General features: G+C 46.0%; 12 protein-coding genes, 1 long non-coding RNA gene and 1 pseudogene across 30 annotated transcripts; 6 read left to right on the top strand and 8 right to left on the bottom strand.

Moving 5' to 3' along the window:
• Positions 1-6,637: 6,637 nt before the first annotated feature.
• LOC128752800 (intestinal mucin-like protein) lies at positions 6,638-8,334 on the top strand. The gene is made up of 5 exons (XM_053854436.1): positions 6,638-6,928; positions 7,029-7,157; positions 7,344-7,383; positions 7,464-7,584; positions 7,991-8,334. The coding sequence occupies exons 1-5, from the start codon at positions 6,857-6,859 to the stop codon at positions 8,187-8,189; spliced, it is 561 nt and encodes a 186-aa protein (XP_053710411.1). The 5' UTR covers positions 6,638-6,856; the 3' UTR covers positions 8,190-8,334.
• On the bottom strand, positions 6,910-9,677 carry LOC128752801 (uncharacterized). 2 transcript variants are annotated; one of them, XR_008413705.1, is made up of 3 exons: positions 9,301-9,677; positions 9,098-9,229; positions 6,910-7,566 (listed from the first exon to the last, which is right to left on the bottom strand). It is a non-coding gene; the product is annotated as an uncharacterized LOC128752801 (long non-coding RNA). The 2 variants fall into 2 exon arrangements; XR_008413706.1 differs by lacking the exon at positions 6,910-7,566 and adding an exon at positions 8,848-8,985.
• A 23,417-nt stretch (positions 9,678-33,094) lies between these two features.
• Positions 33,095-42,363, bottom strand: LOC128752299 (mucin-5B-like). Its single transcript, XM_053853366.1, has 25 exons — positions 42,288-42,363; positions 41,734-41,967; positions 41,040-41,143; positions 40,380-40,581; positions 40,188-40,313; positions 39,982-40,099; positions 39,703-39,841; positions 39,053-39,122; positions 38,804-38,941; positions 38,554-38,718; positions 38,371-38,465; positions 38,168-38,294; positions 37,733-37,988; positions 37,535-37,581; positions 37,291-37,400; positions 37,060-37,211; positions 35,990-36,128; positions 35,690-35,794; positions 35,036-35,203; positions 34,653-34,892; positions 34,273-34,429; positions 33,888-34,016; positions 33,632-33,779; positions 33,408-33,451; positions 33,095-33,315 (listed from the first exon to the last, which is right to left on the bottom strand). Exons 1-25 carry the CDS (start codon positions 42,361-42,363, stop codon positions 33,095-33,097), a joined length of 3,510 nt encoding a protein of 1,169 aa, XP_053709341.1.
• A 4,575-nt stretch (positions 42,364-46,938) lies between these two features.
• On the bottom strand, positions 46,939-73,542 carry LOC128752302 (mucin-5B-like). Its single transcript, XM_053853370.1, has 37 exons — positions 73,467-73,542; positions 72,913-73,146; positions 72,219-72,322; positions 71,497-71,698; positions 71,305-71,430; positions 71,099-71,216; positions 70,820-70,958; positions 70,170-70,239; positions 69,921-70,058; positions 69,671-69,835; positions 69,488-69,582; positions 69,285-69,411; positions 68,850-69,105; positions 68,652-68,698; positions 68,412-68,521; positions 68,181-68,332; positions 67,083-67,221; positions 66,782-66,886; positions 66,128-66,295; positions 65,745-65,984; positions 65,369-65,525; positions 64,984-65,112; positions 64,722-64,869; positions 64,498-64,541; positions 64,220-64,405; positions 50,799-50,839; positions 50,462-50,512; positions 50,248-50,402; positions 49,999-50,184; positions 49,768-49,950; positions 49,355-49,695; positions 48,362-48,498; positions 47,969-48,067; positions 47,748-47,876; positions 47,625-47,664; positions 47,425-47,545; positions 46,939-47,295 (listed from the first exon to the last, which is right to left on the bottom strand). The coding sequence occupies exons 1-37, from the start codon at positions 73,540-73,542 to the stop codon at positions 47,097-47,099; spliced, it is 5,157 nt and encodes a 1,718-aa protein (XP_053709345.1). The 3' UTR covers positions 46,939-47,096.
• A 4,795-nt stretch (positions 73,543-78,337) lies between these two features.
• On the bottom strand, positions 78,338-81,808 carry LOC128752795 (intestinal mucin-like protein). The gene is made up of 6 exons (XM_053854423.1): positions 79,752-81,808; positions 79,359-79,457; positions 79,138-79,266; positions 79,024-79,063; positions 78,824-78,944; positions 78,338-78,694 (listed from the first exon to the last, which is right to left on the bottom strand). The coding sequence occupies exons 1-6, from the start codon at positions 79,965-79,967 to the stop codon at positions 78,496-78,498; spliced, it is 804 nt and encodes a 267-aa protein (XP_053710398.1). The 5' UTR covers positions 79,968-81,808; the 3' UTR covers positions 78,338-78,495.
• A 4,803-nt stretch (positions 81,809-86,611) lies between these two features.
• LOC128752308 (mucin-5AC-like) lies at positions 86,612-103,587 on the bottom strand (annotated as a pseudogene).
• Positions 103,588-108,413: 4,826 nt separating this feature from the next.
• On the bottom strand, positions 108,414-115,003 carry tollip (toll interacting protein). Its single transcript, XM_053854435.1, has 6 exons — positions 114,836-115,003; positions 112,259-112,408; positions 112,000-112,182; positions 111,258-111,410; positions 110,646-110,730; positions 108,414-110,393 (listed from the first exon to the last, which is right to left on the bottom strand). Exons 1-6 carry the CDS (start codon positions 114,866-114,868, stop codon positions 110,170-110,172), a joined length of 828 nt encoding a protein of 275 aa, XP_053710410.1. The 5' UTR covers positions 114,869-115,003; the 3' UTR covers positions 108,414-110,169.
• A 376-nt stretch (positions 115,004-115,379) lies between these two features.
• On the bottom strand, positions 115,380-133,609 carry celf1 (cugbp, Elav-like family member 1). 9 transcript variants are annotated; one of them, XM_053854430.1, is made up of 16 exons: positions 133,437-133,609; positions 131,609-131,672; positions 129,618-129,711; positions 127,946-128,133; positions 126,135-126,217; positions 125,959-126,007; positions 125,155-125,289; positions 124,589-124,668; positions 124,362-124,523; positions 124,201-124,270; positions 122,808-122,927; positions 122,508-122,621; positions 121,165-121,350; positions 120,772-120,792; positions 120,500-120,643; positions 115,380-118,735 (listed from the first exon to the last, which is right to left on the bottom strand). In XM_053854430.1, the coding sequence occupies exons 3-16, from the start codon at positions 129,686-129,688 to the stop codon at positions 118,608-118,610; spliced, it is 1,551 nt and encodes a 516-aa protein (XP_053710405.1). In that variant the 5' UTR covers positions 129,689-129,711; positions 131,609-131,672; positions 133,437-133,609; the 3' UTR covers positions 115,380-118,607. The 9 variants fall into 9 exon arrangements, with proteins under 9 accessions (XP_053710405.1, XP_053710406.1, XP_053710400.1 ...); XM_053854431.1 differs by having other exon boundaries at positions 129,618-129,716; XM_053854425.1 differs by having other exon boundaries at positions 129,618-129,716; positions 131,609-131,729.
• A 2,115-nt stretch (positions 133,610-135,724) lies between these two features.
• Positions 135,725-152,144, top strand: vps35 (VPS35 retromer complex component). Of its 3 annotated transcripts, none has more exons than XM_053850839.1 (17): positions 135,725-135,797; positions 137,770-137,868; positions 139,349-139,445; positions 141,238-141,361; positions 141,992-142,174; positions 142,891-143,110; positions 143,493-143,576; positions 143,705-143,814; positions 144,246-144,342; positions 144,929-145,077; positions 145,148-145,355; positions 145,440-145,595; positions 145,672-145,794; positions 145,872-146,051; positions 147,087-147,326; positions 147,396-147,539; positions 151,030-152,134. In XM_053850839.1, exons 1-17 carry the CDS (start codon positions 135,795-135,797, stop codon positions 151,207-151,209), a joined length of 2,397 nt encoding a protein of 798 aa, XP_053706814.1. In that variant the 5' UTR covers positions 135,725-135,794; the 3' UTR covers positions 151,210-152,134. The 3 variants fall into 3 exon arrangements, with proteins under 3 accessions (XP_053706814.1, XP_053706805.1, XP_053706823.1); XM_053850830.1 differs by lacking the exon at positions 135,725-135,797 and adding an exon at positions 136,153-136,326 and having other exon boundaries at positions 151,030-152,144; XM_053850848.1 differs by lacking the exons at positions 135,725-135,797; positions 137,770-137,868; positions 139,349-139,445 and adding an exon at positions 139,474-140,193 and having other exon boundaries at positions 141,225-141,361; positions 151,030-152,138.
• A 3,344-nt stretch (positions 152,145-155,488) lies between these two features.
• Positions 155,489-161,908, top strand: c1h16orf87 (chromosome 1 C16orf87 homolog). Its single transcript, XM_053882353.1, has 4 exons — positions 155,489-155,756; positions 159,114-159,213; positions 161,318-161,497; positions 161,559-161,908. Exons 1-4 carry the CDS (start codon positions 155,691-155,693, stop codon positions 161,675-161,677), a joined length of 465 nt encoding a protein of 154 aa, XP_053738328.1. The 5' UTR covers positions 155,489-155,690; the 3' UTR covers positions 161,678-161,908.
• Positions 161,909-164,391: 2,483 nt separating this feature from the next.
• gpt2 (glutamic pyruvate transaminase (alanine aminotransferase) 2) lies at positions 164,392-174,583 on the top strand. Its single transcript, XM_053860707.1, has 11 exons — positions 164,392-164,733; positions 165,500-165,589; positions 167,339-167,447; positions 167,949-168,082; positions 169,924-170,167; positions 170,428-170,507; positions 170,817-170,953; positions 171,020-171,194; positions 172,847-173,002; positions 173,148-173,260; positions 173,484-174,583. The coding sequence occupies exons 1-11, from the start codon at positions 164,521-164,523 to the stop codon at positions 173,617-173,619; spliced, it is 1,587 nt and encodes a 528-aa protein (XP_053716682.1). The 5' UTR covers positions 164,392-164,520; the 3' UTR covers positions 173,620-174,583.
• Positions 174,584-177,026: 2,443 nt separating this feature from the next.
• si:cabz01068815.1 (solute carrier family 51 subunit beta) lies at positions 177,027-180,806 on the top strand. Of its 2 annotated transcripts, none has more exons than XM_053860748.1 (6): positions 177,027-177,126; positions 178,031-178,082; positions 178,146-178,529; positions 179,645-179,752; positions 179,892-179,982; positions 180,054-180,806. In XM_053860748.1, the coding sequence occupies exons 2-6, from the start codon at positions 178,043-178,045 to the stop codon at positions 180,403-180,405; spliced, it is 975 nt and encodes a 324-aa protein (XP_053716723.1). In that variant the 5' UTR covers positions 177,027-177,126; positions 178,031-178,042; the 3' UTR covers positions 180,406-180,806. The 2 variants fall into 2 exon arrangements, with proteins under 2 accessions (XP_053716723.1, XP_053716714.1); XM_053860739.1 differs by lacking the exon at positions 177,027-177,126 and adding an exon at positions 177,270-177,573.
• A 192-nt stretch (positions 180,807-180,998) lies between these two features.
• On the top strand, positions 180,999-186,555 carry mtfmt (mitochondrial methionyl-tRNA formyltransferase). 3 transcript variants are annotated; one of them, XR_008414217.1, is made up of 10 exons: positions 180,999-181,357; positions 181,936-182,133; positions 182,199-182,321; positions 182,385-182,487; positions 182,548-182,623; positions 182,688-182,779; positions 182,848-182,926; positions 183,991-184,064; positions 184,420-185,036; positions 185,641-186,555. XR_008414217.1 is itself a non-coding variant. In XM_053860720.1 (9 exons), exons 1-9 carry the CDS (start codon positions 181,194-181,196, stop codon positions 184,591-184,593), a joined length of 1,083 nt encoding a protein of 360 aa, XP_053716695.1. In that variant the 5' UTR covers positions 180,999-181,193; the 3' UTR covers positions 184,594-186,555. The 3 variants fall into 3 exon arrangements, 1 of the variants encoding a protein (XP_053716695.1); XR_008414218.1 differs by having other exon boundaries at positions 184,420-184,938; XM_053860720.1 differs by having other exon boundaries at positions 184,420-186,555.
• LOC128756286 (plakophilin-3-like) lies at positions 186,200-208,858 on the bottom strand. Of its 4 annotated transcripts, none has more exons than XM_053860679.1 (13): positions 208,585-208,858; positions 202,088-202,176; positions 199,427-200,046; positions 198,709-198,832; positions 198,431-198,635; positions 198,202-198,361; positions 197,087-197,195; positions 196,826-196,990; positions 195,975-196,154; positions 195,752-195,905; positions 194,155-194,350; positions 193,459-193,546; positions 186,200-187,152 (listed from the first exon to the last, which is right to left on the bottom strand). In XM_053860679.1, exons 1-13 carry the CDS (start codon positions 208,787-208,789, stop codon positions 186,985-186,987), a joined length of 2,463 nt encoding a protein of 820 aa, XP_053716654.1. In that variant the 5' UTR covers positions 208,790-208,858; the 3' UTR covers positions 186,200-186,984. The 4 variants fall into 4 exon arrangements, with proteins under 4 accessions (XP_053716654.1, XP_053716670.1, XP_053716645.1 ...); XM_053860695.1 differs by having other exon boundaries at positions 186,200-187,156; XM_053860670.1 differs by having other exon boundaries at positions 195,975-196,157.
• Positions 208,859-209,059: the final 201 nt, after the last annotated feature.

Raw genomic sequence — 209,059 nt, forward strand, 5'->3', positions numbered from 1 at the left:
CACTATATCAGCCTGGTGAAACGTGGACATCCAACTGCCATGTATGTGAGTGCGACAGCGATGCTATGGGAATCCACTGTGAGCCAGTTAAGTGTGAAGAAGAAGAGGCTCCTGACTGTTCCGAGCCGGGCCAAGTACTTATCAACAAGACAGACGGCTGCTGCCTAAAACAGTCCTGCGGTTGGTATCATGTTTTTTATAACTGTGGTATGTGTGTTTCATTCAATTGCAGTCAAATATGTTTTTGTCATGGGAAAGAGCATTGAAAGTTCAATACTTCTTGTAAATTTAGTTTCGTCTTGATTTTTTTCATAACATTTTTAATTGTCTCCAACAGAATGCAACATAAACCTTTGTCCAGAGAACATCACTTGTGAATTGGGATTCTCTCTCAACATCACCAACAATGGAACCTGTTGTCAAATGTTCAGCTGTGGTAAGTTCATTAGACATTTATTTTTTATTTATATTTTTATTTTTATCTATTCTAGTTGTCTGAGACAAGCTTTTTTACATTTCCACACATTCTACAATGACCCCTGAATGAAAGCATGTCTTGTCAAAATTCAGATAGACAATTGAACCATAAACAGTAACACTCGAGTGTGCCACCAACACTTTGTGAGCACAGAGCCATTTACTCGCAGATCACACCTACGTTGCATGCATTCACTCCATTGAACTTAACTCAACTAATAACGTCACCTGCATGTCTTTGCAGAGCCAAAGGGTGTATGCGTCCATGATATGACTGAGTTTGAGGTAATGAATCTGAGAACAAGCAGGAGTCAAGGAACATCAGATTAACTTATATGTTCTTGTAGCCAGGTGAGAAGATCCCCACAACAGAACCAACGACCAGGCCTCCAACAGTACAGCCTCCAGGAACAACACCACCAAGAACCGCGCAACCCACGAGAGGAACAGCAAGAACAACACCTGGACCCATTGGAGAAGGACAACCATCTGGGACAACAATGGGAACAACTGCCCCTCCATCAGGACCAGGTCAACCATCTGGGACCACAGTGCCCCCTCCTGGTCCTGGTACTCTTGGAACAACAGCGGGTAGAACAGCACCACCCTCAGGAGCTGGACAACCTACAGGAACAACTAAGGCAACAACAGCTCCACTACCCGGCCCAGGACAGCCGTCAGGGGCAACAGCAAAGACAACAGCACCTGGACCAGTACAACCCTCTGGAACAACAGCAGGAATAACCGCACCACCTCCAGGAAAACCTTCTGGAACAACAGCTGCAATAACATCTCCACCCTCTGGTCCAGGGAAACCTTCTGCAACAACGGCACTAACAACAGTACCACCACAGGGACCAGGTCAGCCATCAGGCACAACACCCAGAACAACAGTGGTCTCACCAGGAGCTGGAAAACCATTAGGAACAACGTTAGGTACCAAACCACCACCATTGGGAGGAACAACAGCTGCTCCATCAGGACCTGGACAGCCAACTGGAACAACATCTGGTATGACTGCACAACCATCAGGGCCTGGAATGCCATCTGGAACAACAGCAAGGACAACTGCGCCAATTCTGGGACCTGGTCAGCCATCAGTGTCAACTATGGGAACCACAGCACCACCATTTGGGCCAGGACAACCCATCGGAACAACAGCTGGAATAACAGCCCCACCTTCTGGAACGGGTAAACCAATTGCAACAACAGCTGGAGCTACAGCACCCCCACCGGGGCCTGGTCAACCATCAGGAACAACACCAAAAACAACAGGCCCACCATCTGGACCAGGTCAACCATCAGGTACAACACCAAAGACATCGGTTCCACCACCAGGACCAGGTCAACCATCAGGAACAACCCCAAGAACTACAGGAGCCCCATCAGGACCTGGGCAGCCATCTAAAACAGCGGGAACAACAGCACCACCTTCAGGTCCAGGACAACCATCAGGAACCACACCTAAGACAACAGGTCCGCCATCAGGACCAGGACAACCAGCTGGAACAGCAGCTGGAACAACAGCTCCACCTTCTGGCCCTGGTCAACCTTCTGGCACAACAGCAGCAGTCACGGCACTACCACCTGGGCCTGGACTACCTTCATTAACAACACCAAAAACAACAGGACCTCAAACACCATCGACAGCAGCAGTAACTGTGCCAAAAGCAGGCACAACTGCCCCTGTCTCAGGTCAACCACCTGTGACAACAGCTGCGACAACTGCGCCACCACCTGGCCCTAGTCAACCATTAGGAACAACACCAAGAATATCTTTACCTCCACCAGGACCTGGCCAGCCATCAGGGACAACACCAAGAACAACAGGCCCACCATCAGGACCTGAACAACCATCTAAAACAGCAGGAACAACAGCAATCCCTTCAGGACCTGGACAACCATCTGGAACAACACCTAGGACCACAGCACCACCCCCAGGTCCCGGGCAACCAACTGGAACAGCAGCAGGAACAACAGTTCCACCATCTGGTCCTGGCCAACCATCTGCCACAACAGCAGCAGTCACAGCACCACCACCAGGACCTGGTCAACCTAGTTTAACAACACCAAAAACAACCGGACCACCATCAGGAAAAACTGTAGCAGTAACTATTCCACTGTCTGGCACAACTGCACCCGCACCAGGGCCTGGTCAACCAATTAGAACTACATTTGGAGCGACAGTGCCTCCAACAGGACCTGGGCAACCCTCAGCAACCACAGCTGGAATAACACCCCCGCCTTCAGGACCTGGCTTGCCATCAGGGACAACACCAAGGACATCGGTGCCACCATCAGGACCAGGCCAACCATCAGGAACAACACCAAGAACAACAGGAGCCCCATCAGGACCTGGGCAGCCATCTAAAACAGCGGGAACAACAGCACCACCTTCAGGTCCAGGACAACCATCAGGAACCACACCTAAGACAACAGGTCCACCACCAGGACCTGGACAACCAGCTGGAACAGCAGCTGGAACAACAGCTCCACCTTCTGGCCCTGGTCAACCTTCTGGCACAACAGCAGCAGTCACAGCACCACCACCTGGGCCTGGACTACCTTCATTAACAACACCAAAAACAACAGGACCTCAAACACCATCGACAGCAGCAGTAACTGTGCCAAAAGCGGGCACAACTGCCCCTGTCTCAGGTCAACCACCTGTGACAACAGTAGCAACAACAGCACCACCACTGGGGCCTGGACAACCTTCAGGGACGACACCAAGAACAACTGCGCCACCATCAGGACCTGGTCAACCATCAGGAGCAACACCAAGAACGACACTTCCCGCACCTGGACCAGGTCAGCCCTCTGGCACAACATCAAGAACATCTGCACCTCCTCCAGGACCAGGTCTACCCTCAGCTACAACAGCTGGGACAACTGCCCCACCACCTGGCCCTAGTCAACCATTAGGAACAACACCAAGAACAACAGGAGCCCCATCAGGACCTGGGCAGCCATCTAAAACAGCGGGAACAACAGCACCACCTTCAGGTCCAGGACAACCATCAGGAACCACACCTAAGACAACAGGTCCACCACCAGGACCTGGACAACCAGCTGGAACAGCAGCTGGAACAACAGCTCCACCTTCTGGCCCTGGTCAACCAGCTGGAACAGCAGCTGGAACAACAGCTCCACCTTCTGGCCCTGGTCAACCTTCTGGCACAACAGCAGCAGTCACAGCACCACCACCTGGGCCTGGACTACCTTCATTAACAACACCAAAAACAACAGGACCTCAAACACCATCGACAGCAGCAGTAACTGTGCCAAAAGCGGGCACAACTGCCCCTGTCTCAGGTCAACCACCTGTGACAACAGTAGCAACAACAGCACCACCACTGGGGCCTGGACAACCTTCAGGGACGACACCAAGAACAACTGCGCCACCATCAGGACCTGGTCAACCATCAGGAGCAACACCAAGAACGACACTTCCTGCACCTGGACCAGGTCAGCCCTCTGGCACAACATCAAGAACATCTGCACCTCCTCCAGGACCAGGTCTACCCTCAGCTACAACAGCTGGGACAACTGCCCCACCACCTGGCCCTAGTCAACCATTAGGAACAACACCAAGAATATCTTTACCTCCACCAGGACCTGGCCAGCCATCAGGGACAACACCAAGAACAACAGGCCCACCATCAGGACCTGAACAACCATCTAAAACAGCAGGAACAACAGCAATCCCTTCAGGACCTGGACAACCATCTGGAACAACACCTAAGACCACAGCACCACCCCCAGGTCCCGGGCAACCAACTGGAACAGCAGCAGGAACAACAGTTCCACCATCTGGTCCTGGCCAACCATCTGCCACAACAGCAGCAGTCACAGCACCACCGCCAGGACCTGGTCAACCTAGTTTAACAACACCAAAAACAACCGGACCACCATCAGGAAAAACTGTAGCAATAACTATTCCACCGTCTGGCACAACTGCACCCGCACCAGGGCCTGGTCAACCTTCTGGCACAACAGCAGCAATAACAGCAGTACCACCTGGACCTGGTCAGCCTTCAGTGACAACACCAAAAACAACCGGACCACCATCAGGAAAAACTGTAGCAGTAACTATTCCACCGTCTGGCACAACTGCACCCGCACCAGGGCCTGGTCAACCAATTAGAACTACATTTGGAGCGACAGTGCCTCCAACAGGACCTGGGCAACCCTCAGCAACCACAGCTGGAATAACACCCCCGCCTTCAGGACCTGGCTTGCCATCAGGGACAACACCAAGGACATCAGTGCCACCATCAGGACCAGGCCAACCATCAGGAACAACACCAAGAACAACAGGAGCCCCATCAGGACCTGGGCAGCCATCTAAAACAGCGGGAACAACAGCACCACCTTCAGGTCCTGGACAACCATCAGGAACCACACCTAAGACAACAGGTCCACCACCAGGACCTGGACAACCAGCTGGAACAGCAGCTGGAACAACAGCTCCACCTTCTGGCCCTGGTCAACCAGCTGGAACAGCAGCTGGAACAACAGCTCCACCTTCTGGCCCTGGTCAACCTTCTGGCACAACAGCAGCAGTCACAGCACCACCACCTGGGCCTGGACTACCTTCATTAACAACACCAAAAACAACAGGACCTCAAACACCATCGACAGCAGCAGTAACTGTGCCAAAAGCGGGCACAACTGCCCCTGTCTCAGGTCAACCACCTGCGACAACAGTAGCAACAACAGCACCACCATTGGGGCCTGGACAACCTTCAGGGACAACACCAAGAACAACTGCGCCACCATCAGGACCTGGTCAACCATCAGGAGCAACACCAAGAACGACACTTCCCGCACCTGGACCAGGTCAGCCCTCTGGCACAACATCAAGAACATCTGCACCTCCTCCAGGACCAGGTCTACCCTCAGCTACAACAGCTGGGACAACTGCCCCACCACCTGGCCCTAGTCAACCATTAGGAACAACACCAAGAATATCTTTACCTCCACCAGGACCTGGCCAGCCATCAGGGACAACACCAAGAACAACAGGCCCACCATCAGGACCTGAACAACCATCTAAAACAGCAGGAACAACAGCAATCCCTTCAGGACCTGGACAACCATCTGGAACAACACCTAGGACCACAGCACCACCCCCAGGTCCCGGGCAACCAACTGGAACAGCAGCAGGAACAACAGTTCCACCATCTGGTCCTGGCCAACCATCTGCCACAACAGCAGCAGTCACAGCACCACCGCCAGGACCTGGTCAACCTAGTTTAACAACACCAAAAACAACAGGACCACCATCAGCAACAACTAGAGCCATTACTGCCCCACCATCAGGAACTGCACCTCCACCAGGGCCTGGACAGCCATCAGGTCCAACAGCACCAGCACCAGGTACTGCAGCAACTACTGCAGTTCCTATGGGACCAGGGCAGCCTTCAGGAACAGCAGGGATGACCACAGCACCCCCAGCAGGACCAGGACAACCAACAAGGCAAACAGCAGGAACAACAGCACTCCCATCGGGACCTGGCATACCATCTCAGACCACTGCAGCAACAACAGCAGCACCTCCTGGGCCAGGACAACCCACTGTGCAGACAGAGGCAACTACAGCACCACCATCACAACCTGGACTGCCATCTGGAACAACAATTGGTGCAACAGCCCCACCAGCAGGACCAGGACAACCTTCTGGAACCACAGCAGGAACAACAGCTCCACCATTAGGACCAGGACAACCTTCTGGAACAACAGCAAAGACAACTGCACCCCCCTCTGTTCCAGGACCCGTTACAACTCCAGCTCTACCAACAGTATCACCTGGGCCACCATCACCAACAACAGCTATGACCACTGCACAACCATCAGGCTCAGCGCAACCGTCTGGTACAACTGTGGGAACCACACCGCCACCATCAATAACACTGCCATCTGGCACACCAGTTACACCTTTAAAATCTGGACCCTGCACAGAATGTTACTGTGGCCCAAAAATGGATCCTGAGACAGGGCTTAACATAATCTCATGTCAGCCTATTGTCTGCAACACGACCTGCGCTGAGGTAAATGCTGTCCTTTCACCTCACACACATCCACTTCTCAAACATGAAATCACTGAAGTTCCAACCTCACCATGGCACCCAAGAGAGGAGGAGTTTCATTCTTGACATTCGGTCAAATAAATTCCAGTTATGAAGGTCCTCCTCAATATAATAAAGGATAATTGACTAGACTTGTCCTTTACCTATTAGAGTAATGTTGTAATTTATAAACCATACCCAAGTCCTGATCATTTCTTTTCACTACCACACTAAAGAATCAGGAAAATTAGTGATCTGAAATAATTTTACTTTCCAACCAGGGTTATGAATATGTACCTGATCCTGACATGTGCTGCGGAAAGTGTCTTCAGAAGAACTGTATTGTTACTGCACCTGATGATTCAACTCGCCTCATTGGGGTATGTTTTGACGCCTCTTGAATTTATACTAAACCACTTCTTTATCAGAATTCTGCGTAGACATCTTTGGTCAATTTGTGGTTCTCTTCCATTCCTACAGGTCAATGAGACTTATTTTTCCCCAGACGATCCTTGTGTCAAATATACTTGCGATAGGATCAGTGATACACTGATGACCATCGAGATGGTCAAGGCCTGTGCTCCCTTCAACCCGGATGACTGCGAACCTGTGAGTTGGACATCTTCTTCTTTGTAATTTGGCATTTCCTCCTTTGTTTTACCACCACAATTTAGAACCGTTTTCGTCCTACATGTTGCCATATCCAAACCATCTGACTCTGTATCCAAACATTTCTACTGTGATAGGTTAATGTCAGCAAGTAAAAAGTCAACTTTTATTTCTTTCCATTTGCAGGGTACAGAGACAACTGATGCTGATGGATGCTGCAAGTCCTGTCAGTGACTGGTCACAATGGATCTTTCAAAATGAACAAATCTTGTGTGTTGTTCTGATATAGACCATTGTGTGTTGCAGGTAAGCTGCAAGATGTCTGTGAGGTAGAGGCTGAAGAGATCATTCTGGAGGTCGACAAGTGTAGAACAACTGTGCCGGTCACCGTCACCTCCTGTGTAGGCCACTGTGGAAGCACATCTCGGTCGGTTACACTTCATTTGTAATACTTTGTGTTTGCTAATCTCACAGAACGACTCAAAATAGAAATATAAGTTCCATATGTGTAGAAAATTTGTTCCTTAAGAAGAGTTCCACATCACAGCACCGAATGCAAAGAACTTACACCAGGGTCTTCACCTATTTTTTCTAAGTCGGTGAGATGGAAATGCAGAAAGCCACTGTTCTTTAATCAAGTAACCAAAATATATGTTTTACATTTATGTTTGGGTTCAATAACATTTTGTTTAGTAAGTAAGACAGACGTCGCTTTTGAGGAGTATTCGCAGCGCATGTTCACTTCTCCAAACAACACAATTGTTTCAATATTAAGTATACAATATTGAAAGAATAACGCATGTGTATGCATGCTTTCATGTGTTTGTGCTCAGATATTCTGCCGCAGCCAACTCCATCATGCACAAGTGTGAGTGTTGCCAAGAGGACACCTCCAGTCAGAGGCAGGTGGAGATGACCTGCGAGGATGGAACCAAGATCCAGCACACCTACACTGTGGTGGAATCATGCCGCTGCACCGAAGCTGAGTGTGTGCCAGGGACCACAGCACGACCACGCCGCAGGAGGCGATGAGCACCGACATACTGAGATCCACTGAATCATCAGCATGACTCATTTTAAATCATTAGCTTTCACTTTTCCTTGTCCTGTCAGGTGATGACAGGATGTGATCCAATGAACTTCCTTCTCTTTTCCCTGAAGCATGGTGATTAATAAAATAAATACTTCAGCAACAAGAAAACTGGTGTCTGTGGTGGTTTGAAATGCTTTGAATGGTGCAAAGAGGACACAGAAACCCCCGTGGATAATCTTACATCCCATCAGCTTCACCCCGAGAGGATCGTCTGACGCACTCATGCATAACAAATCCTGCTTAAGACTGGATTTGGGACCGCTCACTTAATTGAAATATTTACTTATCCACTGACTAAGTGGAGACAGAAATGCAGAAATAAACAAATATGGACGTACAGAAGTAAATAGTAAATAAGTAGATTATATATATGAAAATTAATAAATGAAGTAATAAAAGTGGAAATGTGATAACAAAATAAATTAAATAAAACAATAATAAATATATAATTCATTAAATTAATAATGCCTGCAGAAATGTGGAAATAAATATAAGTAATATGAAGATATATAGTAATATAGTAATGGAATTATTTAAGTTTTGATTTCTGCGTTAATTTTTATTATTTTATTAAATATTCAATGATTTATTTTGTTACTAATTCTTTTCATGTCATTCTCTCCTTCATACCTCAGAAAGCAGTTGGTATGGTGACAGCAGTTCAATCGAAGCCCAACGGAGTAATTCGCGGGCTCGAGATCCAAGATGGCCGTCTTCATTCTACGATCACTATTACTATGAACATTGTGAACATTGCGGTAAAGTCTTGAAAACTCCGTTACAGCGTCACTGGCTGATTTGCAAATGTGTGCAAACTGACCAAGGATGAGGACTGTGACGTATTTACCTGATAGCGCGGATCTCAGGAGTCAAAATCCTGCGGCATGACGCATTAGCAGGTGCTAACAGAGCTAAGGTCGCTGCGCTCTGAAATTGGTGGAGTTGGATCAAAACTGGACGTTGTTGGCGCTGGAAAAGTCTGTGTTCGAGGAGAAACAGACTGTAACCAAGCACTGCGCGCATGGATAAAGCTGAAAAGAGTGCACTTACTACTGAAGAGGACCTGGACAAGGTAAGGCTGAGCTTTCTGATGCTATACGGCGACTCCGCTTGTTCGGCGAATAGACACTTGGAAACTCGAGAGAGACGGCTTCAAGCTGCGAGATGCAGCCTGAAGCCGCCCTCTGCTGGAGTTCATTCCTGACGCGACGTCGCTGAGGCTTGATAAACGAGCTTGCAAAGTTGAAATTGCGCGCACCGAACTCTTCCACAGCACCGCCGAATCAAAACCGGCCGGCCATCACTCCGTTGCTTCGAGCCCAGGATCGTGAGTTTGTGTTCCGCTCGACGAAACAACGTGACATTACGCTGGAAGGAACCAGGCTCTTCTAAACCCAGGACTTGATGGGGCAGCGGTGTGAGTTTACACGACGAGAAAAGCGTTTATGGAAAAAGAAATGGAACTTTCCGTGGATTCCAGAACTGTCCACGCAAGGTGAGACTCCTTCACAGCAGGACGCTACACCTGCTTCCCACACTGAAGGATGCTGAGGACTTGCGTTTATTATTCATACTGGTGAGTTTATATGTTGAGGGGAGGTGGTAATGTTTTGGGTTTCGTTTTTTCGTGTTGAAGTGATTTCATTAACATTCGAGCAACACTCGTGTAGCATAGTTTCCAAAGTAATTACACATATGTCCTGAATCTGTCTCTTTTCTCGACAGATATAATAATAACGTTGTACGGAGGCCAGGAAGTGACATGCATGTGTAAAAAGTATCTCGAGATAACTGTTAGCTCGGGAGAAAAAAATAAAGTCATGCATGCCACATGTGGTATTATTTTGAGTAGAAGGCTCAGATCAGTGTTAAAAGCGCACAGACTTTGCCGGCAGCAATATTCTGACTTGCAGACAGTGAATGCTACGTATACTTTGTGTATGGTGAAAATTGTTTTTCAATGAATTGATTGCCTGTGAAAATGACTTGTTCATGTTCTAACTCAATTATGGATGTCTGCCGTTTGTCCTATTGCACTGTCGAAGCGTACTGTGAACACATAACCGATTAGCCACGATGCTAATAATCGCGCTGGTCATGCTAGTCAATATATTGGAGCGGAAAACATTTGTACCGGACTTATTTTTGAGATGCTAACAAACATGGAAGTGTCCGTGACTCATTTTTTTGTGTTTATCAGAGTATGGTGTCGATATAGTCAGCAAAACGGATTAGGTACGACCTTAACCGCTTGCAGCTAACATCCGCTAGCATTTATCAGATAGAAAAATTGTTGATTCACTATTATTAGCAGTGTTTCTGACCCATCTGGTTTGGACAAGTGTAACATGCTATATCTCATATTCTATCTGTAGATACTGCAGCTGAGCTGGTGAGAGACGGGACCAGTGCCACATTTCATCATGCCTGATTGAAGAATAGTTTCTAATAGACGTCTGTCTCCACTGTCAATTCGAAATAAACGTTTTGATGCTCACGCTCTGATGGCTGCATGCTCCTTATAGAAATGTGCCATGATGTAATAAAGCTATACAGGAAAACTGCAGCTTCAGCTTTACTATTCGACAGCGCTGTAAACGATGGTGGCGCACCACCACAGCTTAAATGAGGCCATCCAAAAAAAAAAAAAAAAATCTCTTATTGGAGATGTACTCTGACGTGAACCAACATATTAAAACGAAGTGAAAACAAATGGGTAGCATGTTATGCATCATGTAGGTTGAGATGAACACAACGATTTCCAGCAGGTTTTTCACAGAAGAATCCCGTAAGAAACATCCCAATGACCGTAGTCCGTTGCTCACGGAACTCAAGTAGTGCATTCCAGCTGGACACGTGAAGGAGACGAACCTGTGATGAAACATTTATTTCTTATAACTAAAAGATGGCCTATTTTGTTGTCACCAATTCAATGTCACAACGTTCCCCTTTGCTTCATTCTGAAACAATTGAAATAAAGTTTATTATCTCTCTCACTGGCTGAATGATGGAGTTTGATTCCTGATGTTGAATGATAGACGTTTCTTGATTCCCTTTCCTCATAAACAAATTAACGTGGGAATGGGGCACCGGAAACCCAGCTTTATGGCAGTTTGCAATTTGTCATTTACTGTACCAGTGGCACGGTCAAAAGCAAATGTTCTTAAACTACATATTGGCGCTTTAAGACTGCTTTTTCCTGCCACGTAAGAGATAGAAGAGCAAGAGGCGTTTTATAGGTCAAGTTGTAATTTAGGTTACATTGTTACATTGTTTCAGTTTTAACCGTTTACATTGTATGTTGCACTGTTTTGTTTATTATTTTGCTGTTATGCGCCACGGGTTGGAGGGGATAGGTATTTCATCTGTGCTGCATGCCAAGACTGTGAGGAACGTAGCTCGGAGACCCAAGTGCAGCAGGGAGAATAGAATAGAATAGCCTTTATTGTCCTTGTACAGTGTACAACGAAATTTGAGCGCTACTCCCTTGGTGCAAACAATGTACAAAAGAATATATCAAAAAAACAGTCGAAGACTGAGACCGAGCGTCATGTCCAAGAAATTTTAATAACTAACTCAGCTTCTAATCTCAAAGGAGGTCAAATACAAAAATACAAAACACTATATTACAAACTAATGGAGGAAGCCGGAAAAACAGACAATTCCAAAATACAACGCGAGATGGCGACAGAGTCCAACAAACAAAGGTAGAAACAAAACTAGCGTCCATGAGCGCGTAACAAATCTAGGCAAACGAGGAAAACAAACAAAAAAGAGACCAATCAGTAAAACTCACAAAATGAAAGCACATGGGGAAATGTCATGGTGGTCTGGAGATCAATCATCCAAGATGTTGAGAGGAACACGGAGGGTCATGCCAGGGAGAACACGTGCGACGAACTGACGCTGACGTTCAAGTAGGGCAGGGGATGATTGCAGGATCAGTTTCAGGTGTGTGTGTGTGTGTGTGTCCGTGGCGGGACCCCCAATCCCAGAAGAGAGGCGGGAGCAGTAAGCAGTCCAAACCAAAATGAGCAGATGGAGGGGGTTCATGACAAAGACGAAAATGTATTTCACATTTGACAATCCAGCCTTTTAATCTTAATGTTACCAATTCAATACCATTTGGACTGCTGCTGTCCAGGCCAATAATTGCATCATCATGGAGGAAGATTGGCATAACTTCGATAAATACGTGGCTGCAGCAATTGACATCATTTGTTGCCCTTGACAAACTCACAGCTCCGGTTAGCATTTGTTCATTAGCATGTATTTTTGAGACTAACTTGCAAGTTTTCTGGTCACTGTTAGTCCTAAAGGAGATATAAAAATCTGACAATTTAGGCCAGATAACTTTATTTTTATTTTATGACTCTAGTTTGTGAGAAATCATTGACATTCTTTGCCTCAGCTTGCTTCATAACTACAATTATTGTTTGTAACCTAAGATTTTTGAGTCAATAACATTTTGAAGAGAGACGTCACGTGACGTTAGCTATTATCTGTGTTTGCTCAGTTTGCTCTGCGATGTAGCCAGTAGTTCATGTTGCGTGTCCGCCAAGGAACACTCCAATGTTCATATTGCCCACCTCTGTCTCCGTACAGATTAGATAGAATTGTATCATTTCCCACAGTACGCCAGACAGTCTCTCACATGCAACGGTTGAAAACGCTCTTTTAGGGCATTAGGACATGTCCCCTTTACTTTGTTAATACCCTTCTATCGCTGATGGCTTGTGATAAGCAAAGAATATTGACACCATTCTTCATGTTGCTGAAATAATTTTAATAATCATGATTCAGGGAAAATTGGTGACACTTATTGTCACATGCTGTCAACACCTGACAGGAAAAAAGAAAGAGTCAAAGATGGATTTAAAATACATCGGTCATTGTGGTCATTAAATGGCGCTCAGTATGTCGGTGCTCATCGTCTCCTGCGGCGTGGTCGTGCTGTGGTCCCTGGCACACACTCAGCTTTGGTGCAGCGGCATGATTCCACCACGGTGTAGGTGTGCTGGATCTTGGTTCCATCCTCGCAGGTCATCTCCACCTGCCTCTGACTGGTAGCGTCCTCTTGGCAACACTCACACTGGTGCATCATGGAGTTGGCTGCAGCTGAATATCTGAACACACATGCACAAACATTTACAATACACGTAAGTAAAGACCAGGAAAGTTCAAGAATTAAAGAGACCATGGTGTTTGCTGACAATAAAGTGACTTTTAATGACATTAAACATGAGTGGGGATGGACTACGGACTGGACTCTGACTTGGAAGAAAGAAGAAATCTAGTGAACTCCATTTCAGGGAAAGAATGTTTCTGACCTAATATAGTTAGGATCCCAGTTTCAATCGTTATCGTGTCAGCTTACAAATTTTGTGTTTGCTTACATAGATGTGCTTCCACAGTGGCCTGCACAGGAGGTGACGCTGACCGGCACAGTTGTTCTACACTTGTCAGTCTCCAGGATGATCTCTTCAGTCTCTACCTCACAGACACTGCGCAGCTTGCCTGCAACACACAACTGACTTTTGAGGAAAATGCTCTAGATTTGTGAACTTTGACAAGTCCAGTGTGGCTAGTGACTTACAAGACTTGCAGCATCCGTCAGCATCAGTCGTCTCTGTGCCCTGGACAGACAAAAGAAAAAAAAAAAAGGGATTAGACAGAGAATTCCTAGCATTAACTTGGTGAGACCAACTCACAGGTTCACAGTCATCAGGGTTGAAGGGTGGACAGGACTTGACAATCTCAGTCGTCATCAGTGTATCACCGATCTTATCACAAGTGTATTTGACACATGGATCATCAGGGGAAACATACGTTTCGTTGACCTGTGGAGAAGCACAAGTTGATGAAATGTATCGAGATATATGTCTGAATGACAAAGGGGTTTGGTATGAAGTACAGAGGTTTCAGTGCGTACCCGAATGAAGAGTGTAGAATTATCTGGTGCAGTAACAACACAGCTCTTCTGGACACACTTTCCACAGCACATGACTGGATCAGGTTCATACTCATAACCCTGGAAGGAAAGAAGAATAAGTACTCTTGATATGAAAGGAAAATACATCTTTATGACTTGGGCATTTTAAATTCCGACTTAGCAAATTTTGGGTGAAGTGTCGTTCCCAGTACCAAGTCTTATTGTGATGCTGTAAGTCTAGTTGGACACTTGTAACTGGAACGTAATGGCCTCAATACCTGATATTGTCATGAGATAGCAACTACTCTGTCTCTACAGGAAGAGATCTGACGTCATGGCAGCGATTTGTGTTTGTGCGCAGGATGTGTGCAAGGGAAAAAGACGAGGGCATACCTCAGAGCAGGTCGTGTCACAGACAATAGGCTGGCATGAGATTATATTAAGCCCTGTCTCAGGATCCATTCTTGGGCCACAATAACATTCTGTGCAGGGTCCCGATTTTAATGGCGTTTCCGGTGTACTAGATGGTGCTGTTATTAATGGGAGGGGTGTTGTTCCCACAGTTGTCCCAGACGGTGGCACTGAGCCTGATGGTTGTGTTGTGGTCATTTCTGTTGTGGGTGATGGTGGCCCAGGTGATACTGTTGGTAGAGCTGGAGTTGTAATGGGTCGTTCTGTTTCAGATGGAGTGGCTGTTGATCTTGAAGGTTGTCCTGGACCAGTGGGGGGTGCTGTTGTCTTTGCTGTTGTTCCAGAAGGTTGTCCTGGCCCTGATGGTGGAGCTGTTGTTCCTGCTGTGGTTCCAGATGGTTGTCCTGGTCCTGGCGGTGTTGATCCCACTGTTGTCCCAGATGGCTGTCCTGGTTCTGTAGGGGCTATAGTAGTTGCAATAGTTTGTTGAGTGCCTGATGCCGTTGGTGTTGTACCTGATGGCTGTCCAGGCCCTGGTGCAGTCTCTGTAGGAGGGAGAGTAATCGCTCTAGTTGTTTCTGAGGGTGGTCCTGTTGTTTTTGGTGTTGTTAAAGAAGGCTGTCCAGATCCTGGGGGTAGTGCCGTCGTTGCTACTGTTGTGCCAGAAGGTTGGCCAGGACCAGATGGTGTGACTGTTGTTCCTCCCGTTGAGCCAGTTGGTTGTCCAGGTCGGGGGGTTGGTCCTGTTGTATTTGGTGTTGTTCCTGCTGGTTGTTCAGGTCCTGTAGGGGGTGCAGTTGTTCCTTCTGTTACAGATGGTTGTTCTGATCCTGGTGGTGCTCCTGTTGTTCTTGGTGTTGTTCCTGATGGCTGACCTGGTCCTGGTGGTGGAACTGATGTTCTGGGCGTCGTTCCTGATGTTTGTTCAGGCCCTGGTGGTGGTGCGGTTGTTGCTGCAGTCGTTGCAGCAGGCTGTTCAGGCCCTGGTGAGGGCGCTGTTGTACCAGAGGGGGGTAGAGTAATTGTTGCGGTCGTTGCAGAGTAGGGTCCTGTTGTTTTTGGTGTTGTTACAGAAGGTTGACCAGATCCAGGTGGTGGTGCTGTTGTAGCAGCTGTTGTGCCAGAAGGCTGTCCAGGTGGTGGTGCTGTCGTTGCTGCTGTTGTGCCAGAGGGTTGACTGGGACCAGAAGGTGGAGCTGTTGTTCCTTCTGCTGTTTGAGTTGGTTGTTCTGGTCCAGATGGGGGTCCTGTCGTTCTTGGTGTTGTTCCTGATGGTTGACCTGGTCCTGGTGGTGGTACAGATGTTCTTGGTGTTGTACCCAGGGGTTGACTTGGGCCAGTTGGGGGGCCTGTTGTTGTTGGCGTCGTTCCTGATGGCTGACCAGGGCCCGGTGGTGAACCTGTTGTTCCAGCTGTCGTACCAATTGGTTGATCAGGGCTTGGTTGTGGTGCTGTTGTTTTTGGTGTTGTGCCAAGTGGTTGACCAGGTCCTGATGGGGGCGCTGTGGTGTTTACAGTGGTACTGGCTGGAGTTCCTGGTTTTGGTGGAGGCCCAGTTGTACCAACTGTCGTTCCCACTGGTTGGCCAGGCCTAGATGGTGGTGCTGTTGTTCCTGTAGTCGACCCTGATGGCTGACCAGTTCCCGGGATTGGTGCCGTTGTCCTTGCTGTTGTGCCAGATGGTGTTTCACGCCCTGATGGTTGTGCAGTTGTACCAAAAGTTGTCCCAGATGGCTGTCCAGGTCCTGGAGGTGCTGTTGTCACTCCTGATGGTGGTGTTCTGGTACCTGATGTTGTTCCAATCGGTTGACCAGTTCCTGGTGAGACCGCTGTTGTTCTTGGTGTTGTGCCTGATGGCTGTCCTGGTCCTTGTGGCGGTGCTGTTGTCAATGCTGTTGTTGCTGAAGGTTGTCCAGGTCCTGAGGGTGGTGCCGTTGTTTCAGCAGTTGTGTCAAGAGGTTGACCTGGTCTGGTTACTGGTGCCGTTGTTCCTAATGGTTGACCACTTCCTGGAGGGGATACTGTTGTTCCTGAGGGTTGACCTGTTCCAGATGGTGGGGCAGTTGTTCCCAGTGTGGTACCAGATGGCTGTCCTGGTCCTGAAGGTCCAGGAGTTGTCCTTGCGGTTGTTTGAGAGGTCAGTACAGGTCTAAAGGGTGTTGTTCCAGGGGGCTGCACCGTAGGAGGTCGAGGAGTTGGTTCTGGTTCTTTTGGTATCTTCTCACCGGGCTAAGGGAGAACATTAAGAGCTGTTTCAAGAAAATGACTTTGAAGGTGCATGAAAAATTGTTCAGGCTGACCTTATTTAGTCAATACTTTCATCTAAGAAGCATGTTCACAGAGGTGAATGACTTTTCATATCTTTCTAACGTATTGGTTCTCGATAGTATTTTGTAAATATGTACCTCTGTAAATACTGTTATTTAGGAAAGTTTTCAGAGCACTTTATATCAACGTTTCACAATCATAGTGACTTTTGTGTCTGTACATAATATGTCTCCAAATAGTTTGTTACCTCAAACTCAGTCATGTTATAGATGCAGACACCCTTTGGCACTGCAAAGACAAAAAAGTGAGAGAATGAGTGGGGTTAATTTTGGTTTACACTTGCAAAAATCATGAATTTGACTTCAGATTACCAACAAAAACCGTTTGTCTAAAGAACTTACCACAGCTGTATGTTTGACAGCAGGTTCCATCGTTGGTGATGTTGAGTGAAAATCCCAATTCACAGGTGATTTCCTTCGGACAAAGGTTTGTATTGCATTCTGTGTGAGAGAATTGAAATCATGATGGAAATGGGATCAGTTCAGGTTCTTCTATTATTAAAAGGTCACTGTGGTTTGGATGGCAGAGGCTTTCTAAGGTGAGAAAAAGCTCTCTCTCATAACAAAGACATGATGGACCACAAAGAGTGAAGAATTAAATTACACTCTGGCCAGATGAGTGTCGTTTGGCTTGAATTGCAGTTACAGTTTTTAATGTGAAAAAGAGCACATAACCTAACTTTACACGACAACTCACCGCAGGACTGTTTTGTACAGCAGCCTTCTGTCTTGTTGATAAGCTCTTGACCTGGCTCAGAACATTCAGGAACCTCTTCTTCTTCACATTTAACTGGCTCACAATGGATCCCCATAGCATCGCTGTCACACTCGCAGACTTGGCAATTGGCTGTCCACGTATCACCAGGCTGATGAAATGGAAACATTCATTTCAAACAAAAGAGAAAAAGTAATGTTTGTGAAGGTCTAATTTGTTGTTTCATTCAAATCTAGTCATCTGTTTCAGCTCTGTCTGAGACATCAAACTGGTTGTCCTGCTTGTCAAATCAAATGGTGTTGCTATTTGGATGGATGATTGTGTTATGGTTAAGAATACCTCACCTTCATTGGGCGTCCATCAGGGCCGACACAATCTGGAATTGAAAACAAATTCAACAGTGTATTTTTCTGCGGTCTTTAAGGAGGAACGCAGTTCTTACCGCAATATTCCACACACGTGTCGTAGACATTGTTGAACAAGGTTGTGCCTTCAGGACAGTAGCAACCCTCTTTTGTGAAGTTGGTGGAGACAGAGTTGTCCGCCTCATACTTTTTATTGTATCTGTTGTCAAAACAGGTGTGATGAGATGTCAAGCTTCAGGCCATTACATACTATCAATGAATGATAATATCAATAGCTATACGTCTTCATCAATGTACCATCAGAAAAAACAGGTGAATTCTGTCATTTGTGTTACTGTTTTGATCGGTGAGGCTACCATGCACCTATGATGTTCGAGAGCTGTTATCAGAAGAGCCACTAATTCATACATTCATTCGTACTCACAGGACAATCATAGACATTATTTTAAATAAATTTTGGAACGCTTTGCCGTTTTCATTTACAAGCTGAATTCATTTAAAAATAGGGCCTTACTGCCAGTAATTAGTGTAAGTGTGTGAGCACATCCACATAAGAACAAAACTGAATATTTCACCAGTGGAAAAGCTGACCTGTCATTACATGTGGGCTCCACGTTGGGACCACAGGCCCTGTACACTTTATTATCGGGACATCTGTGTTCTGCAGGAAACACAATGTTGCATAATTTAACAACAACACTTTGTCTTGTCACAAATGACAAGAAACACATTTTTAACTCACCACATCGCCCATTGGTGTAGTTCCTCCACTCAATACAGACACCTACACGAGCGCACTCAGTTGCATAAGCATCCAGGCTGTCACATGTATTACCGCTGCCATCACAATTGTCAGTCACACAGGATGACTTATAAGGTTCAGGAGGCACAAGGGAGAAGCAGGGCTCAAACACACTGCAAAAGAGTGTCAGTGGGTGAAGCAAATCTGAAGACACACAACTTGAAATGAGAATGCAATTATTGACATTTGGAAAATCTTAATTAGAAATCGTATTTGTAGTCCCGGTAAAAACTGGAGACTTTCTCACCTGCTGGTCATGAGCTCACATATGTCTGGTCTGCAAACAGTAGGTGTTGTCGTAGCGGTAGGAATTGTTGTGATTGATGGAGCTGTTGGTGTTGGGGGTCTTGAAGTTGGTGTGGTGTATCCTGGAGTAGTAACAGTGGGTGGGGTTGTAGTAGTGGAAGTTGTTGTGATTGATGGAGTTGTTGGTGTTGGGGGTCTTGAAGTTGGTGTGGTGTATCCTGGAGTAGTAACAGTGGGTGGGGTTGTGGTAGTGGAAGTTGTTGTGATTGATGGAGTTGTTGGTGTTGGGGGTCTTGAAGTTGGTGTGGTGTATCCTGGAGTAGTAACAGTCGGTGGGGTTGTGGTAGTGGAAGTTGTTGTGATTGGTGGAGTTGTTGGTGTTGGTGGTCTTGAAGTTGGTGTGGTGTATCCTGGAGTAGTAACAGTGGGTGGGGTTGTGGTAGTGGAAGTTGTTGTGATTGATGGAGTTGTTGGTGTTGGGGGTCTTGAAGTTGGTGTGGTGTATCCTGGAGTAGTAACAGTGGGTGGGGTTGTGGTAGTGGAAGCTGTTGTGATTGATGGAGTTGTTGGTGGTCTTGAAGTTGGTGTGGTGTATCCTGGAGTAGTAACAGTGGGTGGGGTTGTGGTAGTGGAAGTTGTTGTGATTGATGGAGTTGTTGGTGTTGGGGGTCTTGAAGTTGGTGTGGTGTATCCTGGAGTAGTAACAGTGGGTGGGGTTGTGGTAGTGGAAGTTGTTGTGATTGATGGAGTTGTTGGTGTTGGGGGTCTTGAAGTTGGTGTGGTGTATCCTGGAGTAGTAACAGTGGGTGGGGTTGTGGTAGTGGAAGTTGTTGTGATTGATGGAGTTGTTGGGGGTCTTGAAGTTGGTGTGGTGTATCCTGGGGTAGTAACAGTGGGTGGGGTTGTGGTAGTGGAAGTTGTTGTGATTGATGGAGTTGTTGGTGGTCTTGAAGTTGGTGTGGTGTATCCTGGAGTAGTAACAGTGGGTGGGGTTGTGGTAGTGGAAGTTGTTGTGATTGATGGAGTTGTTGGTGTTGGGGGTCTTGAAGTTGATGTGGTGTATCCTGGAGTAGTAATAGTTGGTGGGGTTGTGAATGCTGGGGTTGTGGTAGGATAAACTGGTGTGGAAGTGGGGACACATGGTTCTCCAGGTACAGTCCACTCTCCTGAAGTGGTAGGACAATCGCCAACCTGACCGTTGGGAGAACGGCAGTCATTGGACTGTGAGTTGTCACATGTTCCTGGAAAACAGATTCACAAAATTGGTGGTCCTGGTCCTGGTTTGTATTCAACTTGACTGTCAGATCAACTCACCACACAGTCCCTCCGTTTTCCCACTAAATATCTGAGAACTAAGTGAGACAAGGATGAGAGTGGGTGAGTAGACGACTTCTGTCCTTATGTCTGGTATCTCCACTTTAACAACCATATCGGAGCTTGTGATGCGCACCACTGAATTACTGAAGGCAGGATAGATTCGTTTCTGATTCACATAAACCTGCAGGAAGAAAGTAATCCATATGATTATTTCCAAACAAATAGAACCCAGAATATACTCCAATAGAACAGGTGGTCAGGTGAGCAAAAACTTACCTTATTAGTGATTTCAAAAATTGAATTTTTACTATGAGTTAAATATATTGTATCGGCTCCATATGTGACTGTTAGTGACTGGGGACAGAAGCTTTGGTCTTCTGTCTGACAGTCTGCATTGTTTACGGTGATGTTGAGTTCATAATTATTCACTATTTCTTTGACCAGATAGTAAGAACATTGGCCATTGAAATCGTATTGAAATCCGTCGAATGTCCGGAAGTGGGTTTTTGTCCAAGTGCTGCAGATACCTAGAAACAAGGAAGGAACATGTGTCTGTCTTTGTCTAGTGAACATAAACAATCAAAATCAAAGATTGTGTCAAAGGCTTTTTGTCAAATGATGAAAAGAATAATATATGTTGAGCAACTTACATTCACATTGTTTTTCATAGCAGCAGCCATCTTCGCTGACCAAGACAGGCTCACGTCCATTGGCACACACAATTGGCCGAGGTGTGGCACAAATGCTGGCAATCTCTTCGACATTGCCTTCTATACATGTAGCTGTTGTGCAATTATCGGTTTTCCAGGTCTCTCCATTCTAAATTTGGACATTGAAGAAGGAAGTTTCCTCAGTTAGCAATGTAAGAAAGATAATTCTATGGCCATGCACTTTACTCAATTGAAAGAATTTGGAGAAGAAAAGGACAAAACAAACCTTCCTTGGTGGATCCAAATATATACAGTCAAGAGTCGTAGTTAAGGGCAGGGTCGTAAATTGGTATGGGGTGGTAATAGTTGGGGGGGCTGTAGGTGGTGGCATAGTACTTGTATGTAAAGTTGTGGATGAAGGAGCAGTTGTGCTCGGCGTGACACATGGATTGGATTGTGTAACAATTTTACAAGAGGCATTGCAGAATGCCACATAACACCATCCTAAACCATCAGTGACATTGTACAGAGTGTCCCCTGAAAAATAAAAAAAACTCTTAAAACACTTTCACAGTGATGATAAAAACTGGGGCATCGTAATTGCAAAGAAAATAATCTGAAAACTGATGATCGGTGACTTACCAGGGTAATAGGATGTTCCATTCACATTGCAGGTACATACTGATGAAGTTGTGAATGGAGAAATTGAGGTTGACGGTGTTGAGACGGAAGTAAAAGCGATTGTACTTGTTTGGCCTGTTGTGACTGAAGAAGTCAAGGTGGTTGGCAAACTTGTTATGGGTTTTGAGGTAACAACTGCTGTGCTTGGTCCTGCTGTTGTGACAACTGGTACTGATGTTGTGTAGACCTCTACAGGTGTAGTAGCTGTAGAAACTGGACCAGTGGTCGCCGGAGGTGGCGTAGGTGTTGCACCTGTTCCTGTGGTTGGCGCTGGAGTGGCTGTAACTGAAGGAGTTGTGGCCGTCTGTGGTGTTGTCAGTGGTACATTCGTAGTTCCTGTGACAACAGTGGGTGTTGAGGTGACAACTGCTGTGCTTGGTCCTGCTGTTGTATAGACCTCAACAGGTGTAGTTGCTGTGGAAACTGGACCAGTGGTCTGAGCAGGTGGCGTAGGTCTTACAGCTGTTCCTGTGGTTGGGGCTGGAGTGGCTGTAACTGAAGGAGTTGTGGCCGTCTGTGGTGTTGTCAGTGGTACATTCGTAGTTCCTGTGACAACAGTGGGTGTTGAGGTAACAACTGCTGTGCTTGGTCCTGCTGTTGTGACAACTGGTACTGATGTTGTATAGACCTCAACAGGTGTGGTAGCTGTGGAAACTGGACCACTGGTCGCAGGAGGTGGCGTAGGTGTTTCAGCTGTGCCTGTGGTTGGGGCTGGAGTGGCTGTAACTGAAGGAGTTGTGGCCGTCTGTAGTGTTGTCAGTGGTGCATTCGTAGTTCCTGTGACAACAGTGGGTGTTGACGTAACAACTGCTGTGCTTGGTCCTGCTGTTGTGACTAATGGTACTGATGTTGTATAGACCTCAACAGGTGTGGTAGCTGTGGAAACTGGACCAGTGGTCTGAGCAGGTGGCGTAGGTGTTGCAGCTGTTCCTGTGGTTGGGGCTGGAGTGGCTGTAACTGAAGGAGTTTTGGCCGTCTGTGGTGTTGTCAGTGGTACATTCGTAGTTCCTGTGACAACAGTGGGTGTTGAGGTAACAACTGTTGTGCTTGGTCCTGCTGTTGTGACAGCTGGTACTGATGTTGTGTAGACCTCCACAGGTGTAGTAGCTGTAGAAACTAGACCAGTGGTCGCAGGGGGTGGTGTCGGTGTTACAGCTGTGCCTGTGGTTGGGGCTGGAGTGGCTGTAACTGAAGGAGTTGTGGCCGTCTGTGGTGTTGTCAGTGGTACATTCGTAGTTCCTGTGACAACAGTGGGTGTTGAGGTAACAACTGCTGTGCTTGGTCCTGCTGTTGTGACAACTGGTACTGATGTTGTGTAGACCTCCACAGGTGTAGTAGCTGTAGAAACTGGACCAGTGGTCGCAGGAGGTGGTGTCGGTGTTACAGCTGTGCCTGTGGTTGGGGCTGGAGTGGCTGTAACTGAAGGAGTTGTGGCCGTCTGTGGTGTTGTCAGTGGTACATTCGTAGTTCCTGTGACAACAGTGGGTGTTGAGGTAACAACTGCTGTGCTTGGTCCTGCTGTTGTGACAACTGGTACTGATGTTGTATAGACCTCCACAGGTGTAGTTGCTGTGGAAACCGGACCAGTGGTCTGAGCAGGTGGCGTTGGTGTTGCAGCTGTTCCTGTGGTTGGGGCTGGAGTGGCTGTAACTGAAGGAGTTGTGGCCGTCTGTGGATTTGTCAGTGGTACATTCGTAGTTCCTGTGACAACAGTGGGTGTTGAAGTAACAACTGCTGTGCTTGGTCCTGCTGTTGTGACAACTGGTACTGATGTTGTGTAGACCTCAACAGGTGTAGTAGCTGTGGAAACTGGACCAGTGGTCGCAGGAGGTGGCGGAGGTGTTGCAGCTGTTCCTGTGGTTGGGGCTGGGGTGGCTGTAACTGAAGGAGTTGTGGCCGTCTGTGGTGTTGTCAGTGGTACATTCGTAGTTCCTGTGACAACAGTGGGTGTTGAGGTAACAACTGCTGTGCTCGGTCCTGCTGTTGTGACAACTGGTACTGATGTTGTGTAGACCACAACAGGTGTAGTAGCTGTAGAAACTGGACCAGTGGTCGCAGGAGGTGGCGTAGGTGTTGCAGCTGTTCCTGTGGTTGGGGCTGGGGTGGCTGTAACTGAAGGAGTTGTGGCCGTCTGTGGTGTTGTCAGTGGTACATTCGTAGTTCTTGTGGCAACAGTGGGTGTTGAAGTAACAACTGCTGTGCTTGGTCCTGCTGTTGTGACAACTGGTACTGATGTTGTATAGACCTCAACAGGTGTAGTAGCGTTGGAAACTGGACCAGTGGTCTGAGCAGGTGGCGTAGGTGTTGCAGCTGTGCCTGTTGTTGGGGCTGGGGTGGCTGTAACTGAAGGAGTTGTGGCCGTCTGTGGTGTTGTCAGTGGTACATTCGTAGTTCCTGTGACAACAGTGGGTGTTGAAGTAACAACTGTTGTGCTTGGTCCTGCTGTTGTGACAACTGGTACTGATGGTGTATAGACCTCAACAGGTGTAGTAGCTGTGGAAACTGGACCAGTGGTCTGAGCAGGTGGCGTAGGTGTTGCAGCTGTTCCTGTGGTTGGGGCTGGAGTGGCTGTAACTGAAGGAGTTGTGGCCGTCTCTGGTGTTGTCAGTGGTACATTCGTAGTTCCTGTGACAACAGTGGGTGTTGAGGTAACAACTGCTGTGCTTGGTCCTGCTGTTGTGACAACTGGTACTGATGTTGTATAGACCTCCACAGGTGTAGTTGCTGTGGAAACCGGACCAGTGGTCTGAGCAGGTGGCGTTGGTGTTGCAGCTGTGCCTGTGGTTGGGGCTGGAGTGGCTGTAACTGAAGGAGTTGTGGCCGTCTGTGGTGTTGTCAGTGGTACATTCGTAGTTCCTGTGACAACAGTGGGTGTTGAGGTAACAACTGCTGTGCTTGGTCCTGCTGTTGTGACAACTGGTACTGATGTTGTGTAGACCTCAACAGGTGTAGTAGCTGTAGAAACTGGACCAGTGGTCGCAGGAGGTGGTGTCGGTGTTACAGCTGTGCCTGTGGTTGGGGCTGGAGTGGCTGTAACTGAAGGAGTTGTGGCCGTCTGTGGTGTTGTCGGTGTTACATTCGTAGTTCCTGTGACAACAGTGGGTGTTGAAGTAACAACTGCTGTACTTGGTCCTGCTGTTGTGACAACTGGTACTGATGTTGTATAGACCTCAACAGGTGTAGTAGCTGTGGAAACTGGACCAGTGGTCTGAGCAGGTGGCGTAGGTGTTGCAGCTGTTCCTGTGGTTGGGGCTGGAGTGGCTGTAACTGAAGGAGTTGTGGCCGTCTGTGGTGTTGTCAGTGGTACATTCGTAGTTCCTGTGACAACAGTGGGTGTTGAGGTAACAACTGCTGTGCTTGGTCCTGCTGTTGTGACAACTGGTACTGATGTTGTGTAGACCTCAACAGGTGTAGTAGCTGTAGAAACTGGACCAGTGGTCGCAGGAGGTGGCGTAGGTGTTGCAGCTGTGCCTGTTGTTGGGGCTGGGGTGGCTGTAACTGAAGGAGTTGTGGCCGTCTGTGGTGTTGTCAGTGGTACATTCGTAGTTCCTGTGACAACAGTGGGTGTTGAAGTAACAACTGCTGTGCTTGGTACTGCTGTTGTGACAACTGGTACTGATGTTGTATAGACCTCAACAGGTGTAGTAGCTGTGGAAACTGGACCAGTGGTCTGAGCAGGTGGCGTAGGTGTTGCAGCTGTTCCTGTGGTTGGGGCTGGAGTGGCTGTAACTGAAGGAGTTGTGGCCATCTGTGGTGTTGTCAGTGGTACATTCGTAGTTCCTGTGACAACAGTGGGTGTTGAGGTAACAACTGCTGTGCTTGGTCCTGCTGTTGTGACAACTGGTACTGATGTTGTATAGACCTCAACAGGTGTAGTAGCTGTGGAAACTGGACCAGTGGTCTGAGCAGGTGGCGTAGGTGTTGCAGCTGTTCCTGTGGTTGGGGCTGGAGTGGCTGTAACTGAAGGAGTTGTGGCCGTCTGTGGTGTTGTCAGTGGTACATTCGTAGTTCCTGTGACAACAGTGGGTGTTGAGGTAACAACTGCTGTGCTTGGTCCTGCTGTTGTGACAACTGGTACTGATGTTGTGTAGACCTCTACAGGTGTAGTTGCTGTAGAAACTGGACCAGTGGTCGGAGGAGGTGGCGTCGGTGTTGCAGCTGTGCCTGTTGTTGGGGCTGGGGTGGCTGTAACTGAAGGAGTTGTGGCCGTCTGTGGTGTTGTCAGTGGTACATTCGTAGTTCCTGTGACAACAGTGGGTGTTGAAGTAACAACTGTTGTGCTTGGTCCTGCTGTTGTGACAACTGGTACTGATGTTGTATAGACCTCAACAGGTGTAGTAGCTGTGGAAACTGGACCAGTGGTCTGAGCAGGTGGCGTAGGTGTTGCAGCTGTTCCTGTGGTTGGGGCTGGGGTGGCTGTAACTGAAGGAGTTGTGGCCGTCTGTGGTGTTGTCAGTGGTACATTCGTAGTTCCTGTGACAACAGTGGGTGTTGAGGTAACAACTGCTGTGCTCGGTCCTGCTGTTGTGACAACTGGTACTGATGTTGTATAGACCTCCACAGGTGTAGTTGCTGTGGAAACCGGACCAGTGGTCTGAGCAGGTGGCGTTGGTGTTGCAGCTGTGCCTGTGGTTGGGGCTGGAGTGGCTGTAACTGAAGGAGTTGTGGCCGTCTGTGGTGTTGTCAGTGGTACATTCGTAGTTCCTGTGACAACAGTGGGTGTTGAGGTAACAACTGCTGTGCTCGGTCCTGCTGTTGTGACAACTGGTACTGATGTTGTGTAGACCACAACAGGTGTAGTAGCTGTAGAAACTGGACCAGTGGTCGCAGGAGGTGGCGTAGGTGTTACAGCTGTGCCTGTGGTTGGGGCTGGAGTGGCTGTAACTGAAGGAGTTGTGGCCGTCTGTGGTGTTGTCGGTGTTACATTCGTAGTTCCTGTGACAACAGTGGGTGTTGAAGTAACAACTGCTGTACTTGGTCCTGCTGTTGTGACAACTGGTACTGATGTTGTATAGACCTCAACAGGTGTAGTAGCTGTGGAAACTGGACCAGTGGTCTGAGCAGGTGGCGTAGGTGTTGCAGCTGTGCCTGTGGTTGGGGCTGGGGTGGCTGTAACTGAAGGAGTTGTGGCCGTCTGTGGTGTTGTCAGTGGTACATTCGTAGTTCCTGTGACAACAGTGGGTGTTGAAGTAACAACTGCTGTGCTTGGTCCTGCTGTTGTGACAACTGGTACTGATGTTGTGTAGACCTCAACAGGTGTAGTAGCTGTGGAAACTGGACCAGTGGTCGCAGGAGGTGGCGGAGGTGTTGCAGCTGTTCCTGTGGTTGGGGCTGGGGTGGCTGTAACTGAAGGAGTTGTGGCCGTCTGTGGTGTTGTCAGTGGTACATTCGTAGTTCCTGTGACAACAGTGGGTGTTGAGGTAACAACTGCTGTGCTCGGTCCTGCTGTTGTGACAACTGGTACTGATGTTGTGTAGACCACAACAGGTGTAGTAGCTGTAGAAACTGGACCAGTGGTCGCAGGAGGTGGCGTAGGTGTTGCAGCTGTTCCTGTGGTTGGGGCTGGGGTGGCTGTAACTGAAGGAGTTGTGGCCGTCTGTGGTGTTGTCAGTGGTACATTCGTAGTTCTTGTGGCAACAGTGGGTGTTGAAGTAACAACTGCTGTGCTTGGTCCTGCTGTTGTGACAACTGGTACTGATGTTGTATAGACCTCAACAGGTGTAGTAGCGTTGGAAACTGGACCAGTGGTCTGAGCAGGTGGCGTAGGTGTTGCAGCTGTGCCTGTTGTTGGGGCTGGGGTGGCTGTAACTGAAGGAGTTGTGGCCGTCTGTGGTGTTGTCAGTGGTACATTCGTAGTTCCTGTGACAACAGTGGGTGTTGAAGTAACAACTGTTGTGCTTGGTCCTGCTGTTGTGACAACTGGTACTGATGGTGTATAGACCTCAACAGGTGTAGTAGCTGTGGAAACTGGACCAGTGGTCTGAGCAGGTGGCGTAGGTGTTGCAGCTGTTCCTGTGGTTGGGGCTGGAGTGGCTGTAACTGAAGGAGTTGTGGCCGTCTCTGGTGTTGTCAGTGGTACATTCGTAGTTCCTGTGACAACAGTGGGTGTTGAGGTAACAACTGCTGTGCTTGGTCCTGCTGTTGTGACAACTGGTACTGATGTTGTATAGACCTCCACAGGTGTAGTTGCTGTGGAAACCGGACCAGTGGTCTGAGCAGGTGGCGTTGGTGTTGCAGCTGTGCCTGTGGTTGGGGCTGGAGTGGCTGTAACTGAAGGAGTTGTGGCCGTCTGTGGTGTTGTCAGTGGTACATTCGTAGTTCCTGTGACAACAGTGGGTGTTGAGGTAACAACTGCTGTGCTTGGTCCTGCTGTTGTGACAACTGGTACTGATGTTGTGTAGACCTCAACAGGTGTAGTAGCTGTAGAAACTGGACCAGTGGTCGCAGGAGGTGGTGTCGGTGTTACAGCTGTGCCTGTGGTTGGGGCTGGAGTGGCTGTAACTGAAGGAGTTGTGGCCGTCTGTGGTGTTGTCGGTGTTACATTCGTAGTTCCTGTGACAACAGTGGGTGTTGAAGTAACAACTGCTGTACTTGGTCCTGCTGTTGTGACAACTGGTACTGATGTTGTATAGACCTCAACAGGTGTAGTAGCTGTGGAAACTGGACCAGTGGTCTGAGCAGGTGGCGTAGGTGTTGCAGCTGTTCCTGTGGTTGGGGCTGGAGTGGCTGTAACTGAAGGAGTTGTGGCCGTCTGTGGTGTTGTCAGTGGTACATTCGTAGTTCCTGTGACAACAGTGGGTGTTGAGGTAACAACTGCTGTGCTTGGTCCTGCTGTTGTGACAACTGGTACTGATGTTGTGTAGACCTCAACAGGTGTAGTAGCTGTAGAAACTGGACCAGTGGTCGCAGGAGGTGGCGTAGGTGTTGCAGCTGTGCCTGTTGTTGGGGCTGGGGTGGCTGTAACTGAAGGAGTTGTGGCCGTCTGTGGTGTTGTCAGTGGTACATTCGTAGTTCCTGTGACAACAGTGGGTGTTGAAGTAACAACTGCTGTGCTTGGTCCTGCTGTTGTGACAACTGGTACTGATGTTGTATAGACCTCAACAGGTGTAGTAGCTGTGGAAACTGGACCAGTGGTCTGAGCAGGTGGCGTAGGTGTTGCAGCTGTTCCTGTGGTTGGGGCTGGAGTGGCTGTAACTGAAGGAGTTGTGGCCATCTGTGGTGTTGTCAGTGGTACATTCGTAGTTCCTGTGACAACAGTGGGTGTTGAGGTAACAACTGCTGTGCTTGGTCCTGCTGTTGTGACAACTGGTACTGATGTTGTATAGACCTCAACAGGTGTAGTAGCTGTGGAAACTGGACCAGTGGTCTGAGCAGGTGGCGTAGGTGTTGCAGCTGTTCCTGTGGTTGGGGCTGGAGTGGCTGTAACTGAAGGAGTTGTGGCCGTCTGTGGTGTTGTCAGTGGTACATTCGTAGTTCCTGTGACAACAGTGGGTGTTGAGGTAACAACTGCTGTGCTTGGTCCTGCTGTTGTGACAACTGGTACTGATGTTGTGTAGACCTCTACAGGTGTAGTTGCTGTAGAAACTGGACCAGTGGTCGGAGGAGGTGGCGTCGGTGTTGCAGCTGTGCCTGTTGTTGGGGCTGGGGTGGCTGTAACTGAAGGAGTTGTGGCCGTCTGTGGTGTTGTCAGTGGTACATTCGTAGTTCCTGTGACAACAGTGGGTGTTGAAGTAACAACTGTTGTGCTTGGTCCTGCTGTTGTGACAACTGGTACTGATGTTGTATAGACCTCAACAGGTGTAGTAGCTGTGGAAACTGGACCAGTGGTCTGAGCAGGTGGCGTAGGTGTTGCAGCTGTTCCTGTGGTTGGGGCTGGGGTGGCTGTAACTGAAGGAGTTGTGGCCGTCTGTGGTGTTGTCAGTGGTACATTCGTAGTTCCTGTGACAACAGTGGGTGTTGAGGTAACAACTGCTGTGCTCGGTCCTGCTGTTGTGACAACTGGTACTGATGTTGTATAGACCTCCACAGGTGTAGTTGCTGTGGAAACCGGACCAGTGGTCTGAGCAGGTGGCGTTGGTGTTGCAGCTGTGCCTGTGGTTGGGGCTGGAGTGGCTGTAACTGAAGGAGTTGTGGCCGTCTGTGGTGTTGTCAGTGGTACATTCGTAGTTCCTGTGACAACAGTGGGTGTTGAGGTAACAACTGCTGTGCTCGGTCCTGCTGTTGTGACAACTGGTACTGATGTTGTGTAGACCACAACAGGTGTAGTAGCTGTAGAAACTGGACCAGTGGTCGCAGGAGGTGGCGTAGGTGTTACAGCTGTGCCTGTGGTTGGGGCTGGAGTGGCTGTAACTGAAGGAGTTGTGGCCGTCTGTGGTGTTGTCGGTGTTACATTCGTAGTTCCTGTGACAACAGTGGGTGTTGAAGTAACAACTGCTGTACTTGGTCCTGCTGTTGTGACAACTGGTACTGATGTTGTATAGACCTCAACAGGTGTAGTAGCTGTGGAAACTGGACCAGTGGTCTGAGCAGGTGGCGTAGGTGTTGCAGCTGTGCCTGTGGTTGGGGCTGGGGTGGCTGTAACTGAAGGAGTTGTGGCCGTCTGTGGTGTTGTCAGTGGTACATTCGTAGTTCCTGTGACAACAGTGGGTGTTGAGGTAACAACTGCTGTGCTTGGTCCTGCTGTTGTGACAACTGGTACTGATGTTGTGTAGACCTCTACAGGTGTAGTAGCTGTAGAAACTGGACCAGTGGTCGCAGGAGGTGGCGTTGCTGTTGCAGCTGTTCCTGTGGTTGGGGCTGGGGTGGCTGTAACTGAAGGAGTTGTGGCCGTCTGTGGTGTTGTCAGTGGTACATTCGTAGTTCCTGTGACAACAGTGGGTGTTGAAGTAACAACTGCTGTGCTTGGTCCTGCTGTTGTGACAACTGGTACTGATGTTGTGTAGACCTCTACAGGTGTAGTTGCTGTAGAAACTGGACCAGTGGTCGCAGGAGGTGGCGTAGGTGTTGCAGCTGTGCCTGTTGTTGGGGCTGGGGTGGCTGTAACTGAAGGAGTTGTGGCCGTCTGTGGTGTTGTCAGTGGTACATTCGTAGTTCCTGTGACAACAGTGGGTGTTGAAGTAACAACTGTTGTGCTTGGTCCTGCTGTTGTGACAACTGGTACTGATGTTGTATAGACCTCAACAGGTGTAGTAGCTGTGGAAACTGGACCAGTGGTCTGAGCAGGTGGCGTAGGTGTTGCAGCTGTTCCTGTGGTTGGGGCTGGAGTGGCTGTAACTGAAGGAGTTGTGGCCGTCTGTGGTGTTGTCAGTGGTACATTCGTAGTTCCTGTGACAACAGTGGGTGTTGAGGTAACAACTGCTGTGCTTGGTCCTGCTGTTGTGACAACTGGTACTGATGTTGTATAGACCTCCACAGGTGTAGTTGCTGTGGAAACCGGACCAGTGGTCTGAGCAGGTGGCGTTGGTGTTGCAGCTGTGCCTGTGGTTGGGGCTGGAGTGGCTGTAACTGAAGGAGTTGTGTCCGTCTGTGGTGTTGTCAGTGGTACATTCGTAGTTCCTGTGACAACAGTGGGTGTTGAGGTAACAACTGCTGTGCTTGGTCCTGCTGTTGTGACAACTGGTACTGATGTTGTGTAGACCTCAACAGGTGTAGTAGCTGTAGAAACTGGACCAGTGGTCGCAGGAGGTGGCGTAGGTGTTACAGCTGTGCCTGTGGTTGGGGCTGGAGTGGCTGTAACTGAAGGAGTTGTGGCCGTCTGTGGTGTTGTCGGTGTTACATTCGTAGTTCCTGTGACAACAGTGGGTGTTGAAGTAACAACTGCTGTACTTGGTCCTGCTGTTGTGACAACTGGTACTGATGTTGTATACACCTCAACAGGTGTAGTAGCTGTGGAAACTGGACCAGTGGTCTGAGCAGGTGGCGTAGGTGTTGCAGCTGTGCCTGTGGTTGGGGCTGGAGTGGCTGTAACTGAAGGAGTTGTGGCCGTCTGTGGTGTTGTCAGTGGTACATTCGTAGTTCCTGTGACAACAGTAGGTGTTGAGGTAACAACTGCTGTGCTTGGTCCTGCTGTTGTGACAACTGGTACTGATGTTGTGTAGACCTCTACAGGTGTAGTAGCTGTAGAAACTGGACCAGTGGTCGCAGGAGGTGGCGTTGCTGTTGCAGCTGTTCCTGTGGTTGGGGCTGGGGTGGCTGTAACTGAAGGAGTTGTGGCCGTCTGTGGTGTTGTCAGTGGTACATTCGTAGTTCCTGTGACAACAGTGGGTGTTGAGGTAACAACTGCTGTGCTTGGTCCTGCTGTTGTGACAACTGGTACTGATGTTGTATAGACCTCAACAGGTGTAGTAGCTGTGGAAACTGGACCAGTGGTCTGAGCAGGTGGCGTAGGTGTTGCAGCTGTTCCTGTGGTTGGGGCTGGAGTGGCTGTAACTGAAGGAGTTGTGGCCGTCTGTGGTGTTGTCAGTGGTACATTCGTAGTTCCTGTGACAACAGTGGGTGTTGAGGTAACAACTGCTGTGCTTGGTCCTGCTGTTGTGACAACTGGTACTGATGTTGTATAGACCTCCACAGGTGTAGTAGCTGTGGAAACCGGACCAGTGGTCTGAGCAGGTGGCGTTGGTGTTGCAGCTGTGCCTGTGGTTGGGGCTGGAGTGGCTGTAACTGAAGGAGTTGTGGCCGTCTGTGGTGTTGTCAGTGGTACATTCGTAGTTCCTGTGACAACAGTGGGTGTTGAGGTAACAACTGCTGTGCTTGGTCCTGCTGTTGTGACAACTGGTACTGATGTTGTGTAGACCTCAACAGGTGTAGTAGCTGTAGAAACTGGACCAGTGGTCGCAGGAGGTGGTGTCGGTGTTACAGCTGTGCCCGTGGTTGGGGCTGGAGTGGCTGTAACTGAAGGAGTTGTGGCCGTCTGTGGTGTTGTCGGTGTTACATTCGTAGTTCCTGTGACAACAGTGGGTGTTGAAGTAACAACTGCTGTACTTGGTCCTGCTGTTGTGACAACTTGTACTGATGTTGTGTAGACCTCCACAGGTGTAGTAGCTGTAGAAACTGGACCAGTGGTCGCAGGAGGTGGCGTAGATGTTGCAGCTGTGCCTGTGGTTGGGGCTGGAGTGGCTGTAACTGAAGGAGTTGTGGCCGTCTGTGGTGTTGTCAGTGTTACATTCGTAGTTCCTGTGACAACAGTGGGGGTTGAGGTAACAACTGCTGTGCTTGGTCCTGCTGTTGTGACAACTGGTACTGATGTTGTATAGACCTCCACAGGTGTGGTAGCTGTGGAAACCGGAGCAGTGGTCTGAACAGGTGCTGTTGGTGTTGCAGCTGTTCCTGTGGTTTGGACTGGAGTAGCTGTAATTGCCGTGAAACATACAAATGCAGCCATTAATACATCATTAGTAAATCAACTAAATTCTCCATAAATTGCGCCACCTCTACCTGTGCTGAATGTGAATGGAGTTGTTGTCGGAAGAGGCGTTGTAGTCTTTGGACATGAATACACGTCTCTTGAAACAACTCCATCAGGTCCACAGACAGCTTCCATGCAACTGCCCAGGCCGTCTGTGGTGTTGTAAATGGTTTCTCCATACTTGTAAGTTTTCCCATTGACAAAGCAAGAGCAGTCTGCAAATGAAGAATATAGACTTTTATTTAGAACCATCTGTCTCTCGTGTATATTGCTTTATATGATTTTTGTTTAATCTATTTTTACTTACAGTTTACGTCATAGACGCAACTAATTCCTGATAGTTTGCACGAGCTGTAAAAGATCACATGGTGTTACCTATTTGATGCCATCATTTTTGATTGCCAATGAGAGCATATATTTAAAAGTTTGGATTCAATTTCTATTCACTTATAGACAGAAAGCATGTTATTCATCACCAGCAGTGCATGTTCATAAACTCATCCTGATTACTTGATCTTTGCCAACACATACCAGCTGTAGCAGTTTTCTGATGGTACATAATCCCCAATTCCATAGTTGGTGCCCTGATCATCATAACAGCCACACTGTTCCCAGGCAACACAGGTCATTGAGTCCTCATTGAAAAAAGGTTGGGCTGGTGGACACTGTGGGTAACATCCTGCCAAACATTCACACCATTTAAGTTTCCTCTTTTCCACTTAATATTTCACTCAATAAATTAAAAGGTTGTTTGCCATTGACAGAATCAAGAGACATTACAACAAACCTTCCAGGCCAGTGATGAGAGCAGAACAATTTCCAGAGGGATTCCTGCAGGTTTTCATGCAGTCAGCACCACAGGGCTTGTAGTGCCACTCACAGCCATCGGGGGAGTTATAGTAGTCACAGAACACGGCTACAAGAGATTAAGTTAGCATCTTAGCATATTAGGGTCACAACTAATGTTGAAAAACCATTTCAACTGTAATGTTGAAGTCACAATCCGAGCTTCATCAACATTTGTTTCTCTCTTTTGGACATGAATAACAGGAAAGAATGAATTCTAGTGGTGATCCATACATCACATATTGTCAGCGATAGGATGGGATGGTTAACATTAGACAATATCACTTCTGGTGTTGTTTCACAATGGTAATGACAGTCACACTTACGGCATCGCTTTGGAGTTCTCCATTTTACACAGGCTCCAGCTTCATTACAAGATTTTGCGTAGGCAGCAACAGCTGTGCAGAAACACTCACAGTCCCCACCAGTGTCGCAAGCACAAGAATCTCTGACACACGAATCATAGTATGGACCAGGATCCACCTAAAATAAAATCCACAAGGTTCTTGATTACTCAGAGATGCATTAGTTGCGTTGAGACTGAAGTCAACAGCACCGTTACGTTATAAAGATGACACAAAAGATGACATACGTAGCAGCAATAACTTGGTTTGGGTTTACACAGCGTAAAATTGTCTTCAATTGTGTCAAGAAGAATTTGAACCTATACTCTATATAAAGTGTGTTTCTTGTATCCAGCCTTTACCTTTGAATGACAGTCTTGAAACGTGACACTGGTGATGATACTGCATTGCCTCTGGGACCATGCTGCACGGTATCTGTTGCTGGTACAGGGATCTGTTGATAGCTTGGCATCAGGACATCCAGATGAAACCTTCCAACTGTTACCAAACTCCAGAACATCTGCTACTGTCTCCTGGGAGCGTGTGGTGAAGTCATTCTTGCTATTGCCGTCATAGTTTCCACAAAGACCGCACACTTTTCCCTGAAGAAAGACGTTTTATTGAGCAGTTACAAAAAGAACAGTGTTGAATTAAAACTAAGAGTCCGTCAACAGTCACTGCCCCAATATCTGAACACTTAGTCAAGATGCATATGAAAAAGTGAACTGTCAGCTCTTCTTTGTACCTGATGCTGTGGACCAAGTTTGATGAACAGACTGGTCTTCTTGTCCCACATGACCACTAGTCCTGGTTTGATGGCCACCACTAGGTAAATGCCCATCTTGGATACCTGAGAGGGGCTGCTGCCCTTAACCACTCGAAGGGTCTCGTCTTTGAGGAGATACTCGTCACTCTGTTGATCAGAAAAGATTCTTTTAGTCAACAGAAATTCAGGCGGATCGTGAACTTGGGATCTGCAGTGTCTTGTTTTGCAACTCCTGAGTCAATGGGAAGGAGAAAGAGTTGAAGTTCATTTTGATACTTAGTCCGGGATGTTGACCGCACCTGGTTTGTACTTGGACTTTTCATGTATGACCACGAGGCTACAACTAGTACAACTTTTAACCTCTTAGCAAGTAAGAGTGAATCTTGTTTGCAGCTCGTGCGGCAGTCAAGTGAAAGCTATATTTGTATTGTTAGCCGAAGCCCTGAAAGCACAGTGGAGAAACTTCCCTTGGGAAGACTAAAACAGCTGGTCTTGTTCAGTCACAGGTCTTGTTACAGTAACTCTAGAACCACCAAAACCAAGGGCCACAGCCTGCATCAGTTGCTTGTGTTCCTGTCATATTTTCAGTTGACTTATGATGATAGACAGAGAAGAACAGGAAGTGATACTTACCCCGAGGTAGATCTTGATGGTTTTGGAACAGGTCGTTCCCGTGGTTCCACATCGAACATTTTCAGTAACAATTCTGAAGCTTCCACTGCCAGAGCCACAGTAGTCCTAAGGGAGGCAATTGGAGTGATAATGAGGTCAAATCACCTTCTGACTCAGGATAATGAGCACGAATTAGGTTTGTTACAAACTAAGTTCAATCATTTGTTTCTGGGAAAGTCTTACAAACTAATATCAAAGTTGTCAAACCCAGCTGTAAATGGATCTCAGTTTCAAGAGTGACATTGCATCGTGTTAGTTTACCTGAGCAAGTGAGTATTCACATTCTCCACTGAACTCAAACCTCTTGTCATCAAAGGTAATGTAATGGCCGTCACCATAGATACCACACACAGCATCGCAAACGTTGTTGGTGCAGGTGAACTTCCTGTTGCGACACGAGCTGTAAAGAGACAGACAGCAAGAAAGATCGTCAGATGGGTTTAAATGGACATTTTATCTATGTTTGCAATCAGTCATGCTACATCAATCATTCTCCAAAGATTGCTGGCATATTTCTATCTGCACTTTTAGTATTTTACAGACTAATTTGACAAGTAGTTAGGACAGTCTGGTATATATTTCTGGCAATGAGTCAGACACCAGTTAATGTTGGACTTCTCAGTCACTGCCTTTTGTCCCCAGTCATTTTCGCCATTTTTACGGACCAAATTTCTAGGTGAAGCCGAGGTGTAAAAGGTTTCAGGAGTGACATCCTGAGGATCTAATCACTGCTTTACTTTTCAGCACATGCTCTCTCAGACCGTGCAGTTCTCGCTAGATAGATTGTCAAATGTGAAAAAAAATTTGAAAATCAGGATGAGAACCTGCTCCTCAACGTCAGAGACTATGGTGCTTATTCAGAAAATGGTGGAATGCCCTTCCCCATGTAGACAAGCTCCACTATCTTGGGGTCTTGTTCACAAATGAGGGAAAGCTGTAGCTTGAGGAGATGGATCTGGGTAGCGTCCTCAGTCATGAGACATCTTTTACGGTCTGTTATAGTGAGGAAAGAGCTGAGCCAAAAGACAGTGCTTGATTTACTCTCATCTATGGTCACAAACCTTTGACTGTGAGCTAATGTGTGTGGGGTTTTTTAGTTAGTTTTGGCACAAAATGTCTGAACCCTGCAGGACTCCTCCCTGCTGGTGTTGTCCATGTCTGAGTGTGTCAGCGCTTAACAAGAGCTAGAGCAAGTATCTGGGTAGAGGAAGGTCAGGGTGTCTTCCCTCCATCTGCTGCCCTTGTTACCCAACTTCAGATGAGCAGAGGAAGATGGGTAGATGAGAATGCTTTAAGTCCATTGTTTGATCTGAAGAAGCATCTATACAAACCATGTGTTGCAGTCAACGGTGAGTGTCTCTCCAGGTTGGTAGAGTTTTCCATTGTACACACATGGACAGCTACTCTCGCTGATACAACCTCCAAGTCCATCTGCGATCAGACCATTTGGGCACATGCATCCTGATGTGCAGCCAGTGCTCATCTATAAGAACCACAATCCCATGACATGAGCCCAATATGAGCTACCACGAATCTAATGCACTGTGTTTGGGTGAACATACACAAGCCATGTCCAGAGTCCCACAGCTCTTCTGACACTCGACTCCAGAACTCCCGGGCGTCACATCGGAGCAGTTGAAATAAACCATGGGCTCCTTGCATGAGGGTGTCACTGTGAAATGAGCAGTGAAGAGACACGGGAAGCACATATATCATAATGGAATGCAGTCACCACAATACACGTGTTATACTGTATTTGCATTGTTAAATGTGTAAATACTTTAAATCGAGACCAACAAAACATACCTTGTGTTTGAAGTCCTTGGCAGCTAAGACGTCCTTCTCTGCAGAAACTGAAAGCACAGACACAAAACACATTATATCTGTTACAGATTCATGAGTTTTCCATGACATTTTTCATTGCCTAAATAACCTATGAATAGTTTAGTCTTCACATTAACAGTAAACACACCCTCACACCTATTGTTTGGAGAAATATTTTACCATGTTCCTCCATCTTTGTTGATAGTTTGACCACTTGGAATTATGTTTTCTCCGTCATAACAAGAGCAGTCTGAGGCAGACACGCAACGGCCGTTCTCATCCATGTATGTTCCCATTGAACATCCACAACCGTCGATTGAGGGGAAGCTTGAGTCACAGGTGTAGTCCACCTGGCTGAGAGCGTAGCAAGTGCGGCCACAGCTGGTCATGCTGTACTCATACACAGTTCCTGGAGTGCATGAAGTGCTGAACTTGCCTGAAGGAACGGAGAAGGTGTTAGCGGGCGACTGTATTGATCACTATATTCACTTTTGCTTCCATTTTGAGAACAGAAAGCATGAACAAATGAATTCTGCTCACATAAATACAACCAAACATACACAAGAAGATGCTGATAATCATCTACGAAAGCTAATTTTCTGAGGTGATACTCACTGCACATGACATCCCTCCATCCAGTAAGCTGGACGCCTGCAGCTGAGCAAGCGTAGACATACGCAGAGGCAGCAGCACACATGCAGTCTTCACTCTTCTCACAGCTACACGTGTCGTACATGCAGTTCTGGGGAAAGGATGAAGACTTGTTCAGTGAAATGGTCCACAATAATCCATGCAAACTCTTCAACGTGCTAACATACGTCTTTGTAGGTTGTTGGGCTGATGGAACTGTGGCACGGTGCAAACACTCCATTGGGGTCAGTGAGTTTGGAGCACCAGAACTTGGCAAAGTCCTCTGGAAAAATATCAATCAAACAACATTTTAAAAAATCAAAACAAAAGTACAATGTGGAGTCAGGCATATAGGCAGCATTCATATGTACCTTTGTTGATTCCCTGTGTGCAAGGGTGAGTGAAGCGCGTCGAAACATCTGGACAAGATGCTCTTGTTTTCCAGGCATTGGCAAAGGCTGCTGCTGTACCCTCCACAAGCCCACTGCTCACCTTGAAGTCATCACTCATGATGTTGTTAAAGTTTCCACACAGACCTGTTGAATGGTTGTCATCACACATATATTAGGGATGCTGGTGGCAAAAAAAAAAGGTTCAATCTGGGCCGTTGTGTAGACGTACCTGAAGTGGTCCCTTTGAGTGAACTGTCTGCTAAAATGTAGACTTGCATCAATGGACTGAGCTGAATTATCAGTCGAAGGCCAAACCTGGTGTTCATGTGGATGTAGAAGGATGAAGCTTTGTAGGCGCTCAGCTTCGCTGTAGATGCGATGGGATGGAAAAAGAAGTGACTTTTCTTGTCCGTTGAAAGTGACATCATCTTAAACAACAGGCAGGACTGTGCCTTTATTCACATCTGGAGCCACTCACAGGTAAACAATGGAAGCTGAGAGAGAATCTTGTTCACAAAGACCTGACCGGACGATTGAACTTTGATGACCTGTGACGAAAGGGACACGTGAATTAGCAAACATCGATTTCTAATCTAACTTTGGCCTCAAATTTCCTGAATCTAGGATACGTTTATACAAAGAAGCTGTGAATTCAAGAAAGTATCAGAAAAGTTATTTGCGTCATTAAATCAACTTTTACATTTTCGATTGAAGAACAGTAAACAATCAAGCTGATGAACAAGCAGAAATAATTGTCCTGTTATGTGAACAAACAAAATCTACAAACCCCCCCTGCACTAGCTTCATAGTGGCAACTGTTACATAGCCTATAAAAATCTTTTATTTACTTAAAATTCAATAACTACGAAAATAGTATGCAATGAACCTTTAGATTCACTTTTCGGACACTTACCACTGAGCCACTGTAAAGAGACAAGGTCACTGATCGCAGGCAGGTTCTGCCTTGAACCACACCACACTTGACAAGATCTCCCATAACCGTATACAGGCCGCTGCTCTCCTGCAGCGAGATATTGGAAAGTAATTCATTTAATACTGAAACAATAGAGCTCACCAAACATGTTGTATCTGTTGGTTTTTAATGCAAGCTTAATGTAGCTGAACTACCTGTGCCATTATGTAGCTGCAGTCTCCATGAAATGTGTAGGCCTTGCCATCAAATGTGTTGATGTGGGAGCCCCCTTCCACAGAGCAGGTCGCTGGACAATCGGTGTCAGTGCAAGACCACCGACCGTTCTGGCACGTACTGTAAACACAACCACGTATAGTTTTGTTCACGTCTGTGTTGTTCTGGGATTCTGATTCATGTGATGAGGAATATGGGTTTGTCAGGGAGTTGCTTCATGAAGGCTGAATAAATGAGCCGCACCAAACTGTTGGACTCACCAAGATCTGCAGTTGTATTCGTACGACTCTCCAGATTTGTAGGCCTTGCCGCTGTGCAAACAAGGACAGGATTCCACTGCTACGCAGCCATTTTCACCAATGTCATCCAAGACAGTTCCTGAAAAAGACAAAGTGGAATCACCTCTGGGTCTGAACCACTGAAGGTGAAAATGCAAGTATGGTGGTTTGGGGGAAACTATTGATACCAGCAGGGCAGCTGCAACCGTCCATACAGTGGGTGTCACAAGTCTGGGAGGCCTGAGGGTTGGAGCAAGTGTTGGGACATGAGCTGCTGCACTCCATGAACACCATGCCAGTGGGACACGTCTTAGCTGAGGAGACAATCACTTTTTGTAACTCCAGCTACCTTGCAATTGTCAAACAATGGGTATGCTTACGGCAAAAAGATGGACTCCGCCACTGCTGAGGCTGTCCACCTGCATGGATGCACTGCCTTGAGAACTCTGAGACTGTTTTACACAGAAGGGAATCGTCACTGTTGCATCGATCAGACATGCAGGCGGTGACAAAGGAATCAATGTCCAGGAGGTTTTGGCAGCTGCTAAATGGAGCTCTGGAGAAGATTTCCTCGCAGGCACTCTGTGAAGTAGAAAAAGTGGTTAGTTGAGCCGTCTTTGGATGAAGAAGCATTTCCGGCCCTGCTTTTGTTTGTTTGTGACAGTTACTGAAGGTACTCTGTTTGTTTGTGAGAAAAGAAATGTCGTGTAACACAACTTGATTCCAAGCAGAATCTCATCATATCAGATCATTGTGAAAAAGAAAATATACCATGATATCTGGATGACACTGAAATAATGCGGTTATTATATCAGATAATTCTGCTTCATCAATATTTATTATAGTATTTGACTCTCGGCATATTGTAAAATAGTTATAATAATAAGAATAGTAAAGTGTTCTGAATCATTAATTCCTTGTTGTTGTCTTAAAAAGCTTTTACTTAGGTAAAAGGAAAAATGTAAATCCTAGAATTTGCATTTTGAAGGAGCAATGGAGGAACAATGAATGGATGATATGTTGTGACTGGGCAAGCCTACCTTGCTTCCGCAGAGCTCTGGAATGGCTTGTTCTGGCTCCAAGCAAACACCCGTTGGATCACTCACTTTGTTGTCTTCGGCATAATCTATCACCGAGATGGATCCTGAAAGATAGATGGTTAGTTGGAGTTCACTTTGAATGAGAGAAAGTTTTTTTTTTTTTTTTTTAAAGTGATGCGATGTACCATCTTTTGGCAACTCATTGTTGATTCCATCAAAATTTCCACAAATTCCACATGTCTGCCCTTGGAACTCTTCATCCATCTCAATCTATGAAGACAGTGGAGATGAAAAATGTCACCAAGCTGTGAAGAAGCTGACTTCTAGACTTCATCACAACTGTCATCAACATTTCTCTTCCATTTATTTGATCCCCATCTGCCTGATGGGGCGGAACTGTGACAGTCCTCCACATAGATTTCATCATGCAGGCACACAAGTGAGGAAAGCAAATGTGGCACTTACGTCCAGGGAGTCATCGCGGTTCCAAGAAATAATGATTCCCATTTTTGATTGAAGGATGATGCTGGACGTTGTCTCTTTGATGTTAAATCCAAATGATACCAATGGCAAAGTCACCCTGTGCAGAAAGCAGCCTCACTGTCTTTGTTACATGCCGTCAATAGTCCGTCCAGTCTGTCCCGGGGAGAAAAAGGTCTGACTTACGGATTTCCATTGATGAGCACCCCCTCACTTGTGATGAGAACCACAGAACCTTCCAGCTTCGCTAAGATTCGCTCAATGCTGGAGATGCCGTCCACCAGCTTGCGTTTCATCTGGATGTTGAAATTTTCAAAGGAGCCCTGGCACTGTGACACCACTTCATGTGTGCAGGTGGAGACCAGTTGGAAGTAGTCCCCGTCAAATGTCTTCCAGTGGTTCTGTCCCCAGGTCGTGCAGACTCGGCCCAGATGGGATGAGTTTGCTGCTGTCAGATCGGAAAATCAAAACTCAGCATTTTAGCCAGTCAGGGATTGAGGTTAACATTTGGGGATACCAGACAGTTACCTGCAGATAGGCTCAGTGTGTTTGCTCTAGGAATGACAGTTACTGTGGCAAAGCAGAAAATGATGAACATTAGACACGCAGAAAACCTTATACCAACCACGTGAAATCAACTTGTCACACTTGATGTTAAAAAGAACACTTAACTGCTGTATTTCATTGTTTTTTGTGATCCCCTCTTGGCTAAAACCATCACAGTTCACAGCTCTGTGTGTGTGAAATGTCATGCGGCATCGTACCCACCAGTTTGAGCGAGCACGCTGACCAGCAGCGTAAGGTAGAGGAGCCACAGCGTTGATTGTAGTCCTGTCGTCCCCATGTTGGAACTTGGACTGGCCTGCTCTGACGCTCTTCACCTGGAGGATCCAGCTTTTATAGCCAGATGACATGAACAGAGTGTCGGCATTTGTGTGTACAAGGCAGCTCCTGGAGTCAGCTTCCCTCGTCACTTGCACAGCATCAACACGTTGCGCCAGTAACATTTACACATCAAATATGTGGCATGTTGAGCAAGGGAGATCCGGTCAAACATTTGTTCCTGAGAATGCCATTATAATTACACTGATCGGATTTGAATGACCATCAGATTTTAACTTATGTTCATGTTGTAAGAATAACTCCCCGGGTGACTTGGGAGCAGAAGGATGAGGAGGGAAGCAGCTGTACTTGGAATGTCGGCCTCAGACCAAGACAGAGGCTCATACTGAGTTCTATGAAAGACTGTCAAGGTGGGACAAAAGGATCTGTTCGGGATACCCAGGTTGAGAGGGAGAGAGCAGCAAAGGATGTGCAACAGAGGCATGAGGATCGATGAAGGAGGGAAGAAGCCGTGAAAACATTTTGTTCAAGTATTTCAGATCGGTCAGTCAGAGCAATGTATGTGTGCACAGGAAGTTGAGAGAGCAGCCAGGTTGGAATGAGTGAAGACGACGATCCTGATTGATCAGCGACTGAAGTGTTGCACCTGGAGTGAAACAGGAAGCTTTGAAGGACAAAAGTGAGACATGCTACGATGTATGGTTTAGAAAAAAAAGTCTAATTTGCAGAGTCAGAGTTGAGAATGCTCAGGTTTATTTTTCTGGGAGTGACTCGGAAGAACATCAGTGACAGGCATATTGGGGGGACTTAATGTTGACGTAATGTTTAAGTTTGGAGACTCAGTTAGACTCCAAATGGACTTGAGTGACAGGGATGATGTTGGGCAAAGAATGTTAGAAATGGAATTTGTGGCTGAAAGATAACATGGAAGACAATTGTTCAGGGCCATGGATAAAACTGATAAAAAGGTGGAGGATACGGGACAAGGGTGGATGCACAAGATGCCTTCAGTTGGAGGAGGCTGACTTGCTGTAGCAACCCCTGATGGGAAATGCCGAAAGACTATGCAGGACATTTTTTGGCAAACTAAAGATAATGCTGATTATATTTTTGCTGTTAAAATCTATTTATTTTTGCTTTGATCATTTATTTCTTCATGTGAAACAAAACACATGGCGACAGTTCCGACCCTTGACTTTCCACCTCGCTGAGCACAGGGTCAATTGTCATACATGTGCATCAGACAGTCCTGATGTCAAAAATGAAGTCAACATCTTGAAGTCTCATAGACGTTCTCACACCCAACAAGTAACAAGATTTTGCTGCTTTCAACTGGGTCACATTTTCCGTCACCTGTTACCAAGGAAAGTATGGATACCACCTACTGTTGTTTTTTGGAACGAGGGCGTCACAATGGCTCTTCCCAAACCAGCAACACATACTGCGTTCTCTGGGTTTGTGACAGTACAACAGAACCATGACTGAACAAATATCACTGAAGATGAATGATGAACTTGCTGGTCATCTCAAATGTAGCTAGAAAAACACAGCATCCGGTCCAGTGCCTCCCACTTGTAATACATCTCACTGAGTCATAGCATTCTTGGTCTCCACAAACTTTCCTTGACATTGAAAACGTACACAGAAGTGTTGAACGCTGAAACCGTTTGGCATCCCTTTGTCAACAGGACGAATAAACATGGTAACACAAGGTAAGGATTGAAAATATGACGGCGTGACATCCAAACTGAGATGTGCCCTCCTGGCTTCTCCCTGTCAGAGGTGCACAGAATTCAGTTGTTTAAAATGAAGGAAAATGTGGACTTTACTGATGTGGACCTGAGGAACAGGAAGTACATCAGGAAATACAAGCATCATCATCACTCAACACATTCTCACTCAAAAAGTGTCACATTTCTAATGAAATGTTACCTGAATAAATTGTAGACTGCGGTATAATTTGTGACGGTCACAAATGCAGCGTCTTTTAGAAATGACCGGCAAACCATGTTTGACTATCTCACTCTACCAGTGACCTACAAGACTGAGTGCAGTGTTTACAGTGTGTTCATCATTGGACTCAAGGCCTCAAATCAGTGCATCCGTTTAATTCTGGTTAAATAAAGGCTAGACCAGCCAGATTCATGTGTGTGACGTCAGTGTGGTGATCACAGCGCAGTGAACTCCAGCTTCATGTATTACAATGGACCAAATACATATTTACTTATTTTAGTATTTAAGTGCTTTATTTCCGGAACTAACTCACAGACTTGCTAATATCTAAAGCATGTCTATTGGATGTTCGTTTTGGCGTTAAAAAAAAGTTATCCAAAAATAGTGGTTGGGGTTCATACACTTGACGATCAAAGGTTTTCATTGTTACTTTATTTGAGATGTTATTTGGCATAAATGGAACCATATGTGGCGCATATGCTTCACTCATGCCGTAGGCAGATCATACGAATTGTGCTTGAGTAGTTTTACTTTTTTATTATCTATCATTCATTGTGGAGTACACAGCCTTGGGAAATGTAGGTGTTCCAAATGGATTAAAAACCTTTTCCTTTGTGTGTCGTGTTTCAGGGTGGGAGGCAGCGTTGGTGCACAGTCAGAAGCAGTCATCATTAGTTTACATTGTAAGTCACTGGATAAACTGTCTGTCACCCCTTTTCTGGCTCTCGCCCTGACTGTTGCTGTTGATATCACCGTGACTGAGACGCATGGCTGTTTGAGGGACTTTATTTACAAAGTGACATATAGTAGTGTACTGAGTGAAAGTTGAAAGTCTTTGATGAATATATGCTGCCCACAGCACCAGGATATATTGCAGAAGGTGCAACATGTGTCCCAATTGAAAGCCAAACAAAGCCATTAGCATAGCACTCAAAAGGTCACTTTCCCAACAACAATATAATACGCATAGGAGCAAGAATGTGTTGGGCCACATGAAAACAGAGTATGTGGCAACATACCCAGGTAACATTGAATCTTTGGAATGTGAGGTTTTGTTCCGGAGAGATTGTTAGATATTGCAATTCAAATACATGTGGTCAAAACAGTTACTCTGAAATAAGAGTTTTGCTGTAGTCTATTCTGATTTTGATATTCGGTTTTGCTGTACAATTACATGGTAGTTATGTATTCTGCACCCTTATTCCTGGAGTAAGTGAGACTTCCATCAAGCACTTTTTTACCTTGCATATTGGCAAACATTGGAAATCTTTCAGACGTCATAAGCGGAGTGGTTGTCAACGACCAAGTTTCATGCCTGGTGTATCTCGTGTGTTAATGCTGCATTTGCACTGCCGCAGGTGTGTGCACATGATGACTGTAGTCACCAACATGTTGCATTTCTGTTCAAGACATAGGAACGTGGTTCTTTGATAATGTTTTGTTTTCAAGTTCTGGTTGGTTTGTCAGGTTTTTGTGGTCAACATCTCTTTAAATATGGCATCCGATGTCGATATAAAAGTGTCTCTCACACACAGAAACAAACTTTCGACAATTTACTAAAGTTGATGAGTTTATTTGTGTAAATAACTTGTCCTTCTGGAAACAATACAAGAGTATTTACCTTTGTACTCAAAATAATGCAATAATAGAAATTCTAGCGCACGTTTTCTTAACTTGTGATCAAACCAATGTATGAGGTTTTAGTAGTTGTCTCTAGGGGATGATTTTTTTTTTCTCAGCCAATAGAAATTATATATTATGACCAGTGATGCCGATAACGCGTTACTTAATGTGTTACTCTCGCTGGATTGTGGTATTTTCTCTACATTGTGCACAGCAGTAGTGAAGTACCCCTGCCAGTTGGAGTAGCAGCCCACTCAGCCAGAGATATTGCAATATCAATGGTTTATTGAAAGACCTAGACGGTCCGGAGACAGGTTCCTCGGTCCGCCTGACCAAATCTCCAACCCAAGGTTGACAGGCCTCCTACAGAAGACTAGTGCCGGCCTCGTAGGTATCAAGCTCCAGGAAGTGTTTGGCACTAAAAACAGCAGTCAATAAACCAAAGGACTGTTCAGGGACTTTGTGTGTTTGCTCACACGTGAAAAACTTGAGGGAGCATTGGCCCTCATATTGTCTATTTGTATTTTAATGATGCTCCTTGGTTAAACTGCATTTTAACTTTGTTGCCCAGGGTACACCTACAAATCTCTCAAATGAATGGCAGCTACAACAAGCTGTAACAATAACAAAGTCCAAACAAGATCTGCGCAGGTTGGCCCATCTAGCTATGTTATTAGAGCATGAAAAATGGAAATGAATCGAGACTATTGCAATTGTCAGTTTCTTTGTTGTACAAGAACTGAAAGAGGCTGCCATATTGTGGTGTTACAGGTGAAGCAGAGGCCCAAGTCCAAATCAAGTCTTGCATCAAAGCCTGTATTATCAGTAGAATGTCATGTGGCCGAAGGCAAACGTGACTCCATGTCCAAAGACCTGGTGACCGTCTTGTTCTGTGAAGACGCTCAACATGGGACAGGATGTTCCTATTTTGTCCTCTCATTGACAATGCCTATTTTATCTCTAGTAAGTAATAATGACACCAGTTTTCATGTTGCTGAAATAATTTTAATAATCATGATTTTAAAGAAAATTGAGAGAGACATCACACCCTGTCCAAAATGACAGAACAAAAAGTAAAGTCTAAAAAGTTGAGTCAAAGATTGTGATTTAAGGCGTGTCTTTCATTGTCGTCATTCACGGCGCTCAGTATGTCGGTGCTCATCGTCTCCTGCGGCGTGGTCGTGCTGTGGTCCCTGGCACACACTCAGCTTTGGTGCAGCGGCATGATTCCACCACGGTGTAGGTGTGCTGGATCTTGGTTCCATCCTCGCAGGTCATCTCCACCTGCCTCTGACTGGTAGCGTCCTCTTGGCAACACTCACACTGGTGCATCATGGAGTTGGCTGCAGCAGAATATCTGAACACACACACACACATTGACAATACATGTACATTTTTAAAAGACCAGATAAGTTCAAGGCACAAACAATGTGGATTAAATGATGAATCGTTATCGTTTCATCTTACAAATTTTGTGTTTGCTTACATAGATGTGCTTCCACAGTGGCCTGCACAGGAGGTGACGCTGACCGGCACAGTTGTTCTACACTTGTCAGTCTCCAGGATGATCTCTTCAGTCTCTACCTCACAGACACTGCGCAGCTTGCCTGCAACACACAACTGACTTTTGAGGAAAATGCTCTAGATTTGTGAACTTTGACAAGTCCAGTGTGGCTAGTGACTTACAAGACTTGCAGCATCCGTCAGCATCAGTCGTCTCTGTGCCCTGGACAGACAAAAGAAAAAAAAAAGGGATTAGACAGAGAATAGTTTTAACTTCCCAGCATTAACTTGGTGAGACCAACTCACAGGTTCACAGTCATCAGGGTTGAAGGGTGGACAGGACTTGACAATCTCAGTCGTCATCAGTGTATCACCGATCTTATCACAAGTGTATTTGACACATGGATCATCAGGGGAAACATACGTTTCGTTGACCTGTGGAGAAGCACAAGTTGATGAAATGTATCGAGATATATGTCTGAATGACAAAGGGGTTTGGTATGAAGTACAGAGGTTTCAGTGCGTACCCGAATGAAGAGTGTAGAATTATCTGGTGCAGTAACAACACAGCTCTTCTGGACACACTTTCCACAGCACATGACTGGATCAGGTTCATACTCATAACCCTGAAAGGAAAGAAGAAGAATTACTCTTGATATGAAAGGAAAATACATCTTTATGACTTGGGCATTATAAATTACGACTTGGCAAATTTTGGGTGAAGTGTCGTTCCCAGTACCAAGTCTTATTGTGATGCTGTAAGTCTAGTTGGACACTTGTAACTGGAACGTAATGGCCTCAATACCTGATATTGTCATGAGATAGCAACTACTCTGTCTCTACAGGAAGAGATCTGACGTCATGGCAGCGATTTGTGTTTGTGCGCAGGATGTGTGCAAGGGAAAAAGACGAGGGCATACCTCAGAGCAGGTCGTGTCACAGACAATAGGCTGGCATGAGATTATATTAAGCCCTGTCTCAGGATCCATTCTTGGGCCACAATAACATTCTGTGCAGGGTCCCGATTTTAATGGCGTTTCCGGTGTACTAGATGGTGCTGTTATTAATGGGAGGGGTGTTGTTCCCACAGTTGTCCCAGACGGTGGCACTGAGCCTGATGGTTGTGTTGTGGTCATTTCTGTTGTGGGTGATGGTGGCCCAGGTGATACTGTTGGTAGAGCTGGAGTTGTAACGGGTCGTTCTGTTTCAGATGGAGTGGCTGTTGATCTTGAAGGTTGTCCTGGACCAGTGGGGGGTGCTGTTGTCTTTGCTGTTGTCCCAGATGGCTGTCCTGGTTCTGTAGGGGCTGTAGTAGTTGCAATAGTCTGTTGAGTGCCTGATGTCAGTGGTGTTGTGCCTGATGGCTGTCCAGGCCCTGGTGCAGTCTCTGTAGGAGGGAGAGTAATCGCTCTAGTTGTTTCTGAGGGTGGTCCTGTTGTTTTTGGTGTTGTTAAAGAAGGCTGTCCAGATCCTGGGGGTAGTGCCGTCGTTGCTACTGTTGTGCCAGAAGGTTGGCCAGGACCAGATGGTGTGACTGTTGTTCCTCCTGTTGAGCCAGTTGGTTGTCCAGGTCGGGGGGTTGGTCCTGTTGTATTTGGTGTTGTTCCTGCTGGTTGTTCAGGTCCTGGAGGGGGTGCAGTTGTTCCTTCTGTTACAGATGGTTGTTCTGATCCTGGTGGTGCTCCTGTTGTTCTTGGTGTTGTTCCTGATGGCTGACCTGGTCCTGGTGGTGGAACTGATGTTCTGGGCGTAGTTCCTGGTGTTTGTTCAGGCCCTGGTGGTGGTGCGGTTGTTGCTGCAGTCGTTGCAGCAGGCTGTTCAGGCCCTGGTGAGGCCGCTGTTGTACCAGAGGGGGGTAGAGTAATTGCTGCGGTCGTTGCAGAGTTGGGTCCTGTTGTTTTTGGTGTTGTTACAGAAGGTTGACCAGATCCAGGTGGTGGTGCTGTTGTAGCAGCTGTTGTGCCAGAAGGCTGTCCAGGTGGTGGTGCTGTCGTTGCTGCTGTTGTGCCAGAGGGTTGACTGGGACCAGAAGGTGGAGCTGTTGTTCCTTCTGCTGTTTGAGTTGGTTGTTCTGGTCCAGATGGGGGTCCTGTCGTTCTTGGTGTTGTTCCTGATGGTTGACCTGGTCCTGGTGGTGGTACAGATGTTCTTGGTGTTGTACCCAGGGGTTGACTTGGGCCAGTTGGGGGGCCTGTTGTTGTTGGCGTCGTTCCTGATGGTTGACCAGGGCCCGGCGGTGAACCTGTTGTTCCAGCTGTCGTACCAATTGGTTGATCAGGGCTTGGTTGTGGTGCTGTTGTTTTTGGTGTTGTGCCAAGTGGTTGACCAGGTCCTGATGGGGGCGCTGTGGTGTCTACAGTAGTACTGGCTGGAGTTCCTGGTTTTGGTGGAGGCCCAGTTGTACCAACTGTCGTTCCCACTGGTTGGCCAGGCCCAGATGGTGGTGCTGTTGTTCCTGTAGTCGACCCTGATGGCTGACCAGTTCCCGGGATTGGTGCCGTTGTCCCTGCTGTGGTGCCAGATGGTGTTTCACGCCCTGATGGTTGTGCAGTTGTACCAAAAGTTGTCCCAGATGGCTGTCCAGGTCCTGGAGGTGCTGTTGTCACTCCTGATGGTGGTGTTCTGGTACCTGATGTTGTTCCAATCGGTTGACCAGTTCCTGGTGAGACCGCTGTTGTTTTTGGTGTTGTGCCTGATGGCTGTCCTGGTCCTTGTGGCGGTGCTGTTGTCAATGCTGTTGTTGCTGAAGGTTGTTCAGGTCCTGAGGGTGGTGCCGTTGTTCCAGCAGTTGTGCCAAGAGGTTGACCTGGTCTGGTTACTGGTGCCGTTGTTCCTAATGGTTGACCACTTCCTGGAGGGGATACTGTTGTTCCTGAGGGTTGACCTGTTCCAGATGGTGGGGCAGTTGTTCCCAGTGTGGTACCAGATGGCTGTTCTGGTCCTGAAGGTCCAGGAGTTGTCCTTGCCGTTGTTTGAGAGGTCAGTACAGGTCTAAAGGGTGTTGTTCCAGGGGGCTGCACCGTAGGAGGTCGAGGAGTTGGTTCTGGTTCTTTTGGTATCTTCTCACCGGGCTAAGGGAGAACATTAAGAGCTGTTTCAAGAAAATGACTTTGAAGGTGCATGAAAAATTGTTCAGGCTGACCTTATTTAGTCAATACTTTCATCTAAGAAGCATGTTCACAGAGGTGAATGACTTTTGATATCTTTCAAATGTATTGGTTCTCGATAGTATTTTGTAAATATGTACCTCTGTAAATACTGTTATTTAGGAAAGTTTTCAGAGCACTTTATATCAACGTTTCACAATCATAGTGACTTTTGTGTCTGTACATAATATGTCTCCAAATAGTTTGTTACCTCAAACTCAGTCATGTTATAGATGCAGACACCCTTTGGCACTGCAAAGACAAAAAAGTGAGAGAATGAGTGGGGTTAATTTTGGTTTACACTTGCAAAAATCATGAATTTGACTTCAGATTACCAACAAAAACCGTTTGTCTAAAGAACTTACCACAGCTGTATGTTTGACAGCAGGTTCCATCGTTGGTGATGTTGAGTGAAAATCCCAATTTGCAGGTGATTTCCTTCGGACAAAGGTTTGTATTGCATTCTGTGTGAGAGAATTGAAATCATGATGGAAATGGGATCAGTTCAGGTTCTTCTATTATGAAAAGGTCACCGTGGTTTGGATGGCAGAGGCTTTCTAAGGTGAGAAAAAGCTCTCTCTCATAACAAAGACATGATGGACCACAAAGAGTGAAGAATTAAATTACACTCTGGCCAGATGAGTGTCGTTTGGCTTGAATTGCAGTTACAGTTTTTAATGTGAAAAAGAGCACATAACCTAACTTTACACGACAACTCACCGCAGGACTGTTTTGTACAGCAGCCTTCTGTCTTGTTGATAAGCTCTTGACCTGGCTCAGAACATTCAGGAACCTCTTCTTCTTCACATTTAACTGGCTCACAATGGATCCCCATAGCATCGCTGTCACACTCGCAGACTTGACAATTGGCTGTCCACGTATCACCAGGCTGATGAAATGGAAACATTCATTTCAAACAAAAGAGAAAAAGTAATGTTTGTGAAGGTCTAATTTGTTGTTTCATTCAAATCTAGTCATCTGTTTCAGCTCTGTCTGAGACATCAAACTGGTTGTCCTGCTTGTCAAATCAAATGGTGTTGCTATTTGGATGGATGATTGTGTTATGGTTAAGAATACCTCACCTTCATTGGGCGTCCATCAGGGCCGACACAATCTGGAATTGAAAACAAATTCAACAGTGTATTTTTCTGCGGTCTTTCAAATGGGCACTCTTGAAATAAGGAGGAAGGCAGTTCTTACCGCAATATTCCACACACGTGTCGTAGACATTGTTGAACAAGGTTGTGCCTTCAGGACAGTAGCAACCCTCTTTTGTGAAGTTGGTGGAGACAGAGTTGTCCGCCTCATACTTTTTATTGTATCTGTTGTCAAAACAGGTGTGATGAGATGTCAAGCTTCAGACCATTACATACTATCAATGAATGATAATATAGCTATACGTCTTCATCAATGTACCATCAGAAAAAACAGGTGAATTCTGTCATTTGTGTTACTGTTTTGATCGGTGAGGCTACCATGCACCTATGATGTTCGAGAGCTGTTATCAGAAGAGCCACTAATTCATACATTCATTCGTACTCACAGGACAATCATAGACATTATTTTAAATACATTTTGGAACGCTTTGCCGTTTTCATTTACAAGCTGAATTCATTTAAAATTAAGGCCTTACTGCCAGTAATTAGTGTAAGTGTGTGAGCACATCCACATAAGAACAAAACTGAATATTTCACCAGTGGAAAAGCTGACCTGTCATTACATGTGGGCTCCACGTTGGGACCACAGGCCCTGTACACTTTATTATCGGGGCATCTGTGTTCTGCAGGAAACACAATGTTGCATAATTTAACAACAACACTTTGTCTTGTCACAAATGATAAGAAACACATTTTTAACTCACCACATCGCCCATTGGTGTAGTTCCTCCACTCAATACAGACACCTACACGAGCGCACTCAGTTGCATAAGCATCCAGGCTGTCACATGTATTACCGCTGCCATCACAATTGTCAGTCACACAGGATGACTTATAAGGTTCAGGAGGCACAAGGGAGAAGCAGGGCTCAAACACACTGCAAAAGAGTGTCAGTGGGTGAAGCAAATCTGAAGACACACAACTTGAAATGAGAATGCAATTATTGACATTTGGAAAATCTTAATTAGAAATCGTATTTGTAGTCCCGGTAAAAACTGGAGACTTTCTCACCTGCTGGTCATGAGCTCACATATGTCTGGTCTGCAAACAGTAGGTGTTGTCGTAGCGGTAGGAATTGTTGTGATTGATGGAGTTGTTGGTGTTGGGGGTCTTGAAGTTGGTGTGGTGTATCCTGGAGTAGTAATAGTTGGTGGGGTTGTAGTAGTGGAAGTTGTTGTGATTGATGGAGTTGTTGGTGTTGCGGGTCTTGAAGTTGGTGTGGTGTATCCTGGAGTAGTAACAGTGGGTGGGGTTGTAGTAGTGGAAGTTGTTGTGATTGATGGAGTTGTTGGTGTTGCGGGTCTTGAAGTTGGTGTGGTGTATCCTGGAGTAGTAACAGTCGGTGGGGTTGTGGTAGTGGAAGTTGTTGTGATTGATGGAGTTGTTGGTGTTGGGGGTCTTGAAGTTGGTGTGGTGTATCCTGGAGTAGTAACAGTGGGTGGGGTTGTGGTAGTGGAAGTTGTTGTGATTGATGGAGTTGTAGGTGTTGGTGGTCTTGAAGTTGGTGTGGTGTATCCTGGAGTAGTAACAGTGGGTGGGGTTGTGGTAGTGGAAGCTGTTGTGATTGATGGAGTTGTTGGTGGTCTTGAAGTTGGTGTGGTGTATCCTGGAGTAGTAACAGTGGGTGGGGTTGTGGTAGTGGAAGTTGTTGTGATTGATGGAGTTGTTGGTGTTGGGGGTCTTGAAGTTGGTGTGGTGTATCCTGGAGTAGTAACAGTGGGAGGGGTTGTGGTAGTGGAAGTTGTTGTGATTGATGGAGTTGTTGGTGTTGGGGGTCTTGAAGTTGGTGTGGTGTATCCTGGAGTAGTAACTGTGGGTGGGGTTGTGGTAGTGGAAGTTGTTGTGATTGATGGAGTTGTTGGTGTTGGTGGTCTTGAAGTTGGTGTGGTGTATCCTGGAGTAGTAACAGTGGGTGGGGTTGTGGTAGTGGAAGTTGTTGTGATTGATGGAGTTGTTGGTGTTGGGGGTCTTGAAGTTGGTGTGGTGTATCCTGGAGTAGTAATAGTTGGTGGGGTTGTGAATGCTGGGGTTGTGGTAGGATAAACTGGTGTGGAAGTGGGGACACATGGTTCTCCAGGTACAGTCCACTCTCCTGAAGTGGTAGGACAATCGCCAACCTGACCGTTGGGAGAACGGCAGTCATTGGACTGTGAGTTGTCACATGTTCCTGGAAAACAGATTCACAAAATTGGTGGTCCTGGTCCTGGTTTGTATTCAACTTGACTGTCAGATCAACTCACCACACAGTCCCTCCGTTTTCCCACTAAATATCTGAGAACTAAGTGAGACAAGGATGAGAGTGGGTGAGTAGACGACTTCTGTCCTTATGTCTGGTATCTCCACTTTAACAACCATATCGGAGCTTGTGATGCGCACCACTGAATTACTGAAGGCAGGATAGATTCGTTTCTGATTCACATAAACCTGCAGGAAGAAAGTAATCCATATGATTATTTCCAAACAAATAGAACCCAGAATATACTCCAATAGAACAGGTGGTCAGGTGAGCAAAAACTTACCTTATTAGTGATTTCAAAAATTGAATTTTTACTATGAGTTAAATATATTGTATCGGCTCCATATGTGACTGTTAGTGACTGGGGACAGAAGCTTTGGTCTTCTGTCTGACAGTCTGCATTGTTTACGGTGATGTTGAGTTCATAATTATTCACTATTTCTTTGACCAGATAGTAAGAACATTGGCCATTGAAATCGTATTGAAATCCGTCGAATGTCCGGAAGTGGGTTTTTGTCCAAGTGCTGCAGATACCTAGAAACAAGGAAGGAACATGTGTCTGTCTTCGTATAGTGAACATAAACAATCAAAATCAAAGATTGTGTCAAAGGCTTTTTGTCAAATGATGAAAAGAATAATATATGTTGAGCAACTTACATTCACATTGTTTTTCATAGCAGCAACCATCTTCGCTGACCAAGACGGGCTCACGTCCATTGGCACACACAATTGGCCGAGGTGTGGCACAAATGCTGGCAATCTCTTCGACATTGCCTTCTATACATGTAGCTGTTGTGCAATTATCGGTTTTCCAGGTCTCTCCATTCTAAATTTGGACATTGAAGAAGGAAGTTTCCTCAGTTAGCAATGTAAGAAAGATAATTCTATGGCCATGCACTTTACTCAATTGAAAGAATTTGGAGAAGAAAAGGACAAAACAAACCTTCCTTGGTGGATCCAAATATATACAGTCAAGAGTCGTAGTTAAGGGCAGGGTCGTAAATTGGTATGGGGTGGTAATAGTTGGGGGGGCTGTAGGTGGTGGCATAGTACTTGTATGTAAAGTTGTGGATGAAGGAGCAGTTGTGCTCGGCGTGACACATGGATTGGATTGTGTAACAATTTTACAAGAGGCATTGCAGAATGCCACATAACACCATCCTAAACCATCAGTGACATTGTAGAGAGTGTCCCCTGAAAAATGAAAAAAACTCTTAAAACACTTTCACAGTGATGATAAAAACTGGGGCATCGTAATTGCAAAGAAAATAATCTAAAAACTGATGATCGGTGACTTACCAGGGTAATAGGCTGTTCCATTCACATTGCAGGTACATACTGATGAAGTTGTGAATGGAGAAATTGAGGTTGACGGTGTTGAGACGGAAGTAAAAGCGATTGTACTTGTTTGGCCTGTTGTGACTGAAGAGGTCAAGGTGGTTGGCAAACTTGTTATAGGTGTTGAGGTAACAACTGCTGTGCTTGGTCCTGCTGTTGTGACAACTGGTACTGATGTTGTATAGACCTCAACAGGTGTAGGAGCTGTAGAAACTGGACCAGTGGTCGCAGGAGGTGGCGTAGGTGTTGCAGCTGTGCCTGTTGTTGGCGCTGGGGTGGCTGTAACTGAAGGAGTTGTGGCCGTCTGTGGTGTTGTCGGTGTTACATTCGTAGTTCCTGTGACAACAGTGGGTGTTGAGGTAACAACTGTTGTGCTTGGTCCTGCTGTTGTGACAACTGGTACTGATGTTGTATAAACCTCAACAGGTGTAGTAGCTGTAGAAACTGGACCAGTGGTCGCAGGAGGTGGTGTCGGTGTTGCAGCTGTGCCTGTTGTGGGCGCTGGAGTGGCTGTAACTGAAGGAGTTGTGGCTGTCTGTGGTGTTGTCAGTGGTACATTCGTAGTTCCTGTGACAACAGTGGGTGTTGAGGTAACAACTGCTGTGCTTGGTCCTGCTGTTGTGAGAACTGGTACTGATGTTGTGTAGACCTCAACAGGTGTAGTAGCTGTAGAAACTGGACCAGTGGTCGCAGCAGGTGGCGTAGGTGTTGCAGCTGTTCCTGTGGTTGGGGCTGGAGTGGCTGTAACTGAAGGAGTTGTGGCCGTCTGTGGTGTTGTCAGTGGTACATTCGTAGTTCCTGTGACAACAGTGGGTGTTGAGGTAACAACTGCTGTGCTTGGTCCTGCTGTTGTGACAACTGGTACTGATGTTGTGTAGACCTCCACAGGTGTAGTAGCTGTAGAAACTGGACCAGTGGTCGCAGGAGGTGGTGTCGGTGTTACAGCTGTGCCTGTGGTTGGGGCTGGAGTGGCTGTAACTGAAGGAGTTGTGGCCGTCTGTGGTGTTGTCAGTGGTACATACGTAGTTCCTGTGACAACAGTGGGTGTTGAAGTAACTACTGCTGTGCTTGGTCCTGCTGTTGTGACAACTGGTACTGATGTTGTGTAGACCTCCACAGGTGTAGTTGCTGTAGAAACTGGACCACTGGTCGCAGGGGGTGGTGTCGGTGTTACAGCTGTTCCTGTGGTTGGGGCTGGGGTGGCTGTAACTGAAGGAGTTGTGGCCGTCTGTGGTGTTGTCAGTGGTACATTCGTAGTTCCTGTGACAACAGTGGGTGTTGAAGTAACAACTGCTGTGCTTGGTCCTGCTGTTGTGACAACTGGTACTGATGTTGTATAGACCTCAACAGGTGTAGTAGCTGTGGAAACTGGACCAGTGGTCTGAGCAGGTGGCGTAGGTGTTGCAGCTGTTCCTGTGGTTGGGGCTGGGGTGGCTGTAACTGAAGGAGTTGTGGCCGTCTGTGGTGTTGTCAGTGGTACATTCGTAGTTCCTGTGACAACAGTGGGTGTTGAGGTAACAACTGCTGTGCTTGGTCCTGCTGTTGTGACAACTGGTACTGATGTTGTGTAGACCTCAACAGGTGTAGTAGCTGTGGAAACTGGACCAGTGGTCTGAGCAGGTGGCGTAGGTGTTGCAGCTGTTCCTGTGGTTGGGGCTGGAGTGGCTGTAACTGAAGGAGTTGTGGCGGTCTGTGGTGTTGTCAGTGGTACATTCGTAGTTCCTGTGACAACAGTGGGTGTTGAGGTAACAACTGCTGTGCTTGGTCCTGCTGTTGTGACAACTGGTACTGATGTTGTATAGACCTCAACAGGTGTAGTAGCTGTGGAAACTGGACCAGTGGTCTGAGCAGGTGGCGTATGTGTTGCAGCTGTTCCTGTGGTTGGGGCTGGAGTGGCTGTAACTGAAGGAGTTGTGGCCGTCTGTGGTGTTGTCAGTGGTACTTTCGTAGTTCCTGTGACAACAGTGGGTGTTGAGGTAACAACTGCTGTGCTTGGTCCTGCTGTTGTGACAACTGGTACTGATGTTGTATGGACCTCCACAGGTGTAGTAGCTGTAGAAACTGGACCAGTGGTCGCAGGAGGTGGCGTAGGTGTTGCAGCTGTGCCTGTTGTTGGCGCTGGGGTGGCTGTAACTGAAGGAGTTGTGGCCGTCTGTGGTGTTGTCGGTGTTACATTCGTAGTTCCTGTGACAACAGTGGGTGTTGAGGTAACAACTGTTGTGCTTGGTCCTGCTGTTGTGACAACTGGTACTGATGTTGTATAAACCTCAACAGGTGTAGTAGCTGTAGAAACTGGACCAGTGGTCGCAGGAGGTGGTGTCGGTGTTACAGCTGTGCCTGTGGTTGGGGCTGGAGTGGCTGTAACTGAAGGAGTTGTGGCCGTCTGTGGTGTTGTCGGTGTTACATTCGTAGTTCCTGTGACAACAGTGGGTGTTGAGGTAACAACTGCTGTGCTTGGTCCTGCTGTTGTGAGAACTGGTACTGATGTTGTGTAGACCTCAACAGGTGTAGTAGCTGTAGAAACTGGACCAGTGGTCTGAGCAGGTGGCGTAGGTGTTGCAGCTGTTCCTGTGGTTGGGGCTGGAGTGGCTGTCACTGAAGGAGTTGTGGCCGTCTGTGGTGTTGTCAGTGGTACATTCGTAGTTCCTGTGACAACAGTGGGTGTTGAGGTAACAACTGCTGTGCTTGGTCCTGCTGTTGTGACAACTGGTACTGATGTTGTGTAGACCTCTACAGGTGTAGTAGCTGTAGAAACTGGACCAGTGGTCGCAGGAGGTGGCGTAGGTGTTGCAGCTGTGCCTGTGGTTGGGGCTGGGGTGGCTGTAACTGAAGGAGTTGTGGCCGTCTGTGGTGTTGTCAGTGGTACATTCGTAGTTCCTGTGACAACAGTGGGTGTTGAGGTAATAACTGCTGTGCTTGGTCCTGCTGTTGTGACAACTGGTACTGATGTTGTGTAGACCTCCACAGGTGTAGTAGCTGTAGAAACTGGACCAGTGGTCGCAGGAGGTGGTGTCGGTGTTACAGCTGTGCCTGTGGTTGGGGCTGGAGTGGCTGTAACTGAAGGAGTTGTGGCCGTCTGTGGTGTTGTCAGTGGTACATTCGTAGTTCCTGTGACAACAGTGGGTGTTGAGGTAACAACTGCTGTGCTTGGTCCTGCTGTTGTGACAACTGGTACTGATGTTGTGTAGACCTCAACAGGTGTAGTAGCTGTAGAAACTGGACCAGTGGTCGCAGGAGGTGGCGTTGGTGTTGCAGCTGTGCCTGTGGTTGGGGCTGGGGTGGCTGTAACTGAAGGAGTTGTGGCCGTCTGTGGTGTTGTCAGTGGTACATTCGTAGTTCCTGTGACAACAGTGGGTGTTGAGGTAATAACTGTTGTGCTTGGTCCTGCTGTTGTGACAACTGGTACTGATGTTGTATAAACCTCAACAGGTGTAGTAGCTGTAGAAACTGGACCAGTGGTCGCAGGAGGTGGTGTCGGTGTTACAGCTGTGCCTGTGGTTGGGGCTGGAGTGGCTGTAACTGAAGGAGTTGTGGCCGTCTGTGGTGTTGTCGGTGTTACATTCGTAGTTCCTGTGACAACAGTGGGTGTTGAGGTAACAACTGCTGTGCTTGGTCCTGCTGTTGTGAGAACTGGTACTGATGTTGTGTAGACCTCAACAGGTGTAGTAGCTGTAGAAACTGGACCAGTGGTCTGAGCAGGTGGCGTAGGTGTTGCAGCTGTTCCTGTGGTTGGGGCTGGAGTGGCTGTCACTGAAGGAGTTGTGGCCGTCTGTGGTGTTGTCAGTGGTACATTCGTAGTTCCTGTGACAACAGTGGGTGTTGAGGTAACAACTGCTGTGCTTGGTCCTGCTGTTGTGACAACTGGTACTGATGTTGTGTAGACCTCCACAGGTGTAGTTGCTGTAGAAACTGGACCACTGGTCGCAGGGGGTGGTGTCGGTGTTACAGCTGTTCCTGTGGTTGGGGCTGGGGTGGCTGTAACTGAAGGAGTTGTGGCCGTCTGTGGTGTTGTCAGTGGTACATTCGTAGTTCCTGTGACAACAGTGGGTGTTGAAGTAATAACTGCTGTGCTTGGTCCTGCTGTTGTGACAACTGGTACTGATGTTGTATAGACCTCAACAGGTGTAGTAGCTGTGGAAACTGGACCAGTGGTCTGAGCAGGTGGCGTAGGTGTTGCAGCTGTTCCTGTGGTTGGGGCTGGGGTGGCTGTAACTGAAGGAGTTGTGGCCGTCTGTGGTGTTGTCAGTGGTACATTTGTAGTTCCTGTGACAACAGTGGGTGTTGAGGTAACAACTGCTGTGCTTGGTCCTGCTGTTGTGACAACTGGTACTGATGTTGTGTAGACCTCAACAGGTGTAGTAGCTGTGGAAGCTGGACCAGTGGTCTGAGCAGGTGGCGTAGGTGTTGCAGCTGTTCCTGTGGTTGGGGCTGGAGTGGCTGTAACTGAAGGAGTTGTGGCCGTCTGTGGTGTTGTCAGTGGTACATTCGTAGTTCCTGTGACAACAGTGGGTGTTGAGGTAACAACTGCTGTGCTTGGTCCTGCTGTTGTGACAACTGGTACTGATGTTGTATAGACCTCAACAGGTGTAGTAGCTGTGGAAACTGGACCAGTGGTCTGAGCAGGTGGCGTATGTGTTGCAGCTGTTCCTGTGGTTGGGGCTGGAGTGGCTGTAACTGAAGGAGTTGTGGCCGTCTGTGGTGTTGTCAGTGGTACTTTCGTAGTTCCTGTGACAACAGTGGGTGTTGAGGTAACAACTGCTGTGCTTGGTCCTGCTGTTGTGACAACTGGTACTGATGTTGTATAGACCTCCACAGGTGTAGTTGCTGTGGAAACCGGACCAGTGGTCTGAGCAGGTGGCGTTGGTGTTGCAGCTGTGCCTGTGGTTGGGGCTGGAGTGGCTGTAACTGAAGGAGTTGTGGCCGTCTGTGGTGTTGTCGGTGTTACATTCGTAGTTCCTGTGACAACAGTGGGTGTTGAAGTAACAACTGCTGTACTTGGTCCTGCTGTTGTGACAACTGGTACTGATGTTGTGTAGACCTCCACAGGTGTAGTAGCTGTAGAAATTGGACCAGTGGTCGCAGGAGGTGGCGTAGGTGTTGCAGCTGTGCCTGTTGTTGGGGCTGGGGTGGCTGTAACTGAAGGAGTTGTGGCCGTCTGTGGTGTTGTCAGTGGTACATTCGTAGTTCCTGTGACAACAGTGGGTGTTGAGGTAACAACTGCTGTGCTTGGTCCTGCTGTTGTGACAACTGGTACTGATGTTGTGTAGACCTCAACAGGTGTAGTAGCTGTAGAAACTGGACCAGTGGTCGCAGGAGGTGGCGTTGGTGTTGCAGCTGTGCCTGTGGTTGGGGCTGGAGTGGCTGTAACTGAAGGAGTTGTGGCCGTCTGTGGTGTTGTCAGTGGTACATTCGTAGTTCCTGTGACAAAAGTGGGTGTTGAGGTAACAACTGCTGTGCTTGGTCTTGCTGTTGTGACAACTGGTACTGATGTTGTGTAGACCTCAACAGGTGTAGTAGCTGTGGAAACTGGACCAGTGGTCTGAGCAGGTGGCGTAGGTGTTGCAGCTGTTCCTGTGGTTGGGGCTGGAGTGGCTGTAACTGAAGGAGTTGTGGCCGTCTGTGGTGTTGTCAGTGGTACATTCGTAGTTCCTGTGACAACAGTGGGTGTTGAGGTAACAACTGCTGTGCTTGGTCCTGCTGTTGTGACAACTGGTACTGATGTTGTGTAGACCTCAACAGGTGTAGTAGCTGTAGAAACTGGACCAGTGGTCGCAGGAGGTGGTGTAGGTGTTGCAGCTGTGCCTGTGGTTGGGGCTGGAGTGGCTGTAACTGAAGGAGTTGTCGCCGTCTGTGGTGTTGTCGGTGGTACATTCGTAGTTCCTGTGACAACAGTGGGTGTTGAAGTAACAACTGCTGTGCTTGGTCCTGCTGTTGTGACAACTGGTACTGATGTTGTATAGACCTCAACAGGTGTAGTAGCTGTGGAAACTGGACCAGTGGTCTGAGCAGGTGGCGTAGGTGTTGCAGCTGTGCCTGTGGTTGGGGCTGGAGTGGCTGTAACTGAAGGAGTTGTGGCCGTCTGTGGTGTTGTCGGTGTTACATTCGTAGTTCCTGTGACAACAGTGGGTGTTGAGGTAACAACTGCTGTGCTTGGTCCTGCTGTTGTGACAACTGGTACTGATGTTGTGTAGACCTCCACAGGTGTAGTAGCTGTAGAAATTGGACCAGTGGTCGCAGGAGGTGGCGTAGGTGTTGCAGCTGTGCCTGTTGTTGGGGCTGGGGTGGCTGTAACTGAAGGAGTTGTGGCCGTCTGTGGTGTTGTCAGTGGTACATTCGTAGTTCCTGTGACAACAGTGGGTGTTGAGGTAACAACTGCTGTGCTTGGTCCTGCTGTTGTGACAACTGGTACTGATGTTGTGTAGACCTCAACAGGTGTAGTAGCTGTAGAAACTGGACCAGTGGTCGCAGGAGGTGGCGTTGGTGTTGCAGCTGTGCCTGTGGTTGGGGCTGGAGTGGCTGTAACTGAAGGAGTTGTGGCCGTCTGTGGTGTTGTCAGTGGTACATTCGTAGTTCCTGTGACAACAGTGGGTGTTGAGGTAACAACTGCTGTGCTTGGTCCTGCTGTTGTGACAACTGGTACTGATGTTGTGTAGACCTCAACAGGTGTAGTAGCTGTGGAAACTGGACCAGTGGTCTGAGCAGGTGGCGTTGGTGTTGCAGCTGTTCCTGTGGTTGGGGCTGGAGTGGCTGTAACTGAAGGAGTTGTGGCCGTCTGTGGTGTTGTCAGTGGTACATTCGTAGTTCCTGTGACAACAGTGGGTGTTGAGGTAACAACTGCTGTGCTTGGTCCTGCTGTTGTGACAACTGGTACTGATGTTGTGTAGACCTCTACAGGTGTAGTAGCTGTAGAAACTGGACCAGTTGTCGCAGGAGGTGGCGTAGGTGTTGCAGCTGTGCCTGTGGTTGGGGCTGGAGTGGCTGTAACTGAAGGAGTTGTCGCCGTCTGTGGTGTTGTCGGTGGTACATTCCTAGTTCCTGTGACAACAGTGGGTGTTGAAGTAACAACTGCTGTGCTTGGTCCTGCTGTTGTGACAACTGGTACTGATGTTGTATAGACCTCAACAGGTGTAGTAGCTGTGGAAACTGGACCAGTGGTCTGAGCAGGTGGCGTAGGTGTTGCAGCTGTTCCTGTGGTTGGGGCTGGAGTGGCTGTAACTGAAGGAGTTGTGGCCGTCTGTGGTGTTGTCAGTGGTACATTCGTAGTTCCTGTGACAACAGTGGGTGTTGAGGTAACAACTGCTGTGCTTGGTCCTGCTGTTGTGACAACTGGTACTGATGTTGTATAGACCTCAACAGGTGTAGTAGCTGTAGAAACTGGACCAGTGGTCGCAGGAGGTGGTGTCGGTGTTACAGCTGTGCCTGTGGTTGGGGATGGAGTGGCTGTAACTGAAGGAGTTGTGGCCGTCTGTGGTGTTGTCAATGGTACATTCGTTGTTCCTGTGACAACAGTGGGTGTTGAGGTAACAACTGTTGTGCTTGGTCCTGCTGTTGTGACAACTGGTACTGATGTTGTATAGACCTCCACAGGTGTAGTAGCTGTGGAAACCGGACCAGTGGTCTGAGCAGGTGGCGTTGGTGTTGCAGCTGTGCCTGTGGTTGGGGCTGGAGTGGCTGTAACTGAAGGAGTTGTCGCCGTCTGTGGTGTTGTCAGTGGTACATTTGTAGTTCCGGTGACAACAGTGGGTGTTGAAGTAACGACTGCTGTGCTTGGTCCTGCTGTTGTGACAACTGGTACTGATGTTGTGTAGACCTCAACAGGTGTAGTAGCTGTAGAAACTGGACTAGTGGTCTGAGCAGGTGGCGTTGGTGTTGCAGCTGTGCCTGTTGTTGGCGCTGGAGTGGCTGTAACTGAAGGAGTTGTCGCCGTCTGTGGTGTTGTCAGCGGTACATTCGTAGTTCCTGTGACAACAGTGGGTGTTGAGGTTACAACTGTTGTGCTTGGTCCTGCTGTTGTGACAACTGGCACTGATGTTGTATAAACCTCAACAGGTGTAGTAGCTGTAGAAACTGGACCAGTGGTCGCAGGAGGTGGTGTCGGTGTTACAGCTGTGCCTGTGGTTGGGGCTGGAGTGGCTGTAACTGAAGGAGTTGTGGCCGTCTGTGGTACATTCGTAGTTCCCGTGACAACAGTGGGTGTTGAAGTAACAACTGCTGTGCTTGGTCCTGCTGTTGTGACAACTGGTACTGATGTTGTATAGACCTCCACAGGTGTGGTAGCTGTGGAAACTGGACCAGTGGTCGCAGGAGGTGGCGTAGGTGTTGCAGCTGTTCCTGTGGTTGGGGCTGGAGTGGCTGTAACTGAAGGAGTTGTGGCCGTCTGTGGTGTTGTCTGTGGTACATTCGTAGTTCCCGTGACAACAGTGGGTGTTGAAGTAACAACTGCTGTGCTTGGTCCTGCTGTTGTGACAACTGGTACTGATGTTGTATAGACCTCCACAGGTGTGGTAGCTGTGGAAACTGGACCAGTGGTCGCAGGAGGTGGCGTAGGTGTTGCAGCTGTTCCTGTGGTTGGGGCTGGAGTGGCTGTAACTGAAGGAGTTGTGGCCGTCTGTGGTGTTGTCAGTGGTACATTCGTAGTTCCTGTGACAACAGTGGGTGTTGAGGTAACAACTGCTGTGCTTGGTCCTGCTGTTGTGACAACTGGTACTGATGTTGTATAGACTTCAACAGGTGTGGTAGCTGTGGAAACCGGAGCAGTGGTCTGAACAGGTGCTGTTGGTGTTGCAGCTGTTCCTGTGGTTGGGACTGGAGTAGCTGTAATTGTCGTGAAACATACAAATGCAGCCATTAATACATCATTAGTAAATCAACTAAATTCTCCATAAATTGCGCCACCTCTACCTGTGCTGAATGTGAATGGAGTTGTTGTAGGAAGAGGCGTTGTAGTCTTTGGACATGAATACACGTCTCTTGAAACAACTCCATCAGGTCCACAGACAGCTTCCATGCAACTGCCCAGGCCGTCTGTGGTGTTGTAAATGGTTTCTCCATACTTGTAAGTTTTCCCATTGACAAAGCAAGAGCAGTCTGCAAATGAAGAATATAGACTTTTATTTAGAACCATCTGTCTCTCGTGTATATTGCTTTATATGATTTTTGTTTAATCTATTTTTACTTACAGTTTACGTCATAGACGCAACTAATTCCTGATAGTTTGCACGAGCTGTAAAAGATCACATGGTGTTACCTGTTTGATGCCATCATTTTTGATTGCCAATGAGAGCATATATTCAAAAGTTTGGATTCAATTTCTATTCACTTATAGACAGAAAGCATGTTATTCATCACCAGCAGTGCATGTTCATAAACTCATCCTGATTACTTGATCTTTGCCAACACATACCAGCTGTAGCAGTTTTCTGATGGTACATAATCCCCAATTCCATAGTTGGTGCCCTGATCATCATAACAGCCACACTGTTCCCAGGCAACACAGGTCATTGAGTCCTCATTGAAAAAAGGTTGGGCTGGTGGACACTGTGGGTAACATCCTGCCAAACATTCACACCATTTAAGTTTCCTCTTTTCCACTTAATATTTCACTCAATAAATAAAAAGGTTGTTTGCCATTGACAGAATCAAGAGACATTACAACAAATTCATACCTTCCAGGCCAGTGATGAGAGCAGAACAATTTCCAGAGGGATTCCTGCAGGTTTTCATGCAGTCAGCACCACAGGGCTTGTAGTGCCACTCACAGCCATCGGGGGAGTTATAGTAGTCACAGAACACGGCTGCAAGAGATTAAGTTAGCATCTTAGCATATTAGGGTCACAACTAATGTTGAAAAACCATTTCAACTGTAATGTTGAAGTCACAGTCCGAGCTTCATCAACATTTGTTTCTCTGTTTTGGACATGAATAACAGGAAAGAATGAATTCTAGTGGTGATCCATACATCACATATTGTCTGCGATAGGATGGGATGGTTAACATTAGACAATATCACTTCTGGTGTTGTTTCACAATGGTAATGACAGTCACACTTACGGCATCGCTTTGGAGTTCTCCATTTTACACAGGCTCCAGCTTCATTACAAGATTTTGCGTAGGCAGCAACAGCTGTGCAGAAACACTCACAGTCCCCACCAGTGTCGCAAGCACAAGAATCTCTGACACACGAATCATAGTATGGACCAGGATCCACCTAAAATAAAATCCACAAGGTTCTTGATTACTCAGAGATGCATTAGTTGCGTTGAGACTGAAGTCAACAGCACCGTTACGTTATAAAGATGACACAAAAGATGACGTAGCAGCAATAACTTGGTTTGGGTTTACACAGCGTAAAATTGTCTTCAATTGTGTCAAGAAGAATTTGAACCTATACTCTATATAAACTGTGTTTCTTGTATCCAGCCTTTACCTTTGAATGACAGTCTTGAAACGTGACACTGGTGATGATACTGCATTGCCTCTGGGACCATGCTGCACGGTATCTGTTGCTGGTACAGGGATCTGTTGATAGCTTGGCATCAGGACATCCAGATGAAACCTTCCAACTGTTACCAAACTCCAGAACATCTGCTACTGTCTCCTGGGAGCGTGTGGTGAAGTCATTCTTGCTATTGCCGTCATAGTTTCCACAAAGACCGCACACTTTTCCCTGAAGAAAGACGTTTTATTGAGCAGTTACAAAAAGAACAGTGTTGAATTAAAACTAAGAGTCAGTCAACAGTTACTGCCCCAATATCTGAACACTTAGTCAAGATGCATATGAAAAAGTGAACTGTCAGCTCTTCTTTGTACCTGATGCTGTGGACCAAGTTTGATGAACAGACTGGTCTTCTTGTCCCACATGACCACTAGTCCTGGTTTGATGGCCACCACTAGGTAAATGCCCATCTTGGATACCTGAGAGGGGCTGCTGCCCTTAACCACTCGAAGGGTCTCGTCTTTGAGGAGATACTCGTCACTCTGTTGATCAGAAAAGATTCTTTTAGTCAACAGAAATTCAGGCGGATCGTGAACTTGGGATCTGCAGTGTCTTGTTTTGCAACTCCTGAGTCAATGGGAAGGAGAAAGAGTTGAAGTTCATTTTGATACTTAGTCCGGGATGTTGACCGCACCTGGTTTGTACTTGTACTTTTCATGTATGACCACGAGGCTACAACTAGTACAACTTTTAACCTCTTGGCAAATAAGAGTGAATCTTGTTTGCAGCTCGTGCGGCAGTCAAGTGAAAGCTATATTTGTATTGTTAGCTGAAGCCCTGAAAGCACAGTGGAGAAACTTCCCTTGGGAAGACTAAAACAGCTGGTCTTGTTCAGTCACAGGTCTTGTTACAGTAACTCTAGAACCACCAAAACCAAGGGCCACAGCCTGCATCAGTTGCTTGTGTTCCTGTCATATTTTCAGTTGACTTATGATGATAGACAGAGAAGAACAGGAAGTGATACTTACCCCGAGGTAGATCTTGATGGTTTTGGAACAGGTCGTTCCTGTGGTTCCACATCGAACATTTTCAGTAACAATTCTGAAGCTTCCACTGCCAGAGCCACAGTAGTCCTAAGGGAGGCAATAGGAGTGATAATGAGGTCAAATCACCTTCTGACTCAGGATAATGAGCACAAATTAGGTTTGTTACAAACTAAGTTCAATGAATTTGTTTCTGGGAAAGTCTTACAAACTAATATCAAAGTTGTCAAACCCAGCTGTAAATGGATCTCAGTTTCAAGAGTGACATTGCATCGTGTTAGTTTACCTGAGCAAGTGAGTATTCACATTCTCCACTGAACTCAAACCTCTTGTCATCAAAGGTAATGTAATGGCCGTCACCATAGATACCACACACAGCATCGCAAATGTTGTTGGTGCAGGTGAACTTCCTGTTGCGACATGAGCTGTAAAGAGACAGACAGCAAGAAAGATCGTCAGATGGGTTTAAATGGACATTTTATCTATGTTTGCAATCAGTCATGCTACGTCAATCATTCTCCAAAGATTGCTGGCATATTTCTATCTGCACTTTTAGTATTTTACAGACTAATTTGACAAGCTGATCTGAAAGTAGTTAGGACAGTCTGGTATATATTTCTGGCAATGAGTCAGACACCAGTTAATGTTGGACTTCTCAGTCACTGCCTTTTTTCCCCAGTCATTTTCGCCATTTTTACGGACCAAATTTCTCGGTGAAGCCAAGGTGTAAAAGGTTTCAGGAGTGACATCCTGAGGATCTAATCACTGCTTTACTTTTCAGCACATGCTCTCTCAGACCGAGACCTGCAGTTCTCGCTAGATAGATTTTCAAATGTGAAAAAAAATAGAAAATCAGGATGAGAACCTGCTCCTCAACGTCAGAGACTATGGTGCTTATTCAGAAAATGGTGGAATGCCACCTGAAAGATCCTTCCCCATGTAGACAAGCTCCACTATCTTGGGGTCTTGTTCACAAATGAGGGAAAGCTGTAGCTTGAGGAGATGGATCTGGGTAGCGTCCTCAGTCATGAGACATCTTTTACGGTCTGTTATAGTGAGGAAAGAGCTGAGCCAAAAGACAGTGCTTGATTTACTCTCATCTATGTTCACAAACGTTTGACTGTGAGCTAATGTGAGTGGGGTTTTTTAATTAGTTTTGGCACAAAATGTCTGAACCCTGCAGGACTCCTCCCTGCTGGTGTTGTCCATGTCTGAGTGTGTCAGCGCTTAACAAGAGCTAGAGCAAGTATCTGGGTAGAGGAAGGTCAGGGTGTCTTCCCTCCATCTGCTGCCCTTGTTACCCAACTTCAGATGAGCAGAGGAAGATGGGTAGATGAGAATGCTTTAAGTCCATTGTTTGATCTGAAGAAGCATCTATACAAACCATGTGTTGCAGTCAACGGTGAGTGTCTCTCCAGGTTGGTAGAGTTTTCCATTGTACACACACGGACAGCTACTCTCGCTGATACAACCTCCAAGTCCATCTGCGATCAGACCATTTGGGCACATGCATCCTGATGTGCAGCCAGTGCTCATCTATAAGAACCACAATCCCATGAAATGAGCCCAATATGAGCTACCACGAATCTAATGCACTGTGTTTGGGTGAACATACACAAGCCATGTCCAGAGTCCCACAGCTCTTCTGACACTCGACTCCAGAACTCCCGGGCGTCACATCGGAGCAGTTGAAATAAACCATGGGCTCCTTGCATGAGGGTGTCACTGTGAAATGAGCAGTGAAGAGACACGGGAATCATATCATAATGGAATGCAGTCACCACAATGCACGTGTTATACTGTATTTGCATTGTTAAATGTGTAAATACTTTAAATCGAGACCAACAAAACATACCTTGTGTTTGAAGTCCTTGGCAGCTAAGACGTCCTTCTCTGCAGAAACTGAAAGCACAGACACAAAACACATTATATCTGTTACAGATTCATGAGTTTTCCATGACATTTTTCATTGCCTAAATAACCCATGAATAGTTTAGTCTTCACATTAACAGTAAACACACCCTCACACCTATTGTTTGGAGAAATATTTTACCATGTTCCTCCATCTTTGTTGATAGTTTGACCACTTGGAATTATGTTTTCTCCGTCATAACAAGAGCAGTCTGAGGCAGACACGCAACGGCCGTTCTCATCCATGTATGTTCCCATTGAACATCCACAACCGTCGATTGAGGGGAAGCTTGAGTCACAGGTGTAGTCCACCTGGCTGAGGGCGTAGCAAGTGCGGCCACAGCTGGTCATGCTGTACTCATACACAGTTCCTGGAGTGCATGAAGTGCTGAACTTGCCTGAAGGAACGGAGAAGGTGTTAGCGGGCGACTGTATTGATCACTATATTCACTTTTGCTTCCATTCTGAGAACAGAAAGCATGAACAAATGAATTCTGCTCACATAAATACAACCAAACAAACACAAGAAGATGCTGATAATCATCTACGAAAGCTAATTTTCTGAGGTGATACTCACTGCACATGACATCCCTCCATCCAGTAAGCTGGACGCCTGCAGCTGAGCAAGCGTAGACATACGCAGAGGCAGCAGCACACATGCAGTCTTCACTCTTCTCACAGCTACACGTGTCGTACATGCAGTTCTGGGGAAAGGATGAAGACCTGTTTGGTGAAATGGTCCACAATAATCCATGCAAACTCTTCAACGCGCTAACATACGTCTTTGTAGGTTGTTGGGCTGATGGAACTGTGGCACGGTGCAAACACTCCATTGGGGTCAGTGAGTTTGGAGCACCAGAACTTGGCAAAGTCCTCTGGAAAAATATCAAACAAACAACATTTTAAAAAATCAAAACAAAAGTACAATGTGGAGTCAGGCATATAGGCAGCATTCATATGTACCTTTGTTGATTCCCTGTGTGCAAGGGTGAGTGAAGCGCGTCGAAACATCTGGACAAGATGCTCTTGTTTTCCAGGCATTGGCGAAGGCTGCTGCTGTACCCTCCACAAGCCCACTGCTCACCTTGAAGTCATCACTCATGATGTTGTTAAAGTTTCCACACAGACCTGTTGAATGGTTGTCATCACACATATATTAGGGATGCTGGTGGCAAAAAAAAAAGCTTCAATCTGGGCCGTTGTGTAGACGTGCCTGAAGTGGTCCCTTTGAGTGAACTGTCTGCTGAAATGTAGACTTGCATCAATGGACTGAGCTGAATTATCAGTCGAAGGCCAAACCTGGTGTTCATGTGGATGTAGAAGGATGAAGCTTTGTAGGCGCTCAGCTTCGCTGTAGATGCGATGGGATGGAAAAAGAAGTGACTTTTCTTGTCCGTTGAAAGTGACATCATCTTAAACAACAGGCAGGACTGTGCCTTTATTCACATCTGGAGCCACTCACAGGTAAACAATGGAAGCTGAGAGAGAATCTTGTTCACAAAGACCTGACCGGACGATTGAACTTTGATGACCTGTGACGAAAGGGACACGTGAATTAGCAAACATCGATTTCTAATCTAACTTTGGCCTCAAATTTCCTGAATCTAGGATACGTTTATACAAAGAAGCTGTGAATTCAAGAAAGTATCAGAAAAGTTATTTGCGTCATTAAATCAACTTTTACATTTTCGATTGAAGAACAGTAAACAATCAAGCTGATGAACAAGCAGAAATAATTGTCCTGTTATGTGAACAAACAAAATCTACAAACCCCCCCTGCACTAGCTTCATAGTGGCAACTGTTACATAGCCTATAAAAATCTTTTATTTACTTAAAATTCAATAAGTATGAAAATAGTATGCAATGAACCTTTAGATTCACTTTTCGGACACTTACCACTGAGCCACTGTAAAGAGACAAGGTCACTGATCGCAGGCAGGTTCTGCCTTGAACCACACCACACTTGACAAGATCTCCCATAACCGTATACAGGCCGCTGCTCTCCTGCAGCGAGATATTGGAAAGTAATTCATTTAATACTCAAACAATAGAGCTCACCAAACATGTTGTATCTGTTGGTTTTTAATGCAAGCTTAATGTAGCTGAACTACCTGTGCCATTATGTAGCTGCAGTCTCCATGAAATGTGTAGGCCTTGCCATCAAATGTGTTGATGTGGGAGCCCCCTTCCACAGAGCAGGTCGCTGGACAATCGTTTTCAGTGCAAGACCACCGACCGTTCTGGCACGTGCTGTAAACACAACCACGTATAGTTTTGTTCACGTCTGTGTTGTTCTGGGATTCTGATTCATGTGATGAGGAATATGGGTTTGTCAGGGAGTTGCTTCATGAAGGCTGAATAAATGAGCCGCACCAAACTGTTGGACTCACCAAGATCTGCAGTTGTATTCATACGACTCTCCAGATTTGTAGGCCTTGCCGCTGTGCAAACAAGGACAGGATTCCACTGCTACGCAGCCATTTTCACCAATGTCATCCAAGACAGTTCCTGAAAAAGACAAAGTGGAATCACCTCTGGGTCTGAACCACTGAAGATGAAAATGCAAGTATGGTGGTTTGGGGGAAACTATTGATACCAGCAGGGCAGCTGCAACCGTCCATACAGTGGGTGTCACAAGTCTGGGAGGCCTGAGGGTTGGAGCAAGTGTTGGGACATGAGCTGCTGCACTCCATGAACACCATGCCAGTGGGACACGTCTTAGCTGAGGAGACAACCACTTTTTGTAACTCCAGCTACCTTGCAATTGTCAAACAATGGGTATGCTTACGGCAAAAAGATGGACTCCGCCACTGCTGAGGCTGTCCACCTGCATGGATGCACTGCCTTGAGAACTCTGAGACTGTTTTACACAGAAGGGAATCGTCACTGTTGCATCGATCAGACATGCAGGCGGTGACAAAGGAATCAATGTCCAGGAGGTTTTGGCAGCTGCTAAATGGAGCTCTGGAGAAGATTTCCTCGCAGGCACTCTGTGAAGTAGAAAAAGTGGTTAGTTGAGCCGTCTTTGGATGAAGAAGCATTTCCGGCCCTGCTTTTGTTTGTTTGTGACAGTTACTGAAGGTACTCTGTTTGTTTGTGAGAAAAGAAATGTCGTGTAACACAACTTGATTCCAAGCAGAATCTCATCATATCAGACCATTGTGAAAAAGAAAATATACCATGATGACTGGATGACACTGAAATAATGCGGTTATTATATCAGATAATTCTGCTTCATCAATATTTATTATAGTATTTGACTCTCGGCATATTGTAAAAAGAAATAATAATAATAATAATAATAATAATAACAATAATAAAATGATCTAATATTTAGAAATGTACATAATTGTGGATGTATTTATTTTGTTCTTAATCATTAACTCCTTGATGTTGTCTAAAAAAGCTTTTACTTAGGTAAAAGGAAAAATGTAAATCTTAAAATTTGCATTTTAAAGGAGCAATGGAGGAACAATGAATGGATGATATGTTGTGACTGGGCAAGCCTACCTTGCTTCCGCAGAGCTCTGGAATGGCTTGTTCTGGCTCCAAGCAAACACCCGTTGGATCACTCACTTTGTTGTCTTCGGCATAATCTATCACCGAGATGGATCCTGAAAGATAGATGGTTAGTTGGAGTTCACTTTGAATGAGAGAAAGTTTTTTTTTTTTTTTTTTAAAGTGATGCGATGTACCATCTTTTGGCAACTCATTGTTGATTCCATCAAAATTTCCACAAATTCCACATGTCTGCCCTTGGAACTCTTCATCCATCTCAATCTATGAAGACAGTGGAGATGAAAAATGTCACCAAGCTGTGAAGAAGCTGACTTCTAGACTTCATCACAACTGTCATCAACATTTCTCTTCCATTTATTTGATCCCCATCTGCCTGATGGGGCGGAACTGTGACAGTCCTCCACATAGATTTCATCATGCAGGCACACAAGTGAGGAAAGCAAATGTGGCACTTACGTCCAGGGAGTCATCGCGGTTCCAAGAAATAATGATTCCCATTTTTGATTGAAGAATGATGCTGGACGTTGTCTCTTTGATGTTAAATCCAAATGATACCAATGGCAAAGTCACCCTGTGCAGAAAGCAGCGTCACTGTCTTTGTTACATGCCGTCAATAGTCCGTCCAGTCTGTCCCGGGGAGAAAAAGGTCTGACTTACGGATTTCCATTGATGAGCACCCCCTCACTTGTGATGAGAACCACAGAACCTTCCAGCTTCGCTAAGATTCGCTCAATGCTGGAGATGCCGTCCACCAGCTTGCGTTTCATCTGGATGTTGAAATTTTCAAAGGAGCCCTGGCACTGTGACACCACTTCATGTGTGCAGGTGGAAACCAGTTGGAAGTAGTCCCCGTCAAATGTCTTCCAGTGGTTCTGTCCCCAGGTCGTGCAGACTCGGCCCAGATGGGATGAGTTTGCTGCTGTCAGATCGGAAAATCAAAACTCAGCATTTTAGCCAGTCAGGGATTGAGGTTAACATTTGGGGATACCAGACAGTTACCTGCAGATAGGCTCAGTGTGTTTGCTCTAGGAATGACAGTTACTGTGGCAAAGCAGAAAATGATGAACATTAGACACGCAGAAAACCTTATACCAACCACGTGAAATCAACTTGTCACACTTGATGTTAAAAAGAACACTTAACTGCTGTATTTCATTGTTTTTTGTGATCCCCTCTTGGCTAAAACCATCACAGTTCACAGCTCTGTGTGTGTGAAATGTCATGCGGCATCGTACCCACCAGTTTGAGCGAGCACGCTGACCAGCAGCGTAAGGTAGAGGAGCCACAGCGTTGATTGTAGTCCTGTCGTCCCCATGTTGGAACTTGGACTGGCCTGCTCTGACGCTCTTCACCTGGAGGATCCAGCTTTTATAGCCAGATGACATGAACTGAGTGTCGGCATTTGTGTGTACAAGGCAGCTCCTGGAGTCAGCTTCCCTCGTCACTTGCACAGCATCAACACGTTGCGCCAGTAACATTTACACATCAAATATGTGGCATGTTGAGCAAGGGAGATCCGGTCAAACATTTGTTCCTGAGAATGCCATTATAATTACACTGATCGGATTTGAATGACCATCAGATTTTAACTTATGTTCATGTTGTAAGAATAACTCCCCGGGTGACTTGGGAGCAGAAGGATGAGGAGGGAAGCAGCTGTACTTGGAATGTCGGCCTCAGACCAAGACAGAGGCTCATACTGAGTTCTATGAAAGACTGTCAAGGTGGGACAAAAGGATCTGTTCGGGATACCCAGGTTGAGAGGGAGAGAGCAGCAAAGGATGTGCAACAGAGGCATGAGGATCGATGAAGGAGGGAAGAAGCCGTGAAAACATTTTGTTCAAGTATTTCAGATCGGTCAGTCAGAGCAATGTATGTGTGCACAGGAAGTTGAGAGAGCAGCCAGGTTGGAATGAGTGAAGACGACGATCCTGATTGATCAGCGACTGAAGTGTTGCACCTGGAGTGAAACAGGAAGCTTTGAAGGACAAAAGTGAGACATGCTACGATGTATGGTTTAGAAAAAAAAGTCTAATTTGCAGAGTCAGAGTTGAGAATGCTCAGGTTTATTTTTCTGGGAGTGACTCGGAAGAACATCAGTGACAGGCATATTGGGGGGACTTAATGTTGACGTAATGTTTAAGTTTGGAGACTCAGTTAGACTCCAAATGGACTTGAGTGACAGGGATGATGTTGGGCAAAGAATGTTAGAAATGGAATTTGTGGCTGAAAGATAACATGGAAGACAATTGTTCAGGGCCATGGATAAAACTGATAAAAAGGTGGAGGATACGGGACAAGGGTGGATGCACAAGATGCCTTCAGTTGGAGGAGGCTGACTTGCTGTAGCAACCCCTGATGGGAAATGCCGAAAGACTATGCAGGACATTTTTTGGCAAACTAAAGATAATGCTGATTATATTTTTGCTGTTAAAATCTATTTATTTTTGCTTTGATCATTTATTTCTTCATGTGAAACAAAACACATGGCGACAGTTCCGACCCTTGACTTTCCACCTCGCTGAGCACAGGGTCAATTGTCATACATGTGCATCAGACAGTCCTGATGTCAAAAATGAAGTCAACATCTTGAAGTCTCATAGACGTTCTCACACCCAACAAGTAACAAGATTTTGCTGCTTTCAACTGGGTCACATTTTCCGTCACCTGTTACCAAGGAAAGTATGGATACCACCTACTGTTGTTTTTTGGAACGAGGGCGTCACAATGGCTCTTCCCAAACCAGCAACACATACTGCGTTCTCTGGGTTTGTGACAGTACAACAGAACCATGACTGAACAAATATCACTGAAGATGAATGATGAACTTGCTGGTCATCTCAAATGTAGCTAGAAAAACACAGCATCCGGTCCAGTGCCTCCCACTTGTAATACATCTCACTGAGTCATAGCATTCTTGGTCTCCACAAACTTTCCTTGACATTGAAAACGTACACAGAAGTGTTGAACGCTGAAACCGTTTGGCATCCCTTTGTCAACAGGACGAATAAACATGGTAACACAAGGTAAGGATTGAAAATATGACGGCGTGACATCCAAACTGAGATGTGCCCTCCTGGCTTCTCCCTGTCAGAGGTGCACAGAATTCAGTTGTTTAAAATGAAGGAAAATGTGGACTTTACTGATGTGGACCTGAGGAACAGGAAGTACATCAGGAAATACAAGCATCATCATCACTCAACACATTCTCACTCAAAAAGTGTCACATTTCTAATGAAATGTTACCTGAATAAATTGTAGACTGCGGTATAATTTGTGACGGTCACAAATGCAGCGTCTTTTAGAAATGACCGGCAAACCATGTTTGACTATCTCACTCTACCAGTGACCTACAAGACTGAGTGCAGTGTTTACAGTGTGTTCATCATTGGACTCAAGGCCTCAAATCAGTGCATCCGTTTAATTCTGGTTAAATAAAGGCTAGACCAGCCAGATTCATGTGTGTGACGTCAGTGTGGTGATCACAGCGCAGTGAACTCCAGCTTCATGTATTACAATGGACCAAATACATATTTACTTATTTTAGTATTTAAGTGCTTTATTTCCGGAACCAACTCACAGACTTGCTAATATCTAAGCATGTCTATTGGATGTTCGTTTTGGCGTTCAAAAAAAGTCATCCAAAAATAGTGGTTGGGGTTCATACACTTGACGATCAAAGGTTTTCATTGTTACTTTATTTGAGATGTTATTTGGCATAAATGGAACCATATGTGGCACGTATGCTTCACTCATGTCGTAGGCAGATCATACGAATTGTGCTTGAGTAGTTTTACTTTTTTATTATCTATCATTCATTGTGGAGTACACAGCCTTGGGAAATGTAGGCGTTCCAAATGGATTAAAAACCTTTTCCTTTGTGTGTCGTGTTTCAGGGTGGGAGGCAGCGTTGGTGCACAGTCAGAAGCAGTCATCATTAGTTTACATTGTAAGTCACTGGATAAACTGTCTGTCACCCCTTTTCTGGCTCTCGCCCTGACTGTTGCTGTTGATGTCACCGTGACTGAGACGCATGGCTGTTTGAGGGACTTTATTTACAAAGTGACATATAGTAGTGTACTGAGTGAAAGTTGAAAGTCTTTGATGAATATATGCTGCCCACAGCACCAGGATATATTGCAGAAGGTGCAACATGTGTCCCAATTGAAAGCCAAACAAAGCCATTAGCATAGCACTCAAAAGGTCACTTTCCCAACAACAATATAATACGCATAGGAGCAAGAATGTGTTGGGCCACATGAAAACAGAGTATGTGGCAACATACCCAGGTAACATTGAATCTTTGGAATGTGAGGTTTTGTTCCGGAGAGATTGTGAGATATTGCAATTCAAATACATGTGGTCAAAACAGTTACTCTGAAATAAGAGTTTTGCTGTAGTCTATTCTGATTCTGATATTCGGTTTTGCTGTACAATTACATGGTAGTTATGTATTCTGCACCCATAAAACACAAATTACTTTTACAAAAATATTATGGAACACTTGAAACAAGAAAATATTGAAATACTGGCAAAAATATCATGCTAACTTTTAATAAACAACCACAACCACAAACTCAAAGCAAATTACATTTTAAACCTGTGGGTTCACATTTTGGTCAGAGACCAGAGATCCAGAGATAGCTAACACTAGGATGGACACAGTGAAGAGAGTGGCCCAGACGTTATTCCTGGAGTAAGTGAGACTTCCATCAAGCACTTTTTTACCTTGCATATTGGCAAACATTGGAAATCTTTCAGACGTCATAAGTGGAGTGGTTGTCAACGACCAAGTTTCATGCCTGGTGTATCTCGTGTGTTAATGCTGCATTTGCACTGCCGCAGGTGTGTGCACATGATGACTGTAGTCACCAACATGTTGCATTTCTGTTCAAGACATAGGAACGTGGTTCTTTGATAATGTTTTGTTTTCAAGTTCTGGTTGGTTTGTCAGGTTTTTGTGGTCAACATCTCTTTAAATATGGCATCCGATGTCGATATAAAAGTGTCTCTCACACACAGAAACAAACTTTCGACAATTTACTAAAGCTGATGAGTTTATTTGTGTAAATAACTTGTCCTTCTGGAAACAATACAAGAGTATTTACCTTTGTACTCAAAATAATGCAATAATAGAAATTCTAGCACACGTTTTCTTAACTTGTGATCAAACCGATGTATGAGGTTTTAGTAGTTGTCTCTAGGGGATGATTTTTTTTTTCTCAGCCAATAGAAATTATATATTATGACCAGTGATGCCGATAACGCGTTACTTAATGTGTTACTCTCGCTGGATTGTGGTATTTTCTCTACATTGTGCACAGCAGTAGTGAAGTACCCCTGCCAGTTGGAGTAGCAGCCCACTCAGCCAGAGATATTGCAATATCAATGGTTTATTGAAAGACCTAGACGGTCCGGAGACAGGTTCCTCGGTCCGCCTGACCAAATCTCCGACCCAAGGTTGACAGGCCTCCTACAGAAGACTAGTGCCGGCCTCGTAGGTATCAAGCTCCAGGAAGTGTTTAGCACTAAAAACAGCAGTCAATAAACCAAAGGACTGTTCAGGGACTTTGTGTGTTTGCTCACACGTGAAAAACTTGAGGGAGCATTGGCCCTCATATTGTCTATTTGTATTTTAATGATGCTCCTTGGTTAAACTGCATTTTAACTTTGTTGCCCAGGGTACACCTACAAATCTCTCAAATGAATGGCAGCTACAACAAGCTGTAACAATAACAAAGTCCAAACAAGATCTGCGCAGGTTGGCCCATCTATCTATGTTATTAGAGCATGAAAAATGGAAATGAATCGAGACTATTGCAATTGTCAGTTTCTTTGTTGTACAAGAACTGAAAGAGGCTGCCATATTGTGGTGTTACAGGTGAAGCAGAGGCCCAAGTCCAAATCAAGTCTTGCATCAAAGCCTGTATTATCAGTAGAATGTCATGTGGCCGAAGGCAAACGTGACTCCATGTCCAAAGACCTGGTGACCGTCTTGTTCTGTGAAGACGCTCAACATGGGACAGGATGTTCCTATTTTGTCCTCTCATTGACAATGCCTACTTTATCTCTAGTAAGTAATAATGACACCAGTTTTCATGTTGCTGAAATAATTTTAATAATCATGATTTTAAAGAAAATTGAGAGAGACATCACACCCTGTCCAAAATGACAGAACAAAAAGTAAAGTCTAAAAAGTTGAGTCAAAGATTGTGATTTAAGGCGTGTCTTTCATTGTCGTCATTCACGGCGCTCAGTATGTCGGTGCTCATCGTCTCCTGCGGCGTGGTCGTGCTGTGGTCCCTGGCACACACTCAGCTTTGGTGCAGCGGCATGATTCCACCACGGTGTAGGTGTGCTGGATCTTGGTTCCATCCTCGCAGGTCATCTCCACCTGCCTCTGACTGGTAGCGTCCTCTTGGCAACACTCACACTGGTGCATCATGGAGTTGGCTGCAGCAGAATATCTGAACACACACACACACATTGACAATACATGTACATTTTTAAAAGACCAGATAAGTTCAAGGCACAAACAATGTGGATTAAATGATGAATCGTTATCGTTTCATCTTACAAATTTTGTGTTTGCTTACATAGATGTGCTTCCACAGTGGCCTGCACAGGAGGTGACGCTGACCGGCACAGTTGTTCTACACTTGTCAGTCTCCAGGATGATCTCTTCAGTCTCTACCTCACAGACACTGCGCAGCTTGCCTGCAACACACAACTGACTTTTGAGGAAAATGCTCTAGATTTGTGAACTTTGACAAGTCCAGTGTGGCTAGTGACTTACAAGACTTGCAGCATCCGTCAGCATCAGTCGTCTCTGTGCCCTGGACAGACAAAAGAAAAAAAAAAAGGGATTAGACAGAGAATTCCCGGCATTAACTTAGTGAGACCAACTCACAGGTTCACAGTCATCAGGGTTGAAGGGTGGACAGGACTTGACAATCTCAGTCGTCATCAGTGTATCACCGATCTTATCACAAGTGTATTTGACACATGGATCATCAGGGGAAACATACGTTTCGTTGACCTGTGGAGAAGCACAAGTTGATGAAATGTATCGAGATATATGTCTGAATGACAAAGGGGTTTGGTATGAAGTACAGAGGTTTCAGTGCGTACCCGAATGAAGAGTGTAGAATTATCTGGTGCAGTAACAACACAGCTCTTCTGGACACACTTTCCACAGCACATGACTGGATCAGGTTCATACTCATAACCCTGGAAGGAAAGAAGAATAAGTACTCTTGATATGAAAGGAAAATACATCTTTATGACTTGGGCATTTTAAATTCCGACTTAGCAAATTTTGGGTGAAGTGTCGTTCCCAGTACCAAGTCTTATTGTGATGCTGTAAGTCTAGTTGGACACTTATAACTGGAACGTAATGGCCTCAATACCTGATATTGTCATGAGATAGCAACTACTCTGTCTCTACACTAAGAGATCTGACGTCATGGCAGCGATTTGTGTTTGTGCGCAGGATGTGTGCAAGGGAAAAAGACGAGGGCATACCTCAGCGCAGGTCGTGTCACAGACAATAGGCTGGCATGAGATTATATTAAGCCCTGTCTCAGGGTCCATTCTTGGGCCACAATAACATTCTGTGCAGGGTCCCGATTTTAATGGCGTTTCCGGTGTACTAGATGGTGCTGTTATTAATGGGAGGGGTGTTGTTCCCACAGTTGTCCCAGACGGTTGCGCTGAGCCTGATGGTTGTGTTGTGGTCATTTCTGTTGTGGGTGATGGTGGCCCAGGTGATACTGTTGGTAGAGCTGGAGTTGTAACGGGTCGTTCTGTTTCAGATGGAGTGGCTGTTGATCTTGAAGGTTGTCCTGGACCAGTGGGGGGTGCTGTTGTCTTTGCTGTTGTTCCAGAAGGTTGTCCTGGCCCTGATGGTGGAGCTGTTGTTCCTGCTGTGGTTCCAGATGGTTGTCCTGGTCCTGGCGGTGTTGATCCCACTGTTGTCCCAGATGGCTGTCCTGGTTCTGTAGGGGCTGTAGTAGTTGCAATAGTCTGTTGAGTGCCTGATGTCAGTGGTGTTGTGCCTGATGGCTGTCCAGGCCCTGGTGCAGTCTCTGTAGGAGGGAGAGTAATCGCTCTAGTTGTTTCTGAGGGTGGTCCTGTTGTTTTTGGTGTTGTTAAAGAAGGCTGTCCAGATCCTGGGGGTAGTGCCGTCGTTGCTACTGTTGTGCCAGAAGGTTGGCCAGGACCAGATGGTGTGACTGTTGTTCCTCCTGTTGAGCCAGTTGGTTGCCCAGGTCGGGGGGTTGGTCCTGTTGTATTTGGTGTTGTTCCTGCTGGTTGTTCAGGTCCTGGAGGGGGTGCAGTTGTTCCTTCTGTTACAGATGGTTGTTCTGATCCTGGTGGTGCTCCTGTTGTTCTTGGTGTTGTTCCTGATGGCTGACCTGGTCCTGGTGGTGGAACTGATGTTCTGGGCGTAGTTCCTGGTGTTTGTTCAGGCCCTGGTGGTGGTGCGGTTGTTGCTGCAGTCGTTGCAGCAGGCTGTTCAGGCCCTGGTGAGGCCGCTGTTGTACCAGAGGGGGGTAGAGTAATTGCTGCGGTCGTTGCAGAGTTGGGTCCTGTTGTTTTTGGTGTTGTTACAGAAGGTTGACCAGATCCAGGTGGTGGTGCTGTTGTAGCAGCTGTTGTGCCAGAAGGCTGTCCAGGTGGTGGTGCTGTCGTTGCTGCTGTTGTGCCAGAGGGTTGACTGGGACCAGAAGGTGGAGCTGTTGTTCCTTCTGCTGTTTGAGTTGGTTGTTCTGGTCCAGATGGGGGTCCTGTCGTTCTTGGTGTTGTTCCTGATGGTTGACCTGGTCCTGGTGGTGGTACAGATGTTCTTGGTGTTGTACCCAGGGGTTGACTTGGGCCAGTTGGGGGGCCTGTTGTTGTTGGCGTCGTTCCTGATGGTTGACCAGGGCCCGGCGGTGAACCTGTTGTTCCAGCTGTCGTACCAATTGGTTGATCAGGGCTTGGTTGTGGTGCTGTTGTTTTTGGTGTTGTGCCAAGTGGTTGACCAGGTCCTGATGGGGGCGCTGTGGTGTCTACAGTAGTACTGGCTGGAGTTCCTGGTTTTGGTGGAGGCCCAGTTGTACCAACTGTCGTTCCCACTGGTTGGCCAGGCCCAGATGGTGGTGCTGTTGTTCCTGTAGTCGACCCTGATGGCTGACCAGTTCCCGGGATTGGTGCCGTTGTCCCTGCTGTGGTGCCAGATGGTGTTTCACGCCCTGATGGTTGCGCAGTTGTACCAAAAGTTGTCCCAGATGGCTGTCCAGGTCCTGGAGGTGCTGTTGTCACTCCTGATGGTGGTGTTCTGGTACCTGATGTTGTTCCAATCGGTTGACCAGTTCCTGGTGAGACCACTGTTGTTCTTGGTGTTGTGCCTGATGGCTGTCCTGGTCCTTGTGGCGGTGCTGTTGTCAATGCTGTTGTTGCTGAAGGTTGTTCAGGTCCTGAGGGTGGTGCCGTTGTTCCAGCAGTTGTGCCAAGAGGTTGACCTGGTCTGGTTACTGGTGCCGTTGTTCCTAATGGTTGACCACTTCCTGGAGGGGATACTGTTGTTCCTGAGGGTTGACCTGTTCCAGATGGTGGGGCAGTTGTTCCCAGTGTGGTACCAGATGGCTGTTCTGGTCCTGAAGGTCCAGGAGTTGTCCTTGCGGTTGTTTGAGAGGTCAGTACAGGTCTAAAGGGTGTTGTTCCAGGGGGCTGCACCGTAGGAGGTCGAGGAGTTGGTTCTGGTTCTTTTGGTATCTTCTCACCGGGCTAAGGGAGAACATTAAGAGCTGTTTCAAGAAAATGACTTTGAAGGTGCATGAAAAATTGTTCAGGCTGACCTTATTTAGTCAATACTTTCATCTAAGAAGCATGTTCACAGAGGTGAATGACTTTTGATATCTTTCAAACGTATTGGTTCTCGATAGTATTTTGTAAATATGTACCTCTGTAAATACTGTTATTTAGGAAAGTTTTCAGAGCACTTTATATCAACGTTTCACAATCATAGTGACTTTTGTGTCTGTACATAATATGTCTCCAAATAGTTTGTTACCTCAAACTCAGTCATGTTATAGATGCAGACACCCTTTGGCACTGCAAAGACAAAAAAGTGAGAGAATGAGTGGGGTTAATTTTGGTTTACACTTGCAAAAATCATGAATTTGACTTCAGATTACCACTTAGTGAACAAAAACCGTTTGTCTAAAGAACTTACCACAGCTGTATGTTTGACAGCAGGTTCCATCGTTGGTGATGTTGAGTGAAAATCCCAATTCGCAGGTGATTTCCTTCGGACAAAGGTTTGTATTGCATTCTGTGTGAGAGAATTGAAATCATGATGGAAATGGGATCAGTTCAGGTTCTTCTATTATTAAAAGGTCACCGTGGTTTGGATGGCAGAGGCTTTCTAAGGTGAGAAAAAGCTCTCTCTCATAACAAAGACATGATGGACCACAAAGAGTGAAGAATTAAATTACACTCTGGCCAGATGAGTGTCGTTTGGCTTGAATTGCAGTTACAGTTTTTAATGTGAAAAAGAGCACATAACCTAACTTTACACGACAACTCACCGCAGGACTGTTTTGTACAGCAGCCTTCTGTCTTGTTGATAAGCTCTTGACCTGGCTCAGAACATTCAGGAACCTCTTCTTCTTCACATTTAACTGGCTCACAATGGATCCCCATAGCATCGCTGTCACACTCGCAGACTTGACAATTGGCTGTCCACGTATCACCAGGCTGATGAAATGGAAACATTCATTTCAAACAAAAGAGAAAAAGTAATGTTTGTGAAGGTCTAATTTGTTGTTTCATTCAAATCTAGTCATCTGTTTCAGCTCTGTCTGAGACATCAAACTGGTTGTCCTGCTTGTCAAATCAAATGGTGTTGCTATTTGGATGGATGATTGTGTTATGGTTAAGAATACCTCACCTTCATTGGGCGTCCATCAGGGCCGACACAATCTGGAATTGAAAACAAGTTCAACAGTGTATTTTTCTGCAAATGGGCACTCTTGAAATAAGGAGGAAGGCAGTTCTTACCGCAATATTCCACACACGTGTCGTAGACATTGTTGAACAAGGTTGTGCCTTCAGGACAGTAGCAACCCTCTTTTGTGAAGTTGGTGGAGACAGAGTTGTCCGCCTCATACTTTTTATTGTATCTGTTGTCAAAACAGGTGTGATGAGATGTCAAGCTTCAGACCATTACATACTATCAATGAATGATAATATAGCTATACGTCTTCATCAATGTACCATCAGAAAAAACAGGTGAATTCTGTCATTTGTGTTACTGTTTTGATCGGTGAGGCTACCATGCACCTATGATGTTCCAGAGCTGTTATCAGAAGAGCCACTAATTCATACATTCATTCGTACTCACAGGACAATCATAGACATTATTTTAAATAAATTTTGGAACGCTTTGCCGTTTTCATTTACAAGCTGAATTCATTTAAAAATAGGGCCTTACTGCCGGTAATTAGTGTAAGTGTGTGAGCACATCCACATAAGAACAAAACTGAATATTTCACCAGTGGAAAAGCTGACCTGTCATTACATGTGGGCTCCACGTTGGGACCACAGGCCCTGTACACTTTATTATCGGGACATCTGTGTTCTGCAGGAAACACAATGTTGCATAATTTAACAACAACACTTTATCTTGTCACAAATGATAAGAAACACATTTTTAACTCACCACATCGCCCATTGGTGTAGTTCCTCCACTCAATACAGACACCTACACGAGCGCACTCAGTTGCATAAGCATCCAGGCTGTCACATGTATTACCGCTGCCATCACAATTGTCAGTCACACAGGATGACTTATAAGGTTCAGGAGGCACAAGGGAGAAGCAGGGCTCAAACACACTGCAAAAGAGTGTCAGTGGGTGAAGCAAATCTGAAGACACACAACTTGAAATGAGAATGCAATTATTGACGTTTGGAAAATCTTAATTAGAAATCGTATTTGTAGTCCCGGTAAAGACTGGAGACTTTCTCACCTGCTGGTCATGAGCTCACATATGTCTGGTCTGCAAACAGTAGGTGTTGTCGTAGCGGGAGGAATTGTTGTGATTGATGGAGTTGTTGGTGTTGTGGGTCTTGAAGTTGGTGTGGTGTATCCTGGAGTAGTAACATTGGGTGGGGTTGTGGTAGTGGAAGTTGTTGTGATTGATGGAGTTGTTGGTGGTCTTGAAGTTGGTGTGGTGTATCCTGGAGTAGTAACAGTGGGTGGGGTTGTAGTAGTGGAAGTTGTTGTGATTGATGGAGTTGTTGGTGTTGGGGGTCTTGAAGTTGGTGTGGTGTATCCTGGAGTAGTAACAGTGGGTGGGGTTGTAGTAGTGGAAGTTGTTGTGATTGATGGAGTTGTTGGTGTTGGGGGTCTTGAAGTTGGTGTGGTGTATGCTGGAGTAGTAACAGTGGGTGGGGTTGTGGTAGTGGAAGTTGTTGTGATTGATGGAGTTGTTGGTGGTCTTGAAGTTGGTGTGGTGTATCCTGGAGTAGTAACAGTAGGTGGGGTTGTGGTAGTGGAAGTTGTTGTGATTGATGGAGTTGTTGGTGTTGGGGGTCTTGAAGTTGGTGTGGTGTATCCTGGAGTAGTAACTGTGGGTGGGGTTGTGGCAGTGGAAGTTGTTGTGATTGATGGAGTTGTTGGTGGTCTTGAAGTTGGTGTGGTGTATCCTGGAGTAGTAACTGTGGGTGGGGTTGTGGCAGTGGAAGTTGTTGTGATTGATGGAGTTGTTGGGGGTCTTGAAGTTGGTGTGGTGTATCCTGGGGTAGTAACAGTGGGTGGGGTTGTGGTAGTGGAAGTTGTTGTGATTGATGGAGTTGTTGGTGTTGGGGGTCTTGAAGTTGGTGTGGTGTATCCTGGAGTAGTAACAGTGGGTGGGGTTGTAGTAGTGGAAGTTGTTGTGATTGATGGAGTTGTTGGTGTTGGGGGTCTTGAAGTTGGTGTGGTGTATCCTGGAGTAGTAACAGTGGGTGGGGTTGTGGTAGTGGAAGTTGTTGTGATTGATGGAGTTGTTGGTGTTGGGGGTCTTGAAGTTGGTGTGGTGTATCCTGGAGTAGTAACAGTGGGTGGGGTTGTGGTAGTGGAAGTTGTTGTGATTGATGGAGTTGTTGGTGTTGGGGGTCTTGAAGTTGGTGTGGTGTATCCTGGAGTAGTAATAGTTGGTGGGGTTGTGAATGCTGGGGTTGTGGTAGGATAAACTGGTGTGGAAGTGGGGACACATGGTTCTCTAGGTACAGTCCACTCTCCTGAAGTGGTAGGACAATCGCCAACCTGACCGTTGGGAGAACGGCAGTCATTGGACTGTGAGTTGTCACATGTTCCTGGAAAACAGATTCACAAAATTGGTGGTCCTGGTCCTGGTTTGTATTCAACTTGACTGTCAGATCAACTCACCACACAGTCCCTCCGTTTTCCCACTAAATATCTGAGAACTAAGTGAGACAAGAATGAGAGTGGGTGAGTAGACGACTTCTGTCCTTATGTCTGGTATCTCCACTTTAACAACCATATCGGAGCTTGTGATGCGCACCACTGAATTACTGAAGGCAGGATAGATTCGTTTCTGATTCACATAAACCTGCAGGAAGAAAGTAATCCATATGATTATTTCCAAACAAATAGAACCCAGAATATACTCCAATAGAACAGGTGGTCAGGTGAGCAAAAACTTACCTTATTAGTGATTTCAAAAATTGAATTTTTACTATGAGTTAAATATATTGTATCGGCTCCATATGTGACTGTTAGTGACTGGGGACAGAAGCTTTGGTCTTCTGTCTGACAGTCTGCATTGTTTACGGTGATGTTGAGTTCATAATTATTCACTATTTCTTTGACCAGATAGTAAGAACATTGGCCATTGAAATCGTATTGAAATCCGTCGAATGTCCGGAAGTGGGTTTTTGTCCAAGTGCTGCAGATACCTAGAAACAAGGAAGGAACATGTGTCTGTCTTCGTATAGTGAACATAAACAATCAAAATCAAAGATTGTGTCAAAGGCTTTTTGTCAAATGATGAAAAGAATAATATATGTTGAGCAACTTACATTCACATTGTTTTTCATAGCAGCAACCATCTTCGCTGACCAAGACAGGCTCACGTCCATTGGCACACACAATTGGCCGAGGTGTGGCACAAATGCTGGCAATCTCTTCGACATTGCCTTCTATACATGTAGCTGTTGTGCAATTATCGGTTTTCCAGGTCTCTCCATTCTAAATTTGGACATTGAAGAAGGAAGTTTCCTCAGTTAGCAATGTAAGAAAGATAATTCTATGGCCATGCACTTTACTCAATTGAAAGAATTTGGAGAAGAAAAGGACGAAACAAACCTTCCTTGGTGGATCCAAATATATACAGTCAAGAGTCGTAGTTAAGGGCAGGGTCGTAAATTGGTATGGGGTGGTAATAGTTGGGGGGGCTGTAGGTGGTGGCATAGTACTTGAATGTAAAGTTGTGGATGAAGGAGCAGTTGTGCTCGGCGTGACACATGGATTGGATTGTGTAACAATTTTACAAGAGGCATTGCAGAATGCCACATAACACCATCCTAAACCATCAGTGACATTGTAGAGAGTGTCCCCTGAAAAATAAAAAAAACTCTTAAAACACTTTCACAGTGATGATAAAAACTGGGGCATCGTAATTGCAAAGAAAATAATCTAAAAACTGATGATCGGTGACTTACCAGGGTAATAGGATGTTCCATTCACATTGCAGGTACATACTGATGAAGTTGTGAATGGAGAAATTGAGGTTGACGGTGTTGAGACGGAAGTAAAAGCGATTGTACTTGTTTGGCCTGTTGTGACTGAAGAGGTCAAGGTGGTTGGCAAACTTGTTATGGGTGTTGAGGTAACAACTGCTGTGCTTGGTCCTGCTGTTGTGACAACTGGTACTGATGTTGTGTAGACCTCTACAGGTGTAGTAGCTGTAGAAACTGGACCAGTGGTCGCAGGAGGTGGCGTAGGTGTTACAGCTGTGCCTGTGGTTGGGGCTGGAGTGGCTGTAACTGAAGGAGTTGTGGCCGTCTGTGGTGTTGTCAGTGGTACATTCGTAGTTCCTGTGACAACAGTGGGTGTTGAAGTAACAACTGCTGTGCTTGGTCCTGCTGTTGTGACAACTGGTACTGATGTTGTATAGACCTCCACAGGTGTAGTAGCTGTAGAAATTGGACCAGTGGTCGCAGGAGGTGGCGTAGGTGGCGTAGGTGTTGCAGCTGTGCCTGTGGTTGGCGCTGGAGTGGCTGTAACTGAAGGAGTTGTCGCCGTCTGTGGTGTTGTCGGTGTTACATTCGTAGTTCCTGTGACAACAGTTGGTGTTGAGGTAACAACTGTTGTGCTTGGTCCTGCTGTTGTGACAACTGGTACTGATGTTGTATAGACCTCCACAGGTGTAGTTGCTGTGGAAACCGGACCAGTGGTCTGAGCAGGTGGCGTTGGTGTTGCAGCTGTGCCTGTGGTTGGGGCTGGAGTGGCTGTAACTGAAGGAGTTGTGGCCGTCTGTGGTGTTGTCGGTGTTACATTCGTAGTTCCTGTGACAACAGTGGGAGTTGAGGTAACAACTGCTGTGCTTGGTCCTGCTGTTGTGACAACTGGTACTGATGTTGTATAGACCTCAACAGGTGTTGTAGCTGTAGAAATTGGACCAGTGGTCGCAGGAGGTGGCGTAGGTGTTACAGCTGTGCCTGTTGTTGGCGCTGGAGTGGCTGTAACTGAAGGAGTTGTCGCCGTCTGTGGTGTTGTCGGTGTTACATTCGTAGTTCCTGTGACAACAGTGGGTGTTGAGGTAACAACTGTTGTGCTTGGTCCTGCTGTTGTGACAACTGGTACTGATGTTGTATAGACCTCAACAGGTGTAGTAGCTGTAGAAATTGGACCAGTGGTCGCAGGAGGTGGCGTAGGTGTTGCAGCTGTGCCTGTGGTTGGGGCTGGAGTGGCTGTAACTGAAGGAGTTGTCGCCGTCTGTGGTGTTGTCGGTCGTACATTCGTAGTTCCTGTGACAACAGTGGGTGTTGAGGTAACAACTGCTGTGCTTGGTCCTGCTGTTGTGACAACTGGTACTGATGTTGTATAGACCTCCACAGGTGTAGTTGCTGTGGAAACCGGACCAGTGGTCTGAGCAGGTGGCGTTGGTGTTGCAGCTGTGCCTGTGGTTGGGGCTGGAGTGGCTGTAACTGAAGGAGTTGTGGCCGTCTGTGGTGTTGTCAGTGGTACATTCGTAGTTCCTGTGACAACAGTGGGTGTTGAGGTAACAACTGCTGTGCTTGGTCCTGCAGTTGTGACAACTGGTACTGATGTTGTGTAGACCTCCACAGGTGTAGTAGCTGTAGAAACTGGACCAGTGGTCGCAGGAGGTGGTGTCGGTGTTACAGCTGTGCCTGTGGTTGGGGCTGGAGTGGCTGTAACTGAAGGAGTTGTGGCCGTCTGTGGTGTTGTCAGTGGTACATTCGTAGTTCCTGTGACAATAGTGGGTGTTGAAGTAACAACTGTTGTGCTTGGTCCTGCTGTTGTGACAACTGGTACTGATGTTGTATAGACCTCCACAGGTGTAGTAGCTGTAGAAACTGGACCAGTGGTCTGAGCAGGTGGCGTAGGTGTTGCAGCTGTTCCTGTGGTTGGGGCTGGGGTGGCTGTAACTGAAGGAGTTGTGGCCGTCTGTGGTGTTGTCAGTGGTACATTCGTAGTTCCTGTGACAACAGTGGCTGTTGAAGTAACAACTGCTGTGCTTGGTCCTGCTGTTGTGACAACTGGTACTGATGTTGTGTAGACCTCAACAGGTGTAGTAGCTGTAGAAACTGGACCAGTGGTCTGAGCAGGTGGCGTTGGTGTTGCAACTGTGCCTGTGGTTGGGGCTGGAGTGGCTGTAACTGAAGGAGTTGTGGCCGTCTGTGGTGTTGTCAGTGGTACATTCGTAGTTCCTGTGACAACAGTGGGTGTTGAAGTAACAACTGTTGTGCTTGGTCCTGCTGTTGTGACAACTGGTACTGATGTTGTATAGACCTCAACAGGTGTAGTTGCTGTGGAAACTGGACCAGTGGTCGCAGGAGGTGGTGTAGGTGTTACAGCTGTGCCTGTGGTTGGCGCTGGAGTGGCTGTAACTGAAGGAGTAGTCGCTGTCTGTGGTGTTGTCGGTGTTACATTCGTAGTTCCTGTGACAACAGTGGGTGTTGAAGTAACAACTGCTGTGCTTGGTCCTGCTGTTGTGACAACTGGTACTGATGTTGTATAGACCTCAACAGGTGTGGTAGCTGTGGAAACTGGACCAGTGGTCGCAGGAGGTGGCGTAGGTGTTGCACCTGTTCCTGTGGTTGGGGCTGGAGTGGCTGTAACTGAAGGAGTTGTGGCCGTCTGTGGTGTTGTCAGTGGTACATTCGTAGTTCCTGTGACAACAGTGGGTGTTGAGGTAACAACTGCTGTGCTTGGTCCTGCAGTTGTGACAACTGGTACTGATGTTGTGTAGACCTCCACAGGTGTAGTAGCTGTAGAAACTGGACCAGTGGTCGCAGGAGGTGGTGTCGGTGTTACAGCTGTGCCTGTGGTTGGGGCTGGAGTGGCTGTAACTGAAGGAGTTGTGGCCGTCTGTGGTGTTGTCAGTGGTACATTCGTAGTTCCTGTGACAATAGTGGGTGTTGAAGTAACAACTGTTGTGCTTGGTCCTGCTGTTGTGACAACTGGTACTGATGTTGTATAGACCTCCACAGGTGTAGTAGCTGTAGAAACTGGACCAGTGGTCTGAGCAGGTGGCGTAGGTGTTGCAGCTGTTCCTGTGGTTGGGGCTGGGGTGGCTGTAACTGAAGGAGTTGTGGCCGTCTGTGGTGTTGTCAGTGGTACATTCGTAGTTCCTGTGACAACAGTGGCTGTTGAAGTAACAACTGCTGTGCTTGGTCCTGCTGTTGTGACAACTGGTACTGATGTTGTGTAGACCTCAACAGGTGTAGTAGCTGTAGAAACTGGACCAGTGGTCTGAGCAGGTGGCGTTGGTGTTGCAACTGTGCCTGTGGTTGGGGCTGGAGTGGCTGTAACTGAAGGAGTTGTGGCCGTCTGTGGTGTTGTCAGTGGTACATTCGTAGTTCCTGTGACAACAGTGGGTGTTGAAGTAACAACTGTTGTGCTTGGTCCTGCTGTTGTGACAACTGGTACTGATGTTGTATAGACCTCAACAGGTGTAGTTGCTGTGGAAACTGGACCAGTGGTCGCAGGAGGTGGTGTAGGTGTTACAGCTGTGCCTGTGGTTGGCGCTGAAGTGGCTGTAACTGAAGGAGTAGTCGCTGTCTGTGGTGTTGTCGGTGTTACATTCGTAGTTCCTGTGACAACAGTGGGTGTTGAAGTAACAACTGCTGTGCTTGGTCCTGCTGTTGTGACAACTGGTACTGATGTTGTATAGACCTCAACAGGTGTGGTAGCTGTGGAAACTGGACCAGTGGTCGCAGGAGGTGGCGTAGGTGTTGCACCTGTTCCTGTGGTTGGGGCTGGAGTGGCTGTAACTGAAGGAGTTGTGGCCGTCTGTGGTGTTGTCAGTGGTACATTCGTAGTTCCTGTGACAACAGTGGGTGTTGAGGTAACAACTGCTGTGCTCGGTCCTGCTGTTGTGACAACTGGTACTGATGTTGTATAGACCTCCACAGGTGTAGTAGCTGTGGAAACCGGACCAGTGGTCTGAGCAGGTGGCGTTGGTGTTACAGCTGTGCCTGTGGTTGGGGCTGGAGTGGCTGTAACTGAAGGAGTTGTGGCCGTCTGTGGTGTTGTCAGTGGTACATTCGTAGTTCCTGTGACAACAGTGGGTGTTGAGGTAACAACTGCTGTGCTTGGTCCTGCTGTTGTGACAACTGGTACTGATGTTGTGTAGACCTCCACAGGTGTAGTAGCTGTAGAAACTGGACCAGTGGTCTGAGCAGGTGGCGTAGGTGTTGCACCTGTTCCTGTGGTTGGCGCTGGAGTGGCTGTAACTGAAGGAGTCGTGGCCTTCTGTGGTGTTGTCAGTGGTACATTCGTAGTTCCTGTGACAACAGTGGGTGTTGAGGTAACAACTGCTGTGCTTGGTCCTGCTGTTGTGACAACTGGTACTGATGTTGTATAGACCTCAACAGGTGTAGTAGCTGTAGAAACTGGACCAGTGGTCTGGGCAGGTGGCGTAGGTGTTGCACCTGTTCCTGTGGTTGGGGCTGGGGTGGCTGTAACTGAAGGAGTTGTGGCCGTCTGTGGTGTTGTCGGTGTTACATTCGTAGTTCCTGTGACAACAGTGGGTGTTGAGGTAACAACTGCTGTGCTTGGTCCTGCTGTTGTGACAACTGGTACTGATGTTGTATAGACCTCAACAGGTGTGGTAGCTGTAGAAACTGGACCAGTGGTCGCAGGAGGTGGCGTAGGTGTTGCACCTGTTCCTGTGGTTGGGGCTGGAGTGGCTGTAACTGAAGGAGTCGTGGCCTTCTGTGGTGTTGTCAGTGGTACATTCGTAGTTCCTGTGACAACAGTGGGTGTTGAGGTAACAACTGCTGTGCTTGGTCCTGCTGTTGTGACAACTGGTACTGATGTTGTATAGACCTCAACAGATGTGGTAGCTGAGGAAACCGGACCAGTGGTCGCAGGAGGTTGCGTAGGTGTTGCAGCTGTGCCTGTGGTTGGGGCTGGAGTGGCTGTAACTGAAGGAGTTGTGGCCGTCTGTGGTGTTGTCAGTGGTACATTCGTAGTTCCTGTGACAACAGTGGGTGTTGAAGTAACAACTGCTGTGCTTGGTCCTGCAGTTGTGACAACTGGTACTGATGTTGTATAGACCTCAACAGGTGTAGTAGCTATGGAAACTGGACCAGTGGTCGCAGGAGGTGGCGTAGGTGTTGCAGCTGTGCCTGTTGTTGGCGCTGGAGTGGCTGTAACTGAAGGAGTTGTTGCCGTCTGTGGTGTTGTCGGTGTTACATTCGTAGTTCCTGTGACAACAGTGGGTGTTGAGGTAACAACTGCTGTGCTTGGTCCTGCTGTTGTGACAACTGGTACTGATGTTGTATAGACCTCAACAGGTGTGGTAGCTGTAGAAACTGGACCAGTGGTCGCAGGAGGTGGCGTAGGTGTTGCAGCTGTGCCTGTGGTTGGGGCTGGAGTGGCTGTAACTGAAGGAGTTGTGGCCGTCTGTGGTGTTGTCAGTGGTACATTCGTAGTTCCTGTGACAACAGTGGGTGTTGAAGTAACAACTGTTGTGCTTGGTCCTGCAGTTGTGACAACTGGTACTGATGTTGTATAGACCTCAACAGGTGTAGTAGCTGTGGAAACTGGACCAGTGGTCGCAGGAGGTGGTGTCGGTGTTACAGCTGTGCCTGTGGTTGGCGCTGGAGTGGCTGTAACTGAAGGAGTAGTCGCTGTCTGTGGTGTTGTCGGTGTTACATTCGTAGTTCCTGTGACAACAGTGGGTGTTGAAGTAACAACTGCTGTGCTTGGTCCTGCTGTTGTGACAACTGGTACTGATGTTGTGTAGACCTCCACAGGTGTAGTAGCTGTAGAAACTGGACCAGTGGTCTGAGCAGGTGGCGTAGGTGTTGCACCTGTTCCTGTGGTTGGCGCTGGAGTGGCTGTAACTGAAGGAGTCGTGGCCGTCTGTGGTGTTGTCAGTGGTACATTCGTAGTTCCTGTGACAACAGTGGGTGTTGAGGTAACAACTGCTGTGCTTGGTCCTGCTGTTGTGACAACTGGTACTGATGTTGTATAGACCTCAACAGGTGTGGTAGCTGTAGAAACTGGACCAGTGGTCGCAGGAGGTGGCGTAGGTGTTGCACCTGTTCCTGTGGTTGGGGCTGGAGTGGCTGTAACTGAAGGAGTCGTGGCCTTCTGTGGTGTTGTCAGTGGTACATTCGTAGTTCCTGTGACAACAGTGGGTGTTGAGGTAACAACTGCTGTGCTTGGTCCTGCTGTTGTGACAACTGGTACTGATGTCGTATAGACCTCAACAGGTGTGGTAGCTGTAGAAACTGGACCAGTGGTCGCAGGAGGTGGCGTAGGTGTTGCAGCTGTGCCTGTGGTTGGGGCTGGAGTGGCTGTAACTGAAGGAGTTGTGGCCGTCTGTGGTGTTGTCAGTGGTACATTCGTAGTTCCTGTGACAACAGTGGGTGTTGAAGTAACAACTGTTGTGCTTGGTCCTGCTGTTGTGACAACTGGTACTGATGTTGTGTAGACCTCCACAGGTGTAGTAGCTGTAGAAACTGGACCAGTGGTCTGAGCAGGTGGCGTAGGTGTTGCAGCTGTTCCTGTGGTTGGGGCTGGAGTGGCTGTAACTGAAGGAGTCGTGGCCTTCTGTGGTGTTGTCAGTGGTACATTCGTAGTTCCTGTGACAACAGTGGGTGTTGAGGTAACAACTGCTGTGCTTGGTCCTGCTGTTGTGACGACTGGTACTGATGTTGTATAGACCTCCACAGGTGTAGTAGCTGTAGAAACTGGACCAGTGGTCTGAGCAGGTGGCGTAGGTGTTGCACCTGTTCCTGTGGTTGGCGCTGGAGTGGCTGTAACTGAAGGAGTCGTGGCCTTCTGTGGTGTTGTCAGTGGTACATTCGTAGTTCCTGTGACAACAGTGGGTGTTGAGGTAACAACTGCTGTGCTTGGTCCTGCTGTTGTGACAACTGGTACTGATGTTGTATAGACCTCAACAGGTGTGGTAGCTGTGGAAACCGGACCAGTGGTCTGAGCAGGTGGCGTTGGTGTTGCAGCTGTGCCTGTGGTTGGGGCTGGAGTGGCTGTAACTGAAGGAGTTGTGGCCGTCTGTGGTGTTGTCAGTGGTACATTCGTAGTTCCTGTGACAACAGTGGGTGTTGAAGTAACAACTGCTGTGCTTGGTCCTGCTGTTGTGACAACTGGTACTGATGTTGTATAGACTTCAACAGGTGTGGTAGCTGTGGAAACCGGTGCAGTGGTCTGAACAGGTGCTGTTGGTGTTGCAGCTGTTCCTGTGGTTGGGACTGGAGTAGCTGTAATTGTCGTGAAACATACAAATGCAGCCATTAATACATCATTAGTAAATCAACTAAATTCTCCATAAATTGCGCCACCTCTACCTGTGCTGAATGTGAATGGAGTTGTTGTAGGAAGAGGCGTTGTAGTCTTTGGACATGAATACACGTCTCTTGAAACAACTCCATCAGGTCCACAGACAGCTTCCATGCAACTGCCCAGGCCGTCTGTGGTGTTGTAAATGGTTTCTCCATACTTGTAAGTTTTCCCATTGACAAAGCAAGAGCAGTCTGCAAATGAAGAATATAGACTTTTATTTAGAACCATCTGTCTCTCGTGTATATTGCTTTATATGATTTTTGTTTAATCTATTTTTACTTACAGTTTACGTCATAGACGCAACTAATTCCTGATAGTTTGCACGAGCTGTAAAAGATCACATGGTGTTACCTATTTGATGCCATCATTTTTGATTGCCAATGAGAGCATATATTTAAAAGTTTGGATTCAATTTCTATTCACTTATAGACAGAAAGCATGTTATTCATCACCAGCAGTGCATGTTCATAAACTCATCCTGATTACTTGATCTTTGCCAACACATACCAGCTGTAGCAGTTTTCTGATGGTACATAATCCCCAATTCCATAGTTGGTGCCCTGATCATCATAACAGCCACACTGTTCCCAGGCAACACAGGTCATTGAGTCCTCATTGAAAAAAGGTTGGGCTGGTGGACACTGTGGGTAACATCCTGCCAAACATTCACACCATTTAAGTTTCCTCTTTTCCACTTAATATTTCACTCAATAAATAAAAAGGTTGTTTGCCATTGACAGAATCAAGAGACATTACAACAAATTCATACCTTCCAGGCCAGTGATGAGAGCAGAACAATTTCCAGAGGGATTCCTGCAGGTTTTCATGCAGTCAGCACCACAGGGCTTGTAGTGCCACTCACAGCCATCGGGGGAGTTATAGTAGTCACAGAACACGGCTGCAAGAGATTAAGTTAGCATCTTAGCATATTAGGGTCACAACTAATGTTGAAAAACCATTTCAACTGTAATGTTGAAGTCACAGTCCGAGCTTCATCAACATTTGTTTCTCTGTTTTGGACATGAATAACAGGAAAGAATGAATTCTAGTGGTGATCCATACATCACATATTGTCTGCGATAGGATGGGATGGTTAACATTAGACAATATCACTTCTGGTGTTGTTTCACAATGGTAATGACAGTCACACTTACGGCATCGCTTTGGAGTTCTCCATTTTACACAGGCTCCAGCTTCATTACAAGATTTTGCGTAGGCAGCAACAGCTGTGCAGAAACACTCACAGTCCCCACCAGTGTCGCAAGCACAAGAATCTCTGACACACGAATCATAGTATGGACCAGGATCCACCTAAAATAAAATCCACAAGGTTCTTGATTACTCAGAGATGCATTAGTTGCGTTGAGACTGAAGTCAACAGCACCGTTACGTTATAAAGATGACACAAAAGATGACGTAGCAGCAATAACTTGGTTTGGGTTTACACAGCGTAAAATTGTCTTCAATTGTGTCAAGAAGAATTTGAACCTATACTCTATATAAACTGTGTTTCTTGTATCCAGCCTTTACCTTTGAATGACAGTCTTGAAACGTGACACTGGTGATGATACTGCATTGCCTCTGGGACCATGCTGCACGGTATCTGTTGCTGGTGCAGGGATCTGTTGATAGCTTGGCATCAGGACATCCAGATGAAACCTTCCAACTGTTACCAAACTCCAGAACATCTGCTACTGTCTCCTGGGAGCGTGTGGTGAAGTCATTCTTGCTATTGCCGTCATAGTTTCCACAAAGACCGCACACTTTTCCCTGAAGAAAGACGTTTTATTGAGCAGTTACAAAAAGAACAGTGTTGAATTAAAACTAAGAGTCAGTCAACAGTTACTGCCCCAATATCTGAACACTTAGTCAAGATGCATATGAAAAAGTGAACTGTCAGCTCTTCTTTGTACCTGATGCTGTGGACCAAGTTTGATGAACAGACTGGTCTTCTTGTCCCACATGACCACTAGTCCTGGTTTGATGGCCACCACTAGGTAAATGCCCATCTTGGATACCTGAGAGGGGCTGCTGCCCTTAACCACTCGAAGGGTCTCGTCTTTGAGGAGATACTCGTCACTCTGTTGATCAGAAAAGATTCTTTTAGTCAACAGAAATTCAGGCGGATCGTGAACTTGGGATCTGCAGTGTCTTGTTTTGCAACTCCTGAGTCAATGGGAAGGAGAAAGAGTTGAAGTTCATTTTGATACTTAGTCCGGGATGTTGACCGCACCTGGTTTGTACTTGTACTTTTCATGTATGACCACGAGGCTACAACTAGTACAACTTTTAACCTCTTAGCAAATAAGAGTGAATCTTGTTTGCAGCTCGTGCGGCAGTCAAGTGAAAGCTATATTTGTATTGTTAGCTGAAGCCCTGAAAGCACAGTGGAGAAACTTCCCTTGGGAAGACTAAAACAGCTGGTCTTGTTCAGTCACAGGTCTTGTTACAGTAACTCTAGAACCACCAAAACCAAGGGCCACAGCCTGCATCAGTTGCTTGTGTTCCTGTCATATTTTCAGTTGACTTATGATGATAGACAGAGAAGAACAGGAAGTGATACTTACCCCGAGGTAGATCTTGATGGTTTTGGAACAGGTCGTTCCCGTGGTTCCACATCGAACATTTTCAGTAACAATTCTGAAGCTTCCACTGCCAGAGCCACAGTAGTCCTAAGGGAGGCAATAGGAGTGAAAATGAGGTCAAATCACCTTCTGACTCAGGATAATGAGCACAAATTAGGTTTGTTACAAACTAAGTTCAATGAATTTGTTTCTGGGAAAGTCTTACAAACTAATATCAAAGTTGTCAAACCCAGCTGTAAATGGATCTCAGTTTCAAGAGTGACATTGCATCGTGTTAGTTTACCTGAGCAAGTGAGTATTCACATTCTCCACTGAACTCAAACCTCTTGTCATCAAAGGTAATGTAATGGCCGTCACCATAGATACCACACACAGCATCGCAAACGTTGTTGGTGCAGGTGAACTTCCTGTTGCGACACGAGCTGTAAAGAGACAGACAGCAAGAAAGATCATCAGATGGGTTTAAATGGACATTTTATCTATGTTTGCAATCAGTCATGCTACATCAATCATTCTCCAAAGATTGCTGGCATATTTCTATCTGCACTTTTAGTATTTTACAGACTAATTTGACAAGTAGTTAGGACAGTCTGGTATATATTTCTGGCAATGAGTCAGACACCAGTTAATGTTGGACTTCTCAGTCACTGCCTTTTGTCCCCAGTCATTTTCGCCATTTTTACGGACCAAATTTCTAGGTGAAGCCGAGGTGTAAAAGGTTTCAGGAGTGACATCCTGAGGATCTAATCACTGCTTTACTTTTCAGCACATGCTCTCTGAGACCGAGACCTGCAGTTCTCGCTAGATAGATTTTCAAATGTGAAAAAAAAATTGAAAATCAGGATGAGAACCTGCTCCTCAACGTCAGAGACTATGGTGCTTATTCAGAAAATGGTGGAATGCCACCTGAAAGATCCTTCCCCATGTAGACAAGCTCCACTATCTTGGGGTCTTGTTCACAAATGAGGGAAAGCTGTAGCTTGAGGAGATGGATCTGGGTAACGTCCTCAGTCATGAGACATCTTTTACGGTCTGTTATAGTGAGGAAAGAGCTGAGCCAAAAGACAGTGCTTGATTTACTCTCATCTATGTTCACAAACGTTTGACTGTGAGCTAATGTGAGTGGGGTTTTTTAGTTAGTTTTGGCACAAAATGTCTGAACCCTGCAGGACTCCTCCCTGCTGGTGTTGTCCATGTCTGAGTGTGTCAGCGCTTAACAAGAGCTAGAGCAAGTATCTGGGTAGAGGAAGGTCAGGGTGTCTTCCCTCCATCTGCTGCCCTTGTTACCCAACTTCAGATGAGCAGAGGAAGATGGGTAGATGAGAATGCTTTAAGTCCATTGTTTGATCTGAAGAAGCATCTATACAAACCATGTGTTGCAGTCAACGGTGAGTGTCTCTCCAGGTTGGTAGAGTTTTCCATTGTACACACACGGACAGCTACTCTCGCTGATACAACCTCCAAGTCCATCTGCGATCAGACCATTTGGGCACATGCATCCTGATGTGCAGCCAGTGCTCATCTATAAGAACCACAATCCCATGAAATGAGCCCAATATGAGCTACCACGAATCTAATGCACTGTGTTTGGGTGAACATACACAAGCCATGTCCAGAGTCCCACAGCTCTTCTGACACTCGACTCCAGAACTCCCGGGCGTCACATCGGAGCAGTTGAAATAAACCATGGGCTCCTTGCATGAGGGTGTCACTGTGAAATGAGCAGTGAAGAGACACGGGAAGCACATATATCATAATGGAATGCAGTCACCACAATGCACGTGTTATACTGTATTTGCATTGTTAAATGTGTAAATACTTTAAATCGAGACCAACAAAACATACCTTGTGTTTGAAGTCCTTGGCAGCTAAGACGTCCTTCTCTGCAGAAACTGAAAGCACAGACACAAAACACATTATATCTGTTACAGATTCATGAGTTTTCCATGACATTTTTCATTGCCTAAATAACCTATGAATAGTTTAGTCTTCACATTAACAGTAAACACACCCTCACACCTATTGTTTGGAGAAATATTTTACCATGTTCCTCCATCTTTGTTGATAGTTTGACCACTTGGAATTATGTTTTCTCCGTCATAACAAGAGCAGTCTGAGGCAGACACGCAACGGCCGTTCTCATCCATGTATGTTCCCATTGAACATCCACAACCGTCGATTGAGGGGAAGCTTGAGTCACAGGTGTAGTCCACCTGGCTGAGAGCGTAGCAAGTGCGGCCACAGCTGGTCATGCTGTACTCATACACAGTTCCTGGAGTGCATGAAGTGCTGAACTTGCCTGAAGGAACGGAGAAGGTGTTAGCGGGCGACTGTATTGATCACTATATTCACTTTTGCTTCCATTCTGAGAACAGAAAGCATGAACAAATGAATTCTGCTCACATAAATACAACCAAACATACACAAGAAGATGCTGATAATCATCTACGAAAGCTAATTTTCTGAGGTGATACTCACTGCACATGACATCCCTCCATCCAGTAAGCTGGACGCCTGCAGCTGAGCAAGCGTAGACATACGCAGAGGCAGCAGCACACATGCAGTCTTCACTCTTCTCACAGCTACACGTGTCGTACATGCAGTTCTGGGGAAAGGATGAAGACCTGTTTGGTGAAATGGTCCACAATAATCCATGCAAACTCTTCAACGCGCTAACATACGTCTTTGTAGGTTGTTGGGCTGATGGAACTGTGGCACGGTGCAAACACTCCATTGGGGTCAGTGAGTTTGGAGCACCAGAACTTGGCAAAGTCCTCTGGAAAAATATCAAACAAACAACATTTTAAAAAATCAAAACAAAAGTACAATGTGGAGTCAGGCATATAGGCAGCATTCATATGTACCTTTGTTGATTCCCTGTGTGCAAGGGTGAGTGAAGCGCGTCGAAACATCTGGACAAGATGCTCTTGTTTTCCAGGCATTGGCGAAGGCTGCTGCTGTACCCTCCACAAGCCCACTGCTCACCTTGAAGTCATCACTCATGATGTTGTTAAAGTTTCCACACAGACCTGTTGAATGGTTGTCATCACACATATATTAGGGATGCTGGTGGCAAAAAAAAAAGCTTCAATCTGGGCCGTTGTGTAGACGTGCCTGAAGTGGTCCCTTTGAGTGAACTGTCTGCTGAAATGTAGACTTGCATCAATGGACTGAGCTGAATTATCAGTCGAAGGCCAAACCTGGTGTTCATGTGGATGTAGAAGGATGAAGCTTTGTAGGCGCTCAGCTTCGCTGTAGATGCGATGGGATGGAAAAAGAAGTGACTTTTCTTGTCCGTTGAAAGTGACATCATCTTAAACAACAGGCAGGACTGTGCCTTTATTCACATCTGGAGCCACTCACAGGTAAACAATGGAAGCTGAGAGAGAATCTTGTTCACAAAGACCTGACCGGACGATTGAACTTTGATGACCTGTGACGAAAGGGACACGTGAATTAGCAAACATCGATTTCTAATCTAACTTTGGCCTCAAATTTGCTGAATCTAGGATACGTTTATACAAAGAAGTTGTGAATTCAAGAAAGTAGAAAAGTTATTTGCGTCATTAAATCAACTTTTACATTTTCGATTGAAGAACAGTAAACAATCAAGCTGATGAACAAGCAGAAATAATTGTCCTGTTATGTGAACAAACAAAATCTACAAACCCCCCCTGCACTAGCTTCATAGTGGCAACTGTTACATAGCCTATAAAAATCTTTTATTTACTTAAAATTCAATAACTACGAAAATAGTATGCAATGAACCTTTAGATTCACTTTTCGGACACTTACCACTGAGCCACTGTAAAGAGACAAGGTCACTGATCGCAGGCAGGTTCTGCCTTGAACCACACCACACTTGACAAGATCTCCCATAACCGTATACAGGCCGCTGCTCTCCTGCAGCGAGATATTGGAAAGAAATTCATTTAATACTCAAACAATAGAGCTCACCAAACATGTTGTATCTGTTGGTTTTTAATGCAAGCTTAATGTAGCTGAACTACCTGTGCCATTATGTAGCTGCAGTCTCCATGAAATGTGTAGGCCTTGCCATCAAATGTGTTGATGTGGGAGCCCCCTTCCACAGAGCAGGTCGCTGGACAATCGGTTTCAGTGCAAGACCACCGACCGTTCTGGCACGTACTGTAAACACAACCACGTATAGTTTTGTTCACGTCTGTGTTGTTCTGGGATTCTGATTCATGTGATGAGGAATATGGGTTTGTCAGGGAGTTGCTTTATGAAGGCTGAATAAATGAGCCGCACCAAACTGTTGGACTCACCAAGATCTGCAGTTGTATTCGTACGACTCTCCAGATTTGTAGGCCTTGCCGCTGTGCAAACAAGGACAGGATTCCACTGCTATGCAGCCATTTTCACCAATGTCATCCAAGACAGTTCCTGAAAAAGACAAAGTGGAATCACCTCTGGGTCTGAACCACTGAAGATGAAAATGCAAGTATGGTGGTTTGGGGGAAACTATTGATACCAGCAGGGCAGCTGCACCCGTCCATACAGTGGGTGTCACAAGTCTGGGAGGCCTGAGGGTTGGAGCAAGTGTTGGGACATGAGCTGCTGCACTCCATGAACACCATGCCAGTGGGACACGTCTTAGCTGAGGAGACAACCACTTTTTGTAACTCCAGCTACCTTGCAATTGTCAAACAATGGGTATGCTTACGGCAAAAAGATGGACTCCGCCACTGCTGAGGCTGTCCACCTGCATGGATGCACTGCCTTGAGAACTCTGAGACTGTTTTACACAGAAGGGAATCGTCACTGTTGCATCGATCAGACATGCAGGCGGTGACAAAGGAATCAATGTCCAGGAGGTTTTGGCAGCTGCTAAATGGAGCTCTGGAGAAGATTTCCTCGCAGGCACTCTGTGAAGTAGAAAAAGTGGTTAGTTGAGCCGTCTTTGGATGAAGAAGCATTTCCGGCCCTGCTTTTGTTTGTTTGTGACAGTTACTGAAGGTACTCTGTTTGTTTGTGAGAAAAGAAATGTCGTGTAACACAACTTGATTCCAAGCAGAATCTCATCATATCAGACCATTGTGAAAAAGAAAATATACCATGATGACTGAATGACAATGAAATAATGCGGTTATTATATCAGATAATTCTGCTTCATCAATATTTATTATAGTATTTGACTCTTGGCATATTGTAAAATAGTAATAATAATAAGAATAGTAATAATGACAAAAATGATCTAATATTTAGAAATTTACATCATTGTGCTTGTATTTATTTTCTGTGTTCTTAATCATTAATTCCTTGTTGTTGTCTTAAAAAGGTTTTACTTAGGTAAAAGGAAAAATGTAAATCCTAGAATTTGCATTTTGCAGGAGCAATGGAGGAACAATGAATGGATGATATGTTGTGACTGGGCAAGCCTACCTTGCTTCCGCAGAGCTCTGGAATGGCTTGTTCTGGCTCCAAGCAAACACCCGTTGGATCACTCACTTTGTTGTCTTCGGCATAATCTATCACCGAGATGGATCCTGAAAGATAGATGGTTAGTTGGAGTTCACTTTGAATGAGAGAAAGTTTTTTTTTTTTTAAGTGATGCGATGTACCATCTTTTGGCAACTCATTGTTGATTCCATCAAAATTTCCACAAATTCCACATGTCTGCCCTTGGAACTCTTCATCCATCTCAATCTATGAAGACAGTGGAGATGAAAAATGTCACCAAGCTGTGAAGAAGCTGACTTCTAGACTTCATCACAACTGTCATCAACATTTCTCTTCCATTTATTTGATCCCCATCTGCCTGATGGGGCGGAACTGTGACAGTCCTCCACATAGATTTCATCATGCAGGCACACAAGTGAGGAAAGCAAATGTGGCACTTACGTCCAGGGAGTCATCGCGGTTCCAAGAAATAATGATTCCCATTTTTGATTGAAGGATGATGCTGGACGTTGTCTCTTTGATGTTAAATCCAAATGATACCAATGGCAAAGTCACCCTGTGCAGAAAGCAGCGTCACTGTCTTTGTTACATGCCGTCAATAGTCCGTCCAGTCTGTCCCGGGGAGAAAAAGGTCTGACTTACGGATTTCCATTGATGAGCACCCCCTCACTTGTGATGAGAACCACAGAACCTTCCAGCTTCGCTAAGATTCGCTCAATGCTGGAGATGCCGTCCACCAGCTTGCGTTTCATCTGGATGTTGAAATTTTCAAAGGAGCCCTGGCACTGTGACACCACTTCATGTGTGCAGGTGGAAACCAGTTGGAAGTAGTCCCCGTCAAATGTCTTCCAGTGGTTCTGTCCCCAGGTCGTGCAGACTCGGCCCAGATGGGATGAGTTTGCTGCTGTCAGATCGGAAAATCAAAACTCAGCATTTTAGCCAGTCAGGGATTGAGGTTAACATTTGGGGATACCAGACAGTTACCTGCAGATAGGCTCAGTGTGTTTGCTCTAGGAATGACAGTTACTGTGGCAAAGCAGAAAATGATGAACATTAGACACGCAGAAAACCTTATACCAACCACGTGAAATCAACTTGTCACACTTGATGTTAAAAAGAACACTTAACTGCTGTATTTCATTGTTTTTTGTGATCCCCTCTTGGCTAAAACCATCACAGTTCACAGCTCTGTGTGTGTGAAATGTCATGCGGCATCGTACCCACCAGTTTGAGCGAGCACGCTGACCAGCAGCGTAAGGTAGAGGAGCCACAGCGTTGATTGTAGTCCTGTAGTCCCCATGTTGGAACTTGGACTGGCCTGCTCTGACGCTCTTCACCTGGAGGATCCAGCTTTTATAGCCAGATGACATGAACAGAGTGTCGGCATTTGTGTGTACAAGGCAGCTCCTGGAGTCAGCTTCCCTCGTCACTTGCACAGCATCAACACGTTGCGCCAGTAACATTTACACATTAAATATGTGGCATGTTGAGCAAGGGAGATCCGGTCAAACATTTGTTCCTGAAAACACAAAACTGTGATTACATTGAATAGATGTACATTTACGTCACTCTTGTAGGACTGCGAGGTGCGAATAATTCTGTAATTGAACACCAAGGCAAAACGTTTTTAACTTCCTTACATGTCCTCTGTGTACCTCCACTATTATATACTTTGAAGTTATCAGTGACTGTTTTTCTGGAGTCGCTGGATGGTGTATTAGAAGGTGCCCCATCTGGTGACACCATTGTTCTGCAGTGAGACTTCAATGCTCATGAGGGCAACAACAGTATGACCTCCAGGTGTGCGATTCAACAGCCTCTCTGATCTAAACCAGAATCGGCATTTGCTTTTGAACTTCTGTGCTCATCACACTTTCTCGAGAATAAAGTCCATGTTTTGGCACAAGTGCGTCTGTAAGCAACCCATGCTCACTCCCGTGGCATAATATATTATACAGAAAGTCACGGTGACTGAAATGCATTTGGGTGGCTTAATAGCAATTGGCACATTGTTACATGGCGAACAAACGGAGACCATCCCACGGCTTACCTCACCCCAACCTCCCCAACCTGTCTTTCTTTTACGTGTCACGCTGCTCACGGCGTCAGGAAACCTTAGTAGTCAACATGCAGCACTGAAAGCTGCCTTTGTCCTCAGTATTGGACACAAAAGTCCACTCTCCCAACCTCAGTATATGACGCCGAGGGAGTGAGGATGGGTTGCCGTAAGTGTTGACTGTACCCAGACTTCCTCACTCATCGTGCAATGACCTGCTTTGTCGTTGTTTCTTCTGATATGCAGGAACATGTCTTAGACACACTGGTGAAAACAGGAGCCCAGCTGTCACCTGATCACCACCTCGTGGTAATTTGGACCAGTGGAAGCTGTCGGAATGAGGTACCCTGTCGTTAGGGTATGCTGACAGAAATTGAGTCAATTTCTGGAAGACTTGTGGAGGTTCGCACACCGCTGCAATGAGCTCAGCAGCGGCTTCGTGTTAAGTTATTGCGGCAGATCTTATGATAAGCAGGGACTGATGAATTGAAATGTAATCCTAAAGCAGACAAAGCCATCAGGAATTTAAAGCCAGCAGTGTCCTGTATTAGGTCGCAGAAGATGAAGGAACAACTGGTCATCTAGGAAGCAGCAAGAAAAACAGAACACCTGGTGAGGTGCCACCCACTTGTAATACATCACCTTGAGTCATGGCATTCTTTGACTCCACCAACTGACCCAAAAGTATGTTTGTCCATTTCTGAAACAGTTTAACATCCCTTAGTCAACAGAAGGAGTAAACATGGAAACAGCAGTGCCTCTACTGAGTGAAAATATGGCTGTGTCCCATTTCTCACCCTAACACTCGTTTTTGGCCCTAACACTGGGTTTTGTGTGTTCACGACTAAGTGTAGTGTGTCCCAATCCTCCTCAGACCGAGGGCACTCGCTGTTCACCACTTGAAATGATCCCTTCAAACCCAGGGAGCTCCGGAGCTGACTTGAAACCAAGTGGGAATATGAAGTGTGGAGAGATTTCCAGGAGACCAAAGTACTTGATTTCAAAACAATGTTGGACAGGACCACAGGGACATGTTAGCAGCCAGGACGACTCTTCTGTTTGTTGACTTTCTCTGGTGTCACACGTTAGCGAGCCAAATGGTCGACCGTGTCCCACAACATGAACAATACAACATGGATGTACAACAGTCGGTTTTGATTTCTTCTGAACAAACAACAGTGGGCTAGCATCCAGGCTAACGTTAGCGTTGGTTCACCAAACCATGTGAGATGATCAGCGCCAATGCAAGAGGTTGCAGAAACGTTGGAGCTGTCATTTCCAAAACGTTGTCTCCAACACTGGATATGCAGGAAACAAAACACAGCACGGCAGCCAATGACATGTTGTCTTTATGCGTGACGTTGTGAAGTGCTGTCCCAATTCTTAGGGACCTCAATCACTTCAGTTGGTCGTCGGAGGGCACTTCATCGTGGAGGGCTGTCAAAACCAAGTGCTAGTGTACTAATCCAACTCACACCTCGATGGCAGCTCGTGTCGCCAGATGGTTCCCTCACATTCCTACTGTAAACTCTCCCATGACTCCACTCTCTCGTTTTGCCTCTCTGAATATTCTAAATTCTGTGCGCGCTTCATTCCTTTTTCAGCCGCCTTCTAAGTTCTTATTCTTCTCGTTTTCTTTCTGTTTCCACAATTATTCTCCGATCCTCGATCAGCGTGTGAGTACTTTGTAAATCTCACCTTTTGCTTTCTGATACCCATCGTTATTTCCACGTGTGTGTGTGTGTGTGTTTTCCACCACCGAGCGCTTTCAGTTTATTTTCCCCCGTGAGTTAGTTTCGGAGTGCGTTTGTGTTCTCCCCATTTATTAGGTTTGAATGTAATTTGACTCTTTTTCTGTTCCAGGTTTTCCCCTACCTTTGAGTGTATTTCCCGGTCCGTATTCTGATTCCGGCATCTTGGGTTCTCAGTATCTGTTTGTCTCTGTATTATACCATCTGTGAATATTAAATCTTTAAGTTAACCTCGTCTCCGAGCCTCCTGTCGGCCAGCACACTCTGCACCTGGGTGTGAGCACACAGACAGCCGTGACAAACTTCCCAGAATGGATGTAGAATACTTCATTTCCTCCTCAACAAAGTCAAGCCACTGAGAAAGGGCAGCAGTGACAGACTGTGATTCCTTGCAACTGGTAAAGGAATGGTGTTCCATAGATGAAAGGTTGAAAATATATCCTGAGGAGGGGATTTTTTTTTTTTTATTATAGTAATTTTTCATGGAATACTGGCAGTGAGTGTGTGTGTATAATTGAGTGTCAGGAACAGTCTTCTGGATTCCGTAACATCCAGTACCACAATTGTCCCCACTGTGACAGAGATGTGTGAGGAGTTAAACAAGGTCTTTGAAAGATCATCTGAGAGGCAGGTTGGAAAGGATTTCAAGCCTATCATTGCTGCGTTGGAATTGTCAGAAAGCACACATACGTTGCAAACACTGTGTGTCTCATAATTACTGGGGGATATTTTGCGTGGCGTTACAGGGTAGTATATGCCAGTGAGGGTACTCACAGACGAGGTATGTTCCTAGTTATATTGCTTATTGCTCATCTCCCTTTTTTTCCTGCTGTTCCCCAGGAACTTGGGCCACAGAGAGTTGCCCTGATGGTGGACTCACTGGGCCCCCACAGCACCTCATCTTCTGCTTCTGGAGAGAGAGGAACAAGAGTAGACAAGGTTTACATTGACAGTAAGTCGCTGAGGTGGAACAATTTACAACTTCTTTCCTTTGTAGTCTCTGGCCAGACTTCAGAACAATTGATAATCGCCATTTCAACAGGCTTGTCATGACATCAAACAATAAGCTACATTAATCCACTTGAATCAGTCCAATTGAATTAGGTCCAATTTCTTGTACGTACTAGCATAAAACTGCAAGTATTTTATCTGTTCATTCAAACTCAAACTTGAAGTCAGTGTCAGAGCTGTCTTGAAGCTCATGAAAGGCCACACTTGTCCTGCAGCTTCACAGACGCCGCGCTCTTGCCAACATCTGTGCTTTTTCAGCTGGTCATGATAAGCTTCCAATAACATGACGAAAAAATTGGATACTGCTGCCACAAGAATCTTGTTTCCGCTTCATGGGTCCACCTGACCCTGGGCTTCTTTTCAGCAGTCATGGTCTCTCATGGCGTCAGCAGGAAAGTCCAAGTCACTTTCATACTCGTGACAAGCTTTTCTTTTCATACACCAACTATTGTCACATGTAGACCAAGGACTGCTTGCTGGAGTCACGTAGCTGATCAGGCAGCCAACTCTCCACAGCGCCATCTCACGAGCGCACCACGGACTGCATTCATGTTGTAGATACATTTTTTTTTTTCATATGAAGTCACTTTTTTACATAGTTCAGTCCTGCCAAGTTTCCTCATGCTCAAACTTGACTACGTTTCAGTCAGTGGCGCGCGTATCCCTCCAGCGCATTCCATGTCCTGTGGAAGCAGAACCTGATGAAAATAGCCCTGCAAAGTGAAACACTTCATCATGCCAGGGAATTAGCCTATCGCTGCATTACTTTGGTGAAGACATTCCCTCAAAGTCTGTCAAGTAAGAACAAGTCATGGACTGTCCTCACTCTGGCTCTTCATGACTATCTTTGAGGCATCAGCTGAGTCCATCAGCTGCGTCTGGGAGTGTGTGATCTGGTGACATCACAGTCGGAACCAGCGCCTCTGACTGATGCCGTTCTACACTAGCATCACATTGACTAGCGACTACCATCATGTGTCTAATTCTGTCCTAAGCGTTCAGGTAGCTCAGATACCTGAAGCTGCCTAAACAAAGACTCTTCCTTCACTTCCCCACCGAGACTGTGACGTCCCGTGTTGTGCGATCTGGTCCTCAACCTCGCCGCAGTGATGCTCAGTTCTGCTTTGCTCCTGTGGGGGGTTATTTATTTACCCAACCAAATTATCAATTAGTTGATCATTTATTCGACCTGGACAATTTGTAGGTCAAGTGTACACGTGTACATCTACTCAGTACAAGTATGAACCTAAAACAAAGATACAACCCCTCAGCTAACAGATTCCAGGACGCTATTTCGATTTCTGTTGCCATCTGACCCTTTCATGTCTGTGATTTGCTAAAAAAAAAAAATCCAAAAAATAAAAATGTTCCTTGACTTGATGCAGCAGCGCCCCCTTCTGACAAGCTTGAAAGTGTTACCCTGCACAATATAACTTTGAAAACAGCTCTGTAATGTGCATGTATCTCAGTAAGACACAAAATCATTCTGTTCACATTTTACTTCAATAATTACCACAATATTTATTTTTCATATACACAAAATATATGTTTGCATTAGCAACAGCTATTGAAAATCAACAACAACAATTACTTGACAGTCCAATTGGAATTTTATAGTCCATGCAGACAGTGGATGTCGAACCACATGACAGTTGACTTTTAAGACCCTGTGTTTCTGCCAGAGATGTGACCATGGAATGTTATGTCTTGTTTTTGTTTGGTTTTTTTTTTAAAAAGAGGTTGCTTCTTCTGGCTGGCCACGTACAATTCTCATGTCCATATACGGTAAACGTATCCTGCTGAATGAGTCTGGCTTTGAATCGCCTCCTTTTTCTTGTTTGCCGAGTGATTTTATGAGAGCCTGTCACAATTGTGAGTTCACCGATGACGTCACATGACGGTGCGAGCAAATTTGAAGCAAGAAACAATTTGTAAAGCGATGGCGTCACGGTGAGACAAAAAGGATTAAATGGATGAGGGCTTCGCGCAGCCTGTGAGACCTTCCACTGTCTGCCAGCGTATCTTCAAACTGTTTCACAATCCGGTAAAAGAAGGACGAGCGCTCATCGACCATCACGTGTGAGGGTTGATTCTGAGTAAGACAAGGGAACACTGGACAGCAGGGGGTTTCCTCCAGCCTTTGACACACGCACAGTATGGTTGGACATTTGGCCTCCTTCACATGCGCGTTACACGTCTCACTCATTGTCATCCGCTTTTCCAGTGAATGGTTTCGTGACTGCTGGGTGAGGCTTCATGGAACCTCATTTCCAGAGCCCACTAGGTGGCACTCTCTGTACTAAAATCTTTGGCTTTAAACAACCATTTCAATGAAACCGCACATGAGCATTAAAGAAAGAGCGCCACCTACTGAGCTCAGTTTCATGACGCCTCATCAGTCCCATCATGAGCTGGAGCTGGTTTTTGGACTGTGGTCAGAAAACTGAGCGCTGGAGAGACAGTACAAACTCAGGCCTGAAAGAACTCAAACAAAGCCTGTGGGGGTTTAAACCCACATCCTTTTTGTTCAGTTAACACAGAATATCAAACCCTGTGATCCTTGTATATTGTCCAGTTCCTCATTTATGCCTAAATATATTTTTTCTGCTTCAAACATGTACTACATCAATAACCCTGCTTTGCAACAATGGGATCCAAATCCGGAGTAATGGGGTACAACTTAAGCTCCTCCCTCCCCAGCACCCTTCCGGGAGACTGGAAAGAAGCTGGAGGAAATCTGCTGTGTGGTCATGAATCTGCGGGCTGTCAGTATAGATTGTATTTTTTTTTTATCACCCATGAATCAGTAGACAGTGTTAGGTTCCACACTTAAATATGGTGACGTGTTGAGGGTCCGGACAGTGGTACACGAGCAGAGACACGATCACAGACACGTACAGTTGTTGTTGAATCATTCGGCGCGGACTGGCTGTGTGCGGGGGGGGGGCGGCAGTCTCTTCGTGTGTTCACGTCTAATGTGTGTGTGTGTGTGTGTGTGTGTGTGTGTGTGTGTGTGTGTGTGTGTGTATGTGTGTGTGTGTGTTGGCAGGTCCGTCTCTTGCAGTTAGAGCTCCTCAGCCATCTGAAGCAGCGAGTTGATGGCGGCGTCCTTGTTGCCCTGCTGTGCGTCCAGCACTGTGCGAACCACCTCCTGGTCCAAGTTGGGGAACATGTCTTGCAGGGCCTTCAGGTCCTCCTCGCTGCACCCCGGGCCCTGGCCCCCAACAGGTGGCCGACCTGTAGGCACTGCCATGGGCACCATGCCCTGGTTGTAGACGGCAGGGACTCCTGGAGCACAGACATCACAGGTCAGTCATGGATGAGAACCTCTCAGGATATTGGATACAGTTTCAGTCTGACTTTACTGCCATCATCCACTCACTTGACATTGACATGACATTGTGTCTCACTAACTTCACTGCCGAGTTTATTCGCTCCATTTACTACCACTTTCACTTGACTGTGTTATCTGTTGAGTCAATGCTGAGAAAACACATTTCTTTGTGTATTAAAAAAAAAAAAAAAAAAAAAAAAACTGACCTGCAATGGGCACATACCCCACCCCCTGTTGGTAGACCGAGGGCATCAGGACGACTGGTTGGGTCACGATCCCAGCTGGAATAGACTTGACAAACACACAAGACAGGGCGTTAACTTCTCTGGACACAAACAACATGCAAATTCATTCAGTGATAATTCAAGATCTGGGTCTTTGTCGAATGAATTTGCAAAGCCGGTGACAATTGTGTTGTGTTCTGTTGGCGTGTGTGGGGGGGGGGGTTCAACAGCACCATGACACGTGGCTTGGGTGTTCAAATCTTCAGGGCTGCTTCAAGCGCTCAGCTCTGCAACACGAAAGACCATGGTTTCGTCTTCACGCTGCCTATCAGAATTGATTCCATCCTCATTTGGGAAGCAATACTCCGGATGCCCTTACAGAACAGTGACGCTGAGAATCTTCCTCTTGTTTAAGTGATGTCAACTGAGCCCTTATCGCGTGGTTTTGAGCCACATTAGTGCTGGAAGTCTCATGACCAAGTGTGATTTCAAGGACGCGAGCAGAAATAATCTCTTGTCGTCAGAATCTAACCAGTAGATACATCTGAAATAGTCCCACCACAAAATGAAAACAGCAGGGGTGGGACGACTTACAGCGAAGGACATGACCAGGTTGATCATGCCCTCCTTGTCATCGCCCTGCCGTCCACTGAGACTGAACCACTCGTCCACCACGCTGCCCTCCCTCAGACCTTCAGGGATGGTGACGTGAGTCCAGGCTATCCGATCGTCCATGGAGAACGCTCTCTGGATCAAAATGAAACATGTTTCAAAATATGCATTCCGACAAATATATACTGTATATTTCCGGACGATAGAGCGCACCAGAATATTAGCCCCACCCTCTAAATTTGGAATTCTGGAGAATTTTAAGGATTTAGTCCCTACATAAGCCACTGGTGCATTGGTGCTGTCTGCACCGTAGAAAGGCTTAAAAATGCATGAGGATCAGTTCTAAACTAGTTTGGAAAACGGGCTCCAGCATGGAGACTGACTCATGAAACAAACTGTCCAATGTTCTGAACTGGAATCATCAACTCCTCACATCTGTTATTGACATTAAAGCACTCAAAATGTGTCCCAAGTTCCGACACCACAGCCGGTCTCAGCTGCTGCTTCTCGTCTCCACTCCTCCAGGAGATCGGCTCTGTGGGCGGAGCTGCGGACACGCGGGTGAAAACGGCGCATTTTGAGCGCTTTAAGGTCAATAAAACGTGACCATGCTCAATATTTTGACCACATTGTTCCATATATCCATATATTAGCGACAAGAAAAAAATTAGCTGCATATCGTCCAGAAATTACGGTATAGAAGAAGTGGCTGTCCATCACTAACCTCATCAAATATTTCCAGGTAGAAGGAGTCGACACCAGGTGGAACAGTGCACTGGATGACTTTGTTCCACCGCGGGTTCTTTGCCCCGTTGTGAGCCGTGGGTGTCTCATACACAGCGTAACCGAGGCGGATGCGGCAGTACGGATCCATCCGGGTCATGCCGTAATTTTTTGCCAGCTTAGCCTGAACATAAGTCGGAGATCTGTGAGTTTACTCGGGGGTGGGTTATGTGAGCTGGACGTGGAGGACCTGGATGTACCTGAACCACTGTGATGCTGAGGCGGCCCATGGCGCCAATGGAGCCTCCATACTGAAGCTGTCGGGCTGCCTGCGCGTCCAGCTGGACCTGCTGCTGCTGCTGGGTGGGCGTGATCCGCAGGAAGTCCTGGGGGAGCTCCCCGATATACACCTGTATCAGAACACACCACAGACTCAGACTTGCACAGGGCAGTGGGACCAAACTGTACGTCAATAAGCTCATCCTCATCCCCTTATTTGGTACGGAGCTGCAGGTGACACAGAGGATTCAAGTTCCAGTGTCAGAATAACATGTTTTACACCACACTTTACACTGTTTGTCGCGTTTTTGCCTGGATTGACCTCAATTTTTCTTGATTAATTTGAGAAGTGTTTGAGAAGAAGTATCAGTGGAGCAGTGCAGTGGGCAACACCTAAGCAACAGATCGCGACTCGGGCTTGGTCACGTGGTCAAGTTATTTAGTCTTAGTTGGCTTAGTTTATCCCAGGCAACGACAGGCCACAGCAGTGGTGTTTCTGCTCTCACTGAGGCATGTGTAGAATCTGCTGAGGAAGTTGGACGACACGCCCAACATCCTCAGTCTCCTCAGGACATAGAGGCAGTGTGTGGTGTTCAGTCTCCGGGTGAAGTGCTCGGTGATGTGGACACCCAGGTCACCCTCTCCACTTCCAGCTCCATGTGCTTGTCTAGTCTGTTTTGAGGGAGAGATTGTAGTCCTCACAGCAGGCCACTGGACTGGGCACCTCCCTCCTGCAGGCTGCTTCATCACCTCCAGTGATGCAACTGCAGCACCATCTGCGAACGGCAACATGAGGTTGTCTGTGTGGGACGCGACACAGTCGTGGGTGTGAAGGATGGGGCTGAGGACGCCTCCCAGGGTGGTGCCTGTGGTGCTCTGCCAGTCACTGAGTGTGGGGTGCAGGCCAAGTGTGAACAGTCAGTGGAGGAGGGCTGTGTTCCAGGCAGAGCTGTAGTCCACACGGAGCGTCCTGACCTGTTCGACCGACGCGCGTATTGGAGGGGATCCAGTGCATCTGGTATGTTCTTCTGAACGACTCGCTCAAAACACTTGGCGGTGATTGGAGGGAGCCCCACTGGTCTGCAGTCACTCAGGAGGCAGGAGGGAGGGAGGGAGGGGAACAGTGGTCGTTATTTCGGAGCAGGTAGGAACAGTGCTCTGGCTGTGGGAGAGGTCGCGAAAGGAGGCGAGGACGTCAGTCAGCTGGTTAGCACAGGCCCTGGTGGTCAAAGCAACACAGGCTTGGTTTGTCTTGGTCTCTGTCTGTACATGAAGGTACATAAAGAGTGAGGTGTGGTCCGAATGTGGTCAGCGAGGTGCAGCCTTGCATGTTGCCGTGAACATGGTCCAGAATGTTCTTGTCTCGGGTGGGAACGTCCATGTGTTTGGGGAGTGAAATCGCCGGCGACGATAAAAACAGCATCAGAATGAGGTTATTATTTTTGATAACTTATACCTATATTTCCTTCTCCTTAAACTTCAAATTGGGTGTTTCCTAAAAACATCCTATAAATCTTTTTTTTTAAAAAGTGTTTATGTACCACTGTAGCCCAGTAACTGCAAAATATCAACAAAACACGGTTACTAACAGACAAAAAATGAAGGTCATCACAGTGGGGTCGTCCCAGATTAAGTTGTTTAGGAGCAAAGTTTTGTCTCTGTTGAGGTCCAGTCCAGTCCAGGTTGTGGAGCATCTGATAGTGGATCAGTGGAACATTTCTTTCTTCTTCCCACAGTGGGGAAATTTGGGTTGTGACAGCAGCGTACAGTGAACAATGACCACATTAAGTGAGTCAACAAAGAAAGTGCTTCACTGTGAAATGTGTCCACACCCTGCCTTGACCTCTGACCTCTAGAGCACTTTTAAAACGTCTGACAGTCAACTGTATTGTTGTTGTGATTTCAGAAGTAGCAGTAACCGGAGCGAACACCATGTGCTGACATTAGTGTTGCGAGCTCCGTGTTCGACCACATGAAGAGCATGTTGTTTATACGCCCCTTTACTTCTCCCTACGATCGTCTTGGTGTTGCACTTTAATATGTCCGACTGGAAACATACACGAGACGTTCCCCCTTCCTCTACAGTTCACGTTACGAAACGTTTTCCTGCTCATTCCTTTTCTGCGGTGTCGGTTTTGTGCAAACCTCGTGTGTTGTTGTCGTGTCTGCGCACTGAAGGGCCACACGCCACTGTCATGACGACGGAACAGCTGACTCAGACCCGGCGGTGACGCTTTGGCTTCTTGGCAAGCGACAGACGACATTTCACGTCCAGACACGTCACCCGCAGCGCGGCTTTAAATCCACGTATAATGACGATAAATGCGCCCGTGGCCGCATTTGACGCGCAGTGTTTCCTCCCACCGTCTGACGGAATGTTGTCATGTTGAAGAGGAGGCGAATGGTGTCCGTTAGCATCGGCAGTGTTTAGCCGAGTCAGCCGATCACGTTGGTTTCAGCGAAGACGCTCCGATAACGGCGGAGGAAACGACGCCGTTGGTGGCTTTCATCGACGTTAAACGAGCCTGAGAAGCTAGCGGCGACCGAGCCGAACTCACCTGCCCTCGTTGAGTGGTGATGCTGCTCGCCATCGTGACGCGGAGAGTCCGAGCGCTGCTCTGATCCCAGATATCCGCTGCTGCACAGTTACACAACTCCAGTCAGTCCGCTTCAGGAGGCTCGCGACTGCCACCCGGAAGTGACTGCCCTTTCTACCCAACTTTATTGACAGCGCTGGCGTGTACAACACCAGCATCAAAACAAACTTGTCATGTGACTTTGCGGAAGCGTACCATGCGCCACCTCGCGCCATTTATAAATATTTTTGCACAGTGTTTTATTGCATGTTCTATACAGTATTGCCACACATACTTTGACCGTTACAACACCATCTGAACGAGAAATGTGAAACAAAATATGCTGTTTCACTTGGTGCAGCGCTATCGTTCTAACCTTTACATGTTTTTTTTACACTTTTCAATGGTCAATAATTGTATAAATACTGTTATAAACTCTAACACAACTGCATAAACCAAGTTTATAAGATGATCCTGTCAGACATCTGACTAACACTAAAGAGCATGGGAAAAGGCATTTATAAAAACAAAGAGCAACACACTGAGAAAATGTGGAAACAGTTTATTTATCTCAACAAAACACAAACCAGTTCACAATTGTTTTCAATCACTTATAGCATTATGACAACGCTGTACCATCATGAACGCGTTTCACATCCTCCACAGTGTCAAAACATCTTCCAAGTCTGATCCAAAGAAGAGAGAGCCCAGACAGTTTAACCTCCGCCCACAGAGCAAGAGGGCGTTTGGCACCACTTTATTATCTTTACCATTTGGTTTTAAGATCAGTCGAACATTTCCATTCACCTTCACGCTTCAAAGATGGAGGGAGACTGGCACCCACATGTATGAATTCAACAGAAATCAGCTGCATTCACACAAATCCAAACAACAGGGAATTGGAAGGCTGCAACACAACACATACATTAAGGCAAGATCTAAATCAGACTCTGGAGCAAGTGAAGGCAGCTCCATCAAACAGAACGTGACCGGGTCTGTCACCGCTCTTCTGGAGCCATGAGAAACAAGCAGAGGAAACCTCCTGGTGAAGATGAACCGCAGAAGACAAGGCCATGAGGTGGGATGCCACAACAACAGGGCAAGCAGAAACAACAAATGCAGAAGAAGCACAACAGAAGCTGAGCTCAAACAGGGACAGAGGAGAAGGGGTCGCAGAATGATCACACTTGGAGCCAAGACGCTGTGAGGTGGACGAAGGCACACGAGTAGGTCACATGACGAAGGGAGGGACCACATTCAACTGGCAAATGGGACTTCTCAAAACTGCTGCTCATTTTCACAGCCCACACGATGGCGCTCTCTGCTCGATGAGATTTGGCTTTAAACTATCCTGTTTCAATGAAAGCTACCATCAAATAAACTTGGATAAGATGGTAAGAGCAAGCCTTCACTCACAGTCGCTGCAGGTCATTATGTTGGCGATGAGTATTTCATGGTGTCTTTGACTTGTTGTTGGAGGTTGTATTTAACCCTCCTCAGACCAACTGAACCCATTTGATCATTTCAATATACAATTTTAATATGGCTGCTGTCATGTTCGCATGTCATTTCAGTTTAGAGAAAAAGACGTCAACTGTTCCCAACTTTTCCCTCTTACATTATGTTGAACTTGAGTCCCACATGGTGAGCGTGGGCCAGTTTTAGATTCAAGTCATTAATGCCAGTGTGAAACCTCAGACCAGACCCTTCCACAGGACTCCCACTAGACCAGCCGGACAACTCCTCTCCGCAGCCCTTACAGAAGCTTCAGAGGGAATCTGAGGCTTAAATTGGTTCACATTTTTATCTCTTTTGTCTTTTTAAATATGCATCATTTTCTGAGGGAAAACTTTTTTTTTAATGAAGCGCTGCTTATGGTCCAGATCCCATCGACAGTAGAACGCGTGACATTGGAAGTGATGACATTTAGTCACTGTTTCACCAGAGAGGTGAGCAACAACACACGCTGGACTTCTCATCAGAACAGCTGGCCTGACCGTGGACGACACTTCCTAATCCAAACATTTGGCCTGACAGGTGAAGAATCATGTCACCAGCATCGATTTAAAAGCCACTGACCCCAGAGTTAAAAAGTGAATAAGATAGAGACGTAAATGAAAAATAACACTAAAGCCACACTCCACATGCTCATGACTCCGTTGAGAGGACCAATGTTGATGGGCCCTTGGCTCCCCGTGGTCATAATGAACTGTGTGATAACAACTTTTCCTGGCTACTTGAGCATGATCAGCACAGCAAAAGTGAGCTGGGAATTTTGCAGCATTAGAGGTTGAACAGACAAATGGTCTGTGCTTCAAAGTTGACGTTTAAAAAAAAAAAAAAAAAACACAAAAAAATAATGACAAACAAATGTGTTCTTCATGAGTATTGAAAAGAAAAACTACAAACTGTGTATTCAGTGTAAAAACATGTGCCTTTTTACACCAATAAATTCCACAGTGCGAGACAAATGTGCACTTTTGAAGTCAAAAATAAACTGTCATCCCTGGACTTTAGAGGGCAAAATATAGATTTATTAATACACAAACATGCTTTAACAAAGCAAGAGATGGAGCTACGCACACAGCAACACAACACACACACACACCAGGAGATTCACTTTCGGAGACATCTGTGGTTCAAAATAATCTCATAAATAATTTAGGCAATAAATAGTTCCCCATCACACAGGAGAAGTATAAAACCTATATAAAAATACAAAAGGCATAATAGTTTTGAAAATACATCTGAGTTTCATATAAAAAAAATATATTTCCTTGAAGCAACTCACAGGTTTCTCTGAAGCGATTGGACATGACTCTCTGATCACAGAGGAAATCCAGTGGCGGACACGGTGACAGCGCCCTCTAGTGACGGCCAGCAGGCTGCTAACCGCACATCAGCGGAGGGGAGCATGATTTAGTGCCGAAGACCTGAATCGAGAGTGGAAGCGGAAACAGACGCTAACATCCGCGTGAGACACACTTGAGTGAGGAAGAAAAAAAGAAAAAAGGGTTTGGATTTTGGCACCAAACTTCACAGTATCGCAGGTTCCTCCCATTATTCCCGCGGCGCCAGAGCATCGGCGTGTTTGGCGGTGCCAGGGATTCAGTCCACCTCAGGATTGGTTGGTGGTGACTCATGTTTCTCAGCTAAAGGTTGACGGCGCAGCTGGATCTGATCATGACCCAAAGCCTCCGGACACAGAAGATATGTGCCGTTAAGACGAAAGCTCGACAGAGATGAAATACAGTCGGCTCCATTCACCCTCCCCTCCAACCTTCTGTACATGATATAAGCATTGAATGTAAACACTGTGATGGACACCACGTAATACACAAGTGAAAGAGTGTGTTTGTGACAAACAAGTGTGTGTGTCAGGAGGCAACTCATCCTCGGGCCGTGTGACATCGAGCGCACACAAAACACCAGCGGCTTCTGGGGGGATGGAAACTAACAGTGGTGTTCAGTGTGGGATGAAGAAATAAAGTGAGCTGAGAGGGGGGAAAAAAACAGAAAAAAAACAAAGATATTCAGGCACCTAAGTGCCGGTGTGTAACACAATCTAACACACAACTTAATGGTGAATAAAGTACCACAGCAAACATCTCAACTTCAAGGAAAATACACGCGTTTCTCTCCTGAGGTGAGGAGGGGAAATAAGTGCATCGTTCACCGGAGAAGAAGACAGGGAGGATCCGTCCTGCTCCTCAGTGCTTACCAGCAGAGTCCCACCCTCCCAGCTCAGCTCAGCTCAGTACGGCTTGCTGTCGTTCTTGGAGCGTTTCAGCTGCACCTTCAGCCGCTTCATGCCGATCTGGAAGCCGTTCATGGACTGGATGGCTGCCTGAGAGGACACGGGGTTGTCGTAGCTCACAAAGCCTGGAGACACACAAGAGCCCAGGATGAGGGGCGGGACACGTGGACCAGAGAAGTCATCAGGATAAATCCATGTTCATTCTCTTCCATGTGTTGGACAATACATTCTCTCGTGAAACTGTTTTATGATGAAACTTATTAGTGGACCTTTTCTCCAACATCATTATTAGCATTAAATATAATAGTGAACCAAGTGTAGAGATGAGAAACTCAATGTTTCTCGTCTCTGGTAGAAGCCGCTGGTGTCTGACAGACTGCTCTGCCAGCTTTATTTAGGGGTTAAATGGAGCCGTCTGTCTGCTGTATCTCATGTCTCTGAACAGTTGACTTGAACTATGGAGCAGTCTGGACACATTTCCTAGATGCTACTGAAGAAACATTAGAAATCAGGTGAAGAAATGATCATGGAGTCATATTCTATTCTCCAAATCATGATCCAAACTGTCAGTCCTTTGTCTTGTGTGATGAAAAACCTTTTCACAATTCTCTCTCCTAAAATGCTTGTTTTCCGTGGCCTTATTGAAGATGTCACTCATACTTTGAGGCTTTAGAATTTGTTGACGGTCCCTAACTGATGGCGGCTCGTAGCATTAGCGCTGCCTGTGAGAGTGTGTCCACGATCAGTTAACCATAATGGAGACGTGGAAGAGGACGCCGCCGCCAATATCCAACTATTTTCACCTTGGCAGCGGGAGACCTGCATGTGTTGATGTGAACCAAGGCAGACGAGTGCGTCAGAGAACCTATGAGGACCACTCTCTCATCAAATAAACAGGGATCCAGAGAGAGTCGACCAGTGTCATCATCAAAGGTTCCCTGGATTAAAAATATGTTTAAAACTACGATGGTGAACCAAAGTCCACCACACTCTCCACAGCTGCCACACGCTGGTGTCGGCTGTCAAACGCCGCAGAGCTGGAGAGCGCGGCGTCACGGTCTCCTCATGTTTATGTGTTCACGTCCAATGCTGCGAGTGAGCCGTGCGTTTATCGAATTTATGGTGAGATGGAGACTTGTCATGTGGAGATTGTGTTTGGCGGGATACTGTGTACGATAAATTATTGACCCTCCCTAGTGGGAGGAGACATCGTTGGAAATAAATATTTAACAATTGTCAAATCATTATTTGGTGTTTTACATACTGAATTGACCTCAAAGCCTTTGAATTAGAATGAGAGTCAATAGACACTAAATCGAATCACAACCTAAAGGATCGGATGAGCGCCTGTGGAATAAGCATCTCACATCTGTGAAGGTAAGAAACACACCAGCTGATGCTACACTCCATCCTGCATCTGTTGCAACAGCAGCTGGAACTGCTTTGGAACGGGTCTGGAGCCAAACCCGAGTTTAAACATCCAATAATATGTTTTCCACATCCTATTCTGGATGCAAGTTTATGAGATTTGCATTGAAAATGGAGGATGGGACACGAGATCCGTCTCATGTCTCCACATGTACTAGGTCACAGTGTTTCCACTGAGCCAACGACTGAGAAACTGCATTCAACTGTACTAATGTATGAAACCATTCAGGGGTGAGATTGCATGAACACTACGAGTCACAACCTCGCATTTTCAGCACTGAAGGGTTGGTGAGGTTTCATGAAACAGTGTCCTGATTTTCAGAGGCCACTAGATGGCGCTGTCTGCTGTAAACCTCACATCATTTCTAAACCAAGAGCGCCATCTAGTGGCCTCTGAAAGTCAGGACACTGTTTCACGAAACCTCAGCTCACCCTCACTGATGCGCAGCTTCCAAACGTACCAAAACACTTGCTGAGGTTGGTCTGCTTGTCAATGAAAACCTTAGCAGAGATGACGTTTCCAAAGGGCATGAACATCTGGAGCAAGTCCTGGTCTCCAAATTCCTGAGGGAGGTGGTAGATGAAGAGATTGGCGCCTTCAGGACCTGGAATCCAAACAAGCAACAAGTGAAGATGAGGAGCATCGTGCTCTTCAGAGGCTGAGAGGACAACCAGGATAAAGAGGGAGCAGTGACATCATGCCAGACGGACAATGAGAGAGGCAACATCTTACCGGCAGTGCAAGTGTTGCTGGCTGAAGCAGCAGAGTAGGAACAAACAGGACAGTGAATATCAAACACAACACAACTGTGCACGACAAATGCAGAGCTCTTCTGAGGATCCACTTCATGGTTCAATGCAGACATGACAAGTGTGAGGGAAACCATTGTGCTGCTCTACTGTAGTTTTTAAAAAGATGTTCCACTTAAAAATAAATAAAATCAATGTTGGATTTTGATCCGTTTTGTGATTTTAATGGCCTTTGAAATGGCTCCTGTTGATGGTGCTGTTTTTAAACCTCAAGGTGTCGTTCCAGACAAAATATTTTTTCGACCTAGGCGTTGCTTCGCTATGTCAAAAGTTTTTATTTTCTTCTGTTATATGTCAAGGCGCACGACCAACCCACCTTCTTTCTGGCTGCCGGCCGCAGAGACGCTCTGCTGAGACAGCAGGTTCTGGCTGTAGAGACTCGGGAGGGCAGCGGCTGCGTACTGCTGGATGCCTGAGTAAGCCTGGCTCAGCGCCTCCATGGTGTTCCCTGAGCTGCTCGACAAACTGCCGGAGCCCAGGCTCCCGTTTAATGCTGCCATCCCTGCAACATGAAATCGAGACGATTCTCCTGAGTGACTGTGAGCTGCACCTACCCTGAGACAGCAGAGCAACACCTTCAAAAGCTGCAGAAGACACTGAGACAACTCCCGGATCTGTTCAACTGATCCCTCACATCACGGCCCCTCAGTCCACAGGACTCCCACCCTCTCTAGTAGATGCACGCAAATATAACCACACTTGACTGGGCAATATTGCATCAGTATTTTTGCTAAATAGCACAACACTTGATAGCGTGATTTTGTCATTATATTTTAAGTCAGCTACATCAAAATTTATTGCAACAATACTTGCATATGCCGCTGCATTTGTGACGTGTTTGATACAAACGCTTTCTTTTCAACACTGCAGTTATTTGGTTGATGAAGGGAGCGATTCATTCCTCGGTGCAAGATTTGACTGACACTATAACTGGACTGACGTCATAAGAATAAACTTGTTGTCATGCACATAATATTGTACTGCAATTTCCCTTCTTAAAATTATGGCCCTCATTATAAAACATTGCTGAACTGATAGTTTCGCAATATACCCACGATGTATCGTCTGCCAATACACAGTCCTACTCTCAAGCATATCAGTATCATTTGAAACCAACCTCCAATCTGAACCCAGACCCACAACTCTGATGAAATCCTATCTCTCCGTGACCAGCCCCTTCATCACTAAAACAAGAATTCACTAACACTCAGCCACCCTTAATACAAACACCACCTTATCCCCAGAACATCCCATAAACTGCAGGCCCATCTCCAACCTGCCATTTGTCTCCCGCGTGCCACAGAAAGCAGTTGCCCTCTGCTCAAGGACCACCTTCAACACCAGGATCTCTGAGACAAATTTCAGTCAGAGATCCCAGGCACAGAAACAACCTTGATCTGAGCAGCAGCTAGTTGGATCTCACGACAGCCCCTGAGCAACATCGATGACCTTGCCGTCCTCAACTCACTCAACTCACTCTCAGTGCCAAAACAAAACTCCAAATCATGAGCCACAGCACATGCTGCCATGCAACCAACTGAACTGTGTTCAAATAAAGCCGATGGAATAAAGAGGAGCAATAATCATAATGGACAGATCAGTCTTACACCACTCCATTTGTTGCGAGCTTGTTCCATCACCACAACCTAGTTGATATACCTGCCAGAGATCCCATGTTGAGACCACCTCCAGTACCAGCAGCCAGAGACTGGAGGGTTCCCAGAGAAGCAATGGGGTTCACAGAGGATGTGTTGCTGGAGGTGGGGGAGGAACCTACAAGAGATAAAACCTTGCTTTTATTATGCAGATTTTTTGTCGCAGCGTGACCGATAGCAACTGAGGCATTTCTCATTCGTCCACACTATTTTCTGTTAACATTTTAGCAGACATAAAAGAGGTCTGTTCGCCAACCTGACTGTATTAAATCAGTCTAGGGAAACAATAATACCATTTGTTTACCTGAACTTGTCAGAGCACTGAGAGGACTGCTCGACGTTGTCATGGCGTTGGTGCCTGAGGGTGTGGCCTGTGTGGCAGTGGCCGCTGCTATGGCAGCCAGGTTCTGCATGGCATTAAGACCTGGCAGGAGAGAGCCGCACATTAACTTTCAGGGATTAGAAAGTGTCAAAACATTGCCTTAAGAGCTTTTGCACTTCACAAAATTACTAAATTTATCATGTGCAAACTGCAATTTTGCAATTCCCTGCGATGCTACATGGCAATCTCAGTCACATACAGCCAAATAAGCAGCGTATCCATCCTTTCATAAATCAATAACCATTTAAGTTGCAGCGCCACTGTAATGCAAGTCAACCTGCCTCGCTGCCTGATAACAATGCAAAAATATTCAAAATGAATTCATTCGCCTCATCTAACAAAACCTGAACTTAACAGAACTGCTCAGGTTGTGGTGCATGTTTGATGTTACACTTTTTGTCGTCACGACATTCAAACAAATTTGACAAACAGGCTCGTGTCCACGATGCTGTGCTCACCACACACATCAGGTTTGAAGCCTAAAATATTCTCACACCAGGCCGGTGGCATTTGGCCTTGCAACCACGTTTTTTTCTTCTTTTCTTTTATGTACACAAAGACACAGCATCTTGAGTTGCTCCTCAGGAGTCTGGCTAGCTTGCTAAGTTAAAGCATGTGCTCACTGGACTAGACTGGCTCTCATGTGACTGACAGGAGGTTTCACTCTGTTCATTCTGCTGCGACACAAATACGACCAGAGAGGTGAAGTTGGAGGGATGAGGAAGCGAAACCAACAAATATACGCATGTTAATGACGGTCACCAAAGTGAGTTCATTTTAATAATAATCATAGGATTAATGGACCTATCGATTATCTTGACCGGCCTACTTGGAATATGGGCGTAATGTACTGAGGCAGCCACTCAAGAGCGGACTAAGAGTAGAAAGCAGATCCTGGCTGTTGAAGTGAAAACAAACATGAAACATAATCCAATATGTTTTAATGTAGTACTTATGTGACTATAATAAAAACATGTCCCCGTCTGCTTTTTGCTTACATGCAACGAACATTGATTTTGAAGAAGGGCGACCTTGTCTCTATACAAGTACTGTATATAAGCACTGCATAGTTAGTGAAATTCCCCCCCTCTGTCACACATTTTTGTATCGTACTACTGTTAGTGTTTGGCTGGTGATTTTTAGAGCCACTATGCACTCTCTGCTCTAAAGTCTGGTTTATAGCAACTCATTTTATGAAACCATCTTTTTAAACCCAACAGCGCCACCTACTGAGCTTGGAACTCTTGACAGTTTCAGGAGACCTGAGCAGCCCATCACTATATACGACAAAATGTTTAGACAAAGAAAAGGTTACCTGAAACCGGGTGGAGGTTATTGAGTGCATTTCCTGTGGAGGCTGACTGTTGCAGCAACTGTAAATAAAGCTAAACAAAAACAAATGCAATATAATGAACAGAGACGTGCTGACAGAACATTTGTGCATCACCCAAACATATTACAGGGACACATACTTACTGCTAAATATTGTGGCCCTAGGCTGCTCAGTCCGGTCAGGTTTCCCCACATGGATGCGGCACTGAGCTGTTGCATCTGCTGCTGGAGCTGAAGAGCCATTCTTTTCTGCTCCTTGTCCTTCTGAGTGTCCGCAAACTTGACCACAATGGGTGATGAGCAGCCCTGCACCCAGAGCCAGAGGTGAGGTGAACACGGAGGAGAGCCAGTACAGTCTGAGCACAGCTTACCTCCATTGTTTGCGACTGGTGCATGGACTTGATTGCAGACTGTGCCATCTGTCTGGCAGTAAATGTTACAAAGGCACAACCTGAAAATGAGAGGTTTTTTTCACAGTATTGGTTTTGAGGACACTAAAAGCAGCAATTTAAGTTGCTATTCTTTGCAACATCATGGACCAGACATACTTAAAAGTGCATTGCACATTATTGTTCGGCAACGTTGCCAAATAGATGAAAAAAAAAAAAAAGTCCTTTCAACAAATTCTTGAAACAAAGACGATAATAATCGCAATATGGTCTGAAAATTGTTACTCTTCCCTCTAGCAGAGGTGGACAGACTAGTTACAACTCAACAAATCACAAAACATTTTTTTACTTTTTGACTGATGCAACAGCAATGAAGCATTGAACAAAAAGACGACTGAAGTACTGAGTTACTTGTTTGAATCATGCTATCATAAACCAAATGCAGTCATTTAGGACACGTACATCACGCTTTCACGTTCCAAGCTGTCCATGATGACAGTGCAGCTTGATAAGGTGTTGGCCATCAAAACAAGAATGAGCCGTCCTACCTCGGCTGAGTCCATCCGGCCCTCTCAGGATCCGACACTCCTCTATCTGTCCGTATGGAGAGAACATCAATCGTATGTCGTTCTCATTGCACTTCTTGGAGATCATTCCAATAAACAGCTTCCTGTCTTCCACTGCTGCAGTCAACACAGATGGAGCAAATAGACTGATGAGTGTTCATGCTACTGTGCACACAAGCCTTCGTTGTCACCGTTACTGCTTACTAGCAACAAAAAAAAAGTTTATAACACAAAGGCTCCAGCCCAGGTGCCACAGTCACACATCATGTGACCCATATCATAGATTTCCAGAACATGTTTTGACACTGCTAGACAGTGAAATCAAAGGTGTGGAATATAGTCCAACAGTTCACACACCAGATTAAAAAGATACTAGTATTGCTGCTTGTTCCATTTCTTATATATAGGACAGTGAATAATGGCCTATTATATGATGCACTCAAAATTCACTTGAAGATAGTCCAGTCAAAAACTTTAAAACTAATATACATAATTTAAATGCAAGCATCCAAATAGACTGAGACTGCTACACTTTACGTATGATATCCAAGTGTATTTTCATGTGGACAATGGACAAGCAGCAGCGTGTGAACACGGACACAAATTTAAAGGAAAGTTCATATGTGGGCGAGTAATAATTCCTAGTCTCAGTCGATCATCCCAGTAGAATTGCTTAATCTAGTAGATCAGAAGAGGCACTCAAAGCCAAGGTCCAGGGAAAGCAAATCAGTTGGTACCAGCTGGAACAGGGCACCATTAACATCACAAGACACAAAAGAGTTATACCGTTGTTTTTCTCACTGTCGGCTGGCTTCATCTGGATTGGGTGGTGCATCTGATTGAAACACATGAGAACATAAACACTCACTGACACAGACAAGTGATGACAGACAAAGGTGAATACTTGCATACTGCGTGAACGTGATCTGTAACTTGGAAAATAAAGTGGAGAAGTCACCTACCCCGGGCAGAATCTTCATGTTGTGCAAGGCATTCTGTGCCTCTAGTGCTGATTTACGTGTGTAATAGGTGATAAAGCAGCAGCCTGCGGGGGAACAAGAAACGTGGAAGGTTCATTATATGTTTGAAAACAAAAAAAAAACCTTGGTTTGACGTTGTGATATGAACCTATACCAGTAATGAACAGTTCTGATTGTACACGGTAGAAAATAGTCATTTTTATGGAATGCAAGGCTGAGCAATTAATTGATGAATAACGGTGGAAAAAATTCTGGACGACCTCAACAATTGGCCGTCACACAGTTTCTCAACTTAGACACGCCTCTCCTCCGTGACCACCAGAGGCCGCCGTGTTCGGAATCTGACTGGGGATGGTGAAAATGTGCCAGTGAAAAATAAAGCCAGTGACCTCTCTGGTCCCGCGTCTCATACTCGAGGGAGTACATTTACGACACTAATCCATGAGACCGGTGGTTTGTTGGTGTTTTTGGCAACTGGATTAGAGTCAGTCGGTTGTAACCGGTTACAATAAGACATGACACCAGTTCTGCCTGAGTGGAGAGCGCTTTTTTATCTCCTTTTTTGTTATTAAAAAGCGTACAGTTCTAATTTTTGACAACAACTGAGTGTAGCTTGTTCATATTTATTATGTAACGTTTGCTTAATTTTCTAATTTAACCAAGTGTGTTAAATGTTAACCTGTTTATAGTTTTTATTACAGAAGCTACAAGAACTGACATTATGAAAACAATCTTTAGATGAAAACAAATATTGTGATAATGTTTTTTGCTATATTACCAAGCACTAACAAAACAGACGTAACTAGATTCATAGTTTCCTTTAAACTGCCAAACTTGGAAAAAAAATCATATCGAAGCTTAATATTAAGTTGTTGTGGGATATTATAGATTTACAGCCATATTTAAATTCCCTTTAACCTAAATCTAAGTAAATGTCTTAAAAAATATTAACACTCAATGACAAAGGCACAAGTTTTGGCATAAAATAGTGATCAATGAATATAATAATTCCTTTGTCAAATCATAATTCAACTCTCACTCCCCCGATAGAAGTCATCAGGAACAAAAAACATGCTCTCACTTGAGCACCTGAAGATGAGACATTTGATTTTGCAATGCAGGTGGTGCACACGGCCTGCACGGGCACTGGGCGGGCAGATCTGCTAGAGCTCCTAAAAGTCTCGCTGCCACTCGTGTCGCGTATGTGTGCATGCACTTAAACGAAAAGAAAAATGCAAATGAATCATTGAGAATTTTTTTCCTGGATTGTTGGGCTTCCGGCGACGTTCCTAAATGGAATGTTCAGTATATCTAAAAATGTTGCAAAACAAAAAAGTCTTTAGAGTTTCAACTGAAAGTCAGTATCTAATCCAAAAACATGCTTGGCTTAGAGCTTCCTCATGCCAATCATGTTACCAGACATCATCAGCTGTTCACCCCCGAGTGGATCAGACATCCATGTAGTATTTAAACTGCTGCAGTTTCACAGCAGTACCAGGTGTGTTCCCCTTGAAATCAACTCCTTTAACCTCGGGGAAGATCGGATGCTACTGGAAGGCTCAACCAGGCCGCTGTATTTTCACCATATTTATGAAGAATGCAGCCATTTCCCACCCCAGTGACTACGCCATTCTAGGTTCAGGTTTACACCAGCACTAGTTAGAGGGAATTCTCATGGAATAGCTAGTTAATTCACACAATACATACATACAATAATAAGAAAATGTGAACATATATTTAACTTAACAATGAAATGAAAAAGAAAAGTGTGAGAACGTAAGCGCACGACTGACCTTTGCTCTGTGGAGGGTTCTGACTGCGGTCTCTTAGGACATTAATCTCATAGACGGCTCCAAAGGGTTCGAAGAGTTCACGAAGCTGGTCTTCGGACCAAGACCGAGGGATCTGGCCCACAAACATTTTGATTGCATCCACATCTGGTTGGTCCGGGTGGTCCAGCGACCCATTCATCTTCTTTCCACTACAAAGAGAAAAATGATGTCATGAGTAAGTAGGCTTTCAAAATGCTGTGAACGAGCAACAACAACAAACCATCCTAAAAAAAAATTCCTTTGTATTGAGGAATAAATGGGTTTCACTCTAACCTTTGATCAGTTTACTTTACTACAGCTACTTCGTCTCTGACAAAGCTTACGGTATAAAACACATGTGCACCATTACGGAACACAATGCTTCCTGCACATAGAGAAATCGAAGACACAACTTCTGGAATCATTGAAGCGATTTCTGACGCAATGCAGTTCATTTATGTGCTTCCAGGATACACCAGCGTTTCACTAATGATGTTTCAGCCTGATGTCCCCAAGTGGGGTTTTGCAAGAGAACACCAAGCTCGGCTCTTTCACCCGTGGCACCTTCGTGAATAAGCTCAGCCTGAAAGTCGGAGCTGCTCTGCTTTGCAGAAGCTTGGGGAGGACGATATGGGAAGGGACATCTCCGAAAGGCCTCACAGACATGTAGCCATGAGCGAGCCAGTCTGCCATTAGGCAACGGCATAAAGTCCTCCGACCCATGTCAGACCATATGATAGTGAAGCAGGCCCTGGGTCCTCCTGATACATGTCACAGCTGAGGCTCTGGCTGGAGTCAGTCAGCAGGTCCTCCATGATCATGGTATCGATGCCATGTGCACCAGACCAAAATTCAACCAAGCACCTGCCGGACATCACGCTCCCTTCCAACCACCGCTGCCACATCACACCCCAGACTTTCCAGGAGTTGGAAAACATTTTTTAAAGAGTGTCCTTGAGTTGAGCGTTGACCTCAGGTGTCCATTGGATGTGGACATGTTTCTAGTTATTTCCAGGGCATGAGAATCTTTAAAAAGCAAGTCTTTTTTTTAAAAAAAGGCTCAGATTTCAGTCCACCAACATCAAACGAGCAGCAAAGTTGATCACACAGTTCACAATGAGTGAATTTGCAAGCACGAAGATGGCCATTTACGCGTAGCAACAGTAGATCAGGTCGGCGTGCGCCTCCAAATAGCTGCGATACATCACTTATTTAAACCCAGCCAACGCTTTTTCCTTCAGTCTGGGTTCATTTTGTTGACTGGTTCTGCAGGTGTTAAAGTGAACAAGCCTTCACTCCAACACGTAACTTCTCACAACAATTGAACTGGACTAAGTTCCACGCATGCTTCACTGCATGTAGGGCATCATGAAACCTCCCAACTGTGAGATGACCTGCACTTCTGTGAAGATACCATCCATAACAGAAAGCTTTTATCCTTATATTGTAGAATATAAGGATGGCTGCAAAATCAATGTTATCAAAACTGATACATGAAAATTGTTTATCCTTCTGTACCTTTCAGTGCACATCAATGCAAAGCAATATGACAATGTATTTCTTTTTTAATTATGTGATTCATGACAGCATTAACTGATCCATTCAAAACTAGAGAACACCAGACACAACGTGATAGGGAAAGGCAACTACTTACACAGGACTAGAATTCAACGAACAATGGTCCACCATCATTTCAGGCAGGAAATCCAGTTTAAAAGAAGCCATGACGGTAGGACTCTGTTGCTCTCCTTTTCTTAAAACAGACGTATTCTTGGTGAAGAGTCCTTTGAATTGAGCTTACAGAAGTTGATGCACAAAAGACAAACGTGCAGCAACAAATCAATCCACATGGAGGACCTGTAGACTGGAACGTAAGGCCCATATAAAGAGGAAAAAGGAACACCTTGGTGGAAGATGCAAGAAGAAAAACCAACAGACACAAAGCGACAGGCCTTTGAGTCGGCTCTCCACTTTCTGGGACTATACCAATCACTGCTTACAGGTCAATGAAACAGGGGAGCTGGGATCACTGAGGACAGAGGGAGCATGGGCAGTTTCAGGTCCCACAATCAAATTGCTGATGACCCATGGCCTTTGTGAACATTTCTCCTAGGCCAGCAGATATGGCTGCAGCGTCAGACAAACAGGGTGTCAGATTGATGGTGATAAGGACCAATGCACAGAGGGAATGAAAGAGTGAGTGAATAGCAGTCACCGGTCAGTAGTTAATCCCTGGACTAGTCACACAGTCGGCTAACAAATAGGTTCCGGCCTGAAGGGGGGGACATTGTTTGGCCCATTGTCCTATTGACAGCAGGTTTGTGTATTATCCAGTGGGTGGGGGAACATCCCAAATGTTAGATGACATTGTGCATCCGGTGAATCCAGAACAACAAATGCATTACACAAAATGATAAGATGGATAGGCCTCAAGTATTTCAATATTTAGATGCAGCTCTAGAAAAGTGCAAATATTGCCACAGCTCTCTGATATCCCATTAGAATCTATGAGCAAGGCCCAACGGTGAGAAGACAACAAGGATAGACTGAGAATGATGAAGTCAGTGATGTGGTACAGGCGCGTGTCACTGAAAACAACAGGAACCGAGAATATTCACGCCTACTAAACCATGTTTATAGAGAATTGCCTCAGTTAGTCATTGGTGATATTGTTGCAGTGCCTACGCATGGTCATAAGTGGAGGTAGATCACAAATCACTGTGCATGCACCAGGTCGCCAGTGTTTCCTAGTGATTAGTGTAAACAATATCTACAACACATAGATGTTATCTGGAATTACAGGCTGCATTCAGTGCACTTAAAGTGCCGTAATATCCAGACTGTAAGACGCTACTTTTTTCTTGCGGTCTGAGCCATGCAGCTTATACAACAGCGCGGCTAATATATATATTTCATCTGATTTCAGGCTGAAACCAGATGAAATCAGAGGCTTTTTAAATCCTGTTTTTGCCCACGTGTCCAAAGTGTCGACCTCCTGGAGGTCTGGAATCGAGAAGCAGCCGCTGAGACCGGCTGTGGTATCGGACCTTTGGGCATGATGGAGAAAACAGCACATTTCGAGGGCTTTAATGTGAATGAAAGATGTGATACTCTGTCTCAAGACAAAGTGCGTTCAGCTCAAAAGTCCAATGTGAACGGGTTTTGGCCGCTGACTTGATCCCGGCTGGAGAGCTGCACCTTGTCTATTGTGAGAGCAGCGTGGATGAATCAAGACGCTCCATATTACGCAGCTTGTTTCTGCTACTTCCTCACTCTTGATAGTCCAGAAATTACGGTAGTCGTCTTTGGATTCTCTTTCACCAGGGCCTTATTAAACACTGTGAGGCAGTTGTCATGTCCACATCCGGATTGGAGCCGGTCATGAAGAAAGGTGGAATGACAGAACCTGGAAGTGGCGTGGAGTGGAATGAAACTTCTGCTAAAAAACGAAATTCACTTGAATCAGTCTGACGTGAGCACTGCTGGTCTGTGACTCAGGACCCAAACTTATTGCCATGTCCATCAATCGCGTCCCTGACTGTCTCAAAGGTCATGCTTCCGGCGCCTTGCCACTAGTTTTGTTGTGGGGACAGATGTGTGACTGACCAGAAACCCCAAGCCACCATAAATAAAGAAAGTACTTACCCCCCTATTACCAAACTGTAGTTCTCTGAGGGAGAAGTAAGGGGTGGCGTCTGTCCAGTGTGCTCTGGAGAAACACAGAGGGGTTCAGGGTCCAGGCAATCCATCCAGGGTCTTGTTACTACTACTATACACAGGGACAGAGAAAACACACAACACACCCGGACAAGACACACAGATACAATTACAAATACATAACACCTGAACATACAATGACACAGAACAAAGTGGCTACGACAGAAATGTGAGCAGAGAAAAAGGCATTCAGGACACGTGGTGGACAATAAGTGAACTATCCTTCACTTCCTGCTGCCACATACAGTGGTACCTCGGTTCTCGACCACAATCCGTTGCAGAAGGCCATTCGAGAAGCAATTTGTTCGAAATCTGAATCGATTTTTCCCATTACCATTAATGGAAAAAGAACTAATGCGTTCCAAGCCTTAAAAGAGGCTTTTGTAGGAGTGAATGTAGAGTGTCTGCTGCAGGTGGCTGTTCCTCTATGTGTGTGGCCGCTGCATGTGGGAGGGGTTGCCCAGTGAGTGACGTCTCTCCAGAAGTGAAGAGGTGCCCGGTGCGTGTCCAGCTCTGAATGTGCGCTTCTGTGCAGTTTGGCTGTGACAAAGTCATAAACCAAGTCACGCTCTGTCCCAGACTGGCCTCATCCCTGTCCCAGCTCCAGCCCACAACAGGACATCAAACCCTGGAGTGAGCGCTCCAGCACCTCCCCTGTGACACTCTACCACGGTCCAGTGCGGAGACAGGAAAGGTTTTACACCTCAATATGAAGAAAAAACAGTCAGTAAATGGAGCTAACGGGACACGTCTGCATACAGATGCAGCGTTATACACAGTAACAAAGTGCGTTGTGGGTCAGCTGATCGGTCCGCGCGCATTACGGTTTTTCTGGCTTTTTTCTGGGGCGTTCGAGTTCTGCATTTTCGTTCGAAATCCGAAGCAAAAAAATCTCAAAATTTTTGTTCAAACTCTGATTTGTTCGAAGTCCGGGACGTTCGAAAACCGAGGTACCACTGTATTTGCGAATGAAGGTGAGGCATGGCATGGTGTTTGGCTTACTTATATTGTCAAGTTTTACAGAGTTGAGAGTGTGTTAAATTTTTATTCCAAATAAATTTCAAGCACACTTGATTAGCTCATATAAATTGAGTACTATATAAATTGAGTAGTGTGTGTGTGTGTCAGTTAACAAAAATGTATTTTGAAACACGAACACAAGTCGAACAGAAAGAATTAATATCAAACAACGTTCACATAAATGTCTTAAGGTGCATTCATCAAAAAGTTAACAGCACTGCCCGTTCCTGTGTTTCCTGTTTTACTACACTTAAAACTGTCACTTCTGACACTCTGGTATAAGGATACTGAACTAAACTGACAAACTGACAGCATTATCAAAAGCTAACATGGATTTTAACCATTTAAAACCCATGATAAATTACATATACACAAAGGTGTCATGCACATGCATCCATGCTTCAGACATTAAAGTTGTGTTGAAGTCAATAACCTCATTTAGTAGTTGGGAATAGCGGTTATACAATAGGTAACAAATACTAAAATAAAAGTATCTGGAATATAAAAGTGGGTGGAGATGTACACACCGTGCAAGCAGTTGGGAACTCCATAGCACTAACAATTGTCTGGATAATACCAATTGAAGTTGTGGAACACGACACGGAACACAGACAATATTTGGCGCACGCCGCCTGTCAAAATTGTCAAGTGAATGTTTCTACAAGCAACAGCCCTACGTCACAGTGACGTTAGTTAGCTACAGCTGCATTCGGTAACTCAAAAATACCCAACTTACCCTTGCTTAAACGCCACACCTATCGGAAACTGTGCTTAAATTGACGCTTCGCAGCAGACACGTTTCTTTTTAATTTGCCGTCAGTGTCACACTAGCGATGCTTCGGAGTTGGATATGAAGTTGACATCCAGATATAAACTGCTCTCGCACTTCAGACGCTTGCTAGCAGTCACTGGGCTAAAATGGCAGTCTCCCCGCTTGGGCCGCTCCACTGCGAGGCAAGTGAGGGGGGGTCATAACTGAAAGTAGACACCGGTCAAGAAAGTCTTCCAGCACAATATCTTGCGCAAAACTCATATGACCTTTGCTTCAACGCCACTATATTTGTGGTGCTCAGCCAGGTGATCATTGTAGATCATAATTTGTGCGTATTAAAAAGTTGCCACACAGTAAGTGGTGCCTTCCATGTTGATGCCTTCTCAGTTGCTTTTTTTATATGGTAAACACAAATATAAAATAAAGCCGTGGAAATCTACCCGTGAGTAAGTAAATTGCATTCTACGTCAAAAGATGATCAGAGGATTGAAGCATGATCACACCTTTGGGGTTTAAAGCCATTTTCAAAAAAAAATCAAATTATTTATTTTATTGTTTGAATTATTTTTCCTGCAAATTTTCATCAGATCTAAAAGAGTGTATAAGTAAATGTGGCAATATAAATGGTAATAAAACGGGCACTACACAATGTAGAAAAAAAATGGAAAATAAACATAAATAAATATGGAAATATGCTTAAATGGAAATAAATATAATGACTTTTATTTCTTAGTGGGGGATTATCACCAGTTCAATATTGTCAATAGGTCAAACGCATCATTGTGTGTTTAAAATGAGATTGTACTCGCATATTGTGTCCAAAATCAGAAGTATTTCTTTTGAAAATCTCGAAATCCTTTTGCGCTCCAATAATATATGGCCCCAAGAAAAGCTAGTTCTTGTACTTGGTTCATATTTCATATTTAAGTAATACAAGACAAAATATTGATATGTTGTTGACAGCATATTGACAAAATGTTTCACAAATATCCTTCAACGGGAATATATGCGGCATTATTATTTATGTATTTATGTAATGTATTTTATTCAATTTCCCCGCTGTGGTGTGTAATCTAATCTCTTAGAATTAAATAGAATAGAATAGAATACAGTACTATTGAGGTGAGTGATTTATTCATATATATATATATATATATATATTTTTTTTTTTTTTTTTTTTAAGTGATGTCTGTCTTCAGTGGAAAAAATACATATTTTCAATGCTGCAGCAACACAGATGGATGACTCACACCGAAATATGCTACACTATTTTGGTTGTACAGTTCTAATCTTAGATGGACCATTAAAATAGTTGCAGTGCAGGGGGGCATCAGACAGCTGGCTGTCACGTAACCGATCATTCAAATGGTTTGATTATATGCCACTGGTGATTATTATCACAGCTGTCAATCAACAACAACATATGTTAATTTTGCTTGTTCAAAAGTTGCTCATCCAACTTGACATTCCCAGTACTAAGCTATTGTTAAAAATAAATGGGAATTCAAATGATCATGGAGGGACAATGGTTTGAGTTTTATCTTAAAAGCTTCACATTTAGTGGAATGTGGTTGTTTATTGTTTGGGGTCTATGTTATTTATCATTATTTTACATCCACTTGTTTGAAATACAGAATCAGAATCAGAATAAAAAAAACTTTATTAATCCCAAGAGAAATTGTGTTTGTAACATGCTCTGTACACAACATATCACAATAAATTATACACATATATGCACATAAATTGAATGTTGAATTGACTGTAAGTAAGATTTTGTAATTTTTTTTACTTCATTCTTGAGGGAAAAAAAACCCTGATCAATTTCATCCAACTGTTTATTATAAGTTGTAACTTTTTGCATCTGACTGGACACTTGAATTCTTGTGAGAATCGTACCCCGACCTGCACTTCTCCACTTCTACCTCCGTATGCTGTCCAGAGCAGCAGTGAGCAGTTGACCCGCACCATCAGACAGGTCAGCGCTGTGTCTTTCTCACTGTAGACACACTACACTTGATTATTTCAGTGAAATGATCATTATGATAACAATTCTATATTTTGCAACAGGTCTCCTCTTCGTCTGTTCAGACTTTTTCCAGCATATCCCAAATACTATCAAACATTCAATAGAGCACGTGCAGATAAATGTGCTGTGAACGTATGATACTGCTCATATATTTTGTTTTTTAAACTGTTTTATTTTCCCCAATTCAGTCGCGCGTGCGCATTGGCGCGTGAATGCGAACGCAGTCCGTGAAGGCAGCACAGTGAGTCACATGACAGGCGGACCTCTTCGACTGATTTGACACACGTCTAACAACGATGGTAAGTTTCTCTTTACAGCTTCATTACGCCACTCTGTGTTTTTGTAGTTAGTTAACTTGCATCGTCAACTAACTTCGGCTCCATGCCCATAAGCTACAATCCACGCGAGCGTGTGTGTGAGCGAAACTCTGGCCTAACGCTTCCGTCTTATACCCAGCAGCTAAGCTAACAGTCAGTCGACTGATGCCCTGCCTTTATATTCTGCTCAAACCGCAATGTTTGCTGGTCAGGAGGACTTTTCTGTAGATCAACGTCATCCCTTTAGTGTCGAATGTGCCCGTGTTCTGATGTGTATGACCTGTCATGCTAGATGACAGCAGTACTCAGTAGCTAGCTGTTGTTAGCATGTTCTTCTCATGTTGTGTCTGTTGTCAAGACTCGGCTGCTTCTATAGATGGCATTAGAATGTGAAATAAGAATGAAACGACCAGTTTGTATGTGTTTCTTTCGTATAAAGATGTGCATGTTGTTACTCTGCAGCCCCCAGGATAATGTAACGGGCAGGATCAGAAAGTTAAGTGTCCACAAAGTAAATGTTTTGCCTTTTACTTTTTGATGAGCATAAATCCTTGCCTGTCCCTTGACCTCCATCTGTTTACTTGATGATAATGTCCATGTTGGCTGGAGTCTCTCCCAATACTCCCAATATCCATCGACACACAGCACTATAAAAAAAGCAAACACAGCAATTACATTGAAATCCAATGTCATTTATTGGAAGAAAAGATTAACATTACGCCATTCATCTTTGAAAGCTTGTCTGCTGACGAATAATGGATCCATCAGCAGATCCAGTGCTGTTTTTGGAGTCTTGTGACGTTGCCTGCTCCACTGTATATTCTCTCACTTACGCCTGGAAAAATGCAAAACACAACCACCTCTTGGCCTCAGTGTGCAAACTGCCAGAATTGACTCATCTCTAAGTGAAGATGAGTCACATTTATTGACAGGCTGGTGATCCTGAGGAAAGTAATAAAGAGATGGTCAGCGGTGTACTACATGTTGTGACAGCAAGTGTTTGTTGACAGATGTGAAGTGGATTGAAATAAAGATCCTTCTCTCCTTGAGAAGGAAGTGGATAAAATGAAAAATCTTCAGAAAATAGTGATTTTGTTTTCTGGTGATGAAGAGAACTACAGTGGTTTTGTTGTCAAATTGCTTGTATGTCATCAGTATTCCTTGTTGAAGTGAACTGAAATGCCATTAGACATTTCTGGACCTACCTGGACCTGGACCTGGACCTTAGAATTTGTTGATGGTCCCTAACTGACGCGGAAGAGGACACAGAGCGGATGTCAGTCGAATATCTAACTATATTCAGCACGGTGTTTAGCTGAGGCGCCAGTGCAGCGGGAGACCTGCAGTCAACCAGTGTCATTATCAAAGGTTCCCTGTGAGCGAGTGAGCCGCTCATTTTGAACAATTCCTCACTCGTCTCACTAGTTGGGATCACTTCAAGTTTTGCACAATGTGACCTGCAACTGTTTTGTTAAAAATAACGTTTGTGAATGGTGGTTCAACACAATCTTCGGTGCAGTCGTGCAGATCTAAACATAACACTGATGCTTCCGCTGCAGGTTAAAGTGAACAGGTGAGTCACAGTGCGCTGGGTTGGTGTTTCACATAGCGGCCTCGACTTGGATGTCTGATATCGGCACATAACCTGAATTTTAACTGGGAAAAAAAGCAGGGAGGCAGCATGTATTGGCAAAAAAGCATTGGTTTAGACGCACCTCATTCAAGGTACCATATAAAATAAGCAGCCTAATTTCAGCCAGTGAGTTTCACCTACTTTTGACATTTAAGAACAATACATTAAAGCGTGCAAGTGTGACGCTTGCCTGTATCCATTTTTATCAAGCACTCTAGTATGGTTTACAATTTTGAGATGCATTATTTTAATTCAACGGCTGCACCTGCTGTTTTGATGAAAGTGAACGTTTGAAAGACAAAGAATGTCTCTGTGTTGCAGCCGACCACGCAGCAGTCTCCTCAGGATGAACAGGAGAAGCTTCTGGACGAGGCAGTGCAGGCTGTCAAAGTCCAGTCCTTCCAGATGAAGCGATGTCTGGTAGGTAGTTCACTGACTGATCAGGTGTTATCTGATAATTTCAAGATTCTCTCTGCTGACCATGCTACCATTGTTTGACTGCATACCACTGTTTGGTATAGGATTAACAAACACATACAGCAGCTCAGTACCTTTTTTATTCTCATATATATGGAGACAAGGCTGCATTTTTCTTGCATGCTCATGGCACCTGACTCGTTTTTGGTTGCCCTCAGGCTGACATGTTTCCTGTTCTAATCTGAAATATTTCAATCTGATATATCTCAAATCTATTCAAAATATCGAATAGAACTGAAGCAATTTTGTTCTTAAATACTTAGAGCCCCTGTCCTTTTACTTTTCCAACTACTATTTATTTATTATTTATTATTTACTATTATAATAAAACTCCTGCTCTCATAACTGTCAAGTGAAATGTTTATTCCGCTCTGAAATCTCTAAACGGTGAGGTGTACCAACAGCCGCGTGATCACTCCACAAGACTTTCTGTCTGACAACCCAACTGGATGAAGTTCAAATATCTGCAGCTAGTCATGCTGCTCAGCACTAACCCCAGCCCACTCTGCTATTCAGATGCTGCTGTGAGAATCTGACAGTTTGGTTCAGTATAATGTTTTAAATCCACCAATCTCTCAATAATGATCTAAGTAGTGAGTGAGACTGTGATTCGGCCTTTGTTTCAGATGAAGACACGCATCAATACCCTTCAATAATTGTTGCACAGAGTAGAGCTTAGCATGTTTATTACTGCTGAAACAAATGATTTCTTCGGTGTGTACTAAACCCTTCTGTGTGTTGATCAACAAATCAGTTGGTTCAGTCGCACATTCATATGATGGAAGCACAGCTGTTGTGAATGGTTTCTCCCCTCACTGTGGATTGTGCTTAAAGAATGATGTTGCATCACAACTGGTGAACTAAGCTGTCTGACTGATGTAATGACCAAAAAGGGGCGATACGCTGCGCCCTAGAGTCTGCACGAGTTTCAGCTAATCACAAATATCAATTGCAGAAGAATTCAAAGTATCTTAACAAAAATTAAATTGCAGCGAACCTGCAGTGAACTTGGTCAGTTCTGTCCAACTGTCTGCTGTTTGCTGCACAGCCTGTTTTTGTTTGTTTAATGTTTTATTCTCCCAAATTCCCCAAAACATTCTTCAAGACAGGAGTCAGCCACGGTTCAAAAGTGGCTCCATGAAGTCTGTTACAGGCCCTGTTGACAGTGCAGCACAGGTTACATAGAAAAATGTCACGCTTTCACACATTGTGTAAAGGAGGTGTATCATCTTGCTACAGAATTACTTTTTAAACTTGGAAAAGCATGATCATCACACATCACATGAGGCAACAGCCCTACGCACTGCCCTTTAAAAATGGTGGAATTATAGCAAAACTGTTCTCTGCTTACGTATGTATTTCAAATCTGTTTATTTTTAGTGACAAAAATGTGTGTACATTTTGTGTCATGGATTCTCTGCAGGACAAAAACAAGTTGATGGATGCTCTCAAACATGCCTCCAACATGCTGGGCGAGCTGAGGACATCGATGCTGTCCCCGAAAAGCTACTATGAGCTCTGTATCCTTGATCGTTGTTGTGCTGAAAGACAGATTTAAAGGAAGGGAAGGATTCTGTGTGCCTGGGTGAGTTTTCTCTTCATGTCAAAAGAGGTATGTAGGTTAATTGAAGGCTCTGGTTCCCTGTGCATGACTATGCAGGGACAGACTGCTCTCATTTTGTTTCATAATGTGGTGCCAGACTAAGATTCTGTCGAGTGCATAAAACAACTTACAAATGTATAAAACAACAACAACAATTTGCTCTGCTATAACACGTGACAATAGACTACTTGGTGATAGTGGCTTCGCTGCTTCATTTGACATTTTGGGTGAGGAAAACTTTGAAACCCTTTAGAATTTGTCAATTTATTTGTGATAGGATACCACTGTCTTTAATAGTGCGTCCGATTCTCATCCAGTCTCACCACGGCTGTAAAAAGATGCATTGAATTGATCATGAGTAAAGCTTGCCATTGCGTCTCTTGAAATGTTGGTACCTGGAGCTCTCACCGCAGCAGCCTGCGACTCTCAGACAGGTGCATTGTCATGTATGACTGTTCTCATTGTGAGTCAGTTGGAATCCTAAATGCTGATGGCAACACACAAAGGAGAGATAAACTACTTCTGTTGTGGCGACAGAGACAGGAGGAAGTTACCATCTGCTGACACATGAAGAACCATCACCACTTGCAGATTAATGTGTCACTGATGACTGACACCGCACAACAGCAAGGACATGATGCGTGCACATGCACAAAGTTCAAAAGGTGACACACAACCACTCTTTTAGGGGAATAGGGGGCAGATGTAAGATATGTAACATATCGGTTATGGACCTCAAGTGTGTGCCAAATAGAATGTATTACAGGTTCAATGGTTAGGTTCAATGGACATCAGAAAACACACCACGTGGTCGTGTGTAGAGGGCCCCGTAGAAAGTCTTAGAAAGATTTGAGATTGTCCTCGGTGTAGAACCACCAACTCTGTCACCATGTCCAACCCCGCCTCCCAGGTCCAATCCCACCCCGAGGTTAAAACCCTCTGCCACAGTCGCTTCAGCACGGCCATGAACGAACTTCCAGAGCCAGTCTGCACAGAACTACAATAAGGTCATTTAAAGATGTGATTTCAAACTTCACTTAAGTTACTGAATGAGACATAAACTTAAACGTTTTCTCTCTGTTTTTTTTCCGAATTTCTCAATTAGTTTATTTTTAAATGTTTATAGTGGCGTGTAGTCACTTAGATGTTTAGATCAATGGGTTGAGCACCATATGCAGTGTAGTAATCCTGGTGTGGTGGGTTCGATCCCGAGGTTCTGCAGCGAAGAGGACTTGAAAGATTCCATGAACAGGGGGCTTCACGACATGGTTGGAGAAGTATCTTGAGATGATGATGACAGTTATGATAACAAAAAGCTGTCTGTCACGGACTAGCTACATGTTTACTACTTGATGTTTTAACTGCAAATTTAACAATTCCAGGCAGGCTGTGAAGAAGATAGCAATAACTGCAGTTTCATCCAAAATACAGTCATTTACAATTAACATGAAACATGGGTGCAGTGCAAATAAATGATGAGAGCCAGTAATAACATCATGAATAGGAGAATCTTGATTATTGTCACTGCAACAAGTACATTGACACGTTTAAAAATAATGACAGTTTTACTTCATTTCGATGATGGTTTTAATATCAATCTGTTGCCCATCTGTCATAGGCAAGTTACTTTGAATGTGTTTCTCAGTTAAATGTATCATGTGAGAGCTTTGTGGTTAAAACTTGGATCTTCCTTAAGAGTGTTTCCCCAGACATGGCCATCTCTGATGAGCTCCACTACCTTGAGGTTTATCTCACTGATGAATTTGCAAAGGGGCGGAAGGTGGCAGATCTCTACGAGCTGGTGCAGTATGCTGGGAACATCATTCCACGACTGTGAGTGTCACGAGCCCCTTTTTATTTTGCACTAGCGGATGTGGTTGACGGCGTTATATTCCGAAAAGAGAAACCAGAGGAGAGTTTAACAGCATATCGTGCTAACATATAGTGGTGTCCTTACAGTATCTTAAAATAGGTCAGGTAGGATCATCATTCTAGTTAAACAAAATTAATGTCCCATACACCGACTTGTCATTCGAGAGGCGTAAATGCCTGTTGTTTCTTAAGTTTCTTAAGTAGATGAATAAATATGGCAAGTCAGTTGTCCAATGACTTTGACACAAAGTTCAGTCAAATTCGACAAGCCTGTTTGCCCGTCTATGAAATGTTTCATTTCAAAAGCAAAAACTATACATGTTGCCAATGGATTGCCTTTAGTTTGCAGATATGAGAAATTTATTTTGAATAAAACTTAAAATCGCTGTCAGTGTCTGTGGATTTATAGTTATTTATTATGGATCTTTACATGTGGGGATGTAAATACGTGTCCTTTGCAAATACAGCACTGGTGAATGAGGGATAGCAAAACGTCCTAAGTCGAGCAAATATATACAGAAAAGGATAATCTGTATGCAGAACATCACCTTCAATTAGTTTTACCTGCTTTGTCCCTCTCTCCCATTGCAGCTACCTGCTGATCACAGTGGGGGTGGTGTATGTTCGCTCCTTCCCTCAGTCACGCAAGGACATTCTCAAGGACCTGGTGGAGATGTGTCGGGGTGTCCAGCACCCTCTCAGGGGTCTCTTTCTCCGAAACTACCTGCTGCAGTGCACTCGCAACATCTTGCCAGATGACGGAGAGCAGTCTGAGTTAAGCGTACACACATGCTAGCTACCATGAAGTCATGTCGTATTTTGTGTGTCCATCTGCTGGGATTATAACAGGACAACTGGTGACGTCTCTTCTTGCAACATTGCAGTTGTTCCTTGCTTTTTAAGCGGAGGGTCCTCATAAGAAATGAATGGGGGTTAAATATTTATGTGTATCTTTGCTGAGAGGAACTGTATGTTCTGATCTGTACTTTAGCCCAAAACAAATCTGCTTTTGCACTTACTCTGAATCACTACTTTGAGTAATGGAACAAAAATGGCATGAAAATAAGGTACTTTTTAACATTATTGGACGTGAAGATTTATTAGAAATTATATACCTCAAGCCCCAAACAGGGCTTGAGGTATATAAAACATCCCCCTTGCAAATTGTTTAACTTGCTTGACTCCAGAGTATATGGCAAAAGCAAAAGTTGAACAGCATAAGATGCCCTTCAGCTTGGATTTTCAGGAGTCAAATCTCAAAGTTAGCAAGCCACCGCAGAGATGAAGCACACTGGATACCATGCAGTTTGATGCTGCAATAAATGTCTTTTATAAATGAACTTTTGAGTCACACTTGCTTCTCAATAATAATGTGACATGGCAACTTTAGGTAGTCATGATAAACAACCGTAATCTTAGGTCTGACTCTGTGAAACTAGCCCTTTAAACACACAATCTAATGACAATTTTACTCCTCTATTGCTCCTCAGGGGAACAGAAGAGATGACTGGTGACATCAACGACTCCATCGACTTTGTCCTCCTGAACTTTGCGGAAATGAACAAACTGTGGGTGCGAATGCAGCATCAGGGCCACAGTCGAGATCGCGAGAAAAGAGAGAAGGAGAGACAGGAGTTGAGGATTCTGGTTGGAACCAACTTGGTTCGCCTCAGTCAGCTGGAGGGGGTCAACGTGGAGAAGTACAAGCAGGTACTGCAAACGGCTTTGCTCTAGTTTGACATTTGAACCAAAGTCTTCACTGCCAGGTTGAGTTATATTCTCTAAATAGTGCTGCTTTTTGCTGCTTTTTTTTTTTAAATATGACTCTGTTTACGTCCGTCATTTTAATATGTATTATAAATTCAATTAGAGATGCGGCAATCGATCGGCCACCGATCATGATTGGCTGATATCCGTGTAAAAGCATGTGATCTGTGAATGCCTTTCATTGCCGATCACAAACAGACAAACCAACGCCATTGGAAAAAAAACCCTTGGTGGAGTTATTGACAGGGATTGGGAACATAAAATGGCATGGCATGACTCCAGTGCTGACTAAGAGTGAATTGAATTTTCTCACGTGTATCTGCAGATCGTTCTCCCAGGAGTGCTGGAGCAGGTTGTGAATTGTAGAGACTCACTGGCACAGGAATACCTCATGGAATGCATAATTCAGGTATGTTTCACCTCCAAAATACATGTGTCTGCTGTGCTATAGTCAACCTTTCTCCAGGTTCTTGGCCACTCTTGGGAAAATATATCACCTTCCGTGGCAACGCTCAAGTTTAAACTTTTTTCTTACAGGTTTTCCCTGATGAATTCCACCTTCAGACCCTGAACCCTTTCCTGCGGTCCTGTGCCGAGTTACATCAACATGTCAACGTCAAGAACATCATCATTGCCCTCATTGACAGGCAAGCTAGGATTCAATATATCAATAAGGCATTAATAGTTGGATTACTGAAACAGTAGACTGGAATATTACACTGATGTAGCTATTGTCATAGTCACAGCTGAAGTTAAGAGGTTGGCGGGTGATGCATTGCGTCGTGTCGTGTCCATGCGTCGCTTGCTTTAGCCCCAAAGCGTGACCGCGCACCAGCTAGTGCTTGCTGGATGAGCTGTACCGTGCTGACACGATTTGTGATGCGCTGGGCTTGTACGCAGTAGGGCAGTTGCGCATTCAACATGTGAGGTGTGCGTTTCAATCTGTTGACCTGATCAGCATCTGAATTACTGATACCTTTCCACCACAAAAGTATTTACTGCAGAGAAGTTGTTTTTGAGTACTGATTCCCTCCTGAGCCATATTCCATCCCACTGTTATCCTTGTGGTTCTTTCCAGGTTGGCTCTGTTTGCTCACCGAGAGGACGGCCCTGGTATTCCAGCGGAGATTAAACTGTTTGACATTTTTTCACAGCAAGTGGCCACTGTCATTCAGGTACATTCTGACTTCACTGAGCCCCTCTGTCGCTTTTGGCTATATTCGCAGTCATTTTTTTTTTCACTATTTGACAATGAAAATATGTCAAATGCTGACAAGACATGTAGTTAAAATAAAAATGAAAATCATATACAAGGGAAAACCAATGTGTCTGGATCAAAAACACTATAGTTCTTTCCTGACCATTTCTCTGGGGGCACTGGAAACAGCATGCTTAATGTTGAATATCCTGAAGACTTAACAACAAAGAGTAAAAACTTTCAATCCAGTCATGATTTATAATGATGATTTTTTTGACCAGAACAAAGTTTTTCTACGCTATATGGCTTTAAAAAAAGTGCAAATGTTCTCCATTACTTCTTAATACTTGCGTGTCATTTGCATGGTATTAGACGTAAACATATTTAGATTTGGCAGTGAATTTTCGCTGGCAGGATTCATGGAACGGACCATGTGAAATCACAAGTCATAAAACATTTCAGTAGCAGGGCTCCATGGATGAGGCTGATATAAAACTAAATAAAAGCTTTTGTTTCAATGGCTTGGAAAGATTTTGGTGAAAATGCTCGTCCTTCCCTTGCAGTCTCGTCAGGACATGCCCTCCGAAGACGTGGTGTCTCTTCAAGTCTCTCTCATCAATTTGGCCATGAAATGTTACCCCGACCGCGTGGACTACGTCGATAAAGTCTTGGAAAGCACTGTGGAGATATTTAACAAGCTCAACCTGGAACAGTAAGTGACTACATTTCATTTTGTACATTGAGTGTATGCTCCCTTCACACACCCCTCCGCCTTCCTTCAGCATAGCGACCAGCAGCGCCGTGTCCAAAGAGCTGACCAGACTGCTGAAGATTCCAGTGGACACCTATAACAACATCCTGACAGTGCTGCAGCTCAAACATTTCCCTCCTCTTTTTGAATATTTCGACTACGAGTCTCGCAAGAACATGAGCTGCTACGTGTTGAGCAACACGCTGGACTACAACACCACCATCGTGGCTCAGGAGCAGGTCTGGATGCTCTACATCATGTGAAGCCAAAAATAAATCTGGAGACAATTTCACCAACTGCTCTCTCCTTTTGCGTGAAACTAGGTTGACGCCATCTTGAACTTGGTGGCCACACTGATCCAAGACCAGCCAGATCAGCCGGCTGATGACCCTGACCCAGAGGACTTTGCAGAGGAGCAAAGCCTCGTCGGACGTTTCATCCACCTGCTCCACTCGGATGATCCTGACCAGCAGTACCTTGTAGGTGGTGCTATGTTGGGGTTGAGGATAAATGTTGCCTTCATGATGTTCTTACTATTTGATGCGTTGTTCTTAGATCCTGAACACAGCTCGCAAACACTTTGGTGCCGGCGGTAACCAAAGGATTCGCTACACCCTGCCTCCTCTGGTGTTCGCAGCCTACCAGTTGGCCTTCAGATACAAAGAGAACTCCTCCCTGGTGTGCAAATCCTTCTCCTTCTTTTCTTTGTTTCTCCTTTTTTTCTGGTACTGACTTCTTTCTTTTGTCTCCATCAGGACGACAAGTGGGAAAAGAAGTGTCAGAAGATCTTCTCCTTTGCCCATCAGACCATCAGTGCACTCATCAAAGCTGAGCTCGCTGAGCTGCCTCTGCGGCTGTTCCTGCAGGGGGCGCTAGCTGCAGGAGAGATTGGCTTTGAGAACCACGAAACTGTGGCTTATGAGTTCATGTCACAGGTACAGTTTGTTTCTCACTGACGCTTGTTTAACTGCTCAGAAGAAGCTTGATACAAGTACCACTGCTGATCTGAACCTGAAACAATGAATCACACTCTAGTCAAAAAGTCTGGAATCTGGCTCAGAATTAAAAATCAAATATGCCTGGAAAGAACTTTCCTCAGGTGAAGTCACGTTTCATTAACACAATGGTTGAGCTGTGTTGAACTAGTCACGATGCCGAAACTCTAGATCAAATTCTTCTCAAATAAAAGTGAATGATACAGTGTCGTGTAGTTGCTCGAGCAAGAATGTGGTCATTATATCCTGAAGCTCTTATCATGTAGTTTGTGTTTTGTGTCCAAACTCTGAAGTGCACTCAAGTACTTAATTCCTGTTTGTGACAGCTCGCCCCTGGTGCTTCAGCAGGATGCCTGGAAACAAAAGCTTATCAGTAATAAAGAGTTCATTAATAAACAGATCATGAATTCCAGTGGGACCGTCATGGACCACACAACGTTTGAAAATAGATCCTTTCAAAAAATTGGGTCAATTCTTCCTCTCATTTGGGAGCCCCGGGCTGATACATTGTTTGCAGATTTTACACTGACAGGAGCCATGTTTCCTGTGAAAATGGAGGCGAAAAAGAAGCCTCAGTGTTGCATCATAGAGAGGTCTTAACATTGGAACATGGTCCGGTTATGCAGAAAGGGAAAGTGACATTAGATGTTGGTGTGACTCCTCACAGCAAATTGTTTTTGTGAAAATAAAACATGGTGTATACAATGATAACTGGAGATGAAGTCTATCTGGGATGAATCCATGTAAGCCCAGATATCCATGGAAAGTTGCAGTTAAACTGAAATAAATAACGACAAATGTAAAAACTCAAACAAAAAAAGGCAGAATTTGATGATGGTCATGTATGTTTATGATCAAACCTGCCGCATGTGTGCATTTATCCTGAATATCAAACGTTTCCGTCTTGAAAGCACGTCGTATTGTTTCTCCTTAACATAACATGCTGTATTCTGTCTCCTCTTTGCTCTCCGCCAGGCGTTCTCTCTATATGAGGATGAGATCAGCGACTCCAAAGCTCAGCTTGCAGCCATCACCCTCATCATCGGAACCTTTGAGAGAATGCGATGCTTCAGTGAAGAGAACCACGAGCCTCTGAGGACTCAGTGCGCACTGGCCGCCTCCAAGCTGTTGAAGAAGCCAGACCAGTGCAGAGCTGTCAGCATCTGCGCCCACCTCTTCTGGTCGGGCAGAAGCACAGACAAGAACGGAGAAGAGGTAAGCGGACCGCAGCTTGGTTTGGATCCTGAGTACTGCTGAGTCTTCACTGAGTCTTCTCCGCCTCAGATCCGTGATGGGAAAAGGGTGATGGAATGCCTTAAGAAAGCTCTCAAGATTGCCAACCAGTGCATGGACCAGTCGCTGCAGGTGCAGCTCTTCATCGAAATTCTCAACAGATACGTCTGCTTCTATGAAAGGGAAAACGACGCGGTAGGTGGAGGACTCTCTCACTTGAATTCATCTTCGTCTGTTTTATTCACATGAGCTTTGGAGGGAGAAGTGGAAGTAGTTCGATGAGATAAACAGCCATATTAAACTGAGAACTGACAAATATGAAAGTGGTGTTCAAACTCTATTTTTGTTTTTTGGAATCAACGTTATGGTCCAAAAGCAGAACAAGAGAGACCAAACCCAGCAGTCTCAATCCCATTTGCTGACTGTTAATCCGGGTTTAAATAGTCCTCTGAGAATAGAAGATGTCATTCCAGCAAATTCTAACCCCAGAACTCATATCTACGATTGGTCGTGTTGAGTCCAACATTCCAAAGATTTTGTACCTTTTTCTATCAATTCCATGATCTCTTTCCCAACCCTTCATACACTTACTGAGGGAAACATTTATGAACTTTATGTGGAACAAGGAACTGGACTGTCAATGTCAGAGGTGGGCGTCAGGTCCCAGACCTTGGGCTGCCCAACTCAGAGCGGCAGTGTTCTACCTTGAACCAAACACTCCCTCAGCATGCGCTACTGTGGAGTCTCAGCTCCTTAAAATCCCAATAAATGTATGTGTTTACTAGGCAGACAGGAAGAAGGTACTGAATCAGACAAATATGTTTGGTATTGTTCACCTGCGTTTCTGAGTGAGGCTTCAACATCGCCTCAATTCTCACCAATCTATGGTATCAGTGGTTTTCAGAGCCAGGTTTTAGACTTTGGGCTTTTTCTGATCTGTAATATACTGATGTCATTTGAAGTGTTACAACTAAAGTACAATATCCAAACAAAACATTTTTTAATTCCTTCATATTCAAAGTTTACATTAAATCGTGTCCTTATTGGAGATTTTCATTGTAAATAATTAACGTATGAATGGACAAACATCTCTTCTGTCCAAATGATTTGTTGAAAGGAGCCTGGACTCATGGGCTGATATTGTGAGAGCATGGTGAATGGATTCACATGAGGATGTGTCGTAGGATGAATGGAGGGAGGCATGTATTCTAGTCCAATCACTCAAACTCAAAATGACTTTATTAATAAATTATAATGGTTCAGTCATGTCTGAAGTTGAGTTATTTTAATCCTAACATCCCTGACGCTTGTAGTAAATGTAATGAACAAAAGGGGTCACTACTTCATTGTTTGTGGGAGTGTCCCCGGATTTTTGTTGTTTTTTTGGGAGAAGGTTTAGGAAAGGAGCAGTCGAATTATTGGAAAGAAGATTCCACTTTGTACCCTTCTGGCTTTGTGACATCAAAGAAGATCGCGACTGAACATACGTTTATTGGACGCTAAACCATGTAGTGCTCAGTCATGGAAGAGTATGATTCCTTGTGTGATCTCCCAATGGCCTTGGAGAAAATCAGCTTTTGTATTAAAGGTAAACTTGACTTATTTTGGAAAATTTGGAAAATATTCTATGACTATCTGGAAAGTGTTAATATGGATATGTTGAATACCAACATAGATATGTACTGGGATGACTGCTTTATTGATTTATTTTTTAAGTATAACATTGATTTATTTTCAATTTTTTTGTTGTGGGGACTGTGAAAGTTCTTTCAAGCATCAAAGTATGGATTTCTGTTGTCATATTATGTGAAAACCAAAGGAGATGTTAAAAAAAAACCTTTTGGTCCAAACATTGTTTGCTCTTTACACAGGTAATTGATCTGTTTACTTTAGTACAGTTGCAGTGTGATGGTTCTGTGTGCTCCAGCTAGCAAGAGCTATTTATGTGCCACATAGCTGCATGAGCTCCAGCGAGCACAGCTCCTCTTTCTCTCCTCCTCTTTGATCCTCTTTGTTTTAACCTGCAGCAAGTCCATCTCTCCAATGCTGTTAAGCAAGCAGCTGATAGTTGAGTGGCCGCACTCTTCCAGCATTGTTTACAGTGTTTACAGGTTGAGATGGAACATGGTTTAGCTTTGTCTGGCCTCTAAAACGTGGTTCCTGAGCAGGCAACAACTCAAATCTTATGCCACAAAAGGTATGACAGACTGTGTCATGATTGTAGAGCGGAACTTAACCACATTTCACACCTTTAATGCGGGACGTTGCAGCCTTCAGTCGCCAACGGGAAGCTAGTTCCTTTGGGCTCTGTGTGAAAAAGCTGTATAGAACTGCAATATTAAAGTCTGTTATTATCTACTGACCCCAAAGAGTCTGCACTTTCTGAACATGAGTCTGTGTTTATGTCAAAGGTCATGGGTGAGTCTGTCACCGTTTTGATCGTTTGTATTATTATATTTATTATTGCAGAATTATTATTTCAGTTATTGGAATTGTTTAGGGGCAGCAAGGATGGAAAGCTCATTTATTTATTGAGATGTGAATTGAAAAACAAGATGCCACTTTGTCAACCTCCAGTAATTTGTGGTCAGAATTCTCCTGCGCCACAGTGTGTCTTCACTTGTGTATAATTCCTCAAAGACTGTGGCATCCAAGCAGAACTGCAGGCTCCATTGGTGACTGATGCGGGTTTGAACATTAATTCCTGTCACATGAACCAACGCCCTCGATCATTAATGGGGTTTTCCTGGCGAACAGTAGGAATTCTAGCGTTGCTAGAAGCACATTTTAGAGCTCGGGTTAAACACACTCCGTTGCTCAGCTGGGCACGAGATGTTGCCATGAGCTGCACACTCCGTAAATGGCTCCTCATCGTTCTGTGGAATGAACAGAAAAGCTCTTCATGCATAACAGACCCTGAGTGCCGCATCGCCCTTCGAAATAAAGTCCCTGATAAACTGTGCAAACTGTATCACACCTAACTGATAACCATGTTCCAATTCTACCCAACAAAATATGGGTCATTTACAGAGATCTCCGATGAAGTGCGTTTCACGGAAAACTGTATTCTTATTGAAGCACTTTCCTGATGCATTTAAACTTTTGGGTGGGTTGAACTTGAGGATATAAACTAAAGACTGGAGTGCAGCTCAACAGAAATCTGTCATGTTTGCTGAACTCTTCTCGTCCCGATGGGTCAATGAGGTTTCATGAAACAGTGTCCTGAATTTCAGAGGCCACCAGATGGCGCTGTCTGCTGTAAAATGTTTGGCCTTAAACAACTCATTCAATGAAACCTCACCTCATTTCTAAACCAAGAGCGCCACCCAGTGATGAGTAGATGAAGTTTCATGACACAGCATTGAAGGGTTGATGAGGTTTCATGAAACAGTGACCTGGTTCTCAGAGGACACCAGATGGTGCTGTCTGCTGTGAAATGTTTGGGCTTAAACAACTCGTTCGAAGAAAACCTCACATCATTTCTAAGCCAAGAGCGCCATCTAGTGGCCTCTGGAAACGATGACATTGTTTCATGACGCCTCATCGACTGCTTTTCAGCGATAAACTGAGCTTGTGGTGGTAATGGATGTTCGTGTTGTGGCTCGAATGCGTGGCTCGCCGTACGTCAGCGTCTGAGCAGACGTGATGGGCTGCACCTCCTAAGATTTCAAATCTTGTTTCCCAGGTCACTGTCCAGGTATTAAACCAGCTGATCCAGAAGATCCGGGAGGACCTTCCCAACCTGGAGGCCAGCGAAGAGACGGAGCAGATCAACAAACACTTCCACAACACACTGGAGCACCTCCGCCTGCAGAGAGAGTCCCCCGAGTCCGAGGGTCCTGTCTACGAGGGTCTGGTCCTTTAAAAGCAGGGGGTGCAAGATGTCGGGTCCATCCATAGATGTTCTAGTATGACGACGCCCACACGGTCCCATCTTTTGGTCAGGAGTCGTCATGATCCCTCAGAGACTCGCTCATTCTACGTTGATATTATTATGATTATGATCATTAGTTTCCTCCCCCCGCTGATCTTCATGAGCAGGTCCGGGTGTTGCATGTGTGAGCAGAACCCGCGTGCACTTGTGACACCAGTCCTCATCCACCATCTTCTCTTCTAACCTGCATCTCTTCCTCGTCCATGGTAGACTAACGCTCTTGATGCTCCTGCTGTCATGTCTTTGTGGTCACTTCAAACACACTCTGGTCTCACACTTGGCCGTGGACGGGTTTGTGTGGACCTCTATTGTGCAGCCATGTGCATGAGTCTCCATCCATCGCTCAGTAGCTGCCGAGTTCAGTCAGTTCCAGAGTTTTGCTCTTTATTTCTTCAGCTTTTCACATTGTCTGGAGGAGGCGTGGCTAGAGAGGTTCTTGATTTCCTTTGTGGACCAATGGAGCGAGGGCTGACGGGGCTGTTGCTACTGTTGCCGTACAGATCAGGTGGTGATGCGTCCGTCAGTGTGTGTGTGAGAAAATGACTGGCTTCTTTTTTGGCTTCTTCCTTTTGTCTTGTCGATGTGTCAGAAGCAGCTCGCTGCTTTGAATCCCTGCGCAGATCCACTTCACTGAGAATGAAAAGAAATTGGATTGTTATATAACAGGTATCATTGTCACTGCTGGAATAAAACGGAAAATTCATAACCATTTGCCTTTTGTTAATTTTACATCGACAGTATATCGATATAATAAAGTATTATCACTAATATCCAGAGTGACTGTTTCTATCCAGTAATTTGTTGCGTTTTTTCTTTCCGTCACCATCCCTCAGATGAGTCCTCTGTTCTGAAGTGGGATGATTCAGTTTGAACAAGCTGTTCAAGCGACGTATGCTGTGGTGTTGCCATTTCAGGGAGCCCCTCCAAAATGTGATCAGGCCGAGAGCCAGTGACGTTGTGAAGCTTTCTTTTTCAACGTGCTCGCAACAGCTGGTGAGGCTTCATGAAACGGTGTCGATGGTGCTCTCTGCGCTAAAATATTTGAATTTCAAGCCCTGTTTCAATGGAACCTCACATCATTTTTAAACCAAGTGTGCTACCTACTGACTTCTGAAAATGAGGACACTGTTTCATGAAGCCTCACCAGCCCATCACTGCTGACAGTAACAAGGGAATGTGTGAGATTTTGGTTTAATATGTTTTTAAATGTATTTTTAATATAAAAAAATGGCTTTCAGTCGATCGTATCTGGGATCAAAGTGAAAATCTCAAGTCCTGAAACCCTTTTAATGTAGCTCACTATCTATTCAATTTGAGGTCATGGTGACTCGGCACACTCTGAGCCAAACCTTTCAAACTGCCAACTTTCTCTCGTCCGTGTACTGGTACTTTAGCTCCTCCACATCCATTATACTGTATACTGATCCCTCTCTAAAAGAGCGCTCAAATATTCAACAGAAAATTTGAGGTTCCTCTTCAACCTCATGACTCAAAAACTGGTGAACAAGAAACACGCCATCGTACAGCCAAGTTTGGAGGAAGGCTTACACAAATGTTGCTGTGGTGGCGGCACGTCTGAGCGAATTCTTTACATTTTGCAATAATGGATGGGGTGCAGTGGTTACTGCTTGGCGCACAAGGGTCTGGACTGTCTTAGTCATGTCTGGGATGGATCACTTTTTTTCCCCCTCGCCGTCCTCGAGAACCTCTTCAGCTACGTGAAGTCAATAGTCTTTCATTCCACCACGAATGGTGTTCGTGTGATGCCTCTTTGCTGCAGAACAGTGTCGGATGGTAGCTGAACCCAAGCTTGTGTTTGCCTGTGAGTCATCCGACGCACGACTTTGTTCAGCAGTTCTTCTGTGGAAACTAACAACACACCACTCATAGTTTCAATGTTGCAGTTGCCGTCAGTTTTGGGGGTAAAATTCACTGCAGTATTTAAGCTTAGAAATCATCCAATAAGGTGCTGTTTTACGTGTGATTTCTGAGGTAGAAAAACACAGGAATCTCCCAGGAAAATATTGTGAGTAACTAGGAACCAAAGGATTTTTGGACTCGCACCGAACCCAACTGGCTAACCTGTCCTGCGTCAGTCACTCGGGTTGACCCAGTATTATATCAGTACTGGGAAGAAAACTGTGAATAAACTAAAAAAAGAATTACTGGTAGCTTATTGACCAGATCAGCAAGGGCTTGGAGCAGATGATCTGCCTGCTTTTTCATGGGCCAAGGCAGATTGTGACAACATAGTCGTGCACAATATAAAAACAGGAAGATCATTTATTGCCTCTGAATCTCACCGTGAGACATAAATTCAACAAGCTGAGGCGCTAATAACAGGCCTGCTGTCTCCTGGAGCCATGCACGACACCAGGTGTCTCCACCGTGGGCCTTCACTCCACACTCAGCAGATCACTTCCATTTAGCAAAGAACTGACTGAACAAACGGTCCAGTGTTATTGTCAGATGTGGTTCTTATTGTTGTATAATCCTGGCAAATTATCATTCCAAATCCTGGCGCACTGGCTTCTGAATATACATCTGAAATTCCTGTCTTTGAAGTACTACTTAAGTCAGACAAATAATAGCAGTGCCACAAAACATGCAAATAATTTGTCAAACAAATGGTTCTATAAGCTATGCAACAGGTGGGAGCCATTTTGTTAAATGTGTTCCGTCTCCTGAAATACATGGACATTTATATTGTCACTGAAACTGGAAATAAAAAATAAAAAAATAAATTATATATATATATATATATATATATATATATATATATATATATATATATATATATATATATATATATATATATATATATATATATATAATCCTTATCTTCATCAAATAAAGCAGATATAAAGCAAATATTTAACCAGTTCGATTATTGTTTACTAATATATATATAGACAGAGAGAGAGAGAGCTAGAGAGAGAGAGAGTAATAATTATATAATATATAATATAATTATTATTATATCATATATATGGTAATAATTGTGAGAAAATATTTAACCAGTTTGATGTTTATGTACTTTATATTTATTATATTTCCTTTATATGTTTTTAATTTATTATATATTTCCTTTATATTTTATTTTATATTTTCATTGAAACTGGAAATAAAAACATATATATATATATATATATATATATATATATATATATATATATATATATATATATATATATATATATATATATATACAGACAGAGAGAGAGAGCTAGAGAGAGAGAAATAATTATATAATATATAATATAATTATTATAATATAATATATATAGTAATAATTGTGAGAAAATATTTAACCAGTTCGATGTTTATTTACTTTATATTTATTATATTTCTTTATATGTTTTTAATTTATTATATATTTACTTTATATTTTATTTTATATTTTCATTGAAACTGGAAATAAAAGTATATATATATATATATATATATATATATATATATATATATATATATATATATATATATATATATATATATATATATATACATATATATATAGTTTTTTTGTTTGTTTTTTTCTTTTCCCTCAATTATTACCGCTTTATTTGAAGAAGCTGAGGATTTAAAACAAAGGAAGTGAATGAGTGAATGAATCTCGGTTCGAGCAGGTATAAATCCTTGTTTAGTGGCGGTGAAGTGTGTCACGTGTCGTCATGTTGAGGTTGGGTTCAGCTGCAGCGCAGACAGAAAATAGAGAAGAACAAACGCTGATCGTCTGCGTTTGAATTTATGTCAATATGGAGCAGGAATTGTGTAACAGTTTGAAATTATTAATGAAACGACCAGTAAAGATTGATAAATAATCCAGCAAGGGACGATTCAGGGGGGAACAGAGGGGAAACTACGTTCAACACTTCAAACTCATACGATCCCATTCGCTTTGAAACCCATCAGTCGTGGGTTCAAGACGAGAAAATGAACTTTTGTTTTCGCGTATGATCAGTCTTGAGAACTGAGATCCGCGTCACGTGACCCCCTGTGAACCCCGAGGAATGCGTTGATACTTGTAGCTAATCCGAGCCCTCGGATTTCCAAGCGCCACACCGCCGATATTTCACTGAATCCCGCCCCGTTTCCACAGAAAAACCTGGTCAAATGAAGCACCCTCCCCCACCTCGCTCGAGCAGCAGCAGCAGGAATGAGAAGTGCGTTCTCCTACGGCATTTGAACGCAGCACGACAGCAGGACGAGTGCATGCGCGCATGCGCCAGGATTCAGAATTATCGATACCGTATCTGCTCCGTAACATTGTTCCTGACATTTAACTCTTGTCGGCGCGGCTTCGCCTCACAATTCATTTTATTTTTTTTAGCCAGCAACTTGCCATTGATGTGCCGACGGGAGAACTTGTAGCCACCTCAGTGTTGTTGGCGTGCGGCTGGAAGACTCAGACTATGTCGGCAATTAAAACAAAGAAAGTCAAAATGGCTACAAAGTCTTGCCCCGAATGCGACCAACAGGTAGGACGATTTCCCGTGCTGCGTCCGTGTGACTGACTTTGGTGTGCCCGTCTAAGTTGCGGGTCCGTGTTGTGGAGTGGAGGAAGGCGGGCGGTCGGTCGGTCGCCAGCTCTGCAGACGGAAATGACCGAGCTCCACTCAGCACGATGGAGCTCGCAATATCACTCCAGCAAACGCTTCTGTCTCCGACGCCAGCCGCCGCCTGGAATATTCATATTCGTGGCACAATATCGCCATCACAGGGGGCTGGCTGCTCCACGCCAAAATAGCTGACTTTGGATTTGATATTTTCTTATCGTCGTCGATCTTTCAACAACGCGAATAAATGAATTTTCTGTCCGCACTCCCCGGTAACAGGCTCCATTTTACATTTGTACTTGTTAAATAATGCTGTGTGCAGCGGCGCCAGCCCCGGGCTTTGTTTTATTGTGTTGTATATCAGAAAAAAATAGTCTGTTTATACGCCAAAGTGGTGTCGTCATCATGGCGCCTCAGTCCACGAAACCCCGGGGAGATTGTGCTGCTGCCGTTTTTCTCAAACTTTATTGTTAACAAGGTTGGCGTGGGGGTGGGGAGGCTGCTGCATGGAAGTCAGTGACATGGAGCAAAACAAAGCAATGGGAACTTGCGAGAAACGCCAGCTCACTTTGTCACTTTCAGTTTTGTATGAATTAAAAACAAATAAGAGACAGAAAACGAGGGTGTGACACATCATCATGCATTGTTTACCTTGCTCTCACCTCTGTTGAGTTACAAGGCATTTTGTAAACATTGGTTTTATTGATTTAAAAAAAAGAAAATATCAGTGTAAATGCCATTTTTTAAGAGAAGGTTGTGCACATCCGGTTCCTGCCTGCATTTATTTGAGAGCAGTCATGTGCAAGAGGGTGATGTCACCAAGTCGGTGTCTCTAATGTTTCACATTCTCATGTGGTCATTACACAATGCTGAGGATTTTCACACCTGATCTCTGTCGCACTATTGGCCAGAAGGATGGTTGGATTTTGAATACTCTTTTTTTAAGACTCTTACAGGAAGACAGACAAGGCTGGCTGTCAAAATCCAATTATAATCTTCACAGATTTAATGTCACAACACAATGTTCTGTGCGCCGCTCATCTGTAACTTTGATAAACCTCCACTCAGTATCTCAGTAGATATTACATATCTGCTGATACTACACAATATCTCCACTCAGTAGATATTATGTATGTGAGTGCCTTCTTCTGCCTCGTTTAAATTGCTCTCTACTGACCCCTAGAGGAGCCTCCGAGCTCATTCCATCATGAGAAGGGGCCACTGCTGGGAAGAGCAGGCATCCACATAATTAGAAAAGGCCTCACAAACATCTGGCAGTAAAGAGTCTTTTAAAAAAAAAATCTGGATCACTCCCTCTGTCATGCTACATGCAGATGTCATCCAAAGCCATCACTTTTTGAAGTTATTTTGAACCTATACAGACCAACCAACGCAGTGGAAAACATAACCTCCTTTTTGGGGGTGAGAATTTTGTTTTTAAATATTTAAACTGCTGGTTCACCCGACTGTTTTCGGACTGCCTGTCATCAGGTTGAAGTGAGTGGTGAGGTTATTCCAGGAAATCTTATGTGTGTGAACTAAACCCTTCAGCCCCGTGAGGCCTTCCATCCGCCAACTTCTGCCTCTTCAAAACTGAATGAACCAGTGTCAGTTTCCCTTTTAGTAACCGGAGGCTAATTTTAGCACAAGGCGTCTCACAAACGTTTTCTCTGTGCTGATGCATCATGGGAAAACCTTTTTTGATTGTGCCGATTGGGCACCTTGTATGACAGAGGTGGGCAATTAAAGTTCCTAAACTGTAACTGTTGTGAGGGGCCATCATCGAAAGAAAGACAGCAATGACGACAAAGCATGACGGCAAAATATCCCAAATATATACTTAAGTAACAAGGACAAAATGAACCTTAAGTGAAAGGTACGATATTAAGAAGTGTAAATATATCATGAAATATTTCATTTTATATGCATTTAATTTGAACATAAATCAACATAACTATGGACCAGATGTTCATGATAAAAAGGCAATTTATTTCAAAATATATTTTTCAATATTCCATCAGTGTATTTTGAGGAACAAGAAAAACTTGCAAAAATGGCCAATGAAAAGAATATATATTTATATTTATATATTGACTGCTGAAGTAGTGGCAGTGGTGACTAAAGGAGAGAACAAAAAAAAGCAGAAAAATGACAACATATCAGTTATAGTTTTGGTCTGACGTCAAAAGGACCATGACAATACATGCATCGGGCTGCATATGGCCCCCAGGCCGCACTTTGCCCAGGACTGTTGTAAGAGGTTGAGAATTTTGAATGGCGTTATATGTTTGGCGAGTCAGTGAAAGAAGTGACACGTTTTGTTATAGATGTAATGCTAATTTAGGTCATACAAGTTTTGTTTCCGGCAGTAATACAGCAAGCCATTCACATGTCAAAGTATCATGTTGAAATTCATTCAAAACAAGCATTGCATGTCAAGCAGGAATGGCCCGTATGAATAGCGTACTCACACACCACAGATCAAGATGATGGTGTATGAAGTGTTTTATTAGGTGTCACAGAGACGCTGATCAAATCTCACGTACTCATGAAGTGGCTTTGCTTCAAAATGTAATTTCAAGTGTTTGTTGTTTGATAGTTATTTCACACATGTGGCCTTGCAAGGAAGTGTCTCTGACACAGAAGAGACAGAGAGGCAGAAGGTTAGCAACACACGAAGGACTAAAACGAACACAACACAATCACTACTTCACATGCAAAACCAAAACACAAACTATAGCAGAAAAAGAAGACCGACAATAACACACACACACTTGCATTTATGACCTTGTGGGGACGTTGTCATTGTCATAACCCTTTCCCCAGCCTCTCCCCCTAAACCTAACCCTCCAAAACACACGGCTCACCTGAACCAAACTGAAACCCAGTTATTTTGAAGTTTTCATCCTCAAAATGAGGCTTAACCTCAAACCCCCACAAAGTAGGATAAACAAACCTGCACACATACAGAGAGAAGGGGTTTACACACAGTTACACACAAACACTGGTGTGAAAACAAGGAAAGGCGGATTGAGAGCCAACGTCTGAATCATGTGAGTCGTAATATTGACTGAGTTCTATGCCATGTATCAGCGAAGTGTTGACACAAATGTGGTATCACTTGTCATGTAACGTGTTTGCAGTGTATCAGAGGGTTGAAATAAACTCACAAAGTTTGTGAAATGGCTGCATGAGTCAAAACTCACATTTCCGTTCCGTTTATTCAGCAAAATGGGAAGTGAATAACTTGCTTTTTTTTTTTTTGTCTCTTCCCTCCAGATTCCTGTGGCCTGTAAATCCTGTCCGTGTGGCTACGTGTTTATTAGCCGGAAACTTCTCAACGCCAAGCTCAACGAATGTCTGTCGCCAGATTCGCCAGGTATTGAACATGAAACCGCCTGAACTCTGCTTTTGCACGAAGCGCTGAGAGCACCAGTGATGCGACGTTCAAATCACATGAATGTTGTTCAAAGTGTGACATTCGCTGTGATGGTAAAATAAATGATAAAAGGTAGTATTAATGAAGTATTACATGAGCATTGTCATTATAACATCTATTGTATTGGAAGCTCTTCAAACATGAGAAAAAAGTTACCGAAGTAACTGTCATTTACGGCCCGTAATTTTCCTCATAAATCGGTGGAAAAGCTAAACATTATTGAATCAGCGTGTGGTTCGTTGTGTTAGGCGACTTCAAACATCTTAATAAAAGCTTTTGGAACTAGTGCAGTGAGCCAGAGTGAAGATGGAGGCCGCAAACCGAGGGGAGGAGGTGTGTTGGAGCGCCCTCTGCTGGTCATGTGGAGCACAGCGCTCTGAACTCCATTCAGATGCGACAGCAGCACAGTTCTGTCCTCTGAGGAAGAAGTAGTGGTCCCTTGTGGTCTGTATACTGTTTTGGGTCGATCTCAATATTACAACTGCTTCAAGGAAGGTTATACACCTGGTACTGCAAGTCATTTTATGGGTTGTATCTGAGTTGAGGTTGTGTTTAGCAGCTAATGTCATGTCACGTCCTACGTATGATGATGCTGTGTTTTTAAGTTTCTGCGTTAGGAAGTTCTGCCTCGCGTCTCTCTCTTGACGTAGCCTGACGTCACAGTGCATGATAGCAGCGCTCCATTGTCTTCATCAGAAAAATGACAAAGAGGGCTTTGTGTAAGACCAGGAAAACAAAACATTAAATCCAAGACAGATGTGTATGTATATGTAGTATACTAGATCATCTGATGCACTCACAGACCCGGGGCCCGTTTCAGGAAGGTGCTTCAGTGAGAAGCCTGAGGTGGTTTTCCTGGAAACTGTATATAGTTATATGACGCCACATCAGCAAAGCTCTGTGTCAGTTACCATGGCAACATACGCCGTGAACCAAACCTGCGAGTTGAAGCGCAGGTACTGCGGCATGCAGAGGGGCCGGCACTAACACTAGTCGACCAATAGGAAAACACTGTGCATCATTGGATTCAAGTTTGGGATCCTTTTAACATCAAAGTCACAGCAAATAACATTGTATTTTACAAACGCTGTTAGATGAAGACACACCGAACAACACAAGTCAGTTGTGCTTTACTTTATTATTATATTTATACATGTTTTTAGATTCCTATTTAGTTGCAGACAGGTCTGTTTTGCCTCAATAGAGTGCGCTCTAACACTTCAGATGAAAGGTCTGTCTCTCTACTTCAGGCAAACTTTGACTCACCATCTTCTTCTCTGTGTAAACGGTCAGTGATGATTCCATCTCAGTGGGAGGAGCCACTGTCTTTCACCCGTCGACGAGTCATGTTCCACTGATGAGGCCTTGTCCTCATGCACAAGCTGTTTGCAGATCAACTTTTTTAACCTCTGTCTTGAAACCCAAAAACTCCGATCACAGTAGGACCACCTACGCGTCCGGTTTCCTCCCCAGGCCGTCGGTCCGTGGCGTCTTTCAATCAATATTTTTCCGATCACATTTGTTTGAAATCACAGAAAGGTTTAAAGGCTTCTGCCATCCTCAAGACAGAAGTGAGACAGACCCGGGGGCTCAATGCGGCCCTTTGACTGTATATATGTGTGAGTAAAACTATGCAACTGAGCACGTCGGTATGTTTCTGACATTTGTGTCTTGTGCATTGTTTTTTTGTCTATTATGATGCAACTGAAACATAACTTCCTCGTTTTATTTTTATTTTTTTTATTTGTCTTTTCCGTCGACTATTTTAGGAGTATTTCTTGTCCCTTAAAATACATCAGAATTGAAAGTATATTCTGAAATATATGAGACACATTGACAATATTTAAATTGAATATGGGTTAGATTAAATAAAACACAACAAACCCATATTTTTGGTGTATTTCTTATTTATTTTCATTTTTCTCGTACCCTCCTATCTTTGCGCCCCTTGGGAAGTTGACTTTCCCACCCCTGATGTAAGACGTGGTGAACTTGTGAAGGGACATCGGGGTATAACAGAGAAATCATTGTGTCAACCCAACAGACAAACTGGAATCGAAGCGGCGGCGAACCGAGCGCATTCGCAAAGACAGAGTTGACCCTTCGTTGACCAGCGACATAGAGAACAAGCGGCGGCCTCGGACCAACAGTCAGTCAGATCCGATCAGGAGAGGACGAGGTCGACCCAAAACGGTGGGGCTGAAGAAGCAGGAGGAGGACAAAGGTAAGTCAGAGGTGTCACGCCTGGACCTTCCTGCTTCTAATGGTGCCCTTTGCTTCCAAAGAGAAACTGGAGAAGGAGGTGGATATTTACGCTGGACTGTCTGACGAGAGAGCCTTCGTGTTCTCCGTGGCTCTGGCTGAGATCAACCGCAAGATCCTGGGTCAGACCCTCATCTTATAGACTCTGGCCTGGACACCTGCCGGGACCCGAGGTGGCGGCAAGAGGACGACCAAAGAGGCGACAACCCGCTGGAACTCACAGTCACACGCTACTGTCTTTTTCCATGAGCCTGAACCTGGAGGCGTCGGTACCAGCATGCTCACTTGTATATTAACTCTACGCATTTGTATTTTTCTGTCAGTATCTAGAACCGATTGTTATTATTGAAATAAAGATTTTACCGAATTATAACTGTTGAATCATATCTTAGCTGTCTGTCATCAGAGAGAATATTGTTTATCACTGCCATCATCCATTTTAATACTTACTGAGCTGTTCATGTCTTTTGTTTAATGTTTTAATACTCTGACGTGTGTGTTGTTCTGTTATTTATTTTGGGTCAGACAAGGTTACACCTTTGGCTGGTGTCATGTCAAGGCCGCCTTCCATGACAAGCCTGTTACAGTTGCGACCCAGGAATTGATATTGAGGATAACTGAATGCATTTTGTTCTTTTTTTCATGTAGAATTAAATTTGTCCCAGTCATGCATTAACCCCTGGTTTATTTTCTTTTATTTATTCTGTTGTCTTCTCTCATCCTCATGTCACTTTTCATTTTGTTGTTTGCTCACAGCACCTGTGGACAGTGTGAATGTGCAGGCTTCTCCAGGCCACTTCCATTCAAGGCACATGTCTGCCGCCATCCTTTCTGTGAGACTGTTTCACCAGTGAGGTAGATTCATCTGAGAACTGCTCTCAGCTCCAGTTATAGAGTTGAGCTCAAGATGGAAACGGTGATTTAGAATACGTCATCTCTATATACTACGCTCATGGTCCTGTCATGAAAATTTTTTTATGTTTTCTGTCTTTCCAAATATATCAAAAACTGATCATTGGAGTCTCTAGTTGCTCTGATTTTACAACAATAGGTACAAGTCCGGATTCATTGAGTTATGATCAAAAATGGCCTCATTCTATGACACCAGTGCCTTTCCAGTTGCTCTCAAAAATGTACTGCAGTAGTGCTCGCTGTTGTCGTATTTCATATATCTTAACTGAAGTGATATGAATTACTTAAAATATTTTGATTGTCTGTAAATTCCCACACTATGCAATTCCCTAATGCCCTTCATAGAATTACAGTCATGACCAAAGTTTTGAGAATGACACAAATATGACATTTTCACAAAGCCTGTTCCTTCAGGGTTTTCAGGTGTTTACCAGATGTTTCTATGGTATAATGACATACAATTAGAAGCATCTCACAAGTATGAAAAGCTTTCATTGAGAATGACATGCAATAGGTCAATATTTACAGTGTTGACCCTCCTTTTTTTTTTGCTGTCCATCAACTTGTGAACCAAATCCTGACTGATGGCCGTCCGTCCATTCTTGCATCATCAGTGCTTGGAGTTTGACAGATTTGCGGGGCATTCTTCATCACCATGTTGCCCCTGGATGGATGGGAGAAGTTCTGGTACCATTCTGGTCTCAGGACGCTTCACTGTTGGCATGAGACAATAGCGATGGTAGCGCTCACCTTGTCTTCTCCGAACAAGCCTTCCTCCAGATGCAATGGGACAGGGGATTCATCAGAGAGAGACATGACTTTACCCGAGTCCTCAGCCGTCCAGACCGTGTAACTTCTGCAGAATATCAGTCTAAGTGGCTTCTTTGCTGCCCTCCTTGACACCAGGCCTTCCTCCAACAGTCTTCGCCTTACTGTGCACCTGCCTGCTGCCATTTCTGAGCAAGCTCTCAGAGTGGGCTCTCTCACAATCTTGCCTAAAAACACAGCGATGAACGAAGAATGGTACCTCTGAGAGCAACTTCTCCCAACCATCCAGGGGCAACTTGGTGATGAAGAATGCCTTTCCCAGCAGGATGGAGCACCTGGCCATAAAGCAAAGGTCATGACAAAATGGCTTAGGGAACAAAACATGAAGATGTTGGGCCCTTGGCCAGGAAACTCTCCAGATCTTAATCCCATTGAGAACTTGTAGTCAATCCTCAAGATGCGGGTGGACAATCAAAACCCCACAAATTCTGACAAACTCCAAGCATTGATGATGCAAGACGGCCATCAGTCAGGATTTGGTTCACAAGTTGATGGACAGCAAAAAAAAAAGGAGGATCAATGCTGCAAATATTGACCTATTGCATGTCATTCTCAATAAAAGCTTTTGATACTTGTGAAATGCTTCTAATTGTATGTCATTATACCATAGAAACATCTGACAAACACCTGAAAACCCTGAAGGAACAGGCTTTGTGTCATGAGTGTAGCCTTGAATTCAATTAATTCGTGCTTTTTACACCACTTTCGTTGTCAAAATGATGAACATGGACGTCGTAATGTCTGTAGAAATCATGACTTTGGTCCGCCAGAGTTACCTGTCACGCTCAGCACAGCCACCGAGACACTGTTCCTTTAAGAGACGTCATAGATGACGTCACTCAAGCCCCAATTTCCTTCAAATTCCAATAAATACCGGGACTCATATCAAACCGAGGGCAGACTAACGGTTTGTAACAGACGCATGCGTCAAATCGAGGGCGGTACAGATGAAATGAAGTGGATGTTTCGCCGAGTTTTATGGCGGGGAAACCAATAAATAAATCAATAAAAGCAGCCAGTATCTGGGGTCTGTGCTTCAATAAAGCTGGGTTGGAAATAAAAAAAAAAAAGGATCCTCTTAAGGTGCGCGCGTGTGTCGGGGGCGTGCTTCTTGTGTGTGTGCGCGCGCGCGTCGCTGGTCCTCTCAGCGGGATGTAGGCTGGCGTCCCTCCCAGAGTCCGCGGAAGGAGCCGTGGCCGCGTGTCGACGCTGATCGCTGGATGTGTGTCCGTGCTCCAAGCGACTATGCTGCGCCTTCTACACCGATCGCTGCCTCGCGCTCGCCGCTCCGCCGCCTCCAGGAGCCTGGGCACCGCCGCGGAGCCCGGGCACGCGGGCCGCCCGCGGGAGAGGACCCTGACTATGGAGACGCTGAACCCGCTGGTGAAGGCGGTGGAGTACGCGGTGCGGGGCCCCATCGTCACCAAGGCGGGAGACATCGAGAGGAGGCTGCAGCAGGTGCGTCGCCCCCCTGAGTACCGCGTTTCTGTGAGAGAGTGGCAGCGGGAAAGATGGCAGCAGAGCTGGAGGCAGACAGGTTGCATCATCCTCTGTGTGTGCGTGTGTGCGCGCTCGCTTCTAGCGGTCCTCAGAACGACTCTGTGAGAGTGTGTGTTTTGATCAGGATAGCGTTGAAATAACAACGATTAATAAGCGACACATAAGTTTCTACTCTTCCGTCATCTTTATTTTATTTTATTTTATTTTATTTTATTTTATTTTATTCCAAAGCACTTTGCTAGATGGTGGTCCCCACTGACCATGGCAATAAATCTGATTCTGATTCTGAAGTGACTTATCTGATGCTGTGTGTCTGATGAAGTCACTAGTCGCTTCAAATATGACTCCATGGATTCAATTCAATACTCAAATAATATCTTTGAAACTGCAGATCCTTGAAGTGGCGAGAGAAAAACGTAGTTTAGTCCATGTATTGTCGTCCGTCTTGTTGCCGGTGGAGGCAGAATTTGCAGTTTGAACAGAGGGAAACGTGAGGAATGTATACAAACTGTGCCGTGCATTCAACACAAGGAGGGAAAACAAACACGCCATGTGATCACACCTGTCTGTCAGTCACTTTGTCCCACAGGAAATAGTGAGAAAACTGAAAAGTTCATCAGGCTTGTCTCTGTGAAACAGCCTCTCCTTTCCAGATCACCCGGAGACTCGACGGATATTGCAAGTGCAGCAAGTGAGAGTGATTTGTTTTTGCTTCTGTGTTCAGGGAGTGAAGCAGCCGTTCAGCGAGGTCATCAAGGCCAACATCGGAGACGCCCAAGCAATGGGTCAGCAGCCCATCACCTTCCTGCGACAGGTAACTCTCGCTTGGTTCCTCACGCTCGTGCTGACGCCCAGCTTCGTACGAGGTGTTTGTGAGAACCGCGAGTGGACGACGCGCTGTGTCGCGCAGCAGGTGTAGGTGATCAGCTCCGTCACTCGCAGCTGCTGACTAACCAATGGTACCAGGCTGGTGTTTGAGGTTTGGGGGGGAGCAGAACCATCAACCTGGACCGCTGCTCAGCATTTTTCTAAACTAGCCTCGCGAGTTGAGCTCCAGTGTAGCTCATGTATGAGGGAGAATATATCCTCCTGCCTTACAGACTGACTTTACCAGGGGAAGTTGCTGCTGCTGCTGGACTATGAATTGGACCGCAGGCTAACGTCTCCCGCTCTTTGGTGACGTCATAGTGTGAAGATTAGTGACTGGGACTGGACTAGCATGTCTGGCCATTCTTACTGAAGCTGACGTCCCTGGGTAAAATGAAAAAAACAAACACACAAACAAGGGCACGCAGCCGATCAAGAAGTGACAGAGAAACCGAGGAGAACGTGTTGTCATTTGCCGAATTGTTGACAGTATAAACACTAGTTTTTGATCATGAGAAGTAAATCTGCCCTCAGTCTGCAGCTGTCCTCACACGCACTGTTTATATATCTGGCCAAAATGTGCGAGTTCCGTGAGCTTCAGTCATTATGATGTTTTTTGGAGGGGATTTTTCCGTGAATCACACACGGAAACCATCATGTTCATGTCCACCTCCAAGATGCATTACATTGTTTTTATGTTTCCATTTGGTTTTCATTTGTTTGATGACGTTCATCTTTAAAAAGAGACCATTTTCCTGATGGCGTGGCGGCTCTTATTTAAGCAGCGGCTGCGCTTGTTTATCTAGTTTATTTAGTTACCCTTATTTAAGTCTATCTGAAGGCATTCATTGTGCCTTCAACTCAGGATTTACGTTTCAATCTCAAAGTGAAAGTAGTGGAGTTGATACCTCCGCTTCTCCAGCTGTGAGTGTAGCCGACAGCGTGTCAACATCTGGTTGTCGCCGTCCCTCTTTACATGTCGACGTGTCCCTATGTCAACAGCCACCAAAGACAAGAGGTCACTTCCTCCATTGTTTGCTTTTCCTTTCAGCATCTTGAAAACTTCTTCAGGAGAATTATAACTCGCTACAAAAGTCACTGTGACTTCAGCTCACCTCCTGCTTTGGTAGCCACACCTCTCGAACCGCTCCAGAGGAAGCAGCCGTTTCTTTAGTGTCTGGAGATGTTACCCTGCATAACTCTCATCAGCTTTGCTCTGTCTGAAACTGTATCAGCCCCTGAGATTAAATCTCGCCAGCCGAGTCGTATTATGCGGCATGCTATAGCGGGAAACACAGATGATCAGATCACCTCCACAACTGTATGAAAACCGATGCAGACGAGCGTTTGAAACCTTGCCCTTCAACAGGCGAGTAAGTGGAGAGTGTAAATGTCAAGAATTAGTCTGCAATATTCCTAAAAATGGGATGATGAAATATGGGGAGGTGATGGTTCTGGAAGAAACCCTGTTGTGAGTCGGTGGTGAAGGAGGACGTTGTTTTGAAGCTGACCACTGAGAAGGCTAAAACTGCTTTATCTTGATTTAAATAAAGCCTGCCATTTCTGTTTGTCACGTGATTTGTGGTATTTGAAAATGTGGTCCCAGTTTTTTATTTTATTGTATTTGGCTTTACTCGCAGAGTTTCAGTTCGGTGCATCCCTGGTTGAAGTAAGACGTCGCCGCGTTTCTCCTCAGGTGGTGGCGCTGTGTAGTTTTCCCGAGCTCCTGGAGAGTCCAGCCTTCCCTGAAGACGCCAAGCAGCGAGCCAAGCGCGTCCTCCAGGACTGTGGCGGCCAGAGCTTAGGTGAGTGACGTGTCTCTGGATTGGAGACAGCGCAGTGTTTGTGTCGGATTATGTCGGGATTATATCAGGGTTACAGATGCTCGGTGACGGAGTGTAACTTGTAGCTCTTCTTCGTTTTCTACAGGGAAAAACAAAATGTTTCTTGTGTTTTTTCGACTTCTAAACAAGGCAGTGGAAAGTGCTGAGGGAACACTTCAAATGTTTAAGGCTCACTGGTTAGTGTTTACCAGGGTTAAGTGAACAATAGCAAGCTTGTCCCGGCCTCAATCCAGTTCTATTTGTTAAACTCACTCAACCCTGGTGTGTTCAGCGCTGTCATGGCGACCAGTCCATTTCAAGCTACATCACTAATGTGTCTCCTGGCAACGATGCCTTCGATTATTCACATCAGCCTCGCCGATTGTGTTCGACCGAGTACGCCGTGGTGCCTGACTCCGCTCCTCTCTGGCTTCTCTCAGTCTGGAGAAGCAGCCTGTAAAGCAACTTGTGCTGTTCTCTCAGGCGCCTACAGCAACAGTGAAGGGGTGGAGTGTATTCGTCGGGACATTGCGGACTACATCTCTCGCCGGGACCATGGTGTTCCGTCAGACTGGGACAATGTCTACCTCACTACTGGAGCCAGCGATGGCATCATGGTAAGGGGCAGCTGAATCGTAAGCAAGATCCCGGGAAACACATGGCACTGTCTCGCCTGCTCATGGCAGCCTTGTTTGACACCATGATGATTCAGCATGAAACTGCAGGAAGCATCCTCTCTTAGACCCCAAGACACTTGTCATCACAACCCTGACTTCTACATGAGGGTTTCCACTGCACTGCCACGGCTTAAGAATGATGAATGATGATAAGTGTTTATATGTCCCGAAAGATACATTGTACCAAGTGAGGTCGCAGCAGACATATGAAGGAAATCCATATCAACCTACAGCAGAGTATCAAGTCATTTGGCCCATTTCTAGAGTTCTCCCACGGAGATATAAGAAGCAATAGAGTAACAATGAAGCAGATGGGAAAGTTCAGTTCTGACATTTGCTGAATTGGCGACAGTAAAGACTGTTTCACACTGTCTCGAGACAAACCTCTTTAGGCCCAGAAGTCCGAGATGTCAACACAAGCGAGTCGTGTTTTGGCCACGGACCTGATCCCAGCTGGAGAGCTACACTTTCTTGAGAAACTCTCAGCGGGTGGTGAGCTTCTCACCTCAGGCGACTCTGCGCTAGATGCCGGAAACTACGTGTACAGCGCGACTCCACACAAACCTGATAAATGCCGTAAGGGTCTGATCACTATCTGGGCGCACAACATGGTTCAGAAACAACTTCTCAAACTCCCAGAACACTGAGGTGGGAGCTGCAGGAAAATGGTGCTGGGGAACAGGAGCGCAACGCAGCGGTCTGGGACTAGTGATGTGTGCGGATGTTTGATATCTCACATGTTTTCACCTTTATTAGGCGGATAAACACCTGATTTTATTGACAGACAGATTTGCTTAAATGAATAATGCCACGCTCTACAGTCACTGTTCTCGCTGCTGTGATCCTTCAGCTGTCTGCATGGAGAAGCGCTGATTTTCCCCAAGTTACTGAAGATCACCAGACTATTCATTGATCATTTCTGACGTCTTTCGTGTCTAGTTTTGGCTGTGAAATGCCACATTCTGTTACAGCTGTGGTGTAGCTCCGTCATCAGTTCATACCTGAGGTGAGCACGACTCATTGTCTTTAGAAGTGACAGAGAAATAAGGAGGTGAAGCCGATGGTGGTAAACAGGCTGTCGTGCGGCTCATGACCTCTTCCTTGAGACCTGCTCCGTCGTGGGTCACACACCAGATATGTTGCGCAGAGCGCCGATTGCTGAGGAGGAAAAAAAAATGGACCTGAGGCGCATAGGTGCGAGGCTGCACAGCAGGGGGCGCATCCGACTCAGGCCATCTGTCGGTGTGAAACCGCCTTAAAACTCCTCCATCTCTTCACATGTTCAGCTGGAATGCATGACTCGGAGGCTTCTTTTGGGATTTTCCCCCAAACATGTCCACCTCCATGATGTCTTAGATCAGGTTGTTTCAATGTTTCCACTTCCTTTTAATACGTTGGATCAGGTGACATTCATCCAGCTATGAGGGGTGGTGTTGATACATGAACTTGGCCCAGTTAGAAAAGGAGAGGGCTGAATTATTATGAGTCACTGTGTGTCAAAACACTTGGTATTGGGATAAGATCTCTTGTCATTGACGCAGATATATGGCTGTAGCCCACAGTGATCCGTCTGCAGGCATCAGCTCATTGACAGGATTATATACGTTACTCTGTTCTGCTTAAAGTTAAAAGACATTTTTAAAATGTATTTTGTGTTTTGGCCAAACAGCCCTAAATGTTATGAAGTGCGCTATGGTCACCTCACTCTCCACCGACTCGTGGCTCTGCTGTCCACTGCGTTTCTCCCACTTCTATTTATCGGCGGTTCCTCTGTTTGTCAGACCATCCTGAAGCTGCTGGTTTCGGGCCAAGGTCGCTCCAGAACCGGCGTGATGATCCCCATCCCGCAGTACCCGCTCTACTCCGCAGCCATCTCCGAGCTCGGCGCCGTGCAGGTCAACTACTACCTGGATGAGCGCAACTGTTGGGCTCTGGACACGGAGGAGCTGCAGCGAGCGTTCCTGGACGCCAAGCAGCACTGTCGGCCCCGAGTGCTGTGCATCATCAACCCGGGGAACCCCACTGGTACCAACCGTCTCTCTGCATCTTTTCTACAGTTTGTTTCTGCAAATATCCTGGCAAAATAACAAGCCAGTGTCAGTAGCTGTAGCGTTCCACAAATGAATAGGGATTTTCTATAGGACTTTAAGCACCAGTGCACTTTGGCCCAGGTTCCTTTGGTGGTGTGACGCGGGATTTTTTCAATGAACCAAGGTGCCGTGGCTAGAAATAGGTTTAAAAAACACTGGTGCAAACAACAGCACTGTCTCCCTCACTGTCTCCAGGTCAGGTGCAGAGCAAGAAGTGCATCGAGGAAGTGCTTCACTTCGCCTATGAAGAGAACCTGCTGGTCATGGCTGATGAGGTAACTCACTACTATCTCACTTGTGGATTGTCCAAAAACAGTGTTTCTCCATGTCTTGGCCTTAATGGCGTGATGGAGTCGTGTATAGTCGGCTGCTTTTGCCGTGGCCACAGTTTGTTTTCCATATTCTCAACTGAGCGGCGTATTGTCACCAACTGACGGACTCGCTCTGCCTGTATCTGCCTCCGTCCGTCTTGTCCGTCCGGTGTCGTCCAGTCTCCCAGTGACAGTCACTGACGGCTGGAGAGCTGCGTGCTTGTGTCCCAGCATGAGGGCTGCTCTCACCTGCTCTGTGTGCCGCTGCTGCAGGTGTACCAAGACAACGTTTACGCCCCGGACTGCCAGTTCCACTCCTTCAAGAAGGTCCTGTATGAGATGGGACCAGAGTACTTCAACCACCTGGAGCTGGTCTCCTTCCACTCCACCTCCAAGGGCTACACTGGAGAGTGAGTCTCCTCCGCCTCTCGCCGCTGACCACGGAGGGACGCTGGCCTCATGTGTCTCCCTCTCAGGTGCGGCTTCCGCGGCGGCTACATGGAGGTGTTGAACTTGGATCCGGATGTCAAGGCTCAGCTGGTGAAGCTGGTGTCCGTTCGCATCTGCCCGCCGGTGCCTGGACAAGTGGCCATGGATGTGATCGTCAATCCTCCGAGAGAACACGAGCCGTCGTACGCTCAGTTCATCAAGGTACGGCTGTGGGTCGACCTGTGTGGAGGGTCAGCGAGACTCTTACAGCCTTATTCTCCTTCTCCTCCTCCTTCTTCTCCTTCTCCTCCTCCACCTTCTTCTCCTTCGTCTCCTCCTTCTTCTTCTCCTCCACCTACTTCTCCTTCGTCTCCTCCTTCTTCTCCTCCACCTTTTTCTCCTTCGTCTCCTCCTTCTTCTTCTCCTCCACCTACTTCTCCTTCGTCTCCTCCTTCTTCTCCTCCACCTTTTTCTCCTCCTTCTTCTTCTCCTTCACCTCCTCCTCCCCCTCCTCCGTCTTCTTCTCCTCCTTCTTCTTCTTCTCCTCCACCTTTTTCTCCTCCTTCTTCTTCTCCTTCACCTCCTCCTCCCCCTCCTCCTTCTTCTTCTCCTCCTTCTTCTTCTTCTCCTCCACCTTTTTCTCCTCCTTCTTCTTCTCCTTCACCACCGCCTTCTCCTCCTCCCTCTTCTCCTCCTCCTCCTTCTTCTCCTCCTCCTTCTTCTTCTTCTCCTTCACCTCCGCCTTCTCCTCCTCCTCCCTCTTCTTCTTTTCCTTCTCCTCCTCCTCCCTCTTCTTCTTTTCCTTCTTCTCCTCCTCCCCCTCTTCCTTCTTCTCTTACTCCTCCTTCTTCTTTGCCTTCTTCTTCTCCTTCGCCTCCCCCAGCTTCTTTCCTCATCCTTCTCCTCCTTCTTCTTTTCCTTCTTCTCCTCTTCCACCTTCTTCCTCTCCTTCTCCTCCTCCTTCTTCTTCTTCCCCTTCTCCTTCTCCTCCTCCCCCACCTTCTTTCCTCCTCCTTCTACTCCTTCTTCTTCTTCTCCTTCTTCTCCTCCTTCTTCTTCTCCTTTACCTCCGCCTTCTCCTCCTCCTCCCTCTTCTTCTTTTCCTTCTTCTCCTCCTCCTCCCTCTTCTTCTTTTCCTTCTTCTCCTCCTCCCCCTCTTCCTTCTTCTCCTTCTCCTCCTCCTTCTTCTCCTTCTCCTCCACCTTCTTCTCCTTCTTCTCCTTCTTATTCTTCTCTACCTTTTTCTCCTCCTTATTCTTCTTCTTCTCCTTCACTTCCGCCTTCTCCTCCTCCTCCCTCTTCTTCTTTTCCTTCTTCTCCTCCTCCCCCTCTTCCTTCTTCTCCTTCTCCTCCTCCACCTTCTTCTCCTTCTTCTCCTCCTTCTTATTCTTCTCCTCTACCTTTTTCTCCTCCTTATTCTTCTCCTTCTCCTTCACCTCCTCCTCCCCCTCCTCCTTCTTCTTCTTCTTCTTCTCCTTCACCTCCGCCTTCTACTCCTCCTCCCTCTTCTTCTTTTCCTTCTTCTCCTCCTCCCCCTCTTCCTTCTTCTCCTACTCCTCCTTCTTCTTTGCCGCCTTCTTCTCCTCCTTCTCCTCCTTCTTCTTCTTCTCCTTCTCCTCCTCCCCCACCTTCTTTCCTCCTCATTCTACTCCTTCTTCTTCTTCTCCTTCTTCTCCTCCCCCACATTCTTTCCTCCTCCTTCCTCTCCTTCTACATAACTACAGTAATACAGTACAGCCACAGTCATGGAAGCTTTGAGCCATTTGAAATGAGTCAGAATCTCATCATCAGCACGACATGACTTGACTTCAGGAGCACCTGTACACACACGGTCGGGTCGTGTGGACCTGTTATCACTTGTGGTTTGTTGGCAGGAGAAGAACTCGGTTCTGGATGCGCTCGCCCACAAGTCCCGGTTAACGGAGCAAATCCTCAACTCGGTGCCTGGTATGCAGTGTAACCCGGTCCAAGGGGCCATGTACGCCTTCCCCCAGATCTTCATCCCACCCAGAGCCATCCAGGAAGCCCAGGTCAGTTCTCCTGCCTCACATCCTGTTTAGCATCTCTTCCACATGTTGGCTTCTGACTGACAGACCTGAGGCTCAGTGAAGCCAAACTTGCTTCTTCAGTTCTGCCTCTTGAAACTCTGACACGTGTCTGTTGTTGCTCCGGCAGCTGCTGTCCATGGCTCCCGACATGTTCTACTGTCTCAAGTTGCTGGAGGAAACCGGAATCTGTGTGGTTCCAGGGAGTGGATTTGGTCAGAGGGAAGGGACCTATCACTTCAGGTGAGCTGGAACCTGCTGGTGGTGTTGACTGACTCGTGTGTTGACCATCTCTGCCGGCGCAAGCTGCTGAGTGTGTTCTCAGTCAAAACGGCTGCGATGGTTGTGATATAAGAACATCACTTCAGGTCCTCAGAAAGAGCTGGGGAGGATCGATTCTGAAATATATCACGATTGTTGTCAAGATGTTAAGAAGCTGAAATGACAGATGTTTATTCCCCTTCAGGATGACCATCCTGCCGAGCGCAGAGAAGCTGACGCTCCTCTTGGGCAAGCTGAAGGACTTCCACCTCAGGTTCCTCGAACAGTACTCAGAAGCTCAGACCAGTGTTGGAGAAGTCCCTGGAGACGGGCTCCAGTGAGGGACGAACTCAGCAGCCACTTCAGTTTTTATTGTTTGTCTGGAATGTGGCCCAAGCATGTGCCTTCCCCGATGAAAGGCTTCCTGCTCAGTGGAGGTGTTGAGGAGCCGTCTGAGCTCCAGAGAAGAAGGGAAAACCATCGAAGCTGCTCTTCTGATGTGTTGAGGCCATGGAGCTCTTGTTGCATATTTTTTAGACATTAAACTTGGTTGTACATAATTAATCCAGGCCTGGCTGTTGTACATGAGTCGAGCTGTTTACTTGTTTTGACAACTCTTTCATAATGAGACGCTCTTCTTGTGTTGTATTAAAGCTGCTGTGCTTCTCTCTTCCTGGCCACTCGTCCTTTTCAAACCTGTCAAAAACACCACACTTGCAACAGGACAGGGCTGGAGTTTTCCCTGACCAGAAGTTTCTGAGGTAAAGTTGCGAGGAGGCAGGGACGTGTTTCAGTCAGTGACTGTTTGGGGAAACACATGGTGAAGTGCTACTTGTCTGAACAGGAAGTGTAAGAGACCGTGATCATAGCGTGCAAGGAGAATGGCTAGAAAACAAGGTAGATCTGGGTAAAAAACACTGAAGACATGACACAAGTCTGAGTCCTCAGAGAGAGATAGACAGTGTTTCTATCGGATCCCGATCAGCCGAAGTGAGAAACAAAGGTTTTCAACTGTCTAGATCGAACAAATGTCGGGAAGTTATAGTGGATGAAGCAGTCACAATGTGGGAGAGAAAGAGCAGCGTGGGGCAGGTGTGTGCTCCCGAGTGCTTCACTAGTTTCTCTTCTCTCCGATGAAGCTGTTTCCCTTTTGGTCAGATGCTATTTTTCTATCTTTTCTCTCAACAATAAACATTGTGTTTGGCTTCCTTTAGAACAGGGGTTCTTGACCTCTCTGATCTCATGGCCCACCTTTCCCAGAACAACTGGACCCGGGGCCCGTACAAGGAATAGAACTGACTCTTGATTTCATCTGTGATCAACAACCATATTTAATCTACTGACATGTAAACAAACCAAAACCTTGTGAAGTGACATGAAACCATGTGATCATCGCAGAGATATTTGTCATTGAAAAGTCCAACCAGCAGCAGAAGCAGGTGCAAGTCAAATAGAATTGACTAAATAAAAAAATGCACTTGATGCAAACTGTTGAGAAAATTGAAAATACAATTCTGAATAAAATAAATATAACAAAACCATGTCTAAATATCATAAAATAAAAATGTATTTTATTTCAACTCCAAAGAAGATGAAGAAGAAGTGTGAATAAAAGTATCATATAAAATGTTCCAATTAATTTTCAAAAATGGTTGCTTTCATGAAGAGTTTTTAGTTTTTTTTTTTCATTTCTGTCTTTTCCAGAACTTCTCCATAGTTGGTAACTACCACAGATTTGCAGCTGTCAGGTCAATTCAGTGACTCACTACTGCCACCATATGTAGCTCATGTATTAAAGCTGAGCGTCTCTCTTTTATTGGCCCTGTAGGGGGCGCTCGCGGCCCAAACATGGGCCCCTGCCCTATGGTTAAGAATCGCTGCTTTAGAAGACCAGTTGTAACCTCAAGCAGTAGCAACAGCTGCACAGTCTGAAATGAACAAGGAACAAACAGCAACCTTTAAAAGAATGTCGCCGTTTGAAACGATTCTTTCTTGCTCCTCAGTTTTGCACAGCAGAGCACGGAGTGGTACGGTCACTGGGCAGTGGAAGACCTGCAGGTCAAGGTCCGAGCGATTTGGCTGAGCTGGCCTTCCATTACGAACGGTCCCTCCCATAGATGCACGCAAACTAGTCATCCATCCATGTTTGTGTTTTTCATTTGTTTATGTACTTGTTTACAAAAAAACTGCAAACAATTGTGAATGTCTTTATATTTTAGCCTATATTCTGTCTCAGAAACCTTTCTTTACGCCAGCAAAAACACAAATTATATGTACTTGGACATTGCATCATTATATATATATAAATATATATATATGCTGAATTCATAACTATAGTGCATATGAATGGTGGGGGTGAAACAAAACACAAAAATATCTTTATTTTATTTTATTATTTTTGGTGCCACAAGCGGCAACCATTCCTGCCAAAAGTGTGTTTGTTCTTCTGTTTTCAAACCCTAGTGTTTGCCATTATGATCCTGTCACCAAGGGAAGCCATGGCAGCAAAGGCACAGGGCTGTGATGCTCAGGATCCAAGGCTCGACAGCAGCTGAGATGAAACCAACAACATTGCCTTTGATGTGACCTTTGACGCCTTGTGACCTCGCGGCGTTGACGTGCCGAGGTCTTGTTATGATGAGGCGTGCGGCGGCGGCGGCAACATTGGCTCAGCAGGACCTCGCCAGGAGAACATTTGGAACCATTCGGACTCCAGACCATGATGGGTTCGGCCCAGTCCAGGCGCTCTCGACCCAGAAACATGTTGACGCAGGCCAAGCAAAAGCTGTGCGCCTTCTCCGGCCTGGCCGCGCGCCAGCGAGGCCGCCACCTCAGCCTGATGGAGATGGACAGCAAGGAGGACATGATGAAGATCATGCTGCAGATGAAGCTCTCCTACCAGGACATGAGCCGCAGGTGCACCAGCGCCGAGCGCCACGCCGTCGCGCTTCAGAACCAGCTCAACCTTGAGATGAGGGCCAAGAAGGAGGCCCAGGATGCCGTGCAGAAACTGACCTCCGAGCTCAGCGTCCAGTGTCAGCTGGTGAAGGAGATGGGCTTCCTCATGAGCGGCTCTTTCGCCAAGCCGCCGGAGAGCCGCGACGCCGCTCCGCAGCCCCTCACCTCTGAGCCCAGGAGCCAGCTGGGCAAGTGGGAAGACACCATGAGGTACCTGGTGGAGGACTTCCTCAAGGAGGACGAGGACCTGCTGGAGGAGGCGGACGTGGAGAGTTCCGATGAGGAGCCCGAGGACTGGCTCTTGTCGGCGGCCTCCACGCTGCAGCTGAGGCTGGAGGGCAGCGAGGGCCCCCTCTCCTCAGCACAGTTCGGCCTGGACACAGCTGCAGAGAGCCAGGAGGAGCTGGGGCCCGGCGGCGCCACCAAGGTCAGCAGGCTGGGGCTGAGCAAGATGCTCACATGGCTGAACCACGCAGCCTCCTGAGCCAGGTGTCGCCGCTGGCCACAGCCTTCACAAGACTCACGTCGCTGTGTCAGAGAGGTCCGACAGTCGCTACGGCAACCGCCAGACCTTCATCGTGGCTTTAGTCACATTTGTCATCTGTGCAGTAGGTTGTAATTAAAGCAAATATATCAGTGAAAACATTTAAAATGCCGTTTTTGTTTGACTAATACTTAAAACTGGACTCAAAAACAGTGGCTTTGATCTCAGAATGGAGCCTGAGATCAAAGTGAAACACCGCACTGAATTTGGAGATGAACTCAGGAAGAAGAAGCAGCTCGAACCTCACGGTCACGTTTCTCCTGAAGCTTGCAGACACCTCTTGGGTAGGCGCTTGAAAGTGAGGCAGAGTAAAGGACGGACTCCTGCCGCGCGAGGTGTTTGACCGGTGAGTCACGCAAGGTCGGAGCGAGGCCGTATAAACAGTCACCGCGCGCAAACACGGGTCAACGGCCTCGCCTGCATGGGCGAAGAAGGGGATTTAAATAATAAATAAAAAACTTTTGTTTGCTAGTTTTCTCGTTTCACGCGGAGCGTCTGAGAAGATGCGACTTAAGAATTGAACCGTGTTTATTTATAAACGCTGTTTAATGGCTTTTTCAACGACTGACTGGATGGAGGTGAAACATCCCGCCGCTCGTCTGTTTGACGCGTAATCCTTTTTTATTGTTTCATATCTCACTGTGAATGAGTTTGGAAGAAGAGCAGCTCGTTTGCGTCAATTCAAAGTTCAGCTGCGCCGCGGAGGCTCCTCCTCGTGAACTTTGGCAGCTTGGTTTTAACGAGTAAACCTTCCGTCTCTCGCTCTCTCACGCGCCGCCTGAGGACCCCGCACGTAAGTCGGACTTCCACGGATAAATATATATGTACATATATGTATATGATGAGGGCGATGCCGATCATCATGAGCGGGATGAGACATGGATCAAGTCAGGTGGTGCCGTTCCGACCCGCAGCGCACACTTGACGCATCTCAGCTTTTATGGTGTCTTTCATCTTGTGCCACGAAATGAAAGGTTTATGGACATAAACTCCGCTCGTATATTTATTCCCTCTCGGTCTAACAGTAGGACTCGGAAGACATGGCTTTTGACGCCAGAATATCTTCATTTTTTACGCGTCTGAACGCGTTTTGTGAACCGCTCCAATGTGACATTGGTCAGTGCCAGTTGAGGTTTAACCCACACTCAGATCCAGCTGCACACTGACGCTCACTTGTTCTCCTGAACATAAGGGGGCGCCACGTCTGTGTGGCTCATTCTCTGCTTCTAATCGTTTGTTTCTTTTTGTAGCTATTGCCAGCAATGTTTGCTGCGTGGTGGCTGCTCTGCCTGCTCCTGCCAGGTAACACCCTCCTGTGTGTGTGTGTGTGTGTGTGGATGTGACCCGTCACTCACGTGTCTCCAGGAGTGAGGCCCTTCATGCTCCACCACAGCCGCACCGCCTTGTGTCTGGAGGAGGAGGAGGCCACGGGGACAGTCCAGATGAAGCGCTGTGCCCTGGACTCCCACGCTCAGCAGTGGGCGTGGCTCCCTGGCGGCCGGCTCAGGAACGTCGCCTCCCTCCGGTGTGTGTCCGCTCAGCCCGACGCTCCGGTCCGGACGGTGTCATGTGACGGGTCCGATGGCGACCCCTCGGATTTGGAGTGGGACTGCGACAGCAACAGGCTGATGGCCAGGAAGGCGGCCATGTTTCTCACGGTGGCTGGACGACAGGTGGCGCTAGAGCCCACCCCGGTGCACGTGAAGTGGAGGTCCGTGGACGTGGGCGACATCTGCCAGGAAAAACTCCGTGAGTCTGAAGCGATTCAACACGACCGATATCTGCTGGTGTGGAGTGTGACGTGAGCGAAATCAACAGCCAATGGATGGCGCCATCTTATGACCAAAGCGCTTCATTCTGATCTTTAAACACATCAGCCGCGTCATCTGGAAATGTCCCCACAATATGATGCAGGTTCAAGGGAATTGTGTTGATGATAAGGATTGATAACAACACTGGTCGACTCTGAGTCTCTGGATCCCTGTTTATTTGATGAGATGGAGTGGTCCTCATAGGTTCTCTGACGTGCTCGTCTGCCTTGGTTCACATCGACACATGCAGGTCTCCCGCTGCCAAGGTGAAAATAGTTGGATATTGGCGGCGGCGTCCTCTTCCACGTCCCCATTAGGGTTCACTGATCATGGACACACTCTCACAGGCAGCGCTAATGCTACGAGCCGCCATCAGTTAGGGACCATCAACAAATTCTAAAGTCTCAAAGAATGAGTGACATCTTCAATAAGGCCATGGAAAACAAGCATTTTAGGAGAGAGAATTGTGACAAGGTTTTTCATCACACCAGACAAAGGACTGACAGTTTGTATCATGATTTGGAGAATAGAATCTGACTAGATGATCATTTCTTCACATGATTTCTAATGTTTCTTCAGTAGCATCTAGGAAATGTGTCCAGACTGCTCCATAGTTCAAGTCAACTGTTCAGAGACATGAGACACAGCAGACAGACGGCTCCATTTAACCCCTAAATAAAGCTGGCAGAGCAGTCTGTCAGACACCAGCGGCTTCTACCAGAGACGTCAAACATTGAGTTTCTCATCTCTACACTTGGTTCACTATTATATTGAAACATCAACAGATCATGATGCTGGAGACAAACTCCACTAATAAGTTTCATCATAAAACAGTTTCAAGAGAGACTGTCGTGTCCAACACATGGAAGAAAATTAACATGGATTTATCGTGATTATTATTGTTCTCGCCAAAATTACAACATTTATAGTGATATTTTTTTGTTCATATCGCCCATCCCTAGTCAGAGGTGGAGCCTTGGTGTTGAAGCCCAGAAAAGCTGACTTAACCTATTAAACAGGGGCCCTGAGATCAGACTGTCTACCTTTGTTTAGGATCCAAAAGGGCGTCAGGGCCGAATGAGGAGGAGCATGAAGAGGAGCGTGTGATGCTGACTGAGGAGGAGAAGCAGTACCTGCGCTGGTTCTACCGCACCGAGGACCGTGAGTTCCTCTCACCTTTGTCTCTCACCGTCCACAGCAGCAAACTCCTCTCAGATCCACCTGCGACTGTGGTTTATATAAATATGAGGGGGTTGTTCATCGGTGTGTGTTGGTTACTTTGTCTTCATGTTGGTTCCAGCCACAATATGGAAGTTTGTGCTGCTGGGCTTTGCCTTCGTCTGCCTTCTGATCGGCTTCCTGCTGCTGGGAATGGGAATCATGGGCAGCAAGTACGGCCTCCCTCCCGCTCCACGTCCCTCCGGGCTGAAACTGAACTGAACGCCTGTCGTGTTTCTCTCAGGAACAGGAAGAAGATAGCCAGAATCAAGGCTGCCCTGGCTCAGAGGAACAACATGGAGGAGCTGCAAGTCATGTCGACGGCGAGGGACGACGGCGAACCGTCCACGCCGGGACCTCAACACGCGGCCAAGACCCCGCCTGTCAACGGCGACGTGATGGACGTGAAAGCTGGAAGCATCGTGGTCACGTGGAAGGACGGCAACACCTCCAACCTCTACTCTGACCCGGGAGAGGAGGAGCAGACGGAGGAGGAGGGGGAGGGGGTGTGTGTGGAGGAGGAGGATAGGGAGGAGGGAAGCGAGCGACTGGCGGACACAAGTCAAGTGCTCGTGTCCACTGCAGCTACTGTTTGATTCTAACTCTCATTTGGTCTCAGTCTATGAAACAATATGGACCAACTCAGTTGTTTTACAAGAAGAACTAACGGTTACAAGGGAACTGAACTGAGTGAAGAGCTACAAGACACGTCAGCGATCACAGCAGAATCATTGTTTTTACATGTTTTCTTTCAAAAATATCTGCATAATAATGGCATCGATGAGCTTATGATCTGTATCATTTTCTATGGTTAAGTTTCAGGCTACCTCCTTAAATCACATGAAAAATATATATATGATTGACATTGTGGACAAGCCATTCATTTGAGTTTTTTTTCTCTATTTGCCTGTTTTTTTTATTTTATATATATGTCAACAGTTACCATTATTCTCTGTAACAATGTCAAGAGATTCAATAAATACGCATTTAAATCACACATGTGTCAGTGAGGTCCGATTGTTGGTTCTTTTAAGGTTTATTTAGGGCCTGGAAATGGAGTTTAATACGCTAATTATAAGAAGCAGCATCGGTAATAATGGAAGCGATAACATTATTATTAGGCGTAAAATGGTGCATCGCTACTCCACACCACAAGGGGGCGCAGGTGTGACGGAGGGGTGTAGAAGAAAGGCCTGCGTCACAAACATGGCGGCCTCCATGAACCCTGCTGTTTGGAGTTAGTGTCACCTGGTTCAGACATGGCACGCCGCCTCCGCTGGAGCTCTGACCCCCGCGCTCTGTAACCCAGGCCAGTGTTCCCACGATGTTCCCTCTGTATCCGGACCTGCCGCTGCCTGGCTTGTAGCGTCCACGGCATGTCAGGATGAGAGGCGCCGGCCTCCTGCTCCTCTGGAGATGGGGGGCGCAGGCGGGCCGCGGGCGGCGGCTCTGCACGCGCGCTTCACCGGCCTCACCGCCGTGGAGGCTCCTGTTCTTCGGTTCCGACCAGTTCGCCGTGGAGTCGCTGAAGCTGCTCGCTGCGAGCAGGTGAGAAGTGGCAAAACGATCACTAAACTAATTCAATGGAAAGTATTATATTATTGGCATGTATGTGAGTAAACCTACATACTATACTATGCACACATGTGCGGAGATTCATCCGCATATGACAACAAAAATGTTTACGAATTTTGGACAAATTCTGAGGTGCGTTCGCCGGTGGTGCGTTCACTTACGGTGCGTTCGCTGACGGTGCGTTCACTTACGATGCGTTCGCTGACGGTGCGTTCGCTGACGGTGCGTTTACTGACGGTGGGTTCGCCGGCGGTGCGTTTGCTGGCGGTGTATTCGCTGATGGTGTGTTCACTGGCGGTGTGTTCGCTGGTGGTGCGTTCACTGGCGGTGCGTTCACTGGCGGTGGGTTCGCCGGCGGTGTATTTGCTGACTGTGTGTTCACTGGCGGTGTGTTCGCTGGTGGTGCGTTTACTGACAGTGTGTTCGCTGGCGGTGTACTCACTGACGGTGTGTTCACTGGCGATGCGTTCACCGACAGTGCGTTAGCTGACGGTGCGTTCGCTGCTTGCTCTCCTGCTTGGTGAGGTTGAAGTGTCTGTGTCCCCCCTCAGGGCGTCTGGTGAAGGTCTCCTGAAGACCCTGGAGGTGGTGACTCTGGGCGGTGAAGTCCCAGTGAGGAGGTTTGCCACTCAGCACCAGCTGCTGGTCCACAGCTGGCCCCTCGGGGAGACGGAGGGCCGCTTTGACGTTGGGGTGGTGGTCTCGTTCGGCTGCTTGCTCCCCGAGAGACTGATCCGGACCTTTCCCCAGTGAGTCCCCGGCTGGTTCTTCCTCTGCCGCCGCAGTGGAGCCTGATGTTGTGGCTGGGTTGCAGTGGGATCCTGAACGTCCACCCCAGCCTGCTGCCACGCTGGCGAGGGCCCGCGCCCGTCTTCCACACCGTCCTGCACGGGGACCGGGTGACGGGCGTCAGCGTCATGCAGATCCGGCCCCACAAGTAAGCGGACGCCGCGCTGACTTAAGGAGAACTGAAGGTCAGGTGCATGTTTGTGATGCGCAGGTTTGATGTGGGCCCCATCCTGAGCCAGGAGCTGCACCAGGTGCCCGACAGGTGCAGCGCGGAGCAACTGGGAGCTGCTCTGGCCACCAAGGGAGCTCATCTGGTGAGCCAGGGTCAGAGCGGGCCACTAGTGGGACAGGCCTAAACGCTGTGCTTCCTTCAGCTGCTGGACACCTTGAGGAATCTCCCGGAGAGAATGGCGAGCAAGCAGGAGCAGAGCAGAAGCGGCGCCACCTTTGGTGCGTGCTCCCTCTCTCAGACCTCACCGAGAACCACCCGCTCACCTGTGTCTTCCTCCTGCAGCTCCAAAGATCCACTCCTCCATGAGCTGGGTGTCGTGGGAGGAGCAGACCTGTGACCAGATCGATCGACTCTATCGAGCCATCGGCTGCAGGGTGAGCAGACCGGCCTGGACGTGGACTCGCTCACGTCTTCACTGTGACCCTCTGCTGTCTGAGAGCAGATTCACCTGAGAACCATGTGGGAGGGGAGGAGCCTGAAGCTGCTGGACTTTGTAGGGAGGTGCCACATTGCTCTCGCAGGTACGGCTCACTCCAGCTCTCACACCTCACCGCTGAGTCCAGTTCTTCTGTCAAATCACACCCAGGACCTGTAGTCGCTCACCAAGCTCTGTTGCTGCAGAGCTTATCATGAAAAATCTAGAAGAAGTTAGGACCACTAATGTCCAGTTCACGTTGCATGGAGGTGGGACGGTCATTACCGTAAATCCCGGACTATAGAGAGCACCGGAACAGCCCTGCCCACTAACTTTAAGAAGGAAAACAGATCTTGTTCCTACATGAGCCGCAGCGCTCCATAAGCCACGGGTGCAGTGGTGCTGTCTGCACCGTAGAAAGGCTTAAAAATGCATGAGGATCACTTCTAAACTAGTCTGGAAAATGGGCTCCAGCATGGAGACTGACTCATGAAACAAACTGGCCAATGTTCTGAACTGGAATCATCAACTCCTCACATCTGTTATTGACATTAAAGCGCTCAAAATGTGTCCCAAGTTCCGACACCACAGCTGGTCTCAGCTGCTGCTTCTGGTCTCCGCTCCTCCAGGAGATCGGCTCTGTGGGCGGAGCTGCTGACATGCGGGTGAAAACAGAGCATTTTGAGTGCTTCAATAAAACACCTGTGATGTCATGGGTTTGATGTGACCAGGCTCAATATTTTGGCAGCATGAGGCTCTTTAGCCTGGAAAAATCCAGATATTAGCTGCATTGTGGTATAAGCCGCAGGGTTCAGACCACGAGAGAAAAGTAGCGGCTTGTAGTCTGGAAATGATGGTACTCTGTGTCCACTAAGGATTAGAGGTCAAAAAATACGTGAGTAACTCAACACTTCCCAAGCAAGGTGGAGGTGTTCGGAGTGCGCCCTCTAGCGGGGTGTCTTGGCTCTGCATGGGAAACGCTTAACAGAGGCAGGCCATCACATGGCGCCATTACCCCACGGTTATTCATGACGTGTGCTGGAGAGCCAGATGTCCACTGAATCACATCATGTCAAAGCAGAGCCATGTTCAATATTCACTGGACATGAATCTGATCACAGAGTTACTTCTCACGTTGCTGTGTTTTGGCCCGCCATGTCCGTGATGCAGATGAGAGACGGAGACCGGCGCCGGGCTCCGTGACCTTCCTGAAGGAGTCCAACACGCTGGCTGTCTGGTGCAAGGTTGGTACTGACACCGAATCAAGAGCAGAAGCTCGGGATCGAGTGGCCGAGCTTTGCTCAGTGTGTTCACAGCTTCTGTCAAGTGCCAGTGTTGTGGAAACCCACTGCCTCTGGTGCTTCAGCGTGAACGTAAAAGATGAAGGTTTTTGGTGAAATCGCTTGAGTTCAATTTTGTTCCCAATAGTTTAGGGTTTAATGATTTTGCTTTTCTAATCTACTGGACGCTGATGTGAAAGTGGCAGTGCGGAACATTCACAGCTCCAGTATTGTGCTGCGACACCGCTGCAGTGTGTCTGCTGTCACTGATGAGTCTGCTCCTTCTCCCCCTCCACCCCCTCCGACCTCGTGACCTCAGGACGGCTGTGTTGGGTTTAAGGCGGTTCTTCTGAAGAAGCGTCTGACCGCGGCGGACTTCTACAACGGCTACCTGCACCAGACCCTGCTGACCACGGGGGCCGTGTTTGTCAGTGCCAGACCGGCAAACGTACCCAGCAACTCGGCGGCGCAGAGCCAGACGAACAGCAGCTGATGGGGTCGGAGGTCAAGCTGATGAGTCGGGCTGGTCTTCACCCTGAACTCTGCGACACCCGCAGACTCCATGATGGTGCTCCACCTGACCTGACTCGCCATGACTATGTTGGACTGAAACAGGAAGTGGACTGCCACATCAGAACACACTGACAAACTGCCTTTTCTGTACATGTAATAATGTCAAAGAAATCCACCTTTATAATCTTGCTTTGATCGTATGAAATAAACAGTGGTTTATTTATGGGTGTGATGAAGCCTTGTGGTCACTGAACGGCACCAGAGCCCCACGTCTTCCCTGATTTTGCTCTGCAGAGTTTCCTGTCTCACGGAAGCTGTGCGAGAGGTTATGTTTCGCCGCTCTACAATCCTGTCGCGTGCGCTCTGTTCTGGTGACGGAGGCCTCGGGTTCCTGTGTGTGAGGGGGATCTCGGGAGTGCAGGGGTCAGTGAGTCATTTGTCTGACGGAAACTCCCGCAGGGGACAGAAGGGCCAGACACTGTTGGCCTTTGTCCGCTTCCTAGTCAGTTCCAAAACATGATAGAAGTCATGAAAGTGGAGGTACATTTTAAAACAGAAACCAGCGAAACTGCTTTTATCCCGTGTCCTGATGTGTCTGACCACAGAATCATTTCCTTATATTTGTTTTTATCGATGTAATCTGGTGGCTTTTGATGCATTGGAATGATCCTTTGTACCACGTCGAATGGGACACCAGGGGGCAGTAATGTACCTGCACCTGCCCGTGTTGTGCGAGCGAAGAAGTGAGAGACGAATCTTTCAAGTGGTTCGTGGATCAGAACCAAGTTGATCGGCAAAACAGTGGAGCTGCAGTTCAGGCAACTGAATAAATAAATAATAATACACGCGTTTAAACAACATTATTAATAATAATAATAATAATAATAATAATGAGCGAAGCTGCATGAAGCACTTTCTCCAATCAAATAAAAAGGATTGATATGTGAAATAAGAGGACAGAAATTTTGACAAATGAATAATGAATTCCCTCCTGATAAATAATCCAGGTGCTGGATTTAAATTACAGGTGGGCAGACCAGCGCCTCCTTGTCGCCATGGTGACCACACAGCAGTGGAGGGAGTCACGCGCCCTCGCACTGACGCTCCGCCACTCAGGACTTCATCATTCAGGTTTATTGAATGTGAAACCTACTTAAACAACGACCTGTAATTCATATTACAATTGTCAGTAAATTAATAATCAAACTTTCGTTGAACTGAAAATCGCGATGTGCATCGCATCAGGTTGGATTCCACTTGTGTCATGTGACCTGTTCAACACGCAGTTTTGTTTCAAAACCTCTTGATGCCAACGCACTTGAGTTCAATGACACTTCTGTCGTTAATAAATACCATCTCTTAGAATGGTGAGAAACACCGTGACTGATTTTTCATTTCAGGTTTTCAGACCTCAAAGGCCTGAGACAAGGCTGCCGGGTCATAATGTTATGGCCGTCACCCCTGCATTTGGATTGGACTCATCACCTGTTGATCACGGCATGTGGCCGGGTGACGATGACATGGATCCATCCTTCTGGCTGGGCTCCACAGAGCTGAAGATGATGATGAAGATGGTGAAACGGAGACATATGAAAGCGAGCTTTATTCTTCATGAGCACGAGGCTGATGCCAGAGGAAACAGTACCAGGAGCAGTAGCAACAGAGAGACAAGGCTGGATGAGAGTACAGGTCACAGAAGAAGACTTCCTCTTTACTAACTTCATTTCCTGTGAGGAGAAACGTGGCGGTGATACACGGCGAGGAAGGGCGGCAGGCTCACGTCATCCGAATCTTCCTGGTGCGAAGAGGAGAGCGCAGGCAGGGAGGAGGTGATGTGTCCCAGAATAGAGGCGGCTGGAGTGAAAGGGACCTGCCGTGATGGAAGGTTGAGAGACTGTCGTGTCAGAGGGACAGCTGGTGTGGAGGAGTCTGGAGGCCGAGTTAGGGAGGTCAGATGGTGTGGAGAGGAGAGCGAGGTTACGGTGGAGGAGGGGAGGCAACCCCCGACAGGAAATGCCACGAGACAAAGATTACAGTCGTGATTCATGATGCCTTCTCGCCTCCACTGTACAGACAAGACAAGCAACATGTGTGAGTCCACGGCGACTTCAGGTCCACTTCCTCTTTGTTATGAAACACGTCTTTTTTTTCCCCACTGTGACATGATGGAGGAAGAGTCCATGTTCTCGAGCACTGACTGAGCATCACTTCTGCTTGGACGGATCTTTGCTGGGGATTCATGTTGACCATGTTTCTATGACACTTTCTCGATCTTCAAGTGCCTACAGTATATGAAGACTCTTCTTGTGAAGGAAAGGAATTGAATCCAACACCGTGGAGGAAAAGGAGCCGCGTGTTTTTTGGTAAATCACTATTTACATCCATCTGAAACACATCTTCCAAGCTTAGCGACAAAGCAGTGATTAAAAACTCCCAACTCTTGCAGCGACTCAGCCGGGCCTCGCCCCCAGAGGGTCCAGAAGGTCTGGAGCGGTGTGAAGTCAGACGCTGATGTCTGTGAAGTCTCGCCTGGAGAAGCCTTTCTGGAAGACATGCGAGACAGACGCGGCGTTACCGGATGTTTCTCTGCACCGTGTGGTGTGTTTTTGTGAGGCGCAGACAGGAAATGAGCAGAGGCAGAGCTGGACGTGAGAAACATCCACAGCTGGATTTGAACTTGTGGTGGCTAAACACCTTCAGTTCAGTTCAGTTTATTTCATGACCCTTCTGTCCCTGCTCATCTGCTTCACCGTACGCTGGAAACCTGACCTGCTGATTCCATGTACTTTGGGACCTTGCTTCCCCTCCCGAGCTTCTGGATACTTCCGGCCATTATTCTTCTCTCCAACAGTGAGAAGCGTCCACAGCTCAACCCAGAATCTTGTGAATGGACCTGGACAGTCACTTGGCTCCTCAGCGCTGCTGCTCATGTGCTCTGAACTGGTCACAGCCAACACAGTCACCCTAACTGCTTGCCTGCTCCATAGATGGTCCACAGTCACAGCCCTGGAAACCTCCTCCTCCATGTCATGGGAAACACCAGTATAGTTCCACGGCTTACTGTGGTTGTATTTGTGTATTGATAAAGAGTTGCATTCACTCTTCACAAAGCAGTTGAAGTGCAATAACAAGGAGCCAGAACAGGTTCTGACAGTAATATTTGGGGGCTAAATAGTTTCAGCGATTGAGAGCCTGCGTCATTACAGACTAATGCACAGATGCGGCAGGAGAGAGAGGGCTCAGCTATTAACCAGGTCAGTTTGCAGCTCTGAACAAATGCAGCTCCACAAAGACGTCAGCTGACCACCAAACTTCAAAAACGTCCCAGAATCCATGCAACGTTTTTGTCTGGTTCAAAGACAGAAGTGAACAGGAGGAATCAGACGTTGTGCTGAGGTGGTGTTTCTCTCACAGTTGTTCTGGACGCTGTCAAACCCCACTGACACAACAGGACATCTCAGGAGGCAACTTCACAGCAGACGCCCAGCCGACACAAAAACACTCCTCTTTGTCGGACTGAAAAGACGTTTGCGGCTGCCAAGTTCAGAGACCAGAAGACACAGAAGTCTCACTTTATTCCTCCCAGAAGACACGAGACAAACCCTCAGTCTCAGAGCCAGATTCTCCACATTCCTGCAGAGGGGGATCAGAGAAGGTGAAAGGTGGGCTGCAGTTTGACTCTCAGACAAAAACTGCTCCTAAAAATAACGTCTGAAAACAAGTCTTTTGTTTTTGTGCGCTTTACTAAAACAGAGGAGATTTAAAAAAAAAAAAAAACAGTGCAACATTCCACAGCAGATTGGTGAAACCTAAAAATGGAGCAGCTCTAATCCGGTTAGCTGCTCACATTTATGAGACAGAAACAAGAAAGCACAAAGAAGCCCATCACCTGACACTTCGAAGTTTCTATCTCATGAACTGGTTGAATGTCAGCTCCTAAATTCTCGTCTGTCCTGATGCATCATAGCGACATGATGCTTCTGTTAATGAGTGAGACCTTCCAGATGAGACCTTCTCCCTCCACACGCGGCGAAGAACAACAGATCAGTGGAGGTCTGGCTGCACAAGCCAGGTGTCCATCTGAATACAGACTATCTGGAGAGGAGCACACAGAACAAAAGTGAGTCTGTCAGACACAATCCCACTTCTCTCTTTATAGTGGCAGAGCCAAGGTCATCTGAATGTGTGCAACAGTGGGCTGGTTCCTGTGGAGCCTTCGCTGCAACCATCACCAGCCCTTCTGGATCCCAAGTTCATTTATTACTCCCAATACCCAGAAAATCAACTCCTACTTTCCACCCAAAGTATTTTGGGTGGAAGCTTCCGTTTCTTAACCAGGGCCAGATTTCTGTGAAAAATAGTTCCATAGGAGGCTGCCACCAGGACAGAGCCTCAGTACAGGCAAGTCTGGAGTTGTCAGGTGATCCACACCGCATCATCATGTTATGCACCACTTGGCTCACATTTCTCGTATGATGAAGACACATATGTCAGACAAAAATCTCTCCAAACAAATGCCCAGAATTTCCAGCAGGTACGGTGATGGTGGAAATGCACAGTTGCCACGAAACTGCAGTGGAGTTTTCAATGTGCACAGGAACAGGGAGGCAGAGCGGAGTGGTTGTTCTCCACTTGGTCATGTGAGATTGTTCATCGCGCGGTACTTCGCGGTTTGTTAAAGGCGATGTCTTTATAGAGTTTATGTTATAAAGAAGTGTCTTAAAGAATGGGCCGACGCTCAACCTCCACAATGAAGGACTCGTCGTCCATGTTGTCACGAGAGAAGCGCTCTGTTGACAGCTTTACAGTCACGGTTGTGACGTGATGTTTACACTGCTCTTTCATAGTAACATGCCAATAACGCCGACATGTAGAGTCTATTAGGGATGCTCCGATCGTGATCGGACGATTTCAGCGTGATCGGTGAATGCAGATCACAACAACCGATCGAGACACAGCCGGCGCTCTGTTGAAGCCCCGCTGGTTGTGGTGCGTCCCCTTCTCCCTACTCGCTGCTCACTCAGCTGTGGAGCTTCTTTCAATCTGCCATGTAAAGTTAGCATCCTTAGCTAGATGACAAGCCTTTCTCAGGTGTCGTGGTGACGTGGAAACGGAAATGATGAAATGATGCGTGTCCGTTTAGGAGTCAGGTGCAGCGTTCATCAGCCACCTGAATCTGAAACTAACGTCCAGAGTGGAAACTTTCATAAATGAGTCACAGCACAGTCTCCAGAGATTCACCTGCGACCTAACTGCGGCAGAATAGCTGCTGCATTCAGCAAGGTTTTCCTACTTTTTGGCACCTTGAAGAGGTATATAAAACATGTCTGAATTAAAATGATTGAAAGTTCATTTCTTCACATCACATACTCAGACGGTCTCATCATTTTGATTACAAATCATTGTCAATCCATGTGATTGGCAGCAAAAATCCCACTGTTCACCATGAACATTTCTCCGATTCACATGGCTTTTCACTGGCTGACTTCCTGTCATGTGATGCTGGATGGCGTGACCCACAGTTGGTGTGATTCCTCATCAAATCTAAGAACCTGGTGACCCAGTCCTTCAGGAGAAACCCGTCTACTCATGTTCCTGGGAGAGGTTGTACAGGTCGGTCAAATGTCGGTAACTTTTTTTTGTTTCCTTTTAACTTCAAAGACTGGAACACAGTGTAAACCTCCATTGGCAACGCTGAGAAGAGGCGTCAGCATTTTTTTTTTTAGATCTTGTTTGGGCTCTCCTGGAAAGTCGAGGGCTGAGAACGGGGAGGCTACTTTTTTCAATCTCAGAGGGAAAAGATTGCGTTGTGTCCAGAGATAAAAGGAGACCAGACCCCAGCAAGGGCTGCCAGTGAGGGGAGGAGACCAATGGGAGGAAGGAGGAGGGGGGTCAAATGGGATAAGAAAAAAATGCTGTGTGGAGATGTGAACTACAAAACCATCTGGAGAGCCAACACCCACATCCTGTTCCCACTTGCAAGGAAGAAGAAATGGACGGACAATCATGTTAGATCAGAGTGAATAAATGGTGACTAAATATATAATTCTAAATGAATAAAAGTTAGTTTCCCGCTCTATTCAAAATGTTGTATTATTTAATGGAACTTCATGTCTTGTCTTGCGTATAAATAAAATAGACTTTATTTTCTGTTTGCAGTTGGAAGGACCTGCATAGATTCAGTGAAAATATCCAGTCAATGAGAGGAAACTTCTATGACAGTGGGGGCAGACGTGGAAAATCTGGAAGTGACGTGAGTGTGTATAAAGTGAAATGACAGGAAATAAACAGGGATTCAGAGGAGGACGTACATCCTGCGCTGGCTCAGGAAGTTCACCTGGAACACAACATTGCGTCCCAAAACTGAGCTAGCAACTTCAACACAAGCTGATTCACTGCATAAATACAGCAACATTAATGTTAACATCAATGCTAATATGCAGCGCTTCATCTGAAATGCTTCATCAGAGCGCTATTTAGTTTTCTCAAAATGTAAATTGTAGTGTAAAAAGTGAGGATTTTTAGCAGCAACTCTCTCTTAATAATCATGTTTTTTTTTCTCTTTCAAGATTATAAAAATATTTGTGGTCCTCAGGAAGAAGACACAAAGCCTCTGGAGGTCCTTCCAGTAAGCTACTGTATACTGCAACCAAAATGGAGTCACCCTCGGCTAGATCACCGCTCCAAGATAAAAGTCAGTAACAGAAGATTTTAATAAAGAGTCGGAAAACCATCTAAGACAAGCCTCTGCTGTTTGGCACAAAGGCAGGGCAGAACTAGTCCAAAATATTTCATATAATATTTCAATATTTTGCCAAGAAGGCAGAGAACATCATCCATCATCATCACCGAGTGATGCCCTGGGCATGTCTTCTTTTGGGAGTCTTCAATATTCCGTTAAAACTATCAAACAGGAGGGAAAAAATCCATTTATATCTTCAGTCTCAACAGCAATTGAAATGGTTCAGGAAAAACCCTGCGGCTTATACAGCGACGCGGCTAATATCTGGATGTTTCCAGGTAAAGAGCCTCATGCTGCCAAAATATTCAGCCTCCTCACATCAAACCCATGACATCACAGGTGTTTATTGACCTTAAAGCGCTCAAAATGAGCTGTTTTCGCCTGCGTGTTCGCAGCTCCGCCCACAGAGCCGATCTCCTGGAGGAGCGGAGACGAGAAGCAGCAGCTGAGACCAGCTGTGGTGTCTGAACTTGGGACACATTTTGAGCGCTTTAATGTCAATAAAAGATGTGAGGAGTTGATGATTCCAGTTCAGAACATTGGCCAGTTTGTTTCATGAGTCAGTCTCCATGCTGGAGCCCGTTTTCCAAACTAGTTTAGAGGTGATCCTCATGCATGTTTAAGCCGGGTGCTGACTTGTCTACTTATTAGATCGCTGCAGCTTATGTAGGAACAAGATCTGTTTTCCTTCTTGAATTTAGTGGGTGGTGCTAATATTATGGTGCACTCTATAGTGTTTTTGTTCCGTCTCTTTTCATTGCGATCCACTGTTGAAATGCAGAGAAAACATCGCTTGATAGCGATAGAATAAATATCCAGACAATTGGTTGGTAAAGTTGCTTTAGTTTCACATCGGTGGCCACCATGGTAGACCTCTTGGCAGAGGCTTCGCCGCCCTCAGAGTCGAGAAAATCTACGACCGGGGTTTAAATCAGACTCCAATCCAGACCCCCCCGCTCACAGACTGCGACACATTTCATTCAGGTTCAGCCAAGACGGTAGGTAAACAGCGACACTGAAGGATCAGGATCCCAAGTCAGCTCCACTACATTTGCATCAGTCTCATTCCAAGTTGTCCAAACAAATCAAATCTGTGTTGCATCACGTTTGTGTAAGACAAGGAGCCCACGCAGCTGAACAGGGTCAACATCGCATTCCTGAGCTTCATTTGAGACTGTACATTGGAATAAAGAGCAGGAGTTTATTATGACCGGCAACTTTTACCAAACCACATGAGAAAAACTTGCTTCTTCCACAGTAAAATCTGATCCACTTCCTTACACTCCGATTCCATGTGACTCACGAGACAAGCGGAAGTGACATGAACTTGAGGACAGTTCAGGCTTCCCTTCCTGGCTTGCTGATGCTCTGTGACCCCACTCCACGCTGGATGCTTCCATTACACCCCGCACCTTTGTTGTCACTACAAATTACTGTGTCATCAGCCAACATCAAGGTCTCTGGAGCCTTCTCCCTAATCTCCTCTGTGGATCTGTTCATCACCACTGACTGAGCCCTCGTGTCTTCCCTCTCTCACCTTCTCTACATCGAGTGAAGCCTCCACCTGAAGTCCATTCCACTTAGCTCAAAAGCAAAATTGGCTACAAATGTTGTTCCTGGATTCTTTTTCACACGTATGTTTCCAATTTAGAAAAAGAAAACCCTGTGAATATTATCCAGCCTTCTCCTGAGTCGTAATCCTGCTTTATGAGAAACACCACCGCCACTTCACTTTTGTTTTTGGACAAAAGCTCTGGATTCCAGAGCGCCTGCAGAAAAACACTTCAGCAACCGGCCGGTCACGCAAAAACAGACCGTCTCCATGGCAACAGAGTCGCTCTTATGGTCCAACTTCAAACTGTATTTCATGTACAGCAGCGCTACAAGGGGGAGCCTACACCCGCCACAGGGTCGGACCTGTTCCTTGACTTCACCAGAGAACACTAACATATGAACCGTAGCCCTCACACAGAGACTCTATAATATGCTTCAGTAGCTGCTCCATCGACTTGTACTTTATAAGCTTTAACCTGTTAGTTGACCTTGAAAATCCTGAGTGCACAGTCCAGGCAAGTCGCTGAAGAAGAAGGTCATGTTTCTCACCATCTTGTAGTCTTTGTGCAGTTTGCTGTAATGGAACATGTTGCAAAGGACGGTGGAGGCGGCTCGGGCTGCTTTCAGACTCCCTGAGCTGAAAAAGGACGAGCTTCAGTTAGAAACAAGCCACGCTAACCGTCTGGGAACGATAAGCAACTTTGCATAGTGAGTCAACTTCAGGGTGAGAATGAATAATGGCCAAGGGGTCGGTAACATACGGCTCCAGATCCACAAAAGAATTCTGGCTCTTGGAATTCACCCTCAACAGCAAGCTCAGTAAGGGTGACTTCCCATGAAGCTCTGCAGCCCAGTCAACCAATCACAGTCGCTGATCACTATAATATGGAGCCTCATCACATCGGACCTATGAAATAACAGGCGTTTCATTGACATTAAACCGCTAAAATGCGCTGTTTCTCCGCATGTATTCTGACTTCTTCCTCCTCCCAGTTCTCTTCTGTTCCCGGAGCACAGCGTTGCTCATCTGAGCGGCTGTGGAGGCGGAGCCATGAAGCGGTGATCGACCACTGGAATTGGTTGACTGAACTGCAAAGCATCATGGGAACTGTTTCGGTCACTGTATCTGAGTTTATTGTCAAGAGTGATGGGACCCTTGTGCGTAAAACTATTGACGTTGGATTTTCAGCTCTCGGTCCAAAAGGTTCCCGCCCTCTGTCACACCTAACCCAGGTTCACGCCTACCTGTTATCGTGGGACGTTTTAATGCCCATAAGTTTGGACAGTCCACCAAAGTAGGAGATGTCTCTGGCTGCCAGGGAGCTGCTGGTGACCAGGTGATTCAGGGTCCCGCAGATGTTGACCACTACTTCACTGGAGGGAGTTTTCTGATGACCGTCACTGGGCAGTTTGGACACCAGCACATTCACCATGTTCTTGGCTGATAAAGGAGCATTAGGGAGTCTCACACAGATACCGTGGAAAACAGCAATGTCAGAGGAGTGGATTGTTCTGTAGAAGTTGCAGATGTTGTAATCATTTGGCACTGACTGGATGGACAGTGCCAGAGCAGATTTATGTAATCGGCCTTATTTACTTGACAAATTAGACACTAAAGAAGTAATGAGCAGAGCTGCAGTCAGTGGAATGTCTTCACATGTCCCCAGGGAATAAAGAGGAGTGTCTACTATTTACCATCATTTTTACATGAACACTATATAATCTTATGAATACCGAGTAGACAAAATCAACTAGTAGGGATGGGCGATAACCATATCCCGCCAAACACAATCTCCACGATGACAATTCTGTGTCTCACGATAAACATGCGGCTCACTCGCTGCATTGGACGTGAACACTGTGACGGCTCCGTGGCATGTGGTGGACTTTGGTTCACCATCGTAGTTCTGAATGTATTTTTAATCCAGGGAGCCTTTGACCATGACACTGGTCAACTCTGAGTCTCTGGATCCCTGTTTATTTGATGAGATGGAGTGGTCCTCATAGGTTCTCTGACGCGCTCGTCTGCCTTGGTTCACATCGACACATGCAGGTCTCCCTCTGCCAAGGTGAAAATAGTTGGATATTGGCGGCGGCGTCCTCTTCCACGTCCCCATTAGGGTTCACTGATCGCGGACACACTCTCACAGGCAGCGCTAATGCTATGAGCCGCCATCAGTTAGGGACCGTCAACAAATTCTAAAGCCTCAAAGTATGAGTGACATCTTCAATAAGGCCATGGAAAACAAGCATTTTAGGAGAGAGAATTGTGAAAAGGTTTTTCATCACACAAGACAAAGGACTGACAGTTTGTATCATGATTTGGAGAATAGAGTATGACTCCATGATCATTTCTTCACATTTCTTCAGTAGCATCTAGGAAATGTGTCCAGACTGCTCCATAGTTCAAGTCAACTGTTCAGAGACATGAGATACAGCAGACAGACGGCTCCATTTAACCCCTAAATAAAGCTGGCAGAGCAGTCTGTCAGACACCAGCGGCTTCTACCAGAGACCTGAAACATTGAGTTTCTCATCTCTGCACTTGGTTCGCTATTGTATTGAAACATCAACAAAGAATGATGCTGGAGACAAACTCCACTCATAAGTTTCATCATAAAACAGTTTCAAGAGAGACTGTTGTGTCCAACACATGGAAGAGAATGAACATGGATTTATCCTGATCATTTTTCTTTGGTCCATATCGCCCATCCCTACTAAGCACCTATTTATTAGAAATGTAAGCCTTTGTTGGTAAGCCTGATAAAAGATTGGATATTGTACTGTACTGGCTGCGACGTCGTGCTGCATGCGTTGTGTAAAGGTGTTTTCAGTTTCATACCTATGTGGTCCTTGTTGTTGCCGTGCCTGGCGAGGTTCCTCAGCAGACCTGACAGTGGTCTCAGCACCACCTCATTTTCAGTGTCCAACAGATCCAGCAGGATGGGCAGCATCCTCTCCTGCTCCAGCACCACGGTGCTCAGCACCGACGCCCACTGACAAGCAAACACACACGGCTTGTGAGCCGAGCTAGTTCCAACGCTACCTGAGGATCGCAGTCGTACCCGAGCGTCTCCGGCTGTCAGGTTCTGCAGCGCCCCCAGCGCTGCTTCCTGGCTGGCGCAGCTGCTGTCACTGTTCTGAAGAATCAGTTTGTACACAGCCACAATGTTCGGGTGCCACAGCCACTCCGCCCCCTTTGGCTGCCGCGACACTTCGGACAGGATGGACAGGTTCTGGTGATGCTGCTGAAAACAGCCAGGTTTCACATGGTCAGATCACATGACCACTGATGTGGTGAGTGCTTTACTGTTGGAACATGCTTCCATAGCGAGTTTAACACTTTAGTCTGCAATAAGTCTCTTTGACTTAAATTTAGGGGCAGCACAGTGCACACGTCAGCCCCCCGGGGACTCACAGGGATCATTCCATCATCTGAGCACTGACCCCGCATACGTCATGTGTGACACAGCTAATGAAAGTGGGAGTGACCACAGCAACACAGTATCCGCGGGTCAGTTTAGCCTCCATTTGTGCTCCCATCACAGCAATGAGTCACCCTACACTCAGGAAAGCCGATACTCCCCGCGCACCTGAAGCCGAGTCTAACCTTTCCATGAGTGTACGGCCTCCGACGACCAGACACCCGAGAGAACATCTGTGTCCATACAAAAGCCTGAACCTGAAATATCGTTCTGCCTGGAAGCATGATGACATGGATGCACGCTGGGAAGCTCAAGATGAACTTTTTCAGAGACATTGATCTTCAGCTCCCATTTCAAACATGACCCTAGTTCAAGCTGCTCAACAGGACAAATACTAACTTGCCATAGACACGTTGAAATAACTCCAACAGTGAAATGAATCCAGAGCAAGCTTCTTCACGGAGAGGAGCATTGATCCAGGAGTAGGGTACCTTCGATTGTTTCTTGTTGTATATATTGAAACAGCCAATGGCGTCCCTCTCCATGTGGGCCGAGCCTCTGGTCGGACCCTCCAGACGGTGGCGGACTGAGGGGGGCAGCTCCGAGTACAGCTGGTAGGACAGGTTTCTCAGCACACACAGGGAGTTTTCCAAACCCTGAGCATGGGACACAGCAACGCATTTCATAGCCTTTACTACTGACATGAGGTTGGATTCAGTCACTCATCCGTATGTTGCGAAACCTGATTTCACCTTGTCATTTGGCCGCTCTTCTTGTTGCACGTAGGACAAGAGTGAGTCCACCAGGCCTCGCATATCTCTCATCTTCTCCCTGGTCTTCTGGTTCACAGAGCTCAGGTTCCTTTGCAAAAGCAAACACAGAACAAGCATGATATAGCAAGACTTTGTTGTGTTGGTTGTGCGATTGTTGATCACTTGTTTCAGTTTCTTGTCAAAGTATGGATATGACATTACGAAACTCTGATTCTCTCAGGATTGTTGTCACAAGTCGCCAGTTATGTTGTGTTAGTCACAGTTAGTTTGGTGGTTTATTTCCTGTCGTCCAGTTTATCCGCCCCTCTGTTCCTTTGTTTATCGTCTTCTTGTCAAGTCTCCACGTCAGGTCAAGAACCCAAGTCAAGTAGGTTGAGTCCGGTCTCGTCTAGTCACTGTCAAGTCGTCGTCCTGTCAAGTCAAGTCTAGTCAACACCAAGTCATTGTCTCTTCAAATTAAGTCAAGACTCATCTAGTCATCGCCAAGTCATCGTCTCCTCAAATTAAGTCAAGTCTTGTCTCTTCAAGTCATCGTCAAGTCTTTTCAACGTCAAGTCTGTTCCTGTCTGATCAAGTGTTGTCCTCAACCTGCTTTTCTGTTTCCCTATATGGTTTTTGTTTTGGACTGAACCGTGGTCAAACTCAGATCCTGATCTGTCTCTGTCTCATGACAAGTGCACCACCTTTACGAAAAGATCAACACAAGTTATCATTTAAATATGACTAAAATGTCGTCCACTAGAACGTCACTGGAGAAAGATTTCAATAATGTATTCGTGGGGTCAGGAGCTTTACACAGCGCATCTGGGACGGTGGAGAGAAATCTGTCAGTTCATGGTCCTGACAAGATGTTTCTGTTTGTCTGCCACGCTCCTTTTATTCATTCATTCCTCGGGCAAGTTGTAGAAATAGTGCTGTTTTTTTCAGGGCTCTTATCAGAGACAGCTGAGGGGAAGTTTGTCACATAGCATTAGCACTCTTTTACTGAATTCCATTATTATACAAGGCAGAATGTAAAATGATAGGATGTAGTCACAGCAGAATGGGGTCCGTTTGTGAGAGAAATCCTGTGCAGTTTTGCACTGTGTGGCTACCTCAGGCAGCCGGTGGTGTTGTAGAAGATGTCTCTCTCGGACGGGCTCAGTGGGAAGCTGCTACAAAGAGGAATGAGGACCTTCTCTGTGAGCTCCGCTAAAGCCTCTTTGGATAGTTTCTCCTTCAGGTTGTCTCTGGATGAGAGGTTCCACAGGACGCCTGCAAAGATAAATGCAAGATCAAGAACATTCACGTTGGTCTCACGGGTCACGGGACCCGTATATCCACCTGTGATGTTCTTCCGCAGCTCCTCATCAGGCTCCCCCAGGATGTTGACCAAGCGCATCACTCCCCCAGCGTCGATGAGCGCAGCTTTGTTGTCGGAGTTCTCATAGATGAGGTTACGCATGGCTCCGGTGGCAAAGCGCTGGACTTCCTCGTTCTCACTGGAGAACAGGTTGACCAGTGCTGGGACTCCGTGCAGGACCCGCACCTACGGCGGGATTCTCAGAATCACAAGACTAGCATACACACAACAACAAAAAGATCCTCATTGAATGACTGACCTGGTTTTTGGCGTCGTTGCTATGGTAACACTGGTGTTGTATATACGCTGCTCCGAGGGCCTGCAAGGCCGTGTCATGCTCCGAGAGATACCTGACTGCTGTGGGCATGTCCAGACCGTGCAGCCTACCACCACACACACACACACGCACACACGCACACACACAGACAAACACAGGGTGAACTCAACAGGACTCTAAGGTTAACAAAATAGCATTTATCGAAGAAGAAACAGATCAGCATCACAGAAAGCAAGGAAAAAAATATATATATATACGTGTGCGTGTATATTTAATTTAATTTAATTTAATTTAATTCTTGAACAAAATCATCTGAAATTCTTATACAAATATTTTCAAGACGTAAAAAGAGCTTTAGTTTAAATAAGGTGATATAAAATCTTGAATGTAGCCACCATCCTGATTTATTGTGCTATTGTCAAACTGATGTAAAAGAAACAATATTTTGTTGTTTAAATGTATGTATGGGGTCATTCTTCTGTAATCCACTTGAATTGGCTGAGAAATAGCAGACAAATGTCGGGTGACTGAACTGTGTTTTCATGACTTTTCTCTGGTGGACAGCTTTGCATTTTTAAGGGATGGTTTCCTTCATATCCATCAGCTTGTTTGCTATCCATTCCATTCCAAAACATTGATAAAGACAAGGTCAACCAAGGGTCTATTTTAATGTAAGGTTCTGTTCATTAGATAGACTCACCCTCCCATCGGGTCGTTGCTGTGTATCGAGGCTCCCTCTATCACGTCCATGCCTTTCCCGACACTTCTCACGCTGCGGAGTGAGGCCACCCTCTGCAGAGGGGACGTCTGATACCCACACTCAAAACCATGGTTAGACCTGGAAGCCTGCTGCTGCTGCCACTGGGCGCCCCAGCCATCTCCCTGGACCGGGACGATCCTACTGGTCCCCGCCCAGTTCTCCTGGCCAAAAGCGTTCTGCTGCTGGAAATGCTGCTGGCGGTTGGTGATGCGGCTTATGGTGCGGTGGGACGGACCTTTGTAGATGTACTGGTACGGCAGCTCCTCTTCCTGTGGGCAGACCCTGCCCTGAGCCAGCGTGCCGCTGAGGCTGCGTCTCAAAATGCCAGCAGGGGGAACCGGCAGGGGATAGTTGCCGTTCTCTGCTGGGAAAAGGGGCAACGTCAAATGAAGCTCCTGGTCTGCCTGGCCGATGGACTTGGAGCGTCGGCTTCTGCTGTGGCCCTGGGAGGTCTGGTAGCTGCTGTGCACCGTGCTGCTCCGGGACTGGGACACTCGAGAACTTGTTTCTGCAGCCGAGCGGGAGGAGAAGCCGGCGTTGTACAGCGGTCCTGTAGACACCTGCACGAGGAAGGATGCGGAGGTCGAAGGTCAGCGGCAGGTCTGATGGGACTCCAAGAGACATTGGCCACTGACGTAGTGACGGGCTGGTGAGGCTTCATGAAACTCTGCCCACTTGAGGGCACTCTGGTCTCAAATTGACATGACATGCAACCTCACATCAATCTTAAACCAAGTGAGCCACCCACTGACTTCAGAAAAATGAGGACACTGTTTCATGGAGCCTCAGCGGCACATCACCACTGACCTGACGGTGCAGTCAGACTTTCCTCCGGCATGTAGTTCCCAGCCAGGTTCCTGCTCACACTCTGGCCTATATTTCTACCCAAGCAACCAGGTAAACATGCTCAATAGGTTTGGGACTCCTTTCCCTTCAACTGCCATCTACATTACCATCAACAGTACATTTGGACTTCAACCCTGGTCTATTCCTGGTCACCTATTGTTTGAGAAGTGACAGACATTCAACCAAATGGTCAATGAGCAGTTGGGTCCAAGCATCTCAACACGTATACTTCAGTATAATGTAACTTTTACAAGGCAGGGTGCATTCAATGCATTTGCAATTTGAGGTTGTTGTTTTTGACTCCAGCCTTTGACACAGACATTGTGAAAGCTACAAGTTGTTGATCACAACAAACATTTTCGCTCTATATTTTATACTTTTTCCCTTTGACCTTTGCCCACCACATGGATTTAATAAGATGTCGCTGGCCATGGAAAACCTCAATACGGATGACGGGTTTGTGAAGAAGCAGTTCATCACAAGAGAACATGTGGAAAGCTTCTGCAAAATGTTCTACATTCAACACCTCCAGTCGAGAGGCCGCTCCCTCTGCTGAATTCACAGGAAGCTCACTGTGGCCTTTTCATTGTTAACAGCAGTGTCCTGTTTATATTTTTCCTGTTATTTCACTGTGCTGATTTAGGTGAGAGCACAGTAGCTGCAGCCTTTTTTTCTGAGAGAAAACACTGTTCCTTTCAGTGAAGTGAATGTGTGCGTTTACAAATGCAGCTTTACTTCGAATATCACAATTGCTCACTTAATTTAAGCTGAAAAGCATCTTTGGTTTCACTGTAGATTGTTCATTGCATGAGCAACTGTCACTATAATTTCTTAATTTGATTTGCTTTGTTTCCTTACTGTCAAACTGTTTAAATAACAGTACTTTCCATTTGATGTTATGAACTGGAATCATCAACAGCTCACATCTTTTATTGACATTAAAGCGCTCAAAATGTGTCCCAAGTTCCGACACCACAGCAGGTCTCAGCTGCTGCTTCTGGTCTCCGCTCCTCCAGGAGATCGGCTCTGTGGGCGGAGTTTGAGGGTGAAAACAGCGCATTTTGAGCGTTTTAAGGTCCATGAACGCTTGTGATGTCATGGGTTTGATGTGACCAGGCTCAATATTTTGGCAGCATGAGGCTCTTTAGCAAGTAAAAATTCTTATATTAGCTGTATAAGCTACAGGGTTCAGACCACGAAAAAAAAGTGGAGGCTTATAGACTCAGAATTACGGTAGATTTGGGGCAAACTACCCTGAAAAAGCCTTGTGAGTCTGACCAGCAGAACAACAATGTGCTCCCTGAACCAATGTTCAGCCTAAAATCCAAACAAGCCTGTGTGAATCACGTTCCTAGTTTCCCCACTGGCGTTGGCAATAAAGCTTTTTCTGATCATAAATCAGAGACATCAGACAGCCAGCAGAGTCGAGGACCCAGGGAGCGTTGAGGCTTCCCACCCCTGAGTGAGATTATGTTTCCTTTCGCTCCGATGCCTTGAAATTCCCTTGAATCCCAAAGTGACAACTTAACCATAACAATGTTTGAGAAAGCCAATTACCTTGGCTTCAAATGTCGGAGGTTCAATCCAAGTGAGGCGAGGGAGATATGAACGTAGATAGAAATGTAACTAGGTGTGAAATACAACTGAACGATGAGATGAGATGACAGACATCACTGAATCCTTTATGGATGTTATTCAAGTACATTAAGCAAAGACACATTTCACAGCACGTCACGAGGTGCTGTCAGTACTCACAGCCATGGGGCGGGTGGGTGTGTGGATCATGGACCTGGAGCTGAAGCCAGCGCTGTGAGAGAAGCTGCTGTGAGGAGGGGACGTGTACTCTAAAACAAAAGAAGAGAGGAGAAGTTGCTGACCAGTGTCTGGTGAGGCACAATTTAAAAGAATCGCGCCCGGATTTCCAACAGAACAGATGAGGTGCTTCGATAACACCCAACATTTAACAACACAGTCTTCAAGTTGCCTTCACAAAAAAGACAGGAAGCACACGGTAAGTAAAAATACATGAGGGAAAAGTCCAGCTAATGACTCTGAAAACAGTCGGACAGAGGGAGGGGAGTGGATGCTGCAGGAAGGGCCGCATGCCTCAACGTACACATCACCAGGTCATAAGTCACAGGAGGTATGTTGGTACACACCCCCACCGAGGAGCAAGATCACCATCGATAAATAACTGCGCTACCAGAGAAGCCGAGGAGAAGCACCACAGCTCTGAATAAGCAGGGCATTATCCCGACTGCCACCCGTGATCTCACTGGAAATGATGGAAGAAACGGCATTTTCTCATGATATCACGTTGGCCCGAGCGACCTCTGTGGGTTTCAATAGTGTAGCTGTCAACAGCAGAATCCATGTGTGAGTGTTTGAGTTCAAACTCAGTGTTTGCCCATGGCGACCACAAGAGTGAACATTCAGTGGATCAGACAAAGTACACAAAGCATATGAAGTGAGTTCAGTTTTTTTTTTTTACCTTGTGATGCAAGTATGTGGAGGTAATGTGTGGTTGGGGAGATGTTCATGATCTGATATGCAGGAAAGTTAATGATATAAATGTTTATGATTGTTGGACAGCTGCCAACAGGGACGATGCACAAATATTACTCCTACACTAGGACCCAAAGCACCACCTTCAACTGCTCCAGTAACTTCCCAGTACGGTAAAAGACCAACCTCTCGCACCTGACGCATGAATGTTTCAGCCCAGATTAGAATGTGCAACAGGTTCGATATGTTTTTTTATGTTATTATGCTGTAATATCATTGACTAACGGTCCTGTGGCAAGAACACGCAGAGGACGATGCGCCTCACATCGATGAATGGGGGCAACATGACTTTGAATTTACGTACGGATGTTACCGTCACTGGTCACATGCTTCCATGCGTTCTTCACGTTGGCATTGCTGTTCACCAAAATATCCACCAGGGGGAGCAGCACAGAGTCAAAGGTTTATGACAACAACAAACTCCAAAACCAACATGGCGACTGTGGAAGAGTATTGATCATGTAGCTCTTGCACTAAAGAGGAAACAGAGGCAGCGTTGTAGGAGGTGGTGGATGGTGAGGCTGTTAAATATATCGCCAATGGAGGACGGAGAGTTGCCGCCATTGTTATGTCTTCTTCGTGTCACATTAGAGCTACGTATCACGTAGTAACAGCAACACTGCCCCCCATGGTTCCCAGTGGTACTGCTCCGATTGGTCTGTCTTCGTAACATAACGTGCGGAAATACAGAGGAAATGAAGGCAGACAGACAGAAGGATCCGTCCGTATCCGGAGTCGTACATAATGTTGGGTATAACTGGGCCTTAAGTCTGACAGCCAGCCTTTCGTCTATTTACAACTCAAACAAAGGACAAACGGCAAGAATTTGGGGTCTGTGAAAAACAAGTGAACCTCAAAGGTTAGCCATCATATAACAAAAAAACCTCTGCCTTCGAAAGGCCGCCAATTATGAATCAGACAAGGAGGGCACTATTCAGAAAAGCATTGACTGAGATGGTCCCATGGGATATCTGAACACCCAACAAAGCAGGGATTCAGGGAAGCGCAGCGACGAAAACAGCTCAGCAGAGAGCGACCAGCATCAAATAAGCCAAAAGTCGTAATGTGTAAGATAATGGCGCCTCCGGATGAGGGTTGATCTGCCCGGTGTGGAGACATGCTCCGTGTGGCAGCAGCCCAAGACGGGACATTACCCTGCGGCACCATTGTCCCACTGAATCATGGTGACAGCATCATGAGGCTGGGGTCTTTTCTTCAGCGCCCAGTGAAAGAGTCCTGCGCCAGAAAAAAAAAAGTCGCGATGGAGGGTGGTTACAGAAGGAAGTCTGTTGCCTTGGAATTCTTCAAGAGAAAAAAGCTGCTCTCACAGCGAGTGAACTCCAGGGTGAGGCTGTTCACAGTTGCAAAGTTGGGCTTGTTGGCTGAACTTGGATGAGCACTCCTGTGGCGACAAAGTGCAGCTGTTCATGCAGCTACTGTCTCAAACAAGGATGGGCCGCGGGGCCCCTCACGAGGTGGCCCTCAAAGTCTTTTCATTTGGCCCGCCAAACATCACCCACAACACACTGCTACATACAGAGACATGAGTCAAGTGCTTATTCAGGCAGTACCTCCACTACTACTGCAGGGGGCAACAGTGAGCCAGGGATACAGGTCACCAGGAAGCAAAGAAGAAAAATGCTTGCATCCAAACTAACAGTGCTTTTACTGAGCAACAATAAATAGAACCCAACAATAGGCCTTCTTCTAGACAGTCGACAGATCAAATGCAGGGGATTTTCAATCTGTTGTCCGTCCAATCTCTAAGGCAGGGCCATTGCTTTGTCATTAATATGGACAGATGCCTGGGTGAGTTTTCTCCGACCGGTGGCGAGCGTCTCCCTTAGAGATAGGGTGAGGAGTTCAGTCACTCGAGAGAGACTCGGAGTAGAGAAAGGAGTCAGTTGAGGTGGTTGGGGCGTCTCATCAGGTCGCCCCCTGGAGGCCTCCCTTTGGAGGTGTTTCAGGCACGACCAGCTGGGAGGAGACCCAAGGGTCGACCCAGGACCAGCCGGAGGGATGAGATCTCTACACTGGCCTGGGAGATCTTGGAGCTGGTGGATGTTGCCCTGGAGAAGGACGTTTGGCTCGACTTTTTGAAGCTGCTGCCCCTGTGACCCAGCAACGGATAAGCCGCTGAAGATAGATGGATGGATGGCATTTGGCAAAAGAATAGATTTGGATAAACCAGTCAGTATTTACAGTAGCAGAAACAGAGCAGGCAGACATTTCAGGTGGAGATTCACACTGAGATGCCTCCTGAAGATCTGCTGAGGGCATAGGTTAGGCGACATGGACCCATAAGATTTGAAACTTTAGCACCAAGTTCCACACGTCACTCCCATGGTGCAATATAATATAATATTGGGATGAAAGAGACACAGATAGAATTGAGAACTCGCCTTGTAGCGCTCTCATAGCTGAGCAGGAAGCCCGTCCACGGGTTCTGGAGGCACGGCTTCACACCACGGTCTGAGCTCAGAGGGTTGGACTTTTGGATTCCAACTGTAGCTTGGTCAATGTGTTCCATAATCATGCACCCTGGGTTAAAGCTAACGCTTCACCTGACTAACACTGTTCTAACAGTTCAGGAGACATTCATCAGCAAGTACCATGAGTAGAATGTCAGGCTCTTCAAGACTCAGCAGCCCGAAATAGACTCAGATAACACTGAGGCTGGGCCGGAATGTTGGAGCCAGACACAGAGCAGATTTCACCTGCGCTTTATTAGAACCTCAACATGAGTTTTAGATCTCCGTTCAAAGACTTGGAGATCCCTAAATTGACAGGTTGAGTGTCCTTGACTTCACCCCCCTCTTCTCACTCCTCTGCATGCGCTGAAAAAAGTTTCTTAAATCATTGTGTGACTGGTGTCAGCCTCGTCCACAAGCGCTGCACATCCTTACAGAGCAACTAAAGGCAAGGTCAAACTCCCACTTATTCCTTCTTTTACAGATTCAATGTCATGAAAATATATTTTACAAGACGGTACATTTTTGGGTGAAAGTCCAAGAGTCCATTATATGCTTTCATTGACTTAGCCATCAGTCTGGCTCCTTTTGGAAGCATTTATCACACAATCCATCGGAAAACAAACTTCACTCCAAGTGAGTTCTCCTCACTTTTATCGCTTCCAAACTACAAAAACACAGTTGAAATCACTGGAACCTCGCGTCTCTCTCAGATGCAGGAGACAAAGTGAAGTTAATGATTGCCGCTGCTCTCAGTAAATGATTGTGGAACCTACATGACACGCAACAGCAAAATATTTGGAGCTAATGTTTGATAATGTCGTGAGTGATGAGGTGGTGATGAGATCCTGCTCAGGTCAGAAGAGTCTTGAGCCAACCATTTCTCATGTTTACAGTCCAGCAGAGACGCGAGCTTAGCGTCATGATGCCACTTCAGTGTCGAACAGCAGAGATTAAGTACTTATCATGGTAAATATGAGGTGTATTTCAGTCGTGAAAGCCACTGTAATCTTTTGTTTGTAATAATGCCGTCACTGAAGCAATAGCAGCAACATTCCATGGGTCTTGAATGTCAAATATCATTTGAGAATCCATCTCAATAGAGGCCTCAAGGAATGAGATTCTTTTTTTACGATCCATTTCTGTACATTATTCTACTATTCCATGGACTTTCTGTGTATAACTTTTAATGCCAGACATTTAATAATACGGGTTACTGTTGGACCTTCAGTGTTGAGTAACTTCCATGAAAGAAGTGTGCACTCCAGGAAAAACAAGGCTTTATCACTGGCTGAAAGACCTGAGAGGAATAAAAACAGGTCTCTGGCAGCGGGACAAGCTTCTGGCTCCCTCATGGAGCTGGTTCTGTTCTGCTATCACAGTCAGTAAAAGGCAGCGGGAGTAGAGGCCGAGGCCCCCCTCCACCCCCACCCCCTTCCTTTCTCCAACTTTTCCTTTGGAAAGTGCAAAGCAACAAGCTTCCCACAAAAAAAAACTGCATGTAATCAGACAGCAGAAAACCTTGAGGTCAACAGTCCACTCAGGTCTGAACTCAGGACAGGCATCCTCACGTCAGCAGACGGGAGCAGCGTGAGCCGGCAGATCAACTGACTCCTGAGTTTATCTTCATGATCTGCATTCCAATATCTGCAGTAATGGTCTGACATCAGCCCGCTCTACGGCCCGGAGCCGAGTTGGACGTCTGTGACCGGCACACGCCCACACACGCTGGCCTCTGACACAGAGGTGTTGCAGCTGGCTCGCTTCTCCACTGCTGCTGGTTTCAATAGTTACAGCTCCTCACTGTACCAACGGGCCGTGAATCTCCTGCAGACTTAGATAACTGCATTTAAGACGGACCCACAGCCAGGTGTTCTGTTCCTTAGCACCGTCACCTCTTCAGGTCACTCATTTGTGGCTGCACCACCAACACATGTAAGGACAAGGGATGAAGCAGCTCAGCTGTCTAGTTACCGGTTGCCTGTACTGGATGTTGCAGGACATGCTCCTCAAATAAACACGGCCACACGACGGTTCAGAAAACTATTTCTTTTTCCATTCATCGTAATGGGAAAAAATCGATTCAGATTGCGAACAAATCGCTTCTAGAACGGCCGTCTGGAACGGACTGTGGTCGAGAACCCAGGTACCACTGTATTTGCCTTTCCTAAAGAGCTTGTTACAAAGACTCTGTGGATGAAGTTTGAAGATGACGCAGTGGTAGCAAGAGTCTCCTGCCACAGCACTTTCACTGGCATGGCTTGGTTCTCCGGTTTTGTGGAGAGCCACTCTCTGGCAACCCACTCCACCATTCCCAGAGGCGGTGCCGTAGAAATCTGGCAACACTATCCTCCACTTTCAGCGGTGACAGCACCAACTCTGCCTGGTCAGGAGCCGTTCAACTCGGGGGAAATGATTTCTGGCGCGTGTCTCACAGGTTTCCTCTTTATTTGATCATTTCTTTGTTTTCCACGGTGTCAAGTATCAAGCGTGGCCAGCTCCGACCGTCGTCATGGCGACGCTTCAGTGCAGAGTCTAATTCAAAGTCTGCATAACGTGCTGAAGTTTTCGGTTCTTTTCAAGTGTCAGAGAGTGAAAATACAGCGTTCATCCAAACTGTCTCCAGCCTTCTGTTGACATTATTAGCCTGTGGCGAAGCTAACTTCTAGCAAAAGGGCAATAATTCACTTGTTTAGGTTTGTCTACTATAATGTATTTTTTTAATGCATGCTTTGTCTGAACAACTAACATAAATAAATATATATATATATAGTGCTTTTTTTTCGTTTCCTTTTCTTACATTTTTTTTCATAAGCCAAGGCTCAAATATTTGTTTGAAAATGTGAAAAATAGTCACTTTCTTTGAAAAACATTCAAGCGTTTTAAGTTTTATTCCACCACAACTTTTAGTTGTTGGCTGTGAATCTTGAGTTCATAATAAAATACATTTCGAACTAATAAGTTACAGTCCAACTGAGAACAAAACAAAAAACTATTTCCAAAACAAAAACATTTGGGCCAACTCCCTTTCTTCAACTGTCCACTTGCAAACTTATTTTGACGGCAGCAAGTATCATCAAAAAGAAGGTCGGTTGTCCTTGTCTATTGTGATCTCACATCTCAGACTTGAACATCTACAACTCTCACAACAACTGCCGCCCGGTGACGGTCAACAAACGAGCCGTTGTACGAGGTGAAAAGCTGGGCACTTCTTACCGGCGGCACCGAGGCTGGAGTCGTCCAGCCTGCTCAGAGAGGAGCACTTCTTCTCGGCCAGCCGCATCCGGACCTGCTCCTGGACGCGCCTGGCCTTGGCCGCCGGGTCCTGACACGGACCGTCCGAGGGGAGACCGTAGGCGGTGCAGGAGGAGTTGGGCTGCAGGGCCGACAGGAAGCAGCCCTCGGCCGCCGCGGCGCTCATGACAGCACGGTGAGCAGCGAAGGTTCCGAGGAAGGAGCGGAGGAGAAAGAGCCAGGGCCGCGACGTCCAACTGTCAGCACCGGAGTTTGGCGAAGCCAAGTGTACATGTCCATCAGCGGGGGGGGCGGGACCTGTCGCACCGGGGGGACCGCCCACTTCCACCTGCACACAGGCGCGCGCGGGAGTCGCCGCTGCATCCTTTTTTTACAAACTGTCGCTAAAAAAGTTTTATTAAGTTACAAAAAAGGTTTGATTTTTCAAATGCACATC

The sequence above is a fragment of the Synchiropus splendidus genome, chromosome 1, assembly GCF_027744825.2.
Source record: "Synchiropus splendidus isolate RoL2022-P1 chromosome 1, RoL_Sspl_1.0, whole genome shotgun sequence".
Taxonomy (NCBI): domain Eukaryota; kingdom Metazoa; phylum Chordata; class Actinopteri; order Syngnathiformes; family Callionymidae; genus Synchiropus; species Synchiropus splendidus.

Bases quoted from the DNA above. Each gene is read 5' to 3' on its own strand.
- si:cabz01068815.1 (XM_053860748.1), top strand. From the start codon at position 178,043: ATGTTTGCTGCGTGGTGGCTGCTCTGCCTGCTCCTGCCAG. The intron at 178,083-178,145 runs GTAACACCCTCC...ACGTGTCTCCAG, and splicing joins GCTCTGCCTGCTCCTGCCAG to GAGTGAGGCCCTTCATGCTC. The intron at 179,753-179,891 runs GTGAGTTCCTCT...TGTTGGTTCCAG, and splicing joins GTTCTACCGCACCGAGGACC to CCACAATATGGAAGTTTGTG.
- vps35 (XM_053850830.1), top strand. From the start codon at position 136,192: ATGGCATTAGAATGTGAAATAAGAATGAAACGACCAGTTTGTATGTGT. The intron at 143,111-143,492 runs GTACTGCAAACG...GTGTATCTGCAG, and splicing joins ACGTGGAGAAGTACAAGCAG to ATCGTTCTCCCAGGAGTGCT. The intron at 144,343-144,928 runs GTACATTCTGAC...CTTCCCTTGCAG, and splicing joins AAGTGGCCACTGTCATTCAG to TCTCGTCAGGACATGCCCTC.
- celf1 (XM_053854425.1), bottom strand. From the start codon at position 131,712: ATGGATTGCCTGGACCCTGAACCCCTCTGTGTTTCTCCAGAGCACACT. The intron at 128,134-129,617 runs GTAAGTAGTTGC...TTCTCTTTGTAG, and splicing joins TCGTTGAATTCTAGTCCTGT to TGGAAAGAAGATGAATGGGT. The intron at 118,736-120,499 runs GTACGTTTGGAA...GTGTGTCTCCAG, and splicing joins CAACCTCAGCAAGTGTTTTG to GCTTTGTGAGCTACGACAAC.
- LOC128752299 (XM_053853366.1), bottom strand. From the start codon at position 42,363: ATGGGGACGACAGGACTACAATCAACGCTGTGGCTCCTCTACCTTACG. The intron at 40,314-40,379 runs GTAAGCATACCC...TTGTCTCCTCAG, and splicing joins GCGGAGTCCATCTTTTTGCC to CTAAGACGTGTCCCACTGGC. The intron at 38,719-38,803 runs GTACGTCTACAC...ACCATTCAACAG, and splicing joins ACTCAAAGGGACCACTTCAG to GTCTGTGTGGAAACTTTAAC.
- tollip (XM_053854435.1), bottom strand. From the start codon at position 114,868: ATGGCGAGCAGCATCACCACTCAACGAGGGCAG. The intron at 112,409-114,835 runs GTGAGTTCGGCT...GTTCTGATACAG, and splicing joins TCACCACTCAACGAGGGCAG to GTGTATATCGGGGAGCTCCC. The intron at 112,183-112,258 runs GTACATCCAGGT...ACTTATGTTCAG, and splicing joins TCAGCATCACAGTGGTTCAG to GCTAAGCTGGCAAAAAATTA.
- LOC128752795 (XM_053854423.1), bottom strand. From the start codon at position 79,967: ATGACCACAACACAACCATCAGGCTCAGCGCAACCGTCTGGGACAACT. The intron at 79,064-79,137 runs GTGAGTTGGTCT...TTGTCTGTCCAG, and splicing joins ACCCTGATGACTGTGAACCT to GGCACAGAGACGACTGATGC. The intron at 78,945-79,023 runs GTAAGTCACTAG...TGTGTGTTGCAG, and splicing joins TGACGGATGCTGCAAGTCTT to GCAAGCTGCGCAGTGTCTGT.
- LOC128752800 (XM_053854436.1), top strand. From the start codon at position 6,857: ATGTGCTGCGGAAAGTGTCTTCAGAAGAACTGTATTGTTACTGCACCT. The intron at 6,929-7,028 runs GTATGTTTTGAC...CCATTCCTACAG, and splicing joins ATTCAACTCGCCTCATTGGG to GTCAATGAGACTTATTTTTC. The intron at 7,158-7,343 runs GTGAGTTGGACA...TTCCATTTGCAG, and splicing joins ACCCGGATGACTGCGAACCT to GGTACAGAGACAACTGATGC.
- LOC128756286 (XM_053860670.1), bottom strand. From the start codon at position 208,789: ATGAGCGCCGCGGCGGCCGAGGGCTGCTTCCTGTCGGCCCTGCAGCCC. The intron at 198,833-199,426 runs GTGAGTCTATCT...GTGTGGTGGTAG, and splicing joins AGCAACGACCCGATGGGAGG to GCTGCACGGTCTGGACATGC. The intron at 195,906-195,974 runs GTACGACTGCGA...TTTGCTTGTCAG, and splicing joins TGACAGCCGGAGACGCTCGG to TGGGCGTCGGTGCTGAGCAC.
- gpt2 (XM_053860707.1), top strand. From the start codon at position 164,521: ATGCTGCGCCTTCTACACCGATCGCTGCCTCGCGCTCGCCGCTCCGCC. The intron at 173,003-173,147 runs GTCAGTTCTCCT...TTGCTCCGGCAG, and splicing joins GAGCCATCCAGGAAGCCCAG to CTGCTGTCCATGGCTCCCGA. The intron at 173,261-173,483 runs GTGAGCTGGAAC...ATTCCCCTTCAG, and splicing joins GAAGGGACCTATCACTTCAG to GATGACCATCCTGCCGAGCG.
- LOC128752302 (XM_053853370.1), bottom strand. From the start codon at position 73,542: ATGGGGACGACAGGACTACAATCAACGCTGTGGCTCCTCTACCTTACG. The intron at 69,106-69,284 runs GTGAGTATCACC...CCGTTCCTTCAG, and splicing joins ATGGAGGGATGTCATGTGCA to GCAAGTTCAGCACTTCATGC. The intron at 47,665-47,747 runs GTGAGTTGGTCT...TTGTCTGTCCAG, and splicing joins ACCCTGATGACTGTGAACCT to GGCACAGAGACGACTGATGC.
- c1h16orf87 (XM_053882353.1), top strand. From the start codon at position 155,691: ATGTCGGCAATTAAAACAAAGAAAGTCAAAATGGCTACAAAGTCTTGC. The intron at 155,757-159,113 runs GTAGGACGATTT...TCTTCCCTCCAG, and splicing joins GCCCCGAATGCGACCAACAG to ATTCCTGTGGCCTGTAAATC. The intron at 161,498-161,558 runs GTAAGTCAGAGG...TTGCTTCCAAAG, and splicing joins GAAGCAGGAGGAGGACAAAG to AGAAACTGGAGAAGGAGGTG.
- mtfmt (XM_053860720.1), top strand. From the start codon at position 181,194: ATGAGAGGCGCCGGCCTCCTGCTCCTCTGGAGATGGGGGGCGCAGGCG. The intron at 182,322-182,384 runs GTAAGCGGACGC...TGTGATGCGCAG, and splicing joins ATGCAGATCCGGCCCCACAA to GTTTGATGTGGGCCCCATCC. The intron at 184,065-184,419 runs GTTGGTACTGAC...TCGTGACCTCAG, and splicing joins CGCTGGCTGTCTGGTGCAAG to GACGGCTGTGTTGGGTTTAA.